The sequence below is a fragment of the Anabrus simplex genome, chromosome 2 (assembly GCF_040414725.1).
Source record: "Anabrus simplex isolate iqAnaSimp1 chromosome 2, ASM4041472v1, whole genome shotgun sequence".
NCBI lineage: Eukaryota > Metazoa > Arthropoda > Insecta > Orthoptera > Tettigoniidae > Anabrus > Anabrus simplex.
In genome coordinates this window covers 852897716-853186073 of record NC_090266.1, presented here as the reverse complement: position 1 = coordinate 853186073, position 288358 = coordinate 852897716, and the positions used below count along the sequence as shown (strand labels likewise).

Sequence of the window (288358 nt, the reverse complement as noted above, 5' to 3'; positions counted from 1 at the left end):
GGCCATCCTTCGCCCATTATTTTGAAATGCTAACCTTAGGGTTCTTTGTTGCCATGAATATCGTGCTCAAGTTCCTGACGTTCTTTACCTGTTTTCCTAATGCCTTTGATGTTTTCGTGTAGTCCTTGTAACTGCTGGCATGTAGACAGACAGCAGACACTTGGAAACAAGAAGGCACACGTGCAAGCCACCTGGCCGGCTCTTCTTCACTAGCGGATTGCTATCGAGCTAAAAACATACACAGCTCGTTTCAACTGTGTTACACGCAGACAGAAATGAGAGAACCAGTGTCGCTGTGCAGTACCACCCACGTCAAGCTCCTTGCAGCCGTACAGGTTGGCAGCGGTAAGGAAACATCGATCTACCTATTATTTGCCGGCCTCATTGGGTCGGATGGTATAGAGCTGGCCTTCTCACTCCAAGTTGGCATGTTCTTTCCTGACTCGGTCCAGCGCTATTTGAAGGTGCTCAAATACGCTAGCCTCGGTGTTGGTAAATTTACCGGCACATTAAAGGACTCCTGAGGGCCAATATTCCGGCACCTCGACATTTCACAAAACCATAAAGGTAGCTAGTGGGACGTAAAAACATTACCTATATATCGGGGATCTAATATCAAAATCTACCATATCCATTTTTTTCAAATTGAGTTTATTTATATATTTTGGAGTACAGGCCGGCTTAAAAAAAATGTTGAACCACATCCCAAGTAAAATGAATTAACGTACAGTTACTTTCAAAACCTATCATTTTCAAGAGTTGCCACAGCCATTCACCAATCACTGGGAATCATTTCATCGTCCACGCTCATCATTGTTGATTACTCAACATGCTCATGAATCATTTTGTTAACATCATCACTGAGCACAATGTCGTTTGCATTAACTTCCCCACTATCGGCAGCTCTGAAGATGGTTTTCCGTGGTTTCCCATTTTCACACCAGGCACGGCCGCTTCCTTCCCATTCCTAGGTCTTTCCTATCTTATCGTCGCAATAAGACCTATCTGTGTCGGTGCGACGTAAAGCAAATAACAAAAAAAAAAAAAAAACAGCGAAAAGAGCTGTAAAGGTATGAAAATGTTTTCACTAGCATTATATGAAATCTGTGCAAGGTAAGTGTGTGTATGTATGTATGTATGTATGTAATTGAGCGAGTTGGCCGTGCTGTTAGAGTCGCGCAGCTGTGAGCTTGCATCCGGGAGATAGTGGGTTCGAACCCCACTGTCGGCAGCCCTGAAGATGGTTTTCCGTGGTTTCCCTTTTTAACACCAGGCAAATGCTGGGGCTGTACTTTAATTAAGGCCACGGCCGCTTCCTTTCCACTTCTAGGCCTTCCCTGTCCCATCGTCGCCACAAAACCTATCTGTGTCGGTGCGACGTAAAGCAAATACAAAAATATGTATGTTTGTATGTATGGGCTGCCTGGCCGAGGCGGTAAAGGCGTGCTCGGTTCGCCCGGAAGGACGTGGGTTCGAATCCCCGTCAGGATAATTTAAGAAACGAGATTTCCACTTCCGGAGGTGCACATGGCCCTGAGGTTCACTCAGCCTACACCAAAAATGAGTACCAGGTTAATTTCTGGGGGCAAAGGCGACCGGGCATAGAGCTAACCACTCTACCCCATCACGTGCCGAGGTTAACAATGGTGGAAGCCTTTACCTTCCACTCCTCCAGGGGCCTTCATGGCCTGTACGGAGGTGACTTTGCTTTGCTTTGTTTGTATATGTGTATGTTCAGTCCTCAGACCTAAGGCTGGTTGGATCCTCAGCAGCTCCGCCATCAGATGTCATAGATGGCCTAGGCAAGAAGAGGAGTACTGGGGAAGTGAGGAGTGAGGTACTTTCACGTTGCTTTCTTCACCGAGCCAGAAGTTCCTATTTCATATCAGTCTGCAACGCCCACTGAAGTACATGTACTAACGGACCCTGTAAGCAACATTTTCACACCATTCACAGCAGGGACTAGCTGCATAAGCTGCATAAGCATCACTCAGGCCTCAGTCACTTTCATATTGTCAAAGCCAAGGATAAGACAGAGACAGATCTATAAAAGTAACATCATTTTTCAGGAGGAGTCCATGTCTAGAAGTGAATGAACTGGGTCCTGTGGGGCGTCGAAAATCGGCAACGACTCGAATATGGAGATGGACATGCGTTCCACATCACAGCGTGTATTAAATTACAAACATGGGTTAAATGGTCGAATCCTACGTGATTGCAAAATCACATTTACTGTATAGTATTTGAGAATGTGTGTCAATATCTGCACAGCAGAAATAGTGCGGGACCCAATTGAGTTGCAGATGATTCTCTGCCCTGTGTATGAACGAGTGGATGATGCAATTGCCACCTGACCCATATCCCTTTCAGCCCCCAGTGATAACAGTTATTATCATCAACTTGAACAGGGAAGTTTTAACTGTTAAACACGGTTGTGGCTCTCCATTATACTGAGAGTCGTACCTTCATTATTTTATAGTGATATGAGTTTAGAAAACACTACTTCTCACTCAAACATGTGACCGTAATGAGATAATAAAAACGTTATCGTTGGGAGCAATAATGTATTGTCATGTGGTTGACTCATTTCATGTATTTAAAATGTGCGTACAGAGAAATGGATAAATTGATGTCTGAATCGCAGATTTATGACGATTTAATGTTACTGAAATGATGTGCACGAAAGATATATTATAACCATTATTGTATACTTGATATATTTCAGATGTCTGTAAAAAGAGAGAAAAGTTACCTGAAGATGATACTATTCTGTTGATGGAAGGAGATGTGTCTGATGTACTGTAGACTGCAGTGACATTTCAGGTGACGATTCTGAAGAACACGAAATCATCATCTGTTCATCATCATCTGTTTACCCTCCAGGTTCGGCTTTTCCCTCGGACTTTGCGAGGGATCCCACCTCTACCGCCTCAAGGGCAGTGTCCTGGAGCTTCAGACTCTTGGTCGGGGGATAAAACTGGGGAGAATGACCAGTACCTCGCCCAGGCGGCCTCACCTGCTATGCTGAACAGGGGCCTTGTGGAGGGATGGGAAGATTGGAAGGGATAGACAAGGAAGAGGGAAGGAAGCGGCCGTGGCCTTAAGTCAGGTACCATCCCGGCATTCGCCTGGAGGAGAAGTGGGAAACCACGGAAAACCACTTCGAGGATGGCTGAGGTGGGAATCGAACCCACCTCTACTCAGTTGACCTCCCGAGGCTGAGTGGACCCCGTTCCAGCCCTCGTACCACTTTTCAAATTTTCGTGGCAGAGCCGGGAATCGAACCCGGACCTCCGGGGGTGGCAGCTAATCACGCTAACCACTACACCACAGAGGCGGACAAGAACACGAAATAAACAGAGTATTAAACCATCTGTCGTCAGAATCAGTCACCGAAGAGAGATGCTCTTTGGAAGTGGAAGTCAACGCTCCCGACGCAAATGGAGAGGAGATTAACGAATATGAAATCACCCACGTTAGAATCCTCGTCGTAATATTCGTTGGCGTGCGCAAGACTTATTTGTTAGAAGAATTGGATATATCATTCAATGACCAATTTGCAGAACCAGGAGATGACGACTGGTCTCCATTACAGTACTTCAAAGTAATGCGTTTCGATACAGTTTGCATGAACTTTGCAAATGAAATAAATGTGTATCCCTGTCAGAGGACAGTCACATCCATCAACACAACAACTTAAGAAATGGAGCGGTTTGTTGGAATACACATGTTGTCAGGCCTCGTACGGATGCCACACACAACATGTACTGTACTGGGCAGAAGGAACTCGATATGTTCCTAGTGTCAATGTGATGCCTGTAAACCGATTTTATGTCATTGCAGGTGTTTCCGTTGCCGTTTTGCCTAGGTGGAAGCAAAACGTTTGCACTCCATTGTGCAATGACACGAGTCCTCACACTGACTCCGTGCGATGTGGTGCAACGTTAAACTCCGTTTAACTGTGTTGAGTTGACCAATAGGGGGCACTTGGTGTCATGTCTCGCAATGCGCATCGTCCAAACTAGCACGGTGTACAAACTAGGCGACCATTCACCAGACACAGGTTGGATATTGTTACGAATAAAACAGCGTCTGTTTTACGCTGTTTTGTTACTCTAATTTATTTCAGGATGACCCAATACATGCACACACGCACACAATTCTATTCAACCATGAAAGGCCACACGTACTAACTGCTGTCTATTTACAAGTCTCCGTTCTTTACACACAGCAGGGAGTCCCGGCTCTTTGAAATTACCCCACATAGCAACTGCGTGCAGACAGCTAGGTTTGAATGCAGGCTACTGGCCACACAACACATGATAACTGTTCCTTGGTTCGACTCCAGAGACAGTCCAGTAATTTACACAGTCGAACACAGTGAACAACTAGACACTGACAACTCTACAGTAACAGCTCAACAGTGCCTACTAGCAGGACAGTACTCGTCACAACAACGTCCATTAACACTGTTCCAATTACACTCACGATAGCTGCTCCAGTTGCAGACCACGGCGGTCCTCAGTCCACAGAAGTATACACACACAGTACTCCGTTCCGTACCCGATGGTACCCTGATGTCAGCCAACAGCTATCTTCAGTCCAGCTACTCACTCGACACTCCGACGTAACAACCCATCTTTCAGACCTCGGTGGGACACTGGCGATAACCAGCACCCTGTCACCCAGTCCAGCTACCGAACCCCAACACACAGAGTCCAACTCGGACTCCAAATCTGAGTCCCACACTGACTCCACCACGGAGTCTCACACTGACTCTAATACTGACCGACAGTCCGCGGTTAGATTCCTTTTTATATCTCGGTTGATGAGTACCAGAATATTCACGATGTGGCCAGAAACGGAACATTCTCGTTGCACCTATCAACAATTCACGAAGAAATCAGCCGAAGGGAACAATACACGGAAAAGACAGCCCCGCCGTCCAGGCCGGCTGGGAGAATCCCGGTCGTGTGACTCACTAGCCAATTCCAGGAAGTACCGAAAGGGTTTACCACAGGGCTGGCACGTAACAATATGCTCGTAGCCTTGTACCCATATAGGACTGACATAAAAGGTAAACGCTGTTACTTGAGATTAAATTAATTTTCCATTTTATCAATATCTGTGTGATGGAAGTATGGCATATACACCGAACAAAAGCTTTGTTTAAACAGGCCGTGCTATCCAAGTAATATCGTCGATGGCTTATCACCAAGGCGACCGCGGTTTGAATCCCGATCAATGCACATAGTATTTTCTAATTCAAGAACAACTGACTCATTATATATTTTCTTGTGAATGGTAGACTGGTACGCTTTATTACCTCAATATTTCGATAATCCTAATATCTACCAATAATACACGAAGTACCAATACTTCGTAAAATAAGTGCCCCGAACATCTGAGGGTCTCCTTGTTGACTCAATATTTTAAGAGGGTTCAACTTACTTTGGAGAAACCTATAGCAGCGGATGGAGTTGTCTGTTGTTACGTGTGAAATAATACTGTCATTGGTTTTACAACTGTTTTTTACCGTCTTCGGGGACTATGAGATGCTGGAATTTTGTCGCACAGGAATTCTTTTACACGCCGGTAAATCTGCAAACACGATGGAGGCGTATTTGAGCACCTTCAAGTAACACGGGGCTAAGCCGGGATCGAACACAGCAACCTGCTTTCAGAAGGCCAGCGCCACTAAGCTTCAGTTTTGTGAATTAAACCGTCCTTATTCGTTAAAAATGTTACTGCATTTTCCTTAAATGTTAAAAATGACTTTATTAACAATTAACTAAGCAAAAAATAATGTCGCTTTGTAACAGATGCAATATTCAATGTAATACATACTTTATTTTACAATTGGCTTTACAACGCACCGATACATAGAGGTCTTATGGCGACGATGGGGAAGGAAAGGGCTAGAAGTGGGAAGGAAAGGGCAGTGGCCTTAATTATGGTACAGCTCCAGCATTCACTTGGTGTGACAATGAGGAGACCACGGAAAACTGTCTTCAGGGCTGCCGATAGTGGGGTTTGAACCCACTATCTTTCAATTTCTAAGTCGTACAGAACAGGAATTTCGCAAATCTGCTTTAATCAGTATCAAGGAATTTTCTGATTGCAGTATTGGGTTGAGATTGCTGGCTACAATAAGAAACCCTTGGAACTACGGCGAACTTATCTGACGTTTTATGCAAATCTTCGTAATTCGTGGACGATGAATAATGTTTTCTGAAAAACGGTGTTATTTAGGTGTCTAAATTTGTAGTATGAAGAGTGTTACTGGGATTCAAGGTTTTCCTTATATTCACTGCCCACATTCTAATTGTCCGATTTTGGTCAGGTATGTTTCTTTGAAAAATTGCAGCATTGCTCTATTCATTTTCTGAGCAAAGGCTTTGTTTAAACAGGCCATGATACCCAAGTAACACCGTCGATAGCTTATCACCAAGGCGAATTCGGTTTGAATACCGATCAATGCACATAGCGTTTTCGAATTCAAGAATAATTGCCTCATACCATCTACTTTGCCAGTGTTTATTTTTATTTTCTTGCGAATGGTAGACAGGTACACTGTATTACCGGTACTTCAACATTTTTAAAAACTAATATCCACCAATAATAACACGAAGTATCAATAAAGTAAGTGCCCCGAACATCTGAGGGTCTCCTTGTTGACTCAGTATTTTAAGAGGGTTCAAATTACCTTGCAGAAATCTATAGCAGCGGATGGAGTTGTCTGTTGTTACATGTGAAATAATACTGTTATTGGATTTACAACTGTTTATATCGTCTTCGGGGACGATAAGATGCAGGAATTACGTCGCACATGAGTTCTTTTACACGTCGGTAAATCTGCAGACACGATGGACAAAGTGAAGAATGCTGTAGTTCTTTTCTTTTCTTTTCTTTTCTTTTCTTTTCTTTTCTTTTCTTTTCTTTTCTTTTCTTTTCTTTTCTTTTCTTTTCTTTTCTTTTCTGTTAGTTGTTTAACGCCGTACTAACACATCAAAGGTCACATTGGCCTTAATTAAGGTGTAAACATGAAAAACTACGGAAAACCATCTTCAGGGCTGCCGGCGTGGGGATTTGAACACATCTCCGAAATGCAAGCTCACAGCTACGTGACCCTAACCACGTGCTTGTAGTTTTACGTGACGGTTGTTATTGAGATTATAGCCATTGGACATCCAGTTTTATATGGAATCCAAACCACAGAGCTGTGATATTTCATTTCAAAATTCCCACTTGCATTGGCCAAGATTCAAACCACAGCTGCTGTGTTGAGAAATCAGTGACTATACCACTCGGCTATCACGCCCTTCTAGAAAAGAAGGCTATTTATTTTAGAGTGGGGTTGGTGACAGCTAATACTCACCCTTGCAAAATATGCTAGTAATAATGATGGATGGTAAGCTCCTATTGCCAACGTTTCCCTTGTCTGCAAAATCTACAGTCAAATTTTCTGCTAGCAAGCTGGACAATCCACCTGATATTTGAACAATGGCTAGAAAAACAGCCAATATTTGAAGGCTGATTTCAGGTATTTTCTCCAAGAAGCACTGTTATCAAATATCTCTAAAATTTGACTTCTCCTTCTTGTTAATGTTGAACTGTGATAGGCCCTATTACAACAAAGGTGATGCAATTACAGATTTTACTGTACTGATTGATGTTCAAATTCGTATGATGTTGACACCTCCAAAAGGCACTGGACTTTTTCAACATCTTAATATTAGATTTTCTTCTACATATAAGAATTTTCTGAGGTTTCTTACAGATGCAGCACTGGAAATTGAGGACTTTCTTCTTGTGTACAGTCATAATTTTAAATCCTCTGTAAGTTATGAGAGTTTTATTCTGAAACTGAAAATCTGTTTTCGGATGGTTCTCTTGTTTGTGTTTTTGACACTTCCTATCGAGTACCCTTCCATAGTTTGTGTATTATATTATATGTAGTAAGACATGAAGATGGGTGAATATATTAGACCAATAAAAGAGTTTTGTTTGAACTCTGCTGTCTGCAGCTCTAGGCTTTCTGTGATTTCCCTTTTTTGCTATTGGTTTAATGTTGCACTAACACATTGGAGGTTTTTGGCAACGCATGGATGGAAAAAGGCTAGAATTTGCCTGGTGTGAAAAAGGGAAACCATGGTAAACCATCTTCAGGGCTGCAGAATGCAAGCTCACAGCTACGCGACCCTAACTGCACGGCCAACTCACTAGGTGTGTCCTATATTCTCACCAGGCAAATGCTAGGACTGTATCTTAATTAAGGCAGGCAGGCAGGCAGACAGGCAAGCAGCCTTGTTTCCTTCCTTCCCACCAGTCGCCATAAGACTAATTTGATAGACAAATATTGACTTTTACACCACATGATAGTTGGAGTAAAATATTTAGGACTGTAGACCTGTGACCTAAAAGAAGTAGTACTTGTAATCCAGATATTTCTCCTACAACTGTGGCAGTGACATGGCCTTGGTTGGTTGAAGTTCCCTTCGTGTTGTCAGGGTGGGGACCTGTAAGAAATATTTATTAAGTATATGATGAGAGGAGTGTTTAATGTGACACTATGGCTCAGATGTGGTGCACAAAATTCAAAGGCAGGGAAATAATACATGGACTGATGTCCCATCATCAATATACTATTGAATCGCAATATGACAGAATTGTTCTTGAATTTAATTCTTCTTCCTCAAATTCTTGAGGTTGATAAAATTAACAAAGAATACCAATCATTCTCCAAGAAAGTGCTCTGAAAACAAAAAAGAAAAATAAGTACATAATTGATTTTTGTATAAGAAAACATAGCTAATGCTTAAGAATAAAAGGAATACTTTTGACATGGTGTTCACCATGGAAAAGAGGTGATGTCGTAAGATGGATACTGAATAATTCAGTATGTGGATGTACCAGTTAATGATAGTTTCATTCTGTACATTCATGCATCTCATCATTGTGACTAGATGTTTAGAAATATTTCCCCTCGCTTCCAGCATGAGCTCTTTGTTTTTGATGTCCTCTGACTTGAACTTGTTCTTATGAGATGTTGGCCAAGTATTTCCCTTTCTCTCTGCATCCACATCGTCAGGTATGTGAGTCTTGAATTTCATAGTCACATCGATAATGAAGCTCCTCTTTTCTCCAGAGTTGAGGACAATCATGTGGATTCTTTTCATTCTGCCACCAGTTGCAATACATTGGACTTATTTATGCTCCGTGTATCATTTTTCTCATAGTGTATCAGCTGTAGATGACTGGATGTTGTGGTGTCTTGAATTCCTTAGACGTTAGCTGTAATGTCATGATCCTAAGACAACGGCCAAAGTTTTGATTTCACCCCATCATCTGCAATGGTTACTGTCCTTGGATCTGCCTAGAACAGCCAGGATGGATGTGAATTTTGTTGACCTCTTTAGAGCATCTTTCCATTCTGTTTAAATAAGCCTGCACTATTTTCTTTCCTACTGTATGGATTAGCAGGAGTGAATTCTTATAAAGACCCTCTTGTGTCTGCAGGCTTCGCGTAAAGCAAAGTCATCTCCGTACAGGCCACGAAGGCCCTTGGAGAGGTGGAAGGCAAAGGCTTCCACTATCCGTAACCTCAGCACTTATAGGGGTAGAGCAGTTAGCTCTATGCTTGGCTGCCTTTGCACACAAGAATTAACCTGGTACTCATTTTTGATGTAGGCTGAGTTAACCCCAGAGCCATGTGCACCTACGGAAGTGGAAATCCTGTTTCTTAATTTTTTAACTTCCTGGTCAGGGGATCAAGTTACATCCTTGGAAAAAGTATAGAAAAGATGCTTGGGTCAGAATGCTGGATTATCACAACAAGCACCCCTTAGTCCCGTTTCCTGATACCTCATCAGAGATGAGGTGAGATAAAATTACATGGTATGTTTTTACAGCTGGATGCCCATCCTGTCACTGACCTGAGTCGCAAAGTTAATGAAAATGAAATGAACGATGGTGAATGAAATGGAGTAAGGATGTGGAAAGGAATCAACTATGATCTATGAATAAATTAATATTTGCCGCAATTTGTCCTGTTCAGTTCCATCTTTATTCTTATATTGTGATCTTTCCTACTTTTAAAAATTCATCTCAAGCCTTATTTGTCCACTAATATTATTCCACACCATCTATCTACTGACAGCTCGGAACATACCACATATTTGAGTATCTTGTCTCCTTACTCCCAAGTCTTCCCAGGCCAACGTGTGCTACACTTTCGTAGCACTACTCCTTTGTCGGAAATCACCCAGAACAAATAGTGCTGCTTTCCTTTGGATATTTTCCAGTTCTCGTATCAAGTAGTCCTGGGGTGGATTCCATACACTGGAACTTTACTTTAATCGGGTTCTTACCAGAGACTTACATGCCCTCTCCTCTACACCCTTACTACAACCCCTAAATACCCTCATAACCATGTGAAGAGAGCTGAAACCTTCCTTTACATCATCATCATCATCATCATCATCTGTTTAACCTCCAGGGTCGGCTTTTTCCTCGGACACAGCGAGGGATCCCACCTCTACCGCTTCAAGGGCAGTGTCCTGGAGCTTCAGACTCTTGGTCGGGGATACAACTGGGGAGAATGACCAGTACCTCGCCCAGGCGGCCTCACCTCCTATGCGGAACAGGGGCCTTGTGGATGGATGGGAAGATTGGAAGGGATAGGCAAGGAAGAGGGAAGGAAGCGGCCGTGGCCTTATTTTAGGTACCATCCCGGCATTCGCCTGGAGGAGAAGTGGGAAACCACGGAAAACCACTTCCAGGATGGCTGAGGTGGGCATCGAACCCACCTCTACTCAGTTGACCTCCCGAGGCTGAGTGGACCCCGTTCCAGCCCTCATTCCACTTTTCAAATTTCGTGGCCTGGGAATCGAACCCGGGCCTCCGGGGGTGGCAGCTAATCACGCTAATCACGCTAACCACTACACCACAGAGGCGGACACCTTCCTTTACAACCATTCTTTATAATAACACCTAGGTATTTACAGTAATTCCTGTGCCGTGGGAAGTCTCCCCCGGCCTTTGGTATTTTATTCAGCCTGGCCAGTCTCTAATGTTATGGGTCACTTTATATTTGTAACGGTTTTCTAGTATATGTATATATGTTTATGGTCGGCCTCCGTAGCGTAAGGTTAGTGTTATTAGCTGCCGTCCTCGGAGGCCCGGGTTCGATTCCCGGTACTGCCAGAAATTTAAGAATGGCAGGAGGGCTGGTCTGTGGTTGAAATGGTACATGCACCTCACCTCCAATGGGGGTGCGCCTGAAAAGTGCTGCACCACCTCGGGATGAGGACACGAGTTTACTTATATGTTTATGTATTCATTTCCAGCCTGCCTTTCTTCCCTTAATAAAGAGACATTCCTCGATTATTAAGTATGGCCCCAGAGGATGTGGATATTTCCCACTCTGGAAGCGTTTCCCCTCTTCTCATGCCTCCATGTCTTTGGGCTATTTCCCCTGCCCCTTTCGCGGGATCCTATCGTTGTTGACTCGCTCGACACGTCACCTCGCCCCTTGGGCAAGGTCACAGTTGACCGAACTGAGTGAGAAGATTCTGCTTCTCGTGCTTGAAGGTGACACACATACGAGCCGGTGCCATGTGGAGGTCGAACTAGGTTCCACTGACATGGAGGTAGGAGCTGAAATTTCTATAGTTCTCCGATGTCTTACCAAGTAAGAAAGGGTATGAGGTGGTTGGACCCCTTTTAATATTGTTATGAAATGAAATCAAGGTGTTAGGTTTGCGCAAAACTTATTTGTAACTTTCATTTGTAAAAGTCTTATTGGTGCGTTTACGTAGAGCTAATGCTCGTTATTTCTTGTACTATTTTTCTACTTCTGCCGTGGCAGTTTGTTTGATGAGGAAGTCCTACCCCTTGCATGGGGATCTTTAAATTGTAAAGTCTTTCATTATGAGTTGTAAAGCCACGGGTAATGTTATTTGAGGTTCCATATAATGAAGTGGCAAGGTTTTACGCACCTTCGTGTAATGCCAAGTAATGTGTAAGTCGCATCTGTTAGAAACTCGTAGTTTCTCTGCAGTTCTAAGAGCTGTTTAGATGTTATGGTAAACTCGTGCTTACCTAAAGTTTTAGATTGTTAGCCACGTTATTTTCTAGAATTACCTGTTGGTATTTGGCGATTAGCCTATATGAAGTGGGATACCCTCCTCTTAAGCTTGTATTAACTGTATTTTTAAATTACCTGGGCTGGTTCCCTAGGTGACCTTGTGTCACGGTTGTAAATTATATATTATACAAGAGTGTTCTTACTATATATATTGGATTAGGAGTCTGACAGAGTTTAAGATTAAGGTGCGTAGCAAATGTTGTTTTCAAAACAAGGCAAATTTAAATCTGTTATATAATAAAGTTTTGGCACTTTGATTCTAGTTCTTATCTGTACAGCCCCATAGGCCCACCACTTCCTTCTCATTCGCTACGCTTGGTAGCAGAGCGGTCGTGGTTGAATGGGGCTGGCCTAAGATCAACCGCTGTATAAGCTTGGGAGAGACGTGTGCCCTAAGGAATTTTCCGTCAATGGGATCCCTGAATTTCTTTATTTTTGCGTAAAATTGCTACTCGAGATATAGCCTATCCTGGGGCTCTCCGGAAGGAGGAACTTTTATACGAATTAGCTATTCGCGGCTTAGAATCTAGAGGCACTGTTAAGAGTGACGAAGTATTGTTAAGAGCTAATTTAGACAAAGTAATCTCTGTGTCCAACCTAACTGACGGCGAGGTTGGTGGAGCGGCCTGAGTGACTGAAGCAAACCTATCTGACATTTTGTCAGTAATGGAGTTTCTAGAAAGCGATGTAGCATCGAACCACCAACTTAGAAGAGTTCAAGGTCGCGTTACTCGTTACCTTCACTGTATCGAAGATCTACTCTCGTTAACCTTGAAGGAGGAAACTAGGAACCAAATTAAGGATTTAGAAGCTAAAGCCGGTAGCCTTTTAGAGAAGGTTGACTCGTAGCTTAGTAAGTTGACTGTTATGGCCAAATGTGCCCCGCTTGGTGTAGTTGTAGGTGAAGACGATTTGGGTAAACATCGAAAGAATTTAGAATCGGTAGAGAAGCAACGTTTACAGTCAACCTTATCGTCTTATGTCTCGCCGTTTTTTAATATTCCCCATCCGTTGACCTTGATGTTAAAAGAGGCTCTATATTATTGTGTAAATTCGGCTAGCGATACTGTTTCTTTCCTGCGTTTTCTCGTAGAGTTCGAAGACCATGCCTCGGTCTTTGGATTATCACACACTCATATGTTACAGATTATTTTGTCCACTTGCTCTTGGTGTTTTGTCGCAAAAGATAGTTAATGCTATTGCAGAGCATATGTCCCTTCAACAGTTTCATGCTTATTTATTAACACATTTCATTCCGGCTCGGGCACTCAATTCCTTTATTCAAAGTTACTATTTTAGAGTGCAGCACGTTGACGAGTCCTTATCGGACTTCATTTCTGACATCAAATTTTATGCGAGAGCCTTTGCGTTGAACTACTCGGAAGAGTATATTATTTCAACCATCGTAGGGGGGATTTCTCCTGTTTGTGTTTTGCGGCCCATCCTCGCAATTTTTCGGAGTTGGAGGCGATGGTAGTAACTGCCTAAGGAGTTCGTCACGCGGACTCCTGCGTACGTCGAGTAATCCCTCCGTGCCTAAGGCCTTTAGTACTCCTTCGTCACGCAAGTCAGGGAATGTAGGGAAATGCTATGACTGCGGATCGTCAGAACATCTGCGAAACCGCTGCCCAGTTAAATTTTCGGAAGCGCGGTCTTCTAGAGTTAGCACTGGCGCAAATGGAAAATCAAGGACCAGTAGGTTGGTTTGTTTTAAGTGTGGTCTAGCTGGTCATTTGGCGAGAAATTGTCCGGAAACTTCGAGTTCCAGTTGACTAGGTGAGAGGGCAGTCGTGGATATTCCCACTGATGAAACCCCGTGCGTCAGTGGTGATAAAGGTCTGCCTATTGATCATCCTGCTAGTAAGTGTCCGGTAGAGTGTTTAAGCATCTCGTCCAATCTTAAAGATCCTGTTCCCTTTATTAAGGTTAAGGTTGGTAACGAACCCGTATCTGCACTGTTAGTCTCTGGCAGTGTGATTTCCCTCATAAGTGAGAAGTGGTATGCCGCCCATAAGTCTATTTGTAAGTTTTCGGACTTGGAACCTGTTTCATTTTCGTGCGTATCGGCCAACTCTTCGAACGTAGAGATTAGGGGTTTGGTTAGGGCGAAAATTTGTATCTCTGATTTCTCTTGGAAATTTCCATTTTTCGTAGCTGTAAATTTGTCGTGCCCCATCATCTTAGGAACGATTTTTTTCTTATTCCGGATTAATTTTAGACTCCCAGAATCACACTTGTTGCTTTAAATTTTGTAATTCTGTAAAAATGCCGCTAAGTTTTTAATTCTTCTTCTATCCTTTCGGTTACGCCCCCTCAGAGCAAGATGGTGTGTGACCTTAGCCATCTGCCTGAGGATCAGGCGCAGAGTATGAAGGAGTTATGTGGCGCATTTTCCGATGTTTTTCCCGAGAAATTGGGTATGACTAATGTGTTGGACTATAAAATCGAAGTCTCGGATCCTACCCCCGTAAAAATTCTTCCTTATCGTTTATCTCCTCCTAAGGTCAAGGTCTTGAAGGAGATCATCGATAAAATCTCGACCAGGGAATCATTCGGTCTTCCACCTCGGCCTACTCGTCACCCATTTTTCTCGTCCCTAAACCGCAGGGGGCTTCAGGCCGGTTCTTGACTATAAGGTCCTAAATAAGAAAATTGTGTTACAGTCGGTTCCTGTCCCTGATTTGCACTCGTGCTTTTCATGGTTTAGGAAGGCCAGCTATTTTACGGTTTTAGATCTAAATCAAGCTTATTATCAGATTCCCCTGGCCGAAGAATCTCGCCATTTAACCGCATTCGCCACCGACTGGAATTTATACGTGTTCTGTCGGCTCCCTTTTGGCATTTCTTTAGGCACCGCGGTGCTATCGAGGCTATTGGATAAGATATTTTCAGATCTTGAGTTCAATTACCTCTACCATTATTTGGAGGATTTAGTCGTCTATTCGGAAAGTTTTGAGGAGCACCTGGTACACCACAAGGAGGTATTGACCCGTCTCCGTAAGCCTGGGCTCACGGTTAAGCTCTCGAAAGTCTCTTTTACGAAGCCCCAAATGTCATTCCTTGGACATATCGTCCCTGCTCTGGCAAACTATCGAATCTGAAAATTGTCAAAAGGTTAGGAGAGTTGAAAGAAGTTGTCATTACTCATGTCAAATCAATTTTTATATTTAATTATTGGTTTTATGTGTTAGGCATACAGAATGAGCTGCAGATGTGATACTTTATCAGAGGGTAGATAATATATTAATAACAAAATCTAGACCAGAACTTCAGAACTACAGATTCCTTAGTTTGTCAGTTTCGCTAGTTTGCCAGAGCAGGGACGATATCGTTTCTTCTGGAAGTGTTTCTGTCGCCTTGTCCCGAACTCAGGCTATTCGCAAGTTCCCCCTCCCTAAGGACGTAAAAGGGGTTGCTCGTTTTGTCGGCATGATAAACTTTTTCCGAGAGTTTATCCCGGATTTTGCTAAGCGTGCTGCCCCACTGAACGCTCTCCGTCGGAAAGGTATTAAATTTGAGTGGGGTCCCTCCCAGCAAGCAGCCTTCGAAGACCTTAAGCTAGCTATCTCTAATGCCCCCGTCTTAGCCATGCCTGACTTTTCGAAAACGTTTGTGGTTCAAACTGATGCATCTTCCTCTGCAGTCGCTGCTGTTTTAATGCAGGACTCCGAGTTAGGGAGACGTCCCATCGCGTATGCATCCAGAACCCTTTCTCCCCTTTAATCTAAGTACTCCATATGTGAGTTGTATTTGGAACACGTCAAGTTTGAACTTGAACCGGACAACCAGGCGTTGAGCTGGGTCTTGGGTAGGCCCAGAAGAACTGGTCGTTTAGCTCGTTGGGCAATTAGGATTTCAGCTTTTAGATCTAAATCAAGCTTATTATCAGATTCCCCTGGCTGAAGAATCTCGCCATTTAACCGGTAGCCGATTCTCTGAGTAGTATGTTTTAACCCAGCGTTGAACAGGAAGACGACTTAGACCAGGATCCTTTAACATCGTTGTAGATTTCTGGGGCAATTTTGTCCGATGCTCCCCTTCTATACCATGATATTGCTAAACTTCAAGCTGAAGATTCTGAGTTAGGGCCAGTTATTCAGGAGTTAAATAAAGGGAGCGCGGTTGCTCCTTATATTCTCAGAAATGGAGTTCTTTGTTGTCCTTCTCGCAACGATCAGAAGATGAAGGTGGTGGTGCCCACGGTTTTGATTCCAGTGATATTCAAATATTATCATGAAATTCCTCTTGCCGGGCATCAAGGAGTAATTAAAACTAGGGATAATATTAGGGAGTTTTTTTATTTGGAAGGGGATGGATGGAGAAATTCGAGAACTTGTCAAGGCCTGTAAGATCTGTAGGATCAGTAAGCCGGTGATTAGTACCAAGGTAGGACTAATTTCATCGACTCAGACGACGCGCCCCATGGAGCGTATCTTTATCGACTACGCCGGACCTCTCCCCAAGTCGAAAGGAGAAGTGAACCGTTTCATCCTAGTTTGTGTGGATGGTTTTTCTCGCTTTACGTGGTTGTTTCCGACTAAGTGGGCTACTGCTGATGCCACCATAAAATGTTTGAAGAGCATTTTTTCTACCTTTGGGCCCTGTTAGTTTTTAGTATCTGGCAATGCAAAAGCTTTTACGTCTAACCTCTTCCGAAAGTTTTGCTTTGCTCTGTCCATCTCGCATGTTACGACCTCCGCGTACTACCCTCAGCCGTCGTACGCAGAGTGGGCAAACCGTAATTTACGTTCCTCTCTCATTGCCTACCAGCACCTGGATGTTTCGAGGTGGGACACATCTATCTCATGGTTAGCCTTTTCTTTCAACACTGCTATCCATGAGGCGCAAAAATGTTGCCATTTTCGCTTATGTTTTCATTCGTTCCTAATTCCCCCCTATCCAACTCATGGAGCATGAGTGACTTATTACCCGAGAATATTCACCCTCCTGATATTAGTTCTACTTGGAAACGTGCTATGCAAAATTTGAAGGTTTCACATTTGAGGAAGCAACAACGCTACAATCAAGGTCTAAAGCCTACCAGCCTGGCCGTCGGCGATAAAGTTTTTGTAAAAAATTTTTCCATCCGGTAAGCTTGCCCACCGGTTCTGGGGACCCTGCTCTCTATTGGAGTTTCTTACTCCTGTTTCGCTGCTACTTAGGGACAGAGAATCTCTAGGGTCCAACTCTCCCAGGTGAAACCGGCGTAGTCGCTCGTTTGAGCTGAGGTTTATTATCCTCTATGCCTTGTATCGAAGTACTTAAGGAGGGTTTCCTAATGTTATATTGGGATTCTGTCCGCTCCATGGCTAAATGGTTAGCGTGCTGGCCTTTGGCCACAGGGGTCCCGGGTTCGATTCCCGGCAGGGTCGGGAATTTTAACCATAATTGATTAATTTCGCTGGCACGGGGGCTGGGTGTATGTGTCGTCTTCATCATCATTTCATCCTCATCACGACGCGCAGGTCGCCGACGGGCGTCAAATCAAAGACCTGCATCTGGCGAGCCGAACTTGTCCTCGGACACTCCCGGCACTAAAAGCCATACGCCATTTCATTTTCATTGGGATTCTAGTAATTAGCCTATGTTTGGGCGCATTATGTATTGTTTATTGTCTGTGTATCAGTTTTTCTCCTTCCACCTCACGCCTTCATCCTACATCTCGTTTACTTTTTTCTCTCGTTATCTCCATGTCACGTGCCTGGTCATCTCCTGTGGCCTGACCCCATGCCTTCCCGTCGTCCTTCCTTTACTCGGCAACACGTTCAAAAGATGCTTTCGGCTCTGTATTGATTGTTCCATCTTGCCTAAGTTCGCCGGGAGGGCCCCCTGATGCAGCCGGCTGGTGTGTACCAACTCTCCCCGAGCCGATGTTACCTGCTTATTATGAACTTCAATTAATTACATCGACCTGTCACCTTTCGAGTTGGCCCTGCCCTGGTGCTCAGCAACTCGTTATATGGAAGATTGCTTCGTTCTACTGTCCTATGTGGAAGGAATGTTCGGAAATTCTGTCCATATAATCTTCGACCAGTTGTGTCGAATTCGCATCTGTGGACGTTGTTGCCTACTTTTCGGCGCATTACTATTGGATCTGTACTCAGGGACGTGTTCCCTGCTGTGCCGAGCAAGTTGCTTGCTTTGAAATATGTTCCATCTATATTGCTACTGAAATATGGTGTGCTGAAGATACCTTAATGATGAATGAACTTGCCTTTTCATTCAAGAGGCTATTTCCTTCCCGATATTAGGCTTAAGGCGGGGAGGTCTGTGCCGTGGGAAGTCTCCCCCGGCCTTTGGTATTTTATTCAGCCTGGCCAGGCACTAATGTTATGTGTCACTTTATATTTGTAACGGTTTTCTAGTACAAGTATATATGTTTATGTATTCATTTCCAGCCTGCCTTCGTTCCCTTAATAAAGTGTCATTCCTCGATTATTAAGTATGGCCCCAGAGGATGTGGATATTTCCCACTCTGGAAGCGTTTCCCCTCTTCTCATGCCTCCATGTATTTGGGCTATTTCCCCTGCCCCTTTCGGGGGATCCTATCGTTGTTGACTCGCTCGACACGTCACCTCGCCCCTTGGGCAAGGTCACAGTTGACCGAACTGAGTGAGAAAATTCTGCTTCTCGTGCTTGATGGCGACACACATACGAGCCGGTGCCATGTGGAGGTCGAAATAGGTTCCACTGACATGGAAGTAAGAGCTGAAATTTCTATAGTTCTCCGATGTCTTACCAAGTAAGAAAGAGTATGAGGTGGTTGAACCCCGTTTAGTATTGTAATGAAATGAAATCAAGGTGTTAGGTTTGCGCAAAACTTATTTGTACCTTTCATTTGTAAAAGTCTTATTGGTGCGTTTACGTAGAGCTAATGCTCGTTATTTCTTGTACTATTTTTCTACTTCTGCCGTGGCAGTTTGTTTGAGGCATGTCGTACCCCCTTGCATGGGGATCTTTAAATTGTAAAGTCTTTCATTATGAGTTGTATTGTTGTTGCTAGTTGCTTTACGTCGCACCGACATAGATACGTCTTATGACGACGATGGGACTGGAAAGGGCTAGGAGTGGGAAGGAAGCGGCCGTGGCCTTAATCAAGGTACAGCCCCCAGCATTTGCCTGGTGTGAAAATGGGAAACCACGGAAAACCATTTTCAGGGCTGCCGACAGTGGTTTTCGAGCCTACTATCTCCCGAATACTGGATACTGGCCGCACTTAAGCGATTGCAGGTATCGAGCTCGGTCATTATGAGTTGTAAAGCCACGGGTAATGTTATTTGAGGTTCCTTAGAATGAAGTGGCAAGGTTTTACGCACCTTCGTGTAATGTCAAGTAATGTGTAAGTCGCATCTGTTAGAAACTCGTAGAGTTTCTCTGCAGTTCTAAGAGCTGTTTAGATGTTACGGTAAACTAGTGCTTACCTAAAGTTTTAGATTGTTAGCCACGTTATTTTCTAGAATTACCTGTTGGTATTTGGCGATTATATGAAGTGGGATACCCTCCTCTTAAGCTTGTATTAACTGTATTTTTAAATTACCTGGGCTGGTTCCCTAGGTAACCTTGTGTCACGGTTGTAAATTATATATTATAGGAGAGTGTTCTTACTGTATATTGGATAAAGAGTCTGACAGAGTTTATGATTAAGGTGCGTAGCAAAGGTTGTTATCAAAACAAGACAAATTTAAATCTATGTACTGTATATAAAGTAACTTGTCCTGACTGACTGACTGACTGACTCATCATCGCCGTGCCAAAACTACTGGACACAAAGAAACGGAATTTCGGGGATACATTCATGTTAACCCATTAGTTCCCAGAACATTTTTTCTTCAGAAACGGCTGAAATGTTTTATGGTGGTTCGTTAGCATTAGATAATAATTTCTGGGAATGTTTTACTGCGGTTCCGTGCACACGAGACTAGAATGAGTATGTTGCGAAAACGCATCACCGGTAACAAAGGGTTGCAAACCTGGTCATATCGAACGAATGCAATTAGAAAGAAAGTATTGTTATAATACCAATTTATTGTACATATATTACTACTTTTCTACTTCCGTTATCATTATCATTTGTTACAAAATAGTGTTCACAATTATTGTTGATATATCGTCCTATTGCAATACCAGGGAAAAGATAGCACTAGCCAAGGATCACCGCCAGTATTTTCCTTATTTTCGAACGTGAAATTCGGAGAAACACTTATCATGCAAGGCCACACCACATTTAGCACACATTCTGTTTGTCTGAGATCTGCAGAGAGCACATCGTGTTCGTTTGTTGTGCTTCACAACAATGTGCCCTCTTTCATAGAAGTGGATGTCTGCCGAGACTCTACTTGTAACTGCAGTTACAGTGGGGCCTGGACTAGCTATAGGCGTTCCATACTTCCCAATGAGTTTCTGCGCTAAATTACTGCGAAAACTCAGGAGGTCCATTATTTCGGCATTCACAGCTTCTGCAGATTTCTTGTGTAGCAGCCAAGCATTCCGTACAGCTACCCCCATGCAAACAGTGGCCACCACCGCTTCCTTGATCGTATATTTGTTCGATAATTGTTGACATTCTGATTTATTCTGTCCGTTCCACCCATGTGAATGTTGTAAGTTTTCAGTAGACTGGACTGGCGGATGGTGATTTTCTTCTTCAAGGATGATGAATACCTTTGAGCATTGAAACGGGGCTCTGTGCCTTCCACAATTCGAAACAGCAGTGACTATTGAATTATCGTTCCAGCGACAAACAACAAGTTTGTTTGAGTCATCACACTTTACATCAAAAGCACCCCTTTCTTCTTTCTTCAATAAACTTACATCTTTCAGAGGGCAATTTTCGCAGCGTTCCTGTCAGTCCAGTGCCAAGGTTTGTAAAAATATCGACAACACTTAGGGTTACGAAATAGTTGTCCGCAAATATGTGATGTGGGAGCACTTTTCCGTTTCCGACTTGAGGCAGATTTTCAGAAAACTTAATTAGAATTCCTCTTCCTAAACCAAAATCTTGCTTGTACTCATTTTGTTGTTCATTTGCACCTTGGTAGACATCAAAGTCGATCAGGTAACCCCGTCTTAGATTATGACACCATACTTTGTAACCGAAGTGGATTGGCTTGCCTCGGATGTACGGTTTCTGGCCGTGCCTCCCGTAGTACGGGATCATAGCTTCATCAATGCTTGACTCTATCTCAAACGTAGCAAACTCCTTGAAACTCTCTTTCAGTTTGTCTAGGTATGGTCTAACCTTCGCAATACGATCATTTTTATCCAAGCTGGTATTGTCACTCAGATAATTTCTTCATAATTTCTTCAAACCTAGTTCTTCGCATTGCGCTCGAAACTAAGTCATTTCTGGTATCACTACTTTCTTCCCAGTACATTCTATAGCGGGGCAATGGAACATAACCACTGAGTAAGAGAATGTCGATAAAAGCTTTCAGCTCGTCGGTAGAAAACTGTAACATTGGACGTCCTTTCTGAACAGAATGTATGACACTTTGTGTCACAATATCTAAAATCAACTCTTCACTGTAAAATAGTTGAAATACATCTACAGGAGATAATGGCCTACATAATGCATTAGGCTCGTAAAATACATACTTGTTTCTGATCTGTAGCGTTTTCTTCATTTCACAGTTTTCAGGCAGATCACAATTTCTCCACTTGCTAACCTGTTTCTTGTTCCCCAACAACCTAATTTTTGCCACTGTCGCATTAAAACTACTCATATCCTGTTCGCTAATCTCGCGAGAACTGTCTTGGTCTGGAAGTTCAATTTCCTCACAATATTCTTGCACAGTTTCTCCCTCAAATACCGTATCCTCATTGAAATTTTGGAAGATGGCTTCGGATTCAGATCTTAGCTGCTGTCCACTTAGATTATTTATTGTTCCTCTAGTGTCTTCATCACCACTGTCTTCATCTGAGTCGTACCTTACCTGGGGGGAGCCATGAATACATCCACGCAGTTGGCTCGTAACATATCCGGAGGCTCTTCCTCCTCCAGTAATGTCACACTCTCGTGCACGGACAGTCTCCTACATGAGATGAAAATGAGAACGAAAATTCAAAAAGTGCACAAAAGTATTAAGAAAATGGTCAAAACCGTAATAATAGGTATGTCAAAAGGAACCAGAATAATATTTAATGGTTTTGATATCATTTGTGCTCGGTGTTGCGAAAACGCAACACTCGTAATCTAACCAGTCTGGGTGACTCATTGTTGCATCCGGGATTAATTTTTTCACACAGGCATATTATATTGTCCTTGTGCTACGCTATAAACACGAGTTCGTCAATATAGCTTCAGTTTCATAACGATTTATTTACCGTTCTTGTCGGTCAGACACCGCCATTCTCGGAGTTCATTCACTGTTACAATTCACCAGCTATCCACAGGACGACACGCTGTTAGATACGGTGGGAAACGCCTGGAGCTCGTAGCTTGAGTCATGGAATAACTATACGGCTAACACCAAAGAGTTCACAATAGGTGCTGCCAACTTTATTTAACAAAATGTATATCATTGTACGCTGTTGCGAAAACGCATCACCGGGAACTAATGGACATGTAGGTGCTCGCTAAGGGAGGATTTTTCGCTATTCCGTCGCTGAGGGGGTGAAAAGGGGGGTGAATTACTAAAATGAGGACATCTATATCTCAAAAACTTAAAAGATAACAGATGTAAAAATTGGTATTTGGAATTTGCTTTAAAAATAAACACATATTTTTTGTTTTCGGAAAATCCCATTCAGGGGGGTGAAAAAGGGGTGAAAATGGGTTGAACACATTTTATTAGGAGACTTGTATCTCAAAAACTGAAGATGTTACAGACATGAAAATTCCTCCTTTGAAAATAAAGAAACACGTATTTTTGTGTTTTTGGATAATCCGAAGAATAGGGGGTGAACAGGAGTGAAAAACGGGGTGAATTTTTAAAAAGATTATGACTGCAAATTATCTCAGACACGTAACATAGTACAGATTTGAAAACTGATATTTGATATTTCCTGTAAAAATAAAGAAGCATAATTTTTTTTTTCGGAAATTCCACTCAAGGGGAAAAAGGGGATGAATTTTTAAATTTAGCGTATCTACAGTATATCTCAAATACTTAACATGTTGCTGACGTGAAAATTGGTATTTGAATCTCCTTTAAAAATAAGGAAACACGTATTCTTCGGTTTTCAGAAAAAAACCCTAAACGAGGGGGGGGGGTAAATAATTGAAAAATTAGTTGATTTATTTGTATGGTAATGTATATATATTTATATACCAAAAGAAACTCATGATGTTACAAACGTGAAAACTGGTATTTGGAATCTCCATTAAAATAAAGAAACACGCATTTTTTGGGTGGGGAAAACCAACTTTACGGGCGGGTGTGGAGTGTAAAAGGAGTTGAATTCGTATCATGAGGATACTTATATCTCAAAAACTGAAGATGTTAAATTCGTGATAATTGATATTTGGAAGCTCTTTTAAAGAAACCGGTACTGTTTGTTTATGGAAAATCCACTTGAGTGGTGAGTGTGAAAGGAAGTAAAAAATTGAATTCCTTTTCTGTAGAAACTTATATCTCAAAATTGAAGGTTACAGACGTGGAAATAGGAATTTGGAAACTCCTTTAAAAATAAAGAAACACGCATTTTTTGGGTGGGGGAAACCAACCTTACGGGCGGGTGTGGAGTGTAAAAGGAGTTGAATTCGTATCATGAGGATACTTATATCTCAAAAACTGAAGATGTTACTGACACCAAAATTTGTATTTGGAGTTTTCTTTCAAAATAAAGAAACACGTAATCTTTTGTCTTTGGTTAATCCACTTGGGAGGTGGGGTGTAAACTGATTGAAAAATTAGTCGAATACTTTGTATGAGGATACTTATATCTCAAAACCAAAGATGTTACAGACGTGAAAATTAGTATTTGGAATCTGCTTGAAAAATAAAGAAACACGCATTATTGGGGTGAAGTCAACTTGGTGGCGGGAGCGGTGAAAAAGGGGTTTTATTCCTTTTTATGAGGATACATATATAACAAAACTGAAGATGTTACAGTCGTGATAACTGGCATTTGGATGCTCCTTTATAAATAAAGAAACATGTTTTCTTTTTGGTTTTCGAAAAATTCACTTAAGGGGGAGGGTGAAAGGAAGTGAAAAAATGTAGTTCTTTGTATGGAAAAACTTATGGTAGCACGTGAAAATTTGTATTTCGAATCAACTTTATAAAGAAACTGGAATTTTTTGGAGTGGGCTGGGAGTAGTATAATAGGGGGATTCGGCCGCCTCCTCCTCCGTCCGCGGCGCGGGAAATTTGAATTCTGGCGGGAAATTTGAATTTTGGCGGGAGATTTGAATTATGCCGCGAGATTTGAATTTGTAAACAAAGCCACGTGCTTTTTGACAGCTGTCATCGACAACAACGCATCGCTAACCTCACTGCTGCCATCTTGACGGGCCTAAACCTCACTAGTGCCAACTTAACCTAACTAGCGTGAGGTAAACAAAGCCACGTGTTTTTTGACAGCCACGTGCTTTTTGACAGACAACAACGCATCGCTAACCTCAGTACTGCCATCTTGACGAGCCTAAACCTCAGTGGTACCAACTTAACCTAACTAGCGCGTGGTAAACAAAGCCACGTGCTTTTTGACAGCCACGTGCTTTTTTGACAGCTGTCATCCGCCATTTTTAAACCACAGAGCGCTGTGCTGCCCTCTTTATCGTAGTAGATGTAAAATTCGTCACCTGTCATCGGCAGTGCTGCCATCTTGGCGGGCCTAAACCTTAGTGCTACCAACTTAACCTCACTAGCTCGAGATAAACAAATCCACGTGCTTTTTTGACAGCTGTCATCCGCCATCTTTAAACCACAGTGCTGCCCTCTTTATCGCAGTAGCTGTAAATTCGTCACCTGTCATCTGCAGTGCTGCCATCTTAACGGGCCTAAACCTTAGTGCTACCAACTTAACCTTAGTAGCGCGAGATTTGAATCGGTAAACAAATCCACGTGCTTTTTTGACAGCTGTCATCCACCATCTTTAATCCATAGAGCACGGTGGTACCCTCTTTAGCTACTTACCTTTGAAATGTGGTGGCGGATAATTTGAAAAATGCTTTTTGATAGCAGCCACCTTTAATCCAGAGAGCACCGTGCTGCCCTCTTTAGCTAGATACATGTGGTGGCAACAATTCCACATGACGGCAGCCATCTTTAATCAAGAGGGCACCGTGCTGCCCTCTATGTGGTGGCGGCAATTTGAAAAATTCTACATGCCCTTCTTTGGAAACAAACTCACGTGCTTTTTTGACAGCCGTCATCCGCCATCTTTAATCAACAGAGCATAGTGCTGCCCTCTTTAGCTAGATACCTTTGAAATGTGGTGGCGGCAAATTCCACGTGCTCTTGTTTTTAAACAAAGCCATGTGCTTTTTTGACAGCTGACATCCGCCATCTTTAATCTATAGAGCACAGTGCTGCCCTCTTTAGCTACTTACCTTTGAAATGTGGTACGTCACAGCTGTCATCCGCAGTGCTGCCATATTAACGGGCCTAAACCTTAGTGCTACCAACTTAACCTTACTAGCGCGAGATTTGAATCGGTAAACAAATCCACGTGCTTTCTTGACAGCTGTCATCCACCATCTTTAATCCATAGAGCACGGTGGTGCCCTCTTTAGCTACTTACCTATGAAATGTGGTGGCGGATAATTTGAAAAATGCTTTTTGATAGCAGCCATCTTTAATCCAGAGAGCACCGTGCTGCCCTCTTTAGATAGATACCTGTGGTGGCAGGCAATTCCACGTGACAGCAGCCATCTTTAATCAAGAGGGCACCGTGCTGCCCTCTTTGTGGCGGTGGCAAATTCCACGTGCTTTACAAACTCACGTGTTTTTTTCTGACAGCTGTCATCCGCCATCTTGCATCACAAACCTCAGTGCTGCGCTCTTTAGCTAGTTACCTTTGAAATGTGGTGGCGGCAATTTGAAAAATTCTATGTGCTCTTGTTTAGTAAACAAAGGCACGTGCTTTTTTGACAGCTGTCATCCACCATCTTTAATCAATAGAGCACTGTGCTGCTATCATGCGGGCAAATTCGTCAGCTGTCATCCGCCATCTTTAATCCACAGAGCGCCGTGCTGCTCTCTGTAGTAGCGGGCAATTTGAAAAGTTCTGTTAGCTGTCATCCGCCATCTTTAATCTATAGAGCTCAGTGCTACACTCTTTAGTTGAAATATGGTGGCGGATAATTAAAAAAGAAAAATTCTACATCAGCCATCTCTCGACGCTAATTGCACAAGATGGTGGCTATACATGACTCCTTAAAGGTGCTTATGCAAGATGGCCGCTATACATAGGTTCTTATGAGATGCCCTTGGGCTGCTTGCGCAAGATGGCGGTTATACAAGGCTCCTTATGAGACGCCCTAGAGATGCTTGCGCAAGATGGCGGTTGCTCTTATGAGGCGGCTTAAGGGTCCTTGCACAAGATGGCTAGAGATGCCCTAAGGATGCTTGCGCAAGATGGCGGACGCAAGATGGCGGCTATACACGACTCCTTATGAGACGCCTTAAGGGTGCTTGCGCAAGATGGCTGCTGCTCTTAGCTTAGAGGCTAACGTGTCGTGCTAGTTCGATTCATTAAATTTGGGGCTTAAATGCATAATGTTAAATATCTCGAAAACGGTGCATCGTAGAGCAAAACGGACAAAATTTTTCTACCTCGGTTCGCAGTATAGGGAACAAGTAAAACATAGTCTAATGATGAGATCAACGGTTCGGTTCTAACTTAGGCCCTTTGGCATTGGCTCTGTTTCAGCTTGTAATGAAGCAAGTCTTCGTAACATGATCAGGTCTAGCTATGGTAGAGAGTATAACGTACCGTGCAGGTTCGATTCATTACATTTGGGGCTTAAATGCAAAATGTTAAATATCTCGAAAACGGACAAAATTTTTCCACCTGATACCTAGGTTTGCAGTATCAGGAACATGAAAAAACATAGTCTAATGATGAGATCGACGGTTCGATTCCTACTTAGGCCCTTTGGCATTGGCAGCTATCTATTTCTACAAGATGGCGGCTATACATAGCTTCTTATGAGACAGCTTAAGAGCGCTTGCACAAGATGGCTGCTGCTCTTATGAGACGCCCTAGGGGTGCTTGCGGGAGGTAGCAGCGACAATACGATAACTATACACAGCTGCTTATGATACGGCCTAGAGGTGCGTACACAAGATGGTGGCTGCTCTGATGAAGAAAGCTAGCTTTGCATCGTGCAGGTATTTTTTACAGCACTAAACCTCATACCTTTGAAATGTGGTGGCGGGTAATTTGAAAAATTCGACGTGCTTTTTCATAAGCTGTTAAGGCCTCCTCTTATGTCAAGGCATAGCTCTATCGAACAAGTTTAAAGCTGCATCGGAATAGCTAGAGTAAGCGCGTGCTGCAGTGATGACGTCATTAAGCATGTTTAGACTTGCAAATCACAGAAGAAACGTAACAAGGCTGGAATCGAAAACTGCACTCTATGCCGTTAACTTTATCATGTGATCGGAACATTGATTGAAGTGTTTAGAACACTAAATAAGTAGAACCGAACACTGTACTCGATACAACATGTGTTTAGAACATGTCAGGGGGTATCTTTGTTCTAAGAAGATTAGTTTACCGCACATTCCTTGTAGGGCTAAGGGGCTAATGGGCTAAAGGGCTAATGGGCTAAAGGGCTAAAGGGCTAAAGGAGCAACAACCTCATCGATCGCTATCAGCAAGAACGCGTGTACTTTGTTAAGTGTAGAAAATTAATGTTTATTTGTAAATGGTTTCATGTTCAGAACAAGGAATGGAACCTAGGGGTTACGTCTTACCTAATAAAATCCCCGAGGTGCGATGAGTTACGTTTTTCGAACTAGTGTTTGGAACACTGAACTTTTCAAGATGATAGCAGAGAGTTTAGCAATGTTCTGTTGTTGGATTATAAATTCCACGCTACAACATGCATAAGGTGGCAGCCCTTGAGGTTTACTGCCGTAAAGATGACAAGAGTGAGGTTAATAATGTTCCGTTGTTGGATTTTAAATTCCGCGCTATAACATGCATAAGGTGGCAGCCTTGAGGTTTACCGCCGTAAAGATGGCAGCAGTGAGGTTAGGGTTCGTCAAGAAGACAGCTGTCAAAAAAGCACGTGGCTATGTTTACCAAACAAGAGCACGTGGTCGTGACGTCACGGTCACGTAATCAATCCTTAGCTCGACGTCGTTAAGAGCAGCATTAGGATTAGCTATGCTCAAAAGTCTTGGGGACAGAGCAGCAGTATGAATTGCCATGTTTCAAAGTGTGTACACATCACCTATCGATTTTACATGCATCGACCATCGAACTAAACTTCATCCGCTAGATCGTGCTGCTATCTTAGCATAAATTATACGCGTGACCTTAAAGTACAATGAATAGCCATGTTTCAAAGCGTGTACACATTACCTATCGACTTTGCATGCAACAAATATCGTACTAAACTTCTTCCGCTGGGTTGTGCTGCTATCTTAGCATAACTTATACACATGAACTTAAAGTACAAAGAATAGCCATGTTTCAAAGCGTGTACACATTACTTATTGATTTTGCATGCATCGAATCTCGCACTGAACTTCTTCCGCTAGATTGTGCTGCTATCTTAGCATTACCTATACCCATGAACTTAAAGTACAATGAATAGTCATGTTTCAAAGCGTGTACACATCAACTATCGAATTTGCATGTATCGAATCTCGTACTAAACTTCTTCAGGTAGATTGTGCTGGTATCTTAGCATAACTTATACACATGAACTTAAAGTACAAAGAATAGCCATGTTTCAAAGCGTGTACACATCACCGTGACGTCACGACCACGTGCTCTTGTTTGGTAAACATAGCCACGTGCTTTTTTGACAGCTGTCTTCTTGACGAACCCTAACCTCACTTTGAAGGACAATAGAGCGTCGCTAACCTCACTGCTGCCATCTTTACGGCGGTAAACCTCAAGGCTGCCACCTTATGCATGTTATAGCGCGGAATTTAAAATCCAACAACGGAACATTGTTAACCTCACTCTTGTCATCTTTACGGCAGTAAACCTCAAGGGCTGCCACCTTATGCATGTTGTAGCGCGGAATTTATAATCCAACAACAGAACATTGCTAAACTCTCTGCTATCATCTTGAAAAGTTCAGTGTTCCAAACACTAGTTCGAAAAACGTAACTCATCGCACCTCGGGGATTTTATTAGGTAAGACGTAACCCCTAGGTTCCATTCCTTGTTCTGAACATGAAACCATTTACAAATAAAGATTAATTTTCTACACTTAACAAAGTACAAGCGTTCTTGCTGATAGCGATCGATGAGGTTGTTGCTCCTTTAGCCCTTTAGCCCATTAGCCCTTTAGCCCTTTTGCCCATTAGCCCTTTAGCCCATTAGCCCCTTAGCCCTACAAGGAATGTGCGGTAAACTAATCTTCTTAGAACAAAGATACCCCCTGACATGTTCTAAACACATGTTGTATCGAGTACAGTGTTCGGTTCTACTTATTTAGTGTTCTAAACACTTCAATCAATGTTCCGATCACATGATAAAGTTAACGGCATAGAGTGCAGTTTTCGATTCCAGCCTTGTTACGTTTCTTCTGTGATTTGCAAGTCTAAACATGCTTAATGACGTCATCACTGCAGCACGCGCTTACTCTAGCTATTACGATGCAGGTTTAAACTTGTTCGATAGAGCTATGCCTTGACATAAGAGGAGGCCTTAACAGCTTATGAAAAAGCACGTCGAATTTTTCAAATTACCCGCCACCACATTTCAAAGGTATGAGGTTTAGTGCTGTAAAAAATACCTGCACGATGCAAAGCTAGCTTTCTTCATCAGAGCAGCCACCATCTTGTGTAAGCACCTCTAGGCCGTATCATAAGCAGCTGTGTATAGTCATCGTATTGTCGCTGCTACCTCCCGCAAGCACCCCTAGGGCGTCTCATAAGAGCAGCAGCCATCTTGTGCAAGCGCTCTTAAGCTGTCTCATAAGAAGCTATGTATAGCCGCCATCTTGTAGAAATAGATAGCTGCCAATGCCAAAGGGCCTAAGTAGGAATCGAACCGTCGATCTCATCATTAGACTATGTTTTTTTCATGTTCCTGATACTGCAAACCTAGGTATCAGGTGGAAAAATTTTGTCCGTTTTCGAGATATTTAACATTTTGCATTTAAGCCCCAAATGTAATGAATCGAACCTGCACGGTACGTTATACTCTCTACCATAGCTAGACCTGATCATGTTACGAAGACTTGCTTCATTACAAGCTGAAACAGAGCCAATGCCAAAGGGCCTAAGTTAGAACCGAACCGTTGATCTCATCATTAGACTATGTTTTACTTGTTCCCTATACTGCGAACCGAGGTAGAAAAATTTTGTCCGTTTTGCTCTACGATGCACCGTTTTCGAGATATTTAACATTATGCATTTAAGCCCCAAATTTAATGAATCGAACTAGCACGACACGTTAGCCTCTAAGCTAAGAGCAGCAGCCATCTTGCGCAAGCACCCTTAAGGCGTCTCATAAGGAGTCGTGTATAGCCGCCATCTTGCGTCCGCCATCTTGCGCAAGCATCCTTAGGGCATCTCTAGCCATCTTGTGCAAGGACCCTTAAGCCGCCTCATAAGAGCAACCGCCATCTTGCGCAAGCATCTCTAGGGCGTCTCATAAGGAGCCTTGTATAACCGCCATCTTGCGCAAGCAGCCCAAGGGCATCTCATAAGAACCTATGTATAGCGGCCATCTTGCATAAGCACCTTTAAGGAGTCATGTATAGCCACCATCTTGTGCAATTAGCGTCGAGAGATGGCTGATGTAGAATTTTTCTTTTTTAATTATCCGCCACCATATTTCAACTAAAGAGTGTAGCACTGAGCTCTATAGATTAAAGATGGCGGATGAGAGCTGACAAAAAGCGCGTGAGTTTGTTTACTAAACATGAGCACGTGGAATTTGCCGCCACCACATTTCAGCTAAAGATGGCAGCACGGTGCTCTCTTGATTAAAGATGGCAGATGACAGCTAACAGAACTTTTCAAATTGCCCGCTACTACAGAGAGCAGCACGGCGCTCTGTGGATTAAAGATGGCGGATGACAGCTGACGAAATTGCCCGCATGATAGCAGCACAGTGCTCTATTGATTAAAGATGGTGGATGACAGCTGTCAAAAAAGCACGTGCCTTTGTTTACTAAACAAGAGCACATAGAATTTTTCAAATTGCCGCCACCACATTTCAAAGGTAACTAGCTAAAGAGCGCAGCACTGAGGTTTGTGATGCAAGATGGCGGATGACAGCTGTCAGAAAAAAACACGTGAGTTTGTAAAGCACGTGGAATTTGCCACCGCCACAAAGAGGGCAGCACGGTGCCCTCTTGATTAAAGATGGCTGCTGTCACGTGGAATTGCCTGCCACCACAGGTATCTAGCTAAAGAGGGCAGCACGGTGCTCTCTGGATTAAAGATGGCTGCTATCAAAAAGCATTTTTCAAATTATCCGCCACCACATTTCAAAGGTAAGTAGCTAAAGAGGGCACCACCGTGCTCTATGGATTAAAGATGGTGGATGACAGCTGTCAAAAAAGCACGTGGATTTGTTTACCGATTCAAATCTCGCGCTAGTAAGGTTAAGTTGGTAGCACTAAGGTTTAGGCCCGTTAATATGGCAGCACTGCGGATGACAGCTGTGACGTACCACATTTCAAAGGTAAGTAGCTAAAGAGGGCAGCACTGTGCTCTATAGATTAAAGATGGCGGATGTCAGCTGTCAAAAAAGCACATGGCTTTGTTTCCAAACAAGAGCACGTGGAATTTGCCGCCACCACATTTCAAAGGTATCTAGCTAAAGAGGGCAGCACTATGCTCTGTTGATTAAAGATGGCGGATGACGGCTGTCAAAAAAGCACGTGAGTTTGTTTCCAAACAAGAGCATGTAGAATTTTTCAAATTGCCGCCACCACATAGAGGGCAGCACGGTGCCCTCTTGATTAAAGATGGCTGCCGTCATGTGGAATTGCCTGCCACCACAGGTATCTAGCTAAAGAGGGCAGCACGGTGCTCTCTGGATTAAAGGTGGCTGCTATCAAAAAGCATTTTTCAAATTATCCGCCACCACATTTCAAAGGTAAGTAGCTAAAGAAGGTACCACCGTGCTCTATGGATTAAAGATGGTGGATGACAGCTGTCAAAAAAGCACGTGGATTTGTTTACCGATTCAAATCTCGCGCTAGTAAGGTTAAGTTGGTAGCACTAAGGTTTAGGCCCGTTAAGATGGCAGCACTGCAGATGACAGGTGACGAATTTACAGCTACTGCGATAAAGAGGGCAGCACTGTGGTTTAAATATCGCGGATGACAGCTGTCAAAAAGCACGTGGATTTGTTTATCTCGAGCTAGTGAGGTTAAGTTGGTAGCACTAAGGTTTAGGCCCGCCAAGATGGCAGCACTGCCGATGACAGGTGACGAATTTTACATCTAAGGAGGGCAGCACAGCGCTCTGTGGTTTAAAGATGGCGGATGACAGCTGTCAAAAAAGCACGTGGCTGTCAAAAAGCACGTGGCTTTGTTTACCTCGCACTAGTTAGGTTAAGTTGGCACTACTGAGGTTTAGGCCCGTCAAGATGGCAGTACTGAGGTTAGCGATGCGTTGTTGTCTGTCAAAAAGCACGTGGCTGTCAAAAAACACGTGGCTTTGTTTACCTCACGCTAGTTAGGTTAAGTTGGCACTAGTGAGGTTTAGGCCCGTCAAGATGGCAGCAGTGAGGTTAGCGATGCGTTGTTGTCGATGACAGCTGTCAAAAAGCACGTGGCTTTGTTTACAAATTCAAATCTCGCGCCAAAATTCAAATCTCCCGCCAAAATTCAAATTTCCCGCGCTGCGGGAGGAGGAGGAGGCCGCCGAACTGTCCTATTATACTACTGCTGGGGAATCAACTTAACGGGCTGGGGTGAAAAACGGGTTGAATTCTTTTCATCAGGGTACTTATATCTCACAAACTGAAGATGTTAGAGGCATGAGCATATGTATTTGGAATCTTCTTTCAAAGTAAAGAAAGACGTGTTCTTCTGTCTTCGGAAATCCACTTAAGGGGGGTGAATGAATTGAAAAATTAGTTGAATTATTTGCGTGAGGATACTTATATCACAAAAACTAAAGATGTTAAAGACGTGAAAATTGGTGTTTGGAATCTCCTTTAAAAATAAAGAACACGCACTTTTGGGGAAGGGGGATTCAACTTAACGGGTAGAAAAGGGGTGAAAAAGAAGTTGAATTACTTTTATGAGGATACTTATATCTCAAAAACTGAAGACGTTACAGACATGGAAATTTGTATTTGGAATTTTCCTTCAAAGTAAAGAAACACACAATCTTTTGTCTTTGGAAAATCCACTTAAGGGGGTAATTGAAAGATTGTTTGAATTAAAGGAACCTATATCTCAAAAACTAAAGATGTTTAAGACGTGAAAATTGGTATTTGGAATCTCCTTTAAAAGTAAGGGGAAACGCATTTTCTGGGGGAAATCAACTTGGGGGCGAGGCGGTGAAAAGGGATTTTAATACCTTTTAATGAGGATACATATACCGGTATCTCAAAACTGAAGATTTTACAGTCGTGATAATTGGCATTTTGAAGCTCCTTTATAAATGAAAAACAAGTATTTTGGGTTTTCGGAAAATTCACTTAAGGGGGAGGCTGAAAGAAAGTGAAAATTTTAAATTCTGTTTATGGAGAAACTTAGATCTCAAAAACTTAAGGTGAAACACATGAAATTTTTTTGGCGACCGTGGGGGGGGTGGTAATCAACTTAACGGGCTGGGGTGAAAAAGAGGTTGAATTATTTTTATGAGGATACTTATATCTCAAAAACTGAAGACGTTAGAGGCATGAACATTTGTATTTGGAATCTCTTTTAAAAATAAAGAAACACGCACTTTTGGGGAGGGGGAATCAATTTAACGGGTAGGCAAGGGGAGTGTGAAATAGGAGTTGAATTACTTTTATGAGGATACTTATATCTCAAAAACTGAAGATGTTACAGACATAAAAATTAGTATTTCAAATCTCCTTTAAAAATAAAGGAACAGTCATTTGTTTTTTCAGAAAATCGACGTAAGGGGTGTGGGGTTGAAAATAAGTAAATAAGGATTTGAAATATGTTTATGAGGATACTTTATCTTATAAACTGAAGCTGTTACATACGCGACAGTAAGTATTTTGAATTTCCTTTCAAAATAAAGAAACAGCTATTTTTTGTTTTCGGAAAGTCCACTTAAGGTGGGAGAGGGGTGGAAAGAAGTCAAGAAGAAGAAGAAGAAGTTGAATTATTCTTATAAGTATACATTTATCTCAAAAACTGAAGGTGTTACAGACGTACAGACATGAAAATTGGTACGGTATTTGTAATCTCCTTTAAAAATAAAGGAACACGTATTTTTGTTTTCGGAAAAATACATTTAGATGGGGGTGGGGGTGAGTGTGGGGGAAGCACTGGTCAAGGGGTTGAATTCTTTTTATGGGGATACTTACGTACCGTATGTCTCAAAAACTGAAGATGTAACAGATGTGGGAATAGGCATTTGGAATCTCCTTTAAAGATTAAAAACATGTATTTATTTTTTTGACTTGATAGAAGATTGTTTCTCACATGTCCAGTTCTATGTCGCATGGTCGTCTTAGCCCCAAAAGGTAATACCACAAACATGGTTTAAAAAGATTTCTGGGGTAAATGAAACTAAATTTTTTGGCGAGTTTTTATACTTGAGAATTTTCCGATTATGTTTTAGTACAATGCTGAGGAACGATTACTTTGGTCAAATTACGAAATCCACGCGAGCAAAGCCGCGGGTAATTGCTAGTCTGTTATATAATAAAGATTTGGCACTATGATCCGAGTCCTTATCTGTGCAGCCCCATAGGCACACCACTTCCTTCTCATTCACTACGATTGCCATATGTTGGCACAATCCCCATGAGCTACTATCACCCCATCAACACAGTAATTAAAATCGAGAGGACTTTTTTCTTGGTGAAACTTACAACCTGACTTTTCATCCCATTTACCATTATCTGCCGTCCAACTCGGAACATTTTCTAGGTCTTTTTGTAGTTTTTCACAATCCCTACAATCCCTACTCTATGCACTACAACGTCATCTGCAAATAGCCTTAACTGTAATTCCAGTTCTTTACACAAAAGAAAACATAAAGGTCTAATAATACTACTCCTTTCAGAGTAAAGCAGAATAGCATCATTGTTAGAAGGTGAACTGTTGTGGCTGTACATCAAAAGTTAAAGTCTTGCTGTGTGTAAAGTGAAATGTCTGATTATATTTCTCCTGTCCAAGATGTTAGAAGAGGGTGTAAGAGATGTAAGAAAACATCTGCTGCAAGGAAACGGTGAAGTACAATGATCCAGGTACAGAAATTAATATAGCTTGTTCTCATGGTTTAAATGTACTTGCTCAAGGTGAAAAGAAGCATATTAAATTCTCTGCAGCTGGTTTGTCCCTCAATTATTTACTTAATTTCAAAGAGAAATTTTATCAAAATTATACTAAAACAGGACACATTTTTGCTTAAATACACTGCCTGACAAAAAAATTGAAGCACCCAGAATAAATGTCAATATAACTACATGTACACACCACCGGCAGGTATGTAAATGATTAGGGTTGCAATTCTCTGTGACATTTATAACAACCACCAGAGTGTGTTAGTGTAGTTTATGTCTTCTGTTGTTACCATGCCTGGTAAGGTATAGAAGGGGTGTGAACAGCGTCAGATGTTGAGTGATCACTGTGAAGGACACGGACATCCTGCATACTCTTGTGAGACAGTGTTATCAGCACCCGAAAGAGTTTCAAATGGGCCTCATTGTGGGTCTCCATTTGGCCGGCTGGTTGATTTATGCAATATCCAGATTTGTGAAGCATTTGGATGTGTCTGTGGTCCGATGTTGGACTGCATGGGAATATGAGGGCAGGCATATTCGTCGTCAAGGTTCTGGTCAACCACATCTGACCATCACAAGGGATGATGACAGTTTCATGCACCAAGTACATCATAATCCCTTCACATCTGCTCCTGCCATCTGAGAACAAGTAATCTACTCCCTGCAACATTCCATACTTTAGGCAGTATTTAAATATTTGTGGATTAATATGCTGGTTTTTTATACTGCGTGTGTCATTTGTTACACTCAACGGTCTCCATGTTACATGTTTGGGTAAAAGAATAATATTCGATATTCAACAATCACCACTGTCGCGAGTCAAACAATATTGTACCAGTGAACATTTATGTCTTCCATGCTACGCCTGAATTATCAGCTTGATGAGGTCAGCCAAAACACTACTGTATGACTGTGTCCCATCCCGCTCAACCTTACCTCAGACACAAACTACTGCAGGGTGCGTCTCTATGAGTATTTTTGCAACTTTTAGTGATAAACGAGTAGCATTCAATATGAAGTATTAATCTATGCACATATGGTTTTCACTTTTGCAATATACTGTATATATGCTCTGCTACCTGTATGGAAAATTTGAACATACAGGGACTTCCTTTGTCTATCACTCACTCTGTTGACTACTTAGGGACATGTCGTCTGTGCCAATCTCATAACCTACCTCCACCTTATCATGGTCTTGAGTATGCTTTTCCCAGCAACTGACATGGAGATTCCTGCAGAGTCTGATGATCTCCATTTTACAGGTGTTTTGTGAAGACAACATCCAGTGTAAACTGTTTTCCAAATCCCAAACTGCAGAAAAACTCTGTAAACAGGGCAAGAATAGAGCATTTTGCATCAATTACCAGTGCAATAATATTCACGTCTATAAGTCTGTATTGATTTTTATAATAAGGCATGGTTGGAACTTGTTTTGATAGAAACGTTATTAGGCTGGACACTGGAAGATCAGTTACAAATCACTGGGTCAATAACAGTCCAATTAGAAGTGCTCATATCAATGACAATCATGTTAATGCATCATTGAGTTACATTTTGAGATTACTTGCAAAATATCAGGCCAATAACAGTCTCAGGAAAGGTGTTCAGATCGATAGAGATCGTATCAACATTTCTGATATCTTCGGCTGTACCATGTACATCTTCATGTACCCTGAAGTCTTTGCTTCTCAGAACCTCAGCAACAGTTGCTCTCAGTTTATGGTGTTTTGAGTTCTGAATCTATTCTGCACAGGTAGAAGATTCCAAAATCTGTCCAATATCTTTGGACTCTGAAGGCTTGGCAAAGTTCTCCCAGCCACTCTCAATCACTACGGCGATACCCAAGTTTGAAATGGATGCAGAAAATAATGAAAGAACGACAGACAACTCCACATAATTTTCAATTTACATTGTAAGACATAAGTTAATTCTGTTCATTTCTGTTTATGTATTTTAGCTGGATACAATAAAGAGTGAAAGAACAACCTCAAATATTTTTGTATTGTACTTAATGAATTACAGTTTTCACTATTATATTTTAAGAGGAACCTTAGAAGCATTTCTAATATAATACAGAGTTAAGGTGGATAAGGTGTGACTTGTGGTTGCTTGGGTTTAAATTATCTGATAAACTCACCTACAATCCAATCATGCTTACTGGGAATAATATCAGTTAGGTTATTTATTTGAAGACATATTGTATATCTATTTGTTAAATGCATTTACATTGTTGTATAGTAAATATCTATGTCCTCTCTTGTGATGAAACTCCCTTGCAATTCAGGGCTAGCTATTATCATTGGACACCTGATTAGTTTTAAATACTATTTTCAGAAATTCAGTGAATGGGTCACGTACCACTACAACACTGTGCAAAATCAAGCATTAAAATTGTTGGATTTTGTAAGCATATTATGTTTTGCTGAATGAATAACAGGAATTTTACTTTTCTTAATGGAAATATTGTTACTCCCATCCAAGGAACTGTAAATCATAGCTTATACGCTTAAACCCCTTATCCTTGTAAATTGTAACGCGTCAATATTCTTCGAATGTATAAATATATGAAAATAAAATTGACTCTGTTTATATCGAGTGCAGTATAAATCAAACCAAAATATCTTGAAAAGGTTTGTTTTCTTGCAATTAGAGCACCTTTAAAAAAAAATACTGTTCACAACATTTGACTGAGTAGTGGAGGAAAGATTCGTAGTCACAATCGAATGTCACCACTCCACTTCTCTGCAAAGTGTGTTCACTGTCTCGCTTATCTGTGATGTATGCTTGGTACATAGCTGGCTGCACTGGGCTGACCTCAGCGTGTGCCCAGCTTAGCACCTCTGGCCTAATCATCTTGGGGTTTTCCATGAACAGTTCTAAGTTCTGACATATCGGTAGTTATCTTAAGGGCTTTCTTCCACTTAGTCTCATTAGAAAATGAGGCAGTGTCTATTCCTCTAGTGCAATTTTGATTTACTGTAAATTAATAGGTAGTTTACAAAACAGCACACCTGCTTTCTTGAGTCTGTAGAAAACAATAACAATAATTATTTTTTCAAAGACATTTTATTTTATTTTAAAATGTTCCAGTTTATTACATATTTTCATGTGTATGTTTCATGACTGTCAAAATGCAATAGAAGAGGGATAATATCATTAGCAAGAAATTTACAGTATGTATCTTTGTGGCCTTTGTAAAATTTTTGTAATGAAAAATAGAGATTTGTTTCATTTAAATTCAGTGCAAAACTGTATGGATTGTAAGTTTAAACCTCATATATTTCATGTATCTATGATAAGCAAACTGCAGGTAAAAAAGCAGAAAACATAGTACCATACATCATAACATTTTGCTCTATTTGAATGTACAAAAGAGTAGAAACCATGGGAAAACATGTATCACATCATAGTCTTAGAAGTCAAGATGGACTAAAGTTATGACCTCTGAACTAATTTGGGACTCCCAAGTCAGAATCATGGACTATGTGACAAGCTTTTGTCCCAAAATAAAGCAATAATTCCTTGATCCATTATTGTAATCTTCTAGCTCCTCTTAATTTATATTTCCCTAGCAAGAACAGGAAGAAGGGGAAGAGAAAACAAGTACTGTAGAAGCACATTTCTCAGAAATTGTGGTAAAGTATTTATTAACAAGGTTGCATCAAATGGAAGGAGAACGTTTTCTTCATTTTCAATGCTGTGACACTGAACTCACAAATATAAAATCAAACCTTAACAAATTCAATCCAAAATTTGTTCTGTTGCAGGTCACTTGAATACAATTAATTTCTAAATGAACTTTCAGAAGAAAGTTACTTGGAAGTACCAGTAATAGGAAATGGTCCCATGGTCTCAGTCCACTTAAAGCAAGACATGTACATCTTTCTTTAATATATAGCTTTCAATATTTCTCTTCTTACAGCAATCAGTCCCATCATGCAAGGATGTAGACATAGACTTCTGGCATGTTGGCTTATAGGTAGAATTCCACCACAGGCTTAGGAATTACATTTAAAGGACACCTTATTTAACTGTTCAGTCTCATAAATAAAATACAGTACACTATACCCACCAACACCCATAGTTAACACAGAAGTTAATATGAAGGAAAGATCAGTAGAGTGTCTTTTACAGTCATAAATTTCATCCATTACACACAATTACTTTGTTACATTACAAAACACTTCATTAAATGTATTTGTTTTATCACAATACTTAAAAACTATGTATTTCTTAACATTCTGTAACAGTCAACAAGAAAGGTGCATAAAAATGCCAAAATTTGCAAAAAATTATAAATCTACTTCATTTTTCTAGAAATATCATCACTATTTAATATTAAAAATGCATTCTTCATTTCCAATTATTAAGTCTTACACTGAATAAAAGAAAACTTCTGTATTTACTGAAAAGACACTTTGTTACCATTCTCATACACAATTAAGCTACCAGTATATAATAACAATATAAAAACATACATGTTTTGGTAACTTTTTAGTCATAATATACAAAGTAAGACACAGATATTTGTGCCAAATTGCGTGAGGTTGGCGTATTTTTCTCAACTCTACATGGAAAAGGAAATAGCTTAATAAATTCAATAATATTTAACATCAGACAATTTCTTCCTGTTTTCTTTATCCTTACGAACATACAATTCTGAGCAGATTAGTTTTGTGGTATAAGAAGTATCTATAAAAGCAGGATATATGGGAGTTCAGTTTAATATTGGCTGTGTCTGTCACAGCATCATGGGAAAATGGATGGGTGGATTTTAATGAAACTTGGTATTTCAGTTTAGAATAAGGTCGAGTCTGATCTTAACTAAAAGTTGTTCAAAAAATTTCAGTAGGCGGCCTAGAGAATAAAAATCGATTTAACACTCTTATGGTTGGTTACACAAGGAAATGGTTCATGGGAATTTTTTATTCTATTCCGGTACTTTTTTAAGATAATAAATAATAATTTCATGTGGCTATTTCTAGCCGAGTACAGCCCTTGTTAGGCAGACCCTCCGATGAGGGTGAGCAGCATCTGCCATCTGTAGGTAACTGTGTGTTATTGTGGTGGAGGATAGTGGGATGTTGGGGACAGCACAAACACCCAACCCCCAGTCAATTGGAATTAACCAATGAAGGTTAAAATCCCCAACCCGGCCGAGAATCAAACTCAGGACCCTCTGAACCGAAGGCCAGTATGCTGACCATGGAGCCAACGAGTCGGACACCTTCTTAAGATATCAGTGGCAGTCATGTGAAAGATTAAGTCCAAGAGCCAGTAACTACTGTAACTCTACATTGTAAAGAGAGTTGCTAAGGAGATTGTTCCAACAACATTTTAAAGTCTTTGTACGGCTGTCTGTATTTTTTTGAAAATTAACCTAATACTTGGCTTTCTTTTATACTGGAGGGAAGAGATCAAATCAAGATCAGCAATAATACAAAACAATATGAAACTGCAAAGGGCCACAGAGAGCAAGGAAGCATGTTCGTTAGGGCAAGCTGCTGACAGGGACTGGGGAACAACAAGGGGTGGACAAAAATATATTCATGCACATGCTAAGTAATTGTTCCATCAACGATGAATACTGCAGGTAGTTCTAAATATAGTAAGTTTGCCTTTTCATGACTTTGTAACGTTATTTGGACAAAGAAGTAACATACTATGATTAGCATTTTCTATCAAATATGAAGCATCTTGTGGCCAATTTTGAAGAAAAATCTCAAGAGTTAATTTTCAATTAAATTATGATCAAATTCCTGGAATGAAATGAATGTAGCTTTGTGAAAATTTATAGGCTGCACCAAATAACGAGTAACAGGACAAACAAGATGCAAAGAAAAATCAGGCACTCAACGTCCCATTATTCGGTCTGGTTTAAGTAGGTGTGGCAATAAGATAATTGAGAATTGAAGACCAAGTTATTATATTCCATGCCTTATGAAGCGTCAAATAAACATCTTTGACATTCTATATTGATCTTAGCTTCTTTACTTCTTTCAGGCTGAGTTGATGCTCATTCATAGAAGAGTTTTACAGAACTAACTCCTTACATACATAGTGTTTAATTTTATAATTTTTATCAGATATGTCATGCGCTTTTAAGTAGTACTTATAAAATTAAATATATTTTATGATTATTTAGCATTTTTTGATGCAATATCAAATGTGAAGTAATTGATAATATTACAAGAAGAAAAAAATATTGTTGATCAGTGTTATACCATAGAATGGGTTAATTCTGATCAGTCATTTGTTTTGCTTGGACATTACTATTTAACTGTCATATGTGTAATACCAATCATAATTTTACTTTTTTCAAATAACATATAAACATAAAACAAATATAAATAATCATTTAAATCAATAAAAATAATAGAAATGACAGAATTACAAAGAAGACTAAAATCACTCAACACATTCTATTTTCAAGCTATTTGGTAAGATTGTTCTAACCAAGTTATGGACTATTAAGGTTGCTAATCAGTAAAGTAAAATGTAATAAAAATATATTAAATGTGTCAGACATATTAAACAGATAGAAATGTTACATTTAGTGGACACTAATCACAAACTGTCATCACTCCTTCTGTCCACATGTCATATAAGCACTTAGACATCAAATGGTGGTAACACTGTCCTGTCTGCAGCCACGGTCATCATAACACTGATACTCATTTTTCATGTGTCTAAAATTCTCTCTGGATGTTTGATCCCACATTTCACAACTGCCTTCACATGCCCTGGGTCATCACAGAAACTTGAAAATGAAAATGAAAACCTACAACCTGTTTTCCAGTTATTGATTTAATGAATGAATCGATCATATATAGGCTATTAGTACGATGGGGTCGCCACTCTCAAAGTGATTTATTAATGACTGATAGATGCTATGAAATGAGAATGGAGAGTGTTGCTGGAATGAATGAGGGAGAACCAGAGTAAAAGGAGAAAAACCTGTCCCACCTCGGCTTTGTCCAGCACAAATCTCACATGGAATGACTGGCATTTGAACCATGGTATCCAGCAGTGAGAGGCCGATGAGCTGCCGACTGAGCCACGGAGGCTTCACAGAAACTTTTATCTTAATTTACAATATTTGAGACTGGAACTCCTTCCAGTGTGTTTTGTAGGTTATGGAAGTAATCTATGGTAATATCTCACATAACAGCTGCCTTGGCTCTTTTGGTGTTCTCCCCAATTCTCACCATGAGTTTGTGATTCCTCCTCAGAAAACCACAAATCCATTCGAAGCCGTTAACCTTTTCTCAATCAATCAATCAATCAATCAATCAATCAATCAATCAATCAATCAATCAATCAATCAATCAATCAATCAATCAATCAATCAATCAATCAATCAATCAATCAATCAATCAATCAATCAATCAATCAATCAATCTCTGCATTTAGGGCAGTTACCCAGGTGGCAGATTCCCTATCTGTTGCTTTCCTAGCCCTTTCCTAAATGATCTCAGAGAAATTGGAAATTTATTGAATGTCTCCCTTGGTAAGTTATTCCAATCCCTAACTCCCCTTCCTATAAATGAATATTTGCCCCAGTTTTTCCCAGCATTGTTCAGATAACCCTGGACGATATTAAGCATATCGTTATTTCTGAGCTGTAAACCCCATCTGGCATATACAGCAGCTCTTTGACAAGAGTGTTTTCCTCCTCCCTGGTTAATGCTGTCAGTGCACGCACCTTGTGTGAATTTCATTTCTTTAATTTATCATTAATTGTTGTGTATGGTATAGCAGATTGTTCGGATGCTTTCTGCATACCCATTTTACCCTGACAGACATCTTTTACTGCACTCTCTGAGTGGATAGGGTTATATCTACACCTTCCTTCAGGTGCCAGTCTCTTCACATAAGTATGCCCTCACCATGATTGGTACTATCCTATAACAAGGCAACTTCATATATAAAACACCATAACTTCAAATCAGCACAATCTAGAAACTTGTGCAAAAGCTTCATATGATACCAAATAGCAGCGGATAGAATTTCAATATCAACTTAACATCTGTGTTTGGTTTGTGATTTCCTAAAACTGAAGTTTTCAATGACAATTACAATTTAATAAATTTCTCACTTCCTTACAACCTCATCTAGTGAATTGTAGGCAAGAACTACATATATGCTCAGCGCTCATTCAGCTAGCCTACAATGATCCCTTTGTTTATATGTCACATAGTAGATTAATAATTGTTGCATTTTCAGAGAAAGGCTGAGATTTCAGAAGAAAGACGGCATGATCAACAATGTCCCGTTATATCGGTATTACCCCACGTTACAGTAATCTAAAACACTTTTGTGAGCAGAATGTGTAAATATAATGTATGAGTTGGAGAGAAGGATTCATTTTCTTGCTTATTTTAAAAAGCATAGCTATACAGCGGAGCGGGTCATCTGGAAATACACTAAACCAGTAGACACAGACAGCAGCTAGCTATCGCAGTTCACATATGCACACCCGAAGAAATTTGATTTAACAGTCATATATTTTTGGCAGCAATTACTGGGGAAATGGACCTAAAAGTAATTTTTAGCATTTAAAACTGCCACTGTTTATCATAAAGCTAATTATTAGGCTTCTACCACAGAGTGTACAGCAAGGAATTAGGCTGAGAGAATTTTCAACATTTACGATGGACTGTGGTTGATGTGAGGCAAGGCACTTAGGAGGGTAAAGAAGAAATTTTTGTGTTAATGTTGTGTATGATGCCCTTGAGTTAATCAAATGCACAGTTGCTGTATTCTGTTGTTGTCTACTATCCTACCACTGTACGTACCTCACCTTGAAATACTGCAGTTCAAATCATCCAAGTTGCAGCAATGTTTAGGTAGGGTTTGGCCTAATGGATCTTGCTGCTACAAAGGGACAAGCAATAACACCAGAGTGGATAGCCAGATGAATGCCATGTGATATGGTTACTGCACACACCAGATCTGTTTTAAATTTTCTAGACATCTCATAGCCATTATACACTTCTCAACAGAAAATATCGGCAATTACAATAAGAAGTTTCCAGATATCTTGCCAAAGAAAACCTTTGAAGCTCATCCAGCTACAACCTTTTTTGAACCAGACCTACCAGGAACTATTTCAAAGCTTATAGGAGAAGTACAGTTGCTCAAAGAAAGAATGAGTACAAGGTATTGTTGAAGTTCCTTGCAGATACATTTTCTCAGAAACTATTCCACCTATAGATGTAATGTTTGTTATTGGTATCCACTAGGTTTGTATCGGCATGGGAGGTGAATTGTATTTTGATTTTTTTGTTTTGTTTTTTTTCGCTTTACGTCGCACTGACACAGGTAGGTCTTATGGCGACGATGGAATAGGAAAGGCCTAGGAATGGGAAGGAAGCGGTCATGGCCTTAATTAAGGTACAGCCCCAGCATTTACTTGGTGTGAAAATGGGAAACCACGGAAAACCATCTTCAGAGCTGCCGACAGTGGGGTTTAAACCCACTATCTCCCGGATGCAAGCTCACAGCTGCGCGCACCTAACCGCACAGCCAACTCGCCTGGTTGATAATATTTAACATCTTTTATCGCACTGACTGTCAGCTTATATATGTATATACTTTTTAATTATATTCATGTTTATATTCAATACTATTAATGTAATATTACTGTAGGAGTCACGATTAATGTAATATATCTTTGTATAGTTGTCCTGGCTGATGATGACATCAAACATTGTCGAAACCGGTACCAAATGTAAATAAACGTGATGTTTTAAATGTAAACCTTCACGTAATATATTGTATTGAAAAGGTGGATATTAACTTTCCCATTTCTCTATTGTGGTTGATAATAATTAAAATTATAGTATTTAATAAAATATTAAATGCAAGGAAGATAAAGTACTATGCGTTCATTCTCTTTCTGAGCGACTATACATTTACAGTTTGTTTTGATGGCCCAGAGGAACAACCAAGCAGGGTTCTGTAAAGTAAAACAATCAACACTACATGCACGTCATGCAGTAAACTAGTCAAATGGTTTTTACTCAGAAATACTGTAACATAAAGGTATTAATACAAAATGACAAATATAGAGTGGGATGAAACAGAAATTATCTGCAAAGGAGGAAACACTTTAGCAGACATGGTGGTATAACTACATGGCAGTAGAATATTACAAAATAGCATGTGTCTATCCTGGTATCTTGTTTATGGGAGAAGTAGTTCAAAATCATTATTCCTTCTTATTTCTGCCTTCTGTCTGCTTGATAAAATTAATTGAGCATAACAAATTTATAATGTATTATTGTACTACCGGTATTACATAATTTTGACTGTTTTATCCACACTCATCAAAGGAAATATTAATCTCTTATTAGGTATTTCTCATAGCCTTATTCAGGATTGTATGTTCTGTGTATTGTGATGCAGTTCTTACTTAGTAAAGTTTTCATTATTTACTGATTTTGCAATGAGTTATGAAACTGGCAAAGGGATGAATAAGTGACAACAAAGAGGATATTTCACTTAGATAGGGCTAACATCAGGAAGAGCATCCGGCTGTAAAACAGGGTCATGTTCACAGGTGTGATACAGCCCACACCCATGACCCCATCACGTTGTAGGAAAAGCGATGGTGGAAAAGGAGGAGGAGATTTCACTCTTTAGAGCCATATGGCATAGAAAAGGTAGGTAGATTGTCACAATAAAATATTAAATGTAAAACTGCAGCCCACTTTCACACATTTATTGAACCTTTCATTTAGATATATGGTTGAAAATTCATTGGCAACTACCACATTTAGTAACTGATTTTGAAGCACACGAAATTGGATTCAAACAGTCAACAACCTACTTAAAATATCAAAAAAGAAATTGTTAAAAAAGTGCTTTATGGATATCTGGAACAGGAGACCTTAGAAATTACCAAAACTACAAGAAAAACGCAAATAAATTATTTCCAAATTCGCTGAATCCCACAGAAATTTACCTTGTCATGAATGGACATTTTTTCAAACATGTTACATAATTATCTGAGTCATTGAAATTAAAATGATCATATAAGAATAATCAAACTCTCTATTCTTAATTATTTAATTTAATTTCCGGGTTGAACCATGTTGTACTTGTACGCACATCACGTACACGGTTCAACCCGGAAATTAAATTAAATAATTCTTCACACCGTGGAAGCTTCACTCTCTATTCATAAGTTCTGTTGAATCTGAAAAGTATTCTGTTCACTGACTAGGAATTACATTAATAACTGTACAGTTTTTATCAGGAAGGTTTTGAAAACTATACAAATATTTTGGATAGGGAGGCATTTCTACACACTTCTACTTCCTTTTATAGCAAACATACTGAAGATTCAGGGCAATAACTGCAATGTGGTTATCAGTATATATTTGCAAGTGGCTAGGTAACATAAGATTGACAAATCTCAAGTGGCATACTAAATCTAAACAATTATTACAAGGACTCGGCCCTGGCATACTGGGAGGAAAGTTAGGAGATCTAAATTTGTAATATAGTAAAATAAGAATACATTATCTGCAGTGTGATTTACAAAAATATTCAACGTAAAAATAAACAATCTCATCTGAGATCTCTTTTATTATATTTTTACATTATTAATGGTGGCTATCTTAAGAAGATTTGAGCTCAAAACTGAGTGATTCAGTTCAGAATATTTATGAGAGCAAATTATATTTCTGCGGGGAAAAAAAAATCACCTTCAGTATTTTAAGAAGACTTCTTTAACTGAAATTTCTTGAACAGTACAGTGTCACTAGTCTTGTTCAGCTATTTAAGGTAAGAATTATATAACATTATATTCCTACAAATTGATAATGAAACAAAGGAAATTTCTAAATTTAATAATAATAATAATAATAATAATAATAATAATAATAATAATAATAATAATAATAATAATAATAGTAAGAAGAAGAAGAAGAAGAAGAAGAAGAGTCTGGCTGGGTTAACTGACTACAATAATAGAGTAGTTCATACTGCCAGCATCTCCATGCTGAATGCTGAGCAGCAGTAAATAACTCTACTTCCTAAAGGGACCAATGGCTTTGGGTGGCTGAGTCCCTTTAGGTAGGGTGATGGTGGATGAAATGCCACTCAAATCCATAAAGCAGCATCTGTTCCCATTTTAGGGCCAAGTATGGGTTTAACACGGGGCTGCAGCGGTAAAGGTGAATGGGTGAGGCAGATGATCACTTAAGTGGCAATGGCAAGGACCACTGTGTAGGAGCCACAAAAAATGTGATTTACCTACTGTTCATTTTATAACATTCTACCATATCATTAACACATATACCTATATTTTTAAGGACACAGTTTTTATGAACTATTGTGCTACAATTGTAAATTGTCTTAATAATATTGCCCTACCTGGGCTCATCTGAATGTTTATCATTGCCCTACATGGGCTCATTTGAATGTTTATCATTCACCAAGACCTTGTCTGAAAGATTTATAAAAAATTAAAGATATGTGGTACACGAAAGGAGCCTCCACAAGGACTGGTATTATACAATTACAATACGATGAGTGGCAATAGGGCGTACCCTGGGCAATGTCAGACTACATTAAGAAATGTGCTGACAGCAGATCCTTTCAAATCCAGAAGCAGTTGTAGAGATTATGAATTCTAGTATAAAAGGTCGGTTTCAAGACCAACTTTGAACATTATATCAGTAAATATAGAAGGAATATCTGGACCAAAAGGTGAACTCCTCCATAATCTGTCAAGAATATCAGTGTGATACATTGTGTGTCCAGGAGACCTAAGGTACAAGGCATGAACCTTGTAATCGGAAGACACTATTGTCAATTTGGTAGTGCAGTATTTAAGTATGGCTTATCGGTGCTTTCAACAGCATATACTGAGGTGGATAATATTGAAATCCTGTGTGTTGACCTGAACAACTATATAGTCACCTCAGTATACAAACCACCTAATGCAAAATTCATCTTTAAGGAACCAACTCATAACCACAATCAGAAAACTAAGTTTAACTTAGAAGATTTAAATAGTCATAGTAATCTTTGGGGATATGACCAGGATGATGAAAGTGGTGAAGTTGTAATGCTGTATACTGAATCCAACAACTTATCCTTAATTCTTGACAGTAAATTACAACAATCTTTCAACAGTGGGTGCTGGAAACGAGGATACAATCCTGATCTGATTTTCACCAGTGAAAAAACAGCTTCACAATGCAACAAGAGTATTGGTTCCCCAATTCCAAATACTCAGTAGAGACCTATTGTATGTCAGATTACTGCAGCCATAAGACCACAAATAGTTCCATTCAGAAGATTTCAAGAAAGCAAATTGGGATATGTTTTCTGAGACACTAGACAGCCTTGTGTTGAAAATACATCCTTGTCCTGAAGCATATGATGATTTTATAGCAGCCTTTCAGGAGTCATCTCATAAATTTGTAAATCTATCCGACGTGGATGTCGTACCAACTACATTCCAGGACTTAGTAAAGAAAACATCTATTTCTTAGAAGAGTACATTAAACTCTTAGAAAAAACCCTTTCAGCGAGCAAACATCAGATGCTGCTATAGAAATTACTCAGTCTATGGCAGAAGGTAAGAAAACTCAGTGGATAGAAACGATAGAAGGACTGACTAGACATGAGCAAAAGCAGCCCTGTGGCATGGATATTACTATGTCAACTAAGTAATGATCCAACACAAAAGAAAACCCATGCAAACATTTCTCCAAATAAAATATCTCAACAGCTTTTAAAACATGGTAAAACAGACAAATGAGGTAAAATACTCAAGATTCAAAGGCAGGAACATCTGGAAACTAATAAGCTCTCAAAGCCATTATCCAAAATGAGTTGCAAAAGACCATACAACAGTGTAAGAACAACAAGGCAGCTGGATTAGATGATACAAGTATAGAGCAAATCAAAAAATTTGGACCAACAACACTGAAATGGCTTGTGGAACTCTTTAATAACTGCTTATGACAGAACAAGTTTCCAAAAATATGGAGGAAAACTAATTGCTGTCTTGAAACCTGCGAAAGAGCCTTATGACCCCCAGAGTTATCAGCCCATCTCATTATTATGCCATCTTAATAAGATATTTGAAGGCTGCTATGAACCATCTATCACCAAAGATTGACAGTTTACTTATACCTGAACAGGCAGGCTTCAGACCCCAGAGAAATTGCACAGTACAAATAACTCACTTAACACAACAAATAGAGGATGGGTTTGAAAAGGGCCAGATCACTGGAGTAGCATTTATTGATCTCTCATCATCTTATGATACAGTCCAACACCACATAATGCTTCACAAGATCTAGAGCTAGACCCAGGACTTTGGTTTCACTAGAATAATTGTCACCTTATTATATAACTGAAGATTCTATGTTGAATTCCAAGGAAGTCAGAGCTGTTGGAGGATCCAAAAGAATGGCTTTCACCAAGGGAGTGTATTGTCAACAATACTCTTCAACATTTATACAAATGATCAACCCAGACCTCATGCAACTAAAAGTTTCGTATATGCCGACGACCTTGCTTTGATGGTACAGACAAATGATTTTGAAGAAGCAGAACAGATGCTTACAAGAGCTCTAGGAACCTTTTCTGACTACTACAACAAGAACCACCTGAAGCCAAACCCACAAAAGACTCAGGTCAGTGCTTTCCACCTTCGAAACAGAGAGGCAGGAGGAAAACTGAAAGTAACTTGGGAAGGCACCAAATTGAAGCACTGTTTTACACCCAAATACCCTGGAATTACGTTAGACTGGTCACTCACCTACTGACGGCATTGCTTAAACACCAGACACAAGGTGTCAGCCTGTAACAACATCATTCAGAAACTCCTTGGTAGTAATTGGGGTGCTGAACCTCAGATGGTCCATACTTCTACCATGGCACTTTGCTTCACCGCCGGTGAATATGCCCCCCCAGTGTGGTATAAATCTGCCCATGCAAAGCAAGTAGATGGGGCTCTTAATGAAACTGCGAGACTAATTACTGGATGTTTGAAGCCAACTCCAGTTGACAAACTGTATTGTATGGTAGGAATTGCTCCTCCTGATATACGCCAGGAAGTAGCCGCAAATGCTGAAAGGAAAAAAGTTGAAGAATATGAGCTACATTCACTACACAGACACACTCCAGCAAAGCCTAGATTGAAATCTAGCAGGAGCACCGTACAGTCAACATCTCCCAAGAATGCCAGAGAAAAATTGTGGGCAGCCAGAACAAGTCATCTTCAAACATGGGCAAAACCAACAGAATGCTTACCAACCGGACACAACTAGGATTGGATCACATGGAGATCACTGAACAGGTTAAGAACAGGTGTTGGAAAGTCTAATGACAACCTAGTGAAATAGGGATACTTGGATGTATCTCCAATCTGTGAATGCAGAGAGGTGCAGACTACCATGTATCTGCGTCAGTGCTTGTGTTGCCCTGATTCTTGCAGTGAGGAGGATTTGCTCAAGGGCCAAGGAAATGCAATCGCAGTTGCTTATTTCTGGGCGAAGACTGTTTAATACCATTTTGGCATATAATGTATAAACTCCTTTGGTTTCATTGTTACTAAATTGTAATATAAAAACAAAACAAAGGTTCTATTGCATGCTTCTTCTTCTTCTTCTTCTTCTTCTTCTTCTTCTTCTTCTTCTTCTTCTTCTTCTTCTTCTTCTTGATATATTTCTGCTTATGCAGGTCATTCACAGAGCCTCTTCCAAACTTTTCTTTTTTCCCACATTCTATCATTCATCACTGTCTGCCCCTGTAGTCCTCCCCGATTTACGCCATCCTGCACTTGATCCCTCCATCATGTTCACGGGCTTGCAATTGGTCTTTTTCCAGATTTTGTCCAGTCCAGAGCTCTTCTTGGTAATCTTTCTTGTCCCATTCTTTTGATGTGGCTGAACCATTTCAGCCTATTTCTCTCCATAGTTTCTTTTAGAGGTTTTATCTCTAGTGTAGTTCATGTGGTTTCATTTCTTATCTTGTCCCTCCTTCTTTTACCTGAGATCCCTCACAGAAAGCACATCTCTGTAGCTTGTAGTCTACTCAGATCTTTTTTTGTCCAAGTCCAACATTCTGCTCCATAGGTCAAATAATATGATTTATATATCATGATTTTTGCTTTAGTAGGTAATTTCCACTTTCTAATTATGTCTGATACACAGTAATAAAATTTTGAGCAATTTCCTATCCCCTCTGAAATTTCTTCCTTGATGTTTCCTTTCCCAGTTATCTTACTTCCTAGGTATTTAAAAGCATCTACTTCTTTAAGAATTTTTTCATAACACCTAACATCCTTCATATTTGTTGTTTTCTCTACTGATTTTCATTACCTCATTTTTCGTTAAACTTATTTCCATGCCTGCTTCTTCAATTTCCCTCTGCCAGCTATTTAGTTGTTCTTCCAATATTTGTTCAATTTCTTCCCCTATCATTACATCATCTGCATATGCTATGACTTTCATATCATTTGCTGTTGACCCTTGGCGAACTTTCCTCATAATGTTGTCCATCACTATATTAAAGAGCACTGGTGAAAGTACAATTCCTTGTCGAACTCCTCTGTCTGTTCTAAACCATTCTGATTTTTTGCCATCCATTATAACAGAGTTCATACATTTGTTATACATGTTTCTAATTCTGAATTGCATTTCTCATGATAATTCCATTCTATTCTGCCTTTGCCATATCTCTTCTCTTCTAATCATGTCATAATATCTATGAATGGAACTGCAATGTCTTTCTCAAATTCTAATTTCTTTTTAACTACTTGTCTAGCAGTAAATATGACATCAATAGTTGATCTTCTAGGTCTAAATCCTTGTTGTTCTTCTTTTAATTGTGAATCTACCTTGTTCTTGATTTTTGTAAGATTATTTTTCATAAATCTTCATCCAGTGACACAGTAATGCTATTCCTGTGTAGTTCTTATAAAGTGCCTTATTACCTTTTTTAAAAATAGGTACAATAATTGCCCTTGTGCAATCATCAGGAATCTCTCTGTCAGTCCATTCTATCTTCATTTTTCTATACAGTCACAGCATTCCAATAGGTCCTGCAGCTTTAATAATTTCTACTGTAATGTCATCTATTCCAGGAGCTTTGCCATTTTTTGCCAGCTTTTTCTACATCTGACATTTGTAGATCTTCTCTTCCTATTTCATCTGATCGTTTATTTGTCCCTTCCACTGTAATGGTGATATTTATTTTATCTTCATCTATTTCCTTGGGTTCATTTGTTTCATTTTGTCCTTCATATCGATTCCATACTTTCAAAAGTTCTTTTCCTTCACACACAGTTTTTCCATCTTGACTTGAGTAAATAAATAAAATAAATGAAAGATATTCTACTATGTTTGTGATATAGTTGTAATTAGACAGAGCATCATATTGCATCATATAATTTTAACTTTTTGTATATATTTGTGTTTTTGGAATGGTGCTTATTTAATAAGTGGCTGAAGATGTCTTCGATGAAGGGATGAAACATATCCCATTATATTTTAATTGTATTTTCACAAGCAAGTACATGACTTATAGTATTGAAGAGGTGGAATTTCTCTCGAATGTTTGAAATATATACTTATCTAGAATCAGTGGAAGGGTCCCTCATCGCAAAGAATCAGGCCCAGCTTTTATACATAAACTCTCAAGATCCAGACACTTACTAGAGTTGGCAAACAGACTGAGCTCACAAAAGCTCTGGATAAATCCACTGTCAAAATTCTTTCAATTCAAAAGACATGTATCCTATTGGAAGATGTCTCAACAATTTATGGATACCACACGTTCAAGTCCAAGGCTAAGATCACACCTGCTAATTTAGTTATTCTAAGGACAGCCTTCTAAGATCATACATCCATTGTGGATTCTGTAGAGGACCACAAAGCCTATTCTTCCCATCTGTCAACTCTATCAACTGCGCTAATAAGGCTTACACCCTAATGAATGCTCATTCTCCTGTCAATCAAGACAACTGCAACATTCCTGAGAAAGTTGAGACCTTATGGACTTAACTTGATAATGTCCTGTCTGGAATTAAGACACCAATGTTATGTATAAAGGAACCAAGCACCATCATGGTGGAACTGAGATATTGAAGTTCAAAGTTAACCTTTCATATTTAATTCCTGTTACACTCTAGACCATTTAACTCTTAATTAGTCGCTCACGGAGATTTCCTCCAGGCTGATTACATTTTGCACGGTACTGAACTTCCCAGTTGAACTGTGGGTCTCCCCATCCTTATACCTTCCTCCTTGTTCATTTGGACTCGTCCTGTCAAAATTTCGGCACAATCGCGCATCCTGTGTGCGAGTGTGGGATCATTGTTTTGACGAGTGACATCGGCTGGACGTTTCCTCCGTGTGCGATTAAGTAAATTACCTTATATTTTTGTGCATAAGTTTTGATTTTGGAGGTCGATGACCTTGTTGTTTCGTTCTTCTAAACTTATTTTAGAAAAATATTATTTCATATGATGTGACCGTCGTAGGTAACGGCGAGTCTCATGAATTTAATATTATAAGATCATTCGACATCGTTAAGGTCTACAGTATTCTGCTTTTTGATCAAACTAACTGTCTAAAAATTACCTACAAGTACTTAAAAGGGATTCTTTTAATTATACCGAAGAATACTGCAAACAAACTTGCCAAAACAACATCTCAAAGGATGAAAATGACGCGCATTTTTAACCCCAGAGGTTACCTCCGTGCGCGACTAGTAACGTAATAATTTTCACGTGACTAGACAAAGGTTAATTTAACATTATCACATACAGTGGGATATATTTTACTTTATTATGTATATTCTTGAGCATGGGCTTACTAATTAGTTCTGGCCCCGCGGTGTAGGGGTAGTGTGCCTGCCTCTTACCCAGAGGCTCCGGGTTCGATTCCCGCCAGGTCAGGGATTTTTACCTGCATCTGAGGGCTCGTTCAAGGTCCACTCAGCCTACGTGATTACAATTGAGGAGCTATCTGACGGTGAGATGGCGGCCCCGGTCTAGAAAGCCAAGAATAATGGCCGAGAGGATCCGTCATGCTGACCACATGACACCTTGTCATCTGCAGGCCTTCGGGCTGAGCAGCGGTTGCTTGGTAGGCCATGGCCCTTTGGGGCTGTTGCGTCATGAGGTTTGTTTTTTGTTTTGGGCTTACTAATTACTTTAATACACTCAAAATTGGCACTTGATTCCTTTACGCATTATCGATTATTTACTGAACTGAATATGTTAAATGGAACCTGGCAATTGATTCCCCTATGCATTTTTACATGTACAGTATAGCTGATATTTAAGAGGGCTGATACCATATTAATACTGTATATATTATATGGACATTATAAATACGGAAAATTTGACAGTGGAATACAAAGTCAACTTCTACTTATAAATTAACAACGGAGGATGGGCAGTTCATTCATCTTCAGCTCCTACTTTGAAGTCAATACTAGCATTAAAGCACTCGATGCCATCAACTACATTTTTCTCGTCAAAGAAATTCCTGTAATAAGGTTTTGCATCACTTGGAATTAAATGCATGGTGGATTTTGTATCCTTCATTTTGGGCTGTGATATAGGTTTATTTTGGGGCCACACAAGAGGTGACTGTGTTGCAAAAAGTGCAGTAGGTATTCTTCCAGGAGAATTATTTCTCTAACTGTAAAAACTGGTCTTAACAAAAATACAATAACGTGCGCCTTTTTTGCGCACTTCACCTTCACGGAAGTGTAGCCAGTTGATTCTTTGATTGCTGGTAACTTTCTTTCTATTCACAATAGCCTTCTCCATCAGGCTGGAAGAAAAGAAGTCTTCAGATTGCTTTTATGAATGGATTCTTCCATCTATAAGTTCTCGTAATATTAATGTTATCTTCTTCTGTGTGGAGTCTTTAAGGCACTTCTACATCTCCAAATTCATAATCATTTAGCATGAATGAACGCTCAGGTGTCAAAAATCGAAAAGAGATTCTTTTCAAGGAGGTATGGATGTGTAAAACTGGCCCCGTGGTGTAGGGGTAGTGTGCCTGCCTCTTACTCAGAGGTGCCGGGTTTGATTCCCGGCCAGGTCAGGGATTTATACCTGGACCTAAGGGCTGGTTCAAGGTCCACTCAGCCTACGTGATTAGAATTGAGGAGCTATCTGACGGTGAGATAGCTGCCCCAGTCTAGAAAGCCAAGAATAACGGCCGAGAGGATTCGTCGTGCTGACCACACGACACCTCGCAATCTGCAGGCCTTTGGGCTGAGCAGCGGTCGCTTGGTAGACCAAGGCCCTTCAAGGGCTGTAGTGCCATGGGGTTTGGTTTTGGTTTATGGATATTAAAATGTGCTTTTTATCTGACTGACGAGCATTCTTCAGGTCCTCTTTAAGCTTCTCCCTTGCCTTTTCTGCTGTTTCCAGGTGTAAATTTTGTTGTTTCGTAATATTTTCTCTCTCATCAGCACTTGTCACATTAGGCTTCTTTTAGACTGAGTAATTCTACCATTGTTATCATAATTACTTGTATCACCAATTTGAGGCATTTTACTTGCATGTTACAGATTCAGTAAAGCTGCCAGTTCCTTGAATAGCCTAGGAAAGATAACACAGGGTAAAATTTCAATATTCATATTGGACATCCTAATAAACATCATGCTTTATACTAACCTGTTAATTTTGTGTTGTCTCCTTGCTTGTTTTGACCAGTTTCTTGCTTGATGATGATGATGCTTGTTGTTTAAATGGGCCTAACATCAAAGGTCATCGGCCCCTTGACCAGTTTCATTCTTCTTTAACTGCATTATAAGTTAAGTCCAATTTTAAAAACAATTACTCATTTCAGAATAATTGCAATTCAATTAATAATGCGTAAACAGCACAACACAACATCTCACACAAGGCACTTGGTTCCTTTGTGCAGAATACACATTCATAGATTTTACCACACCATAAAGTTTCCTTGGCACTTGGTTCCATTATTCGTTTTCCTTAATGTGCGATACAGAACTAGCTCTTTTTTTAAATCTCAGATTTTAAAATAATTATTCCATGTCCAAAGACCATATTTGCAGCACATGTAGTTCAAAGTTTTTTCTACAAGATGGTGCTAATAACTCAATTTCAGCAAAATTGGCACTTGGTTCCTTTATGCATAACATGGTCCAGTTATTCTTTTAGGTGAATTCAGTGCTCAGCTGGGTAAAGAGTGAAAGTTTAGATACACTATAGGTGAAAATCTAGTTGACGCCCGAACCAACCGCAATGGGGAATGCTTCTTTGCCACCTGCAAGCAGATGAGCCTTAAAATGATGACCACCTATTTCAAAAAAGAATCCTTGTAAGCATACGATGAAGCACCTGGCTAAGAACTGATTGGTGAACATTAGGTGGACAATTTTGCCATCAGCAACAACTATTTCTGTGAGATATGAAATGTGAAAATGCTTCTTTTGAGTCCTTACTTAACTGCCCTCCTCCAGCATCAAAGATTACAATTTCTGATCCATCCTTCATTCCAAATTTCTCTTCCTCCTGATTGAGAAGAAATCACACCCATCATTACATCTCTCCCCAATAACAATATATCAGGCAAGGATTCTATAGCTGCTGAACTGACAAAAATGGCTGATTTTGTTGCCAAAATAGATGAACTCTTTCATAATATATGGGAATCAGACACTATTCCTAAAGATCAGCAGTCAGTTCTAAAAGTCTCCATAAAAAAAGGTCATCAAGTAGATATGAATAAGTACAGAGGCATATCCCTCAAATCAGTTGCCTATAAATCCTGTCAAAATTACATCAAAGTCTCATTGAACGTATTGTTCATCCACAGATCGGTGAATATGGAGATGGCTTCTGTTAGACCCATTCAGCAAACATATCTTTTCTCCAAAGAGTACCATCAGAATCAGATCTCTTTGTGTCAAATCAGTTGTATCGACTTTTATTGATTTCAAGAAGGCCTATAACTCAACTGACTGATTCAGTTGTCTTGATATCCTCAAGGAGATTGGTGAGGACAACAAGACTCATTCCATCGTCATACTCTAACCAACACCTATACACAGGTGAAACTGAAACTGAAAACCTATAGCCTGTTTTCCAGTCAATGACTGGGTCAGGGATGGGATGAATGAAGCCCCCAACTTGCGGCAAAGATAGGAATTGTGCCGGCTGCCAAAGTCAGTCACACTCCTCTGGGCCAATGATTAATGACTGACAGATGAAAAGAAATGATAGTGAAGATTGTTGCTGGAATGAAAGATAGAGGGAAAACCAGAGTACCCGGAGAAAAATCTGTCCTGCCTCTGCTTTGTCCAGCAAAATTCTTACATGGAGTGACCGGGATTCGAACCATGGTATTCAATGGTGAGAGGCCGGTGCACTGCCGCCTGAGCCATGGAAGCACAGGTGAAATTCATGGGGCAAATTTCTAGATCTTTTGAGATTAAGAGTAGTGTTCGTCAAGGCAATGGGCTGTCACTCATTCTTTTCAACTGTATTCCTGATAAGGTCATCTGTGAGTGGACAAGCAGATGGTATTAGGCTGGGCACTGGATCCAAAGCAGTGAATATCGACTTCCTTACATTTGTAGGTGATGTATTTCTAATCACAGATGTCCTCAACATTGCCTGGCTCCAGGTTGAAACTTTACAACAAGAAGCTAAAGCTGTAGGTCTCTAGAACATTGTAAAAAAATAAAATAAAAGTGAAGTAATGATGTCTGTTTATCATAATACCATTGCATTTCTCAATGTTAAATATGGAAAAATAAACACATTCATTTTAAGTATCTTGGAGCGATCATTTCCTTCAATGCATCAGAAAAAGAAGCTCTGAAATATTGGGCTAAACACACGGAAATAGCTTTCCACCATTGCAAACCTGCCTATCAGTCCAGATTGATCTCATGGCAGGCCAAATACTGCCACTACACCACAGTAGTATGTCCTGAAACCTTATATGCTGCTGAATGCTTGGCCCTCACTCACCATCGTCAGATAGAGAGGATCCAATTGAAAGAGGAAATTCCTAAGGAAGATCACATCAAAATTTCGAGAGTGAATATTGTCCCAAGGTCAAATGCAGGGTTCTACTGTAAATTTGAAAAATGCTTCATGAGGAAGCACCGTCTGATGTTTTACGGTCATCTGTCTCAAATGCCTGACACCAGAATACCTCAAAGAATTCTTGATCTCCTCATGACCTGGAAATGTACCACTCTATAGGCAACTACAGTGAAGAAGGATCTGGCAGGTGTCTCTGAGGCACTTTTTCAAGAAAGAAGTAACTTCAGGATCTGGATACACAGGATAAAGGATTTTCCAGAAAGAGTGAGAAGATGACTGGGTCCAAAATGGTCTTAGGAGCAAAGAACTGCATTCTCCATCAACGTAACGGAGTACTGGGAATTCAGAAAGTATGACAAAAAAATAAGAAAAAATAGATGAAGAAAATGCATTATTTCCACTCTTGCAAATTAGGATTTTCAATGCAAAAGAAAACTGCTACATGACAAATTAACCAAAACTGGTGCTCATTTTGAGTTTGATTTCAATCTATTGCAGCATCTCATATTTTATATTGTAAGTGTTCTGACACTGATTTGATATTTCAATTTTGCCTTCTCTTTATCATTCCTTGGAATACAGATGCCCAGAATTGTTGTAGACATTTTACCATCTGAGTAGAAATTACAACACAAAGTCTCTAGCACAATGAATAACATCTATCATTGTTATACTAAAAATAAAGAAAACACTGAAAACCCTCAGATACAACAGCTGAAGCAGTCTGATCAGGCCTGCACCTGGTATGATAATTTCTTTTCCATACCATTGGATATATAAGAAGAAACATGAATTGTATTCATCAATATATTATTTGTAAGAGCAAAGACCCAAAGAGTATGTTTCTCTTTCTCAGTTATTTACATTTCTTAGTAAGTGTTTACAGACAGTGACAATTTAGGACCTTAAAATAAACTAGTAGGATAATAATTAACTGAGATTGGTGATATAATTTACTGTTATTTCATTCTGTTATGTATGGCTTACATATGCAAGTAGTATAGAGTACAGATTTATTATTATCATTAATACATATATTAGTTTTAGAGAGCAATACACTGTACCAGATATTCAAGACATCAATAATACTATATGGGACTTGTTTATGCCAAATGTAGATATTATAATTCAATGAAACAACATATATTATACAAGGTATAAGTTCACCAAAATATTGAGGACAATAAAGTGAACTAATGTGAGCATTGCATGTTAAGGAACCCTTTTCTGGTACTTCTAACCATTAAAATAGAGGTTACTCAATGTTCCACCTGGAAACAGGCCAGGAATCAATTCTTGTTTATAGAAACATCAACAAAAGATGGCAATTCATATCATTGGAAATATTTAACTGATGAGTCTTGAAATTACTGCCATTAATACCAAATGATTAGAGTATATCATAGTAGGATTTGGGTTCCCTAACTGAAAACACTCCTTATTAGTTACCTGTGTTGTTATTATAGTTATAATAGAGATTTTACAAATCACCCTGTATGTGTACATAGAGTTAATGTTACAACATGGAAATAACACTCATCTTCCATAGTACTAACCGTTAACTTTGAACAAAATACCAAAAATGAAAAAATAGTCAAAGAATAACATGAATTAGGTTTCCTTTAATTTAATCACACAGAATATCTGTAAGCAACTGTAAATATTCCAGTTTACATCCTGACTTCAAAATCAAACTTGAAGCTGCATTGACAGACTTTCTGCCAGGGATAAAACTACATTCCTCCCAAGTTACCACCATACTTGACCGGCTGAGATTTCCAACATTTATGACAGGTCAAACTGCACAACAGGACATTCGGATCTTCTCTGGACAGAGCATAGTCCTATGCCATGACTGGAGTTGAGTGGACATTTCTTTACTTCAGGCAGGCTATGATCGACGTGGTTCAAGTTTCTGAGACAAGCTTGTCAGTACCCTCTGGTTGTCAATTGCTCGCAAGCAACTGATAAATGAGCGCAGCTCCATCTCTGTCTTGGGTGATGGTGGCTCTAGAACTAAACCAAGAGAATATTAAGCAATTTATGGAGCTCCACCAATATTGTGATAAAGAGAAAGGAAGCATATGTACTGTAGTATATTTGTTGTAATTAATTCAAATTAGGGGCTTGCAATGTCTTTTGGTCATCAGCCCCATATACTAGAGAATGAAGAGACAGATTTTTCTGTGTTGTGGATCTACAGTAGTGTACAAAACTGTAATTATTGGGACCTAAGATGAATTTTTTTACAAGTGGCTTTATGTTGCACCGACACAGATAGGTCTTATGGTGATGATGGGATAGGAAAGGACTAAGAGTGAGAAGGAAGTTATCCTTGATATCTTTGCCTGAGAAGGAAGTGGCTGTGGTCTTAATAATTTTGAAGTGAAGGAAAAACTAGAGGAAATGTTGCAAGTCTGTTCTAAACATTTATGAGTCAGTGTGTCTTTCACTCTTTTTGAAGACATGTCTATCACGAATCCTGATTGCTTAATAATTTTGCTGGCATCTGTTTATTCAGCAGTGAGGATGTAAAGTAGTGGAACCTAGTATTCCTTAGGTACATTCTTGAAAACTGTCTAGGCTGTTTAGCTCTGTAGATGGAATCATGAATCCTCGTAAGATATTGGAAACTTCAATGAAATAACTACGGTATTCACTGTCTTCATTATACATTACTTCTATACCATTGGCATCCTTTATCTCATCTTTCCCAGCTTACCATGGATCTTACCATGGATTTTCCAATTCACACTATCACATTACATTGATATTTTATCTCTTTGCAGTAGACAAGCATGTGACAAGAAAGGACACTAAATTGAAAAACTAATAACAAAGGGGTGTATTTATACTTTTTTACAGTTTTGGTGATATTTATGTTTAAATGTGTGATAAAGTTATACTTCAGTCATATTTCAAGAATTTGTTAGTGTAGCCATTATCTTCAAGCAGAAATAATCAATATACAGGTTCACAAATAATGTTTGGTGGCTAGTTATACATTAATAATCCCTTCCATTGCCAGTTGCATGGATAGCTGTGGTATGTAGGGTTTTCCTTGTTAACATGTAGCTTTACTTTAGTGCATGGTAGGAGAAAATGCTGCTTCATAGATGTCTAAAGCAGCCAAAGGAGTTAAATTACTTTTCCCAAAATGATCCACATGCTTTATATAGAGTGGCAAAAGTACTGTAGTTTGTACCAACTAACCTGATGAATAAAGACGAACTTCAAATGGGAAGAAAATATTATTGATAGCTCCTCTACAAATACAGACATTCAAAGACACTGCTAGTACCTACTTAAGCTATTCCTTCTCAACCTGTCCTGACTCACTGGGGTCTTATTTCAATGCCACTACATACTGCTGCACTAATTATGATCCTTTAGAAAGAGTAGTTCAAGATTTTGATTCTTCTGATGCACTGTCCGTTAAGATTCTGAAAGCTGAATTTTCTTCAACAACCTCGTCTACAAATTTTGGTATGGCATGGTTGCATTTGCACAGTATAAATTTAATTCCATATCGATGGTTTTTCAATTACCAATTTATATTTAATTAGGTATCAATAACATGTCACCAGGACACCACTGCAAGATTTTAATATGCCACATGTTAAGTAGTTTATTTAGAAATAGTGTTTTATTGTAACCTATGTTTTTAAGGCTTAGTTTCCACTGAAGACGACTCTAAAATGGGCCGAAATATGTATCATCTTTGTAGATGTAATATATTTCAATGTACTGAATAGGAGGATTTTTACATATAAATTGATGTAATGGTTGCACTTATTGTATATGGATGTAATAGTCATTAAAGGTTCCTGGTATTTTTGTTAGCTAGCAACAGTAACAAAAGTTACTTTTATTTCTAATACCATAAGACAGAATTATGCAAAGAAATTCAAGTCAGTTCTCATGCTGACTTGACCTAACAATTCTTGCAAACGAATTGGCATGCTTTCTGTGACTCTTGTGAGTTGAATGAATTGCTTCATTTCAACAGCATTCCATGCCACAGCGTGCACATTGTTACAGTGGGAGACAAGTATCCACATTTCAAAACTGCATTTCAGGATAAAATTGTCTATTATATAAGCTACAAAAAAAATTAAAAAAAAAAAATGGTATTACAAGGTCAAAGTTAGGTGATCACATTAGTGGAAAACATATTAGAAAGGATGGGAAACAGCCCATATTTATCAAGGAGAAAGAAGATATCATCACTGAACATCTTATTGCAGTGTCAGAATGGGAATTTCCATTCTCAATTTTTTTTTATGCATGTTAGCAAAACACAATTTGGACAAGAGTGGAAGAATGGTGAAAGTATTCACAAAGAACTTCCTGGGCTACTGTGTCAACTAATTTTAGGCATTCTTCTACTCTATTTTTATGTGTTTCCTGACTGATGCCATAAAAACATTGGATGTCTTTGGTTTTGCAATGCCTTCGATTTGACTAGGTGGTTAATGCCCCACTCACCTTTGCATGTCAAGTCTCGCATACAGGTCTGCATACTGGTTTGCTTTTGTTATCGCATCACTGCAGGCTGCTTGGTAGGCATTCCAATGAGATGGTCTTTTATCTGAAAGAAACTCGTGGTACAGGTGTTTTTCCTTCTGTACTGCATCTTTAACATCATCATTCCAAAGCCACATGTCTTTGTCAATCCTTTGTCGATCTAGTTTAGTTGTTCCAAGAATAGAGCATGTGACTTCATGAGTGGCGTCTTTCAGTTTAGTCCAGCTCTCTTCAATTGTGGTGATTGTGACACTGTAATTTTTGCAACAACTTTGGCCTTATTCTCCTTAAGGCACCACCATTTGATCCTTTATGGTCCATTTATGGCCAAGCATTCAGTTCTTGGTGACTTAATCTGCAGCTTATAATAATACCAAGAATAATCATGAGAGGATTCATTGTGCTGACCACATGACACCTCATAATCTGCAGGCCTTCGGGCTGAGCAACGGTCGCTTGTGTTGTGCCATGGGGTTTAGATTTTTAACAAAAACAACAACAACAACAACACCAACGGATATGGCGTGGTGCCGGAATTTTGTCCCGCAGGAGTTCTTTTATGTGCCAGTAAATCTACCGACACGAGGCTGACGTATTTGAGCACCTTCAAATACCACCGGACTGAGCCAGGATCGAACCTGCCAAGTTGGGGTCAGAAGGCCAGCGCCTTAACCATCTGAGCCACTCAGCCCGGCGATATGAAATTTGTCCGAGCGATGGTTGGCAAAACAAGGCGAGATAAAATTCGTAATGAGAACATAAGGGACATGGTTCAGGTTGACAGAATGCAGGATAACATAACTCTGTGTAGATTCAAATGGTATGGTCACATGCGAAGGATGGATCCTGATCGCATACCCAGAAAAATGTATGACCTGCAGTTAAAATATTCAAGACCAAGAAGGCGGCCAAGAATGTGATATACAGGCATGGTGAAAAACAATATTCAGCAACAAGGAGGGGACTGGTACAACATTGAAGAAGGAGAAAAGTACAAAGACAGAAGTTGGTGGACGGGCTTCATTCGCCGACCCATTGCATAGATGGAAATACTTGGGATATGAATGATTTGCATTGTGTTCTGGCAATGAGACACTTATTGTACATATTAGGTTAGATTTGTATATATCTATAATTACCCAAGACATCCTCAAACTTATTCAGATTATAGATTTAATGTATATTCAGCAAAAGAAGCAAGTTAGAGAAACTTTTATTTTGTACAGTGTAAAAAAAAAAACTTAAACAATAAATATTTTATTTGTATTGTACAAATCTGCTTCTTTGTATACAGCATGATATGTCTAACATTTCTTTTAGAGATAAACACTTCCTCGGAGCCATGTTAAATCACACCTACTAATGTAAAACTAAACACATCAAAAGCCTACCAGTCAATTTAACCTGCGAGGGATCACATGCCGAGTGTAACGTCAGGAGTCGTGTATGCTCGTTTTGACCGGCAATCAATAAAACACCAAATGCTTACTAAATATGCTATTTATTGTTACAGTAATATAAGGTAATACTACTTAAACACAAACACTTTTTAACATAATAATAATTTTACCAGGCGGTACACCTCCACGCCGCTAGTTCAAATATTGCGCCAATCAAAACTCCTCTACAGGAGTAAGCCTGAACTTTAAAAAACTGTATTAACTCAACAGTTTCTCAGAAGATGGCTCTGTGTGAATTTTGAAGTGTTTTGGTTTGTCATTGATCAAGAAGTGTGGACGTTCTCTACCAGATGTCTCTACAAAAAACTATGATCATGCACTCTGGTGCAAAGGAATGTACCTTCTTGAAGAAATTTTGTATTCATAAGTTTTGTGTTTACTAAATTTTGTTTTGTGGTTTGTGGGTTGGCAACATTAATCCTTTCTTTCTGCCTGTTTTGAATTTAACCAATCACTAATTTCTGTAATTAATTTTCCTCCAATCATTGCTTTCTTCTTCGAATTTCCGTGTGTAATTATTTGTCTACCAATAAAAATGGGGGGGTGTATCTACTCATTCCTGAAAGGTCTCGAATTTTCCACGAGAGTATAAAAACTGCTGATTTTCTTGTATCGGTGCCACTTCAATAACATCTAGCTTAGTGTGTGGATATGTAGTAGGGGGCAGGAAGCACCTCTTTCTTCAAGCAGCAGTTCTTCTACAAGGTAATGGCCTTTTAACATCTTTATTTCTTGCTAGCTCAGCAGTCTAACTCTCGGGGAGGGTTCGAATCCTTTAATATGTAACCCATCTTTTTAAAATGTAAATTCCTTTTCTGTCTATGTAAAATCTACAAATCTCTTTTACTGTAAAGCGGGGATAGAGAGTGCTTTACCCTCTCGAGCTCCCCTTCATTTTGAAATTGAAGTGACTACGTTTTCATAACCGTTTCTTCTCTTTCTTAATGTATTAAAGTTTTCTCATACAAGTCACCTCCCTAGCTTGCGATTAGCCCCTGTATTATCGGCCTAGCGCCACATAGGTTTAAAAAAAAAAACTTTAGTGTAGGAGTGCAAGTAATCGCCTCCATTCAGTTTTGTATTTTGGACCATTTATTTAACTCGTTTTGTTTTCCTTCCTGAGAAGGCCCAGTAGATTGGGTACGAGGTACCCCTGTACCATTATATGTGTGCCTTGAGGGCAGTTAGTGTGAAGTCTGCTTATGGCCTCCTGATAGGCTTGAACTTTGAGAGCGGGTTTGCTCTTTCCTAAATTTGATCTCGGTGTGCCTCTAGGAGGCTTACCATTATAATTAGGAGCAAGTGCTCCTTGGCATGATGGGGTTTTCTGCCCCTTTGTTCAATTTTGTACCTTGGTAAAGTTGGGCTAATTGCTCAAGGATTGTGATTGTGGGGCTCTATGCCTAGACCTTGTAATAATCCCCTAACACTTGTCATTTCTTTGTATCTGATTTTGGCTTGTTATTGACTTGTTAAGTTTTCAAATTTATGTCACCATTGTTAAGTTTTGAAAATATAACCTTTGTTGAAATGTTAATTCATCTTTCGAACTTGTAGTTAGACCCATTCCAGCCCGCACCTTGTTTCACCTCTGCCTTCCACGGATAACTCCGTAACAAGTGGTAGCAGAGTGTGGTTGAATGGGTATCGATTTAGCCCCCTTTGTCGGCTAAATATTGCTTTTGATTCGAACTCTAACAATTTTCTCCATCGCTGGAATTTTTTCGATTTTTCTAAATTTGTAAAGTTGTGTCATCATGCCCGGCCCTCGCGATGTCCTCCATCCCAGCTATTTGCACAAGGAGGAATTGATTTATGAATTAAAAATTAGAAATGTGCAGTCTGGAGGCACGGTTGCAGTAGATACCAACAAGCTTAAAGAGTCCCTTGATTTGCCTATTTCCATCCCCATTTTGGGAGAGAAAGAGATTGACGATGCTCTCTCCACGATCACTGACAATACTACTGAGCTAGCATCTGTAGTTAGTTTTTTGAAGAAAATGATCCCTCTCCAAATCAACTTAAACGTGTGCAAGCTAGATTGTTTCATTTTTCTAATAGAGTTAACGATCTGTTGTCTCTAAAGTTGAAGGACATGCAAGGGAAGGAGGCTAGTGCTCTTCTCGAAAACCTTTCCACATTGTCCAGTAAGGTTAGTCTATTGTTAACTGGGGCAGTCCCTCCCAAAGCCGACCAACTCACTACGGTAAACGTAGTTAGCGAGGAAGACTCTTCTAAAGGAGAAGAAAATAGGAAATCTGTGGGAGCTCAACAAACCTCTGCCCCTTTAGACAACGAATCTGAGCGTCGTAACTCGTTGAATAATGCCCCTTCCGAAACAGCTTCTCCGCCACTTAGGCCTCTACCTACTATGTCACCTGGCTTCAGCAGTTTGCCCCATCCTTTAGCAATGCTGCTTAGAGGTACTTCGAAATTCTTAGTCAATTCCACCAGTGATGTTATTGCTTTTCTAAGATTTTTTGTTGAGTTTCAGGATCATGCTCTTGTTTTTTCTCTTTCTGCATGTCAAATTCTGCAGATTATTTTTCCCTATTCAATCGGTGTGCTATCTGACAAAATAGTTAAGGCAATTGCCGAACAATCATCTATCGAAGACTTCCACGCCCATCTGTTAGCTAATTTTATTCCGGCTCGAGCTAGGTCATCACTAATCCAGAAGTACTATTATAGAGTACAGCGGTTGGATGAAAACTTGGCAGACTTCATCCAAGATATTAAGTTCTATACTAGGGTGTTTGCTCTTCATTTTTCTGAAGACCAAATTGTTCAGGCTATAGTGGAAGGAATTTCACCATCTTACAGGTCATACTTGTGTTTTGCGTCGCGTCCACAAACTTTTGCCGATTGGAAGCTATGGCTGTCTCAGCGGAAGGAGTTAGGTACGCCGACACCTTACGTGTCTCGAAAGAACCCCCTCCATCCTCTAGTAATTTTCGGCCTCGACCTCGCCGACCCGTCACACCCCGTAAATGTTATGCTTGCGGGTCGCCTGACCATCTCCGGAACAAGTGTCCATTAATTAAATCTAGCGGGACAAGGAATGGAGCAGGGTCATCTCAAGGCTGTTTCAAATGCGGCGCCTTCTCTCATATTGCCAAAAATTGCCCGAATTCGAATAGCACTCCCTCCTGCTCAACTTCGGGTGCAACTTCCACCAACAATCATAAGTGACTAGTGGCTCCGGCTGAGTCGGCAGATTCATCTTTTCAAGGCTCATAACTCTGTAACAATTATAATTATGAGATTGCCTTTTGTTGATGAAATTGAAGAATTAATTCAAGTTCCGTTCATGGAAAATACTTTTAAAATGATGTTTAATTTCATTTAACACACATCTAGACAATGCTCCCCCTCTATCTACTCAACAATGAATGATAGCAGTGCACTTTTCGCATTATAAATAGTTCTATGCCATGAGTCGCGTATGGTTGAATAGACTGGAGACAGGTAACGTGAGGAGTCGCATGTGAACGAAACGACCGGATAGCCAGCTTGTCACTCACTGAAGGAGTGGAGAGGGATAACAGTGGTGTCACAAAAGTGTGGATGAGTTCATTGAAAGGTACTGAGGGGGAGGAAGTATAATAAACAGTGTTCGCGGAAGGATTGATCAAAATAAACAGAAATGGTTTAAACGACCGGACGCGACCCCTCACAGGTTAAAAGTAACTGGACAGAAAAATGACGAACTACAGCATTTTAGAGCATTTTAGATAACACATTTGCTGGAGGTTAGAGCATAACTTAGAGTTGCCTTCCAAGAATGTGTACAACCTGCATAACAAGTTACATTAACTGCAATTCTTGGAGGTACTGTCTGTGCAAAAAGTAAGTGAATACTGTACTAGTAGGCTACTGTATTATCATACCAAATCAGAGCTTACACAAATTTATTTTGAAAACATCTGTCCATTAGGAGAGGTTTTATTGGAGTTCCTAGCTGTTACGGTGTGTCTGTGTCCATAATAGAGGGTTTCCATATAACAGGGGTAAATTACTTATCATACACAACATGGGATTCTGTACTGGATGTAGAAATTTGTCTTCTAAGGAGGGGTGTCCGCTGGTGAGAGGTGTCTGTTCAGACAGATTTTACTGCATCTCCATTTTCCTTGGATGTTCATTTGTTACATTGTGATTTTATCTCAAGTTTCATCCTCTATTCAAGTGTCATTAGATTTCCTGAATATTTTAAACAATTAAGACAGGCAGCAATATCCTTTAGGAGTATTGAAGGGAGATATAATAATGACCCTCATTATTTGTACTATCTGCATTAGAGGTGTAGAGTACGGTAAGTTTATCAGGTCAACTATTCATCTGTTTATCATCTTTCTCTCCTTTCTTCAAGTATACGTTTGTTGCAGTTCACATCAGTAGAAGCAATTGGAAATTACAAGTGGCAGAGAGCACAAACATTTATAGATAACAAAAAGTACTGGAAGTCTGGGGGATATAGTGGGGGGAAAGACAACAAAATTGAAAAAATGTTTAAAAGGAAAAGCTGCAAAATGGTAAGTTTTCATGCTCTCTGGGCAAGTTTTGACAGAGTAATAAAGACTGACAGTTTACCAACTTAACTGTGGTATTTTGATTCAATACTATACAATAAAACTTTCACCAGAGGAACAATATTACACACGTATTACAATTGAACAGAAGTACAGCAGGATTATACAATTAAAAAGCTATTTTATTTTACTACAAACTAAGAAAGTAAGGCACTAGATAGAACTATATAGACACATTGACTGAGTCTGCCAGACTCATGAATGAATGCACGTGGCAAGCAGGTGAATCATACCTCATAGTCCATCCCCTTTCTCTCTTCCTTCAACGCAACTAACCGATTCGTACACCATCACAGTAAGTAGTGGAGACTCATGCAGCAGTGTATAGAAGCGTGATTACTATCTGATGGCACAAACCAGTGCGAAGCCTTGAGCTTGGAAGGGAAAGAAGGGGAAGGAAAGAAGGAAGGTAGTGGAGAGGGGTAACTCTTGCTGAGCTATTGATGCAAAATGAAGCCTTGTCACCCTAATGTAGTCATCAGGAGCCGATGTGAACACTTTGGTAACAACTAGCAAAGTGAATATTCCGTCCCCCTCAGTCATGCTGCAGCACATGGACCTTGCAAGGGACTATCCGCATTTCTTTTTTGTATTGAAAGTCTGTTAAAAGGAGAACAATAAAACATTGATTTACACCTATTCAACACATTAAAATCAATTATAAAATTAGGATCTCATCTTTATTTTATTGCTTAATTGTTAAAACATAGGATATGTTTCGTTCATATTTTGAACACCTTCAGCTATAAATATTTTTACAAGGTTAAATTGATAACATCGTTCAAGAACTTACATTTATGGTTTGCCATTAACAAACTTATCCACACTAAACTTTAAAAAAATCTCTTAATTATAAAGCGTTTATATATTATGTTGTCTTATTGAAAATAATGACTATTATTGAGTTTGAAACTTTAAAACCTTATTCTATTATTTAAAATACAATGCCTTTAGTTAGTCTCTGTATAAATACATTTACAATCTGTTAAAATGCTGAATGTCTTAAAATTATTTGTTGTATACACATTAAAACATTTTGTTACAACTGGACGTCAACTTTTTCACATGTTGTACCATATGGAATTGAAATCTTAATACACTCTCAAAACAGCTGAGTTTAGGTGTGAATGATATTTTTTTCGTCCATAAAATTGACAAAACTGATGCGCACTGTTGATTATAGGTTATGAATTTTATGTTACTTTAAATATTTAACGTCGAAATTTGTCGAATTCACAAATTGCTTGTAGTCTTAACCAGGATAAGGCAATCCTATAGACATAAGTAGGGACTCAGTCAAATGGTGACAGACAAGCTTTGGTGATATGCAAGTGGTAATTTCATCCAAGTTTATGTAAGTAAGTCTGTTGACATATCTGTAATGGAAATTTTTTTTCTTAAGAATATGCTGAATGGTTCAAAAAGTTGAAGAAACTAACGTTGAAGGATCAGCACTTACCCCTCTTACTCCCGCCTGTATTTATGTTAGTGCACCCAGCTGTTTGACGACTGCTTGTCGTTCTACTTGCGCTCCTCGTGTTGTATGTATATGTGTCTCTGTATCTGCGGGGCATTGGGAAGGGTGGTAACAGAGGGCGACGTTCTAGCGAATGGCATGATTCATGGAGGGGAACGATCAGAAGTTATGTAGGGGAGGTTTGTGTATTCGTAGATTGACTCTTATTATTATCCAGGATAAAATTGCTTGTACATTTTTTGCTATCGATTTTGAATATTTGTATTAATTTTGGTATTTGTTCTATTAATGGGTTTTTTAATTTCTATTTTTTTCATTCAGGTTTTTATCTCTATTGAAGTGTTTGTCTAGGTATATATGTATGTTCTCCAGCTCATTCATTAATTTTCCTTTATTGACCTTTCTGATTATTTTTAAATCTTTTTCTATTGTAGTAAAATGGTGTCCTTTTTCTTGCATATGATTACACATAGCAGAAAATTTGTTATGTTTAGCGGCATTTACATGTTCTAAATATCTGTTTATAAAACTTCTTACGTTCCAATAGCTATTAAAAAAGATTCCCTACACCCAAAATCACAGAAACAAGCCGCTATTTTTAGTCTGATATACAGAGCCTTCAAAATGCCACTCTCTGATAATAGTTTTTTTTTTTTTTTTTTTTTTGCTAGTTGTTTTACGTTGCACCGACACAGATAGGTCTTACGGCGACGATGGGACAGGAAAAGGCTAGGAGTGGGAAGGAAGCGACCGTGGCCTTAATTAAGGTACAGCCCCAGCATTTGCCTGGTGTGAAAATGGGAAACCACGGAAAACCATTTTCAGGGCTGCCGACAGTGGGGATCGAACCTACTATCTCCCGAATACTGGATACTGGCCACACTTAAGCTATCGAGCTTGGTCTGATAATAGTTTAAAGAAAGAAATTAAATTTATAAAATACTTAGCTTCTGTCAATGGTTATAAAATAGATGTTGTTAACAAAATTATTAATAGAGTGAAATAGAAACTGGCAACTACCGGTAACCTTATTCTAATCAAAACTGAAAAACTAAAATTCGTAACATTTACATTCACCAACCCGGCAGTATATCAAATCACGAATCTGATCAAAAAACGGCAAATGAATATTGCATTTAGAACACAAATTACAAATAGAAATAAATTTTTCAACCATAATAGTGTAAATTCACGCAACAAAAAACACCAAAGTTCAGGAATCTATAAGCTGATTTGCTCAGATTGTGGTTTTTCTTACGTTTGCCAAACTAGCAGAAGTTTTATACCCAGATATTTAGAACATGTAAATTCTGCTAAACATAACAAATTTTCTGCTATGCAAGAAAAAGGACACCATTTTACTACAATAGAAAAAGATTTAAAAATAATCAGACAGGTCGATGAAGGAACATTAATGAATGAGTTGGAGAAAATACATATCTACCTAGACAAACACTTCAATAGAGATAAAAACCTGAACAAAAGAATAGAAATCAAAAACCCATTAATAGAACAAATACCGAAATGAATGCAAATATTCAAACTTGATACCACAAAATTTACAAGCAATTTTATCCTGGATAATAATAAGAGTCAATCTACGAATGCACAAACCTCCCCTACATTACTTCTGATCTTTCCCCTGCATGAATCATGCCATTCGCTAGAACTTCACCCTCTGTTACCTCCCCTCCCAATGCTCCGCAGATACGGAGACACATATACATACAACACGAGGAGCACAAGTAGAACGACAAGCAGTCATCAAACAGCTGGGTGCACTAACGTAAATGCAGGCAGGAGTAAGAGGGGTAAGTGCTGATCCTTCAACGTTAGTTTCTTCAACTTTTTGAACCATTCAGCATATTCTTAAGAAAAAAAATTTCCGTTACAGATATGTCAACAGACTTACTTACGTAAACTTGGATGAAATTACCACTTGCATATCACCAAAGCTTGTCAGTCACCATTTGATTGAGTCCCTACTTACGTCTATAGCATTGCCCTACTCTGGTTAAGACTACAAGCAATTTGTGAATTCGACAAATTTTGACGTTAAATATGTAAAGTAGGACAAAAAATCATAACCTATAATCAACAGTGCACATCAGTTTTGTCAATTTTATGGACGAAAAAAATATCATTCACACCTAAACTCAGCTGTTTTGAGAGTGTATTAAGGTTTCAATTCCATATGGTACAACATGTGAAAAAGTTGACGTCCAGTTGTAACAAAATGTTTTAATGTGTATACAACAAATAATTTTAAGACATTCAGCATTTTAACAGATTGTAAATGTATTTATACAGAGACTAACTAAAGGCATTGTATTTTAAATAATAGAATAAGGTTTTAAAGTTTCAAACTCAATAATAGTCATATTATTTTCAATAAGGCAATGTAATATATAAACACTTTATATTTAAGAGGTTTTTTTAAAGTTTTCATTTTAATCTTGTGAAAATATTTATAGCTGAAGATGTTCAAAATATGAACGAACATGTCCTTTGTTTAACAACTAAGCAATAAAATAAGGATGAGATCCTAATTTTATAATTGCTTTTAATGTATTGAATAGGTGGAAATCAAAGTTTTATTGTTCTTCTTTTAATATGGACCTTTCTGCACATAATACTCAGTTAGTGCGCAACTAAAGTTTTGTGCCATCAGGTACTAATTGTGCTTTTACACACTGCTGCACAAGTCTTCATTACTTACAGTGGTGCTCTACGAATCAGTTAACTGCGTCAAATGATATTTTGTACCTATTTATGCAAAGTAATTTTTTTATTACTTAAAAATATTAAAAGAAAGAATTCGTGAATAAGACAAATGAGTTTGTATAAATAGCTTTTTTAAAAAAAAAAAATTCAAGTTTTAGGTGGTTAAAATGGAATAAAAATTTAATTTCTTCTCCACAAAGTGGGGGGGGGGGGGCAGGGGGCAACTGCCTCCTTCAATCCCCACTAATAGCCACCACTGGCTCACATTACCATTCATTGTTCTAACATTATCCTGTAATGTCTACACTTTTGACCATGCGAAAAACCTAAGAGACATATGGGAGTTTGAACTGAACTGATACTCACCTAAGTGGCGACTGCGACAGTATCGGATTGTACGCATGGTCTGGGCTAACATATGCATCTTCTCAAAGTTCACTAGTCCATCGAGGCATGTCTTGTTACCCTCGTGAGTGAATGTCATGTCTGAAATTTAAGAAACTACTTGAAAACAAATAAACACTCATAAGAGTAAACACTTAAGGGCAGGGCCTTCCACCTGCAAGTACTCCAACAATTAAGATATAATTAATATCTACTCTACAATTATAAGTAATGAGTATGTATACATTAAGTTGTCAACCTGAAGGCTGGTTGGATCCTCAAGGTGTACCATTCAAGGTTATGCGGTTATTGGGAGAATAGAACAACTGAAGATGGTGCCATACTGAGACGTAGTAAGCAAGATGAGGTTTGAGATAGTTCACCATTGCTTTCCTTGCTGAGCCAGGAAGTGATATTGCAGCATTACTAACCCTATGAGTCATATTTTTCATAGCATCCAGATGCACTAGTCATACTCTGAATGTCATTATTCAGCATCAACCAAACCTCAGCAGCTTCCATACTATGATGGGAAAAGAAAAGTACAAGGAAAAACTAACTGGGCTGAATTACAGTATCCTGAGAAGGATTTTACTCAATTACAAATGATTTTTTCAACAAGTAATCAGTAAAGTTACAATTAGAGTTACTTCACAGAACACCAGTCTTAAGGAAATCACAGTCTTTGTTTTTGTATGGGGCAGGAATGATACTAAAGTTTGCAAAGAAAATTACATTACTTCATTTTATGTTTTTCTTCCCATGTGGAGATGTCAAGTGGCTGTCATCACTAAATTAGACTGAACATGATACCTCAGAACTTTCAAAATAATTTTTCCTCACAATTTTTATTATAATTAGTGACTTTAAATATTTCAAGCAATTTGCCATTTACAAAATAACTGGTTTTTAAGATTCTCATCACTAAGCCTCAACCCCTTGGTGGAAAAAACATATTTGCATTTGCTAAAAAGATGTCCTAGAGAGGCACTTGGAGGAATACCTGTCTTTAGTTTTAAGAACATTCCCAACAGTGATGGATATCTTAGGATAAGTATGATGTTTTTGTGCAAGTTCTGGAGACTGGAGAGGTAAGAATGTATCTCACGCTCTACTGACTTTGCTGTAGTAGAATCACTTTTTTTTTCCACTTCTGCTTTCATGCAATATACATCAATTACTATAATGTAACAACTAGTATTTTATTTCAATAAATAAATAAAATAATTGTAAACAAAATACAAGGGGCAATCAAAAGTTTCCGTTCAAGGGCCGTACAGTCCTGAATCAGGATGCCAACCGGGCAGAATAGCCATGAGCAATGAGGCACTGAACCCACTCATGCACCAGGTTGAAGATCCCCGTGAGGCAAAATAACATGTCCTGCTACGTGAAGAAGTCCGTAACAGCCTGCTGCACATCCTCATCCAATGGGAAGTATCAAACCTTCAAGAAATTTTTGAGAGGACTGAAGGCACCATAATTAAATGAGAAGAGATTAGACTATAGGGCGAGTGTTGAGTGTCTACCACTTGTGTTGGCGTACCTTCTGCATGACAACCTTTGCGGTATGGGCATGGGTGTTATCATGAATAAGCAGGACCCCTAGGCGCAGTTTTCCTGGATGTCTCGCCTTAATTGCCCGTCATAATTTCTCCAGTGTTGCGCAGTACCATTCCCCAGTGATGGAGACACCAGGTTCCTTGAAATCAATCAGCAATGGGCCCAGGTAATCAAAGAACAGGGTGAGCATCACATTTCCTGCCGATGGTTGGTTCTTGAACTTATTGGGATGAGGGGAAGACGGATGACACCACCGCATCATCGATGCTTTTGATTCCGGTTCCCAGTGATGGCACCAGCTTTTGTCACCTGCAACAATGCGCTCCAGGAAAATGTTGCCTCCCACATTGAAACGCATCAGGTGCTGCAGGCAAACAACCATCCAGTGTGCGTTTTGTTCGGCATTCAACGCTCGGGGTATCCACTGGCTGCAGAACTTCCGGTAGCGTAATTCCTGCCGGATAATGTGTTGCATACTACTGAAGCTGATGTCGAGATCCATTGCTAGCGCACGAATGTTTAAGCGCCGGTTCAGCCTAATCGGCTCATCCACTGCCCACTTGTTGTTGTCCACTTTTTGCTGACCTCCCAGATCAATCAGCATCTTGTGTTGAAACGCGACCCGCAAAGAACTTGGTGCATCATTCAACAACAGTGGTTTCCAACAGACATCCTGCCCCATACAGTACACAGTCTTCATTCCATGATGGATGTCTACTGGTGTTTGTCCTTTGGCAGCCAAAAACAGAATAACAGCATGTTGGTCCTGTTCGGATGCATTTTGTAATAATGTCGCCATAGTTCACCTGGCTGCATTTAACGCATGCACCTGGGCACGACACGACTGCCACACTAATCTCTTTGCCTACATGGCATGCTTAAATACCCGCATCGGAGTTGCGCTACGTTACATGTCCATTGCAGCAACGCCCTCAAACGGAAACTTTTTGATCACGCCATATATACCAAAACATTATTTGTTACAAGTGGTTAGACTACTTTTACTCTAGTACTATTCTATTACATCCCAATTTGTCCTCTTGACTTTCAACTTTATCTTCATATTGTGATCTTTCCTACGCTTAAAAACTCTACTCTATCTGATTTGTCCAGTAATATCATTCCATGCCATCTCTCCATTCACAGCTTGGAACACACCACTTAATCGAGCTGTTTGTCTCCTTACTCCCAAGTTTTCCCAATCCAAAGTTTTTGCAACATTTTCGTAAAACTATTCTTTCAAAACTACTAATTATAACACATATTACACATATCTTAAGGTATGCTATAGTGTTATATTGGGTTATATGTGTTTTTGATGGACTGAACAGCTTTAAAATTGCATTAACTACGTTGACACTGGAAAGTGTGACTCCCTTCTTAATTTTTTTTTCAATTTGATTTACGTCGCACTGACACAGACAGGTCTTATGGCGAAGATGGGATAGGAAAGGGCTAGTGAAGGAAGCGGCTGTGGCCTGGTATGGAATTGGGAAACCATGGAAAACCATCTTCAGGGCAGCCGACAGTAGATTTCGAACCCACTATCTCCCAAATGCAAGCTCACTGCTGCGTGACCCTTACCCCACGGCTAACTCACTTGGTTCTTCCTTCTTAACAAGACACTATTCTTTGTTGGAAATTGCCGAGTACAATTTGTACAGCTTTTCTTTGAATTTTTTCCAGTTCTCAATAAACTAATCCTGGTGGGGGTCCCATACACTGTAACCATACTCCAATTGTGGTCTTACCAGTGATTTAATGCCCTCTGCTCTTTGTCATTGGTAAGACTAGTCAACTGATACCAACATCAACAGTTAAAAGTGTGTTCAACAAAATTTTCTTCTCTCATAACTCTTATTCTACAAGGTCAGATGATTATTCATTAACATGCAGTGGAATGAAAGTTCATAATGACCAAATACTTTTCAATCATAAATGAAAATTATTTCTAACTTCTTGCAAACTAACAAACCACAAATTAGCATGCAGTGGACAGTAAGCAACAAATTAATACTAATTAAGAAAAGGAGTAAGGTTCGTAATGACCATATACTTTGCATTCATAGATGAAACTTATTTCTAATTTCTTGCAAACTAGCAAAACACAAAGGCATCTACAGAGGTAACACCGGCAACAGGAAAATCAAGTTATATAAGTTAAAAGAGAGTATTGAGAAAGCAATTAAACCTGAATACCTTTAATAAGTAGTGGCATGAAGGGCACCATAGGAGGCTGCAACTTGCCTACACTAATACGGTAAGCACGGTGGTTGCGACTTGGATCTATTAGACTCTCAAATTCAGTGAACAGTTTACGAAATTTGGAGGGCAATTTCTCCCATGTCAGTGAAAGACGACTCACAGCTACGTTGCTCAGACCCATGACAATGGCAAAAAATGCATTCAGGTTTTGATACTCCTTGCAGCTGAAACATTAAAAAAAAAAAAGAGTTGTATGAGATTAGAATATCTTCTTAATATCCAGGTTTGTCTTAAAGCGAATGTTAATTTATTTAATTGTCTGGCTCCATGGCTAAATGGTTAGCGTGCTGGCCTTTGGTCACAGCGGTCCCGGGTTCGATTCCCGGCAGGGTCAGGAATTTTAACCATCTTTGGTTAATTCCGCTGGCAAGGGGGCTGGGTGTATATATAGTTTTCATGATCATTTCATCCTCATCATGACGTGCAAGTCGCCTATGGATGTCAAATCAAAAGACCTGCACTTGGTGATCTGAAGTCCTTGGACACATCCCGGCACGAAAAGCCATATGCCATTTCATTTCATTTACTTAATTAATATTACTGAATGCTGATGCATAATAATAATAATAATAATAATGATAATAATAATAATAATAATAATAATAATAATAATAATAATAATAATAATAATAATAATAATAATAATAATAATAATAATAATGGTCCTAGTCTTCTCCAGTGACACTGTTATCATCGCAAAGGACAAAGTATCAGCCAAAGAACTCACCAGAACAGCGATTCAAAACTTCAAAGGAATTGGCCTCACTCTTCTGCCCAAACTATGGAAATCAATTAAGAATATCAAAGGAAAACTTACCAGTTGCAACCTGGAGGTGTACCACAACTTAAATGTAAATACATTTCTGCTTGCGGAAGAGTGAAGTACCTCGTTTTAAATTTTTCTGATTCAATTATCTTTAGTCCTCAAATACCAACTAGTATCACTCGTGTCCTCTCCGCTTCTTCAGCCGGACCAGAAGTTCTTGACACATAAGGCCTCAATTTGTCCAACTCTCATACACCCCTTACAAATGGCATCAAACAGAACAATACCATGAAAATTCTTGGAGGACACAGATAAAATGACCAAATATACACTGAAAGAAATACCTTGCTTTCCATCCAACATACTTGATGCAATGCTCCACAATCATACTAAATTAAAAGTCTTGGAATTTTCAGAACTACAGTATATGGGAAGCCTTCTGAAAACAAATAAATTCATTAAATGTTTACACACAGCCAACAAACCTTACGCCAAAATCACGACTTCATGAGGAAAGTGTCCACTGCCTCCAGGAACTGAATGCAGGCTACAAGACAAAGAAAATCTTTACCACCAGAATACAAACCTTCTGAATACTGGGAAAGTATGCAGTGGTCTGAGATATGCAGAATATGACAAATGGTACCATCTCCCTCAGAAAGGTAAAGGGATTATTCTTTTTATGGAATCCACCCAAGCTAATAAGTATGCCTGAAACTACCATGGACCCACTGGCAATGAATGGTGCAATGGCCTTAAGATGCTAGGCAATATAGCAGCAGTACGAGTTATTCCAGTTAGGTCCTATAACAGTAACCATTGTCGACACAGTCACAATGAGATCGAAACCCTCCCCAGCATCCTAGGACACTGCACACACAATGAAACTTTAATTAATGCTAGTCACCACAGCCTCAGTTCCATCATCACCAAAGGCTTAAAAGATTCTGCCATGGTGGTCCATGGTCCATTGGCAGCACTTGTTGAAGACAACATTGCCTTCGATGACAAAACAAAAAGCGGTTATATAATCAACTGTTAGATTCAAGACTGATATGACACAGCCAGTAGAAGTCAACAAAGAGAAAAAAGAATAACTACAGTCCGTATTTCCCCTACTATCTTGATAAATACTACCTCAATAACCTGGAAGTTGTAGTCAGAGCCAGGGGTGTGATTATGTCTTTCTTCGTCGACTTTTACAACAGACTCAGAATCAACGGAAATGTAATCCACACCACTGCCTTCACAGCACTAAAGGGACCAGTCAGGACCTTGAGAAACCATCTACATGCATCCTCATCTTAATGCATTCTACTGCTGCAAATCATAAATCTCTTTCTTTGGTCTTTACATTTCACCGTAATTCCTAATGGTCACAGCCTATTAACATATAAAGTTGCTTTTATACTCAGGATCCTTGTGATCACCTGTAATTTCGGGTGGATTAAAAATTTCTTTATACCGGGCGAGTTGGCCGTGCGCGTAGAGGCGCATCCGGGGGATAGTAGGTTCGAATCCCACTATCGGCAGCCCTGAAAATGGTTTTCCGTGGTTTCCCATTTTCACACCAGGCAAATGCTGGGGCTGTACCTTAATTAAGGCCACGGCCGCTTCCTTCCAACTCCTAAGCCTTTCCTATCTCATCATCACCATAAGACCTATCTGTGTTGGTGCGACGTAAAGCCACTAGCAAAAAAAAAAAATTCTTTTAAAGTAAATAATAATAATAATAATAATAATAATAATAATAATAATAATAATAATAATAATAATACAAAGATTATTACTCTTCTTTTGGTAAATTTGAATGGCCATACTGATGGCAGAAATCACTCCATTGTTGTTACTTGTTTAAAGTAATTAATTCTACACAAATTTTATGCATGAATGAAATATGAAATGCTGGTATTTAATATTAACTCTGTGGGAAAATATTAATACAGATTATACAATTTGAAACATCAGTTAATATAATTATTTTTTATTGCATTTTTTGAATTAGAAGACGAAAGGTTTGTCTCATGATAAATTTTACAAATATTATTATACACACACAATCAGTTTTCATATGTTTGCCAATATTGGGTCAATCGTGAACTCTGCCACAAGAAAATATACCTATTTTCTGGAAACTTCTTTTCCCGAAGAAGAAAGAAGGAAGGAAAGAAAGAAAGAAAGAAAGAAAGAAAGAAAGAAAGAAAGAAAGAAAGAAAGAAAGAAAGAAAGAAAGAAAGAAAGAAAGAAAGTACTAAAAACTTCTCCTTAATTGAAAATTAATATAATCTGTAACTAGAGCTGCCAGAGAAATTGCCTGACATTGGAATAAGTAATCAGTCTCTTTTCCACACTTTTTCCTTTTGAGAAATGGTCTCATATGGTTTGATTTAAAAAAGAAAAGCCAAGCTTGTTGTTTTAATCGGAGTTGTATTGTGATCACAGCCATGGAAGGTCTTGTTTCTAATTTCTAGTAGTCAATTCTGGGGACCGCCCAAAATAGACAAGATGTAGGTATATAATTATTACATTCATTTGCAAAAAAAAAATAAAATAAAAAGAATAAAGGTTGCCCCACAGTAACACCATTGGTTGACACATGTCCCATTTCCATTTCATGCAGATTGCTTGAGCAGAAATGCCATTAGGCGGCATACGTTTTCCTTCCAGATTCATAGATGCAAGACACCGAGTAAGGCCTTACAGTGCAAGCCACAGAATTAAGTTAAATGAACATGAAGCTTGCTCCAAGGACACATTTAACAGTGACACATTTGACCAGCTAGATTAGTTTGAGAGAGGCTGCATTGTCAGACTAAAAGGGACAGGTTGGGCATTTCAGCATATTGAACCATTCTGACAGCATGTGTGTGTTGGTGTTGGATCCAATGGGAATGAGAACACACGCTTCGACAATGCCTAGATCGACCGCGGTGGACCACCAGTAGGGAGGATTGTTTCATTGTGTGACAGGCTGTGAGCACTCCACAGGTATTGCTGTGCAACATCCATAGGTTTGTCACAGTAGTTGGGGACACACACATATGTCCACCGCATACCCAGGGGGTTAGCAGAGCAGGATCAATCATTGTGGCATCCCTTACAACATCTTCCATTACAACCTGAGCATCGTCGAGCACCTGTGAACTTCTGCCAGGAATGGGTTTTGAGTGGTATTCAGCAAAGAATTGTGGTTCTTCCTGGATACTGATGACTGCCAAATTCGAAGTCAGAAGACATCCTGGCCAGTGCTTGATAGTAGAGCAGCACACTGCACCAACGAGAGGTACAATGGTGGGGGATGAAAATTCCTATCCACTGGTGGTGATTGAAGGAATCCTGGCAGTGTTGTAATAAATCCAGGAAATACTGTGACCATGTGTGCTTCCCTTCCTGAGGCAGTTCTACAATCTCATTTTCCATCAGGATATTGCCCAGCCTCAAACAGCATGGATATCTCTGGCCTGCCTTCATGATCAACATGCTTCCTTGGCAGGATTTGGGACGAGATTGGACGGCAACTTTGGCCAGCGGCAACTATGTCAGATTTGGAAGGTCAGTTGTGCCTGCTGTGGCTGGATCCTCCTCAGGATAACATCCAACAACTGTATGTCTTCATGCCTAATTGCATTGTTGACAGTGTCCATCGTAGGGGTAGTCCAACACCATACTAACTGCATCCTGCAATAAATACTTTGTGTGGTACATTGATAACTCACTTTCATTATCTTCCAAATACATGAAAGAACTTCTGATGGACAACATTCTGGCACTCACATCTGTCAAGACCGTTAATTGTTAAAATGGAGATTAATCAAGTAATATTATTATAACACATTCTGCAGAGGATCTCAAGAAATTCCTAAATGTTATGGACAAAGTCTTGGAGTAGGTGCACAAGAAGAAAAAAAATAATTAGAAAAATGTAATCAAATGTAACTGAATGAAGCCAAGTGAGATTAGGAATTGAAGTCTTAAAGGAAGTAGATGAATACTGTTACTTGGGTAGCAGAATAGGGAGATAAGGAAAACCTACTATGCAGACTAGCACAAGCAAAGAAAACCTTTCTTTAAGAAAAGATATTTGGTCATTTCAAACATAAACATAAACATACATATTAGAAATATGTTTTTGAAGACTTTTGTGTAGAGCATGGCACAGTATGGAAGTGAAGCATAAACAATAACTGGTGCAGAAAGAAACAGAATAGAAGATTTTAAAATGTGGGATTACAGAAGAATGATGAAGGTAAGATGGGTAGATTAAATCACAAATGAAGAGATTCTGAATTGAGTTGGTGTGAGGAGAATGATTTGGTGAAATATGACCAGAAGAAGAGAGATAGGGCTCATTTTGAGAAACCCAGGAATTGCTTGGTTTGTGTTTGAGGGAAGTGTAAGGGTAGACCAAGACATAAATACGAAAAACAGATTAGAGTAGATGCAGGATGCTGTGGTTATACAGACAAGAAGAGGCTAACACAAGATAGGGTGACATGGAGCGCTGCATCAAACCAGCCTATGGACTGATGACCCAAACAACAACATATTCAACAAAATGTAGATAGATTTATTTATCATCAACAGGTTGGATATCAAGGATCTCTGAGCAGAAGGTTTCAGTTTCAACAGCTGTGAAACCAAGAAGGAGACCGTGTAGAGTGAGCTTGCATTCAAGAGACAGTGGGTTTGAACCCCATCATCAACAGTTTTGAGATGGTTTTCCATGGTTTACCATTTTCACACCAAGCAAATGCTGGGACTGTACCTTAATTGAGTCCATGACTGATTCATTCTCATTCCTAAGCCTATCAGTTAAAACCTATCCAACTAACTAGCTTAAAAAGAAAAGAAAAAGGAGGAAGAGACTGAGATTCCCTGTTGATGGGAAAAAATTAAAAGAGACAGCTTCTTCTGCTTTGACAGTTATGAATCTCATCAATGACTTGCTTATTTTTCCATTTGAATGCTCAGAAAATTACCTTGCATAACAAATGTAGAATATATGATAAAATACAGTAATTCATAGTCTACCATATTTAAGCAAGGACATGTAATTTTATGCCAGGAGTGATGCATTTTCTGCAGAGGTAAACATGGTCCAAGTCATAGTCCTGATGAACTGTATTAGAAGTCTCCACATCTCTCTCTAATAAAGTTGATTATGTCATGTTTTAAAACTCCTTTTCAGATATATATATAAAAACCATGGGTATTGCACCCAGTCTCCTGTTGATAGGCAGACTTGCTAACCCTAGACCATGTGGCAGGCTTTTCAGACATCCAATAGCAAATAATTTCTGTTAATAGAAGTAAGCATTGGTATGTAAAGTTATCGACTGATAGTGGTTCCCGTGTGCTTTTGTCTCTGAAATGTTAATATCTGGGAAGTGGCATTCATTAAGTGGTGGCCTCTACATATTACTCTAGAAGGGCTCAATCATAGAAATGGAAACAAACAAAGAACACTGACAAGACGTTACATAAAAAATAAATTACTCACCCTATTACTCATTTGTAGTGGACATCCATCCTCCAGTGCTTGTTGCTAGTGAAATTCTCCATTGTTTTCTCTTAAAATCTGGATTTACTTTCTCCATATTCTTCTAAGTTGATAAATAATATAATGCTGTTAGCATGTCCTCTTCCACAAAATTTCATAAATATGATTTTATGAAATTTAAAGGTGAAAATCGTCTATCGGTTTTACAGAAGTCATCAGCATTGCCTTTAATATTTTCTGTGTTTTTGTTGTTTCTTTAGAAAGAGTTGTGTTGAGTCCAAATAAAAGGAAATAAATTAATTACTTTTAAGCAATCGGAGAAGTTTTCATTTTGTGAGAATTGCTATAATGAGTAGAAAATACTAAATTGGTCTTTGATGTCCATCTATCAATCACTGAAAAAAAAAAAAAATTCACAAAAAGATCTCATTTGTGCAGATGTCTTTGCTTAAAGTGTTCATTGTTTTCAGTCAAAAACAACTTTGCCCTGGAGAGAAGATTCTGAATTCAAAATGATGTTTTACTTGAGTGAGAATGCAATCACTGACCTCACTTGCAGCAACATTCACATCCTATGTGGTACTTCTATGATAAATATTCACTGCTGGTTCTCCATGTGTTTCTTCCAAAGAAGAAAATCTGTTCCTGATATTTAATAATTCAGCCTCAAAACAATGTAGTGCTTGTTGAATTTGTAACTGGGCATGTAAAGTGTCCATGTGAGACATGACATTGTTAAAGAAATTCAATCAGAATAAGAAAGTATCATCATTCAACCACTTAAAAAATCCAGCAGCGTGGTACTACATTATAGGTTTTTAGTATCCAAGACAATATTTTTCAAAACATTCCAAAATGAAATCTTTACTTTGGAAAATTATCCATTTTAATTTGGAACAAGAATTTCATCTCATCATGCACAACCTTTTGGTTTCCTTGAATATGTACAGTCAAAACTGTTTATTGCAACATCGCTTTTAAAGATGTATTGGATATAATGGCAAAATCTAATGGTCCTGTCTAAATCCTATACAAACAGTGTAGTTAAAAAAATGGCTTAGTATGACGTTGATGATTATGACATCGTATAAAATAAAGAATTTTCATCTAATTCTTGGAGAAGTATATCGGCTATAACGTCCAAAGTTGATTTTTGTTTGTTATGTATTTGGGGATTGAAATGCTTATTTTCAAACTCTTGCTTTTAGATTTCAAATAAGTTTGTTCAATAAGTGAGGCATGCACTGCTGTGAAGATGTCACAAAAGAAAAGGTGTTTAATATTGCAGAAGAGTCACACATCGTATGGCAATTAAAAAATGGGGAAACAAATGTCAGCATCATGAAGGAATTGGGTGTTTTTCACTAAATGATTTCTACTGTTTGGAAGGTTAGAGAGAAAATACAGTCTCTTTCCAAACAAAATTCTTTAAAATGAAGTGGGCCAGATCATCTAAGCACAAAGAAATTGAAGAAGCTTTACTTACATGGTTTAAGCAGAAAAGAAGAATGTGCCAATCAATGAACCGATTCTTCAAGCGAAAGCTAATGTATTTGCTAGTCGGTTGGGCAATCCAAACCTCAATTGTTCTTTCTCTTGGATTCAATATTTCTGAGTTTGTCATGATGTTGTCGCTGGGAAATTTTGTGGCAAAGTTGCCAGTGTACTTGATGGCATAACAGATGAGTGGCTATCTAAGAAATGGCCTGCTTTGTGTGAAGGTTACAAGCAAGCTGTTGTATTCAATGCAGATGAAGCTGGCTTGTTTTACAATATAACCCTACGTAATAAACTGAAATTTAAAGGTGTACAGTGTTTGGGTTGGAAAATATCTAAGAAAATAATCACAGTCATTGTTGCTGCAAATATGACAGGGTCATGTAAAGAAAAGCTTTTGGTGATTGGCAAATCGAGAAAACCAAGGTGTTTTAAAAACATTCAGTCTCTACATGTAGTTTATGAAAACAATGTAAAGTCTTGGATGATATAAGAAATTTTTGAAAAGTGTTTGCTATCCTGGAACTCTCAGCTGATATAAAAGAAATGAAAAATTATTTCCCTTTTCAATAACTGCCCTGCTCATCCAGTAGTTGACATTCTGCAGTGCATAAAGTTTGTGCTTTTACTTTCAAACCTCACTTCACTTTTACAACCTATGAACCAAGGAGTTATAAAATCTCTTAAATTGCAGTACAGGAAACTTCATGTACTGAACTTGTTACAAAGAGAAACCACTTTTCCCTTTACAAAATCAAATGATCATAAATATGCCTCTCGTTCATGGCCATCCACAAATAGCTGCTAATTTCAGATGACTACCAGCCATAGGATACTGCCTGCACAGTTGCTAGGTAACATTGTCTGGCCATCTATCCATACCTTACTTAACAGCCTGCACGGTTCCTAGGGTTACACTTCCATTACACATTTTGAGATGCTAACTTCCGTAACAAAAATTTTCAGATGATCCCCAGCTATAAGACACATTTATGTCAAAATTGAAGAAGGTGAAGAAATAGTTTTCAATGTTCTTGATGCAATTTTAATGATATCAGAAAATGGGAAAATGTCACTCAAAGAACCATTGCCAATTGTTCTAAAGATGCAGATCTTTGTTCACTATCCCACAATGGGGGTGACACATTTTCAGCAACAGCTGATGGTGCTGATGATCAGGAAGATGATATTCCTTAGGTGCGATTAATGTAGGAACTTGGATCACCTTTGTCAACTTGTGAAACAGAGGCCTTTGGCAAGGTAGACAACAATCTTGCTATGTGGGCCTCGGGGAATGAAGAAGAAACTGTAACTGACATAAAAAACCAGCACATGATTGACAGGAAGGAAAACGAACAAGAAGAACAGTTTGTTGTGCCGTCACTTAACAAAGCCCTCAGTGCAGCGACAGCTTTACAAAAATTTCTTATTTACAAAGAAGACTTAATACAAATAACAATAATGTGGCATTACAATGAATGCATTATCAAATGCAAAATGCATATGCACATTTTAAGTGCAAAAAGTAAACAAAGATACTGGTAACTAATTACCATAAGTAGTAGAGTATACTGTAATATGTGTTAATGTATTGTATTTTGAAGTTAAGGCAACTGGTAAAAAACTAAATAACACTGTCTTAGCTTATATTGTATAATGTTTTCATGAGCAAAATATTAGGAAATAGCATTTAATCAGCTTTTAGGTGTTTTATGGTTATATATGTTGGATTTTTCTAATGTGTAAGGTACAGTAGGTATATCACATTTGTACACATTCTAAAAAGAGAAACAGAAGAAAGTGAAGGTCTTCATAATTTACAGTACTGCATTTACTATAGGTGAGAACATAATTTATGCACTGAGTACTGTATTTTCATTTTTGTGCTGAAATACATTCATGAATTTTTCTAATATAATAACTGAAACGAGGATGTGTTATTCATGGATATTATACTATACAGAATATGCATTAAGTTTAAAACATGCTCAGTATTTTATCCCATTTATTAACAAAGACCATGTACGACACTACTGAACAATTTACATTGTCGCCACTTCATTTCTCACTTAAAGGTTTTTGTATTTTGCTGGTATATTATTGCTGCATGCACTCTGTAAACATTACAAGTCCCAGTCTCAGTCCCACTCAACAAATACTGTATTGTAAATATGGTACCTATTTTCTTACATATGTTGAAGTTTTCACTTTATTCTGTTAATTAATCATGTAATTATGCAGTCTAAAACTTACAAATGTGAAATGTTTAGCAAAAAAAAAAGTTTGTGCAACTATCGGCTGTAACAAGACTTAATTTGAGGACATTTTGGAGCCGTTATAACCAATTTCAACTGTATTTTTGTAGACATCTGGAACTACAACATGAAAGGAAACTTTCTTCAGTTTATCTGGATTATTTTTGTAGATATTTTAAACTACAATATTAACAACTCCTGAATGCCCTTGGAACACTGATGGCTCATTGTAGTATGTGGGATTAACTTTCCAGTGCAATCTTGTAACAATCTTGGAACACTGATGTCTCAATGTAGTATGTGGGATTAACTTTTTAGTACATTTTTGTAACTAAGATTGGAGATCCTTCAAGATGCATTCCAATAAACCTTGTGCACATTGAATTCTGATTTAAAATAATCCCTGAAGACAGTTGTACATTATTCCCTAAACTCTATCAAAATACTGTCATTGTCGGAGTATCTGTTGAAACGTCGTTATGGGCTGATGACCTTAGATGTTAGGCCCCTTTAAACAACAAGCAACAACAAGCAAGAAACGTCTGTAACATGGTCAACCATATACAGTATACTAGGAAAGTGACAGTCTGACTTCATTAGCTATAATTAGTAAAAGTTATTTTCAGTCCAAGAGTTAATTTGGTATGGTTATCGATGTAGGTAAAGCTTAGTATTTTCAAAATGACTGTATAACAAGGGTTTCTTTAGTATATTCTATTAGTTCCAGTTAGATACCTAAGTAAGTTATCTTTGTTATATGACCATGAAAGAGCAGATTACATGCATCACATAATTATAATACATCAATTACTATGGAGTCTGGCTCCATGGCTAAATGGTTAGAGTGCTGGCCTTTGGTCACAGGGGTCCCGGGTTTGATTCCTGGCTGGTTTGGGAATTTTAACCATAATTGGTTAATTTCGCTGGCACAGGGGCTGGGTGTATGTGTCGTCTTCATCATCATTTCATCCTCATCACGACGTGCAGGTTGCCTATCGGGGTCAAATCGAAAGACCTGCATCTGGTGAGCCGAACTTGTCTTCGGACACTCCTGGCACTAAAAGCCATACGCCATTTTATTTCACTTCATTTTAGTTACTATGGACAGAATATGCTGATTTTTGTTGCAAAATCTTTATAAACACGAAGAGATTCTTTGTAAACACTGTTCAAACATTAGTGATATTATAATTTCCAAGAAGTTGAAAACTGAGGACATTATGTTGATTTTGTGTTGATTTTCAAGTTTTTGTACCTTTTCCTACAAATAATTTTTGTAATGCATTCCTAGCTTCATCCGATTGACATCTCCAAACAGTAAGCATACAAAACATAGCAGAACTTCCTTTTTGTTGCAACCACACAGCGAGGAATTTTGTCACATGAGACTGTACGGGTATCGAATTTGTATGTAAAAGGAGCTAAACTCTTTTATCAGGTTGTATGTACGCAATATGTAGTTCAAGCACTAGGTGACCACTGTCTCTTGTTTTAATTCACTTACTTTAAGCAGGATAAAGAAAAGCCTATGTATGGCAGTCATACAATTAGACGCACAAAGTTTTAAACTAGAGCTTAAAAGGAACACTCCCCGGTACAAAAGGGTGGAACTGCACTGTGATTCAGTCAAGGGTCCTTTATTTGTCTCTAAATGCTATGGTGACATTCATTCTTCTGGAAAATGCTACAGTGGACCAGTATACAAGGGCCAATTTGAAGTTCAAAGAACCTACACACATGGGAGTACTGTTGATGTCTATAACTGCATTGCAAAGTCAGAGCGTGCATGTGTTCAAAGATTAATGTATGTGAGAGCATTCTATAAAATGATGAAGGCAATAACCATTACTGCAAAATGCACAGGTGATGAATGCTACATCAGTACAGTCATCAAATGCACACTCACAAAGAACGTTACTGCTGAAAGCCACCTCAATGACATTTTTCATGTCTGCACAGGGTTGTCACTATGGTATCCAGCTGATTGCCAAGTGTAACACAGTATTGGCCGATAGATCCCTGCAGACAATTGACTGTATATTATAGAATGCATTTTGAGAATGAAGAGTCCGTTATGTAATTTGGGCTGCAGCATTTTGAAACACAATTTTATGTATTCTGTGATCATCTTAGCTTAAATTTTGTATTCTCTGAAAAAATTCACATCTGGAGTTTGAATATAAATTGTCGTAGTTTTCAGTGGGATATTTTTAAAAGAACTTGTTTTTGCCCAGAGGCTTTTTAAAGTATAGTTCTGCAGGTGTTGTTTCTTCATCTTTCCGCTCCCACTGGCGTCTACAACAAATTTTGCAGGATAACTTTATTGAATTTCTCGTGCTACATGGGGTAGCCTTTCAAGTCATACTCCACTTCCGATAATTCGTTCCAGAAAATGATTGAGGAAAACTCAGAATCTGTGCTTCAGAGATTAGTAATCTAAAACTGAGTGAAACATATTAGAAGATTTCATTAATTAGGAAAAAAAAAAAAAAAAAAAAAAAATGCTGATGCCAGCAAAGTTTACATATCAAATAGACCTACCATTACAAAATAAATTCATCAATGATCTACCTTTGCACAATCACATTAATAATTCAAAGGAGGGGACAATTTGATTGAGTGTGTCCCATTTACTCTATTGTGCTGAAGTTTAGGTTGAGATTTCTTGGAGTAGTTACAAATGGCAGAGAAGTTTTGCTCCAGAAAAGTTTGCACAAAGGATATATAGACAATCTATATATATAAAATAGCTTGTCCTGACTGACTGACTGACTGACTGACTGATTCATCATCGCCGAGCCAAAACTACTGGACATAAAGAAATGAAATTTTGAGGATATATTCATATTACGATGTAGGTGCTCACTAAGAGAGGATTTTTGGATATTCCGTCGCTAAGGGGGTGAAAAGGGGGGGTGAAATTTTAAAATGAGTGTATCTATATCTGAAAACTTTAAACGTTTATAGATGTGAAAATTGGTATTTAGAATCTCCTTTAAAAATAAGGAAACACGTATTTTTTTGTTTTCAGAAAATCCCAATAGGAGGGGTGAAAAAGGGTGAAAATGGGGGGAAATGGGTTGAATGCCTTTAATCAGGATACCGGTACTTATATATCAGAAACTGAAGATATTACAGACCTCAAAATTGGTACTTTTGATCTCTTTTAAAAATAAAGAAACACGTATTTTTTTGTTTTTGGAAAATCCAATTAATGGGAGGGTGAAAAGGGGGTGAATTTTTAAAATGAGTGAATCTATATCTCGAAACTTTTAAAGTTTGCTGATGTAAAAATTGGTATTTAGAATCTTCATTAAAAATAAAGAAACACGTATTTTTTTTGTTTTCGGAAAATCGCAATAGGAGGAGTGAAAAGGGGTGAAAATGGGTTGAATGCCTTTAATGAGGCTACTTATATCTCAGAAACTGCAGATATTACAGACCTGAAAATTGGTGTTTGGGATCTCCTTTAAAAATAAAGGAGCACTTATTTTTTTGTTTCTGGAAAACCCAATTAAGGGGGGGTGAAAAGGGGGGTGAAATTCTAAAATGAGTGTAACTATATCTCAAAACTTTAAAAGTTTACAGATGTAAAAATTGGTATTTAGAATCTTCTTTCAAAATAAGGAAACACATATTTTTTTTGTTTTCAGAAAATCCCAATAGGAGGGGTGAAAAAGGGTGAAAAATTGGTTGAATGACATTAATCAGGATTTCGGTTCTTTAATCTCAGAAACTGAAGATGTTACAGACCTGAAAATTGGTACTTTTGATCTTTTTTAAAAATAAAGAAACATGTATTTTTTTGTTTTAGGAAAAACCACTTAATGGGAGTGTGAAAAGGGGGGTGAAATTTTAAAATGAGTGCATCTATATCTCAAAACTTTTAAAGTTGACAGATGTAAAAACTGGTATTTAGAATCTTCAATAAAAAGTAGGAAACACGTATTTTTTTGTTTTCGGAAAATCCCAATAGGTGGGGTGAAAAAGGGGTTGAATGACTTTAAATGAGGATACTTATATATCAGAAACTGAAGATATTACAGACCTGAAAATCGGTGTTTGGGACCTCCTTTAAGAATAAAGAAACATATTTTTTTGTTTTTGGAAAATCCAATTAATGGGGGGTTAAAAGGGGGTGAATTTTTAAAATTAGTGTATCCATATCTCAAAACTTTTAAAGTTTATAGATGTAAAAATTGGTGTTTAGAATATCCTTTAAACATAAAGAAACATGTACTTTTTTGTTTTCGGAAAATACCAGTAGGAAGGGTGGAAAAGGGTGAAAAATGGGTTGAATGCTTTTAATGAGGCTACTTATATTTCAGAACCTGAAGATATTACAGATCAGAAAATGGTATTTGGGATCTACTTTAAAAATAAAGAAACAGGTATTTTTTCGTTTTTGAAAAATCCAAATAATGGGGGATGAAAAGGCGGGTGAATTTTTAAAATGAGTTTGTCTACAGCTTAAAACTTTAAAAGTTTACAGATGTAAAAAATTGGTATTTAGAATCTCCTTTAAAAGTAAAGGAACACGCTTGTTTTTTTTTTTTTTGTTTTCCGTAAATCCCAATAGGAGGGGTGTAAAAGTGTGAATAATGGGTTGAATGCCTTTAATGAGGATACATATATCTCAGAAACTGAAGATATTACAGAACCGAAAATTTGTATGTGGGATCTCCTTTAAAAATAAAGAAACACATAATTTTTGTTTTTGGATAATCCAATTAATGGCGGTTAAACAGGAGTGACAATTGGGGTGAATTTTTTGAAAGACTACATCTACAGAATATCTGAGAAACATAAAATGTTACAGACATAAAAAGTGTGTATTTGAAATCTCCTGTAAATGTAAAGAAACATAGGTGATTTGTTTTTGGAAAAACTCCATTTAAGGGGAACTATAAAGGGGTGAAAGGGGTGAAATTTCTACAGTATCTCAAAAACCTTAACACGTTACAGAAGTAAAAAGTGGCATTTTTTAATCTCTATTAAAAATAAAGAAACGTGTATTTTTAGTTTTCGGAAATAACACTTGGGGTAGAGTGGGGGGGGGGGGGGTAAAAGTGACTGAAAATGGTGTTGAATTGTTTTAATTAGGCTATTGATATCTCAAAAATGAAGATGTTACAGACGTGAAATTTGATATTTGGAATCTGCCTTAAATGTAAAGAAACACGTATTCTCGGAAAATTCAATGGGGAGGGGGGGAGGGTGAAAGAATTGAAAAATTAATTGACTTAATTGTATGAGAATACATACATCTAATAAAAACTAAAGTTGTTACAGACGTGACCATTGGTATTTGGATCTCCTTTAAAAACAAAGAAAAACGCATTTTGGGGGAACCCATGTTGGGGGCGGGAGTGAAAAGCAGTTGAATTCCTTTCATGAGGACACATCAGTCAAAAACTGAAGATGTGAGAGTCGTGATAATTGGTACTCGTATTTAGAATATCCTTTACTGTTAAAGGAACAAGTATTTTTTGCCGGATAATTCACTTGGGGGGCGAGAGGAGTGTGAAAGGAAGTGAAAGAAAATTATTTTTATGAGGATACTTATATCACAAAACTGAAGGTAATAGATTTGAACATTGGTGTTTGGAATCTCCTTTAAACAGAAAGAAACACGCCTTCCTTTAATTTTTTTGGGGGGGGTAGTGTTAATAAACTTAACGGCGGTGGGGTGTAAAAGGAGGTGAGACCAATTGATTTTACTGTTCATAATGTACTTATAAGGAGCCTCCGTAGCTCAGGAGGCAGCACGCCGGCCTCTCACAACTGGGTTCCGTGGTTCAAATCCCGGTCACTCCATGTGACATTCGTGCTGGACCAAACGGAGGCGGGACAGGTTTTTCTCCGTTTACTCCGATTTTTCCTGTCATCATTCATTCCAGCAACACTGTCCAATATTTCATTTCATTTGTCATTCATCGATCATTGCCCCAGAGGAGTGCGTTGGCAGCCGGCACAATTCCTATTGTCGCCGCTAGATGGGCTTTATTCATTCCATTCCTGACCCTGTCGATTGAATGGAAACAGGCTGTAGATTTTCGATGTACTTATTCTGATCATAAATCGATCATTTTTAATCTTTCCTGGGTTCATTTTCAACAGCCACCTTTTCCTTCAGAGAACGTTCTTAGGTTACAGTAGATTCTCCTGGCGTATAAATAAAAATTTAAACAAATTTGAAATAAACGATAGGAATGAGATTGACCGTGCAATTGTTCACCTCTATAATAAGGTCAATAATGCGCGGAAGTCAGTCATTCGTATCGTCAGAAATCCCGCACACTTTCCTACCCACGACAATGGTGCTGGTCACATTGTCAACAATGACAATGGCAGCAGATGTACTTTACCGCCAAGTAGCGGTCTTGCATCTTGCGGTGGGGTCCAGAACATCTAATAATAATAATAATAATAATAATAATAATAATAATAATAATGTTCTGGACCGTCATCAAATGTGCGGACCGCGCTGGAAATGGGTCCTGGACGGGTAATGAGTAAGAATGCAGTCTGGCCGCGGGTTCAGTACCGCCAAGGCATCCAAGACGACACCACACCGGATCTCCTGAAGGATTTGATCCATATTAAAAATGTTTATAGGAAAAGATGGCAAAGATTTAGGGACCCAAGTGACCGGATGGAATACCTGGATCTAGCCCAGGAAGTACGAAATCGATTGCTGGAAAGAAATATTGAAAAATGGGAGGAAACTTGCCGTTATGTATTAGCAAACGAGTCAGATCGCGAATTTTGGCGGATTCTCGCAGAAAACGAGTCAGATCACGAATGCCGGCGGATTATATATCAAAAGCAATACGCATTCAATTACAAATTTCAGTGTAATACCGTAGCGAAGCACGGGTATCTTGCTAGTATTCAATAAAATTGGAAACAAGATTTCTTGTGCAACTTTTGCACCAAGACATATCACACTAAAGTTGTTTCCAGCATCACTCGTAGTCCCATTTGGTAGGCAGAATGCTTGATTTCCACTCAGAAAATGATGATGCAGCTTATTTAAGCATACCGTATTTTCTCTGTGTTAAAAATGACTGTGAAGATGAGGCCTCTCTTTTCACATAAAAAAAATTTGTACTAGTGTTGGTGAATACATTTTCATAGTTTTTCTTTTACAGGAATCAACTTAACTATATTTAGAAACAAAATTAGAGTTTCAAGATGAGAAATATTTTCATTGTTATATTATGTCAGTTTTGTTCTTAAGTTCTGTGAAAGTTAACCCTAAATTTGGATGCTGTTTTATATATTGATGAACAACCTGACACAATCCAACTTTTGGTTTGCCTTTGTGTTGTTTATTTCATATCAAAGCTGTTCTTACAGAATATTTTGACTAAGAGGTTGAATTGGTTTCTTAAGTTCCTGAATGACTGAAAAAGCATTTTTTTAAAATACATCTGATTATGCTCATACTATTCAGTTCATACTCTTCCATAATTTCTATCTGAAGTTACTGATTACTCACTAGGCAGCCAACTTGATGAATTTTCGAAGGATCTGGACCCTTTTGCTGAGACTCTGTGTCATGCACAGCTCTGTAACCACCCAAAATTGAATTTCATTGAAGCGTCGCAAGAAGACATCTAGGTTTGATGTTATCTGCCCAAAGTTATGACGTCCAAATGTGTGGTAGATGAGTTCATACTAAAACATAAATAGAATATAAAATTACAAGAATATGATCGTAGAGTATGATTTAAATATAAATAATATATGAATGTGTTTATATTTCTAGGCATATCTTATTAGTAAGTACTGATATTCATTCTTTAGTGCTGATCATAAATCACAGTAAATTAAAGGAACTTCATTACATTCATATAAGTAAAACAAGCTGCTGATAGTAGCTATGTTCATGAAGGAACCTACTCCAGCAAAGTACAGTAACATGTTCTATCTAAGTAATTATAGTGATGACTGATTTTGATTGTATATAATACAATGAAAATAAATTTAGAAACAAGATATTTTAATTTACAATTAGCAGAGTGGCTTGGTTCTAAAAGGGCAATGGGCATTAGAAGTTTTGCTTACAATTATCCAAATATACTTTTCAACAGCTAATTTTAGATAAGTTTACACTTTCTTTGGTGAAATTAACTGATTAAATAATGCATTTTTCATCACATTCTTTACAAACTTCCACGTCTGCAAGCTTTGTTCATAATCTAACATCATTGGCAAGGGCTTATTTAATTATTTGTTTAATATTTATCAGAGACATTGGCCCTTTTAGTATATTTAGGTCAGGAAAAATTTCTTTTGTGTCTGTTACTATCTCACTTTGGATAGAAATTGACATTGGATCATTCAGAACCAAGCCAAAGAATGTACTCCTTGACAAATGCTTCTGTCATTAAATGAACGTAGTTGATAGGCGTCATTACCATGAAAAGAAAGGAAGGCTGTATGAAGAAACAAAGTTACTTAATTATGCTTTAAAAAGGGCCTAAGGACTAGAGTAGTTCACTAGGCTTCCTTCTGGCTTGCCTTATATCATAAACTTCATGTATGTTTCCTTTTGAACCCAAGTGCTTGATGAGTACCCAATTTCCTGTACTCTTTGCCTGTTCTCTTTCATGGCCACAAGCTCCATAGATTGCATCTGTATAGTGGCTTGTAACCATGTCAGAGTTGGCAAGGTTTGTTTACCTGATGAATGTTTTTGGGGTACATTAGCTGGGACCATGTTTCAGTGCTTAACTTCGTGTCATTTTTAAGACCTTTTAGATAAACTATTTAGAATTAGGAGAGCAGGAAGTACAGGACCCTTAATTGTTCACCACAACTGTGAAAGAGTTTGATTGGGAGAAGATGAAGTACGTGAAGAGATACGAAAATAAAATGTGAGAAAGGAGAATGAAAGTAGAGAGAGGGAAAAAAAAAAACATGGAAATTATAAATAGGCTACATTTTGTGCTTTAAAATTTCCTGATTTCCTTAGCCCTTTGTGGTAAGATGATGATTATTATTGGTAAAGGTAGTTATGGTGCTTGTATTGTAATGAATATATTTTAAATACACTACCCAGCGTGATTTTTGCGGCAAAGCATCTGATACGTGATTTTAACTAAATAAGGCCTCCTGATTTCAGAAATGTCCTTGGTTCTGTTGTATCACATTTAGTTTTCATGTTATTTGCCATTTAATGTCTGAAAATGTGTCATTGCGCCACAGTGTTGCTCTGTGATAACAGCAAATCGGCTGTTGTTAGAGTGGCTGTGGTTTGCTTAAAGGCTGTACTACTTCATAACAGAAACATTCTAGCTTCGATTCCTGTGGCACATTCTGTTTCACTAAAAGAAAATTATATCACAATGCAAACTGTTTTAGATAAAATCAAATATCATGAGCACCGGTGGGATGTGTGTAGTGACTTTAAGGTATGTGGTGTTCTATTAGGACAACAAAGAGGCTGCACTAAATTCCCTTGTTGTTTATGTGAATGGGACGTTAGAGCTAAGAACAAACACTGGGAGGTTGCTTCCAGGAGATAGTGGGTTTGAATCTTACTGCTGGCAGCCCTGAAGATGGTTTTCTGTGGTTTCCCATTTTTGCACCAGAAGATGAGAGATTTGGAGGGAGGCATCGCATTTGACTGTAAGATTGCTGTCGGTGCACGTTGCGCATCTGTCTTTGTGATTATGCCATAAACCTTTGTCTAAGCAGATACTTTGAGTATTTTTGGAGCGTTCACGCTGATTTTATTCAAACTGCAAAAATGTGAATTTAGTTTTTCTTGGGAGATTAAATTTGATTTGTCATAGTGCAGTCATGAACACCTAATTAATCGACTATAAACTTTGCCAATGGCATAGACTTCTTTTTACAATCGTGCTACAGGTCAGTTTGTAGTATGATGTTGTTCGGCAGGAGACTGTAATCTGCGGACTGAAAGTATTTTGTATTTCAGAAGAACGCACATGTGTGGTTGAGCTAGTATAATCAGTGTAGCTCTACAAACAGGCTATGAACTCATGTATAAGTAAGCCTTGACACACCCCAGTGCGTGTTTTGTTTTTAACATGACACTAAACGATGCCTTAAATTCAGTACGCTTCAAACTTGCCTAGTATACACAGGAAACGGCGTCTGTATAACGACTGTGCTGTGTGGATAAGTAACTGTATATTTCATTCTAGTAATTTGCGAACCAAGTTTCAAGACCATGTGGACGTCAACGTTAAGCGGAGCCTCAAGCAGATGCCAGGGATGGACCAAACTGGAGACATCAGTATGAGAGGACCAACAGCTATGAACACCGTTTTCATCATGCTTGGCTAAATGGCATGGCTAAGTCCGGATGCAGAGAGGAGAAGGTCATCAGAAATGAGCTAAGTAAAACCATGTTGTAAGCATGTGGTAGGATTAGTGAGAGTTACGCAGAAATTTAGTACTTAATTATGTAATATTAGTAGTTGAGCCCTTTTTGGCAATTAGAATACAACTTGATCATAATGTAGGAGCCCATCAGGCCATTTGTTAAGAAGATTCAAAAGTCATGAATGTTTTCAATGTACATAACCTATTATTTAGGGATTCGTACTGTGCTTTGCGTTATTTTATGGGTGATAAGGGAGCTAGGAGTTACTTAAGGTTGTTTATTTCAGTGTTAGATCAGAATATTCCTTAATGTTTCTTGACTAAAATTTTGTTGTAAATAAGGATCATTTTTGGAAAGTTTATCACTCTCTCTTATCAGGAAGGATAGAAAGATTAATGTAACATAGTATCTGCTTGCTGCATGGGCATAATTTATGTGCATGTTTTCACTTTGATTAAAGTCTGTTGAGAAATTAAAACCACGTTGTAAGCAATGTCATAAAATTTTCTGACCAAGTTTCACACTGCCAAAGATATAGACTCAAACCATGGGTCTTGAGGGTGTCAGGTTATCCCATATGTGTAGAGCGCTGTGCTTTTATGAGAAATAGTATGGAATAGTACTGTGAATTAAATGAATTAGACACAGAAGTGGTTTGATAAACGAGCCTGATATTTAGAATGAGAATGGGTTCCTTACTTGTCGTAAGAAGTTGTGTAGAGGCTCATATGCTTGTCGAGATAAGATGGAAGTGAAACGCCCTTGTGTGGTTTCAAGACCAAAAATGCAGCTGAGGCAAGGTCAGTGTTAGCGTTTGTTTACGATTTTCTTTTGTGTGTCTGGGAGTCCCTCATACTCCTGTCGTCTTCAGGTCATTGGCACAATTACCGCACCCTAGGAGTGATGGCCATTTTTAAAAGGCATGCAGTAGCTCATTCCTTCTCTTTACAGATAAGATTTATTTGTTTGAAAGGGATTTATTTTTTCTTTTCTCTTGCCTGTCCACATTTGTGTGTACAGAATGTGTGATATCTTTGTGTGCTAGTTGAATTTACATCTCATCATTTTATTGTCGGGTAAAGTGAGGATAAGCCAGGGGATATGAGTTCATATTCTTCCCATTTTAAGTGGAATCATTCCACAAGTAGCTTCAGTGTTTCATTTATTTTGTTTTGGTTGGGTTTATAGCACCCATTGCTATTTTGTTTATATGTGAATATTTCCCACATGCAAGAGAAATTTAGTGGTAAATTTATTTCTGCGAAATGTCCCTAATCCTAGTACTATGCTATGTTCTAGTGTGTGGGAAGGACCCATTCACCAGTTTACTAGCTCATCCATCAGCACATCAACATAATCTTTTTAAATTATAAATATAAGCCATCTTTGGCATTTGTTTTCGCACCATGAATGCATACTATTGTAAATAATTATTGTCATTATTGAATTGACTCTGCTTCTGGGAATGAAATAGTTAAAAATTAATTCAGTTCCTCATTAATAAAACAATAATATAGTAGTATGCCTGTCCCATCACACTCTCGTCACAAGGACCTGTTAAGCTCTTTTCTCTGGCTGCTGCTAGTTAGGTGCATTCTTATATTTTATGGAGAGGTAAGCAGGTAAGTTATGTAACCCACTATATCTTTTTGTGTTTGATCCATTGATTTAATCCCTAAATGGTATAGTACTGTATTTAGAATTGGTAACTGTACAGTTCTTATTGCTAAAATCTTCTTTAGTGAAAATGAAGTCTTTGTTCTATGGGAAGCATTGAAACTGCATTTAACATATTTTCTCCCAAGGCTGTTAAATCCAGGCTAGCTGGCCATTTGGTTGGGGGCGCGCAGCTGGGAGCTTGCATCCAGGAGATGGTGGGTTTGAACCTTACTGGTGGCAGCCATGGGGATGGTTTTCTGTGGTTTCCCATTTTTGCACCAGGCAAATGCTGGGACTGTACATTAATTAAGGCCACGGCTGCTTCCTTCCCACTCCTAGGCCTTGCCTACCCCATCGTTGCTATAAGACCTATCTGTGTCTGTGTGACGTAAAGCAAGTTCTAAAAATAAAAATAAAAGAATTGTGGAGGACAAGTGGACTATTCTCCCACCACAACCAGATTTTCTTCTGTGCTAAACATATCCAGCCATAGGAAGAGATTTCTCTTGAAGTCCCCTCTTCTACTCTAGCCATGTACGGCTGCTCTGTCTTCAAGATGCACACAAATCAAGCCAAGCTACCATGACTCATAAGTTCACGATTTTAAATTGCCACAATCACGGCCTTAATCCTGGAGTGGTAGCTTGCGTTTTGTCAATATTAATGGTCGCACCGGGTCTCTCAGACCCATTTTTTGTCAGTGTTTTACTATTGGATTTTATACTTTATTTCCAATTACAGTATTATAGGACATAATTTCATTTATTTTTAATGCAGTTTACATGACTACAATATTTAACTATCCGTTTCTTAATCAAAAAGTGTATTTTTATAATTATACTGAAAAACTAACTTGTGAAAAGTAAAACATGGTAACAGTAAAATGTATTTTACATAATTTTTTCACTTTTTCCTGCATCTACATGCACAAAGCAACACTTTCACCTATTTTATACACAGTCTTAATAGAACATATTTTTGAGAATTTCACACTTGAACTATTGGTACAAATATACGGAATTTTTTTAGGTATGTATGAATTGTGTCATAATTCATAAAATCAAAATCAAATTAGTTTTAGAAACACATCCATGTGCAGGGACTTAACTTAACTTAATTCCTCTCATTCCCACTGGAACATAGGGCAACCGTGAAAGACTTGCCAATGCTTTAACTTCCTTCCAGATCTTTCCTGCTTCAAGAGCCTCCTCGTCTACAGTCCTCTTCCAGGTCTTCCTAGGATGACCTCTCCTCCGTGCCCCTTGCGGATTCCATTCCAATGCTGGGCGTTCTATAGATCCCGCTGGCTTTCTCAAAGTATAACCTATCCATTTCCATTTCCTCCTCTTGATTTCCACTGCGACTGGAACTTGGTTTGTTGTTCTCCATAGCTCGTCATTGGATATAATTTCAGGCCATCTGATGTTTATGATGCGCCATAAGCAGCGGTTTATAAATGTCTGCAAGAGATTAGTGATAGTTTGTGTAACCTTCCAAGTTTCACTAGCATATGGAAGGACTGATTTAACATTTGTATTGAAAATTTTTATTTTCGTTTTCCTTGAAATGTTGTTATTCTTCCATACTGTATACAGCTGCATGAAGGCTCCATTTGCTTTCCTTATTCTGGCTCTCACATCCTCTCACTACACTTCCCAAGTAGGTAAATGTTTTAACCTCTTCAATCTCTTCTCCAGCCACAAACAATCTTTCATCAATTTTAGCATTTACTCTCATTTCCTTGGTCTTAACGACATTTACATTGAGTCCTGCAGCCTCAGCTTCCTTCCGTAATCCTTCTAACTTGTGTTTCATACCACTAATTCTTGAAGACAAAAGACAAATATCATCTGCAAATTCTAAATCTTCCAGTCTTTCCCCATTCCCCATTGTATTCCTCTTTTCCTTCCACCCAACATATTTCTCATAACATTCTCGAGCACCACTAAAAAGATTGTTGGTGAAAAAACCGCTTCCCTGGTGAACTCCACTTGTGACATTCACATAATCTGAGAGTTTTCCCTCATGTACTACATCTACACCCTTCATACATTGCCTTCATGAGATTCAAGATCTTATCCGGTACCCAATATTTCACCAATGTCTTCCACATTACGGTCCTATTTACTGAATCAAACGCTCTCTCAAAGTCTATGAATGTCAAGTACAATGTGGCCTGCCATTCATTACTTTGCTCTAGAATTATTCTTAGTGTATTTATTAGATCAACGCAGCTGCATTGTCTACAGAAACCAGCTTGTTCTTTTCTAAGACGCTGCTCAATTGAGTCCTTTACTCTGTTTAGAATTATTCTAGAGAGAATTTTACTTGGTATGCTCAGTAGTGTTATTCCTCTCCAATTCTTACACACTGTGATGTCACCTTTTTAGGGAGTTTCACGATCAAGCCCTCTTTCCAATCAGCTGGAATTTTCTCTTCTTTCCATATTTTCTCCAGTAATGGTAGCAGCAAATTAATGGTGACCTCTTCATCCACTTTTAGTATTTCTGGATCTATATTATCTATACCTGCTGCTTTACCATTCTTTAATTGTTTCAATGCTAACCTAACTTCATGCCTTGTTGGGAGATCTAGCTTTATTCTAGAGTCTTCACTATCTAAGCCTTCATTTACTTCTTGAATTTCCTGCTCATTTCCATCATCTTTGTTTAAAATTTCTGAAAAATACTCTTGCCAACTTCTCAATTGTGCTTCTTGTGATAACAGAATATTTCCTTGCTTATCCCTCACTGGTTTACTCTTCCTACAACCTTTTCTTGACAACTTCCTTGTAATGGTATAGAGTTGTTTCATATCACCCTTCTTCTCAGCTTCCTCTGCAATTTGTGCCTGCTGGTCAATCCATCTTCTTTTGTCGTCTCTCACACTTCTTTTAACCATTTTGTCAATTTCCAACTTCTGCTGTCTTGTTATGCTTTGGTTTACTATAGCTTTTGCCTCTTTTCGTTTTTCAATTAAGTCCCATGTTTCTTCAGACATCCAGTCTTTCTGTTGATAGCTCCTATAGCAATTTACTTTTTCACACGTTTGTATATAAGTGTTCTTAACATTTTCCCAAGTTCTTTTCACACTTAACTCTTACACTTTTTCAAGACTTGAAAGGACTTCAAACCGATTTTTCAACTCCAGACTAAATTCTTTCCTCTTCTTTTTCTGTTTAACCTTTGTATATTGAACCACTTTTTTCTTGTTGCAAACTTCTTCGATGCAGCCTTTATTTTCAATTTAAACTCAGCTACTACTAGATGATGATCACTACCAACATCAGTTCCTCTTCTATTCCTCACATCTGTCAATTATCTTCCAAATTTCTTGCTAATAGCTACACGATCGATCTGATTTTCTATTTTGTGATCTGGCGATACCCATGTAACCTTATGACACCTTTTGTGAGGACAGATTGTCCCTCCAATCACCATTTACCGGCTGACACACAAATTTACAAATCTCTCTCCATTATCATTCATTTCATCTAATCCATGTTTCCCTATCACATGCTCTAGTCCTTCATTGTTTGATCCAATCTTCGCATTCATATCACCCATAATAATAGCAATATCTCTTTTATTTATATTCTTCATAGTTTCATTCAACTGATGATAAAATTGATCCTTCATGTTGACATCAGATACTTCTGTTGGTGCATAACAAACTACTATTGTTACATTTCGAATTTTACCTTGGAATCTAACTGTCATCATTTTGTCTGAGATGGGACTCCAATCAAATAAACTGTTCTTGGATGTCCTATTTAGCAACATACCCACTCCATTTCTCCATTCAGCATCCTCCCCAGACTGTCCAGAATAAATAAATGTATTCCTACTTTGCGTCATGATCTCTCCAAAATCGCATCACCTCACTTCACTTAAACCAAGAATTTCCAAGCCATAATTTTGCATCTCTTTCTCAACCTGCTTTAGTTTACCTTCTTCTGTCAAAGGTCTAACATTCCAACAACCAATTCTCATTTTCCGTTTTGGGCCAAAGTTCGTCATCGAGGTATCCATCCGGTTCAGTTGAAGGTCGGTAGCCATGAAGCTACCAGGGAGGGGGAAGCGTTCAGTGCATTCCAACATCAAGAAAACCAATAAGTAGGCCGCCCAGGTCTCGTAGACCCATCGCGACCACTCCAGGGTTAATCAGCATTAATAATTTTATCTTAGAAAGATACAAATTTTAGTAATACAAATACAAGTGTACCTGAGTGCTATCAAATATTAACTGTCATTCATGAGCAATGTTATTTTACCCACTACAATGTTTTAATGACATAACACAAATGTCAATCTCGCACAAGTGCTCATTTTTTCTATATAAGTGTGTTCTTGTAATAGTTATTTTAATGTCATAACCCACTTTATGTAACATTTTAAGTTTAGCCTTAAGTCTAGTCTACTACTTTAGTTTTAATGTTAAAGACAATATGGCGGAAGATGCCTGTTATATTGGTGAAACATGTCCCAATATTTTAACATGTACGGTAACTTCGATTTTGATTTTTAATAAGTCACAAAAGTGTATTGAAAAGATGGACTTCTACGAGACAATTCTTTCATGACTTTATTTTAAATTGTTTCAAAGTATTCAGTTAATATTTGTTTGTTTCTTAAATTGAGATTACTGACCTGTTCTAAAGAAAGACAAAACAGTTGTTGACATGTTGAAGTAAATCTGTTCTCATACTTAATACAGAGGAGAATGCTAACAGATTCGCAAAGAAAACTATATCAGTGTTATACTAAAACATATTTCCATTATGATTTACCCAGTTAAGTTGGTGTGCAAAGCAGTATAAACAGAGGGAAAAGGGGTAAACATTCTTATGAGTTTCTGAACTCTACTGGGTAATCCACTTATAATTCAGAATGTATGGTTCTAATGATTGTAGAACACAATAAAAAACCTATCATCAGACATATCAGTTAGTTCCACAAGACTATGAAAATGCTCTACTGATTTTGAATCATGCCCAAATAGACAATAATAATAATTAGCTGTGGATTGATAGCAATATGAGTGGTCTCCTCAGCCACTAGGTTAAGCGTAGCATTATTAATGACTGTTCTATACAAAGTATATATACACTGAAGTAGGCTACCAATGCATTCTGAATAGTGACTGATATATAGGTATCACTTGGCATTGTCACTAGCTTTCACCAAGGCAGCTGTGGATCCAATCCCAAGGCATATGAGACTTCTGAAATGCCATGGTCCTGTGATTTGGATATAAAAACAACAAGAAAACAAACAAATTGGAGATCTAGGGATTATAACCACAATATCAACAGCCACATTGCCCTGCAGGTACATATCTGAGTCTTTTAGATACAAGTGATTCTGCTATCTCATTTACCAAACATAAAAACACTTTCTTTCACTAGCATTCTGATTCATCGTAGCTTTGAAGAGTAATTTAGGAATGAATTCATTATGATGAGCAACTGCAGTTCTGTGTCACCATTCATCCACCTAGCATACGAATGAAATTTTTACGGATTTACAAATAGAAGAAATGTGAGTTCATGTACATTCATTCTTTCCGAAGGGTATTTCATGTTACTAGCATCATGAACAGACAGAGAAGTGCCATTTCTATACAATGAACAAATAAATCATAACAGCAATTTCTAATTCTCACAAACTGTAACCCACGGTTTTCAATTGTATAGATCTGGATTGAAATACGATCAGGACTGTAGGGTGGGTGATCTAAAACTTCCCAGCCAAAACTGTCCAATAAACCGCGGGTCTGACCTGCAGTGTGAGGTCTTGCATTGTCATGGAGAAGGACAATTCCCTCTGTCAGCATGTCGCGTCTTTTGTTTTGAATTGCTCTGTGGAGCTTTCTCAGGGTTTGGCAGTATGCTTCTGCATTGATAGTGGTTCCTCGTTGCATGAAGTCGACCAACAAAACACCATGCTTATCCCAAAACACCGATGCCATAATTTTGCACTGGGACAGAGTCTGTTTGGCCTTTACAGGCGAGTGTGTGTGTCTCCATTCCATGCTCTGTTGCTTCGATTCGGGCGTGATATGCGAAACCCATGTTTTGTCTCCAGTTGTGGTCCCACTTATGCACTTTGCTTTCACTCATAACAGTATCACCGTACACTTCGTAAATCTGTTGATGAATTTCTGCAGCAAACAGGTTCCTTACTGACAAAAACCGTATCACTGACCGAACCTCACACGCGGCGGGCGAGTTGATAGTCTTAAACATTTTGAAAGCACAGAACAGAACCGTACAGGTTAGTCACAGAGTTGAAACTGAGCACAGTTGTTCCCAAGGCATGCCGGTACATGACGCACACGCTCGTTGCGATATGCACGCGAACTACTAGTGTTTACAACAAAACGGACCTTACTTAAAAAACACGCTTCGTATTATGTTTTTATCTCTATATTATATTTGTTGTGTATTCAAACTCTGTGTAACTAATGTGATTTCACACCCAACAGTTGGCAGTATGGTGGACACAGAGAGACTTGCAACTACTAACCATGAGTTTTGTTCTTTTCCATACTTGTCTGTAGTTTTATCCTCTAAATACATGGATTCTCTAATCAGTTTGTGTTATTTATCAAACCACAAATACAAAAGTGGTGTCAGAAGTGGGATGGATAAATAAAGTCGCATGCACTCGAGAAAAAGTGAAGTGAAACTCGCACAAGAAACTTAACCTCAAAACGACCAAGTACTACCGAACAAAGTGTGACATCACGCGGGTCAATGTATTAGTGAACGAGTGAATGACCCTCCCTAAGTGAGATTTATAAATAACATCGCGTGTACCCAATAAATAGCAAAATGAAACTCGTGCGGGACAGTGAAGTGAAACTCGCAAGAAGCGGAACCTCAACGCGACCACGTGCTACCGAACGATGTTCAACATCACACGTGTTAGAGTATCAGTGAATTAGTGAACCATCATCCTTCAACATGTCAAAAGGAGTATCCGCAGAACTTCTTCAGGCTCTTTCTGGGATGATCACCAATGCTCTCAGGGAATCCACCGCGCAAAGTGCCAGCACGAACAAGTCAGCACCACCCACACAACCTTGACCGTCACAGTTCTTGATGCCAGCATATCGTGCTGACGATGGGACCACCACAGGGGACTATTTCAAGCAGTTTACATGGGCACTCGGTCTGAGTAAGGTTCCAGGAGAAGAGCACGCACAGTTCGCAGGTGTCTATATGAGCGCCGAACTCAACGATGCTTTGAAGTTTCTTGTAAGCCTCATAGACCCGGAAACTCTCTCATACAGTGAAATTCAGTCGAAGTTGATGGACCATTTTGACCCAAGTCACAATAAATACGCAAAGAGCATAAAATTCCGGAGCGTCATGCAGAGGATAGGGGAGACAATCGCCAGCTTCACTCTCAGATTACGGCATGCAGCAACACACTGTGAGTATGGAGAATTTTTAGACCACATGCTAATTGAACCACTCCTCAAAGGTTTAGAGTCAAGGGACATGTGCGATGAAATTATTGCAAAAATACAGAGAGATTTACAGCTGGGTACGAGATTGCATGCACATTTGAAGCCACCCGGAATACTGCTGTTGAGGTTAAGAACCTGAACATAACCTCAAAACCCGACTCAACTAACTGGATAGGCTATACAAAGCCACAGTCACGGAGGGGTGGCAACCAATGGCGACGTGAGAAATCTATCAATCGCCAACAGAAGTCTGACCAACCTAGGCCTCAACAAGGATCGCATCCAGCCAATCAAGGAACACCACGTGACCAATCATCATCGTGTGCTGGGTGTGGTGGGGACCATCCACGCAGTTAGTGCAGGTTCCTCAATGCTGATTGCCGGATGTGTGGCAAGAAATGTCACATTGCTAAAGTTTGTAGGTCCAAACCGAAGCAGCGCAAGACCAATCATGTAACCGAAGAAGAGCAACCAGCCAACAGCATTGATGCCATGCATCATTTCAACAAAGTTGAGGTCGTCGGAGCAATACATTCTCCGGGGAAGCAGTTGATAGATGTCAACTTAGAGGGAACCACCGTCAAGATGGAACTCGACACTGGTGCCCCCTGTTTGATGATGAGGAAATTGAGGTTGGGTATGATAAAACCAGGTTTTCCTTTGCAGAAGATTGATTGCAACTTTGCAAGCTACACTGGCCACAGTATTAACTTCATCAGCAAGATGCCAGTCACCGCCACCATTGGCACCACCTCCAGGAACCTTGCCTCTACATCGGCGACGATGAATTTGAGTCGCTCCTTGGTCAAGACTGGATCTCTGAGTTCGCACGAGAGATCAATTTCGAGCAGCTTTTTGGAAGACCAGCACACATCCATCAATTCTGCGTCAAGCAGTCTCTGTCCCTGGACCAGCAAAAGGAACTTGATGCCGTCCTCAGCCAGTACCAGGATGTCTTCAGCGATACACCCAGGAAGTTGTCAGGCCACCAGTGAACATGCACCTGAAAGATGGTGCCACCCCTATCTTCTCCCGAGCATGTGAAGTTCCTGTGGCCCTGCGAGGTGCCTACACCAGAGAAATCGATGCCAAGATCGAATCTAGTTTCTACAAGAGAGTAGAATACTCAGAGTGGGCATCAACAACTCATGTCGTTGTGAAGAAGAACGCCAAGTTGAGAATTACGGCTAACTACAAACCTACTCTCAACCTGCAGGTCATCATTGATGAACACCCAATTCCAAAAGTGGGGCATCTGTTCAACCGGATGCGCAGCGCCACCCTTTTCTGCCACCTGGATGTGACGGACACGTCCACTCATCTCGAGATTGATGATGAATTCAGCCATGCCCTCATGCTCAACACTCCAACCCATGGCCTGATTCACCCAACTTGTGCTGTCTACGGAGCAGCCAACATCCCTGCCATCTGGCAGCAGCGAATGGACACTGTTTTGCAGAACCTCCCAAATGTCATAAGTTTCTTTGATGACACCTTTGTTTTTGCTGATAGTTTTGAAAACCTGATAGCGACCCTCACCGCTACACTGGAGCGCTTTTGCCAATACGATCTGAAGCTCAACCGAGCCAAGTGCAGCTTTACTGAACGTGTTCTGGAAGCTCTTGGCCACAAGATCGATGCATCAGGCATCCATAAGTCTGACGCGCACATCCGAGCTGTATGAGATGCGCCAAAACCTACAACTCCAGAAGAACTCCAGTTGTTTCTGGGTAAAGTTACATATTACAGCGCCTTCATCTACAACCCGTCAACAAGAGATCAACCACTCAGGGACATGCTGCTGAGGGATCCTCTCGTATGGACGCCAGAGGGCGACAGGTATTACCAGGATATCAAGGATGCTCTAACTTCACCGCAGGTCCTTATGCAGTATGATCCAGCATTACCACTTTAGCTGGCAACAGACGCCAGCAAAACTGGTGTTGGCGCAGTGCTGTCACACCGGCTCAGCAACGGACACGAACGACCTATCGCATACACTAGTCGGACATACACTGTGTGGTGAGGTCTCAGAGACTGCTGTTGTTTATTTAGCCACATGTAACCAAGCAATTAACTTAAAATTACTTGCATATGTAGTGTCATTCATCTAACACACATTAAAATGCAAATATTTCATAAAAATCAAAGACTGCATCTATTAAACTCATATTCACTCCTAATAGAAAACAACAGAATCATTTCACACGTCATCAGCTTTAATTAATTTAAGGAAAGAAACATTTTATGAAATATCATTATACAACATATTTAGGAATAAATATATGTAACTGATGGAGTGAAAAGGTAAAAAAAAAAAGGTAAATTACATCATTTTAGTTAAAATCACAGCATGTAAATACAGATATATCTTTAGAAAAAATTCATATGCTTTTGGGTCCTGCTTCTTTGCATGAATGGTTGAGCACAAGTTTATATCTATTTGTTCCATAGTATGCTCTACTCACCATTCCCAGTCACATTTTCTTCTTCTTCACCTTCAGTACCCTCACTGATGCCACTTACAGAAAACTAGCTGATGTACCCGTGCTCTGCTACGGAATTCTACATTGTATACAGAATTCTAGGTTAGGTAGTGTACATCTTGTGGGCAAGATTGTATTATATTGCATAGCTCTTAACATTACCCTAGAAACGCGACGGGGCAGTCACCAAACGTCTTTTCTCATATGAAGACTGGGTTAGGGAATTTTCATTGTAATGGTAGGCCAGCTTGCCTACCATCAGTCACAATCTGGTTAGGGAGTGTTCATTATAATGGGAGACACTCACTCTCCACCTGCTTTTTTTATATCCTCAGAAAGACTGTCTTAGTGGTTTCCCCATGTGAAATGAACATAGGTCATTACAATGATGTCAGGAGGAACGGCGCGATTAAAAGCAATATGAAATACTTGATCAAATGAAAAACCACACATTTTCTCACTTTTAACAAACAGTACTACGCTGCCGATCTAACAATCCAAAGTTCCAGAGCTGGAATGACCAAGCTGCAGACAGCCGTGATCCGTGAACACTCTTTGTTTTCTTTTTGGCGGGGGCAGGGGGGTCGAATAGTGGAGAGTCCCAGGGCAAACCTATGCCCTTTTACTAATCTGTTTTCTAGGAGTACCCGATGAGTCGGAAAATCTCATTTCACTACACTGGCGGCGGAAAAATCTGACTTGGAGGCAAATTTTTCCTCCAAGCCATAGGAGAAAGCCCCTCTTCACTGCTAATTTGGAATAAAATGAATGTAGAATTTAATAAAAGTGAAGAGGAAGACGCTTTTCTTAAGAAATGGCTCTTTTGAGGTTTGACGTTTGAATTATTTAGTGAATTGTAGTGCTATAATTTGGAATACGCCTAAATTGTAATTCTAGACCAGATCATACTACTATTACTAAGTGAGCCTCTGCCAAATGTGCACACTGCTCATTCAAAACAGTGCGTCAGAGTAGGGATCGAATAGCTGGAATACTATGATGAACCAGTGTGTTACGTATCAGCAGTATCAGACAATGTATGAACCAGAGGAATGGCATGCTAAAGAAAAATTTCTTCTAACTCCCCAGCTATTTCCCACCAATATTCAGTCAGGCTGTTATACTCGGTATGTAACAGTAATCCCATCTATTGGAGCTGAGTGCACCATAAGAAGCAAAGAACATCACAACAAACAATGGTCAATGTAATGTTATTGTTGATCAATGTTATGCCCTTTTGATATTGTAGGCCTTCATATTTAGTTTTCTTCTGACTCTGAAATACTACTCTTATAGTCGGTATGGTAAAACTAAATAAAACTTAAATGATCAGAAATTGTATTCTCTATAACTTTTGTTATATAGTACTTTTCTATATGACCAATAACATAGTGTAGGTATTTAGGCACCTACCCCTAAATTACCATTCCATCCAGGGTCAGTAAGATTGTTTATAGCTTAGACTATAGCTTCTTCCCCAACTCTATGCACCTATTTTCATTAAATTCTATTCACCCATTTTCTCGTGGCTCGGCGTTGATTTGGACTTAGCAACAAAAATCGAAATTCATTAATATCTGTGTTATCATAGCCGGTACGGTGAAAATGTATAAGACATAAATGATCGGAAATTTAATTGTATGTAACTTTAGTTATGTAGTATTTATGGATAGGACCACTAATAATATAAAAATTTAAGAATTGAATTTTAGGCCTTCCCCTAAACTACCATTTCACTCAGCGTGAATAAAATGATTTATAGCCTAGATTGTAGTGGCTCACCCCTGACTTTACATACTGATTTTCATGAAATTCTCTTCAGCTGTTTTCTCGTGATGCATGAACATACAGACAGACAGAAATTACAGAAAAGTAAAAAGTGCATTTCCTTGTTACTGTGGACATGACCGATACAGAAATACCATTTATTTCAAATTCTCAGCAATGTACAGACAAAACTCTTATTTTATATATATATAGATGTACTTTATGAACTATTGTCACTGTTTGAAATAAAGAAATCTTCATCACAGTCAGTTTCAATATCACTTGCATCTTCCTCAAGCCATAATTGTACTGTGCTTTCAAATCCATGGTCTCCCACTCCAGTTAATCGAGAAGGTCTCCCACCCGCCTATGTGGTCAAGAATGTGATGGTGGTTCACATTGCCACTGAAGTCGGTATCAGCCATGAGTCAGCTCACAAAAGCATACAAGACATCCTGCAGTACTGTAAAGTGCCCTAACTGTGGGTGCCTTACCAGCTCACACCAGACCACAAGTCACAAAAGTAAGAGTAAGCCTGCATCATCTCTTTCATTATGAAATTGTGGGAAAAACATTTCTGCTCCAAATTGTGACAGAAAACGAGAGTCGGTTCCACCACTTTACCCTCAAGTCCACAACTGCCTCCATAGCATGGAAGCATATGGCATACAGCATCCCCCAACAGTACGAAGTTCAAAACCACCCCCCATAGCAATAAGGTGCTTTTTGGAGAGAAGAGATTCATAAATGCTAGAGCAATATATAATTTGAACGTGTAACAACAGGACAGTTAAATGCAATCATTTACTGTCAACTGTATGTTAAAGTGATCAAAACATGACTGCTGCAAGCATGCATAAGAAGATTATGCTAGGGTAATTGCCAAGGTAAAAAATTTTTACATGTAATCATGAAGGAAGTGTAAGTTTAAAGGCAAATAAATGGTCTTCTGGAATTCAGTATATTTTCCATTGCTTTTCTCATGCTTCATTTATTTTCATTTCATTTTTAGTCTTCTTTCACAGCTATTGCTGTGACAGGAAACTGGTAATAATTATAATGGCATATGGCCTCCAGAGGAGCCTGGAGCAAGTCTTCCTAGTGGATGCCCATTGGCAATCTGTATATCTGTGAGAATGGGGTCCTACTTAGAATTAATTATTGTGTTGAAGGGTGCAGAGGAGTCAGAGGAATTAATTATTCAGGGTTAAAATCACCAACCCAGCCAGGAATTTAACCTGAGACCCCTTCGACCAAAACCCACTATGCTGTCCAGTTAGGCATGGAGCTGAACACTGACATGACAAAAACGTGCCATTCAATGGATGCAACCTCATGGCAGGAGTCATCCTTGTGCACGACAATGTGAGACCCCATGGCAGCAGCAATGCTCAAGCATATTGCTGCCTTCAGTTACGAGTACCTAGGTCACGACCCCTACAGTCTCAACTCGGCGCCCTGCGGCTTCCTCTTCATCTCTACATTGAAGAGGACACTAGAAGGGTGGAGTTTCACCTCCAATGACAACATTGAAGCAGCCGTGCAGTACCCAGGGCATGGACTTTTAACAACAGGGGATTTTCAAGCTCGCGAAGTGGTGGGATGAATGAATCAATGATGGTGGGGACTATGTAGAAAATCAGATGACCAATGCCACCTTATGCCCAAAACTTTTTGTGTCTTGTCAATAAAGTTTCCTGCAGATAGCAGACTAAGGACATTTATTTTTCTACTATAATACACTTGCACTGATTCCTGCTAAATAAACAAAATATAAAAATATTCTAACATGCCAAAAGTCATGGGATGGGGGTCTAGTATCATGTAAGCCCTCCTCTAGCTCAGCCAAGTGCAGAAACTCATATTGGCATCAATTCCACAAGTGGAAGAAACACCTGTGGAGATATTCTGACCCATGCCATTTGAATAGCTATCTACAGATTCCTGCTATTTGTACGTGCAGGGCCTTGGATGTGGATGGACCTCTCTACCAAGTCGCATAAATGCTTGGCAGAGTTCATATCAGGCAGTCAAAGTGGCTACAACAATAATTGAAACTCTCCGGAATGCTCCTCAAATTCATTTTGGACAATTTGGAGCCAATGACACAGTGCATTATCGTGCTGGAATATCTGGTTGTTGCATTGTAGGGGTACATACAGTCCACGAAGGGCCACAAGTAGTCATCAAGCAGTTATTCGGGAGGTCAAATAGACTGTATGGCGCTTGACCTGTCTAAGGCATTTCATAGTGTGGATATTGGGAGACTACTGGCAAAAATGAATTCAATTGGACTAGACAAAAGAGTGACTGAATGGGTTGCTATATTTCTAGAAAATAGATCTCAGAGAATTAGAGTAGGTGAAGCTTTACCTTTGGAATTTTATGTTTTCTTATATATATAAATGATATGAGCGAAGGAGTGGAATCAGAGATAAGGCCTTTTGCGGATGATGTTATTCTGTATAGAGTAATAAATAAGTTGCAAGATTGTGAGCAACTCCAAAATGACCTCGATAATATTGTGAGATGAACAGCAGGCAATGGTATGGTGATAAATGGGGTTAAAAGTCTGGTTGTGAGTTTCACAAACAGGAAAAGTCCTCTCAGTTTTAATTACTGCATTGATGGGGTGAAAGCTCCTTATGGGGATCATGGTAAGTAGTTAGGTGTTAATACAATGAAAGGTCTTCATTAGGGTAATCACATAAATGGGATTGTAAATAAAGGGTACAGATCTCTGCACATGGTTATGAGGGTGTTTAGGGGTTGTAGTAAGGATGTAAAGGAGAGGGCACACAACATACAAGTCTCTGGTAATATACCAACTAGAGTATGGTTCCAGTGTATGGGACCCTCACCAGGATTACTTGATTCAAGAACTGGAATATATCCAAAGAAAAGCAGCTCAATTTGTTCTGGGTGATTTCCGACAAAAGAGTTGCGTTACAAAAATGTTGCAAAGTTTGGCTGGGAAGACTTGGGAGAAAGAAGACGAGCTGCTCGACTATGTGGTATGTTCTGAGCTGTCAGTGGAGAAATGGTGTGGAATGACATTAGTGATGATGATGGTTGTTGTTTTAAGGGGCCTAACATCGAAGGTCATCGGCCCAAATGACATTAGTAGATGAATAAGTTTAAAAGTAGGAATTGTCACAATATGAAGATAAAGTTGGAATTTAAGAGGACAAATTGGGGCAAATATTCATTTATGGGAGGGGAAGTTGGGGATTGGAATAACTTACCAAGGGAGATGTTCAATACATTTCCAATTTCTTTGAAATAATTCAAGAAAAGGCTAGGAAAACAACAGATAGGGAATCTGCCACCTGGGTGACTGCCCTAAATACAGATCAGTAGTGATTGATTGATTCAGCGTTGCTGTCACTGATCAACGACCTGTGCAAGTGGATCACCAGATCCAGCCCATGGCACGTGAAAACACTCGGCACCATTATGGGGTCATCACCGGCCTGTATGGTGCTTTACCGAGAACTGGGGTCCGTGGCTTCATGGGGCCTATGCCATATATGAAACCTACCATCTGCCAGTGGCGGCTCGAGGCTGTAAAGTATGGTGAAGAGCTATTACCCGTTCAGTTTCGAGCGACAGATTTAGGAACTCCTTTCTTTCTTTCTTTCTTTCTTTCTTTCTTTCTTTCTTAATCTGCTTACCCTCCAGGGTTGGTTTTTCCCTTGGACTCAGTGAGGGATTCCACCTCTACCGCCTCAAGGACAGTGTCCTGGAGCTTCAGACTCTGGGTCGGGGTATACAACTGGGGAGGATGACCAGTACCTCACCCAGGTGGCCTCACCTGCTATGCTGAACAGGGGCCTTGGTGGTGGATGGGAAGATTGGAAGGGATAGACAAGGAAGAGGGAAGGAAGCGGCCGTGGCCTTAAGTTAGGTACCATCCCGGCATTTGCCTGGAGGAGAAGTGGGAAACCACGGAAAACCACTTCCAGGATGGCTGAGGTGGAAATCGAGCCCACCTCTACTAAGTTGATCTTCCGAGGCCGAGTGGACCCCGTTCCAGCCCTCGTACCACTTTTCAAATTTCGTGGCAGAGCCGGAAATCGAACCCGGGCCTCCGGGGTGGCAGCTAATCACACTAACCACTACACCACAGAGGAGGACAAGATTTAGGAACTATGTGTTGTTTTTGGTTGTTTTGTACTCGTACCTCGTACCTGTGACTGGCAGCAGAGGGTCCAGCACGTGACCACGATTTATTGAATATAATGTTTCGTCATGACCACGAAAAGCTACTTGCTTACTTAAATAGAGCATTGCATCAATTACCAACTGAAGGAAAAGCCTATTTAAATGTACATTTTCACTGAACTGTACCATTACAATATACAGTCTGGCATTTTCCTTCAGGACATCAGAGATCATATTTTGTTTTTTTTCCAATGTCTTGAAATCTAGCTGCTGTATTTTATGTTCTGCAGAGTCTGAGTGCTTATGTAAAGAACGTGCTATGTTCAAAAGGGCTTAAAATCCTTCTTTATTCCAAACATTATTTTTATTGATAAAAGGCAAGCAGGCCCAACAAAACAACTTCTGTAGAGCTGGAGAGGAGCACAACCATGGAAATTCCTTAAACCACGAACGTTTGAAACTAAGATTGTAAGATTTACCGAAATGATTCACTTCTTTTGTAGCACAAATTTGCAGTGATTCAGTAGGGCGATCAAAACATAGAACTTCATTCTGATCTTTGTTTCTCCAATGTGAAAATGGTGTTTATAATAAAATGCACACTATGTCATAAATAGGATACATTTTAAAATAAAACAGCACAACACTACGAATGAACCATGATGCATAAGTACTCGTACTTTACACAGGATGACGCAGGGAAGACGAAACATTCCGCTCTTCCGACAACTTCACTAGCACATTCTGCTATGTGGAAAGTACGCGGGTGACATCACGGTTGTCATTGCAACCGCCAAGGCCAAGCGCTAGGAGGGAGCACTTGGGAGGTAGAGGCAGCTGCGGAATCTCTCGTCTTCACTCAGTCTCACGCTCCGTACTGTGGCCGACAGCCGGCGCTTTCGTGAGTTCCCCTGGTTCTCATCAGGTGATGAGGTGCTCCAAACGCCGTACAATAAAATATTTTCTCTCCATAAAACCAACAAATGTCATAAGAAAAATAAATTTAAGTAATTCATTATGGTAAAAATAAGTGGTGAAGTGGCAATTCACCTACTTCACCTGAAAAGCCTCCCCTGCCAACTGCTCAAACCAATTGGAACACTGACTCATCGGACCAAGCTGTATGTTGCTAGTCCTCCAGAGTCAAATTATCAATGTCATGCGCCAGATGAGGTGCTGTGCCTGGTGTTGGTGTTAATACGGGCACTCTGATAGGTCTTTTCCTCCCATATCCCACTGACAATTCTAGCCAGACACCGCTAATTGTGATTATTAAACGTCTGTGGTTGACCACTGCGCTGTTCAATTTGTGTAATAATGTCTTCCATGATGTATTCCCCATAGCCACGTCACAGTCAATGATCATTACTAACATCATATTTTATTTTTCTTATCAAATTCAGCCTCAATGGGCTTGTGATAACAACCAATTTCCATCCGGTATCTAGATCTTGTTCTTCTTCTGACTTTCACATCCTCCCAGTATTTCTTGAGCCTATCAGCCAGCGCCTTCTTGTGCTTTAGGTTTTGATTCCATTATAAACCACTGGACGAGTTGGCCGTGTGGTTAGGGGTGTGCAGAGGTGAGCTTGCATCTGGGAGACAGTGGGTTGGAGCCTCACTTTCGGTAGCCCTGAAGATGCTTTTCCATGGTTTCTCATTTTCACACCAGGTAAATGCAGGTGCTGTACCATAAGTAAGGCCACGGCCACTTCCTTCCCACTCCTAGTCCTTTCCTATCCCATCATTGCCATAAGACCTATCTGTGTTGGTGCGACATAAAACAAATTGTAAAAAAATAAAAAATCCCATCCTAAACCTTGACAGCTCTTTTCTAGCTGTCTAAATTTGACCTTGTCATGAAATTTATGTTCTCGGAAACATATCTATCTCAGATTCTTTTCACATTCCTGCAACCACCTTGGCCTTCATGATTTTGGTTGGATGAAATTCCATATACTTTTTGTTAGTCGGTCATGTGACATCCTGTTAATGTGTCCATTGAAGAGCAGTCTTCTTTTCTTAATCAATTCTATGATTGGTTCTATCTTGCTGTACTCCTCTTCATCAGATCTGAAATGTACCTGCCGTTCACCCCAGCTTTTTTAATATCTTACATTCCCTTTTATTCAGTTAAGTGACTTATCCCCATCTACTTATGGTCAACGTTTCTGATGCATATAATCTTTCAGTTTTAACAATTGGTTATAGTGCCTGAACTTGACTCCTTTCATTGTTCTTTGTGAGATGGTACACTTGGTTTAAGTTCTGTATCCTGATGTTAATAATCCAAATATCTGAAATATTTGATTCGTTTAATCTTCCTAGAGATCATCCAGTCTGGTCCACCATTGGTGTCCTTCATATATTTTATCTTCCCAAATGAAATCTGAAATCCTATTTTCACAGCTGTTTCTGTCAGCCTACTGAACAATTGTTGAATCAATGTCATTAGCGAAAATGACAAAGTCAACCACAAATGCCATGCAGTCAATGTACCGCTTTGAGTTTGGGACCAAGTCTGAACCGATCTTAGTTTGATTATTTTTGCCTCAGCTTTTTCCTCCACTCTCGAGTGATCTTTTCCCCAACAGAGTTGATGAGAGGTGGGGCTAGTCTGTTTTGTTTTGATCATAAACGGTACAAAGATCTCACCCATGAATTTCACTTACGATACTGTGTTGGTGAGCATCTAGTTGATCAGGTTTCTGAATGTGTCACCAAACCCAGACTCTTCCAGAACATTCATTAGTGTTTCCCAGTTGATAGAGTTGTATGTCTTCTTGAACTCATAAGAGAAGAAAGTTACATAGTTCCACCTTTTAATAGACTTTTACAAACAACGTTATGTTATTGATACATAATGGGAAGACTTTTATTTCACCAGTACATTTTTCAGTTCTCTTGAACGATCATCAGCTGGCTGGTCGTTAAATTGACGACAGATATTCTAAAAATTACTACAAAATGATACATAAATGGATGATGTGTTATGAAAAATGAAAAGTACATTAAAAATCCGCATGGTGATTAAAAAATCCACTTGTTATGTGTTTAAGTATTAAATACATACTGTATTTCATTACTATAAAATATTGTTTTTATGATGCAATGACTATAAATCCCTTTATTGTGATTCTTGTTTTTGATATAAAATATACTGTATTGTTAATTGAATAAAAGTGGAGTTATCTTATTACAGTCTTATTATGTTAAAAAGGATTGTTGTTTCTGAGTTGTTAAAGTGGACCAATATGCAATTTATTTTGTGGGAACTCCTCTTGTTGTTAACATACGATGAAGCTTATATGGAATGTCAAATACAAAACAATCATTTGTGAGCTTTAATCATTGTATTTATGTTCTGGAGGAGTTCCGATGTCTTTAGGTCCCTTTGAGCAGACTCCAACCTGTGTGTACACTCACATCGTGTTTGACACTCAAATGTCTTTTATTTGTGTTCAGTGTGTGTTGAACATACCATTCATCATCTTTAAGTTGGATGACCAGATGTTATAAACAGGAAAAAGGGCACTCAAGAAACAATGTAGGACATTATAGAATAATAGCTAAAAACAGTCATATAATGACTTAGTTTCTTACTATACATATTACACATGAGACTTTGCTAAGGGAAAGTCATCCTAAATTGGAAAAATAATACTTCACCTTAATGGGAAAGAAATCAATGGTTTGTAAGTAATTAACAAATGATCCAGCGGGCACAGCCATTATGTGCTCAACTGTATTTTTCTGATGAACTTATCTTCTTTAAAACACCTTGTAGAATTAGAATATCCTTAAAGGACTCTGAACAATATACAGTATATTCTTAAAATTGTTCTTAACTAGTAACAAACCTTTCACTGAATCTATATTTAGGTGATTCCTGTCATTTGTCAAGTGTGCTGAGAGTAAGGAAAAAAATCTCTTTCGACTTTAGCATTATGTCCTGGCAAATTTAAAAACTATTCTGCCATTTTAAGCAGTTTTCTTTCTTGCTAGTGGCTTTACGTCGCACTGACACAGACAGGTCTTATGGCGATGATGGGATAGGAAACGGCTAGTAGTGGGAAGGAAGCAGTCGTGGCCTTAATTAAGGTACAGCCCCAGCATTTGCGTAGTGTGAAAATGGGAAATCACAGAAAACCATCTTCAGAGCTGCCGACAGTGGGATTCGAACCCACTATCTCCCGGATGCAAGCTCACAGCTGCGTGCCCCTAACCGCATGGCCAACTCGTCCGGTTTTAAGCAGTTCTGAATGGCATTCAGCATATCTGCCACTTTTGAATTATTACTTGATTCACTACTAACAGATGGCTAGTTTGCCAAAAGAAAAATAGAACAATTTTGTTTACCACATCATCTTTAGGCAGAATTCCTAAACAAGAGATTGCTTCAGAGCAAATCGCTGAAATATGGAAATTGAAAATATTCTTCTCTCAAGTGGAAGATGTTTTGTAATGATTGAAAATTTCTCCCAGGTGCTGGACAGAAGGACAAGTCTGGGAAAATGGGGATGTCTGGTCACCCTGTCTCCAAAATGACTAGATAGTGTAGTGGAGGAATGATAACAAATGCATGAGCTGAGCTATTGTGCTATTGGGACTCTTAACAACATCTTCAAGAATTTAAAAGGAGTTTCTCATGAGTGTGATACTAAATAACCAGGCTATTGTATGATGAACTCAGTTCATTCGCTGTCAATATTTTATAAATATTACGTAGGTCGAGTCATAAGTCATGGCAACTATTGTTTTTCTCGCGAACAGGAGAAACGGAAAATCTAAGATATGCATTTCGAAACATATGGTATGCACTTGCGTATGAAGCCACTAGATGGTGTATTTAAACAACAGTGTGGGTCTAAGCATACCCCCAAGTTCAGTGTGTGAGTGAGAGCGTCACAAAATGGAAGTCAACAAGCAGGAGCAACGATCGTATATTAAAATAGCAGTTCTCTGCAGCAGAAATGCACGCCAATGCCATGCAGAGCTGCGGGAAGCATTAGGTGTGCATGCCATGCCCTATAGAACCCTGGTGAGGTGGTTACGCTAATCCTGGCATACGATGTTCAAGGTGTTCTTGTGTGTCATCCAGTGCATGGGGGGGCACACTGTCAATGCAGTTTATTACAATTCCTTTTTGTTGTACCAACTGCGCCGTGCAGTGCGAACCAAACGTCCAGATCTTCTGGACAACGCCATAATCCTACACGATAACGCGACAGCTCACACAGCATCCATCGCTCAGCGTCGCTTACAACGTTGGGGATGGGAGGTTCTTTCACACCCGCCTTATTCGCCTGATCTGAACTCATGTGACTATGATCTAATCCCCAAAGTCAACGTGCACAACGGTTTGCTAACAAAGAGGACTTCATAACAGCATTTCGGAAAGAGATGTCACTCGTTAGCGATACACATGCAGCGAATGGTACCCAGCACCTGCCCCACCACTGGCAACGCACAGTGGAAACCTTGGGTGTTTATATCGAAGGTCTGTAACCAGTGGAGACCTGTCCTTTGTACATAGTCATGTGTATTTGCTGTCTATACCATAATAAAACAATGTTTACCAAAGGCCTGTGTTCTGTCACTTTCCTATGAGAATCTCCTGAAATCAGAATTTGTCTTCAGGCACTATGCATAAGTATATGCCCTATATTTCCAAATGCATATCTTACATTTTCCGTGTTGTCTCCTGTTCGCGAGAAAAAAAATAGTTGCTATGACTTATGACTCGACCCTCATATTACCAAGTTACATGTTATCCTAATGGTATGTCAGTTAATTTCATCCAGTGAATCTATAGCGTATTTATGTAAATAATACTCGCACCCAAATTTTAGAAAGGATCATTTTGAAAAAAATGAAATGAACTAAAATTCCTTCCATCGAAAGTGTAATGTAGGCGTAAACAAACATTTCATATCACTCCTCAAGTTCCACGTGGTCTTCACGCAAATATGAACGTGACGGATATAGCTATTTTGCCTGAACATTAAAAAAAAAAGTTATTTGTTCGGGATATCGACCGATAGAGATGTTTTGCCCTACTTGCACTATGTGATATGAACCTGTGTGTAATTGGAATGGAGGAAGTGTAGAGTGTTGAATGTGAGGAAAGGAACATTAACGATGACACAAACACCCAGTCCCCAGGCCAGGGATATTAATCATTTACAATTAAAAACCCCTGACCCAGCCGGGAATTGAACCTGGGGCTGCCGGGTGACAGGTTGACGCGTTGCCCCCCCACACCGCTGGGCCTACTTGCCTGAACATACTTGAGATGATAAAAATGCATTTATCACTGCTATAAAATATATTTGCCATGAAAATGAGCAAGTAGGGCTTCTTACGTGACAGGTATTTCATTAATCTGAACTTGCAATAGGCTTGATTTGCATAAATAGGGTATATTTAAAACAGTAGGCTGAGTTTTCTTACATCAATTTTGAGAGAACGACTTAACTGATTGACATTGTAAAGCATTCTGATGAATGCTCTTGGCCTGCAGATTTGTAGAGTGTGCAACGTAAAAGGTGGCGTAAGGTACTTTCTGACCACTGTAACTGAATTTGCTCTAATAACAAAAGTACTCATTTTTATGCTTTATATATTGATGTGTTAGGTTTATCAACTCAATAGCATGATATTTTTCAAAAATAAATGTATATACACAATACTAATTAGCTTCACAGCATATAAAAATAGAAACTTGCCATTCAGCTGGCAGGCTTAGATTCTGCTAACTATGTAATGCTGTTCCTGCAGTATATTCCTGGGTGGTGGGGAGGGTTTTTTCCAAAATAATTACGCTGCTGGAAATAATTATCCTCTTCATGACAATCCATATGGCAAAAAATTATTCGTTTGCAAGTATAATTTCCTCTGGCTATTACAGTTTCCAGGTTCGTACAATTTACTATGATTTGCAACATATTAACATTCGTGAAAAAATATGCTCGAAGCTTTTTCAGGTGACAATGCACTTCTTACGAAGAGTCTCACTTACGATAAATGAGTGACAATATTGTGGGTTCGAGTAGGTGAGTTTTTATGAGGAGCAAATTTGTCCAGTTTGGAATACCATCCTTTCCTGTTGTGGTCCAAAACCATTGAGAAAGAGGTAAATCATCATCACTAATATTTAACACTTCTTCATTAGTGCTCTGTCGTGTTCCACGTTAGAGTCTATGACTTCTAATTCATCCGCACTCTCATTGAAATTTCTTACACTTCCACAGACTGTAGAAGACATAACACCCTCGCCTCATACTCTTCATAAATTATTTCAGCGATGAGGGATTGACTGAATGAATTCCTAACATTATTACACAAGTAAGTCACTGGGTAAGCTCAGTACTGCTGCTCTTGTATTTCCGGCGAATGGGACTGGTGATGCGGGGTCTAACGAGACACTTTCATTGCACTGCTTGACAATAATCCCTCTTTCTAGGAATGAACACCCCTCACTACAATGCCGCTGACCTCAGACAAAAGGCAAGGAGTGTAGGGAGAGGTATGTGGCAGCCGAGGTCTCTAAGTTTAAAAATAAGTGCAACCAAACAAAATAAATTTGCGCCTCGCCAATGCAGACCTCGCGCCACCACTCCCAGATTAAAATTATAAACATTTCTTGCGGTATATTTTTAAATTATCAAAGAAAACTACAGCATTCTCTTTCGTCAGTGTACTCGCCAGTACTTCCAGCCCTCCTGATCCGTGCAAGAGCAGAGCGGGTGACGTGATAGGGTAGGTGGAAATACGTAGGCACACATGCACAGTTGACGCCTTACTGGTCAGCTGTACTTCGTGGACAGGAATGGTCTCTCTTTTGCTCCCCAGCAGTTGAACAGTGCACATTGCTTTCAAAATTCCTTTAAATCTAAATGAGAGTTCAGTGCCTGGATTAAAATTAAATTCCAAAACAGCTGATGATATACAATAAGCATGGCTCAATAGGAGATAAAGCTCCAATGGTAAAGAGTAATTCATTAAGGTGTGTGAATCGTCTTCTAAAATGTATCATACGTAATGATATTCCAATTCTTGTGGTGCAAAAATTATTGATCTCGGGGGATATTTTGTAAAAGTTTTGCCTGTTTTGCCACATGCTTACCGGCAAACAATTATATAGTTATAACTGTATTAAATTGTCTCCTCTTTGACCCTTCTTCAAAACATGCTGCTTACATAAAAATATGCCCAGAAAACCACATAAAAATGGAATTTGCAGATCTTTTGCAAGAAATTGGTAACAGCGATACCCTCTGTAGGTGGTGACGGATCAAATGTTACTAAACTACAAGCCAGAATTTTAGCACATGATGATATTGTGATTGAAATTTATAGCAAAATATTCACTTCTGCGAGAGATGACAACGTTTTCTCGAAAGTTGCCATTCTTATGAAAGTTATTGGGCTTATACCCGGTAGTTCAAAAGCATACACTAACGTCAACAGATTAATACTGAAGATGATAGGTAGCTACTCCATTTTCCTGCATAATTGTTGAATTCTTTTGAATTAATGGTTTGCCTCCACATATTTTTATTCTAAAAATTGCATCCATAGTTATGCTCCTTAGAAATCGGAACGTTTCCTAACGGCTCTGAAATGGAAGCAGATTAGAACCTAATTCTAAGAAGTATATATGGAAATTGCTTAGATTTGGAAATAATAAGTGGAGATAAAGCTGGACAGAGAGCTCTAATCCCTTAAATTGATTTAACAACATCCGATAAAACACTTCCATTTTCTTTCAATAGGCATCAATTTCCAGTTAGCTTGGCAGTTTGTATCATGTTCAATAAACCTCGAGGGACGTAAAGGTCTCTATTTACCTCAGCCAGTTTTCAACCATGGCCAGTTAAATGTTGCAATGTCAAGAGGGCAATGTTTGAAAGTTGCGATTGGGCCGATGACCTTCGATGTTAGGCCCCTTAAAACAACAAGCATCATCATCATCATCATCAAAGTTGCGATAGTGCCAAAATATAATTGTACAAGGAATGCACTGAGCAAGTGGCTGCGTGGCTTAGGTCACATAGCTATCAGCTTACATTCGGGAGATAGTGGGTTTGAGGCCCACTGTCGGCAGCTCTGAAGATGGTTTTCCGTGGCTTCCTATTTTCACACCAGGCTGTATCTTTATTAAGGCCATGGTCGCTTCCTTCCCACTTCTAGCCATTTCTTATCCCATTGTCACTGTAAGATCTATTTGTGTCAGTGCAATGTAAAGAAAATTGTTACAAAAATAAAGTACAAGAAGTGTCATATACAAGGAAATCCTTCAATAAATATTTATCCCACTGACCGTCATGTCTTGATGGATTTCATCTAGTAGTCTATTATTTCTTTATAAAAATATAAACTCTTTATTAGGTACAATATTTCTGTTGTTTTTACTTGCTCAGAAACTAGTTTATCTATCCTCAAAATAACATTTTCAGGTATGAGTGAGAAGGCCTACCATTGGAATTGGATTCCCAAATCATTCGGCACAACCAGAGATATATAAACTTCAATTGTGACATGACTTAACTTATAAGTATTGGGAAGTTCATTATTTTGACACCTAATATTTATTTCCTATTTTGTACAGTCACACAACAGATGTTGTATTTTCAAGGCCTTGTATATATTCCTCTATGTTGAGAAAGGAATTCATACTCATTATCTAAATCAGATATAGCTATAACTTGTTTAAAAAAAGGTAAGGTTGGTTATAAAATATGCAGCAAATGTGATACAGCCCAGGAAACCATGCCACATGCTGCTTGGAGGAAATATTCAGTACACAGGAAAATACAAGTTGGGTCAAAAGATGACTTCTGACTTTTAGCATCATCTGTTAGTTAAATAGAACTTATTGAACACCTTACATAAGATGAAATCAATAGATATACTTGTACAGACATTTTTCTTCCCTTGAACTTTGATTGCCATTTTCCAGGAGTGAGTAGAAATGTATGTTTATGATATATTATAAAACATCTAATTTTATAGCTAATGTGAGAAAAACTTTCTTAAACAATTGTCCAAATTTTAGTTCCCTATTTAAAAAAAAGAAAAAAAAAGAAAAAAGAAAATTGATTTTGGCTACATGTGACATGGTTTCCTGGGTCATATCGCAAATGATGAAATCTGAGCTACCTGTGATTTTAATCTAAGTGCTATTCCACAGCATTTGCCAAGAACTTTTACTGTATTGAAACATTCCATAAACAAGAAACTTCATAACTGGACAATGTAGTAAATTAAATTGCTTATCAAGTAGTATGTACCTCATGCACACACCAGAAGAGATCCCAGTCAAACAACGTCATATGGTATGCTAGTTCACGTGTGCTGACCAGCTCCAAGTCGCATTCCAATCCCTCAGTTGCTGTCTCTTGCTCAGCGAGACATGTGAGTGCGTCAAGATGATCACGAGGAGACACGAATATACGTCCATTGAGGCTAAGGCCCGTTGGAATACCAAGATCAGAGTCCCGGAATATAACACGTTCTCCATTCGATTTTACTTCCACCAGAACTAAGTCATCGTGTCGGATCTTAAGTTTATCAGCAGCACACAATTTGATAGCCTCTGCTGTGGTATTCACTGGGAAGCGTAGTGTGCAGTAAGTGTGGTCAGCACAATATACACGGAAGATGACTGCAACAGAACAATAAAAAGTAAATGGCTGTAGTTAGAAATAATCTTACCAGTTACAACACATTATTTATCAAGTAAGAAAATTGGAATGATGTAAAACAAAGGGGAAAATTGTACCTTAAATCAGATGGGAAAGGACACAATTTTAACAATGACCTATAACAGGTTTTTAATGACTTCATTTACCTGATGAGAAACGAACATCTTAGCTAAATAACTCAGTGGTCATAACTCAGTTCTATGTGCAGGTTATGATAATTAACGTTTTGTAAAAATAAAGCCATTTCTTCAACTTTCCTGAACACTGAAATTAAATTTTGGTGCCTGATGTATCTTACTATATGATTCGTTCCTCTCATAAAGTATGATAATCACATGTTTGCCTCTTAAGACTTCAGCCCAGAGGCTCTTTCAATCTTCAGACAGCACCACTAAAGTTTATGCAGTTAAAAAAAAAAAAAATGCAAAAAAAGATGTTGGCACGATAATGAGGCATACTAATCAAGATGAGGAGTGAGGTAGTTTGCCATAGCTTTCCTCATTGGGCCAGAAAGTATTACTGCAGCATGCCTGACACTATGCGTAAGTACCTTTCATAACATCCAGATAACATCCGAATGTCATTACTCAGCACCAGCCATACTTCAACAGCTTCCATATTGTTACAGCTATAAATGTGAGAGACTTCAATGACTTGACTTGACTTAATTCCTGTTGTTCCTTGTGGAACATCGGGCATCAACAAAGCATCTCCATTTGATCCTGTTGCCAGCTAACCTCTTCACCTCTCTCCAGGTCTTGCCTTCTTCCATCGCCTTCATGTGTACAGATCTTGTTTGTTTGGGCCTTCCTCTCCTCCTTTTACCCTGCGGGTTCCAATCCAGTGCCTTTCTCTCTCAATGGCTTCATTCCCTTTCCTTAATGTATGCCCTATCCATTTCCATTTCCGCCGCTTTATCTGTATGGCCATCTCGATTTCACCCATTCTTCTCCATAGTTCATGATAGTTCCGGCCAGCAGATGTTTAGAATTTTCCTTAAACAGCGGTTGACAAAGGTCTGCAACTTGGAGGTAATCACTTTAGTCACTTTCCAGGTCTCGGACCCATATAGTAGAACAGCCTTGACATTACTTCGGAAAATGTGAAGTTTCGTCCTGATAGATATTTTGTTATTCTTCCATACCAGATAGAGCCGAACAAAGGCACCATTTGCTTTTTGTATACATTGAGAAACATCCTGTACTGCTCCTCCATCTTTAGTAACTACACTGCCCAAGTAGGTGAAACTATCCACATCCTCTATAGGTTCATCACTGAAGACAAATGGGTCTAGTTTGTTGGTGTTCATCCTTAGGGCCTTGGTCTTGATCGTTAGTCCCACCTATTTTCCTTCTTTTACCAAGTCTTCAATCTTTGATTGCATTTCACCATGTGCCTCAGATAGGAGACACACATCGTCAGCGAAGTCTAGGTCTTCTAACCTATTAGCCAATCCCCACTGGATACCACATTTCACATTTCACGTTACATTCCGCGTTACTGCATCAATCACCACCAGGAACATGGTTGGCGAGAGGATACAACCTTGACGTACTCCTGAACGTACAGATATAGGCTCAGATACATGGCCCTCATGAATGACTCTGTATGTATAATCACGGTATGTTTCCTGAATGAGGTTGGTAATTTGTGATGGCACTCCATACTGCTTCACTTCCTTCCACATAGCTTCTCTGTTGATCGAATCAAAAGCTTTTTCGAAGTCGATGAACACTGCATAGAGGCAAGATGACCACTCAGCACACTGCTCCAGAATTATCCTCAAGGTGTTTATTTGATCTACACACAAGTGATTCGATTGAAAGCCTGCCTGTTCCCCTAGGAGCCTCAAGTTGACATACAATACTCCTTAATTCTGTTCAATAGAACCCTGGTGAAGACTTTGCTAGGGATTGAAAGAAGCGTAATGCCCCTCTAGTTGTTACAGTTTGATGTATCGCCCTTCTTGGGCAACTTCACCAGCAACCCACATTTCCAATTTGTCGGCATTTCTCCATTAACCCATATCTTCTCAAATAGTGGCTGCAACATATTGGCAGTGGTATCCATATCAACCATCATGACTTCTGCTGGAATATTGTCAACACCTGCTGCCTTACCAATATGCAACTCTCTCCATGCCCACTTGATTTCCTCCACTGTTGGAATACAGACTTTAATCCTTGGGTCAGGCTGGGTTTTTCCTCTTCTTCTTCTTCTTCTTCTTCTTCTTCTTCTTCGCCTTCTCCTGCATCTACTTGCTCCTCCGAGGAGTGGTTTAACACTGCAGAGAAATGTTCCTGCCATCGCTTCAGTTGATCCTCAGAGTTTGTTTCTGACCGGACGGTTTTGAGAGACTTCAATGAAAGCTACATTTTTCTCTGGCCTGTGCCAAGAGACAGATGTAAAAACAATGCATCCATCATGAAATAGTTTTTAATAATGTTATTTTGTTTTATGTCCCACTAACTAATTTTTTATGGTTTTTAGAGATGCCGAGGTGCCGGAATTTAGTTCCGCAGGAGTTCTTTTACATGCCAGTAAATCTACCGACACAAGGCTGATGTATTTGGGCACATTCAAATACCACTGGACTGAGCCAGGATCGAACCTGCCAAGTTGGGGTCAGAAGGCCAACCGCCTGAGCCACTCAGCCGGGCTCAAGAAATAGTAACAAGAGGCGTAATCACATATCATCATCATCATCATCAGCAGCATCATCATCATCATCATCATCATCATCATCATCATCATCATCATCATCATCATCATCATCATAATTTCCCCTTATTCAGCTCCTGCCGGGTCGGGATATTTATGGCACTTCTCCATCTCCCTCTTTCCTTCCACCATTCCTCTTCCATGATCTTGTCCCTGTCTAAATTTTGTCTTTTTATGCTGCACTTCACTGATTCAATCCACCTTGTTTTAGGTCTTCCTCTTGCTCTCTTGCCCTTGCACTTTGTCTCAAGCATCTGTCTCGGAATTCTATTCTATTCACCTATTCACCTCTTTACATGTCCAAACCACCTTTAGTTAATTCTTTTTAACTCTCTCATTTAGCTTTCCTATCCCAACTTCCTTCCTAACATCTTCATTTCTCACTCTGCCTTTCCTTGTCTTTCCTGTCATACTTCTTAGGAATTTCATCTCACTGGCTTGAATTCTACTCTCTTGTCAAGTCTCTGCAGCATAAGTCAGTATGGGTACATAGTAAATTTTGTACATTATCTCTTTACTTTTCTTTGGTACATTTTTTTTTTTTTTTGCTAGTGGCTTTACGTCGCACCGACCCAAATAGGTCTTATGGCGATGATGGGATAGGAAAGGCCTAGGAGTTGCTTGGTGTGAAAATGGGAAAAAACATCTTCAGGGCTGCCGACAGTGGGATTCGAACCCACTATCTCCCGGATGCAAGCTCACAGCCGGGTGCCCCTAACTCACCCGGTTTGGTACTTCTTTGCTCCAAACAAGTTTTCTTACACTTTGGTAGAATGTATTACCCTGCTGTACCCTCGTGCTAATCTTCATGTCCACCCTAGTATTTTGCATTAATTCACTTCCACAGTATCCAGACTCTAACTTCCAATTTTCACAGTGCCCTTTCCTTGCGTTTCCCCTCTCGAATCACCGTACTCTTGCTTTTATCTGTACTGATTTTCAATTTTTTTTTTGTTCAGTAGATCTAGTTGTTGTTGCACTCCTTAGCTGTTCTTTCCCCAGATCACAACATCATCTGCAAATAACAGTATCTTCATCTCCTTATCTCCATAGGCTTCTTTTGTTTCCTTTACAATTTCGTCTATGACCATAATGAACAAAAGAGGTGACAGCACACTCCCCTGTCTTAGTCCAGTCTTATTCCTAAACCATTCTGTCTTTCCAGCTCGGGTCAGCGCTCTGCTAACACAGTCGTTGTACATTGCTTGCACCATTTCTAACATTTCTCTTCCAAGTCTCTTTTGAACCATGGTTTCCCAAACCTTCTCTCTGGGGACACTATCATATGCCTTTTCTGTATCTATAAAGTTATGACCAGATCCTTTCCATAATCCCAGTTCTTTTCCATCAGCTGTCTCATGCTAAAGATTGGGTCCACTGCAGATCTTCCACTCCTGAAGCCATATTGTTCCTCTTGTAACTCTCCTTCAATATTTCTTCTCATTCTTCTTTCTAATATCCTTGCCAGTATTTTACCCTTTTTTCCAGTCTTCTGGTACACATTTGTATTTTCACATACACTTTAGTAGTCTGTACAACTATTGCGTACCAACAGGTCCAGAAGCCTTTATCATTTCCACACTAATTTCATCCATCCCTGTTGCTTTTCCCATCTTCATCTTTTGTACAGCTAACTCCACCTCCAGCATTGTTATATCATCCTCTGTTGTTGAGTCCTCACACCGTATTGCTTCTGTCTCCCCTGTACAGTTGTTAACATTCAATAGCTTATCAAAATACTCCTTCCATCTTCTCTCTATCTCTTCAGGGTGTGTTAACAATTCCCCATCTTCCTTTTTCACTCGCTTTGTGATACTTACTTCTTATAAGTCCATACAGCATCCTTTTACCGCCACTTACATTTATTTCCACTTTTTGTGTAAATTCTTCCCAACTTTCTTCTCCTACCTACATCTCCATTTGCTGTTGAGATACTTTCTTTTGCTTACTTCTGTTTGATCTCGGTTCCATTCTCGCCAGGCTGCCTTCTTTCCTTTCGCCACTTTCCTCACTTCCTCATGCCACCACGGTGTCTCCTTTTCTTTCACACTCGTAGATGTCCTGCCACAAGCACTCTCTATTGCACTAACAAAGGCCTTTTTAAAATTGGCCCACTACCTGTACACTTTTGTCTTTCAATTTCCGTACTTTTATTTTGCTTTCTCTTGTCTCTTTTAGTTTTTCCATTTTCGTAACTTTTCCACCACAACTCTATGGTCCTCATCAAATGCTTCTCATGGTAAAGCTCTCACATCCATCAACTTCCTGTGATGTGTCCTTTCCACCAAAGAAGTAGTCAATTACTGATTATGTTCTTCTGTCACCCCATCCATATCTCGTAAATTTTCCTGCTGTTTTTCTTTCAAAACCATGTATTCCCCACTATAAGTCCATTCTTTTCACAGAAGTCCACTAGTTACTCTACTTCATGATTCTTTTTCCCATATCTATGTGGTCCAACGACTTCTTCCTTTCCTTGTCTCTTGTTTCCGACCTGTGCATTCAGATCTCACATAATAACCACTTCCACACCTGAAATTTCTCTTTCTACTTTCTCCAAGAATCCTTCAATATCTTCTTCCCTGTTTCCTGTCTGTGGTGTATACACTTGTATGTTGTCCACCATTTCATACTTCATCTTTAGTTTAATCTTCATTATTCTGTCACTCACACATTCTACCACTTCAACATACTCCTCCAATTGCTTCAAAATGATAAGTCCTATTCCATTTATTGCCTCTTGGCCAACACTCCAGTATAATGTGGATCCTTTCCTTAATTTCTTCCTTCCGTTAGCTTTCCATTTCACTTCACTCAGCCCCATCATTTCCACCTTCTCCTCCTCAATAAAATCTACTACTTCCTATACTTTTCCTGTCAGGGTCATAAGATTTACTATTGCTATCTTAATGTTGGTTACTGGTTGCCCATTTTTCACAAAGTTCCCCCAGTACCCTGAGAACTGCACATTGCCTTAAGCAGGGGACACCCTAACCTTTTGTGCCGTACCATATACGGGCTATTATTACGATGGGGTGGCCACTCCCAAAGGCGCATGATCACATAAACGGGAATAAAATTTGTGAATTACTCATTATGATAATAGCATGCCTGCTTTAGGCTAGATCTTTAAATATATAAATAGATAGATGACAAATGGATTGAGGTTCTGAAGTTATAAATGACTCCTCTGACAAAGTGAAATAAAAATAAAACCAAATTGTGTACCTTTTGTGAAATATAGTTCTAAAAGGAACTAGGTAGGTACAGTATACAGTTCTTTATAAAATTGAATTAGAAAACTTTATTCGTAGTTTATAAAGTCATTATCTCTTAAACGCTTCTTGTTGTTATCTTGATTCATACTTTCATGACCTGTAGTGAAGAGTTGTTAAGGGTCATTCTAGATATACGAGAGCTGATAACTCCATTACTTTGTCCCTTAAAATAATATTCACCACTATCAATCAACTTGATATTTAGAATTCCTCCTCCTAATTTCACAGTCAGTATTTCAGAAAATGAAGCTTGATACTAGACAGTAAACTGGATATCAACCCAAAGTGAATTTGGAGTTCATAAAATTAGATTAGAAGATATACCGTACAGAGATTGAAATCTGAAACTCACTGGGAATGATTTTAGTTGGCAATTCATATGAAATGAAAACATGCAACCTGTTTTCCAGTCAGTGTCCGGGTCAGGGATGGAATGAATGAAGCCCCCATCTAGCGGCGAGGATACAAATTGTGCCGGCGGCCGAGGCCTGTCGCACTTCTCTGGGGTAATGACTAATGACTGACAGATGAAATGAAATGATAGTGGAGAGTGTTGCTGGAATGAAAGATGACAGGGGAAACTGGAGTACCCGGAGAAAAACCTCAGCACAAATCTCACATGGAGTGACCGGGATTTGAACCACGGAACCCAGTGGTGAGAGGCCGATGCGCTGCCGCCTGAGCCACGGAGGCTAGTTGGCAATACATATACTGCAACATTTTATATCAAATGATTTAGAAATTATATCCAGTTCTTCCCTGAAGAAAAGGAGAATGAAATACCAGAATGAATTAAGGTTTCACACTAGTGATTTGGCTGATTGGAGGGAGTAATGAGAGAGTGTGAGATAATGGGGAGTACAAAGGATAATCACCTGATGGTCATTAAAAGAGTTTAACAGGACTTAATTTACCTGATGAGGAACAAAATTTTAACTAAGTAAGTCAGTGGTCATAACTCAATCCTACATTCATGTTCATAAAAGGCAGACATCTTGACAGGCTAGAGATAGGAAGTTCATTTCCACAGGACATGTGCATTAGTATGTTCTGAAGAAATGATTGACGGCCCCGTGGTGTAGGGGTAGCGTGCTTGCCTCTTACCTGGAGGTCCCGGGTTCGATTTCCGGCCAGGTGAGGGATTTTTACCCGGACTTGAGGGCTGGTTTGAGGTCCACTCAGCCTATGTGATTAGAATTGAGGAGGTATCTGACAGTGATATAGCGGCCCCGGTCTAGAAAGCCAAGAATAATGGCCGAGAGGATTTGTCGTGCTGACCACATGACACCTTGTAATCTGCAGGCCTTCGGGCTGGTAGGCCAAGGCCCTTCAAGGGCTGTAGTGCCATGGGGTTTGGGGGGGGGGGGGGGGGAGAGAGGAAATGATTAGCATTTGAACCATGTCGGCCCACAGGTTCAAGGTCCACATTGATATCTCGGCGCACCACCACCGACTGGTAAAATGTGCCTGCGGCTCACGTTGTCGCTATAAACCAAATGTAATGGATCAGTGTGACATGAGCAGACATGCAGGATGCCTTGCAGACACATGCAAGAACCGTACCGTCAAATGAGTGAGTTTGGCACGAGAGAACGTGATGCATCCATCCAGGAAATTGCAGCTCATGTGGGATGAAGTGTGTCGGCAGAGCGACGGGTGTGTACAGAATGGTTCACAGAAGGCCGTAGAACATGACGAGATGGGTTTGGTCGCACAACCCAGATCACCCCCACAAGAAGATCGACACCTCACCCGAATGGCATTGCAGGACAGATCAGCATCCTCCTCGGCTCTGGTACAACAGTGAAACAGTGTAACACATCGTACACTATCAGGAGTGATAGTCCATCCCCGTTTATTACGGTCTGGGTTACCAGTGTGTCGTCCACTTCTCCGCCTACCTTTGAATAATGTGCATAAACATGTTAGAGTGCAATTGTGTATGGAACGATGTCACTGGGGACAGGAATGGCAGCAGATAGTGTTTTAGGATGAATCCGTATTTTGGTTCACTGCAGACAGGGGGAGAGGCATCACAATGACAGCATTCACACAAGACATACAGCGCCAACTCAAGGCCTTATGGTATGGGGTGGTATTGGACACAACCACAAATCACAGTTGGTGCGTGTCCAGGGCACTGTGACCAGTTTGACTTACGTGAATGACATCCATCGACCCGTAGCTGTACCCTTTCTGCACGACACCCCAGACGCCAAATTTCAACAGGACAATGCATGACCAAATGTTGCAGTATGAACCTGTGCCTTCTTGTTGTCATAGGATATCAGACTGTTGCCCTGGCCTGCCCAATCACAGGACTTGTCGCCAATCAAAAATGTGTGGGATGTGGTGAAACGACGGTGCAGCGCTGTGACCCAATGCCATCCACCAAAGATGAACTGCGGAACCAGATGAAAGCAGCATAGATGACTATACCCCAGGATGCCATTCGTGCCTTATACACGTTGATGCCATCATGCACGGAACAAGTTATCAGTGCCCATGGAGGACCCAGTGCCTACTAGGCAACAGGTCACATGCTGAACCTGGGTGACTGAAATGCTAATCATTTCTGCAGAATATACTGTGCCATTTCACCGTTCTATAGTTGCCGTATTTGGAACAAAAATGGCGCTCCAGCCATTAAAGAATTAAAATAGAGCAATTAGCAGCGGTACGAGATGAAGAGATAATAAATTCAACCGGCAATCACGGAAAGAACCACTTTTAGAAGGCGGTGCGAAAGAATGACGAGAGCGGATTATTTAAATCGATTATTTGGAAAAAAAAGTCTTCCATTAGAACAAATCTCAATTGAGCACTGCATCGAAGAAAGACGGAATCACGTAAAGAAACCAACTACTTATCGGATTCTTTAATCAACTATTGGAGATAAGATCAAATCTACGATAACCCGTTAAACATCAGCTGTGATTGACATATACGTGAGATTAAAGACCAGCTGTTAAGAAACGTCAAGTTGGATCTGTACTACGTCACGGTTGGGCTCGGAACATTTTATTTGCCCGATATTGCATAACGTCAAGAGAGCTGAATTAAACGGAAAATAGAGTGCAATTCTAAAAGCACGTAAATTTCACAACGTTTCGACGAGCGAGGCAGTTGAAATAACACGATATTTAGAGTCTTATAAGCAAATTAGACGGACCAGAAAACAAATATATTTTTCGCATTAGCATTACTAAGCAGATTACAGCATGTATAAATCAACTAATGCCTTGTGTTATTCTGTCCTTGACGCAATGAAGACCACCATGATGTTCTAAGAAGCTGAGGCAAGACTACTCTGGCTATGGTGACGCTTGACGAGATGGATGATCCAGGAGGGCAGTAATCAGCTGTGATGACGAGATGGACCCGATTACTTAAGCCGAACCATGGAGCGAGGCCTACCATCCCATGACGATCAACAGCGAGATGGAAGTCAATATCCAATAAGCAAAGATAAGTCCCCATTTGAGTCGTGTCGTAAGTAGAAAACCTTATTCTTTTGGTTAATATATAATGTGCATTATGACATTGTGTGTGCGTAGTTAATATACGAGTGTGCTCACAAGGAGATAGGTATTCATCTGAAACTACCGTAAATCCCAGACATAGGTGTGAAATACCAGTGAATGCCGTTCGTAAGTTTGTCAATATAGTAGTGGAGAAGTGATTGATATTTTTCGTAATTCGTTGTAAGTGAAGTGTTAGAGTATTAAGAGGAAGTTAATATTTATATGCGTGATGGCTTTAACAAATAACAAGCGTAAAGATCGTATTTAGGGAATGTTACAATAAAATATAGTGGCACAATTTTAAGGTTACGATGTGCTGTTCTTTGATACTATGACAGTAATGATAATGATTTTTTTTATATGTGTAGATTATGGCACATATGTTGCATATTTTGATGAAACGAGTGCTTCGATTATAAATGCTACGCGATAATGGAAGTGTTAAATGGTGAATGTAATTAGCATATGAGTTGATAGTATATTTTGATGGTCATAGTTATTGATATTTAGGAAGTTGGTCATAGTATTTCTTCGAGAGATGGTAGTATGTGTAGGTTGCACATGCTAAGGCATAGGTATTGAAACGTACTGTTTCCGATTGCTATTTTATTCCCTAATATATATATAATACAGATTAGGATACGATCTCAATGCCATCATTATAGAATTAATTAAGTAAGTAGGATCATCAGAAGAGCTGAGAGGCCACTTACGTCAATATTTAGGCCTTCACTGACATATCAACGATTATTTTCATGTATTCTCACTTACGGCAATTCAACTTATGATTTTATGGGAGCAGTATAAGACATCACTGGTAACTTAGTCTTTCATATGTGGATTTTAGATGAAGATAGAGTCTTCCTATGTGTCAATTTTTCCACCCATGGTATTATTCGTTGGAATATTAATTGAATACACTTGGTAATGTTATGTTAAGTCATATACGCACTTTAACTGAATTTTAACCATGAATTAAAATAATAATTGAATGATTTAGCCATATAAGCCTTACGATGAAATTAATTTGAGAATGCTTACGACTTAAAGTGGACTTAGATTTGCTTATATGGAGGTCAGCTAGGATGAAATATGAAACAGAAATAATTTGGAACCTCAAATAGAGAAAATCCCTAATGGACAGACATTAATCTTCTCACACGATTTTTCTACTGTGCGCGGACATTGATGTGAAGTGTTCAGCCGAGAGATATGCATTTCTTTTATTGCATGTGAATTTAGGTTCAGACGATTGAATTTTGGTAATTTTGAGAAGCAATTTAGCTTAATATTGAAAGATTCCAGATCTTAATTAATTAATTAATTAATTAATTGATTGATTAATTATTGGCCACCTTCTTTGCGTTTTCTCGTTTTCAATTGAAACTCAACATTGTATATAGTAGGGAATATAGCTTATTTTACTTAAATCTTTTGGATGCATCCAACTTTTATAATTATGTTGAATGATTTTACTTGATTATATGATTTGCTTATTTTCTTTTCATTTAATTTTCTTGGATATTACTTAATTATGATACAATTCCTTGACAGGCCAGGACTATGATTCAGATGAATGAGGCCTAAGTTCATTTATTTATTTATTAGAGGTTTTCCTAAACCTATTTTCTTCAAGGCAATATAATTGCGTTATTTAGAGATGCTGATTGCATAGGGAATCAGCCACAGTGTATAAATAATTTTTCAAGATAATCTACGTTTATTTCAACCCATACTTAGACCAATTTATGAATAAAAGCTGAGTAGTAAAAACATTAAATTCTTTCAATGTCTACTTAGAATAAGTATTAGATATAAGCTTATAATGACTAATTCTGATTGCGATCATGATGATGACATGTACGGAATTCTTGACAAGCCATGATAATCTGATTTTTACGATAAAATGCGGAATCATACATATACGGTAACCGACTCATAGCGTGTTGAAGACGTTCATCTACGTAGGTTGGGATTTACCGTAAGCCATAGGTGTTCTTTCTCACGCGGAACTCACAACCCAGGAATATTTGGCAGATGAAATTATTATTAAGAGCTAGTCTGGAAACTCGTGTATCCCACCTGGACGCGGGTTAGTGCAATACTAATGAAAATATCCTGTGAATATGAACTTCCTATCTCTAGCCTTCAAAGTGTTCCGTTCTTTATGAACATGAGTGTATGTGCAGGTTATGTTAAAAAATATTTTGTAAATTGATATCCATTTTCTTCAACGTTCCTGAAAGCTGAAATTAACTATTGATTTACAACATCATCCCTATTAAAATCCTGGGAAAATCTAACAACATTTTCAAACTTTGATCAGACTTACAGTACTTCATAGTGTTGGAGAACTGCTCGGCCATTGAGTCACTATTGCTCTCAGACTGTGTTTACTTTGAGGTAAAAAATTTGTAGATGGACCAATGAGAAGTATATTATGATGAAGGGATTCATAAGTTCATGAAAGTATCCATGCACCAAATTTTCAGTTTCTAGGACAGAGTATTAATATTTTAAAGGTAAATTTTTTTGCTATTAATCTTAGGTATTTTAGCTTTGGTAATGATTGTTTTATATGACCAACCCTTAAGATTTCAGAAGAGGCTATTTATAATCTGATAAAAAGACTGTATTACAAGATATTCTTACTATCATCTGTGCCTCGGATGATCGTCCGTCCTTCTGTTGAACCACTAAATAAACTGATAGGCTGTCCACAAGGGGGTAGTTTCCACATTTGTCCTGAATGTAAAAGCCGCTCATCTTGATATCGTCGTAGCTGAGACATAACATGGTGTATTAGGCTGGCTTCTTCCTGGAGACTATTCCACTGCATGCAGTCTGTTTCAAGTTCAGTAGCTAATTCCTGGAGAACACAATGATCATAAAATGTATGCAATATCTTTGATTTCTTGCAGAACTGACAAATAGTTTAGGTTCTTACATAACGAAACATTAAAACATTTTCTTTTACTATGTTGAGTCTTCAAACATTAAAAAAAAGGAACTGATCAAATAATTTCAAGATGCAACACATCTGTAATGAAACTGTAAAAGAAAACAGATGAGTCTCCTTTATTTAAACTGTGTAGCCTGCAATCTCTTGTGTTTGAGCTATGCAAGTTATATGCTAATTGTAATAGCTTTTTTTCTGTGTGTAAGTGCACAAGAAGATATATTTCTAAGGACAAGAAGGAGAACATTTCTTTGGTGGGAGAATAAAGAGCACTTTTGCAAAATATGTAAATTTTCAGATTTAGCTAAACAAAATTGGAAAACCTTGTAGGAAATTTTATGGAGAGCACAAAGGTTAGCACAAATATTAGGTAACTGTATTATAGTGTCATAAAATAAATTATAAGTTGTCTTTGAAGGTGAATTTTTAGCATCTTTTTCATTTTGAACCTCAAAATCATACTGGAATATCGAACATTTAAAAAAATCTTAATTCTTTATTGTCACACATAATGGTGGTGTTTTGTGTTCATCAGTATAATGAACATATTTTGAACCAAGTATGAGTTTTTTGTGTGTGTATTATAGATCACTGGACAATTTTTGTTTCATGAACCAAAATAAAACTTCCAGTGACAAAGTTGTTGAGAAAACACTGAAATTATTTTTATCTTCAGATGAAGGTCCCCAGAAATATTTATTTAACAAAACTGTAGTTTCTTTTTGGAGATCCCACATTAGAATACATCTGCCTGCAGTGATCTGGCCAGCTGCAACATTCTGTGTTTTCACTGACTTCTGTCCCTCCTCTGTAAGAGTCGATCATCTTTTATTCATTCTATTCAAGAAATAAATTGAACAATGTTTATAATGTTTGTGGGGATCACTACACTTATTAAATTGCCAGCTACAGTAAACACAATATTAAATAGAACTGCATTTTTATTCTGCACAGAACTTTACATTGTTTTTCCTACAATACAGTCCATAGATAACATTATGTAGAAAACTTGACGTATTTGTTTACTATATCCTAAGTGTTAGCCATCTTGTTTTAATTATGCTGCCATGGAAATCATAAAGAAGACGGGCAGTCTACATGCTTTCACCAGTGTTGCCTAGTGTGGCGAGGTCCAGTTGCTGCCCTCTAGGTTCCTGTGGCGGAGCGATGACGTAGTTTCACCACACCAGCCCCCCATGGAGTCAAGATAGTCACGGCTGAAAGTAGTCCGGGAACCTAACTCTTCAGCCGGAGTGAGTTGTAGTTGCCAAGTCGCGGAATAGTGTAGCACTTTTAGATGCAGGTGATGCTGCGGCTGTGTCATTGTAGAAAGTGTTCTCTGGGCTGATGCGATGATCCTGAGTGGTATTTTGTCCTGCTAAGGGTGTGTTATCAGCCAGGAGGAAAGCAGGTTTTATCCGATCAATGGTAACACGGACAGGCTTGCCTCTTATCTGCACAGTCAGTGTCCTATCACTTTGATCCAACACTCGATGTGGGCCAGTGTATGGCAGATGTACGGCACCGTGGACTGTGTCATCACGTAGGTAGACATGAGTACAAGTTTTCAAGTCCCTGAAGATGAAGGTGGAATGTTGATCATGCCATGATGCTGGTAAAGGATGCAGTTGACTCATTTGTTGGCGGAGTCTGACTACGAAGTTTGAAGTGTCCTCAAGGCGGTTGTCTGTCATGGCACAAAGCATTTCTCCTGGAAGTCGAATTGGTTCTCCATAGACTAGCTCTGCCGAGGAAGCGCCAAGATCTTCTTTATGCGCACTTTGGATACTAAGTAAGACAATTGGTAAGGCTTGCAGCCAAGACATATCAGAATGGCACATGATGGCTGCCTTGAGTTGATATTGGAAACGTTCAACCATGCCATTGGAGCAAGGATGCCAGCTGGTTGTTTGGGAGCGTGAGGTTCCGGTGAGAATCGCCAGGTTTCGGAACAACTGAGATTCGAGCTGTCTGCCTTGGTTGGTCGTGATATTGTGTGGTGATCCAAAGCAAGAGATCCAGCATGCTACAAAAGCTTCAGCGACGTCCTCGGCTGTGATGCGTTCCAGTGGCCAGACTTCTGGCCAATGGATGAATCGATCCATTGCTGTCAGACAGTACATTGGGAATGAATATTTTAGATAAAGCTGTGCGCACTAATTAGCTTAGACAGTGTAGTTATGTGAGGCAAATGGTTTAGAGTAAGTTACTTGGGAGACGGTGAGAAAAACAGAAGTAGACCTAGGAGACAATGGTTTGATTATATTTAATGGGAGTTAGAATTCCCTATTTCACCATTGTTGAAATAGCCGAATTTGTCCCTATAATTTTGAAATCTCTGCAGCTAGAACTTGGAAATTTTGGCTTACAAGGGAACTATCCATACAGTCATATCGAAATTGACAATAAAATTTCACAGAGAGGATGAGGAGACCATAAATTAGCGATGTACAAAAATTTAGCTGCCACTTCACACTGGAAGATATCAAAATATTGATACAAAATCCATGTGACAATGGACCTACTGGATAACCCTTGCACCTTGCTGGCTCACTCAGCACATAGCGGAGTGGAGTTGCAGTTGTGCTGGAGAGAGAGAGAGAGAGAACAAACTGGCAGATTACCATGCACAAAGGTCACTTAATTGTTAAGAAACGAATGTGAAACATAAATGTGTTGCGTTAATCACATGAAGAAAACACAAATATTTTTGGCACTATACACAATGACTATGTACTTTAAGGCCACATTTTTCTTCACAGTTTTCCTTACTTGTTTGAAGGCAATATTTTGCAGGCATTTTGAACTCAGGTAGTCTCTCCCTTGTGTAATTGGTTGCGAACCAAAATTATTTAATCATGTCCTTGAATCGTGGCGAAGAAAATTGAAAACAAATGAAGGATTGCATTTTCAGTATGCTGTTTTCTCTGATAAACATCAAACTGAACATCTTGACAAGCAAACATAGTGTCTGTTAAACGGCAATAAAAAACCTTCTATTGCTGGAAGAAAAACTTATACAAGGGCTGTATTTTCCCTGTAGTGCCGGGAGGAATCTGGAGAATTTCAATAATGTTGCCTGGGGAATGCCTTCAAGAAAGCTTTCATCACTATAAGTAGTCCAGGAATCTAATAATAGCAAACAATTCTCTTTTGCAAATGGGAAGAAGGATTCTTTAAACCAATATTCTAATTCCTTTTTTTCTGATTTTGTGGCTGATACGATTATATTCCTGGCATGAAACACATTTTTGGAAACTTTCAGACCAAAAGTTCCAGTTGCCTCCTGTAGTACAATGAATAATTTTGGGAAAAGAGTACTGGCTATGCTAATTGTAGGCATGATTGTGCATGAAAATATGAGTTCACTAACTAACTAAGCGACTGTTTCTGTATGTTTCACACCAACAAGCAATAGAGTCCTTTTCACTTTCATTTCGTGTACAAAACCTCTCTGATTTGTATTGTATATTTAAGAAGGGGTGTAGTCTAAAAATTGCTCTGTAGCTGCTTTCACAAATTTCTTTGTGGCTTTATCTTTTTCATCTTCTTCTTGCAGATATGTACGGGATACAAACTGCATGATTTTTCTCTTTTTTATTCTGTACTTTTTCTTTGAAATGACTCAACCAAGTAGTAGATGTGCTGAAATTAGTTTATCCCATTGAAATCTCTTTTGAAATTTTCAAGACCAACAGTAGCAGGTTTTCATCGCAAACATTCCACTTCAGTCTTCTTGCTTCTGCAAAGCAAGGAAATAATTTTGTATGCATCAATTTCCTGTGTTCAATGGGTCTTACTGATGTAGATTCTAACTGGTTCTTCAACCTGTACAGTTGTCATAGTGATGTTACCTTATGACAACTTTTGTGAACAGTGGTTAATGAAAGCCTCTTCTTACCCCCCTTATTTAACCATAAATTTACAGCTTTCCTCTTCTACGAAATATCTATGGTTTGTTTCACTTTCTCTTGTGAACTGGGAGCATAGCTTAAACTAGTAGATTTGTTAGGTGACTGCAGTGTCTCTTCACTGTATTGATGGGAATCAGACTCAGGGCTCAAACTCGGATCCGTAACACCTCTCGTACCTGGCAATGGGGTGCTGCCGTCTCTTCCAGATAATGCAGATGAGGTGTCGTTGCTTCCACTATCACTTTCACTGTCACTATTTCTTTCCAGACATGACTCTGAGACAATGCTGGCACCCATGCGTTGATTTTCAATTAGTTTGATCACATGTTGTCCCATCTGCCTTCTTCTGAAGTTATTTCATGGTAAGAGGAGTAAACTTGTTCTCAGATATAACGTAAAGCATACTCCGGAACATTAGCCGGATTTATGACTGCTCTCTCAAAGGAACATATGTTAACTGACTGACACAGAAAGCTCAAGGTATAGCGCTTGCTTCAGCTGATCACCTGGGCTATCCTTGTCGAGCTATATGCTAATGCGTGCAATGCTATCAGACATTTCCGTGTCGATTTCATGACCTTACAGCTTGAAATGGCACCTAAATGTTTGTACTTTGCTTTCTTATGGACCCCTCATCACCTCTCGAAATGTCATTGTCGGTTTTGATATGGCTGTATGGATAGTTCCCTTGTTAGTGTTATTAGTTTACTGAACTAAAATTGGACAAAAGTTAGGTTTTGAGTAAACCTTTTTTTCCTGCCTTTTTTCTTCCCTCCAAGCAATTGTAACCCTTGGCAGACAATTTTTTTTCTTGTGTAGCCCTGCGCTAGTCATATTTTTACCTTCAAAAATGCTTTATATTTGCAACGAAGAATGAAGATACAAAAGTCTGATTCACAATATTATGAATTATTTTATCAATCTAGATACATACTATTAGCAATGATCATGTAGTTAAACAGACAGTTTGAATTTTGCCTACTTATATTTCTTCTTCTTTGTGGTACTTCTTGAAGCAAATTCCAGGATGAAGTCCAGGTTTCTTGGTGCAGGTGTTGCAAAAATATATTGTTTCTCTTCTTCTGCCTATTGCTGCACACTGCACAATCTTTGGAATTTCACTTGGTGTTTGAATATATGAAGTGAGGCTTCCCAATCAGCCGTTCTTCTTCATTACTGGTTGGTGGTCATCCTCTCTTGTTGAGATTTCGGTTATGAATATTACCAACCAACTCTCGTACTAGTTCTTTCCTGTATTGTCTTTGCCTTAGTGGCTTCTGCTGCTGTGATTTCCTCCGTATGTTGCAAAATAAGAAGCTGTTCATCACACAGACATCCAGCAATCAGAAGAAACGTTTACGCCATTATTTGTAAGATTTCCTCCCAAAATTATATGTTGACGTATAGTGGTCGGATATATCCACTCCTCTCACATAGTAGTGTAATCACAAATCATTACAGGCTTAAAAATAGGATCAACATCCTTCCTACTTTTAGGTGTATATTACTGCATGCCAATGTTGTGCCATGTACTCAACATTGACACAATCCTTTTGTCATTCCATGAAAGAGCAACCATTTTATCCTTCTTCCTAAATGCCACAGCATTATGCTTTTTCATCTTCTTCAAAGCAGTTGATTTCATTTCAGTTGGCAATCCTTTCCCGTTTGTATTCACTGTTCTCGTTATGTGAAACCCTAATTTCAGCAGTTCCTCTGCCAGATCACAACTGGTATAGAATCTATCGGTGTAGATGTGGAAGCCAGCAGTGTCATTGATATTCTGAAGCATTTGTTGGCATAACTGAAGAACAATTCTTGTTGTAAACGGATGATTTAGATGTGTTAGTGCATTTGTTGTTCTAGAACCATAGTATGGAATGAATGAGCATACAAATGCTGTCTTTGAATCTGCTGCTACAAATATGCACAGTCCCCACTTAGTCGGTTTCTGGGGATTGTAACACTTGAAAATGATGCTTCCTTTAAAGCCCAGTGTACTTTCATCTATAGAAATGTGCCTTGGAACATAATACTCTCTTAATTTCCCTTCCAAATAGTCCACTACATTACGTATTTTGTCGCCCCTGGTTCTAGTAGCAGCAGAACATCCAAAAAATGGTTAGAAAACGGTCTCTGGAAAACACATCTTTGAAAAATGAGCATTTGTCTACCCAGTCTTCAGAAAAATAATATTTTATATCTGGTTTAGGATTCATGCCCATACTGAGTACTACACAAAGAAAAGCCCTCATTTCTGTGATTGTCACATCAGGCCAATTAGCCCAGATACTCCTCTCCCTCAATGGTGTATTCATTTGTATTTTTTCTCTTGCATAGAGGTTAGTCTCATCAACAATTTGTTGTACCAGTTCTTCCGTAAAATATTGTTTAAAAAATTCAAAGGGAGTAGATGGTTTCTCACCTGCGGGAGGTGAGAAACATACAAATCAAAGTGTGTGGTTTCTTTACAAAGTTCGGATCAGCTGGGTGATTAACTCTCCAACCATTGTCTGGTTCACTACTATTTGTATTGCTTTCATTCTCGCTTTCAACTACTTTCATTTCACTAGAATTGTCATCATCGCTCTCAGAAACATCGAACTCACTGTCCATAACTGATAATTCGACATCACTGCTGTCAATTTCATCTAAAAATCGAGCTGTATCAGAAGAAGTAGCACTACCCTGTCTGTGCAGCTCACCATTCACACAGCTGCCAAACGCAAACAACAGCTTGTTCTTTATTTACCTGTAAAACTCGTAAAACAAAGCTTTAACACATCTAGAAGGCTGTGACATTGCTAAAAGTTCTATAGAATAACCACGGATAGCAGCAGCACACATAATTGCTTCACACATATTGTATATATTTACCGTGGAAATAGCTGGCGTGTATATCCCGACATGCAGGAAACTAGGATGTTGGGAAAGGTAAGGTAAGGGTTATTCTGCCCGAAGGTAGGTCCAAACCTCCACAGAGGTGTTCCTGAGCCGGAGTTTACGTACGGTAGGGTGGCCAGTTCCTTTCCGCTCCTCCATTGATGTTGGGAAAGGATTAAAAAAGAAAATTATACAAAGAAAGAAATACGTGGGTTTCCTCTTTGATTGTGGACTTGTGTTTACCCGAATTCTTTCATAACATCTCTGAAAATACCGAGCAAGTGGGTGCGATTTGGGTCACATGGCTATCAACTTGCATTTGGAAGGTAGTGGGTTTGAACCCCCACTATCGGCAGCCCTGAAGATGGTTTATCGTTGTTCCCCATTTTTGCATGAGGCAAATTCTGTACCTTAATTAAGGGCATGGTTGATTTATTTGAATGTTATTGGTTTTGTAGCAGGTAAAATATAGAGAAACATTGTATTGAATATTTCCTTTTTTTAATTTTATTATAGCCTCCAGAGAGGTCTGGTTTAGGTCTCTTGAGTTGACAACCTAGGGTGACCTGCACGTCTACATAGGATGAAATATAGTGTCGAAGACAGCACATACACCCTATCCCTGAGCCCAAGGAGTTAACCAATGAAGGTTTAAGTCCCTGACCTGGCCAGGTATCGAACTTGGGACCCATTGGACCAAATGCCAGCATGCTAACCAGTTAGCCACGGAGCTGGACATATTGCAGATGATAAATCTAGAATTGATTCAAAATAAAAATTTATAATTGTATGGCCTCAGCTACCATGAGCAAGCATTTTGATTTGACACCATCTTGGCTGCCTGTGCATCAATTCCTATGTTTCATTTTGCTCTCCAGTTCTCTCTTGGTGTTCTATGGTTAAGTTTCAATTAAGTTTGCCACACCAATGTGTCATTAAAGGTCTTTTACATGCCAGCATCTTATGGCATGGAGTGTTGAATGAACTTCCTTCTGCCTTTCGAAAACCCAACTACCTCAGCTGGGTTTTGACCTGCGATCTTGGGATCTGGAGGCTGACACTCTATTACTGGTCCACAGAGGAAGCTGAGATCATGGAAATTATGTATTATAATATAGGCAACTAAAGCCTGAATTACAGACCAAGTTCTGCACTCTAGGCAGCCATACTTGTTATGGGAAAGTTATCAACATAAAGAATGAAGTTTACACCGTAAATGAGTATAAACCTCAGTCTTATATGTCAGGTGGTTTTGGGAATACAAGCATGTCAGAAAAAAAGCAGTCATTTTAACTTATTAAATGAAAGAAAAAATGATTCTAGAACACGTTTCTGAACAAGTAATAGAGAGATTCAAATTGTTTTATGAAATGAAAATCTGAAAATGTCAACACTGGCAGGCCCGATTTACAAATGAGCAGACTGGGCATTTGCCCAGGGTGCCAGTTTTTGAGGGGCAGCGGCCTACGGATCGACTAATTATGGCCTGCGTGAATTACGTCCTAAATTCATTACACTCAAAACTTTTACTTTCCACAAATTATTCCAATTATTTGATTAGCCTATATAAAGTACTTTAAACTATTCTAACTTTAAAACCTGAATTTAAACTACGAATATATTTGAATTTTATGAAGAAAATTAAATAACTGCAAACAATAACAAAGATATTATTTAACTCATGCAGGTGCTGGGTGGGCAATTGTAGTTGGTGGCTTGGCAACCCTGTTAGTCTAAACAGCCACTGCCCTGTCTGTCATTGGCTCATGACGGTTTGTTTGCGTATTGTTGTTTACATCCACTCACCATCAACCTGCTAACCTCACCTGTGTGATAGTACATATATCACACCCCCGAATTATATGTATAAGGTTTGATGCTTTGGAAGGGCAGGGGAGGACTAGGCAAAGTGAAGGTAGAAATTACGGGGATAATGGGAGACAAGGTAATCAGCTAGGGGGAGATAGGAATAATCAGAATTTCAGTCATTCTAGGCAAGGGAATCAGGGTGGTAATTCCGGAAGGGGAAACAGACAGTCTAACCAAGGAGGTAATCACCAGGAATATTATGGCAGAAGACCTAATCAAGGGGAATCAGAAAGTAGGGGGCGTACGGATCAAAGACCTCCAGATCAAGTGCAGAGACATGATAATAGTGAACAGTCTACGTCAAGTAATTTAAACCGGAATCGGACTTCTTAGTTGGGTCAGATAGGCAGTCCGATACCGAAATTCCTATTCACGCGATGAAACAGGTAAGTTACGAGGTAGACGTGAAAGAGGAATTATTGTATGACCATGTGTTTTGTGTTCAGGGAGATTTTGAGAATAGGGGGTGTGATGAAAGTAAGAAAGATGTGTCGGATGTCTTACATTGTACTAGTGGTGATGGTAATAGCGGTGTTGCGATCGATAATCTTGTGGAAGTTTCTGAAATTGAAAGTGAAGTTTTTTGTGAAGTAGATGAAGGTTGTTTTATGAGTGAAGAGTGTTCACGGAGTATACATCATGAGGATGTTTTTTTTTATTTAAGTGTACGTGAGGAGAGTAAAGTTAGGTCCATTATGTGTGAAAATGGTGACTTTGAGATTAATGAAACTTCTGATAAGAGAGTCGAAAGTACCAGTGTTGTTGGAATGAAAGTGGTGCAAGTAGTAGCTGATATGGAAGGTGGCGAAGATGACTTGATTGTTGGGTCATTAAGTAGTAATGACAGCAATTTCGCTGTGTATTATGGTGAGAATTTTAGTAATAGAGTGAGCGTAAGTGAGAATGGAAGTGTGCGTGAGATGAAAGAAAGTCTATCCAAGCGTGTGTGTAAAGTTTTATTTAAGGCTGAGAGTTGTGTGAATGATTTGAATGACGTGCTGTGTGATATCGAGGTGGAATGTGTGAAAAAGTATGTGATCTGTTTGCTTGCATTAATTATGAGTTTGTGGAAGAGTAAATATTGTGAGATTCCCGCGCATTTCAGAAAGAGGGATTTCCTTTTTATAAATGTTCCGAATGAAAGTTTGTATGATTCTTGTGTGACTGGATGGTACGAATCTTTGTGTGTGAGATAGATTGTATTAGAGATGTGTTCGGATTTTATTACGGTACGCATTCCTCGCTTATCGATGCCAATGTTAAGTTTATGTATAGTTTTTCATTTACATTAGGGTCCGTATACTGTGGACAGTAGAATAGGCAAGTGTGCTTATAGGCTCCTAACCGCTGACAACAAGGTTCTTGGAACATTTAATATCTATAGCCTTCGCAGATATAAGAGATAGGATCTGCACCTTGGATGTATATATTATCAATTTTAATGTATGTGTACAGTAGCAAGAATAGATTGTGTTCAATGCTATATGAAACAATCAGAGTTGTGTTATTATTATTATTATTATTATTATTATTATTATTGTTGGGACAAATGGTATTTTGTGTGTGCGAATACAATGCAGTAGACGCAATGTATATATCATTATTACAGTAAATTATGTGTTCAGTTATGCCATTATAAGGTTATGTATGAAGTTCTGTTTTATGGTGAATCATAATATATGATATCATCGATTCACCAAGGGGGCGTTATGTGATAGTACATATATCACACCCCCGAATTATATGTATAAGTTAGAGATATTATTGTCAGTATTCGATTTATTATTATTATTATTATTATTATTATTATTATTATTATTATTATTATTATTATTATTATTATTATTATTATTATTATTATTATTATTATTATCGGTATTTCATTTGTATGTTTTGTCATTTATATTTATAAGCTGGAAGATATCCACATATGTAGGTATGAGTAATTTGTTTTGCATGAATGGGAAAACATTGCTGTAATAACTCTGGTAATTTGAATGAGTCATATGGCTACCCCAGTGTCTGTTGTGATGTACTTGTGTCAGGAAATTCCATTACTCATGTATATATCCCAGCCTGATGAGATAAGCTTGTTGTTGTACCAGGGAATTTTGGTGATTCATGTAAAACTCCCGAGTGTTTGTTATTCTCTTGGAAGCAAGGAGAAGTTCAGGGCTTGGTCTTGACTAGAGATCACTCATGATTGGTGGGCAAGCACCAATCCAGACGTATCATCTGATAGGAGGGGGATGTTGATGTCTATAAAGGTTGATCATACGGCGGCAACCAAGGGACATTGTAAAGGAACGAGAAGGAAGACAACTACAACCAGTGACACTGTATAACTGAACCACTCGGTACGGACAAGAAGGACAACTGACGCACTGTACGAGTACGAAGTAGTGCTGGATATACGGTATTCGAGTGACACGGCTGCAATGGACTGGACTTCAAACGTTCGTGGAGCGTAGTCTTGTTATGTTCGTGGAAAGTGGCTGATCAACAAATTGTGGAGGGCGTACGCATTAAGTATTGTAGCACTTGTGGCGGCCTAGCATTATATGTTGGTGAAAGCTATCTCAGACTTTCCATAATTTATGTTGAGGATCGACAGACGTGTGTATATATCTTTACAACAAGTGTTAAAATATGTGAACACAGTAGTACAAGGTACAGTATCTGTGTGATGTGACAACTGCCGATTATGAGAATCGGTAAGTCGAATTGATATAGAGACAGTGAAGGGTATTTATCTTCATACATGTACATTGTTCATCGGACTATCTACAAATGGTAGCTTAGTTCTCGCTTTCGTTTTCCCACGGTTTGCATTATTGTTGTTGTTGTAAATATGGAGTCTTCCAGCAATATTTTATGTGTGTATTATATGTATAATGTTGTATGTTGATGAGGTGCTCATGCACGGAATTTGTTAAGAATATAGTTAGCTATTTTAGAATCAGTGTTATTGATGAACCTAGGTGCAGTTCCTACCTAATTAGTCGTTTTCAGGAGGTTAGGTAAGGCCTGCAGCAGATGTACCAGTACGCAGCATTATGTACACGCCCTGGGATATAGTTTATCATGCTCTTATCTATATTCGAGGGATCCATTCTGGTGAACTCTGGCGCCCATACTACGGACATTTCGGATAATTATGCTTATTAATTTTATTAAGTTGTTGAGTAATTTTATTTATATATTTTTATTCATGATTTTATTTATATTTATCAGTAGTCATCAATTTGTTACACCTGATAACTCATTGTCTCATGTAATTCTCACATGTTTTGCAGTATTTAACCATGAGTAAGAAGTTAAGTGGTGCTGAATACAAAAAATGCGCTACTGAAAAGCAGAGTGAGGAACTTGAACTACTTAAGAAAGTGCCTAAAATGGGAAAGTTCTTTACTTTGACTCCTTCAACTCCAACCTCGTAATCGGAATGCCAAGATGACTTAACAGAACCTTCGACTTGTGTCATTGGTCCCATTTAACTTTATACGAGAAGACTTACAAGGCCTAGATACCTCTCCAAGGAGACAATGAGGATTTTGGATCAACTTCAGATGGTTTATATCTTGGATACTTCGAGTTAATCAATGAATATGACCCTTTACTTGCCCAGCACATCGGGAAATATGGTAAATGTCTTGAGAGTTTTGAAATCAACATCAAGAATTGTAGGGGCCAAAGTTATGATAATGCTTCCAATATGTCAGGAGCTTACTCAGGTCTTCAGGCCCGAATAAAGCAGTGAAGTCCCCTTGCTGAATACATATTTTTTTTGCTAGTGGCTTTACGTCGCACCGACACAGATACTGTAGGTTTTATGGCGACGATGGGATAGGAAAGGCCTAGGAGTTGGAAAGAAGCGGCCATGGCCTTAATTAAGGTACATCCCCAGCATTTGCCTGGGGTGAAAATGGGAAACCACGGAAAACCATCTTCAGGGCTGCCGACAGTGGGATTCGAACCCACTATCTTCCGGATGCAAGCTCACAGCCGCGCGCCTCTAACTGCACGGCCAACTCGCCCGGTGCAGCACATTCTTTAAATCTTGTTGGTTCAGCTGCCACAAAATGCTGCACTGCCACAGTAGTTTTCTTTGGCTTTGTCCAGGAGTTGTATAATTACTTTTTTCTGTCAACGTACAGGTGGAATATTTTGAAGCAATTCTTGGCAAAAAACAGTACGCCAGTGCTAAACTCTTTATCAGAAACCAGATGGTCTGCAAAAGCAGATGCTATCAGAGCTTTGGTAAAAGGTTGTGAAGAAATATGACAATCGTTGAGGCAGTTATCTGAAGACTGCAGTGTAAAACCTGCTTGTAGACTTGAGGCACAAAAGGGCTCTAACTACTTGAAATCGGGGCCTGAACACTGGTACTTTTGATTTGTAGTGTTCCAACTCCCCTTATTAATTTTATGGTAAGAGGCATTGAGGAATAGAAGATTATGAAGTTACCTATTTCATTCACAGAGACTTCCAAACTGAACACTGCAAGGTATAACAAGTTTTGAGGAAATTCTATGTATATACAGCCATCATCAGCGATGGTAAGTCACTAAAAACAAAGCAATGCATAAGTTCAAAGGGTATACAAGGTGCACTGACATGTTTTCTGTGAATGCTACAAGCATAGTGGCGATAGTGGCAGATAGGTTATGTAGGGGTTTAGGTTTTGAGAATACGGTAATTTATATTAAATACACAATGCTTACAGTTCATTTTAAACAATGCAGAATAAATTACATATCTCTCCTTTGATATTTCTTTGTGGGTTTAGGTGATTTTATAGTCCATAAGTTGTATGAAAGTAAAATTTTTAAGAACTTCAACTGTTCAAACAAAAATAAAGTCATGTACCATCTTCATAATGGATATAAATATGAATTTTACCTAAGAATTTTCCAATGTAAATATTTTCAAACAGAGAAAATTGTATTTTTAATACTGATTTTAGTGTGCATAAGATTTTCAAATGATATAATCAAATAATAAATACTATTATTTAAACATCAGTAAAGGAAAATAAATAATGCATTCTACCCATCTCTAGATGGTCTCTAGTTTTCATGCGTCTCCTATATACCAAACATTTGACCCCTGTCAACTCGTAAAAGCACTTGAGCTCTGCTAGTTACAGAATAACTTGTCTACCATTGTATGAGGAAAGGAATGCACTGCTTATGGTAACCCCCACTCCTTGCAGCAGGCAGACGATCCTGCATTTATTAATATTGACCCACCATCACTGACGATGCCTGTAAGTATGTAAATTTCTTAAACACATTACTTCCACTAATTAAGATAAATATAATTTACCTCGAGGAATTCTTTGGAGTGTGGATCATCGAATATTGGATACCGAACTGCTATCACCCATCGATGTACAAATTGTACCACACGACGTTTGCAGGCCAGGATGAAATCACGGTCTTGGGTTGGAGAATCCATTCGGTAGGTGCAAAGGTTGTTAAGGAATACACATATATATGACGGTGAAGCACGCAGATGTTTGTAGCAAAATACCAGTAATTAATCTTGGCTAAGGATGAGCGAACACAATGAAGGTAAAAGACAAAGAAACTACCAATACAACTTGAATATTCTAAATTTAAAAATTATCTCTGAATTAGAACTATCTATTCCAATTCCTGTATTGCTTGAGTTCTTAGTCATAACAGAGTTTTCAAATATTGAAAATACAGGGTGATCAGATATGCTTTACTCCAGCATGAAGTGCCTTTACTATGGGTGAGCGAGCACTTGTTTCCTGTAGGCGGATCACGGTAGGTAGTGATAAGGTAAACCATACAATGCTAGCACAAACAATTTTAAGTTCATTACTTACCAAATTATGAACAGAAGTGTTGAAACTGCCTGCCTTCATACTCCATACATTTTTGGTATTTCATTAGGAAATTATTCATCACTCACTGCAGTTCAAATTGAGGAATCCCAGCAATTTTCTGATGAATATTTTGTTTCAGTTTTTGCATAATATATGGGCTCATATCATACACAACATCAGATATGCTTTACTCCAGCATGAAGTGCCTTTACTATGGGTGAGCGAGCACTTGTTTCCTGTAGGCGGATCACGGTAGGTAGTGGAAAGGTAAACCATACAATGCTAGCACAAACAATTTTAAGTTCATTACTTACCAAATTATGAACAGAAGTGTTGAAACTGCCTGCCTTCATACTCCATACATTTTTGGTATTTCATTAGGAAATTATTCATCACTCACTGCAGTTCAAATTGAGGAATCCCAGCAATTTTCTGATGAATATTTTGTTTCAGTTTTTGCATAATATATGGGCTCATATCATACACAACATTTTTTAATTCATCCCCAGGATTATGATTTCAGGCAGATTAACTGGGGAACCAAGGGGACCACAAATCCCTACTAATAACTCTGTTCTGTAGAATCACTTTGTGAATTTTTCTCACAGAATTATTTGCAATGTGAACAGTCACAGACTCCTGTTGGAAAAAGAAAAGGGGGTTGATAGGGTACTCACATAAGTAACAGAATCGACCATGAAATTGGTGTTACAATTCTTTCACTGTTGGTGGCACACCATACACAGATTTTCGCATTGTGGAGAGGCACCATGTATGATGTCAGGTTTAACAGCATTGCAGTAACAATTGTTTTGTATGCACACAAAGCCATGGAGGTGCAACCAGGCCTCGTCCGAGAAGAATAGTAAACACGGGTCTGTTTCTCCATTGTATACATATTCCAGATTCCACTCATAAAATGCGGACCCATGCACAGGATCATCTGGTTGAAGAACGTGTGCTACAGTTATTCTATATGGCTTTAAGTGTAATAATTTAGTAGCATTCTGCATGGACCCATATGAATTTCCCACTAGTCGTGCAAGACGATAAAGTGATCTTTTAGGGGAATTTTCAAAACGATGACCCATGTTATCTAATTTCTTTTTTAGTGAGAACCCTATGCTGCTCTTTTTGGTTTCTTAGGCAGCAGAGTTTTAAATTCATTATAAATTCATTATAAATATCGTAAAGATTATGGACTGTTTTATGACTTGGAACATCTTCACCAAGGAATCTTTCCTAAAAATATTTGAACTTCATCAGCTGACTAACTTAACACATATACATTATAAAACACACACCTTTTAAGACTAGGGTAATTACAGAACTAAGAAAGAAAATACACGCACTTGGAAACAGCTGAAATACAACTGAGTCATCAGACATACCGACCTTTAAAGGTGGTAAGGATTGGTAAAGATAGCTTCCGTGGCTCAGGTGGCAGTGCGCCGGCCTCTCACAACTTGGTTCCGTGGTTCAAATCCCAGTCACTCCATGTGAAATTTGTGCTGGACAAAGCAGAGTCGGGACATTTTTTTTTTCTCCAGGTACTCTAGTTTTTCCTGTCATATTTCATTCCAGCAACACACTTCAATATCATTTCTTTTCATATGTCATTCATTAATCACTGCCCCAGAGGAGTGGGACAGGCTTCGGCAGCCGGCACAATTCTTGCCCTCGCCACTAGATGGGGGCTTCATTCATTCCATTCCTGACCCGGTCAAATGACTGGAAACAGGCTGTGGGTTTTCATTTCAGGGATTGGTAAAGATCCATTATACTATAACACAGAAGTAAAGAGACTAAGAGGGAGGTGAAGGTTGGAGAGAAATAGTGCTAGAAATGGCTGTGGAAGTTAGGAGAAATGGAAGGAACTTATAACACAATGGCAAGCATAATTGTAAGTCATACAAATTTTAGTGAAAAATGGTGGGTAAGTATTTTGACAGAAGCAGGTAGCAAAAAGGACATTTCAGGAATCATTTACGAACAAGGGCAGCGTATATGCAAGGATTTACAGAAGACAGAAATATTCACTCAGCAGTATGTAAAGATTGTTGGTTACAAGGATAATGTACAGGTAGAGGAAGTGACAAATAATAATAATGAAGTATTGGAATTTACTTATAACAACAAAGATATTTACAATAAGATGCAAAAGTTGAAAACTAGAAAAGCAGCTAGAATTTATAAGATTTCTAGGGATATAATAAAGGTAATGGATTGAATATAGTGCCATATCTGAAGTACTTATTTGATTACTGTTTTGCATGAAGGAGTGATACCAAATGAATGTAGAACTGCTGTTGCCCCTCTGTCAGTCAAAAGACGATGTGGAATGACATTAGTAAATGAATAAGTTTGAGTGGTGTTTTTAAATGTAGGAAAGATCACAATATGAAAAATAAAGTTGGAATTCAAAAGAACAAATTGGGGCAAATATTTCACACGCACACACACGCGCACGCACATGCGCACGCACACGCACACGCACACGCACACGCACACGCACACGCACACGCACACGCACACGCACACGCACGTGCTGGACGTTCCCATCCCGCACGCAGCGAACGAGTAGGGAGCTCGCCCATGGGAAGAAATCCATACATGCTGCAGTAAAGCAATACTGGTACTTTAAAGACTGAATGAAGATGTGCTTGCACGATACCAACTATTCAGATTTACTACTCATGATTTTTTGTCACCATCAAGGACCATGTTTTTCTTTCATTCTATGTTATAAAGTGAGTTATGAAACTCCATATCCTACAACACTCTCTACATGGCTAAGTTATGGCAGCATTTATGTTACTTTCCTCAGCTTATGCCAGTTATTTCTTGGATTGCTGGAGCCAACTTTGGCCATGTTCGGTTTTGGCCAGCGATTTAAGGCTGGATATCATTCCTAATACAATGTAATTTTTCAGTTGAAAATTCCCACCAAAATCAGAATTTGAAGCTAGGTCCTCCCTGTAGAAAGCCAGCAACTAAGTCACTGCACCAAAACTAGGATAAATTATGCTTATTTATTATTTATTGAACTCTCTTTTGTATTTAGTTCCTTTCTATTTAGGACATCCAAAATATATGGTACACTTGTAAAAATATCCTAAAAATACTTGCTTTGAACTGCCTTAAATAAAAATGTCAAATCTTTATGTAAATGCTGGACTAATTTTACTTGGTGTACTTGCAGAGGGGGAAGGCTTGTAGTTTCACATGACTGTTGGATTCATGATCCCAGGCAATGAGACTCTCTAGTTTGACATGAAATTTCAAAGAAGAAAACGTTTCACTTCAGCGATACCCCATACATTAGTTGGGATTTTAACTGTGACTTTCTTGGTGAGAAGCCAATGACCACATAATTCGGCTATCAGGCCGCCCCCTACCATATACCATACTTCGGAGTAAGAAGTCATTCATGGATAATCAGTTACTGTACAAATGAAGTAAGGAGAATATGTTAATAATTCCAGGTCCTGATTTTAGTTTCCACATGATGGATGTACATATTACCGTATCAAGGATTAATTAACAGTATTGTCAACATAAACTTTTGTCTAACATTAGCAAAAAGAACGCATATGATGCATGGAAAAGCTCTACTGTCTGAAATATTCATCTCAGCCTTTGCATTTAGGAAAAGTAAAAATAATTTTTTAAAAACCTCAAAATAAGGGAGATTTTAGATATTCTGATGTTGTAACTGATTGTGCTTCAACCAACTTATTATTACTACTATGTCAAAGTAAAACTTTTCAGTGTTGTCTTACAACTGCTCCTAAAGTAGGTAAACTCTTTAATCTACACTGGCAGAAAATGAAATCCCAACAACGAGAAGGAGTTGTAGTAGATAAACGAAACTCGGGAGGCATGTTTGCACATCTGAAAGATGATGCCTATTCAAATTTGCATGCTAGTTGGGTAGAAATTCAGTAAGATTTACATTACTTTTATAGCATGATAAGGATATAATATGTTGGAAATCTTAAGTGGAATACCTTGTGGAGGAGCGGTGTGTTCACTGCGACAGTTATGAACCCGCCCACCATCCCCCAGAAATAATTTTGCTTTTATAACCTAATAGAAGTTATCACGTGCCATAGTCCATCGCCTAACTACGTACCAGCATTTCCATTGGGTGAGACGCTATGGGATATGACGTCACTCCTAGCAATGAAGTAAGTGAATTCCGTTACCAACCCGCGCACAAGAAATACACAACTGCCCAGACCAATGGAGGTGTCACACGGAATACTAGAGGCCTAGGGCCGCTTCGCGGCTTCTAACCTGGACGCCCCCAGGCCCAATGGCTTTGTCACTGACCAATGGTCTAACCAATCCAGACCAATGGCTTTGTCACGCGGGATACTAGAGGCCTAGGGCCGCTTCGCGGCTTCTAACCTGGGGGCTTACGCCCCCAGACCCCCTTTGCTTGATCCAGACCAATGGTCTAACCAGTCCAGACCAATGGCTTTGTCACTGACCAATGGTCTAACCAATCCAGACCAATGGCTTTGTCACTGACCAATGGCCTAACCAATCCAGACCAATGGCTTCGTCACGCGGGATACTAGAGGCCTAAGGCTGCTTCGCGGCTTCTAACCTGGGGGCTTACGCCCCCAGGCCCCCTTTGCTTGATCCAGACCAATGGTCTAACCAATCCAGACCAATGGCTTTGTCACGCGGGATACTAGAGGCCTAGGGCCGCTTCGCGGCTTCTATCCTGGGGGCTTACGCCCCCAGACCCCCTTTGCTTCATCCAGACCAATGGCCTAACCAATCCAGACCAATGGCTTTGTCACGAGATTCATAAATAAAAGTAGCGCCGCTGCACTAATGAGATTCGTAAATAAAAGTAGCACCGCTGCACTAGGACTAGTTCTTTATATGAACAGTTGGCAGCTCTGTCCACCGCACGATCAAGTCCTTCGCGAGAAGCGAGCGAGAGAGAAACAAATGACAGTGCAATCGCGCCTGGATGCGTAGCGCTAGAAAATGTAAGGTGTTCTGAACTTTTGCTGCTAGTTGATGAAGAATGGTACTAGTAGCGCCACTATAACCTTGCAAAGCACGCTTGTTTTAAATATGTGCTGTACACTTTGTGAGCGTTAGTCATTGTCCGGTGTTGACGTTGTGAGATAAGTGTGAGTCAAGCATGCCTTCAAAGAAACAAAGCAGGCAGTATCAGCAGCTTACTGAGATTGAACAAGGCCCTGTAATACGGCCACAGGAAAGTGGAATTTCTTTCCTTCGATACTGCGGAAAGACTTGGCAAGAACATATCCACAGTGCATCGGTGTTAGCAACAATGTTGATGGGAAGGCACTGTCTCAAGAAGACTGGGCTCTGGCTGCAAACGGGCCACTGCATAAGAGAAAAGAGTGCTATATTGGCTGCATCTCTGTGGTGGATTGTATTGCATGTGCAGCAGTCACTAGAGCTTCAGTTGGTGCCAGAGTGACAGCGAACTGTAACAAATCGATTACTTGAGGGACAGCTCTGAGCTAGACATCCTCTAGCGTTCATACCACTAACTCCGAATCACTGTCATCTGCAACTTCAGTGGTGTCAAGCTAGAGTTCATTGGAGGGCAGAGTAGAGATCTGTTGTGTTCTCATATGAGAGCTATTTCTGGTTTGGTGCCAGTATTAGCCGTAGGTTGGTAAGAAGGAAGCCAGGTGAGTTCATGGAACCAAGCTGTCTGCGGCATCAACACACTGGACCTACACCAGGAGTCATGGTCTGGGGAGCTATTTTCTTTGACAGCAGGAGCACTCTCGTCATTATCTCAAGGACCTTGATAGGGGATTTGTACGTCAGACTACTGACTGAACTGGTTGTGCTGCCATTCATTCGCAATATTTAAGGGAGGGTTTTTCAACAGGATGATGCTCGTCCTCATACCACTGATGTCACTCAACATGCTCTACGGAGTGTTGACCAGTTGCTTTGGATAGCAAAATCACCGACCCTTTCACCCATTGAGCATTTATGGGACATTATGGGACGACAAATCTAGCGTCATCCAGTACCAGCATTATCCGTTGTTGATTTGACTGATGAAGTGCAACAGGTGTGGAACTCCATCCCACAAAATGACCTGTTGACACAATTCATTCATGTTTGCATGCTTCCATTCAAAAGCTTGGTGACGACAGCAGTTTATAATGTATCACCATGTCTCATGTCTTCTCATGCATAATAGAACCTGTGACCTGGACATTTTAACCAAATAAATATGTTACTTAGACAATTGCTTTGCCTAAATTGCATTCCTCTAAACTAGTGTCTTCTTGGTGTTTGGATTTTATTTTCCGCCAGTGTATTAAAACAGTGACCATTAAACAAGAATTTATGGTGATCTCAAGCGAGGAGCACATAGCGAGCTCATACACAACTTAAGGGATGAGAAAGAAGCTACCTGGAGGAAGTCAGAAGCTTCCTTGCCCCATCCTCTGTCCTGTAAGGCTCGGTTGTTAGTAGAGCTCTTTACCTGTATTAGTGAGACACGTGATTTACTTGCCTTACTCAGTTATTATAATTATAAATTACGTAGTAACAATTATCCATCACGGTTGAGTACACCATTGAGCAACAAGTGTTTATTGTTGAAATATACCTTTTAAATGGAAATCATATGATAGATGAGTGCAGAAGAATTGCAAACAATTTCCAGAATGTTCTACACCATCAAAAGCATATGTTTGTGCTCTGTTTGAAAAGAGTTGCACTATTGGATGTCTTGAATAGGAAAGTCATTATAAAACAAGGGGTCTTAACTAACAAAAAACTTGAAGGTATGCAAGCCAGACTGCAGATTAGCCCTCGTAAACCATCTAGCCATTTAGCACAGGAGTGTGGTAAAAATGAAATGGCGTATGGCTTTTAGTGCCGGGAGTGTCCGAAGGAGTGTGGTATCTCGCCCACTTAAGTGCTGAGAGGGGTAAGATAGCCTGCCCATCCTGTCAGCTTCCTATATGCGCTTTGCTTGAGTTTGATATAGATGTTGATTCCCATAGGGAATCTGAAATATTTGTCCTGAATGAGTAAATTTATAATACCAATATAAATGGTCCATTATTGGACATTATAAATTTTCCTAAATTTTCCAAAATTTTCCTAAATTTATAATGTCCAATAACGGACCATTTATATTGGTATTATAAATTTACTCATTCAGGACAAATATTTCAGATTCCCTATGGGAATCAACATCTATTTCATCTGATGGCCAAACAGGCATCAATTTTTGGTAATAAGACAAAGTCTCTTAGTGCATTGGCACTGCCAGTGGCTCCAGTTAGCCTACGCAGTTGCCTCCACTGTATGCACTAGTCAGCGTATTGGTAGGTGTGCTAGGTACCAGCTGATGAGCCCACCCTAGCACAGGAGGGCGAAACGCTGGCAACCAAGTATGAGTTAGCTGTAAAATTTATAATGTCCAATAACAGACCATTTATATTGTTATTGCTTGTGTTTGCCATAAACTCTTGTTTGGTGGTCACTATATGTGAAATTCAAGCACTCAGTTCCTTTGAGAATACATTATGAATTTACATGAATATAACCATAAAGGACATAAGACCATAAATTAGAATATGTACAATGAGATGTTTAATTTGATCTTAGGCCTCTGATTAGAAAGTTTTTAGCACATTGAACAAATATGAGCTACTAGCTGTTACCTGCGGTTTTGCTCCCATGGATTTTGTAGTTTGATAATTGTATTAGTTCCTCAGTATTGCACTAAGACATTATCTGAAAATACCTAAAGTATAAAAACTCACTGAAATATTGAGTTTCATTTACTCCAGTATATCTTTGTAAACCATGTTTGTGGTATTGCCTTTTGGGGCTAAGATGACTAGACTACTGTCGCAGCTAGTTCTGGAACATGCGACATTGAACTGTACATATGAGAAACAGTCCTCTCTCAAGTTAAAAAAAAAATTAAAAAAAATATGTGTTTCTTTATTTATAAAGGAGATTCCAAATACCAATTTCTATGCCTGTTACATCTCCAGTTTTTGAGATATAAGTATCCCCATAAGTGGATTTTCAGAAAACAAAAAATACACATTTCTTTACCTTTTTAGGAGATTTCAAATACCAATTTTCATGTCTGTAACATTTAATGTTTACAAGATATACTTTAGATACACTCATTTTAAAAATTCACCTGATTTTTCAATTTTTCTTGCCCCCTTCAGTGAATTTCCCTAATAAAATGTGTTTCTTTATATTTAAAGGAGATATGAAATAGCAGTTTTCGTGCCTCTAACATCTTCAGTTTTTTAGATATAGGTGTCCTCATGAAAATAATTCAACTTATTCACTTAATTCCCCCCCCCCCGTCATTCAGTGGACATTCCGAAAACAAAAATATGTGTTTATTCATTTTTAAAGGACATTCCAAATACCAATTTTCATGTTTGTAACATCGTCAGTTTTGATATACAGTATACAGTAAGTATACTCATAAAATAAATTCAACACTTCACTTCTTTTCACCTCCCTCTGCCCAGCCACCTAAGTAGATTTTCCAAAACCAAAAATATGTATTTCCTTATGTAAAGGAGATTTCAAGTACCAATGTTTATGTCTCTAACATGTCATTTGTTTTTTTTTTTTTTTTTTTTTTTTTTTTTTTTTTTTTTTTTTTTTTTTTTTGCTAGTTGCTTTACGTCGCTCTGACACAGATACCGGTAGGTCTTATGGCGACGATGGGACAAGAAAGGGCTAGGAGTGGGAAGGAAGCAGCCATGGCCTTAATTTGTCATGTTTTTGAGGTATACTCTATGTATACTCATTTTAAAAGTTTACCCGCTTTTTTCAGTTCTGTACAGATCTTCAGCATTTGAGATATAAGTACCCTCTTAAAAAGATTTCAACCCTTTTTAAACTTCTTTTTACTCCTTTAACTGGAGTTTACAAAACCAAGAAGGAAAAACATGTTTCTTTATTTTTAAAGGAGATTCCAAATACCAATTTTCATGTATTTAAACTGTTAAGTTTTAGAGATATAGATACTCATTTTAAAAATTAATCCCCATTTTTACCCCCTTAGTAACAGAATATCCCTGAATCCTACCTTAGTGAGCACTTACACTGTAAAATAAATGTATCCCAAAAATGTAATTTTTTTAAATGTCCAGTAGATTTGGCTCAGCGATGATGAGCAGTCAGTCAGTCAGTCAGTCAGTCAGTCAGTCAGTCAGTCAGTCAGTCGGTCAGTCAGTCAGTCAGTCAGTCAGTCAGTCAGTCAGTCAGTCAGTCAGTCAGTCAGTCAGTCAGTCAGTCAGGACGTGTTATTTTATTTTTAAGTAGTCCCTTGTATTCAACAAATGTACAGAAAGATGGGAACATGAAAGGAAATTCAAAATAGGATAAACACATGACAGGTCAGCTTGGAAAGAGGGAACAACTCCCAACTCTTAAGGTGGCCTCTCAATGAGTGCTGATGCTTGTCCTCCTGATGAAACTGGGAAGCGAAAACTAGTGCATTGGGGACTAAGAACTGAGACCAATGAGGAGAGAGCCTATTTATCTGAAGATGTGGATACTGTTCTGGTCTGTCTTTTGTATTTTCATGTTTATCCTTGTCTCCTATTTCTGATGCTCCATCTGAGGATCAGTCTTACAGGGGCTACTCCAGGCTATCAATAACCACACAAAATTACTGCAGGTATTATTACCATCAAAATCACTAGTGGAATCATTTTCATTTCTTGTTAATTTCTAGATAGTTTTTGTCTTTAGAGTAGTATTTAGTCGGTAACAGTACTGTATTTATTTGTGTAAAGGAAATTACCACACACTGGCCACACCTCAATTTTCCTTTTAAAATTTTGGGGAAAAATCCCTACTTACTGAACATTTTTCATTAAAAAAGTTGACTTTAATAATATTTAAAATTGGATGGATTATAGTGAACAATAAAACTAGAAGATGAAGATTAATATTCTAATGGAGTAGTTTAAAGTCACTGTGAAATCTCCTCTTGTTTCTCTCCCACATATGTCACTTAAATATCAGTTAAATTTCTTACTTTGAGAATCATAAAATTAGTTACTTGGAAATAAACCACTAATATTAGATTAACTTTCTCATAATACTATACACTGGAATATAACATAACATGATAGTTTATACACTAAAAATTAGAACATCAGTCAAACATAATCTAATTTCTACATTTTTGTTCATAGGAAAGGATATTGCCTTGCAAGTTCTGTGACTAGTTGACGGACTGGCATAAAGACAATGTGTGTTAGCAGGAAGTCTTCCAGGAAGTGGTCAGAATGTATCGGAACATCACGACCACCAACCCCTCCAGTACCACCTCGCCCATCAAGCCTTGTTTCCAGAAGGTGCTCCATCATTTTCTGTGGAGTACCACCCATTACTGTGTACCTGTTTGAACAGCGAGATCCTTCAATTCTTACACTGCTTTGCTACAATGTTAATTACATTTAGTAGTTCTTTCTATTTGAAACAACATATGTAACCTGTCCACTACATGACAGTAATTCACTAGCCATACATGACAAAAGATGTGGCAAGTTTAGGTCAGCAATGTTAGCTTTCCTGTAACTATTTATAGATGTTATATAGATAAAGGTCTATGCTTTGAGATACTTTCTATTTACAGAAGCAAAGGAACCCTAGCAAAGGTATAAAATGAAAAATAGTGATTTTCAGTCTACAATTGAAGAGTAATCAGTGAAATATTAATATTAACCTTTAAACACAGTTGGAAGAGGTAAAAGTGTTAAGGAACTGATTTCCCAAACATTTCTTCATGTATTAATGAACATATTTATGCTACAATCTGGAAAATGGTATGAAGAGATTATTATTAACAAAATTATATCAAAAGGCAACATTTGGTATTTACAGCAAAACCTAAAATAGTCTTCATCCACAATTTTTTTAAAAGCATTATTTCATGACAGACAAACTTAAAGAATGAAATGAAAATGATAATACAAAATGACTGAAATTAAGCTCACCAGACAAACAAATTAGTCATCCCTGAAGAAATAATTACAAGCATCATTTAATACTATGTAACTCTGTCTCTGGACTTGATAACCACCTGGATTCAGTTAGGAAGTGTGTCCACAAGGTTGTGCAGGTATGTTGCATTCAGGTTAAGCCATTTGCTGAGGATTTGATTGTGCAATTTCACCAAATTGGGGGGATGCTGATGTCGGCGTTTTACCCGCTGTTCCAACAAGTCCCACAGAGTTTCAATGGGGTTCATGTGAGATGTTTTTGCAGGCCAATCGAGATGTAATAGGGTGGGGGAGTGTTTGTAAAACCAGTCACATTTGCATCCAGCCCGATGAACTTTGCTGTTGACATCTTGAAAAATCGGAGTGTCAATAGCATACTCATATTGCTTTTGTTGACTGAAAGGCAACACCTGATCTTCCAGAATATTTAAATAAACATGCTGGTTCATGTTAGTGGTCATCTCAGTGAACGGACCCAATCCATGATATGAAAAACACCCCCAAAATATCACAGACCCACCTCTGACTTGAATCTGACCTTGCAAACTCCTAGGATGAAATGCTTCATTTGGCCTTCGGTGCACTTGACAATGTGCATCATTGGAATAAAGGCAAAAACATGGTTCGTCAGACCACATTACATTTCGCCGGTCAGCTACTGACCACATTCAATGATTTCTAGCCCGTTGAAAATGTGCAGCTTTATGCGCCTGTGTGAGCAATGGCTGCTAGCGAGGTGACCGACTTCAAATGTTCACTGCATGCAGTTCCCGTTGCAATGCTCTCTCACTAACCAGTTTGGATGGACCTTCATTCACTGACTGCAGCAATTCCTGTCGGGTTTGGAAGTGATTTTGATTTACAAACCTTGAAATGTGTCTCCGATCCCTCTCAGTCAGAATCTCTTTCCGACCACAATCCTAATTTCGTGTTTTGTGGCCATGTGTAATACACCACTGCTTGTAGACACATTGAATAGTCTACTGTGAAACAATGACAAATCCAGAAACTTCACACACCATATGTCCATGGGCATAGTCAAACACGATTGCCCCTTTTTGCCACTCTGTCACATCCTTATATCTACCCATGTTGACGTACACTGTCCACTTTAAACATCAATATCTGACTGATCTCTGTTGCCTTATGGTCACATAGAAGCAGTGCACATGCGGTTGAGCACCGGACTCATTCGCTGCGCCATCTGTACAGGCTTAACAATCTGTCTGTACGTGCCCAGTAGGGCGACTAATTTTTTGTCTGATGAGTTTATGTGAAGTGGCCCCCTATTACACCAGAATTATTGAAGTAAAAGAAATGGATTTACTTTAAAGTTACCAAATGAAAGATATTTTGACTATTAGTGACTGTAAAATTCAAAATATTATATCAATTATAAACAAATCACTGCATGAGTTTACAAGCAGGAACTGGACCATCGACAGAACCAAAACAATTGCAGAAGTGATGCTTGTCACAAAATCTGAAGCTGACACATTACACAGCAGTCATCTGCCTGGAAGCCCTCTATGTCATGGGGTGTCTGTCACTAAATAGAAAAGACTTGAATGATGAACTGGATGTTGGAAAGAGAAATATTTTCTGAGAGATCCTAGGCCTGGTACTTGCAGCTGCGGAATACCAGAGATATCAAAACTTCAGCGCTCTACTGCCTGATATAGAGGCTCTCTGAGTGTGACAGAAAAAGGAGGGTGGCTTTCTATAGATATGAGGCAAGATTGTCTCCCAGCAGATCGACCAACCACCTGTTCATATTCTGGAAAAACAAGAAAGTCCATATCACAGGGCTGAGAGCAACTCAGAAGTACAGACTGAGATTGATCCTGAAGAAAGTCTGGGGTTTTGGGGAGAAATCTCTGAAAAAAAAGAAAGGTATCCCATCGTCAGAGGAAAGAAAGGAATTAAATGGGAGGAGTTGCATTAATACTGGGCAAAAATCAAAGTCTAACTGTTGAACAAGCTTGATCCCAAGTAGGTCTATTTGAAAGAAGAAGAAACAAATGAATTTTTAGCTAGTGATTAAAAAAGTCACTTCTCTCTACAACAATGAGCCATTGCATTACGACCACCTTGATCCGGGAACATTTAGTTGCAGTTGTGAGCATGTATCGAAAGTGGTGCAGCTATGGGCAAACAATGACGCATCTTCCACTCATGTGTCGACAGTGGCTCATTTATGACAGAGGCCACTGGAAGATATCGTGCATTGTTCAGTGCGACTGCAGGGTCACAGTCTGGGAAATCACCAATATATGCACGGGTTTGACCAGACCAATGTTTCCCAGCACACGGTTCATTGAAAATTGGTGTGAATGGAACTATGAAGTTGTCCGACTCCATGGCTAAATGGTTAGCATGCTGGCCTTTGGTTACAGGGGACCTGGGTTCGACTCCCGGCAGGATCAGGAATTCTAACCATTGTTGGTTAATTTCACTGGTACGTGGGCTGGATGTATGTGTCGTCTTCATCATCATTTCATCCTTATCACAATGTGCAGGTCGCCTACAGGAGTCAAATCAAAATACCTGCACCTGGCAAGCTGAACTTGTCCTTGGACACTCCTGGCACTAAAAGCCATACGCCATTTCATTTCATTTCAACTACAAAGTAGATAACCCGGTCGTTCCATAGTGCTGACTGCACTCCATCGATTGCAGTGTATAAGGTTGGAACAAAGTCAGTGCCACTGGACTGTGGATGATTAGAAAAAGCTCGCCTGGTTAGATGAATCCAAATTCATGGTTGATCACATCAGTGGTCTAGTGTGTGTACGCCTATTTCCCGTGTAGCCTATGGCGCGTGGTTTTATGGTCAGACAGAGACAGGCTAGTGGAGGTGGTGTGATAATCTGGGCAATGTTTTCAAGGGATACACTGGGGCTCATCCAGCTATCCAGTGTATGGAAATTATTGGGAATCAAGTCCATCCGTTCATTGGAAAATAGCCATGCCATACTGCCAGGATTGTGAAGGACTAGTTCAAGGTCCATGAGAATGAATTTTCTTTAATGCAGTGGCCCTCATATAGCCCCAATATGAACCTCATTCAACATTTGTGGTTCGACTGGGAGAAGTGGGTTCATGCTACATCCCCAGTGCCCAGCAGTGTACGCCAAGTGGAGGACCTGCTACTGTGCTTGTGGTACCAAACAACCCAGTATACCTTCTGCCATCTTGATGAATCGATGCCTTGTCGAGTGGCTGTGGTTTTGCAGGCAAAATATGGTCCTACATCATTTTAGGTAGGTGGTCATGTAATGGTTCATGGGTGAAAATGTGTTTCATATTAATGCAATTCACACAAAATATATATGAAGGGGTTAAAGTCAAAGTGGTGTAAGTCAATTTTCGGTAGAAGTTGACTTAGGCACAGAAAGGCGATGTAGAAATAAAAAACTGTTCATAGAAAAAGTGGAGTAAGTCAGAGCTTCACTCATTTCGTCGTTAGATGGCAGCACAAGTTAGACTGGTAATGGATCATCTGTTTTGCTGATAACTGAAGTGGTGTGAGTCAGACTTACACCAGTGTGGTTGTAATTGTTCCGCGATTTTCATCGAGTGTTGAATGCATGCGTGAATACTCAAAGAAACGATGGATTCTGAAATAAGTTTAAGTGATCCGTTGGATGAGCTGGAGTCCAGTGATGAATGGGAGCGTGAACAAGGAGAAAACACATCAGAAACAGATGATGGTAAGTACTATTCACCTTCTAACCTCTCAGTTACTCACCTACTAACCTATTTTGTTGCAACGTTTTTAGCAAGTACTTACATTAGATTATGCCTTAGGTCCTTTTGGTCTACTATTCCCTGAATAATACACCTTTGTAATCGGTTCGGAAAAAAAGAAAGGAAAAATGGAGAAAAATGCATGAAGAGTGATGTTTTTAGTGAATTTTCTGTGATTATTGAAAATGGTCGTGTTGAGTATCGTTTTTCACGTAATTTTGAATGCTGAATCGAAGCTTCCCCTGCAGTTTTTTATTTCGGTAGTAAGTGTAACAAGATGTTTGTTGTTTCAGAATCAGAAGGAGATGAAGAGGTAGACGGCGGACGCCAGCGCAACCATTCCAGCGAATTTCCTACTGCTGGAACTTCTGAGAATCGAGAAAACGCTCACCCGAGAACGAGGAAAAGACAAAAACACGAAAGTAAAGCTCAAAAGCGAAAGCGAGCACGAAATTCAGGGCTCCCGTACGTGTCCTCTAGAGGAAAAGAAGTGGCCGGTAAGCTGTATCAGAACTTTGATTGTAAATGTAAAAAAAAGTGTGTGGAGAACGTACCTGAAGTGGCGAGGCGAGAAATTTTCGACACCTTTTGGAAGCTAAGCAGTTTTTCTGAACAAAACGTATTTTTATGTGGTTTGATTGTGCAACAGAAACCTAATGTAAGACGCCCACGAAATTCAACGAGAAATGCAAAGTCTGTTTCAAACAGCTTCAGATTCCAAGTCAGAGGCAATAGCGTTACTGTGTGCAAGCGTTTTTTCTTACAAACACTCCAAGTTTCGGATGGGCGAATGACAAGGGCAATACAAAAAGTACGAGAGGGTCAACAACCAGGAAGTGATGGCCGAGGACGCCATCCCCCCAAAAATAAAACACCGGAGGCTGCCATGAATGGTGTGCGTGACCACATAGCATCTTTCCCATCGTATCAATCGCACTACAGTAGATCAGAGAACCCTAACAGGAAATACCTTCCTCCTGACATGAATGTACGTACAATGTATGAACTGTACAAAGAAAAGTGCACGGAAAAAGGTGATATTCCTGTTTCTGAAGCCATCTACCGTCGAACCTTTAGCAATGAGTTCAACTTGCATTTCCACCGGCCTCTTAAAGATACGTGCACCAGATGCGATGTGCTTGACAAGAAGATTGAAGTGTGTGAAGATGAAGACGAATCTACAAAGCTGAAGGCTGAAAAAGAATTACACCTCAGAAATGCCGAAAAGGTGAGAGAGGCTAGAGATCGGGACAAAGTGAAAGCACGGGAAGACGAATCTTTCTATGGTCTGACATTCGACCTCGAAAAGGCTTTGCCATTTCCTGTTTTGACGACGTCCGTGGCTTACTATAAGCGGAATATGTATTGTTATAACCTTGGCTGCCATGAACTTGGAACAGGTTTAGGCTTCATGTTCTGCTGGGATGAAACGATCGCTTCTCGTGGGTCTCAAGAGATTGGTTCCTGTATCGTCAAACATCTTGCAGCAAGAGCGTCATCTGCTAGGCACATAGTGTTGTACAGTGACGCATGCACGGGCCAAAACCGTAATATTAAGTTTTCCTTGTACCTCATGAAGTACATACAGGGCCCTCAAAGCAATGCAGAAATTATCGATCACAAATTTATGGTAAGTGGCCACTCTTTTCTACCCAACGACGCTGAATTTGGATCAATTGAATCGTACGCAAAGAACAAGTCCATTTATACTGCAGACGACTGGTACAGTATCATAATGAAGTGCCGAAGGAACAATCCATTCATGGTGACGAAAATGAGCCGAGAGGATTTCAAATCTGTTGCAAAGTTGGAAAGTTGTATCACGCGACGAAAGAAAAATGAGAACAACATTGCTGTTAATTGGTTGAAAATTCAATGGATACGAATTTTGAAAGATCAACCTTACACTCTCTTCTACAAAGAAACTGTGAATGAGGATATCCCATTTTCTAAACTAAATCTAAAGGCAGCAAAGCCCGGTAGGCGACATTCTCTGGCCAACGTTTCTCAAGATGTTTTGTACCCAAGGGGAAGGCCTGTTACCGAGGCTAAAAAGAAAGATATGCTTGATCTTCTGCCATACATTCCACCAGTGAAACATGAATTCTTCGTTTCCCTGCGAACCACTATTGAAGAAGGTGAGGAGCTTGTAGATGTTGGACCTCTGGAAATTGTGGAAACCACATATCCTGATGAAATAGACTGAATCCGTATTGCCATGTTAAAAACATTAAGACTCCATTCGTGATAAAAAATTAAATTGTTTGTATTATTCTTATACTTTGTGTAATGTTCAATAAAAATGTGTTTGAGAAGTGCAAGTCAACTTTACATCATTTTGTTGATGTCCATAGTGGTGTAAGTCTTTGGTTTTAGGTCATACAGTGGTGTATGTCACAGGCTTTGGTAAGGCACAGTGGTGCAAGTGACTTTGGTTAGTGCGTGAGGTACAACTTTTGAGCAAAAAAAATTTCAAATCAAGCCTAATCCCTAAGTTTGGACCTACGTAGTACCTCTAAAACAATACCATCACAAAAACTTGTCTACTGAATTAACTACAATACCTTTCGCATTATGCTCATTTCCTAAAAACGATGATAAAGTGACTTACACCACTATACCTTTAACCCCTTCATATAAACAAGAGCACAGTATTAAGTATGGCAATCAGCTGGCATATTCTTTAAAATTTTAATAATGAATTTGATTAAACTGCTAGATGGATCAATTGGAAGGAAGCCAGGACCCAAGCAAGTGGCAAACTGTCTGTCAAGTTTCAACACCAACAAAGAAGAAGAAGAAGAAGAAGAAGAAGAAGAAGAAGAAGAAGAAGAAGAATTTTATTAAATATCTAGAAATAATTTCATATTATGAGCTACTAGAAGAATTTTTCAAAAATGTATCAAACCTGTAATGATGTTTAATAATTTTGTTGAAAAAATTGTTATGTCCAGTTTTGTATAAGTGACGGAAATCTTTATCTCATGCGACCCACTAGGTTGCACCAAATTTACCTTTCCACTCAACCTGTTGAGTTGTAAAAGGTCTGTCCGTTAGGTCATCAGGCCAGAAGCTGGTTTGATCCCCAAATAGGGAAACTGTGAAAACCAATGCTTGAGGCAGAATGAGGAGTGAGGCAGGATGCCATTGTTTTCCTTTGTTTTATAAATGATACTGCTCTAAAAATGTTTCAGCCTTCCTTCATTCTCGTAAGTATGTTTGAAAGTAAAATTATAGTAATTTTATTTGTTCCTACAATTTATGTGTTTGAAAATCCCCCAACTCACTGAGTCGTAACCCCTCAAAAAAAAATAATCCTGGGTACGGCCTTGGATTTATCTCACAAGGATATTTTTGTTAATGCAGTAATTATGATTTGGCTTAGTTGTCCTGGTAGAACTGGCTGTATGATGTAAGCTGTTCAGGTGCATGAGTCAAGTATCCACAACTCTAAAGTTGAATCATGATTCAGCTGGATGGCATTTACGAAAATATAAATGCAAGAGAGTTTCGTCAGTAGATCTGCTGTTGAATATACTTTGAAGTGGTGTCATTGCTGATTATGCATTTAATTATTTAAAAAAAAGTAATTTAATGTTATTTGCTTTATAATTTTTATGGCTTTTGGAGGTGTCAAGGTGTAAGAATTTCATCCTGAAGGAGTTCTTTTACATGCCAGTAAATTTAAAGACATGAGGCTGATGTACTTGAACACCTTCTAACATCACCAGACCGAACCTGGATTGAATCTGCCAAGCTGGGCTCAGACAACCAGCGCTCTACTGCCTGAACTACTCAGCCCAGCACAAAAACTTACTATTTCAAGAAGTTACCTTCATTGAAACAAAAATGGGATCTCAGATATTCCTGCATGAAGAAATTAACAGATGAGGAAATACTTACTTAAAATGGGAATGGGAATGACTATGAGCTGGGGATATCTTCTCAAGGATAAGAACATCTTGACCATGTTCTTTGAGGCGTACTGTATTTGCCTCCACATCACGTAAAATGCGATTGAAGTCATCTTTGTCAACACGCAGGAAGTGGCAGTTGTCCTCACGGAGCACTATCGTTGCAGCCCTGTAAAATAAAGGAAAAACAAACCTGTGAAGTACAAATTGTTCATCTCACATATTTATCAGCATCAAACAATATAAGACCTAAATAAGATACTTTAAGATAGTAGTTGCTGGATACTATGAAAACAAACCAAGACTGCAATAAGTACTCCAGTGAACTAGCATACCTAACTCTTATTGTGTTTGTTAGTCATTTATCACCTGCATTTAGCTTTATCTTATGTTTCTTCCCTTTTCTAGTATTTATTCAATTTTCTTTTTATCTTACACTTCCTGCATTAAGACTGAACATCTGACAAAAGGGTCCCTTCTGATGAAGCTGGGAAGCAGAAACAAGCTCCTCAGTGGCTGGGATGGATGAGGATAAAGCCTATATATTTGAAGATGGCAGTGTATGTAAATGTGGAGATTGTCGCTGTCCTTTTGTGTTTTCATTTCTGTCCTTGTCTCCTATTTCTGTTCCTCCCCCTTCACACACCAACCTGCCATTTTGTTCATTGTATTATGTGTTCCTTTGTACCTGTCTCAGTATATACAGGGTGGTTGGAAACAACGTGATCCGGGTATATGAGCGTTAGAGTGTTGGTCACACTGATAAATAATTTGAAAGAAATCATTCGGTATCTCGCTCCGTTGTCATTTTATCAGCTGCTGGAGTTAGCAAATTGGATCACATTGCAGGCAAATTCAAATGGGCTTTGCGAGGCCATGTTGCTAATACTGTACGTGGCTTAAGACCAGCTTGAGACCACCAGTCGAAGAAAAAAACTTCGCCAGGAGAGGGATATGAATTCAAAACTCCGAGCTGACAGAATAGCGCAAAAGCAAGTATGCTACGGTGATACTGGCTGAAACCAACGGTGCATTTCCCAGCATGGCTCTCAAGCGCAGTAGGAGGCCCGGTGTGAGTCAGCTGTGAGGAGTGTCAGGTGATTTGGACGCAACCAAACCACAAGAGTCGCTTTCCATATCAAACACAATTAGGCCTAGTACATTTCATCTGGCAAAAAACTTTCCTTTTCCATCACATCAAGGCTGAATGTTACAAGCACTTGCATAGCTACACACTACTGTTTTAATTATTTATCAAGAATTATTTTTAAAGATCCCTTTATTTTAGAATAATTTATAAGTGGCTTTTCATGAGCACATCCTTTGTATCAAGAGGTGCCAAACAGTGACAATGAAGGGAAAATCATTGACTCTTTAGACATTTAAACCTTTTAAAAGCCAAGGACATGTTGTTTTTAATATTGTGTTTTACCTATGTCGCTTGTGTTTTGTGTATATTTTAGCTATCATTCAGGATCATGGCTGAAGATGTTTTCTATGAAAGATGAAACATGTACCAATAAAAAATACTTTAAAAATAAATTGATGTTACTGTAATCTAAGAAAATCGTAAGATTTAAAGTGGTGGAAAGGTGGAAGTTCCCAGACACACAAGTTGAAATTTGTTATATACAATAACTACTCCACTACGGATCAAGATGAAATTCATTGCTTGTAATGATGATATATTCCAGGTATTAGCAGAACAGACTAACTTGTGTATGCTAGCCAAGTTTTAGCTGCTAACCCCAACCTCAAACCACAATCCTGAACAAGAAGCTGGTCAGACACAAATGCGGCTGAAATGAAAACTCTCCTTGGGCTTCTCCTTCTAGAGGGTGTTGTTCAAAAACCGAAAAATGGTCTCTATTTCATAAAACGTGAAAGTATTTCACCAAAATTATATCTGAAAGAAGATTCCCCCTGCTTTTGAAATTCCTTCGCATTGCAGATGATCAATTACTAGTACAATATTTTTACTTATCCTATTATTAGGATTATATCATGAATGAAACCAAGTTTAACCCTGAGATCCACAATAGCAAACTGTACAAAATACAGCCAATCCTCAACCATCTCCTAAGCAAATTTTCCTCCATCTATACTCTTAAACAAAATGTTCATGTTGTGAATCCCCTTCTCCTCTGGAATGGACGAGTAAGCCAGATACAGTTCATTCCCTACAAACACAGCAGATTTGCCATGAAATTCTACAAATTATGTGAGTGTAGTTCCGGATATATTTGGAAATTTATTGTGTACACCGGTAAGGATACTGTATATGGTCAAAACCATCCAGGAGGGAGTACAACTGCAAGAATAATTTTTGAACTCAGACATAAGTTACTAGACAAGGGATTTTATTTGTACCTTGATAACTGGTATACTAGCCCAACATGGGTAGATAGCTTTGTGAAAGGAGTACAGATGATATAACACCATTGCCATGATTTATGAAAAGATCCAACATATTTCAGCCTGAATTCCTTGTTCTAATGATTTCCTTCCTTTATCCTCTTTAGGCAGACCTCATTTTCAGCACTTAGGACAAACAATATTTCATTTGATGTTCATTAGATGGTGTTGCCTGAATACCCACACAGTCTTTACAGATTCCTGATATCAAAATCAGTACTGATATATTCAGTTAGTGGTTTAGTACTAATACCCTCCCAAATGTTGTGATGGAAACCAGTCAGTGACAAGACAGACAGTTATTGATTTGATAATTGACACTCTTGCAATGTTGAGGTGTATGTATGATGGCTAATTCTACTTTATCACAGAAATCCAAAAGGTTTCTAGTTCTATTAACTAGGGGCTATGCCGATCTGAGATTTATCCATTATTTTCGAATGCACTCTTGCTCTACTTCCTAGTCTGCCATTCTACTCACCTATCAATCCTATGCAGTGATCAGCAATTTTACCTGCAATTTAACTAATACCAGCTAAATTTTACTTCATAAATTTACTGATGTACCATAGCGCTAACTTTTACACCTGACAGGTACATCATAATCTCTTTTCTTCTGTTCCTCTCTTACTTCATTAATTTCAAATATATCTAGTCTCATTCTACTTGCTTATTCAATCAGTTCTGAACTTTCATTAAACTATAGGTAATTTACAAACTGTCAGCTTTTTTCTGGAATGTTTCTTAGTAATGTAGTCCTCAGTCTGTTAAATGTAAGTTGTATATGAAAAGTAAAAACATGTACTTCTGTTAAAAGCTGCTAGCTTTACAATATGTATACAAAGATCTATACACTATTCCTCATACAGTTCAGGAATCAAAGCCTAAACTGGGTGGTTTCAGGCAAAGCAGATGAAAGGCCACACACAGAATTCATTTCATAGTAACCAGCAGACTAATACAACAACAGAAGGCTAGTGGCTTAGTGTTTAGAAAGCTAGTTTTTTGTGCCCAAAGATTTGCATGTTCCAAATAATTCTGAGTTTAGGATGTTCGACTTTTGTACGTTCAGTTAAAATACAATAGATCCCAGATTATCCAAGCATTAATTAACTGAGGCTTCATATTATCAGAGGCTAATCTGTAAGTGTAATCTACTACCAATTTTCTTACAAGTCATTAAAGAATTTTCCGTAAAAACTGTACTGTATTGAGCGCATAAATACAGGTCTCTGAGAAACTGTAGGATTTTTTTATGATGGTGCGCAAGACAATGGTTGTAGTACCTGTACAGTATTATGCAGGTGGTTGTGGTGAAGTTGATTCAAACAGTCTGTGCATATGTGATAACTACGAAGGGTACAATATCCTACCGCTTTTCCAAGTGGTAATAGAAGAAGAAACGCATACTTGCATGACTGTTTAATGCAATGAACAACAAACAGTGACAACACACAATGATTACCTTGAAATGTGTGAGCTTAGCCCCAACATTTGCTATTCATTCTCGCAGATTTTAACCAAGACAGCGACGGACATGACTCGCCCATCTTTATCCAACTGCATCCCTCGGCTGTTATCAGTGTGACTCCAGTGTTAACATTACAGCAGTAAAACAAAGCATATTTTCTTATCCTTAGAAGTGAAAGTGGAAGCAATCAAACGGTTGGACTGGGGAGAAAAAATTTAAAAAGTGGCTAATGACTCAGCTGTTGGTGGAGGGACCATATGTAATTTGTATCCGCGGCCATCAATATTATCAGAGTTTTCAGTTATTCGAGATGCCATCGGTCCACATTATCTTGGATAATCAGGGTTTTACTTTATGTAACGAAAATGCAACCTTTGCCATAAATGTTCTAGACCTGTGGTTATATTTAATAAACATTATGTCACAGTTTCTCCCATGGAATGAATTCAGTTAAATACTTTTGAGTATCTGGAAAACAGTTCTTACTGCAGGAAAGTACAAGACCACAAACTGTTTTGTCTGTTTAAAATTCATTTCATCAGATGTCACCTCATAACTTCTTCCTCTTCTTCTGACTGAAAATAATAGCTTCCTCTGTGGATCAGAGGTAGAACGTCAGCCTCTGCATCCGAAGATCGTTGATTCAAACCCGACAGCAGTAGTTGGATTTTTGAAGGGTGGACAAAAGTCCAGCTGACACTCCTCATCGTATGATGTTTGCATGTAAATGATCTCTAGTAACATTTGGTGTTTACCCAACAAAATTAATTAAAACTCGGCCATAGGTGCTCAAGGGAGATCAGTTTACTCTGCCGTATAGTAGGCCTTGAGTAATGTCGAAACTGACAAGCAGGCAGCCAGATGATGTCATAGTAGTAGTAGTAGTAGTAGTAGTAGTAGTAGTAGTAGTAGTAGTAGTAGTAGTTGTTGTTGTTGTTGTTGAAAGTAAGGCTGCATAAGGAAACTATAGCTATCCAGAAGATTACATCAGGTAAGGTGAGAAGCAGCTTTCTCGGGTTGATTCCAAAACTTTCCACTCTCTGGCATCAGTACATTGCAGAGGAGATTACTCTGAAGGGAGAAAGGTTCGTTAATTGGAAACTTGAAATAGTTTCTTACAATGTCAGTCATGGAACTATGAGGAAGGTTGCTCACCTTTCCACCAACATAGGAAAAGATAAAATAGGATGAGGGACATGGTATTTTTTCCAGTATCAAACATATTATTCTGAGGCTTCATTACATGTTCTTACTAAATGCTTGATCGCCACAAGTTAATTTCCCAAATCACAAACAGTAACAGCTTTTGAATTTACTATTGTAAAATATGAAAATCCATAGCCTGTTTCCAGTCATTCAACTGGGTTAGGAATGGAATGAATGAAGTCCCTCTCTAGCAGCAAGGATAGAAATTGTGCACGTTGCCAAAGCCTGTCACACTCCTCTGGGGCAACGATTAATGACTCACAGATGAAATGAAATTAAATGATATATTGGAGACTGTTGCTGAAATGAAAGATGACTGGGAAAACTGGAGTACCCAGAGAAAATCCTGTCCTCCCTCCATTTTGTCCAGCACAAATCTCACATGGAATGACTGGGATTTGAACCAGGGAACCCAGTGGTTAGAGGACAGCGCACTTCCACCTCAGCCACAGAGGCAACTCAGTATTGCAAAATAATATTTAAATACTGAATTACACTTCCTTAAATTAAGCATGGACAATAACATTATTTTACCTTGGAGAATCATTAATGAGTGCTAGTTTTCCGAAATCATCTCCTTCATGTAGTGATGTAACAGTTCCTTTACCATGAATCACAACCTCCACAGAACCACGCAGAATGATGTACCAGGATCGTCCTTCATCACCTTGATTAAACACTGTAAAGCATATTCATACAAGTTAAAGTAAAAATTAGTTTTGTCTAGTCCTATGACTGTTCTGTATTAAGTGAACAATATATGGGCTACTGAGTATAAAATATTCAAGGAAGGACTTCCAGCATATCAGGGATGGATGAACAGTATACACACAGAGTGGTTCAGTTTTAATTGAATGAAAGTAATTAATCCTCCACCTGAATTTCCATGTAACTAGAATGTACATAATTGTATACAATATAAATATAAAACAAGCAGACCCAACCAACAGCTGGAAACTGCAGATGATGATGATGATGATGATGATGATGATGATGATGATGATGATGATGATAAATATAAAACAAACTGCTTATTATATATCCATATACCCCTTATTTTGTATGGAAGTAATTTTACAATTTAAAGTAATAGAATTCCTTCAACAGCAAACTAGAATGGTACACAGTTAGGACAAAACAAAATATAATGGTATATTTAGTAAATGGGAAATATTTGTCATTGTTGACTTCAATTATTGTTATTACATTTATAAGAAAATTGTGAAGTTGATTTTATTCTATAAAATTGTTATATACTTGGAATGTACCGGTACTTTACTGAATGGCATAAGTATTAATTATTCATACAGCAAATTGTTAAGTGACACCTCTGTGTTTCAGGTTCCACATAAAACTGGGTGTCCTGTGACAACAATAATGATATTAAGAGTTGCATCAAATTACAAGGTTGCTTATAATTTTCAAGCAAATTCAAACAACAAGAGTCACAGTAGGATATGTATCTCAGTTAATGTAACTGAGAAAAGATGCACTTAACAAACCTGGAATGGAAATATCTAGTATGCACATATGGCTTCCATGTTATTATCAGTTCAAATTATACAAATAGAAATGTACAGAAATCAGATAGTTCTCCTGGTTCACAAATACAAATCCATTGGAGCTATCCAACTTATAACACCAAATACCGGTATTTGGTTCTGATTATCTGAGTAGCTATTAAAGTAATTTTCAAATTATTTTGTTTCTAGGATAACATCTAAATATGAGGCTGAAAAGAATCAATCATTTTGGTAGCAATTTAATGTTGCAATAACTCGGCCAGGTTTTAGTCAATGAGAGATGGGAAAGGGCTAGCACTGGCAAGGTAAAGATACAGTGCTGTCATTTGCCAGGTCCAAAAATGGCAAATTATAGAAAATCATGTTCTGGGCTGTCATCAATGGGATTCAAGACTACATTTTAACAAATGCAAACTTATATCCACATGACCCATACTTTACAGGCATCTCACTCAGTAAAAGCACTTTCAATCAGTAAATTCTTCTAATCTGGGGTTATCACGGAATATGAATGTGAAGTGGCAGCAATTTACAATACTGCAATATTATTGCACAAAATGGATTGTACAATATATTGTTAGCTGCCCACAGACATAAAATATTATTGCACAACAATCGGTTTTGCGCAATAAATAGAATCGTGTGGAGATAATATTGCTGGTTGTGCAATGTACCGTATTGTGCAAAAGCAGTCATAGACATACAATATGCGTGGCAATATATAGTGAGTCTATGCCGGTATTTTGTTTGGTGAACACTCTTTTCTGTATCACGATGCCGCTTCAGTTCCTTCCGAAAGTTTGTACACAGAGAACTGAATTTTTAAAAAAATAACTTCTTGCTTGTCGGCGTTCGAGTATTTTTCACGATATTTCTTAATAAGCACCTCATTCTGTTCACCCTTTTTAACGCGATTACTGTAATCTTTGCTCTTAACGTCCCATAGACCTGGAAGGCTTCGATAAGCTCCAAAATAAACTTTTTCATTGCCTGTTTGTCTGCCATCACGATACGTCCTCCCCCACTTGTTGATACCAACTGGCGGGAGGACGCGATATTGCACAATATTGCCAACATATGACACAGTATTTAGTGATTTGCACAATATATTTCAAACTCTTTTGATTTCGTATAATATATTGCACAACCCCTCAATATTAAATGCACACTATCAATTATATTGCACAGACCCCGATACTGCGCAATAATATTGCACGTCTATGGGCCTCTTTAACCTTCTTCTTGGCCTTTTTCTAATTTCTTATGGTCGGCATTTTGTGTTGAGTTGGCCAAGTTTTATGGCTGGGTGTCCTTGTTGACACCAACCCTGTGCGGAGGGATGTATTCACTACTGGATGTTTTTGTGGTAGTCGGTAGTGTAGTATGTTGTATATGTATGAAGAGATGTGTACTAAAACAGTCTCGGAGCCAGAGGAATGAAACATATGAAGTTAAAATTCCCAGCCTGGCCAGAAATCAAACCTGAGGCTGTCTGAACTGAAGACTACAACAATGAAAATTCAGCCAGAGAGCTGGACATTGCAATACTGTTAATGAAATTTGAATGTTTTCACTTGACAGAAGCAAACACACACTTTTCTTTACAATGCTGTTGACTGCAGCAGAGGAATGAGAGGAAATTCAGAAATTCTCAGTGAAGAGGAGAATTTACATTACAGTATTTAATAACTTATCCATAGGCTGTAAAAGAATATCCTTGAAATATTGAATGTGCATAACTAAATAGAACGTAACTAGAAGGAGGCTCCTTCTATGGAGCATTTGGATCCTAGGAACTTGGGTTAAAACCCAGCAGAGTTTGTTGGATTTTTGAAGGATAAGGGAAAGTCCAATGGGCACTCCATGGCATAAAATATCAGCATGTAACGGAGAGATCTGGTGAAACATTTCATGCTTACTGGGAAAATAAAAATATTCAGCCATGGATTGCCCAACCAACCGACCGACCGACCGACCAATGATTTGCATTTAGGGCAGTCGTGCAGGGGGCAGATTCCCTATTTATTTTCCTAGCCTTTTCTTAAATGATTGCAAAGAATTTGGAAATTTACTGAACACCTCCCTTGGTAAATTATTTCAGTCTTTAACTCCTCTACCTATAAACAAATATTTGTCCTAATTTGTTCTCTTGAATTCAAACTTTATCTTCATATTGTGATCTTTCCTACTGTTATAAACACCACTCAAACTTATTTGTTTATGTTATTCCATGCCTTCTGTCCACTGACATCGACGGCTCGGAACATACCACTTATGATATTCCCTATGGGAATTCTCTATGGATTCCGTATGGGAAGCAACATCTATATCATCTGACGGCCAGGCAGGCATCATCTTGAGGCATACTAAAAATAACTTTGCTGCATCCATTCTTTTTTTTCTTTCTGATGTCACTGGCACTAGGCAGAGTATCTGAGGCTGTAGAGAGCTGGCCTTCAGAGCTCAAGTTGATGGGTTTGATCTCGGCTCAGTCTGGTGGTATTTTAAGGTGCTCAAATACACCAGTCTCATGTCAGTAGATTTACTGCACAACCAACCCACTCAGTCCTTAATTTTACTCCCTTTGCTCTACAAATCCACTTCTCTTCTGTTACATCTGAATCATTTCTGGAAAATTTGTGACTTGATATTACACCAGTCACTGATATCTGTCACAGTTAACTGTGTCTTTGATGCCATGCAGTCTGAATTTCCAATGATCTTCATAATCCTGCCATCCTTGCTTCTTACTCTGCTATGAAACAAAAGGTAAAGCATTGATCGTAGACATTTGCAGCAGTCTACAGAAATTTACTTAAAAGGGTGGTCCTGTACAAGATGTTTATGAAACTGAAATATGAATTTCATGAAATTTTAAAACGTGACAGTGCTATTACAATCCCATGATGATACGCTTAATGTTCTGGCAAGAATATTTTTGTGGTGGAGTGAATTTGACATATAAAGTAACCAAAACTTGTATGATTGGCTATGATCACAACATCAACAGTCACGTAACGTGACGTGATACAAAAAACATGGGTTATCTTCTTCTTCTTCTTCTTCTTCTTCTTCTTCTTCTTCTTTATCTCTTTACCCTCCAGGGTCGGTTTTTCCCTCAGACTCAGCAAGGGATCCCACCTCAAGGGCAGTGTGCTGGAGCTTCACACTCTGGGTCGGGGGATACAACTGGGGAGGATGACCAGTACCTCACCCAGGTGGCCTCCCCTGCTATGCTGAACAGGGGCCTTGAGGGGGAATGGGAAGATTGGAAGGGATAGACAAGGAAGAGGGAAGGAAGCAGCCGTGGCCTTAAGTTAGTTACCATCCTAGCATTTGCCTGGAGTAGAAGTGGGAAACCACGGATAACCCCTTCCAGGATGGCTGAAGTGGGAATCGAACCCACCTCTACTCAGTTGACCTCCCGAGGCTGAGTGGATCCTGTTCCAACCCTCGTACCACTTTTCAAATTTTGTGGCAGAGCCGGGAATCAAACCCAGGCCTCCGGGGGTGGCAGCTAATCACACTAACCACTACACCACAGAGGCGGACAAAAAACATGGTTTATCACGTTGTCAAAAGACGAACCTTCAGAACTCTCCATCCACCTGGGTATTGAGGGAGAGGCGGGGGAAGATTGTTTTTAGCTGTGACAGGGATTATGGCCAAGAAGAATCAGCAAAGAAGAAATTTATATACTTGTCAGACTTTACCAGACAGCATGATGTGGCAACTCTGCAGTGTATATGATGCATAAACATAAACGCTGTCTGGGGAAAAGGCTGCTGAGCTTTAAAATACTTGATTGAGGGGGTTAAGTGGGAATACAAATGCGAATAATTAGAAAGTATTTAATTAACAACAAATAACCAAAACTCTTCTCATTAGTTAGTACTATCAAACATCCAGGTAGGCATATTTTAAACTGAATAATATTACTGATAGGAGAGTATAGTCCCCTCATGACATACGAAGGAAAAATATGAGTGGTAACAAGATTTAAAGTGATAAGGCAGTAAGGTACACAAGCAGGATTTATATAGTCAAACAGCTTTGTGAACTGATAAGTGGCACCAAAAGTACTGTAGTTGAAATGTAATAAACATGAATGAAAATGGTGACCGGTGCTGTCCAAGAAAATGGTGTTCCCAATTAAAACAGCAGGATGCCCACACAAAGAGAGGGAACAATTCAGTATCTCCAAGTATCACTATTTTGAATGTAATTCTGAAAGACAAGGTGCCATCTTGACATCACAATAGGGCCTACATTCATACATTTGTGCTCTGGAGATAATCAGGGTAATTACTAGAACACATTCCTACTGTTGAAGTATTCCTGAATACCCAGTTGGTCATTTACCCATCAAGAAGGCCAAGATGGAGGATGTAAAGAAGGCAATGAAATATGTCCCATATGAATTTAGAAACATTTATGATTACATAATGCTCCTGCCTACAGATTGAGATTAATTCAACATAAAACAAGTATTGGCATTTGAAGTTACTTTTACACATGTAAGATTTTGCTGATTTTTGTACCAGTAATGACAAATGTTTATGTATCACAGTTGAAAATTGTGTGTTGAAAGAGATTTTCAAAGGTAATATCTGCATACCTTTCTGTTTTGAGTATAAAGATTTAAATTATAAAACAAAATGTACATTTTCAGATCTTGATTTTATTGCAGAAAGGGACCCCTGTTGCCAATTTTCAAAACATTCTTCCTGGAAGAAAACTAACTTATTTCCCATTCAGAAAAGTGTAAATTATGCGTGAAATAAAAGTTAAAAGAATTATAGAAGGATAACATGTATAAATCAAAATGAATGATATTATCATGTTTTTGTGTTTACCTCAAAACTATAGAAGAGTGACTCAGGTCCCTTTCTGAAATAAACTGTTCATATGCAGAATTGTTTCAAAAGAAAGGATGGCATAGTCCGGTATAAAAAAAGTCTCCTGGAACAAGCAAAGTTTACACTTAAGACAAGTGGATGAGACTAACAGGGATGTCCTCTCTCTGATTTGGAGGTATCTACTGAAATTAGGCTTATTTAACATGTGTCTTATGTAAAATAAAAATCAGTTCCGTGGAGAAATGTCCATATAGGGAGGTGTCCACTGAATAATGTGTCTGTCTGGGCAGGTTTGACTGTATAATCAATAAAATTCAACTAAGGGAAAGTTTTTTGAAGCAATACAATACAATAAACATTAGCAATTTTGCTATGACACAGTAATAAAGTCTGTATAGGTCATTGTAATTGTTCTTACTACTGTACTATTCTACTTAATGGATATCAAGTTTTAAGAATTTAAAATACTGCTCTTCTAGGATGGATTTCTAATAAAATAAGTCAAAATCACAATTTGATATTATAAGATCCTAGTCTCCATTATGTTCAATGTTGATTTAGTAAAGGCAGAGCTACTTACATACTGTACCCGCCCTAGGGTGCGCTTCGAACACAATGACAGATGCTAGTTCTCGTTTCACGGAGTTCGATAAGTGAGTTAAAGCTTTGATATGCAGCAACTCTTCATAAATTATTTCCAGATCTTCAAAGGAGCGATCTTGAGTCCTGAAAGTATTGAGCATAGAACACAACATTAAAGTATCTCTGGTTTCATTTATTCAACTTCTGGTCTAATAGAATCAGTGCTGTCAGTTTCAAAGTTCATTTCATTCCTTACATAGGCCTATGCCTTAAAACTTGTTACAGGGGTGTAGCCCCGGGAGGGGGGGAGGAGAGGAGGTAGAACCCTCTCTCCCCAGGGAACTTTTACGAAAATAAAATAAACAGAAACTGAAAATAAACAAGCAACTAAATAAACAGACCGCCTCTGTGGTGTAGTGGTTAGTGTGATTAGCTGCCACCCCCGGAGGCCCGGGTTCGATTCTCGACTCTGCCACGACATTTGAAAAGTGGTACGAGGGCTGGAACAGGGTCCACTCAGCCTCGGGAGGTCAAATGAGTAGATGTGAGTTCGATTCCCACCTCAGCCATCCTAGAAGTGGTTTTCCGTAGTTTCCCACTTCTCCTCCAGGCAAATGCCGGGATGGTACCTAATTTAAGGCCACGACCGCTTCCTTCCCTCTGCCTTGTCTATCCCTCCCAATCTTCCCATTCCCCAACAAGGCCTCTGTTCAGCATAGCAGATAATGCCGCCTGGGCGAGGTGCTGGTCATTCTCCCCAGTTGTATCCCCAGACCCAATGTCTCACGCTCCAGGACACTGCATTTCAGGCGGTAGAAGTGGTATACCTCGCTGAGTCCGAGGGGAAAACCAACCCAGGAGGGTAACCAGATTAAGAAGAAGAAGTATTAAATAAACATTCACAGATACATAATTGTAAAATCAACAGATCTGTTGAATCTATTTTCTAAGATGCCTCAAAAGTTGAATTTTAGATTGTAGTGTGAACATACCATTCACTGTAAAACTGTTGACCTTGATTGTATTGTCCTTGTTATGTATTTTAATGTAAGATGTTGTCCCGCACTGCAATCTGAATATCAAAATAATTCATTTGTATCAGTGTCCTTATAATGGCAGTTGAGCATGCGCGCACCACACACGCATAAGCACCTTCTTTTCTATCATAATTTTATAACTATAACCACCCACACCACCCATTGGTCAAGCCTGACTACACTACTGCTTATTGATGATAATTAATGATCAAAGAACTTCCAATAGAGTTATGTAATTTATACAAAATCACTTGAATCACAATATCTTATAAAGGACCTGTAAAGGTCATATTGATGTATTTTTTTTATATTTGTATTTCAAGTAAGAATAAACAACACACAGAAATTTAGCCAATGAAACTGTGGAAATCAAGTGAGGGAATGAAACATAAAATAGTCATATATAGGAAAATGTGATCATGGAAATGAACACATAACTGTATAATCACAATAACACAATGAAACATACATTGCTGATAAATGAAACACTAACTGAAAGACACTAAATGGCATAATTTTTTTCAGATTAGAGGCTTGTGATATCCTTCTTCGTATGTGGAGAATTCAGTCTTTTCATTGATTATACACAACATATGAATAAACAATTGATTCTGTCAGTCCTTGGGTTATTTCAATAACCAAGAACTGCTTATGTAATATGCTTTATAATTAGAAGAACATTGAAGTTTCCGTCATTGTGAAAAAGTGTTTTTGAAGATGGTTCTGAAGTCTTTGTTACAATGTGGAAAGCTATGCCCTATCTTAACAAAACAATGTTGCAGTTGTTTGGAAATGGCTAGAATCGAATTAAAATTCTTACTATTTCATTACGTCCGCCTCTGTGGTGTAGTGGTTAGCGTGATTAGCTGGCACCCCCGGAGGCCCGGGTTCGATTCCCGGCTCTGCCACGAAATTTGAAAAAGTGGTACGAGGGCTGGAACGAGGTCCACTCAGCCTCGGGAGGTCAACTGAGTAGAGGTGGGTTCGATTCCCACCTCAGCCATCCTGGAAGTGGTTTTCCGTGGCGAATGCCGGGATGGTACCTAACTTAAGGCCACGGCCGCTTCCTTCCCTCTTCCTTGCCTATCCCTTCCAATCTTCTCATCCCTCCACAAGGCCCCTGTTCAGCATAGCAGGTGAGGCCGCCTGGGCGAGGTACTGGTCATTCTCCCCAGTTGTATCCCCCGACCAATAGTCTGAAGCTCCAGGACACTGCCCTTGAGGCGTTAGAGGTGGGATCCCTCGCTGAGTCCGAGGGAAAAACCGAACCTGGAGGGTAAACAGATGATGATGATGACTATTTCATTACAATGAACTACAGTGTATCAACTTGAGCAATTGCAGGCTGGGGTTAAACCGTATTCATTATTTTATACCTCAATGGCTTCTGTAACATCTACAATTCCTTGTGTCATTTGTTTCATTTGAGTTATTTACTATTATTTGATCTATGCAATTGTAAAGTTAAACAGTGTGATTCAGCAGCCACTTCCAACATCGTTTGCTGCAACCTAACTAACGTGTACATGGTTATAGGGGTGCTATTCCCCTGCAGGCGTACTGTATGGTACTAATGTTCAGTAAGCACATTTTGCACACGATTCTGAACCATAGCGAAATGTTATATCATCCGTTCGCAAAACATGACGTCTTGAAATCATGTAGCAACGTCCTTTTACCATGTAACTATGTTAATGTATCGTGCCTCGTGACCGGCTGTACGAAGAGGGGATCAATGCATAAAACTAAGTAACAGTGCAGTAACTAAGGTCTTAAACACCGAACCGGGTGGCGTATGTACTCTGCTCTCGTTTTACTACCAGCGGGGTTCCATCCGTCAAGCGTAGCGGATGTGGTTCGGCGTTCGTCTAGCAATCGACGGAGTGTGCCAACGGTGATTGGAATCCTGTATTGTTCATATATTTTTTACATCGGTAGGATGTTTGAATAGCCGGGCTGAGTGGCTCAGACGGTTAAGGCGCTGGCCTTCTGACCCCAACATGGCATGTTCGATCCTGGTTCAGTCCGGTGGTATTTGAAGGTGCTCAAATAGGTCAGCCTCGTGTCGGAAGATTTACTGGCACGTAAAAGAACTCCTACGGGACTAAATTCCGGCACCTCGGCGTCTCCGAAAACCGTAAAAGAGTAGTTAGTGGTACGCAAAACAATTAACATTATTATTATGTTTGAATATGTAAACACAGGCCCACGTTTGCCACATTCAAACAGTAGAATGACGCTCATATTCATCTTGTGTCCTGTGCATACTCCGCTGATTAGGACCCGAAGGTACTGTAATCTCTGATGTCATTCTGCATGTTTTCCACAGAGGAATACGTTGACATGCTCCTCATTTACGGGGAAGCAAGACAAAACGCGTGCGAGGCACTACGTCTGCACCAGGAATGGTAACCCGACACGCGACACTCGGCTGCTACGACAATCCGCCGTGTTGAAAGACGCCAAGGACCACAGGCGTGATTTCCAACCAGCCACCAGTCCGCGATAGGCCCGTTACATCGGGTGAAACAAAAGAGGCCATTCTGGAGGCAGCTGGTATTAATCTACGCATCAATCAGTACAAGGGCGATTGCACGACAGGTGAACACCAGCCAGCCGTCCGCTCGACAAATACTGCATGAACACAAATTTCACCCATACCACCTTGAGCTACACCAAGAGCTCCACGGGCCGGATTTCGAAGCTCGAATGGAGTTCTGTCAGTGGCTATTACGCAGGATGGACAATGATGCAGCATTCGTATCGCATATCTTGCTCTCGGACGAATCGCGGTTCCACAATAATGGGAACGTTAATCGCCACAATCCTCACTGGGTGCGACAGGCGGCTCATCAAGTAGGCTACGATGGGGAGTGAATGTTTGGTGTGGAATCTTGGGGGATCGCCTTATTGGAACTTATTTCTTTGAGGGCCATTGGACTGGCTCAAGCTACCTGCACTTTCTGCGTCAGGAACTCCCACTGCTGCTGGAGGATGTGCCGTTGCACGATCGTTTGACGATGTGGTTGCAACAGGACGGAGCTCAACCACATTCGACTTTGCCCATTCTTAACCATCTGAACGAGGAACTGCCAGGGAAATGGATAGGACGAGGAGGCCGTGTTTCTTGGCCCACCAGATCACTGGATTTAACGCCATTAGACTTCTTCTTGTGGGGACATTTGAAGAACGTCGTTTACACTCAAGCACCGGAAAACCCCGACCAGCTCTGGCAACTCATCACGGACGCCTGCCGAGCAATTACACCTGGAATGCTTCAGCGCGCAAGACGATCTATTGGACACCAGGCCCGAATGTGCGTAAATCAAAACGGTCATCACATCGAGCATTTGCTGCGATAAAACATTGTCAAGGCAGTTGTGTTCCTATTATTTTCGCTATGTGTCCGGCCTGCTAACTAATCGGCCATTTTTAGGGCCACAAACACATTCATTTACACACAATTTGCATGAAAGCGGGTATTGTACTTACATTGCGTACGGTACGTATTAGAACGTATTTCAAACATTTGTAATTTTCGCCCCGGACTCGAACCTCCCACCTGACAACCCCACTCCGCCACGCCTTGACCAACTACACTACGGTTCCGTACGGCACACTGGGCAGCTTATAGCAAGTATTAGGTTTACTGCTGTCACAATATCAATTTAGTGTTTCGCCGACGTGTCAGATTCATATGATCTAGAATGCACATGCATGTCTTCCAGTGTTTAATACGAGTATAACATTACGGCGTCCTATCATGCTGAGGCGGTAAATACTAAGATATCCGGTTGTGTTGTCTGAGCATACCGGCAGGGCAGATGTTTTCAGGACGGAATGAATATTGTGGGTTGCATAAAACTGCATTGGAAGGGGCGGCTGATTCACGCTGTGTACCCATAAACTTATGACTTGTGACAAAATGGTGAAATATTAAGTATATAGTCCTATTTCAAAAATAAAGGCAAGACAATGGCCGAGTCTAAAGTAATGAAAGTGCCGACAACACATTTGTTTGTTTCTTTGTTTCTTTCATGGCCTTAATTGCATTTTCTTGAAGGTGGCACTACGTATGGACTGGATCCAATTTTATGGACGGACTAGCGCTTGTACCCGTTCTTCGCACGGGAAGTTGCAGTGGACAGCATATTTCCTTCAGGAATTTATGTGAAGTAACATGGCCCTAGTCCGCCTCTGTGGTGTAGTGGTTAGTGTGATTAGCTGCCACCCCCGGAGGCCCGGGTTCGATTCCCGGCTCTCCCACGCAATTTGAAAAGTGGTACGAGGGCTGGAACGGGGTCCACTCAGCCTCGGGAGGTCAACTGAGTAGAGGTGGATTCGATTCCCACCTCAGCCATCCTGGAAGTGGTTTTCCGTGGTTCCCCACTTATCCTCCAGGCAAAAGCTGGGATGGTACGTAACTTAAGGCCACGGCCGCTTCCTTCCCTCTTCCTGGTCTATCCCTTCCAATCTACTCATCCCCCCGCAAGGCCTCTGTTCGGCATAGCAGGTGAGGCTGCCTGGGCGAGTACTGGTCATCCTCCCCAGTTGTATCCCCTGACCCAGAGTCTGAAGTTCCAGGACACTGCCCTTGAGGCGGTAGAGGTGGGATCCCTCGCTGAGTCCGAGGGATAAACCGACCCTGGAGGGTAAACAGATAAAGAAGAAGAAGAAGACATCAAAGGGAAATGTTCTACCTCATGTTACCTCGGTGTTCAGTTAGGCCCTTCGTCCACCGGTGCATCGCAACGGCGATTCGACTCAACTCACGAACACGGCCGACTGGATCTCTCGCTGCGCTCCGAGCTAGCTAGAGTGATGCATCAAGTCGGTCGTGTCACAAAAGACTGGCTTGTCAGTTGTGTGGCCCAACTCGAGTCAGACGCTCCTGCTATTTTCCATAATAATTCACCACTCGCATAATTAAATTGTATTATGTCAGATCGTGACCGTGCATACAACTCTTAGAACAGTGGAAAAGCAACATTTTTCATTCAAATATAGTTTGCCAGAATACTGCTTTTATTTGAACGTTTGTACTGAAAAATCCTTTTGTTTTATGATTCGGAATGGGTATTTAAATAACAATTTCGGGACTGTTTCATATTTCATGGTTTCTTCTCTGTTTTTCAACAACATCAAGCATTTTTAAAGATATTTTTTCTATATATATCAAACATTTGAGTCTTTGAAACTTTGTTAAAATGATTGTACAAAAATGTAATAATTACAATTACAATTACAATCTATTAATTTACTTCAAAGAAAACAGTAGTCTATCCTCCACTGAGATGCAGCTCCTGTTTGTGTCCTTCTTACAGATTGTTGTGCCAAGTTTTCCAACCAGCTCCTTGAACAGTTACCTGGACATCCTGTAAAATCCTTTGAACTTTTCTTCGTTTTCGTCAACTTCTCGGGCTAACGCGATTGAACGTGATTGATTTTCACGCATGAAAGGATGAACCCAAAATTCCCTCCCTCTTTAAAGCCTTCTTAAGCACTAGTACGCAATGACAACATTCCGATTACGTACCGCACGGCTTGCCATTCTGGAGCAGACTGACAAACTTGATTTGATCGTCGCAGGAGAGTTGCGTCAGTGAACGAAGAACTCTCATACAACTGTCCTAAACAAGTTGGGTTTAAGTTGATTTGCGTTGCGTTGCAGCGGTGGACAGGGGGCCTTACTTTAGCTGGGGTTAATTTTCAAGCCGTGCATCCTCTGATTTTCTCCTGTTACGGATCCTTCAGATCAGACGTCATCACGTAGTTGTTCTAGGGAGCCGGTGTTACTTGCTCCGCTCGGGACGGGTGATTGTCACGTGACAAGAGAGCAGCAGTCAGGCGGGTTGCATAACGTGCCCATATTGTACTTCCGCCACTGGCCTTCAGCACATACAGTACTACGTCATGCACTTCCCCTACTTCTTCCCCTACTTGCTCGCTAAGCTGCTCTCGTTCATCGAGAGACGATGCCTGCTTCAGATAACTGTACGTCTGCGAGGGTGTCCGTCACAGGCTAAGAGCATGAAGCCCGTACAAAATAGTAATTTTTTCTGTCATTTGAAGAGTAAGTGAAATTATGTAAATAACAAAAACATTTAAAATGAAGGAGCGTTTCACATTTAATCTACAGAATTTACATATAATTCATAGTGTAAGAGAAAATTGAAAACAACTTTTCTGATCTTCCTATAAACCCCCAGTCAGTTCAGTGAATTTTAAATGATATGCATATCGAAACCTGCTCCTGGATGAGTAGACTTTAAATATGAAGTATGGTCAAGGTCTATTCAGCCGTTTACCCGTGATGGTGAAACAAACAAACAAACAAACAAACAAACAAACAAACAAACAAACAAACAAACAAACAAACAAACAAACAAACAAACAAACAAACAAACAGACACGAAAGCTAAAAACTACTGATACGATTTTGAGTTGACCTAGAATGGATAAATATATCAAAATATTGTGAAATAAATGACATTACCTCCTACAACTTTATAAGATGTCCTTTGTAACGCAAACACTATGTATTCATTATCGCATACTTCGGTGATGTTTGATTATGTGGTAGGTTGAATGTGAGTGAAACGGTGTGTATTAAGATAAAATCAAACATCTGGTTTCTGAGCCAGTGGAATTAATCGGACATGGCTAATATTGACAATCCAGCTGGGGACCGAACCTAGATCCCTCTGAACTGAAGGCAGTAATACCATTCATCTGAACAAATGCCAACTGTGAAAAAATGAGATTTTATACATAAAAGACAAAGGCTGTGTACATAATTGTTTTAAAAGATCAGTCCCTTGGCTTAACAGTTAAATATGGCAATATTCAAACTGAGTCAGAATAAATCCTCGTAATAACAGTTACCACTCACTGTTTCCTGAGTATCATTCTCATTACGGCATCGGGTCCCTGAAGAGTAAGTGCCGCCAAACTGGAAGACAGTTGGTCCTCAGCTTCAGCTACATCGTCATCAGTGGGGAGAGCTGTTGCACCTTCTCTGTCTTGCCAGAACTCGTATAAGAGGTTTTTATCCTTGAAAGGATGTTCTCCATTTACTGAAATGAAAACAATTAGAATATGTGTAGTATAAGCTTCTTAAAGCAAAGCAAAGTCATCTCTATACAGACCATAAAGGCCCTGGGAGGGGTGTAAGGTTAAGGCTTCCACTATCCTAACCTGGCACTTGGTGGGGTAGAGTGGTTAGCTCTACGCCCGGCCACCTTTGTCCCCAGGAACTAATTTGTACTCGTAATATTAAAAGAAGCCTTTTGACTGACACATTCGTACATTCATTTCTCTTTCCCCACGCTTTCGGCTCACTTGTTCGTTCGTTCAGACGGCTATGTTCCATTGTACGTAACTCATAAGCGAGAGATTTGGCAGCTCCAAGAAACACGAGCCGGCCAGCAGTGGGTCTGCCTACGTTTCCATGGCAACTATCCCCCTTACTTCCTTCTCCTAACCTAGGCAGGCAGTAAACGGACCTCCCTTTAAGAACTTTTAGAACGCATCGTTCTGTGTTACGACTATAGTAGGTAGACAAGTCAACAATTATCTGCAATTTTGCTCTAATTGTCTTTAGGTAGACTCTATGGCGTTGTGTGTACACCAGCCGCTAGATGGTACCATTGTCTGCGTCTGTGGTCAAGGTCTGTCTAGGGAGGTCTGGTCACGCTACCACAATCCTTTGCGGTGGCGGCCATATTGGGTCTCAAATATCGTTGTTACGTTGGCGCGCCCGATGTAATGATGTGAGTTATTACTTGTATTTTGAAGGAAAACGGGATACTACGCCGCACCAAATTGTCAAAATAAGATAACTGACGGAATTAGAGTGTTTCGCTTCCCGAGAGATAAGCAAAGGAGAGCTCAGTGGGTACAAAACTGTAGGCGTGACAAATGGCAACCTACAGATAATTGCTTCTTGTGCGAGGTTAGTGAAATACATTCGTATTATTCCTGAATAACAGTATGTTTATATGAAGATGTTTTATATTTATAGGTCTTATTATGTTTTTGTTTCTTTGCTAGTGGCTTTACGTCGCACCGACACAGATAGGTCTTATGGCGACGATGGGAGAGGAAAGGCCTAGGAGTTGGAAGGAAGCGGCCGTGGCCTTAATTAAAGTACACCATTTTGCCTGGTGTGAAAATGGGAAACCGCGGAAAACCATCTTCAGGGCTGCCGACAGTGGGGTTCGAACCCACTATCTCCCGGATGCAAGCTCACAGCCGCGCACCTCTAACCGCACGGCCAACTCGTCCGGTGTATTTTCTTCTAGCATCATTTTGAAGAATCGCAATTTGAATTAAAGAGGGCAGATGGACGGAAACTACTCGAGTGGAATTCCATCCCAACAATTTTCAAAGTCCCTAATCCACCTAAGTCTTTGACAAATAATAGGAAACCTCCCAAAGAAAGAGAATTGTCTTTCAAAACAAGCAAGACAAGTAACAGGAAATGTGTAATACTAGTATTGATGTTTATGAAAATTTCCTTTTCATGTGTCCGGCTTCATGGCTAAATGGTTAGTGTGCTGGCCTTTGGTCACAGGGGTCCCAGGTTCGATTCTCGGCAGGTTCAGAAATTTTAACCATAATTGGTCAATTTCGCTGGCACGGGAGCTGGGTGTATTTGTCGTCTTCATCCTCATTTCATCCTCATCACGACGCGCGGGTCGCCTACGGGAGTCAGATCAAAAGACCTGCACCTGGCGAGCCGAACTTGTCCTCAGACGCTCCTGGCACTAAAAGCCAAACGCCATTTCATTCCATTCCTTTTCATGTAAACTACAGACTATCATTCTAACCCTACATGCAACGTAGAAATGTTTCACGGATATTTGAAATGCTTGTTCCTGTTCAGTTACCAATTATAATTACAACAAACAATAGGCCTATCACTTCAAATCAACAATTTATGTCCAGCTGGCGATCATTACAACAATTGTATTGATAACAGCAGTGTTATACTGTAGTGTAGTTATTATTTACAGCTAAATTTCATTCATCTTAAATGCTCTATAGAGTACATTATATGGCTCGACAAATACTTAAAGATCACAACACTCGCTTCACTCGCACTAAGCAACTAATGTAATTTAATGTACCGTAGCCTAACATAATATCCTAATGTAATCCTTAAAATAGTCTAACCTAGGTTAACTCAACTTAATAGTGACTGAATTTCTATTTCTTATGAAATCGTGTCTACCAATGGCTTTAATTTTCTTAACCATTATTATTATTATTATTATTATTATTATTATTATTATTATTATTATATGGTCGCCAACTCACGCTCACTGGTTAGGAGAGCCTGACGCCCCTTTCAGTCGCCTCTTATGACAGGCAGGGGATACCGTGGTTGTTGTTCTATTGCCCCACCCACGGGGGAAATCTATTTTGGGTTGTGACTACGAGGCCCTTAGCTGAGTCTTGACATTGCTTTCACTATTCTAGCTCATCCGACCTCCCCTGGTCAACAGTTGTTCTTTTCCGACCTCGACGGCATTAGCGCATTCGAGGCCTAGGAAGTTTTTCATTTCCACGCACTTCGTGACCTTCATCTTTCTTTTGCCGATACCTTCATTTTTCGAAGTTGTGGTCCCCTTCCATTTGTTTCCTTCTGATTAGTGTTTATAGAGGATGGTTGTCCAGTTGTACTTCCTCTTAAAACAATAATCACCACCACCATTTTGTACTATATAGCTGCATGGGTTATCAATAAACTAGTTAAAGAGTAGCTAAGAACATCACTCTTGCTGTTTACGTGCAGAATATTTTTGCCTTAGAACCGACAGAAATACCACACGAATGGATAACAACAGTTACCATACATAATTTAATGCACTCAACTCAAGAGGCATTCATAGTTTGTCAACATACTGGGGTAACCTTTTAGAAACGCAGTATCGGAAATTACTCTCTTAATAAAGAAAACGCTGAAGGTAATTTATTACAACCGTCGTTTAGTACTTTAAATACAGTACTTCAAGTTCAGTATTTCATGTACCGGTAATCATAATATGACACAGTTGCTGCACAGATTTCTATGTTTCTGTCAATAAGATTACGTATTTGACAGATCATATTAATAAGAAACACAGTAAGACCAAGTTGTAAGGAAATAAAAGAGAAGAACATGAGTTTTTCTGTTGATTCTTGTTTCTCATAAAAGAAAAAAAATAGAATTTCAGGCTCTGTTAATCATCTTCCTATTCAAACAGCTGTGAACGTATTCGTATCATTTAAGTGTTATGCAATTATATATACATGGCCAGGAGATGCCCAATTAAATTCTTTATCAAAATGGGTTGGTATTTTGCTTTTATTTCAATGTACGGTACCGAAATCCTCTAAATTCGAATACATTGGCCTTTGGTTACGCTCGCATAAAGACCCAATATGGCGGCTCCATAAGAAGCATTCGTGACTTGACCTCCCTAGACAGACCTTCAAGGTAAGTGCATTTGAATTTAGAGGATTTCGGTGCCGTACATTGAAATAAAAACAGAACATCAACTATTTTTCTTAAATAATTTAACTGGGCATGTACTGTTCATGTATATATAACTGTATAACACTTAAATGATATTAATACATTCACAGCTATTTGAATAGGAGGATAATTAGCAGAGCCTGAAATTTTTTTTTAAGAAGCAAGAATCAACAGGAAAGCTCATGTCCTACTCGTTTACTTCCTTACAACTTGGTCTTACTGTGTTTCCTATTAATATCATTTGTCAAATACGTAATCTTATTGACAGAAACATTGAAATCTGTACAGTACCTGTGCCATTATTATTATTATTAACGGTACATGAAATACTGAACTTGAAGTACTATACTTAAAGTACTAAGAGACAGTTGTAATAAATTACCTTCAGCGTTTTCTTTATAAAGAAAGTAATTACCGATACTGCGTTTCTAAGGGGTTACCCCAGTATATTGACGAACACCGAATGCCTCTTGAGTTGAGTGCATTAAATGATGTATGGTAACTGTTGTTATCCATTCATGTGGTATTTCTTTGGGTTCTAAGGCAAAAATAATCTGCACATGTGCAACAAGAGTGACGTTCTTAGCTACTCTTAACTAGTTTATTGATAACCCATGCAGCTTATATAGTACCAAGTGGTGGTGGTGATTGTTGTTTTAAGAGGAAGTACAACTGGGCAACCATCGTCTATAAACACTAATCATAAGAAAACAAATGGAAGGGGTCCAACACTTCGAAAAATGAAGGTATCGGCAAAAGAAAGATGAAGGCCACAAAGTGCGTGGAAATGAAAAACTTCCTAGGCTTCGAATGCGCTAATGCCGTCGCGGTCGGAAAAGAACAAGTGTTGACCAGGGGAAGTCGGATGGGATAGAATAGGTGAGAGCCAAACACAAATGAAAGCAATTTCAAGACTCAGCTAAGGGCCTCGTAGTCACAACCCAGATTGATTTCCCCCTGTGGGCGGGGGCAATAGAATAACACCCACGGTATCCCCTGCCCGTCATAAGAGGTGACTGAAAGGGGCGTCAGGAGCTCCTAACGAGGGAGCGTGGGTTGGCGACCACGGGGCTCTCAACTGAGTCCTAACGTTCATGCATATAATAATAATAATAAAAAATAATAATAGTGGTTAAGAAAATGACAGCCATTGGTAGACACGATTCCTTAAGAAATAGAAATTCAGTCACTATTAAGTTGAGTTAACCTAGGTTAAGCTATTTTAGGGATTACATTAGAATATTATATTAGGCTACGGTACGTTAAATTACAGTAGTTGGTTAGTGCGAGTGTTGTGATCTTTAAGTATTTGTCCAGCCAGATAATGTACTCCATAGAGCATTTAAGGTGAATGAAATATAGCTGTAAATAATAACTACAGTACCGTAAAAGACTGCTATTAACAATTATTGTTGTAATGATGACAAGCTGGACACAAATTGCTGGTTTGAAGAGATAGGCCAGCGAAATTAACCAATTACGGTTAAAATTCCTGACCTTGTCGGGAATCGAACCCGGGACCGCTATGACCAAAAGGCAAGCACGCTAATCATTTAGCCATGGAGCCGGACGCATGAAAAGGAAATTTTCATAAACAATACTACTATTACACATTTCCTGTTACTTTCCTTGTTTGTTTTGAAAGACAGTTCCCTTTTTTGGGAGGTTTCCTATCATGGAATTCCACTTGAGTAGTTTCCGTCCATCTGCCCCCTTTAGTTCAAATAGCGATTCTTCAAAATTACGCTAGAAGAAAATGCATAATAAGACCTATAAATATAAAACATCGTTCATACAAACATATTACTGTATTATTCAGGAATAATACGAGTGTATAAGTTCACAAAACCGCGCACAAGACGGAATTATCTGTAGATTACCATTTGTCATGCCTGCAGTTTTGTATCCACTGAGCTCTCCTTTGCTTAACTTTCGGGAAGGGAAACACTCTAATTCCGTCAGTTGTCTTATTTTGACAAATTTGGAGCGGCACAGTATCCCATTTTCTTTCAAAATACAAGTAATAACTCACATCATTACATCGTGAACGCCCACATAACAACGATATTTGAGACCCAATATGGCCGCCACCGCAAAGGATTGTGGTAGCGTGACCAGACCTCCCTAGACAGACCTTCTCTGTGGTAGGTTTCAACGTTATCAGATCAGTACAGCTTGCGCTGTTGCAACATAAAGATGGCCGCGCCACTCTCTGTTTGCACCAAGGAGGAAGAGCGTTCCGTAATTCGTTTTTTTGTGGTCTGAGGGTGTACCAGGAGCGGAAATTCATAGAAGACTTTCAACATAACATGGGAACAATTTTTGAGTGAACCTCAGGGCCAAGTGCACCTCCAGAAGTGGGAATACCATTTTTTTAAAAATTTCTATTTCCTGACGGAGAATCGAACCCACGTGCTTTCGGGTGAAACGAGCACGCCTTAACCGCCTCGGTCAAGCAGTGTCATACGCTGGCATTATAGGTACATAATATAAATTAAAATAAAACTTTTCAAGCATAGTGTTAGGTGAAAGTTAATACGAACGAATACTCTATAAATAGGTGGTGTACCGGGCGGTACACCTCTAGCCGCAAATTTAAATCTTCCGCCAATAAATCCTCCTCTACCGGAGAAACTGTGAACTTTTAGAACTGTATTAATCCATGAGTTTTCTCAGAAGAGGTCTCTACTATAACTTTTGGGATTACAAAGTTGTCTATACTGTGTGGATTTCAACGTGTTTTGTTTTCTATGGATCAAGAAGTGTGGACATTCGCTAACAGATGTTTCAACCCAAAAAACTATGATCATGCACCCTGGTGCGAAGTGAAGGAACTTTTGTTGAAGAAATTTTGTATTTATAAGTTTTGGACTCTACTAAATTTTGTTCTTTCATTTGTGAGTTGGCAATATTAAGCTTTCTTTCCGCCGGTTTTGAACTTAACCAATCAGTCATTTCTGTAATTAATTTTCCACCTGTCAGAGGTTTCTTCTTCGAATTTCCATGTGTAACTCTTAGCTACCCAATAAAGTTGAGTGGATGTGTCTTTATAATTCATGAAAGGTCTAGAATCTTCCAGGAGGGTTTAAAAACTGCTGATTTTCTCGGCTCTTCGCCACTTCAACAACATCTAGCTTAGTGTATGGAAGAATAGCAGGGGGCGGGTAGCGCCTCTTTCTTCGGGCAGCAGCTCTTCAACAAGGTAATGGCCGTTTAACATATTTCTTTTTTCCTTGCTAGCTCAGCAGTTTAACCCGCGGGGCAGGTCCGAAACCTTTAATATGTAACCTTTAAACTTAAAACACGTAAATATTTTTCCATCTTTGTAAAACTTCATATATCTTTAAATGTAAATCGGGGATAGGGAGTGCTTTACCCTCTCGAGCTCCCCTTCATTTAGACTTGAGGTGACAATGTTTTCGTAACTGATTTTCTAATCTTTCCTAATGTGTTAAAATTTTCTTATACAAGTCACCTATATAGTGTGGGAATAGCCCCTGTGTATTGGCTTAGCGCCACTTAGGTTTTAACAAGCTTTCATGTAGGAGTGCAAGTACTCGCCTCCATTCAATCTTGTATTTTGGGCCATTAATTTAACCCGTTTTTGTTTTCCTTCCTAAGAAGGCCCAGTAGATTGGGTACGAGATACCCCTGTTTAATTCTTGTAAGTTGTGGCAAGCGATCGCAATGTATGGTATGGCCTTGAATAGGCTTGAGAGATTGAGAGCGGATCAGCTCTTTCTGGTATTTTGAAAGGTGCCTCGGGGAGGCGTGACATTTTGATTACTGGGAGCAAGTGCTCCATTGTATTGAGGGAATTTCTGCCCTTTTATAAAATATGTGGTTGTGAGCTGAGAGCTCAGATTGTTAAACTTTGGGGCTCGTAGCCCAGGATTTGTAAAGACCCCTTAACTTGTACTTTCGTTTGTAAACTTACATTGTACCTGATATTTTTGTTATTTCACCTAGTGAAAATTGTTAAACCCTGTTGTCTATTGAAAATATAACCTTTACTTAAATTTTAAATTCATCTTTCGGACTTTTAGTTAGACCCATTCCAGCCCGCACCTTCTTTCACCTCTGCTGGTCCACGGGATCCCACCTCTACCGCCTCAAGGGCAGTGTTCGAGCTGAGATCGCGGTGGAAGATGACCCCATGAACCAGATTAATGGATTTGTGCTCTTTCACTTTGACGGGGATGTCGCCAAAGTGGTCGCACTTGAGCAACTGATCATCCTGAACTGCAGCGCGCGTCTTCAGTAGATTAGGTGGTAATCTAAATGTCTATATGGTAGTGCAGACCTATGATTTCAATTTTAGACACGTTAAAACAACTATCATCATTTTCATCATCTAATAATAATAATAATAATAATAATGCTATTTGCTTTACATCCCACTAACTACTCTTTTACGGTTTTCGGAGACGCCGAGGTGCCGGAATTTAGTCCCTCAGGAGTTCTTTTACGTGCCAGTAAATCTGCTGACGTATTTGAGCACCTTAAAATACCACCGTACTGAGCCAGGATCGAACCTGCCAAGCTGGGGTTAGAAGGCCAGCGCCTCAACCGTCTGAGCCACTCAGCCCGGTCATTTTCATCATCTATAGTGTACAAAAATTAATTCACATTTCTGATGCACACTGTAAAACAAAAGTGATAACGATAAGCAGAGATGAGAAATAATTGAGTAATCCAATTACTGGTAATGAATACTTATTTAGTCATTTTGCTTTTAGTTGTTACTTGTTATTTATTTAATCTGTTTACCCTCCAGGGTTGGTATTTCCCGCGGACTCAGCGAGGGATCCCACCTCTACCGCCTCAAGGGCAGTGTTCGAGCTGAGATCGCGGTGGAAGATGACCCCATGAACCAGATTAATGGATTTGTGCTCTTTCACTTTGACGGGGATGTCGCCAAAGTGGTCGCACTTGAGCAACTGATCATCCTGAACTGCAGCGCGCGTCTTCAGTAACAAGCTACTAAACAAACCCCATGGCGCAACAGGCCCGAAGGGCCATGGCCTACCAAGCAACCGCTGCTCAGCCCGAAGGCCTGCAGATTACGAGGTGTCATGTGGTCAGCACGACGAGTCCTCTGGGCCGTTATTCTTGGCTACCTAGACCTCGGTCGCCATCTAACCATCAGATAGCTCCTCAACTGTAATCCCGTAGGCTGAGTGGACCTCGAACCAGCCCTCACATCCAGGTAAAAATCCCTGACCTGGCCGAGAATCGAACCCGGGGCCTCCAGGTAAGAGGAAGGCACGCTATCCCTACATCGCGGGGCCGGCAGTAACAAGCTACCGTTGCGCATTTTCTTTATGTCTTCATGTTCTCTGACCGGGCGAGTTAGCAGTGTGATCAGGGGCGCGCATCCGTGAGCTTGCATCCGGGGGATAGTGGGTTCGAACCTCACTTCGGCAGCCCTGAAGATGGGTTTCCGTGGTTTTCCATTTACACACCATGCAAATTCTGGGGATGTACCTTAATTAAGGCCACGGCCGCTTCCTTCCCACTCCTAGCCCATCGTCGCCATAGGACCTGTCTATGTCGGTGCGACGTATAGCAAATTCTTAAAAAAACATACAAACATCAAGTTCGCTGTAGACACCTTCAAAGTGTCTACTGAATAAGATAAGACTTCACCAGCTTAAAATGTTGCCCAGCGGCTCTGGTAGCAACCAGGAACCTAGGGAAATCCCATGCTTTCAAGCTGCGCTTGTTAACAGGGGGTTGACCCTCTGAGAAAATCAAATGTTAAAATCTTGGTTGGAGGACCACCGTGCACAGGCTTGGAACGTTTATTTCCGGCCATGCCCGAAATCATCCCCTCTAATACCACCTACTCCGATCTTTTTTTTTTGCTAGATGCTTTACGTCGCACCGACACAGATAGGTCTTATGGCGACGATGGGACAGGAAAGGGCTAGGAGTGGGAAGGAAGCGGCCGTGGCCTTAATTAAGGTACAGCCCCAGCATTTCCCTGGTGTGAAAATGGGAAACCACGGGAAACCATTTTCAGGGCTGCCGATAGTGGGATTCGAACCTACTATCTCCCGGATGCAAGCTCACAGCCGCGCGCCTCTACGCGCACGGCCAACTCGCCCGGTGTACTCCGATCAGGGGCCGCTGTAGCCTAAATAAGCAGCCAAGGTAATACCCACATGGTCTTAGCAGGTATTGCCCCGATGTTGGACGATGCCTAAAAATATGGACTGACTGAGGCAATGAGCACCATGGCTCTCTTCTCCCTATTATCCATAATAGCATATACCAAAACCAAACCAAACCCCATGGCACTACAGCCCTTGAAGGGCCTTGGCCTACCAAGCGACCGCTGCTCAGCCCGAAGGCCTGCAGACTACGAGGTGTCGTGTGGTCAGCACGACGAATCCTCTCGGCCGTTATTCTTGGCGTCCTAGACCGGGGCCGCTATCTCACCGTCAGATAGCTCCTCAATTCTAATCACTTAGGCTGAGTGGACCTCGAACCAGCCCTCAGGTCCAGGTAAAAATCCCTGACCTGGCCGGGAATCGAACCCGGGGCCTCCGGGTGATAATAGCATATACAGAGTAATAAATGTAGGTGATGAAAAAAAATGATAATAATATGCTCTGGCATTCGGCTGTGCGGGTACTTGCGTTGTCAGGCGAATACTACTGCTGAGACATACATGACCCTCCCATCCGAAGGGCTGGGGATACCGTCTATGCTTTTGAGCGTAGTCCCATACGTAAAAGGCCCCTCCCCAAGCAGCACGCGCGTGAAATTTTGATTCGGTCTACAGCCAACCCTCAAGAAAATAGAAGGATCCGTTGGCCACACGACCCTTTTAGTCGCCTTATAAGAAAGGCAGGGAGTACTTGTGGATGTATTCAGCCCCTCTCATCCACAGGGGGTACAGTTCATTGTACCAAAGACGCAATTCATTTCCGCTCCTAGGTTGCCTCGTTTAGTCGCCTCATACGACAAGCAGGGAATACCGTGTGTGAATTCTATGTCTGCCTCCCCCACCCACAGGGGGTTATGACACATTACCGCCATTAGTAAGGATATCTAAGCATTTGAAACAATATATTACTTTATTCTTGATGTGTCATTTTATCACCTAAGTTATTGCTACCGTTTCTTATTTTATGCAAAAGAAGTTACTTTTATTCACTTAATTAAGTATATCTGCTTGTTGTCGTCTTGACGGTTGGGTTGGCACAGAATTATGGTCTTTTATTGACGTCGCACTCTCGTTAAAAGCTGGAAGCTGCTGAGGTGTGGTGTGTGTAATGCTGAGCAGTGATGATTTATTTCACGGGGTGGCTCGAGGAAATCCTCCCCCCCCCCCCGAAAATACCTCTCCTCCGGGGATTTCAGCCGTAGTATAATTGAAATTTATACCAATACTGGAACATGTAGCTATATTATCCGGTTATCATCTTTCGGTTAGCAAGAACTACGAACACTGAGCAAGTTGGCCGTGTGGTTCGGGTCGAGTAGTTGTGAGCTTGCATTCGGGAGATGGTGGGTTCGAATCCCATCGTCGGCAACCCTTAATATGTTTTCCATGGTTTCCCATTTTCAAACTAGGCAAATGCTGGGGCTGTATCTTAATTATGGCTACGGCCGCTACCATCCTTATCCTAGCCCTTTTCCTATCCTTGCGTGGCCGAAAGCCTTTGATATGTCAGTATGATGTTAAACGACTGGCAAAAAATTACGAACCTTTTTTGAGTCCCTGACGTCATTAGATTTAATGTAACACGAATCTCCGATGCTTTTCACAAACCGTTTCTCTACTAGGAAGAGAAGAAATGAAGTTAAAATTAAACAACAATCAAATGTGTGATTAACTGGATTATTGGGCTGTGAGATGTGAGCCTGTACGTTTTGTTTAACTGCATTTTTAATGCAATGAACTCGACAATAAAAAAATCCGCTGTGACAAAATCATCTTATGTTTAAATTCATTTCTCATAATGTGTTCTTAACGAACTCAATGTTGGTTTTAGATTCTCTGTGATCGGCACTCCTGACCGTGTTTCTCGGTACGTCACGGCGTGTAAGCCTGTTGGTCTGTGCTCGGTTCTCTGTGAAGATACTGTGTTTTCATAGTGTAGAAGTCGAAGCCTCAAATGTTATTTTCTTTCCGAAGAAAAACATTCTGCAACAAGAAATTAATACGAGAATGTGAAAGTGAAGTTCTTCGACTATTCCTCCACATTGTTCAAAGGAGGATATTCTTGCTACCGCAAATGTACGAGAACAAAGCGGTCGTTTTCCTGGTGTGAAAATGGGAAACCACGGAAAACCATCTTCAGGGCTGCCGACAGTGGGGTGCGAACCCACTATCTTCCGGATGCAAGCTCACAGTTGCGCGCCCCTAACCGCACCGCCAACTCGCCCGTTCAAAGCGGTCGAGAACGTGAATTCAAATGAAATGGAAATCCACAGCCTGTTTCCAGTCATTTGACCGGGTCAGGAATGGAATGAATGATCAGCAAAAATTGAGTGAAGTACGAATTGTTCTATTTTGATAGAAATCGGGGTGGCGCATTTTTAGAAAGAATTGGCTTTACGTCGCACCGACACAGGTAGGTCTTATGGCGACGATGTAATAGGAAAGGCCTAGGAATGAGAAGAAAGCGGTCGTGGCCTTAATTAAGGTACAGCCCCAGCATTTGCCTAGTGTGAAAATGGGAAACCACGGAAAACCATTTTCAGGGCTGTCGGCAGTGGGGCTTGAACTCACTATCTCCCGGATGCAATCTCATAGCTGTGCACCCCTAACCACACGCCCAACTCGCCCGGTGGTGCATTTTTCAAAGTCTGCGAGTCTAATTTAAAGACTGAACTCTAAACTAAAAAATAATAAAAATAAATAAATAAGTAGTGGTGTGTTCATAACGATGCATTTTATTAAGTTCAGGATAGCTATGGGAGGTAAGGGAGGCAAGAAGCATATGCATTTTGAAAAAAAAAAAAAAAAAAAAAAAAGTGAACGTTGGGGCTCTTGAAACCTGAAGGTTACGAGAATGTGAAAGTTAAGTTCTTCGACTATTCCTCCTCATTCTTCAATGCGAGGTCACAGCTGCACGTCCTTAACCGCACGGCCAACTCGCTCGGTAATATGTGTTTGTATCAGGATCTAATGCAATTCCTTGCCACCTCTGTTAAGCTTGAATCCTCCTCCCCGCACACCCCGAAGTAAAGTGGCTGGAATCAACACTGGTGCTGAGTAACGCATTCAAGGCACAGGCAGAGCCTTGACGTGAAAGGGGCTATTCAGTATTCAAAAAGTAAGAGGTGCTGCAATATGACTTTCTGGTATAGTGATGAAGTGTATGGAAAACTGTGTTATTTCTCACAGTGCCTAGTATGTCTCATGTTTCGGATTTCTTAGATTTTCTTATAGCGGTTCAATCAATCAATCAATCAATCAATCAATCAATCAATCAATCAATCAATCAATCAATCAATCAATCAATCAATCAATCAATCAATCAATCAATCAATCAATCAATCAATCAATCAATCAAACCTGTGGTACAACAGTCATTCCAGTAGGAGCTTTGGTTTGCCAAGACAACTGCTGCCCACCCAAATGGCCTCCTGATGCTGGAGTGCCACGTGGTCAGTGTGATGGCATCCTCAGCCATACTTCTTGACTTTCACGACCGGATACACTGCCTCTCGTATCAGTACGTCAGTTGGTCTTTAAGAGGCGGAGTGAGCCTCATTCCAGCATTCAGTCACGATTTTTTTCTTTTTTTCCACAATTTGCTTTACGTCGCTTCGACACAGATAGGTCTTATGGCGACGATGCTATAGGAAAGAGCTAGGAGTGGGAAGGAAGCGGCCGTGGCCTTAATTAAGGTACAGCCCCAGCTTTTGCATAGCGTGAAAATGGGGAACCACGGAAAACAATCTTCAGGGCTGCCGACAGTGGGGTTCGAACCCGCTATTTCCCGGATGCAAGCTCACAGCTGCGCGCCCCTAACCGCAAGGCCAACTCGCCCGGCCAGTCAAGAATTAAATACCAGAACTGGCCAGGAATCGAACCAAGTACTCCTGTTAAGAGGGAGGCACGCTTCCCCTATACTACGGAGCTGGTGGTTTAATAGACCCTATACAGGGTGGCAGGAATGGAAAAAGCAAAAATGGCAGGATGTGAAAACGAATGTCGTAAGAAGTAAATTGGAGATAGGTACGACCAACGCATATTCAGATATTGCAAAAAGTTGCCGGTAGTACAATGTGACACATATGAGTACCTAGAAAGAAGCTTTTTTTTTTTTACAGTTTGCTTTACGTCGCACCTACACAGATAGGTTTTATGGCGTCGATAGGATAGGAAAGGTCTAAGACTGGGAAGAAAGCGGCCGTGGCCTTAATTAAGATACAGCCCCAGCATTTGCCTGGTGTGAAAATGTGAAACCACGAAAAACCATCTTCAGGGCTGCCGACAGTGTGGTTCGAACCCACTCTCTCCCGGATGTAAGCTCATAGCTGCGCGTCCCTAACGGCACGGCCAACTCACCCGGTGAGAGTGGGGTTCGAATTCGCTATCTCCCGAGTACAGGCTCACAGCTACGCGACCCTAACCGCACGGCTACTCTCTCGGCAAAGGAGCGTTTATACAGATGCCAGGAGTTTCTATGGTGTGCAGGCGTAAATACACGCACTGTAAATACAGTACTTATGTTTCATACGACTTAAAACCTAGAATGTCCACGTGCCTAATTTAACAGACGTGACACATGTGGTGATAAAATATTGATTCCTTTCTTAATTATACTTACTTCAATGCAAGCTTTCACAACTTGTTATGTTTGCTCGGTTAGTTCCAACCACACTGCGTAGCAGTGCTTATTTTGGATCCCGTCTGCCTTTTAAAAAGCCAAGCCATCTCCATGAAGTTCCCTGGAGGAGGGAAAAGGTAGCTTATAGCCTCAGCATAATAAGTGGTGTAGAATGGTAAAGATTAAATGGCGTATGGCTTTTAGTGCCGGGAGTGTCCGACGAGAAGTTTGGCTCGCCAAATGCAGGTTTTGATTTGAATCCCGTAGGCGACCTGCACGTCGTGATGAGGATGAAATGATGACTAAGATGACACATACACCCCCCTGTCATTGAAATTAACCAATTAAGGTTAAAATTCCCTACCCTGCCGGGAATTGAACCCGGGACCCCTGTGACCAGAGGCCAGCAGGCTAACCATTCAACCATGGAGCTGTACTGGCGAACGGTCACCTCGGTACTCACTAGTTTGTTTGTTGAAGCCTGGATGAACTCCATTGCAATGGACCTGTTCTGAAGTGAAAACTTCGTTTATACTTCTTAATTAACTTTGAGAAATCGAACGTACGTCTTTTCGAGTGAACCGAGCACGCCTCTATGACCTCCACTAGTCAGTCCTGAAAAAAGCCTTTCAGCAGCTTCGTATTTAGGTATTTCGAACCATTCCGAGAAGAAAATGTGCACTTAGTTATTTGTAAGTTACATGCCGTCAAATATGTATTCAACAAACACAATATAATCGGATGAAATACAACACAATATTATAAGGGTTTTCGGAAATAAAGTAATGACAGAAATCATTAAAACTATAACATACTACAAGGATACACCACAATATAGGTACCAAGTTTCGAAGTAGAACTGATCACTGCAGAAACACAGAATTTCACTAAGTAAATACTTTCTTCTTACTTCGGTACTAGCGAACACACTAATCACATGTTCAAAATCTAGCTTCAGAGTAAGATCATTTTCTATTGAGAGTAGTATAGCTAGGAGGATTTGAGATGTACGTAAATAATTCTTGATTCCTATGGGAACAGAATGAAGATCGTTCAGCATAGCAGTTTGCTGCCGGTGAACTCAAATACATGTTGAGGTCAATGCTGATATTTGAGTAAAGATCAAAAGTTTTCTGCCTGTAAGCAAAGACGTAGGACAGCACGTAGGTCTATCATCGCTGTTTAACAGTGGTACCGACAATGTTTTGAACTGAATTCTTGTAATTTCTCTTTAGAATTACATCTCATTACGGTAGTGAGTTCTTTACTTCCCTTTTCGCACTTGAGTTTATTTCAATTTCGACATTTCAATTCAAAAATTGCCACCGTGGATATGAGCCTATGTCGTCCCTGCGTAAAAGAACACAGAAGAGAATAAAAAAGGCAAATAATTGTCCACCCTGTTTACAGAAACATTATGTTCGATAGGCTATTTAGAATACAAATGAACAACGCTATTCCCATTAGTAGTCGATTATATTGGCTTCTGATCTACAACTACATTGCATGTGTTTACTCCTCCCTTGAACCTCCATAATTTTATACTGTCACTATCTCGAACGTGGATAGGTCAGTTCTACAGTGGAGACATAGCGTAGAAAGACATTACTAGAGGAATACGCTTGAGTGGAGATTTTTTTAGGGGCCTAACATTTAAGATCATCGGCCCGAGTGGAGATTTGAAAGGTAGGAAAGATCCTAGTAAGAAGATAAAGTTGAAATTCAAGACGGGAAACTGGAGCAAATTTTCATTTATAGGAAGAGGAATTACGGATTGGAATAACTCATTAGAGAAATGCTCGATAAATTTACGCATTTTTGAAGTCAGTTAAGAAAGACTAGATAAACAATTGATAGGGAATCTGCCACCTGGAAGACAGCTCTGAATGTAGATCAATGGTGAGCGATTTAACTTACGTGATTATATCCGGTGCAAAGACTCACCATGAGATATGACTCCTTCTTCTAGCAACGCCTGCCACATTCCACATGCTTGTGCTCTGGTATGGATGCTGTTGCTGAGCGACATGAGCCAGTCAATAAGCTCAGTACCTGATGCACATCGCCTGTAAACTCTACCAGAACTCTTGTGATCACGAAGTACAGCGGGAGCTCCACGGCCCAGCAGCAGGGTACGGAGTGTCCACCCTGCGCGGGCCATCTGGGTACTTGGGGACTGGAACAGAGTAAATGGTTCATATAGCGTCTAGATAAACTAGAACATAATGAATGCAAATAGCAACAACGACAATAATAATAATACTAATAATGCATGGGATAAAGCACATTCCGAAAGTATGAAAACCTGGTGGGCCCGCAAGAAGGCAAACAGTTGAGATCTTGCGGTCTTTGTGGCTCTAACGATGAATAATAATAAATATTAAATGTTACAGTAATACGGCCTCTCCCTGGTTGTAGGCAACCCTTCTAACGCCTGAATGTAGTGCAGTCTCAAGGGACAGGCCGAAGTGAATGATGGTTATATAAATTCCATGTTCATTAAAATATGTCACTACTCTTGTTTCTGAGTGCCACCAGGTTTTGGATTGTGTGCAAATTAGTTACATCTTTGTTTAGGGGTTGGCACAAGGATGGCTTGATTCATTTATTTCCGAGTTTCTACTACTGCCTCTTCATTTCAAACTACCTAATCAGTGCTCAGATAGTCCCTATGTAAACTGTAAACTTGAGCCTTATGTATTTACCTGGATCTTGAACGGTGCGGCGATAAGGGGAGACGACGGACCGGCTGGGGCAGCAGTAAGGTAGGCAGCAATTTGACCTAATACGTGAACTTATCTGCGTGTGGCGACGAGAAGATACCAGCGTTCTTCTCTAGCATGTAAGGATTAGGGCGGTCTACGATTACCTTAGTTTTAAAGTAGGGCTTCTTAATTTTTTAAGTTAGTTTGTATCATGTAGGTTTCTAGGCTGTTTGCGGACGAAGTGTAATCCCCCTTGTGGGTAGTATGGGTACTACGTAATTTAAGGATGTATGAGTGTGTACCCGCGTTTCTCCTAATCACTTTGCTTTTTAGTGATTAAGCTTTTCTACACTCTACATTTATATTCTGCGTTTCGATCTTTAACCTTTTCTGTCCACGACTAAATGGTTAGCATGCCGGCCTTTGGTCACAGAAGTCCCGGGTTCGATTCCCGGCGGGGTCGAGAATTTTAACCATAATTGGTTAATTTGGCTGACACGGGGACTGAGTGTATGTGTCGTCTCCATCATCATTTTATCCTCATCACGATGCACAGGTCAAATCAAAAGACCTGCATCTGGCGAGCCGAACTTGTCCTCGGACACTCCCGGCACTAAAAGCCATACGCCATTTCATTTTTACCTTTCCTGTCTTAGTCACCACAAAGTATGGCTTATCCTCTGCGTTACCGGGCTTTCTAACCCATTAGGTTTCATGGCAAGTCATCTCACGGGATTGCTTGAGTGGGTTAAGCATCCCATATCCATTTTTTCTAGGCCTTTCTATTCACCTTTGGTTTTCTCTTTTCTTGGCCATTTAGTACGAGCTTCGGCTCCTGTCTTTCTGGATCATTCGATCCATATTTTGTGTGTGGATGCCACACTAAGTAAGGACAGCGAGTGTCACATGATACAAGATTTAGTGAGCTCTTAAGTGTAATTATAAGTTCATGATGTGAGTTCTTGGCCCGTTCGGCCATGGAAAATTGAAACTGGAGTTCAGAATTCGAGAACATCCCAATATGTTATTATCTGAAGCTGATGGTTTGATTCCCATCTTTTGCTAACTTTGTTTTGGAAGCTTTATCGTCTATCTTTGATCTTTAAACAAAGTTTAAGTTTCGACTATCCTTCTGAAGGGTAACTTTGTTTATAGAGGCTCAAGCCCCTTTTACCTTTCTCTCACCAAAAATGTCTGACTGTTGAAATGGGAGCTACTTCTCCCCTGTTAAAACTTACGATATTCCACTTGTTAACGATTGTTAAAATTTGTTAAACTGTTATTGTTATTTTTTAGAGTTTATCAATCAAACTATAAGAAAAGCAAAGAAAAGCAAAGAAAAGAAAGGGAACGAAAATTTGATTATGAAAATACATTCTTAAATTAAAATTTTCATGGTGTGGTTCTGTCTAGTGTCTACGCCCTGCCGTTTATTCCTTTCTAATTCATGGATATCTCCGTAACAATAATAATAATAACTGGTTTTACGTGCAACGATCTACATTTACGATTTCCAAGAACCCGATGTGCTGGAATTGTGTCCTGAAAAAGTTCATTTACATGCCGGTATAACTACCAACAAGAGGCAGTCGTATATGAGCACCTTTACATTTCATCAGTATGAGGTGGTAACAAACTTGCCAATTTGGGATCATAGGGTCAGCGCTCTACCACCTGAGCCACTCAGTCCAGCTATCTTTTCAGGTATTGAATCTTCAAGATGTAATATTTATCATAATAGACGCTGCAATAAACTATCGTACGATTTTCTACATTGTCCCCACACATAAAACAACAATAATAATCACTATTATTATAAATATTATTGTTAATGTCCGGTTTAGCCCCCCTTGTGTTAGGATGTCGGCACCCGGATATCAAGATCGTGGCCAGAGATACCAGGTAGTTGGAGTTTTGAAAGTGTATCAAAAATTGAATTCGACATTCCACATCTTACGATGTTTGTATCTTCTCGGATACGTTTGGTATTTATCTGACAAAATTAGAAATTAGCAACAAGGCATCCAGTAGAGTTCTGGTATACCTGTCATCCAGCAAAATAAAATTGAGCGTTAAACTTGACACGCAGGCAACTGCCCAGTCTTGACTGAGATGTTGGCCGATAGTTTACCGTGATATTCGGCGTATCCAGCTCAAAATGGAAGCGGGAGGTGGGAGTAGTTTTCGGAATTCAGCTTCTTTCATGGTGCCATACAATAATAAATAACAACAAAAGGAGCAGACTCATTTATATAAAAATAAACTATAGTTTGTGAGGATTAGTTACAAATTTTATAACTATATTTTTTGCTCTTTGCTCATTGATTGCGACAACCTATTGACGGTGAATGATTAGCATGACTAACCCATTTAACCTATTTTCACCAATAGAGCTACTTAGCCTAGAACACCATGCATTAAAAAAACATATTTTTTGAAGAATAGTTTGTGAAGATTGGTCTCAAATTCTCAAACTACAGCTTCCACTAACTGCTCCTTGTTTATGAAAACCCACTGACGTGAATACTTAGCATGGGTAATACACGTGACCTATTTTCGCCAATAGTGCTTGTTAGTCATAATTAGACAAAGGGAGCTGAATGAATGCTCTATAGTGCCTGTTGTGTAGGGCTGTGAGAGTAACATCAGTAGCGCCTTTCTAATGGCCGAGACAATGAACTTGCTCTTTTTAAAAACGTGAGTGATATCTGGCGCTTCCTGTACCTCATTCCACATTTTGAACTACAGTTCCCCTTCCCCGTCGATTCTTTCCAAATTGCAAAATGTTGCGCTAGAAGGAGTATTTTCTTTCCGTACCTTCAATGAAACATCTCCCATGTTGCAAAGTTACTCGGATGGAAACGCGTCAATGAAAATGTAGGCGACTTATCTGAGGAAAATCTGACTTCTAAAGATGATATGACATAGTCCAAGCAAGGAATTATTATAGACGTTATCCAAAATTCGGATGGATTTATGGATTTCTCATATGTCTTTGCCGGCCAGCAACGCGAGTTATTCAAATGCTTTACAATGCCGGACGCTTCATTCTAAACGTCTCCTGCGACGTTGTCTGCATCTTCCCGATGATCTCTTAGTATATCGAGAATAGATTGAATGTGCTGGTTGACTTTGACCATGTCAGGTGTCTTCAAGTGAAGTGAAATTAATGTTGCTGACACAACAAATGAAGCTCTACACGTTGCATGCATTTGATTGTTTTTTGATGCTACATTTCCCTCTACAGCTATTGTCTCGAACGCTCCAGCAATATCGACGAAGTTATCCTTAAAAAAAACAGGCTCTCTTTTACTTCCCTTACCATCTGGTGTCGCACAGTCCAGGAATGTTAGCAATAATTTTACGTCATAAAATCGATTCGAGAAAAAATATAATTATCACCTTCATAGTTTCAACGAAGTCTCCAATTCCTGGGATGACGTTCAAAACGTTCACGACGAGGTTTAACTTGTGCGAGGAGCAATGCGAGTACAGGGCTTTTTCGGTAATTTTGCCTCAAAATCGTCTGCACACCCCTTTCTTTGCCAGATATGGTGGAACATCCTTCGAAATATAACCCCACCCACTTATCAGGATCTAGGTTTTAGTTTGTCACAAAATTATCAATGGCTTTGACAATATTTCTGGTATCAAACCCTTCAAGCCCTTCTTCTTCTTCTTCTTCTTCTTCTTCTTCTTCTTATTCTTCTTCTTCTTCTTCTCCAGAGTCGGTTTTTCCCTCGGACTCGGTGAGGGATCCCACCTCTACTGCCTCAAGGGCAGTGTCCTGAAGCTTCAGACTCTGGGTCGGTGGATACAACTGGGGAGGATGATCAGTACCTCGCCCAGGTGGCCTCACCTGCTATGCTGAACAGGGGCCTTGTGGAGGGATGGGAAGATTGGATGGGGCAGGCAAGGAAGAGGGAAGGAAGCGGAGAAGTGGGAAACCACGAAAAACCATTTCCAGGATGGCTGAGGTGGGAATCGAACCCACCTGTACACAGTTGACCTCCCGAGGCTGAGTGGACCCCGTTCCAGCCCTCGTACCACTTTTCAAATTTCGTGGCAGAGCCGGGAATCGAACCCGGACCTCCGGGGGTGGCAGCTAATCACGCTAACCACTACACCACAGAGTGTACAGCATGTGCTACGTGAAATAAAGAAATATTATGGTAAGGAAATATTATATCAAATATAGTACTGCCAAGCTAGCCCCTGAATAATCTGCCTTCCTTTTATCTAATAATATTGACGCTATCTGAAGAAAATGTGTTTCTTTATTTTTCTGGTACCGAGCTCGATAGCTGCAGTCGCTTAAGTGCGGCCAGTATCCAGTATTCGGGAGATAGTAGGTTCGAACCCCACTGTCGGAAGCCCTGAAAATGGTTTTCCGTCGTTTCCCATTTTCACACCAGGCAAATGCTGGGGCTGTACCTTAATTAAGGCCACGGCCGCTTCCTTCCCAGTCCTAGCCCTTTCCTGTCCCAACGTCGCCGTAAGACCTATCTGTGTCGGTGCGACGTAAAAACAACTAGCAAAACAATTTTTTCCGGTGATCATTGGTCAACATCTGCACACTAATTCCATCACTTATATGTTCTTTACAGCCTATATGACATCTTTATAACACTCGTTTCATTACGTTCAAAACTGGGGACGGTTGTCTTGTTGTACTTCCCCATAAAATACAAATAACCACCACCTCCACCACCACTACATTCAAAACTGCACGTTGTTACAAACAAAAAAAATTTTAAAAAAATTAACGGTCAAATATTACTTGGCTCTGTCTGAATATGATAAGGAAATGGCAATGCAATCTGTTAGTTGGTTGAAGTGCTACATATAACTTAGGTCTATTTGAATAAAACATTGAGCGAGTTTCAAGAGTTCCCATATGAGTATACAACAGAAATGTTAAAAATGGTGTTTGGTTCCTTTTATATAAAAGCCATCCATTAATTTAAGGACTTACAAATATTTTCATCAACTCGTTTCAAACATTGTTTATTGTTGGTTCTGACAGAGATTAGATTCTCGGCTCTGGCATGAATTTAAGACTGAGAGGCAAAGGAAAAATTGTATTATTGACTCGCCACTGAGGACTGGGTGATCTATAGGTGAAATGAAAGAAGAAATATGGAAAAGAAGCAGCATAACGTTTTCTACTGTGACTATTCGTTTATAATTACTATGTATTGGGTAATCTGAAAGTAATAAATACTCTCCAGCTTTTGGATGTCCAAATTTACACCATACCAAACGAAAATTGAACTGATTATTAAATGCTATTGAAAGAACATAACCCACATTGTTGTCTGCACATGTTAGACGATCAAAATGAGTGATTTGCAGACTGAGTTTTCTTTCACCACAGGGTCCGTACAATTACTATAAAAGACGATGTGGGTACAAAAAATACTAACAACAGTGGTGGAGAAATCAGATTTCTTTAAGATGTATTAATTATTATAAATATTTGGATCTCCGACCGACTCATTGGCTGAATGGTCAGCGTTGAGGCCTTTAGTTCAGAGGATCCCGGGTTCGATTCCCGGCCGGTTCAGGGATTTTAATCGCGTCTGATTAATTCTTCTGCCTCGGGGACTGAGTGGTTTTGCTTGTCCCAACACTTTCCTAATCATATTCAGACAACATACCACACTACCAACCACCACTGAAATACGCAACAGTGATTACATCATTCCAAAAGTTTAGAGCCAGGAAGGGTATCCGGGCGTAAAACAGGGTCAAATCCACATGTGCGGCACAGTTCGTACCCGCGACCCCACAGGTGTGGGAAGAAGAGGTAGTAGAAGAAGAAGAAGAAATATTTGGATCTCCCAGATTATTACCGACTTGGTTAAACTGTAGTAAAATTACAAGGCAAAGACGAAGAAAAATATCATAGGATCCTCGGAGGAAATCATATGGAAGGGTTTTGTCTTGAAACAGATGATACATACGTTTCAAATTTGCTACAATTTATGAAATTATTTAATATTTTACGGAAAGTGAGGAAGAGGAAAGTGAGGAAGACAAAAAATGCCCTGACTAAAGGATGTGCGATTCCAGTATGAGGTGGTAGCTTAGACATAAGTCCCCATTTTTTGAAAATCGCATTTAGAATAAATCGTCGCTGCCGGGACAAAACCTCCTATGTGAAATATTTTAGCTTAGAACTTTGGCCGGTAAGGTTCTGTCATCTAAGGTGCAATATTGTGTGAATATTGTCAAGGCATTCTCGCTCTTCATAACGTATGTGTGCCGGGCTGGGTGGCTCAGACGGTTAAGGCGCTGGCCTTCTAACCCCAACTTGGCAGGTTCGATCCTGGCTCAGTCCGGTGGTATTTGAAGGTGCTAAAATACGACAGCCTCGTGTCGGTAGATTTACTGGCATGTAAAAGAACTCCTGCGGGACTAAATTCTGGCACCTCGGCGTCTCCGAAGACCGCAAAAGTAGTTAGTGGGACGTAAAGCAAATAACATTATTATTAATAATGTATGTACTGCGGGTCAGTATATCTCCAAAAATATTATCACATAGGAGGTTTTGTCCCGGCAACGACGAAATACTGTAATAACTCGGCAGGAAAACGACTTTCCAAGACACTTTTTAGAGCATATAGTATCATTCTTAAATATTATACTGATTACGTATTTGTCTTTGATTTACTAAAATATGACCATGAATAATAGAAATGAATTGTATGATGACTCCCTCTGAATCACGTGTTAACAGACACGGTGTACATGCTCTACGCCGCCTGCAGCGCTGCTGTCGATATAAAGGCCAAGCAGGCGCGCTTTTTGTCGGCTTAAAGCGGAAGTGTATAAGCAGCTTCTGGTCCTTTTCGGTAGTTTTATACGCGCAAAATATCTGGTGTTAACTTTTCGTGAACTGAAAAGTGAAAGATATTAAGTATTTGAGAAGTAGGACGTGTACTTCAGCATATGCTTCAATTTACCACCGTGTGAGAATATGGTAACATCTTACTATGTCCCGGGTTACAAATCGGGTTGCGATAAACGGTCAAATGATTCTTTTTTCACCCCAAAGTATCCCAATCTGTTCTCCAAGTGGTCGAAGGCTACTACAGGACAAGATCTGCCTTTGAGTGATAAAAGTCGTATCTGTGATCTGCAGTTTATCACCCAGTTTATTCAGAACTGTGACAGTTTCATTATTAATGGTGAAAAAGTGGGACAGAGACGCAAACTAGATCCCATAGCAGTCCCACACATTTTTTCAAATATTCCATTATCTTTATCCTGAAACATCATAGTAAAAAGATGACCATATCAACGCCAACCTACTAAAACATATGTTCCTTCCATTCATGATCATTCCATACTGAACTCCTCTTGTATTAGCTCTGTATGATCTAGTGCTGGTGATAACACAAAGTTAGTGCTGTAATAAGCGGAAATTCATCTCAAAAAGAGAATTAAGCATCTCCAGAGTAAGTTACAAGTAAGATCATCGTTAAGCTGAGTATGTCCTTCTTCATCTGTTTACCCTCCAGGGTCGGATATTCCTTCGGGCTCAGTGAGGGATCCCACCTCTACCACCTCAAGGGCAGTGTCCTGGAGCTTCAGACTATGGGTCGGGGGATACAACTGGGGAGAATGACCAGTACCTCGCCCAGGGCCTCACCTGTTATGCTCCTCCACAGGGGCCTTTTGGAGGGATGGGAAGATTGGAAGGGACAGGCAAGGAAGAGGGAAGGAAGCGGCCGTCGCCTTAAGTTAGGTAGCATCCTGGCATTTGCCTAGAGGAGAAGTGGGAAACCATGGAAAACCACTTCGAGGATGGCTGAGGTGGGAATCGAACCCACCTCTACTCAGTTGACCTCCCGAGGCTGAGTGGACCCAGTTCCAGCCCTCGTACCACTTTACAAATTTTGTGACAGAGCCGGGAAGCGAACCCGGGCCTCCAGGGGTTGCAGCTAATCACGCTAACCACTACACCACAGAAGAGGATAAGCTGAGCATGTTAATATATAAATTAAGTAGTTACGTAAGAATTCCATGTGAATGACGTATGTTTTTACAACAATAATGTGGCAAGCCTGCAGAGGTTTAATACACTGACTGACAGAGCAAATGCAACACCAAGAAGGAGTGGTCAGAACTTTATGCCAATTGCAGGGTAGACTGACGTCACTGAGGTATGCTCATGATGTGAAATGCGCCGCTGTGCTGCGCACGTAGCGAACGATAAATGGGACACGGCGTTGGTGAATGGCCCACTTCGTACCGTGATTTCTCAGCCGACAGTCATTGTAGAACGTGTTGTCGTGTGCCACAGGACACGTGTATAGCTAAGAATGCCAGGCCGCCGTCAACGGAGGCATTTCCAGCAGACAGACGACTTTACGAGGGGTATGGTGATCGGACTGAGAAGGGCAGGTTGGTCGCTTCGTCAAATCGCAGCCGATACCCATAGGGATGTGTCCACGGTGCAGCGCCTGTGGCGAAGATGGTTGGCGCAGGGACATGTGGCACGTGCGAGGGGTCCAGGCGCAGCCCGAGTGACGTCAGCACGCGAGGATCGGCGCATCCGCCGCCAAGCGGTGGCAGCCCCGCACGCCACGTCAACCGCCATTCTTCAGCATGTGCAAGACACCCTGGCTGTTCCAATATCGACCAGAACAATTTCCTTTTCCCGTCGATTGGTTGAAGGAGGCCTGCACTCCCGGCGTCCGCTCAGAAGACTACCATTGACTCCACAGCATAGACGTGCACGCCTGGCATGGTGCCGGGCTAGAGCGACTTGGATGAGGGAATGGCGGAACGTCGTGTTCTCCGATGAGTCACGCTTCTGTTCTGTCAGTGATAGTCACCGCAGACGAGTGTGGCGTCGGCGTGGAGAAAGGTCAAATCCGGCAGTAACTGTGGAGCGCCCTACCGCTAGACAACGCGGCATCATGGTTTGGGGCCTTATTGCGTATGATTCCACGTCACCTCTAGTGCGTATTCAAGGCACGTTAAATGCCCACCGCTACGTGCAGCATGTGCTGCGGCCGGTGGCACTCCCGTACGTTCAGGGGCTGCCCAATGCTCTGTTTCAGCAGGATAATGCCCGCCCACACACTGCTCGCATCTCCCAACAGGCTCTACGAGGTGTACAGATGCTTCCGTGGCCAGCGTACTCTCCGGATCTCTCACCAATCGAACACGTGTGGGATCTCATTGGACGCCGTTTGCAAACTCTGCCCCAGCCTCGTACGGACGACCAACTGTGGCAAATGGTTGACAGAGAATGAAGAACCATCCCTCAGGACACCATCCGCACTCTTATTGACTCTGTACCTCGACGTGTTTCTGCGTGCATCGCCGCTCGCGGTGGTCCTACATCCTACTGAGTCGATGCCGTGCGCATTGTGTAACCTGCATATTCGGTTTGAAATAAACATCAATTATTCGTCCGTGCCGTCTCTGTTTTTTCCCCAACTTTCATCCCTTTCGAAACACTCCTTCTTGGTGTTGCATTTGCTCTGTCAGTCAGTGTATTTTTACTGCGATAAATTTCGCAGCATGTACACTAAACAGTTAACGTCTATTTTTTTAAAGGTTATAAGGTTATGATATACAGTGATTTTCGTGGCGAATTAATGAAAGAACATTTAACGCAACTAAGCACAAACGTTTGAGACATTTATTACGTTAATGAGGAACCAATTTCTGAGGTAATATCCTTATGTCATTATTAAGTGTGCAATACTTCCTACGTATTTTTTACAGATTACCTTGAAAACACTAAACACTATATCTTAATTTGCATCACACACATATAGCACATAAACACAGTCAACAGTCAGTTAACACAATGCACAGTCCTGAAGCACCACAGTAATGAACATACGGTTTCAAATAACTTTTTTGACCGAGCTCGATAGCTGCATTCGCTTTTGTGCGGCCAGTATCCATATTCGGAAGATCGTGGGTTCGAACCCCACTGTCGGCAGCCCTAAAGATGATTTTTCGTGGTTTTCCATTTTCACATCAGGCAAATGCTGGCGCTGTACCTTAATTAAGACCGCGGCCGCTTTCTTCCCACTCCTAGCCCCTTCTTGCCCCATCATCGCCATAAGCCTATCTGTGTCGGTGCGACGTAAAGCAAATAATAAAAAGAAAATCATTTATTTATACTATACATTCAAAATTAAATCACATTAATTCCCACTTAGAAACACATCTTCAGAGACAGCTGATACCTATCTATTTACACCAGCGCCGCGTAGTGAAGGAACATATCGATCAGCACAAGTCGTCACACTATACATTTCTATTCGTCCTGATATAACTACATCCTACATCTACTCTTCTTCTTACTCTTCTTCTTCTTCTTCTTCTTCTTAGTATGTTTACCTTCCAGGGTTGGCTTTTCCCTCGGACTCAGCGAGGGATCCCACCTCTACCGCCTCAAGGGCAGTGTCCTGGAGCTTCAGGCCCTGGGTTGGGGTACAACTAGGGAGGATGACCAGTGCCTCGCCCAGGCGGCCTCACCTGCTATGCTGAACAGGGGTCTTGGTGGTGGATGCGAAGATTGGACGGGATAGACAAGGAAGAGGGAAGGAAGCGGCCGTGGCCTTAAGTTAGGTACCATCCCGGCATTTGCCGTAGAAGGAGAAGTGGAAAACCACGGAAAACCACTTCCAGGATGGCTGAAGTTGGAATCGATTCCACCTCTACTCAGTTGACCTCCCGAGGCTGAGTGGACTCCGTTCCAGCCCACGTACCACTTTTCAAATTTCCTGGCAGAGCCGGGAATCGATCCCGGGCCTCCGGGAGTGGCAGCCAATCACACAAACCACTACACCACAGAGGCGGACTACATCTACTATAACCTCAAAAATACTTTTAATTTTAAGGGAGAGAACTTTGTTTTCATAATTTTCTTGAAGAGCCATAAAGCTTTATTTACTCGTTATTCACAGATTTCCGAACTTAGTTATAGAACCTCTTTTATTTTATGGGGCGAAATGTATTCCAAAATCGTTGCATCTAATGGTGTCACGGAAGTGTTGATATTTATTACCTAAGACTACCTACAAATCTGGCACGCGAGGATTCCAGCGTGCTCTGCTTTAAGTCCTCTCGACAGAATCCGCTTAAGGAAGTCCCACTTCCTTGTTGTTGCAATCAATAGCCACATACGAATATGTTCTCTGCCTGATTAAGACTTGTAATTGCAAGTTATGAATCTCATTATAAAACCGTATTGGTTTTCAGAATAAGAAATTATATTAATAACAACCACCTTTCCAATACACAATAGTCCTTTATATTTAGGATAAGACCATTAATAGATATTATAATTAGGACATGTTTCACTCATGCTTAGTGAGCATCATCAGCTAGAAATAACTTAATCCATGGTGGGTCAAGGCCCTGATCCCGGTATATATAACGAAAAAACGTCTAATATTACGAGTACATTGATTAAATACGAACTTTAACAATTTAAAAATAATCAATAAGATTATATTATGTCTATTGAAACAAATATTGACCATTAGAATTGCTTAAAATGCAAGTGGAATGAATTGCATGAAGGTGTTACAATAATGTGTAGTGATTGATTGTTCGTATAAATCGATGACCATAATAATCTTCGCTCAATGGCATTAGACTGCTTATAATTAAAAACAGTCATTCACATAAGGGTGAGCTCTTGTAATGAACTATGATGTTGTTTTCATAAAATAGACCTGATGAGGAATGCTAAAATCACATATATTGGTTGAAAAAGGAACTGCACAGATGGATAAAACGCCGTCTGGATCGGCGTAAATAACCTTATAAGGGGGTTCGAGCCCCACTGTCGGCAGCCCTGAAGATGGTTTTCCGCGGTTTCCCATTTTCACACTAGGCCACGGCTCTTCCTTCCCAGTCCTAGCCCTTTCCTGTCCCATCGTCGCCATAGGACCTATCTGTGTCGGGGCGACGTAAAGCCAATAGCTAGCTCTTTCAGAAATTAATTATAATGCTGTCGTCAATTTGTTGGCGAAATGTGTGTTACCACTAAATTTGGTATGCGTTAATTGGTCATCCTCTAACGTTTCATTGAAATCTGTCAGATACATCTCCAACAGTTCCCTTGTAATTGTCGAACCAATGCATTTTCACCAATTGGTATGGTTGTTATCTCTGTGTGTTAATCGTGAATTGTCCGGCTAGGTGGGTAAATGGTTAGCACGCTGGCCTTTGGTCTATGGGGTACCGGCTTAGATTTCCGGCCAGGTTCGGGATTTTAACCTTCACCGATTAATTCTTCTACTGTCTTCAGCAATATAATTCGCACGTCGCCCATGGATGTCATCTCGAATTATCTACCCCAGGTCTCCCGAGAGGCAATACGCCATTATTATACAGAACAGTATCAATGCCGAATTGCAAGCAGAGTTTGATGACGGAGTGACAATGAATTAAGAACCAGATTATCTTTCGGTGCAATATTGGGAGGAAGACAAATTATTCCATCATTTTTGAAAACGATCCTCTTTGCCAGAATATGTAATGGACATCTACAGATTTAAAAAGATTGTGCACAGTGTAAAACAAAAATTAATAAGTAATAACTAAAGTAGACCGACTTATTGGCTGAATGGTCAGCGTTGAGGACTTCGATTTAGAGGGACGCGGGTTCAATTCCCGGCCGTTTCGGGGATTTTAATCACGTCTCACTCATCCTTCTGGCTCGGGGACTTGGTATTCGTGTTTGTCCCAACACTATCCTCTTCATATCCAGACAATGCACTGCACTACCACCCACCACAGGAACACGCAATAGTGATTACAGCCCTCCACATAGGGTTGGCGTCAGGAGGGGCATCCGGCTGTAAAACAGGGGGAAATCCCCATGTGCGCCACAGTTCGCACCCGCGACCCCACAGATGTGGGGAAAAGAGATAAATGAAGGGGGAGAATAAGTAATTATTAAAATAATTAAGTAAGCAATAACTAAAAGAGCCTCCGTGGCTCAGACGGCAGCGCGTCGGCCTCTCACTGCTGGATACCGTGGTTCAAATCCCGGTCCCTCCATGTGAGATTTGTGCTCGACAAAGCGGGGGCGGGACAGGTTTTTCTCTGGGTACTCCGGTTTTCCCTGTCATATTTCATTCCAGCAACACTCTCCATTATCATTTCATAGCATTTATCAGTCATTAATATCACCTTGGGAGTGGCGACCCCATTGTAATAATAGCCTATATCTGGTTCATTCATTCCATCCCTGACCCGGTCAATGACTGGAAAACAGGTTGTAGGTTTTCATTTTTCAAGCAATAACTAAATTATTTATAACTAAACTAAAAGTACCTATAACAAAAACGAAAAAATACATATCTGATTCAAGATAAAATACGAATTTAAAAGTTATAAAAATGTAAAAAAGATACTGGACAGCGTGTATATACTGTACAGACCCTACTTGAAAAACCTATTAACAAGCCCATTCAGAATAGCTTTGCAGATTAAAATATACAATAAAATTGAAGAGTTCACGCAATTCTTAAATAAGATCAGAGTGAATTACAGGCAGCGATCCAATAAGATCCGGGCAATAATAATAATGTTATTTGCTTTACATCCCACTAACTACTTTAACGGTTTTCGGAGACGCCGAGGTGCCAGAATTTTGTCCCGCAGGAGTTCTTTTACGTGCCAGTAAATCTACCGACACGAGGCTGTCGTATTTGAGCACCTTCAAATATCATCGGACTGAGCCAGGATCGAACCTGCCAAGTTGGGGTCAGAAGGCCAGCGCCTCAACTGTCTGAGCCACTCAGCCCGGCAAATTATAATGAAATGATGATTTAAAGAGATTTCATAACGACTGATAAAGGATAAAGAGTGTTATTGACGATGAATTCTAATGTAGTTCTATTTGTGAGGAAAGTGACAAGCAACGTTTAGCGCAATCTGTAGCTAATGTTATCAGAACTTATATTATATAAAGCAGAAGAAAAAACATATTAATGCAATTCGTAAATAAATCCCTGTGTGTTAACCAGCCAGGAAATCTCTATGACAATATGCTCCTCTATGATAAGGTGCTCCTTGCTTCCAGACGTGCTTGTTTCCGGAGACTTGGAAACTTCAGCCAAGCATTTTTTTAAAAATCAGGACATACATGTACAGCTTTGTCATTTCTCAAGTGTGAAAATAACGAACTATAGAATGTCATCTTAGAGTTGCCGATGGTAGGATATGAATCCACTACTCCCGCAAACCAAGCTTTCAGCTACACAACACTGATCGTATAGCCATTATAACCAACTTGTCCGGTGAAAGGAAAATAATTATTCCATGATATAATGTGTTCGGGGGGTCAAAGGAGTATTATGTGGAACTGTGGGTGCGCTTCTTGCTGGTAGAAGTGTGCTATCAAAAGACAGGAAATGGCAGTCCGATGCATGCATGTCCACGCCATGGCCCCTGGGCAACGTCTACGGAGACGGCTAAGCCATACAAAGGCAGAGAAACGAGCTCCAGACGCTTAAAAATGGGGACCCACCAACTGAGGGAGACAACCCTAACAGAAAACATCGGTCCTCCAGTATTGTTGGATGTTGGCGTTGTGCTGACGACTCAACCTGGAAAAAATATCTTTTTGCGAAATCTGACAAGGAATTAGCCGGAATGACCTATTTAGGGCGACATGGCAAATATTTAAATACTTTGAAAATTGGTTCGTGAACTGTTTATTAGCTTGGAGCTTTAAGAAAGCTCTTTGATCATATCAACAATTAGAAACCAAACATCACTGCAGTCCAGAAGTTAGATGGGTAGGTAAAAGCGTTATAGAAAGAAAAACATGTACAGATTTTTAAAGCTGTCATAAGAAAGAGCCTGGAAGAATCTCAGGGATGCACTAACAAATGATGTAGATAAAGTCTTGAGGAGAGAAGACAGACTGAAGTACGATGACAAGATTGATGAGGAATGTGAGGAGGTGACAGCACTCAAGTATTGCTTATAGGTGATTGCATACTATAAACGGAAAGCTGTAGAAGAATACCGTGTAGCTCGGAGGGAAGAAAAGAAATTGCATAATAATAATAATAATAATAATAATAATAATAATAATAATAATAAGTATGGAAAAAGTGAACTGGTAGAGTTGGAGCACTTGAGAGGTATTAATGAAACTAGAGTTTTTCAGCTAAAATTAAATGAAAGCCGGAAAGACTTTCAACACAGAGCAACCTAGTGTAGAGATAAAGAAGGCACGATTGTTAGCAATAATAATAATAATAATAATAATAATAATAATAATAATAATAATAATAATGATCGTGGCCTCCAGAGAGGGGCCTGATGCAGGCCTTTCGAGTTGACGGCTGATCGGTGACCTGCGCGTCTGTGAGAATGGGGCGCTACGTGTAATGAATTCTGAAGCTGAATACGGCACAGACACCTAGCCACCGAACCATCGGAATTAACCAATACAGTTAAAATTCCCGAATCTGCCGGGAATCGAACTAGAGACCCCTTGGACAAAAGGCCAGCTCGCTAACCATTTAGCTATGGAGCTGGACATTAGCAGTAATGAAATGATACTTGAAAGATGGGCCCAACATTTTGATCAGCTGTTAAATGTACATTTATCTTACCTCAACGACTCCAAGAAACCTGGAAGTAGCAGTGCCAGTACCAACCATCGAAGAAGTAAAGCTGGCTGGCTGTTAAGAAACTTAAGGAAAATAAAGCTCCAGCAATGGCTCTTATAAAATCAGATATTGTATGCAGACCTAGGATACACTAAACATCAGTTAATGACACCGATTTGGATTGATGTAGGAGTTCCTAAAGAGTATTATATGCCCGATGCATAAGAAAGGTGATATTCTGAAATGCTCCAATAAAAGGGGAATCAAGTCTGTTTTGCATCTCTTGTAAAATCTTTTCCAACATTCTGCTTAACAGGATTGTACCGTTTGTAGAAGATGCAATAGACGACTGTCAATGTGGATTTCGTCAAGGAAGATGAACAGTGAATAAGATTTTCACCGTACGCCAGGTACTTGAACAAATAATGAATCTGAAATAGACACACACATCACTTCTTCATAGATTTTCGATCGGCCTATGACAGCAATGATAGAGGTAATCTCTATGCAGCAATGAAAGAATTCCAGATTCCAAGAAAACTGACCACGCTTGTAAGAGCTTCCATGGAAATATACTCGATGTCAAATAAGTTTCAGAATATGACGTCAAGAAACGGAGTTCGACAATGGGACTCCTTGGCTTGCCTCCTCTTCAATATTGCTCTAGACTAAGTTATGAGAGATGCTGACAATATCAAAGAATCTATAAAGTCTATTCAGGTTTTAGCAAATGCACATGATGTTGGTATAATAGGAAGACTCCGAAAATCGAAAAAGTAGTTAGTGGGACGTAAAGCCAATAAAATGGTTATTAATAGGAAGAGTTGAAAGAGCCATGAAAAACGCTTTTCTTTAGCTAGAAAAGGCAGAAAGGAAAATGCATATGCAAATTAATTAAGCGAAAACCAAGTACGCCCATGTGTACGCATCGAGAAAGGACTATATGAACGGATCTGGACATACAGAAACTGGTTCATGTAAGTTTGAAGTTGTACATTCAACTGCAGAAAAAATAGCTGTTGCAGAAGTGAACTTAATTTCAAAATCGTCTTTTTTGGAATAGAACATATTGTCCAGGTGGAAGAATCCAAGCATTATCTCTTCGGCCACCGACTGTCCACAGTTTATGAATATGGTCGCGTCTCGATAATGTATAAAATTAAATAGTCTACTTGTTTTTGCCGGCCAATTTTTCTATGGTTGAGTGTACACAATTTCATCTATCTAGGATCCAAGTAAATTACAAAAATAACGTGAGTACTGATTACTTTATGCGAATAAGTGCCTTTGTGGCCTCACGAAACATCTGAAATCCCGACTAAAACCAGGACAACCAAGATAATAATGTATAAAGTTCTAGTGAGACCAGTACTGTAATACACTTTTGAGATTTGGGTACTGCCAACATTTGATGAAATTCAGCTGAGTGTACTTGAATGAGAAATATTTAGGTGCGTTTGTAGGCCAGTTGAAGAACATAAAGCTCAGAACTTTATGATTTGTTTAATGAACCAAATATTGTTACAACAATAAAAGCCTGAAGGGTAAAATGGGTTAGGCACTTACTGCATATGGACGAAAAGAGATTGGTCAAGAAGGTCTTCAATTCCATGCCAGACGTTACAAGGAAAGCTGGATGACCTAAGCTCAGCTGGGGCGAATATATGAGGCAAGACAAACGGACCTGGGTCTTCAAAACTGGAAGAGCCTGACGCCAAATAGAGAGGAACGGCGAAAACTTTGGAAGAAGGCCAGGATCCACAAAGGGTTCTCGACTTGCTGCTGCTGCTGCTGCTGCTGCTGCTGATGATGATGATGATTAATATAGGGTGATCCGATATGCTCCACTCCGACGCGCGGTCTTTTTACTACGGCGAGCGCACACTCGTTAGCCGCGTGCGGCCCAAGGTCAGTAGCAGGAAAGTAAATCATACAACAGTAACACTAACACTTTTAAGTTCATTACTTACCAAATTATGAAATGAGGTGTTGAAACCGTCAGCCTTCATTCTCCACATATTTGTGGTACTTCCTTAGGAAATTATTCATCACTCGCAGTAGTTCACGTTGAGGAATCCCGGAAATTCCCTGACGAATATTATGGTTCAGTTCGTGTGTGGTGTGCGGGTTCATATTGTACAGGGCATTTTTTAAATTTATCCTAGACTAGCAGGATACCCGTGCTTCGCTACGGTATTATACTGAAAGTTATAATTGAATGCTTAACGTTGTATATATAATCCGGTGATATTCGCGATCTGACTCGTTTTCTGAGAGATTCCGCCAAAATTCGCGATCTGACTCGTTTTCTGAGATATTACGGCTACGTTCCTCCCATTTTTCAATCTTATTTCCAGCAATCGATTTCGTACTTCCCGGGCTAGGTCCAGGTATTCCACCCGGTCAGTTGGGTCCCTAAATCTTTGCCATCTTTTCCTATAAGCATTTTTGAGGTGGATCAAATCCTTGAGGAGATCCGGGGTGGTGTCGTCTTGGGTGCCTTGGCGGTACTGAACCCGCTGCGGCCGGACTGGTTTCGTAGTCATTACCGTCCAGGACCCGTTTCCAGCACGGTCGGCACATTTTGACGACGATCAAGAACATTATTATTATTATTATTATTACTGTTATTATTATTATTTTTATTATTATTAGGATATGGTGAAATTAGTTGAATTTAGGTTATTATTATTATTATTATTATTATTATTATTATTATTATTATTATTATTATTATTATTGATGTTCTGGACCCCACAGTAAGATGCAAGACTGCTATTTGACGGTAAATTACATCTGCTGCCATTGTCATTGATGACAGTATGACCAGCACCATTGTCGCCCGTAGGTAAGTGTGCAAGATTTCTGACGATACGAATGACATACTTCCGTGCATTATTGACCTTATTATATAGGTGAACAATTCCACGGTAAATCTCATTCTTATCACTTATTTCAAATGTGCTTACATTTTTATTTATATGCCAGTAGAATGCCTTTGCTGGTGAGCTGTAGTGTTTACAGTACACTATGTCTTTTGGTATGGGCTATATCAAATTTGTTACTTTCATTGACCTGTCTCAGTCTCATCCTTGGCTTTGACAATATGAAAGTGACTGAGGTATGAGTGATGCTAGTAATACCATTCCTTATGCAGCCAGTCCCTGTTATGAATGGTGTGAAAATATCGCTCATAGGGTCGGTTGGTGCATGCATTTCAGTGAGCTTGGCAGACTGATATGTAATAGCAACGGCTGGCTCGGCGAGGAAAGCAACGGGAAACTACCTCACTCCTCATTTCCCTAGTACGCCTCTTCAGTGACGCCTAGGCTATTTATGACAGCTGTTGGCGGAGCTGCAGAGGATCAAACCAGCCTTCGGGCTGAATACCCAACATAAAACATACACATGCCAGTAGAATCTACTGTAATCTAAGAAGGTTCTCCAAAGGAAAAGATGGCTCTCGAAAACGAGCCCTGGAAAGATTAAAAATGATCGGTTTATGATCAGAATAAGTACATTGAAAATCCACAGCCTGTTTCCAGTAATTCAACCGGGCAAGGAATGAAATGAATAAAGCCCCCAGCTAGCGGTCAAGATAGGAATTGTGCCGGCTTCCGAAGCCAGTCGCACTCCTCTGGGGCAATGATTAATGAATGACAAATGAAATGATATTGGAGAGTGTTGCTGGAATGAATGGTGACGGGGAAAACCGGAGTACCCGGAGAAAAAGCCGGTCCCGCCTCCGCTTTGTCCAGCACAAATATCACATGGAGTGACCAAGATTTGAACCACGGAACCCAGCGGTGAGAACCCGGCGCGCTGCCGCCTGAGACACGGAGGCTCCTTATAAGTACATTATGAACAGTAAAATCAATTGATCTCATCTCCTTTTTCACCCCACCGCGGTTAAATTGATTTACCTCCCCCCCCAAAAAAGAAGGCGCGTTTCCTTATGTTTAAAGGAGATTCCAAATACCAATGTTTACGTGTGTTACTTTCAGTTTTGAGATATAAGTATCCCCATAAAAATAATTAACTTTTTCACTTACTTTCACACTCCCCCCCCCTTTAAGTGAATTTTCCGGCAAAAATTATTTTTTGTTTAATAGTAAGGATCTTCTAAATACCGATTATCTTCAGTTTTTGAGATATGTGTCCTCATGAAACGAATTCAACTCCTTTTCACACCCGCCCCCAAAGTTGATTCCCCCTCCCCAAAACGCGTTGTTTTATTTTTAAAGAAGATCTAAATACCAATTTTCACGTCTGTAACAACTTTAGTTTTATTAGATGTAAGTATACTCATACAATTAATTCAATTAATTTTTCAATTTTTTCACCTCACCGCTCCCTTCATTGGATTTTCCGAAAATACCTGTTTCTTTACTTTAACAGGATATTCCAAATGCCAGTTTTTACGTCTATAACATTTTACGTTTCTGAGATAAAAGTATCCTCATTAACGACATTCAACCACTTACTCACTCATTTCACCCCTCCTATTGGAATTTACAGAAAACAAAAACATACAAAAATCCTCCCTTAGCGAGCACCTATATGTTACTATGAATGTATCCCCAAAATTTCATTTCTGTATGTCCAGTAGTTTCGGCTCGGCAATGGTCGGTCGGTTGGTCGGTCAGTCAGTCAGTCAGTCAGTCAGTCAGTCAGTCAGTCAGTCTCTATTAATCCCTCTTATTTGGAAGCAATTTGTGAATTTCTCTCATGGAATAATTCGCAATGGAAACAGTGGCAGAATAAAGCAAAAGCACCGAGCTCGATAGCTGCAGTCGCTTAAGTGCGGCTAGTATCCAGTATTCGGGAGATAGTAGGTTCGAACCCCACTGTCGGCAGCCCTGAAAATGGTTTTCCGTGGTTTCCCATTTTCACACCAGGCAAATGCTGGGGCTGTACCTTAATTAAGGCCACGGCCGCTTCCTTCCCACTCCTAGCCCTTCCCTGTCCCATCGTCGCCATAAGACCTATCTGTGTCGGTGCGACGTAAAGCAACTAGCAAAAAAAAAAAGGCAAAAGCAAAGCAAAGTCATCTCCGTACAGGCCATGAAGGCCCTTGGAGGTGTGGAAGATAAAGGCTTCCACTATCCGTAACCTCGGCACTTGATGAGGCGGAGTGGTTAGCTCTACACCCGGCCGCCTTTGTCCTCAGAAATTAACCTGGTACTCATTTTTGATGTAGGCTTAGTGAACCTCAGGGCCATGTGCACCTGCGGAAGTGGAAATATCATTTCTTAACTTTTACGACCTCTTGACGGAGATTCGAACCCACGTCCTTCCGGGCGTACCGAGCACGCCTTTACCGCCTCGGCCAGGCAACCCCTAAACAGTGGCAGAGTCCTGTTGAAAAAAAATAAATTCAAAATCACGCTCCCTGTCGGTTAATTCTCTGAAAAAGTGGGTTAGTATGGTATTCACATGAGTAAAAGAATCAACCGTATTCGAAATTAACTCGGTCCTATGATTCTTTGACCACTGATGGCACACCATACGTCAATGTCTGCCTCTCGGAGGGGCACTTCATGTACAGAGACAGGTTCAACAGCTCTCCAGTAACGATTGTTTTGTGTACACGCTGTGGAGTTGGAACCAGGGCCTCATACAAGAAGAATATTAAATGTGCGTCTATTTCTCAATTGTATACATTTTTCAGATTCCACTCACCTACGTACAGGGTCACCTGGTTGAAGGGAATGTGCCACAGTTATTTTATACGGTTTTTGTGTGTGTCATTATTTAGTAGCCTTTTGCACAGACCCATACGAAATTCCTACTTGTGCAAGATGACGAAGTGATTTTTTAGGATAATTTTCCAACCGATGACTAATGTCGTCATCTTTTTCTTCGGTGAGAACCCTATTCAGCTTTTTGTTGGTTTCTTAGACTGGATACTACCAGTTTCCTAAAATATATTATAAAGATTATGGACAGTTTTACGACATCAAATGTCTACACTCGGAAATCTTTCATGAAACCGAGTTTGAATTTCACGAGCTGACTGAGTTAACACACATGGATCGTACATAAAAACACGCTGTGCCGTTGAAAACCAACTAATTAAGCAAATGATAACTTTCTGAAGACATTTAAAATAAAGATGATTAAAGGGTCGTTGGCTGAATTGTCAGCACAGTGGCCTTCGGTTCAGAGGGCCTTGGGTTCGGTTCTTGGTCGGTTCGGGGCTTTTAACTGCGTACGGCTAATTCCTCTTGTTCGGGGACCGTGTGTTTATGTTCGTCTCTCTTCATCTACATACTCCACATAACCAACCACCACAGAAACATGTAATAGTGAACGTGGGGTTGGCGTCAGAAAGGGTATCCTATCGTAGAACTGGGCCAAATCCTCAAGAAGTGCTGACCCAAGGAATTGGGAAAAGATCAGGAAAAAGAAAAGGAAGGTACCGGTACAATAAATGTTAAGTCACCCTTCTAGTTTAATGACCAATGGGAGATGTGAAAGTCACTGTTCTACTCATTCTTTTCAACTTTTCAACATCCTCACAAACAAATTAACTGATGGCTTTTACTTCTCGCACACTTATCAGTTGAGCTGCCTGAGTCCACTTAGAGGAATATGGAAATAGAACAATGGTTTTAAATGCTCATCACTACCAGAGTCGGCTGCTCGCCCTCAGACTGGGAGGGCTGGAAGTCTGAAGAGTAACAGAGAATAGCGTTGGAGCTGAACACATCGACTAATATTTCCTCCAGGTATCTATTGTTAAGAGAACGCCAATGCACACTGAGTGGGCAAACGTCACGGGAAAGGGTGCCTCATTAGAAAATGCGCCATTTATTACACCTGAGCGTCACGGCTATCTGCGGCGTAGCAGACACCAGTGTCGTGAACATGGCAACACGTCGCGAGTTAACCGACATTGAACGTGGGATGATCATCGGCTCATAGGTAATAGCATTGCGGAGATTACACGCAAATTTGGGCTTCCAATGTCAACAATGTCGAGGGTGGATGTTCAATATCGCAGAAAGAATGTTACCACCCACGTAAACCACCGCACGGGAAGACCACATGTGTTTAACGAAAGGACACCACGACCTCTGCAGGACCATACTGGGCCCCCGCCGGGCTACTGTGAGTCAAATCACCGCCCAGTTGAATGCTGGGAGTCAGAAACCCGTTTCTACCAGGACTGTAAGCAGGCAACTGCATTGCATAGACTTCACCAGCCGACGACCAACTCGTTTCCCTTTGCTGACACCTCGACACAGAGCTCAACGACTGCATGGGCCCACGAACATCGGCAATGGACCGTAGAACAGTGATGGCGTGTGGCATGGTCCGATGAATCCTAGTTCCCGTCGTATCGTGTTGATGGGCGCGTGAGAGTGTGGTGTATGCCCCATGAAGCTATGGATCCTGCGTGACAACAAGGCTGTGTCCAGGCGAGAGGTGGCTCAATTCTTGTCTGGACGGCGTTCTCATGGTCGCAATTGGGGCCCAATGTCCGGCTGCAGGGAGAGCTGGCAGGTACACGTTATGTGTACATTCTTTCAGACCATCAACATCCCTTTCCGCCCCTAGAATCCGGCTCCATGGCTAAATGGTTAGCGTGCTGGCCTTTGGTCACAGAGGTCCCGGGTTCGATTCGCGGCAGGGTCGGGAATTTTAACCATCATTGGTTAATTTCACTGGCACTGGGGCTGGGTGTATGTGTCGTCTTCATCATCATTTCATCCTCATCACGATGCGCAGGTCACCTACGGGTATCAAATCGAAAGACCTGCATCTGGCGAGCCGAACATGTCCTCGGACACTCCCGGCACTAAAAGCCATACGCCATTTATTTATTTTTTTCCGCCCCAATAGTACCCTGATGGAGATGCCATGTTTCAACAGGACAATGCGCCATGTCACCACTCTGTGGTGGCACGCAGGTGGTTGGAGGAGCACTCCAGTGATGTTACGAAAATGGATTGGCCCTTCAGATCTCCCGATCTTAATCCAATCGAGCCTTTATGGGATGCTGTCGATGCTGGTGTACGCTCTATGAACCTCGCACCAACTACAGAAGACCAATTGTAGGTAGCAGTGCAAGATGCGTGGGATCAGATCCCTCCAGAACGATTCCAACACGTTGTAGAGTCGATGCATCGCCGTATTGCTGCCGTTTTGAGGGCTAGTGGAGGAGCAACTCGTTATTATCATCACATTCATTGTCTTCCTATGACTTTTGGCCACTCAGTGTATATCTTCTGTACTGTAGAATTGTGAACATCTGCCGTGATCCCACCCTGACCCATTTGGAGCGACCGCCACTGATCAGTACACAGCAAACTTCGGCGTTTCCAGTTGAGAAGTAAACATCTTCGACAATGAGCTGCAATTACTTATTATACAATATATAGTAAAATGCTGATATTACAGGATTTGCGGAAAGCTTGAAGGTCAAGTCTGATATTTCGAAAGCTAGGATGAAAAAGTGGTCAAGGAAAAAAAATTCAAGCGCAACGCAAGTGATGACATTAATGAAAGGACTGGACTAAAACCTAGCTTGAAACCTACACATGAACTATTAGAATAGATTTAATGTGTTAAACTCGCAATCGAGCCAATTTCAAAGACGGAATGTAAGGGAGCGACAAACTAATGCAATTCTGTGTGGTATTTTTTACCTTCACCTAAGTTTGAAGGTACAGTCGAACTTCGATATTTCGAAGTGGCTGCGGAGGCTGAAAATATTTCGATTAATCGAAAATTCGAGGTATAGAGAAACGTACATGCTACTAAAGCTCCAGAAAATATATCACCTGTATTGTTATTTACTTCCTAATTTTTGACACTACTTTTTTAACATCTAAAATGTAATATTATTCCATATCGTATTAAAAATTTTAGAATACATAAAAGTTCATATTTTTGAAGAGAAATATGTCGTATGTTGTATACAGCATTCTCTAACAGATTAACAGCACTATATGCGTTCTCGCCAACTTAGGACTGTCTTCTCGTTCTCTAAACCACTTGCTCGAGGTTGCAAAGTGGCCTAAAGGAGGGTACGCGGCTACTCAAGGTGCATACGGCTGGACAAACAATACTTTCCGACTAAAATGTAGAGAGTGTTTCATTTTGTATAAGGAGGCAATCTGACTTAGGTTTCTCCCTCAGGAACTAATTTTATCTGGATATAATCAAGTACACATAAGCGTAATATTCTGTATATACTTCGAGTTACGGAAAAAATATGTCACATCTGGCCTTGAAATATCCTTCGAGATATCGAAGAATTCGAGTAACAGAACTTCGAGTTATAGAAAATGTATAGCACATGAATTATACACGATTCCGTCGGGAAACGAAAATTCCTTCGAGATATAGAATAATCGAGTTACAGACGATCGAGTTATAGAAGTGTAATTTGAAAATGATGATAATCTTACAATAATCAAACAAGTCACTTCATTTGTTTCTTTCTTTATTCTTTCTGTTTTTCTTGTTGAATGATCAGCAAGAAGACGGAGGCCATTTCTATTATATTTCTCCAAAATTTATATATGTACAAGCACTTGACCCAGAGTAACATTAATTTCAAATGCCTTATATGTAGTCTATAACATATCGTAAACTTTCTATTAAATTTGGTAAACAGTAATATTTTCCAAATTCCAAAGAAAATGTTATCTTTTTAAGTGACTCACGTTAGCAATCAGATGAGGATTCTATTCCCTTGTTACACTGACAGTGCTTACGTGAAGTTACAGTATCCTCACCAACTTTGACTGGCTCTTTGAAATTTTCTTTTTGAGCGGCGAAGTGCAGTTAGGTTACATACTAACAACACATGTACGTAGTTAATATTTCCAATTTCATTCCGTGAGTCGTTTGTCACCTTAATTACATGAGTCAGAACATGATATTATATAGGCCTAACTTATAGTCAATGACGTATTTTAAGTATCATAATGGTACGTATACATAGAAGTAATGTAGTTTTGTTTCATTTAGAGGTTAAGAGTATTGTGGTTATAGACTCACTGTATCAGTATATATCATCATCATCATCATCATCATCATCATCATCATCTGTTTACCCTCCAGGTTCGGTTTTTCCCTCGGACTCAGCGAGGGATCCCACCTCTACCGCCTCAAGAGCAGTGTCCTGGAGCGTCATACCCTTGGTCGGGGGATACAACTGGGGAGAATGACCAGTACCTCGCCTAGGCGGCCTCACCTGCTATGCTGAACAGGGGCCTTGCGGGGGATGGGGAAGATTGGAAGGGATAGACAAGGAAGAGGGAAGGAAGCGGCCGTGGCCTTAAGTTAGGTACCATCCCGGCATTTGCCTGGAGGAGAAGTGGGAAACCACGGAAAACCACTTCCAGGATGGCTGAGGTGGGAATCGAACCCACCTCTACTCAGTTGACCTCCCGAGGCTGAGTGGACCCCGTTCCAGCCCTCGTACCACTTTTCAAATTTCGTGGCAGAGCCGGGAATCGAACCCGGACCTCAAGCTAACCACTACACCACAGAGGCGGACATCAGTATATATGCGTGTGATATCTTCTGTTGTTTCATTACTGAATGTTTTTATATTGATTAAGTCATGATTAAAAGGTGGTCGTAACTGAACGCACATCATTTTAAGAAACTATTCCAGGCATGGGCAATATATTCCTTTGCGGGGCCTGTTGACATTTTTTCTACTTTCCCATCCAAGTATTCTTTTGAGACCTGTGTAGGTGCGGCAGAGAGTTCACATGATGGCTGGTGGTTTCTGGTGAGCAGAAAGAGACGAATATGTCCGAATCGAAGATGCGATGTAATTTGCAAAGAGCTTGCGAACTGGAGTATTTTATCGTCACTGTCTCATCTGTTTAAGTGGCATTAGCTATATTAGACGCTATAACATGATGCGTGAGTTGTTATTCCTTGGTAGATGCAGTATTTTTGCATCTGTCTCTTAGCAATGATCAGAAAAATATATAGCTTCCACCGAAGTTTCAGTCTCATTTACGGCTGCTGCTGAATTATGGCCAGTGCTGAATAATGCCATATGGCATTCGGAGCATGGCTAGACAAACAATGCATTCTGACTGAATGTAGAGAATGTATCATTTTGTATAATGAGACAATTTGACTTATGTTTCTCCCACAGAAACCAATTTTATCTGGATATAATTAAGCAATGTTCTGCATATACTTCGATTTACAGAAAAAAAAAAATCTCTCGCACTTTGGATGAAATATACTTCGAGATATCGAAAATTTCGCCTGGATGTTACGAAATGTGCTACTCTTAAGGCCGGCAGTGCTGCAAGAGCCCTGTGAGAAAAGTAATGGCAAACTACTCGCTCCTCATTATGCCTTGAGCTGGGATGTGTAGCTCGGAGTGTAGAGCGCTGGCCTTCTGAGCCCAACTTGACAGGTTCGATCCTAGCTCAGTCCGGTGCTATTTGAAGGTGCTCAAATACGTCAGCCTCGTGTCGATAGATTTACTGGCACATAGAAGAACTCCTGCGGGACAAAATTCCGGCACCACGCCGTCTCCGGAAACCGTAAAAGTAGTTAGTTGTACGTCAAATAATAATTATTATTCCATCGACCTTGATAGCTGCAGTCGCTTAAATGTTGCTAGTATCCGGTATTCGGGAGATAGTAGGTTCGAACCTCACTGTCGGCAGCCCTGAAGATGGTTTTCCGTGGTTGTCCATTTTCACAACAGGCAAATGCTGGGTTGTACCTTAATTAAGGCCACGGCCAATTCCTTCCCATTTTTAGCCTTTTTCCGCCCCATCGTCGTCATAAGACCTATCTGTGTCGGTGCGACGTAAAGCAACTTGCAAAAGTATTATTATTCACTTCATGCCTTATTATGGGGCCGCTTAATCTTCAATGGTACTATTTGGGGATCTAACCAGCCTTCGGGCTGAAGACTTACAAACAAAATACATTATAAAACATAATTTGCATTTTTTACGTAAGAAAGAGTTCGAAAAAGATATACTTAGAGGTTAGTGTTTATAGCAAGTTATAATTAGTCCGGCCCCGCGGTGTAGGGGGCAACGCGTCGCATGTCACCCGGCAGCGCCAGGTTCGATTCCCGGCCAGGTCAGGGGTTTTTAATAGTAATGTTTAATATCCTTGGCCTGGAGACTGGGTGGTTGTAACGTCCTTAATCTTCCTTTCCTCACACACAATATTCCACACTACCGCCATTCCAATTACACGCAGGTTCATAATATATGGTGCCAGCAGGGGCAAAAGATCAACATGGGTCAACGCCCCGAACAAATTATATTAAAAAGTTATAATTAATAGACTATTACAACTCTGTAAATCAATATCTAATGAGCACTTTCCTACGACGTTATTAAAGCCTATATTGTAACCTTCTCCGTTGAGCAGATCAAGTCCATACCTTTATTACAGTGAAAACGACTGATTGTGGAGCAAGAATTTAAAAAACACCCCTTATTCCTTGGTCCACGCTTGTAACACAATCTAGTCAAAATCTTATATCAATAAAGGGAAGTTTTTCCTAAAAATCTATGAGGACAATAAGATAAATTAAAGAATCTCTTTACAATTGGACACATAGAATGTTCATACATTCATATATTAATTAACTGTTTTGAGGTAATAATAATAATAATAATAATAATAATAATAATAATAATAATAATAATAATAATAATAATAATAACGTTATCTATAACCTCCGGAGAGCCTGGTGCAGGTTTTTCGAATAGGACGCCTATAGGTGACCTGAGCGTCTGTGAGAATGGGACCTCTAGCTGTGACGAATTCTAATGCTGAAAACTGCACATACACCAAGCCCCCGAGACATCCGAATTAACCAATTACGGTTAAAATATCCCAACGCGGCTGGAATCTAACCCGAGGCACAAAGGCCAGCATGCTAACCATTTCGCTACGGAGCCTGACTGTGTTGAGGTATATGATGCTGTATTTAAGAAATTATACAACTGGTGTAGTTAACCAAGAAGCTTGGAATCAGTTGACGTAACGTTTCGGAAGACATGCTAAAAGACCGGATTTTTCGCCTAAAATTACGTATAAAAGAGACAATATTCGGTGGAATGAAGTCTAAATTCATATTTTACCGACGAATGATATCAAGCAACTAAGACGTAGTCATGGATAGGATAAATTTACAGGTATTATCTTTCATTGTTAATCAGGTGCCAACCAGTAGACCTACTGTAAAAGGTCCGGGTCCAAGCACTCTACCCCCTTTCGTTTTCTCTGTTTATGTTCTACTACTCCTACATATGTTACAGTTCGAAGACAATCGCGTCACCGAGGAAGGCAGAAATAATTTTTCCTACTTGGTACGCGTATGAGAAGATTTAGTGGAGGCACACGCCTGAATAAATCAGTGAAATATTATAGACGGTGTTGAATCAGTAAAGTGAACTTTCTATGCGATAAAGCTCAATTGCATGCATCATTGACCACGTCTTTCTTACAAGGCGAGTGCGCTTTGCTTTGGCAAGTGGATGTTATTTTAGAAGCAGTGTGACATTTTGTTAACATATATATTTTAGTTTTGGATACGTTGCTGTGAGACCAAAGTGACTAGTATGAAAACCGGCAAGAGGATGGTAGTTATATGTCAGTAAACGATCCCATGAGGGTGGCCGACACGACGATGTCGTAAACTTCATCCCATACCGGCCGCCCAGATGAAGCCATTCTAAGTTTAGTGATTATTTTCTTACTTTCCTTATTTGTTTGTTACTTGTGTAATTAATGCACGATCCGTCCTTTTAGATTTCCAGAGCTAACTTAGGCATTTTTATGAGTACGATAGGCCAATTTCTACGCGTTATTAACGGGCTTGAAGGAGTTTACTTAAGATTCATTCGATTTTGTTAATGGGAATATATATTTATTTGGATCATCGGAGTTTTAATTTTTCATCGTTGTATGCTATATTTTTATGTCTGTGTGAGTACATTTCAATCTTCACAAAGTTAAGAGAAGTCTAGAAATTTTTGTACCTGTATTAAATGTGTTCCGAGTACTAATACTAACGGACCGCGACCTAAATACACCAAGTAAAGGATATAAGACGCGCGGTATATTTGCACGTAGATTATTATGCTGTAAGGGATCTTGTAAGATGAAGAGCATCTAAATATATTGTGTGTAGACGTTCATCAAAATACTTCAGATTTCGCGGTGAAGCTATTTTAGGCTTGACTTTGAATTGCATGATAATGCTAGGACATAGGTTGAGAAACAATTTCTTCATGATTGTATACAGGTGTAGTTATACAATGCTCTATATGCTGCGACGAGATGTGATAATAGTCTTCAACGATATATGAGGGTGGTTCTATGAGTTACGTTTGAAGTCTTCGACGATATTCGAACATAGTATGGTATTGTACAGGTATCTTCGAATACATATATGATAAACAAGCTGCGACATTTATGATGGGGATAGGATGATATTCGAAAGTACTAGCCATAGGTAAAGTTTCACGTATGTATTCCTCGACTGATTCCGCGATGATGATGTATTTATTATTATGTTCTTGTGTTATTTATTATTTTTTATTACGTTGTGAAGGTGTATCTATTGTCATGATTATGCACCCATGTTATCACGGTCTACCCCTGATGAAGTGAGTATTAATTATATTATTGAGAGGTGACGTCTTCAGAAGCGACCTATATTTTACTTACATAAAGAATTCATGTCTTTCTTCACGAGATATCTTTACGACAAATTTTGAGTGGGAATACATACTTTGAAGTCATCTAAGTGATTTCTAATCGCACTATGTATAGGTATTAGAGTCATGTTCATGTACAGTTGTAGAGATTTCCATTATTTCGTGTATAGGATAATAATAATAATAATAATAATCCAGGAAGTAACGTAAGTGGAAGTGATATAAAGCTCTAATACATCTCATGGACCCCACTGTGTGTATATCTTATGTGTTTGATTTTTCAGGCACTGCCTTCAAATGCTTTCGTTTGTTGCATGTGCATGTTTATTTTGTATGTATGGCATTTATGTTAGTGTTTCTTCAGCATAGTGCATCAGGAGCCACCGTTGAATATTTGTTCGTATTGCCATATTATTGTTTTTTAGGATTTCTGGCTGCGTCGTTATATTATATTTGGGCAACCTTCTCTCAAGTTGAACGTTAAAAAGGTAATATTAATTAATATAAGACGACACATACTATTAAACTGAATTCCAGGAAAACATCTAGTTTCTAAATTTTTTCTGTGATTTGAACTCATTTTTAGGATTGCTCTGCCTGTTTAGATAATGTTTGTTTTAATTTTAAGAACTTTCATTGTTGTTAACGAGCTTTGAAATTCATAGATGAGCAGACGTCATTGTTATACAATTTGCGAACTCGACCATTATTGAGTGTAATTGCTATCAACTGATCTATAATAATAACAATGCCCTTTGTTCTACGATTATATTCATTCAACCCCCACCCACGTTAATATTAATCTCGTATCTCATTCCAGATTCACTTTGATTTAATACAATTTTTTGGGCACATTTCAAACCAAGCCGTTGGTCGTATTACTTTGCTATGTTGTACCGAATGCCTTACCCTAACGCTGGAGATGCATCCGGTAACACATTCGACCACCCTAGATGACCCTAGGTGAGTATAATGTCATCCACGCTAACGTGTCTTGGGTACAATACCTAATTCACCTTTGATGTTGATTCCTAAATGCACACTCATGACAAACATTTTCTATACAATGGCATGTCAGCATTAGTTTTGCATAACATTGGATGCACGAGAAGGCAATGAATGATGTTGTCCTCTTTGTGTAAAGAACAACCGCTACATCCGATAAACGGTACAGTATGGTGTATCAGAAATGTATTCGATTAGCTATAGTACATATTATATTAGGCCTACTTCGTCCAAATTAACATTAAAATATGCTAATATGTTCTGTTGTTTACAATCAGAACACTAGCGTCTTGAGGGTCTGTCGATTTTGATATCAAGCGAGTATTCATCTAGGCAACACAGTGGCATGTCTTATTCGCAACAGATCTCACGTATTTTTTCCTGTTGTGTACGACGGCAGCAGTAAGGTTGTTTCTTTCAGTAAAACATCTTGTTGCAGACGTGAACTGCAATAGGGATGAAAAAGTAAGGGGACGACTGATGCAAGAGGGAGGAGTCGGAGAGCTTGAGGGAGAAAATTAGGATTCTCTCAGAGGACAGGAAGGAAAGTAGGCCTCCCTCAAACAATGTACAGGATACAGTAGGTGCAATAGAGAGATGGGAAGGAAAGGGGGGAATTGTAGAAGACAGGTGGTCTAATGTTTTAAGGGGAAGGAAATTGCAGGCTAAGGGCTCCATTCAGGATCAGAATTCAGGACAGGTGTCGGTGAGAAATCGGTACGAGTCACTGCAGGTAGAACAACCGAGGGAAGATGAGGAACAGAGAACGGTTGTCGAGAAGTGTGGAAGTAGGAGCAAGGGAAGAAGTAGGAAAGGGAAATGTGGAGTAGTGGATAGGAAAAGACAGGTGGAACAGGGTCATGGGATGGAGAAAAGGGAGGAGGAAGTAGCTTCAGCTGCTCTCAGGAGAGATAGGACTGACCAGGTGGGGAGGGGATCAAATGAGGTGGGTGTGGTTGAGGCTCTAGTCATGGGGGAATCTATCGTAAGACATGTCGGGAAAGTGTGTGGAGGAAAAGGTACAAGGGTAGTGTTATCCACTAATTAGGTTAAGGCAGATGTTGAGGAAAGTAGAAGAGAAGGAGGAGGGAAAGGAGAAAGTGATAGTGTTTCAGGTTGGTACTAACAACGTAAGACAAGCAGGTATAAGTAGCAACATAATTAGGGATGTGTGGGACCTGGTAAATGCAGCACGGGTGAAATTTAAGGAAGCGGAGATTGTTATCAGTGGAATACTGTGTAGATGGGATACTGACTGGAAGGTGATTGGGGATTTAATGAGACTATGGAGTAGGTATGTGGGAAACTGGGAGTGAAATTTCTAGATCCTAATGGGTGGGTAGGAGATAGAGATCTGCGCTCAGATGGCCTTCACTTAAACCGCAGTGGTACATATAAGTTAGGAAATTTGTTTAGAAGGGTTGTAGGGAGGTACATTCAGGGAAACCGGGTGGCCTGGGGAGCGGTGTTAAGGGAACAGGGAACTGGAATTCAAGTAGGGATGACATAAAACTGTTAGTGCTCAACTGTAGAAGTATTGTAAAGAAAGGAATAGAATTAATTTAATAGATATGTATTTACCAGATATTGTAATAGGAGTTGAATCATGGCTGAGAAATGATATAATGGATGCAGAAGTTTTCTCACGGAACTGGAGGGTGTATCGTAGAGATAGGATAGGAATGGTAGGAGGGGAATATTCATTCTGGTGAAAGAAGAAATTGTAAGCTACGAAAAAAAGATGATAAACACGAAATTCTGGGGAAAAGGCTCATCTCTAAGGATAATAGGCAACTGGATGTCCTTGGAGTATACAGACCAGGAAAGGGTAGCGCAGATGCTGATTCAGAGTTATTTGATAAGATAATCACTTATGTGGGAAATGATAAGGAAAGGGACGTGATTGTAGCGGGTGACCTCAATTTACCAAATGTAAATTGAGAAGGTAATGCGAACGACAGGAAGCATGACCAACAAATGGCAAATAAGTTAATATGGGAAGGGCACCTGATTCAGAAATTGATGGAACCAACTAGAGGGAAGAATATTCTGGATGTAGTGCTGGTAAAACCAGATGAACTCTATAGAAAAACCGAAGTAATAGATGGTATTAATGATCTCGAAACTGTTTTTGTGGTAATCAAAAATAAATGTGAAAGAAAGGAAGATATTAAAATTAGGACTATTAGGCAGTACCATATGGCTGATAAAACAGGCATGAGGGAGGTTTTAATAAGTAACTATGATCGGTGGAACACAGTAAATAAAAATGTAAACAGACTCTGGGTTGGGTTTAAAGCAATTGTTGAGGAATGTGAAAATAGGTTTGTACCATTAAAGGTGGTAAGGAATGGTAAAGATCCACTATATTATAATAGGAAAGTAAAGAGACTAAGAAGGAGGTGCAGGTTGGAAAGTAATAGAGTTGGAAATGGCTGTGGAAGTAAGGAAAAATTGAAGGAACTTACTAGGAAATTGAATCTAGCAAAGAAGTCAGCTAAGGATAGCATAATGGCAAGCATAATTGGCAGTCATACACATTTTAGTGAAAAATGGAAGAGTATGTATAGGTATTTTAAGGCAGAAACAGGTTCCGAGAAAGATATTCCAGAAATCATTAATGAACAAGGGGAGTGTGTATGCAAGGATCTTCAAAAGGCAGAAGTATTCAGTCAGCAGTATGTAAAGATTGTTGGTCACAAGGATAATGTCCAGATAGAGGAGGTGATTAATAGTAAGGAAGTATTAAAATTTACCTATGACAGCAATGACATTTACAGTAAGATACAAAATTTGAAAACTAGAAAAGCAGCTGGAATTGATAAGATTTCGGCGGATATACTAAAGATAATGGGTTGGGATATAGTACCATATCTGAAGTACTTGTTTGGTTATTGTTTGCATGGAGGAACTTTACCAAATGAATGGAGAGTTGCTATAGTAGCCGCTGTATATAAAGGAAAGTGTGATAGACATAAAGCTGAAAATTACAGGCCAGTCAGTTTGACATGCATTGTATGTAAGCTTTGGGAAAGCATTCTTTCTGATTATATAAGACATGTTTGCAAAATTAATAACTGGTTTGATAGAAGGCAGTTTGGATTTAGGAAAGGTTATTCCACTGAAGCTCAGCTTGTAGGATTCCAACAAGATATAGCAGATATCCTGGATTCAGGAGGTCAATTGGACTGTATCGCGATTGACCTGTCTAAGGCATTTGATAGGGTAGATCATGGGAGACTGCTGGAAAAAATGAGTGCAATTGGATTTGACAAAATAGTGACTGAATGGGTGGCTCTGTTTCTAGAAAATCGAACTCAGAGAATTAGAGTAGGTGAAGCTTTATCTGTCCCTGTAATAATTAAGAGGGGAATTCCTGAAGGCAGAATTATATGACCTTTATGTTTTATTATATATATCAGTGATTTGTGTAAAGAAGTCGAATCAGAGATACGGATTTTTGCAGATGATGTTATTCTGTACAGAGTAGTAAATAAGTTACAAGATTGTGAGCAACTGCAAAATGACCTCGATAATGTTGTGAGATGCACAGTAGGCAATGGTATGATGATAAACAGGGATAAATGTCTGGTTGTGAGTTTCACAAATAGGAAGAGTCCTCTCAGATTTAATTACTGCGTTGATGGGGTGAAAGTTCCCTTTGGGGATCATTGTACATATCTAAGTATTACTATAAGGAAAGACCTTCAACGGGGTAATCACATAAATATGATTGTAAATATGGGGTACAAATCTCTGCACATGGTTATGAGGGTATTTAGGGGTTGTAGTAAGGATGTAAAGGAGAGAGCATATTTCTCTCTGGTGAGACCCCAACTAGAGTATGGTTCCAATGTATGGGACTCCTCACCAGGATTACTTGATTCAGGAACTGGATAAAATCCAAAGAAAAGCAGCTCGATTTGTTCTGGGCGATTTCCGATAAAAGAGTAGCGTTACACAATTGTTACAAAGTTTGGGCTTGGAAGACTTGGGAGAAAGGAAAAGAGCTGCTCGACTAAGTGGTATGTTCCGAGCTGTCAGTGGAGAGATGGCGTGGGAGGACATCAGTAGACGAATAAGTTTGAGTGGTGTTTTAAAAAGTAGGAAAGATCACAATATGAAGATAAAGTTGGAATTCAAGGGGACAAATCTGGGCAAATATTCGTTTATAGGAAGGAGAGTTAGGGAATGGAATAACTTACCAAGGGAGATGTTCAATAAATTTCCAATTTCTTTGCAATCATTTAAGAAAAGGCTAGGAAACAACAGATAGGGAATCTTCCACCTGGGCGACTACCCTAAATGCCAATCAGTAGTGATTGATTGAAAAGGCAAATTAAATTAAGGAGTTTCCGAAGGGGAAAATTCTTCATATATTACGTAGAATTAATAAACTGACCCCTCAGTACAGTTAAGAAGAACATATACAGATTTCATCAATCTAACACTTATCACAACCAACCAAGACGTGGTTGTCCGTCTTGAATTACGCAAAGAGAAACACGCAACTTAGTCAGAAAAGTCACGGTAGACCCAAAACTGTATGTTCTAAAGTTTAAAACTAAAATGTGGTGGGAAATAGTAAAAGATGTGACAGCTCAGACGATACGAAAAAATTCCATTAAAGTGAATATAAAGCCGAAATATCTCGAAGGAAACTCTGCATCACACAAACAGACGGAAGAGACTTTCTTATCCTAGAAAACATAAAGAGAACAGATGCGAGTACTGGAGGAAGGTCCTATTTATCGATGGAAGTACATTCAAACTTTTCAAGTCCGATGGGCAACTAATAGTGTGATGGAGAACGAACTGTGGAAATATCTCACACCTACAACTTCTCTAGACATGGTGGTGGTTCCTACTGGTTTAGGCAGGCAAGGGTGCTAATGGTGTAGACAAGTTGTATTTCGTCGACGGTGCAATGAACCACAAACATTCTGAGGCCTCACCATCCCAAGAGTGTCAATGTTATGGGTCATCGTGAGGACTACGGCTTTACGGAAGATGGCTATCCCGAACTTACAGCAGTCGACATAAAACCATAGATACTCTACAATGTGCCGCACTGGATGGCAACACTACCACAATTACCAGATATCAGTCTCAATGGGAATTTTTGGTATGTTCTAGAATAAAGAATACGAAGACACAAAATCTCGAAAAGAAAGATTTCAAGAAGGCATTACTATACGATGTAGGAAGATACCAGCAAAAACAACGGAAAACTTAGTCAAATAAGTCCTACGAAGGATTCAGCAAATCATAAATCATAAACGAAGCCCCTCAGAAAGTATTCATTTACTGCATACGAATACTTCTCTGATTAAATGATGTGCGCATTTTCCTATTTGTGTTATTGTTCTCACGAGTGAAGAGGTATTCCCGTTAAGTAGTATGATTTTTACCTACGTTAGAATACGTATTTGAGTGTTAATGTACCCATCATATTGTATCAATTTCAGCCAAGTATATACGCTTAAACACAGAGCATGTGGGAAGACGAAAACTTTTTTAAGCCATTGTAAATTGAATGAGTACATTCAGTCAACTTCTCCTACTCTAGAGTCCGCCCATATACTATACGACAATTTATGGCAGTGAAATATAAAATGCTTAGAGTTGAGCAATAATAATTTGATAAACCACGACAATTATCTCCACTTTTAATGATGGTCTCGTACTGGCCTTCAGTTCAGAGGGTCCCGGGTTCGATTCCCGGCCGGGTCGGGGATTTTAACCTTAATTGGTTAATTCCATTGGCCCGGGGGCTGGGTGTTTGTGCTGTCCCCAACATCCCTGCAACTCACACACCACACATAACACTATCCTCCACCACAATAACACGCAGTTACCTAAATATGGCAGATGCCGCCCACCCTCATCGGAGGGTCTGCCTTACAAGGGCTGCAATCGGCTAGTAATAGCCACACGAAATTATTATTATTAATGATGGTCTGCGAAAGTGCAACTTGAAAAGAAACGAATGAGAACAAAATATCAGGTCTTTGTAAGTTTGTAATTAACATGTTACAGGAGTAAATAAGAGAAAGTAATAATAATAATAATAATAATAATAATAATAATAATAATAATAATAATAATAATAATAATAATAATCTAACATGCCCTGACACAGAAATTGTCGTACAAAGTTCCCAGCTGTAGATTTTCGATCTGGTAAACTACTAGAATTCATACTAGAGTGTGTTCGGTTAAATCAATGTAGAATTCAACAAGAAATATATCCTTAAAATGGCACACATTCAGCTATGGGTAGAATAAAATGGAATGGAATGGAATACCATAGAATACTCCCATCGCCCCGTTTCGGATCACCTGAAACTGGGGGAGGGGGGTTTAATAATTTATTGTAGTCCAAAATGTCTTTTGATACTTGCATTCTTTTCCCTATTACTATTTGTCTATTACTACATTAAACATTACAATTAAATTTACTATTTCAATCCAGTTTCTAAATTACAGTTCTTTTTTATTTAAAGTTTATTTATTTAATCATTTATTTATTTACTTATTTATTTATTTATTTTATTTACTTATTTATTTACATATTTATCTATTTATTTTGTCTTAGTCGTTAACAGAGTTATTTAGTCTAGGACAAACATGTATCTTACCCTCCCTATGTTGTATTAGTGCTTATTTTTGCGTCATCAGTCTTTATAGAGTTATCCTACAATTACAACATACCTTATGAATGAATGAATGAATGAATGAATGAATGAATGAATGACTGAGTCCCTATATAAATTGATGAGTGAATGATTTCACGATTGAATTGAATGAATAAACCCTCTTCTCACCCAGTCACGCAGTCACGGATAGCCACCAACTGGGGAGAGAGCTTTCATGATTGGATGAATGAAAAAAAGGCTTTGAGTAATGACCAGCCTGTATATTCGTCCCATCTACATTTTATTTCCACTAGTATGGTCAATATTACCACATATTTGCCTTTGGAAAGTGCTGCTTTTAACTGTTGCGTGTAAAATCTCATTTCATCGTTGAGCTCATGAAGAAACGATTTCTTGAGTTGTCCGTTCCCAGCACTTCTTCTTTTTTGAGGAACCCACTTTTTACATATATTTTTCTTCTACTTTTTCAACCTTTGTTACTTTCTATTCATTCCCCAATTTATTCTAATAGTAAATAATATCACTTGTTTTAAGCCCCTTTAACTGTTTCAGTTTTTATGAGCAACTGGAGAGTGAGAATTTTATCTCGCAGGTGTTCCTTAAAGCGCCGAAAAGGCAAGGATATGGAGTTGCATTAAACACCCTGAAATGTTACCAATGTTCACAATCTCAATCAGGATCGAACCGGAATGCTGTGAATAAAATAATTTCGTGTGGCTATTTCTAACCTGGCGCAGCCCTCGTAAAGCAGACACTCCGACGAGGTTGGGTGGCGTCTCCCGTGTATAGGATACTGCGTTTTGTTGCAGTTGAGGGGAATGTTGTAGGCTATGTGATGTGTGAGTATACGGTGAATAGGAAGGCAACGGGAAACTGCGCCGATGGGTTTGGCTATGTCAAATTTATCTCATGATCTTTGTTGATAAGGCGTCTGTAGAAATATGTATTGATGAAAATGGGATTGGTGATAGATCTAATGAACTATTCTTGCTCTTTTATGAATGAATAAATTGGGAGAAAATCGAACTCAGGTTGGCCTCATTACGCACCAGGATTCATGTCCCTGATCTCCAAATTATGCCGCTTCCTAACCTGAGGCTTTTGCTGCTTGAAATACGGATCTATCTATCTATCTATCTATCTATCTGTGCATTGAGTGAGTAGGTTACGTTGTATGGGTCGTATCATGGTGAGCTTGTGTTCAGAGATGGTGGGTTTGAACCACACTGTCGGCAGCGCGAAAGATGGTATTCCGTGGTTTCCCATTTTTGCATAAGACAATGTATTAAGGCCATGCCCACTACTTTACTAGTACTAGGCCTCTCCTACATTAGCTTCGCCGAAAACCAGTGTTAGTGCGACGTTCAACAGCTAGCAGTTTAAGACTGGAGATAGCGAGTTTTCTGGTTTATTCATGGGTTAACTGGAGACTTTCGTCGTTCAAAAATCGATACGTAATAATAATACTAATAATAATAGGAGCCTCCGTGGCTCAGACGGCAGCGCATCGGCCTCTCACCGCTGGATACCGTGGTTCAAATCCCGGTCACTCCATGTGAGATTTGTGCTGGATAAAGCGGAGGCGGGACAGGTTTTCTCCGGATACTCCGGTTTTCCCTGTCATCTTTCATTCCAGCAAACCGGGCGAGTTGGCCGTGCGCGTAGAGGCGCGCGGCTGTGAGCTTGCATCCGGGAGATAGGGGGTTCGAATCCCACTGTCGGCAGCCCTGAAAATGGTTTTCCGTGGTTTCCCATTTTCACACCAGGCAAATGCTGGGGCTGTACCTTAATTAAGGCCACGGCCACTTCCTTCCAACTCCTAGGCCATTCCTATCCCATCGTCGCCATAAGACCTATCTGTGTCGGTGCGACGTAAAGCCCCTAGCAAAAAAAAAAAAAAAAAAAATCATTCCAGCAACACTCTCCATTCTCATTTCATAGCATCTATCATTAATAAATCACTTTGGGAGTGGCGACCCCAGCGTACTAATAGCCTATATCTGCTTCATTCATTCTATCCCTGGCCCGGTCAATGACTGGAAAACAGGTTGTAGGTTTTCATTTTTCAATAATAATAATAATAATAATAATAATAATAATAATAATAATAATAATAATAATAATAATAATAATAATAATAATAATAATAATTGCCAAGAAGCAAGTTGAAGAACTAGCAAATGTTACGGCCAAAACAGGATTATGCATTTCCTTTCAAGAAACAGCATTCATGGACTCAGAAAAAGCAGATGATACTGACAGAATTGTAACTCAGCTGGAGGACATCTATTGCGTTCATAAATTTAAATACGTAGGAGAAACTCTCATTCCCAATGGAAATGAAAAGGAGACATTAAAAGAGAGGGTATGGTGGATGGAGATGGCCTGCAGACTATGTGATGACACATGCAAGTCCAAATCCAAATTCATTAAAGGCAAATTGAGCCACCACTGCACAGTGGTCAGAAAGGAGTGTCTTTATGGAGCAGAAACACTGACAAGGGTGGCAGACTCAGACCTTGAAAAAAAGAGAAAGGAAGTTCCTTCGAAAAATCTTGGGTCCAAAGACGTTGTCAAGTGACCAACATGTTTTTCGGTTGAGATCAAATCAGGAACTCTATAAAACTATCGAAAAATTATGACGATGATGAAGATAATAATAAATAATAATGTTATTTGCTTTACGTCCCACTAACTACTTTTTAAGGTCTTCGGAGACGCCGAGGTGCCGGAATTTAGTCCCGCAGGAGTTCTTTAACGTGCCAGTAAATCTACCGACACGGGGCTGTCGTATTTGAGCACCTTCAAATACCACCGGACTGAGCCAGGATCGAACCTGCCAAGTTGGGGTTAGAAGGCCAGCGCCTTAACCCTTCTGAGCCACTCAGCTCGGCAATGATGATGAAGATAAGAACACCGACATTTTATGGACACATTAAAAGGACGAATCAAGAGAGTTTGGCCAACAAAATACTCCTTCTAAAAGAATAGTGGAAAACACAGCCTGGGTGGCTTACAGAAGTGCACAAAGCCCTAGTAGAAGTGTCGCATATGTGGATTTGGCCCTTTTTTATGGCCGGATGCCCTTCCTGACGCAACCCTACATTGAGGGATGTAATCACTATTGCGTGTTTCTCTGGTGGTTGGTAGTGTGGAACGTTGTCTGAATATAAAGAGGAAAGTGGTGGGACAAACACAAACACCCAGTCCCCGAGTCAGAAGAATTAATCGCACGCGATTAAAAACCCTGATCTGGCCAGGAATCGAACCTGAGACCCTCTGAACCGAAGGCCTCAACGCTGACAATTTAGCCAAGGAGTCGGATGGTCGGGAATTTTGACCATCATTGGTTAATTCCGCTGGCACTGGGGCTGGGTGTACGTGTCGTCTTCATCAACATTTCATCTTCATCGTGACGCGCAGGTCGCCTACGGGTGTCAAATCAAAAGACCTGCATCTGGCGAGCCGAAGTCCTGTGGACACTTCCCGGCTCTAAAAGCCATACGCCATTTCATATCAGAGCCCCTGCCTAGGGTTACAAGTGAAACCCGGACAGCGGTTTCAAAGGCGGAAGATTCTCAAAGGCTGAGAGAGCGGAAGAACGTAGTGGAGTAAACCACGAAAAATAAATAAATAAATAAATAAATAAATAAATAAATAAATAAATAAATAAATAAATAAATAAATAAATAAATAAATAAATGAATAAATGAATAAATAAATAAATAAATAAATAAAATAAAATAAATAAAAAAATAAAAAAAATAAAAAAAGAAATCGGAATTACAATCCGAGCTTATCTTGGAATTTATTTCCTATCCTGTTTTATATACAAATTCAATTGCAGAATGGAATGTCCCCTGAAAGAAAGCACTACCCCCAGCTGGTAGCTCGGAAGAGGAATCCACCATTGCGTTATGCAATGCATCGGGATCTAGGGTTCTGGGGAGTCCCAACATCTGCAAAAAGGAAGAGCCGGAACATCCTTGGTATCTTTTCAGACTCAACTTTAAGAAGACATTTTTTGCAGGTACTTTGAATGTAAATTCCTTATTAATAACTGGTAAACAGAAAGAACTGGAATTTCTTTGAGATAAACATGAAATACAAATTCTAGAAATACAAGAAACAAGATTCTTGAATGAAAATATAACAAAAACCAAGAACTACAAAAAAGGGTAAACCAGCAATCAAAATTAGGAAAGTAACGCCACTACTAGGTACTGCTTTTTATGCTCATAAAAATGTAATAGGTAATGTAACAGAATTCAACTATAGTTAAGAAAAAATATCTCATCTCGCAATTAAATGCAAAAATAAACAGTATACCTTTGTAAATCGCCATGCATCAATAAATGAAGATAACAAGAAAAATCCCAGTAAAGTGGAATAATTCTGGGAACTTCTGGAAGAAGAAATATCCAAAATCCCAAAATTAAATGTTATGATACTACTGGGAGATTTTAATGCACAAATAGGGAGAGAAAAATCTGTTCAGAAAACAGCCCATAAAACAACGAACAAAAATGGAATGAGAATAATGAATCTCTATAAAACCTTTCAGTTGAAATTAATGCCAACATTCTTCAGAAAACTACCAAGCAGAGGTAAAACATGGATATCTCCGAATCCAATGTTGGGGGAATTCCAGTTGGATTATGTGGCTATTTCTCAAGGAAATATTAAAGAAATTATGAATATAAAAGTAGTAAGAAATAGAGAATTTGAATCTGATCACTACCTTTCTAGAGTTAATCCCTTGACGGGCTGAGTGGCTCAGACGGTTGAGGCGCTGGCCTTCTGACCCCAACTTGGCAGGTTCGATCCTGGCTCAGTCCGGTGGTATTTGAAGGTGCTCAAATACATCAGTCCCCTGTCTGTAGATTTACTGGCACGTAAAAGAACTCTTGCGTAACTAAATTCCGGCACCTCGGCGTCTCAGAAAACCGTAAAAGTAGTAAATGGGACGTAAAGCCAACAACATTATCATTATTAATAATTTTAAACTCAAACTTGTCCCAAATAAAAATCATAATAATTTCGTGTAGCTATTTCTAGCAGACCCTCCGATGAGGGTGGGCGGCATCTGCCATGTGTAGGTAACTGCGTGTTATTGTGGTGGAGGATAGTGTTATGTGTGGTGTGTGAGTGGCAGGGATGTTGGGGACAGCACAAACACCCAGCCCTCGGGCCATTGGAATTAACCAATGAAGGTTAAAATCCCCGACCCGGCCGGGAATCGAACCCTGAACCCTCTCTACCGAAGGCCAGAACGCTGACCATTCAGCCAACGAGTCAGACTCATGAAAATCAAAGAAGACAAAAGAAAATAATGAGATATAACATAGATTCAACACTGCACAAGAAAAATAAAACATTTTCAAGAAGAAATTCAAGTAACTCAACATGGTAACTGGCAAGAATTATCCAAAAAATCAACAGTGCAGCAAAACTTAAAAAGAAAATTTAGTGGAATGAAACTTATGAAGAAGCGCTAACAGAAAGAACAATATGGACAAATGGAAGTGCTCTGGAAGGAGAGAACACCTTGAGCAATTTAAGCAGCAAAGAAAAGAAACAGCAAGAATAATAAGGAGTGATAAAATCTCTTTTGAAAAATCAAAACTTGTTAACAAACAGGATAACTTTGCATAGAGAAACTCACGGAATTTCTATGAAACGTTTAAAAACAACCTGAGGGGCTATCAAGCTCCAAGTATTTGCTTCAGAGATGAAAATGGCAGAATGGATCTAACCAACACAGAGAACTGTGAAATACTAGCAAAATACTCCGATCAACTTCTGAACTATGAAGAACCGAACCAAAAGTTAGAATTTCTAGAGATTCATGTAAACATAGAAGCAGATCCACCACCTAATGTTGAAGAACTTGAGAAAGCAATTAAAACCCTTTACTAACAAAGCTAGTGGAGAAGACTTCATTACAGCCGAACATTAAAAATGGTTTCAACCAAAAATCATAGATGATCTTCAACTCATATTTGGAAAACGGAGGAGATTCCGGAAGAACGGAAAGTTGCTCGTATACATTCCTTGCGTAAGGTAACAAGCAAGATGGCAACAACTAGAGAGGTATATCCCTTTTGCCAGTGGCTTATAAGGTATTTTCGATAATATTACAACAGGGTAACAGTAACTCTTGACGGTCATTTGGGTGAATATCAGAGTGGATTTATAGAGAGCAGATCTTGCTGAGAACACATATTCAACCTGAAGTCCATAATCCGTCACAGATTAATGAACTCCAAAGACATAGTAGTAAAATTTATAGATTTTAAAAAGGCTTTTGACTCTGTTGATAGGGAAACTCTAGATAAAATAATCCGAGAGTTCGGAGTTGAAACCAAATTGGAAAACCTAATCCGTGAAACCCTGACAGACACCATATCAAAAGTAAAATTTATGGGTGAAATATCTAAATGATTCACAATAAATACAGGTGTAAGGGAAGTTGATGGTTTATCTCCTCTCCTATTCAATTACGTCCTGGAGAAAATAGTAAGAATTCGGAAAGAAAAACTGAAGGAACGCAAGCTATCACCAACAACACTGGAAAGAAAGAACATAGGTGTTGAAATAAACTGTCAAGCATTTACAGATGATTTTGCCATACATTCAGAAAACCTGAAAAGTGCAGCAATACAAGCCAGTCTCTTGGAAGAAATAGCCAGCCGAACAGGTTTAAGAATTTCTGTGAAAAAGAAACACAAATTTATGACGAATATAACAAATGCTCCAGAATTTCTGATAACAGAAATTGGTCGTATGAAAAAGGTAAAGAAATTCAAATATTGGGGAAGAAACAATTCAAGAGAATGGTTTGGAAATTCGCTGTAAAAGAAAGGATACACAAGATGGAAAGAGCATACGGTATAACTAGGATTATCTACAGCATAAAGTGTTTATCTAGAAACCTCAAAATACAACACTACAACACAGCAGTCAGACCGGAATGCCTATACGCGAGTGAATGTCTAGTACTGAATTACAAGATGAATAAATTAGAAGTAATGGGAAGAAAAAATATATGGGAAATACTCGGTCCGCTAAGAACTACAGAACTCTGGAAATCAAGAATAAATGATGAAATATAGCGAAATATACAAAATATAACAGAAATAATGCGGAAGAGGCGATTGATATTTTTTAGACATTTATACAGAATGGATAGCAGCACGTTAACCAAACAGATCTTCAAATATCTTTGCAACAAGCAAGTCAACAACAACTTTGATTCATGAAGTCAAGAAAGATTTGGAAATAAACAGCGTAAGGGAAGAAGAAGCAGCAAGAGAGAGAGAGAGAGAAAGAGAAAGAGGGAGAGAGATTTTTAGAAAAAAAAGTGTTAAAATGGAAGGATTCCAAGGTCGAGAGGGAAAGAAAACAGGCTCTAAATGGTCCGAGGAGAGGAAAATGAGGCATAGTGAGAAGATAAAGGAGTACTGGAGGAGGAAGAAGGAACAACAAAGGATGAAACATTCAAAATCGTCGTGTGGTCCCTCGAAGACCCTGACGGAGAAATAAATAAATAAATAAATAAATAAATAAATAAATAAATAAATAAATAAATAAGGATGTGCGGTTTGGGTCACGTAGCTATCGGCTTGCATTCGGGAGACAGTGGGTTCGAACCCCACTGTCATCAGCCGTAGAGATAGTTTTTCGTGGTTTCCCAATTTCACACCATGAAAATGCTGGGATTGTACCTTAATTAAGGCCTCGGCCACTTCCTTCCCACTCCTAGCCCCTTTCCTGTCCCATCGTCGCCGTAAGAGCTATCTGTGTCGGTAAGAAGTAAAACATATTTTAATAATAATAATAATAATAATAATAATAATAATAATAATAATAATAATAATAATAATAATAATAATAATAATAATAATAATACCGTGCCCAGTCAGTTTTCGTGGGGTCTGGCACCGATTTGAGTAAGCGCTAGACATAACTCCTCTGAAGACACTAGGGCGGGGGGCCTCAACCCCTACACGGCGCGTCCCATATGGCTGATAGGGGATGCTCCTCCAGATATGCATTACAGGTATGAATAAGGCCAAGCCAAATAAGCACCTGCGGATCAACTGAGGCGAAAAGGAATGCAGTCAACGGTCTCGACGGCGGAAGATGATATTTCCCAACGGCTGAGAGAGCGGAAGAACTGGCTCTTCGGCTTACAACCGAAGTTCTAACCACGGACTCCTAATTAATCGTAAATTATAATTTAGCCGGAAGACACGAAGAGGCACCTCTCGATCTTAACCACCGAGTTGTAACCTTGTGATCATACCAGTATGATCACCCGCTGCATATATCTTCAACTTGCAACATTGGCATGATGGATAACACGTTATCACAGCAACTACCACAGGCTCTGGACACACCTAGTCCGGCTTCTCCCGATCATCGGATTCTGCGGGATCGGGAGCATCATGCAGAGAAGAGTCGGAGCTTCTCAAAATCTCTTCGTCCCAAGAAAAAGACCTTCTTAGGTACAATTAATGTCAACACCCTACTGAAAACAGGCAAGCTTAAAAAGCTAACGGACACCCTGGATAAGTTCGATATTCAAATCATAGCACTCCAGGAAACGTGCTACCAGGATGAAAACCATTTTGACAGGATATTTAAGGATAAACCTGCCATAAGAATCCATGGGAACTTAACACAACTTGGAACAGCTTTTGCGGTACGAAAAACTATCATCAGTTCTGTACTTGACTTTACATCCCCATCTGAAAGAATCTCAGAACTTACTCTGAAATCTGGAAATAAAGCTTACTCCTTGGTTAACGCCCACGCTCCCACAAACACTGACAATAAGAAAAACCCAGAGAAAGTGGAAGCCTTCTGGGAACTCTTAGAAGAAACCACTAGCAAGATTCCAAAGCATCACGTGAAAATCTTAGTAGGTAATTTTAACGCACAGCTTGGCAGAGAGAGGAAACACAAATAGATTGTTGGTCATCACTCGGCACATTGGAGAACGAATAAGAACGGAGAACGTCTTATAGACTTCTGTAAAACCTTTGTTTTAAAACTCATGTCTACGCATTTTGCGAGACCCCACATAAGAAGAAAACGTGGAAATCACCAAACCCGTTATTGGGCGAATTCCAGATCGATCACGTCGCAATCTCCAGAAAGAGTATGTTTGAGACTCGGACCACTACCTAACACAAATCAAAGTGAGATTCCAACCCAGCAGATGCAGACCTAAACACAAAAGATCTCTAAGAGTTGATCCAGAATGTCTTCGACAGAATGCCACGACCTTTCTACAAGATATACGGGAGCAGGACCCCAAGGACTGGCCAGGCCTTCGTAAAACACTTCAGACATCAGCCATGAAATTAGGACAGCCTCCAAGGAAACGCAAACATAGGTGGTGGAACACGACCTGTGATAAAGCCATTGATGAACGGACGAAATCATGGAATCAGTGGAATGGACATGAAAAAACTAAGAGATGGGAGACCTTCCTAAAGTTCAGAAAATCTCCTCAAAAACAATCCGCAGGGAGAAACGAGCCTATGACAAAAATAGACTCATAGAAATCGAACAAGTCCTTAGAAACAACTCCAGGAATTTCTACAAGACCTTCCGTGAGAATTTATCCAGTTATCAACCACCATCTTTATGTTTCCGTCGAGCAAATGGAACACTAGAAACGAACACCAAAGAGAACTGCACCATTCTAGCTGACTACTTCCGAGACCACCTCAATTGTGATCCTCCAAAGGAAAGACTGAACTTTGAAAAGCCCATGCCCAACCCCGATTCACAACCACCGACAATACAGGAAACAGCAGAAATTATACGATCGCTTAAAAATAATAAAGCTCCTGGAGAGGACGGCATCACTGCGGAGATGTGTAAACTTGGAAATGATCTTGTAAGCAAAATTCATGCAATCCTAATAGAAGTATGGGAAACGGAAATGATTCCACAGGATTGGAAGTGTGCATTAATACACCAATTGCACAAGAAAGGTGACAAGGCAGATCCAAACAACTATAGAGGCATATCTCTACTGCCAATCGCATACAAAATTCTTTCCAAAGCTCTCTTGAACCGGTTAGAAAAACAGACATATCACCTGATTGGCGAGTACCAAGCGGGTTTCAGGAAAGGTCGATCATGTGCAGAACAAATATGGAACTTGAAGACGATATTAAGGATTCGCCGAAGTGCCAGCACGATCGTCACCTTTGTGGATTTTAAGAAGGCGTATGACTCTGTGGACAGACAGACAGTATTTGATACTCTAGAAGAACTCAGAGTGGACAAGAAGACCAGATCTACTTATCCAGCAGACCCTCACAAATACGACCTCTAAAGTGAAATTCCTTGGAGAAATCTCTGAGCCTTTTGAAATATGTACGGGCGTTCGTCAAGGTGACGGCATCTCCCCTATTCTGTTTAACTTAGTTCTAGATAAAGTTATTAGAGAGTGGGAAAAGGATATCAAGGGTGTGAACGGAAATTTGGAAAGCAAGGTCAATGTGAAATGTTTAGCATTTGCTGATGATCTCACAATCATTACTTAGACCAAGGATGAAACAAGGTATGCCATACAGAGACTACACAATAAAGCATCAAAGGCAGGCCTCCAGATATCCTACGAGAAAACCGAGTACATAAAAAATCTACGTCAAAATAGCAAAAGAACTCCGCTAGAGATGGAAAACGGCACAATTTCACAGGTGCCCTCCTTCAAATACTTTGGAGAAATTATACTACCATCAAGATTAGACAGTTGTGCCAATGTAGAAAGAAACACCAAACTACATAAGGCATACAGACTGACGTGGAATTACTACAACAAAAGAGTCATATCGCGTAATGCAAAATTACGACACTACATGACAGTTGTATTGCCTGAAGCTTTATATGCCTCAGAAAGCATATGCTTAGGTGGTCACTCTAAAATTACAGAAATTGAAAAGCAGGAGCGGAAAATTCTCAGGAAAATTTATGGTCCTACGAGAGAAAATGGAATGTGGATTAAGAGGAGAACAGCGGACCTCTACTCCTTCACCGACAGATTTACTGATGCCGTACGGAAAAGACGCCTTAATTTCTATGGCCATATCTACAGAATGAACAGCAACAGACTAACTAAAAGATTACTCAAAGTAATCAACTCAAAGAAGGTAAAAATAAAATGGCTGGAAGAAACTAAGGCAGACCTCCAAGAAATAAATATCACAGACGACATCATGGAAAATCGTGGAGCTTTTAGAACAAAAGCAGCCAATCATAAATTTAGGGAGAAACCCAAAAAGACAACTGGTAGGAAGTGGTCGACAGAACGCAAGATGGAACACAGTGCATTCATGAAGAAATTTTGGGAGGATAAGAAGGCACAAACCATCAAACCAACTAACAAGTTCAAACGCGCTCTATGAATGGGCATAACGAAGAAAGAATAATAATAATAATAATAATAATAATAATAATAATAATAATAATAATAATAATAATAATAAAAATAATATTTTATGTTTTACGTCCCATTAACTATTTTCACTGTTCTAGGAGACGTTGAGGTGCCGGAATTTTGCCCAGCCGGAGTTCTTTTACGTGCCAGTAAAGTTACCGACAGGGGGCTGACGTATTTGAGCACCTTCATTATCACCAGACTGAGACGGAATCGAACCTGCCAACTTGAGTTTAGAAGGCCAGCGTACTGCCGCCTGAGCTACACAGTCTGGCAGGTAATCAGATATTCACTCACTATTAACAGGGGGAATCGCGAGATTTTAATTTTAGTTTATAGGGCAATAATTTCCATTCGTTTGCTTCCTTTGACCTGAGTCGCCAAATCATAGTGGCTTTAGAAAACCTAAAGGATAAACAGCTGAAGTTGTTAAGAACTCACCCTCCAGGTCGGTCAGACTACACCCTACAAGGAAATTGGAGTTGACTGTTAAATGTTCACACACTCAGGTCACATATCGAATGGTGACTAACAGCACGGTAGTAAGAATCCACTCTGATCGTTCCCAGGGCGTGTCCTGCGTTAGATATCTCTACCCCTCGAGCAGTGCTAACTGCGGCCAGTCACGGCATACACTGCAAGGACTACTGAATAGTGTGAACGACAGTGTATTTATGGATGGATATCTTTTAAAAACGATTTAGAATCAATCCACAAATCTGAAGAATATGCCTTTCTTCAAGGAACATACTTCGTTGAAGACTTCTCTGCTGTTCGATAACGGGGACAGATATTTTACTGGAATTCTCCTGCTTCCCGCTCCTTTTGCGAACAAATTATTATAATTTTTTTGCTAGGGGCTTTACGTCGCACCGACACAGATAGGTCCTATGGCGACGATGGGATAGGAAAGGCCTAGGAGTTGGAAGGAAGCGGCCGTGGCCTTAATTAAGGTACAGCCCCAGCATTTGCCTGGTGTGAAAATGGGAAACCACGGAAAACCATTTTCAGGGCTGCCGATAGTGGGATTCGAACCTACTATCTCCCGGATGCAAAACAAATTATTTTAGACACTTGGTCCTTTCGTACTAAAACATCCCACAGTTATATGGATAGAAAGCGACCTAGGTGCATGCACATCAATTACTTATTATTTATTTTATACTTTCTATGTACTATTAATACTAGGCCTATATAAATGTATGTATAATATATAATGTATATATAATGTTTCAATAGCATTATATAGTACTATGGAAACTGACCGAAAATTGCTACTAAACTTATTGAAGGAAATCTAATGTAATCTCATATGGCTCCCACTCAAAATGTAATTGCGCTCACCTGGGCGACCGCGGTTTGAAAACCGCTAGAGCACGTAGGGTTTTTGAAAGGAAAAGTCACGTCCGTAAGGTTCGTATTTCACGTAAAACTGGACGTCCTGTGGGTATGATCACGATATAAACAGTTAGATAGAAATGAGCAAGAGGATCAGATTCAGTTCTTTGATACCAAATAGCTGTCTGTGAAACGATCTGCTGGGCAACGACTGAATTTCTATGATCCTTCTTGACGATGGACGACCATGACATATTAGTTATGTAATTTTAAATTAAGTTCAAAAGCTCAGAATGGGATGTACAATATAGTTTCTCTTATTGCGGTCGTTCTTTAAGACGAAAGAATCGACGATAGTAACTTCCGTCGTTCTCCTAACGGCTTCGTTAACTTTTCCCAAAAGGACGGGAGAATTAAATTTGGCTTCTTTTTAAAATGTATTTCTTTGAGAGTTTATTTTCTGGTGCCTGCAGTATTCGAGGACATGTTTTCCTCGCTAGTTCTGTAGCTGCTTGTCACGGTACACCCCATAGGAGTGAGCTACATGTACCGCCGTGTGAGGGTATTGTCTGTGGGTGTAACTGTAAGGTCTAGAAATGGGAAGGAAGCAGCCCTGGCTTTGAGAAAGTAACCGTCCCGAAATTTGCTTGGATATGAATTAAAAAAACAACCAAAAATAGAAAACCGCTTCGAGGATGGCCTACGGGGGACTCGAACCCACCCGCCTCCTGAGTAGCAGCAATGCACTGAATAAGCTGTTCGGTGAGTGGTAATGGATAGCTGTTTATAGAGTGACATGACACTATCCGTAATCGTATCGTATTTATTAATGAACATAACAGGCGTTCAGCCCCGAATACATGTTCACAATTGTACCGGGCGGTACACCTCCACGCCGCTAATTCAAAAGGTGCGCCAGTTGAAACTCCTCTGCTGGAGGAAACCTGAACTTTATTGACGGTATTAATTTTCTACTTTCTCAGAAGATGTCACTACCTGTAAATTTCGGAGTTTTAGAACTGTGTCATTTTTGATGTGTTTTTGTTTTGCTTGAAGTAAGAAGTGTGAACTTTCTCTTCTAGAGGACACTACTGAAGAACTACAATAGTGCACCCTAGTGCGAAGAAAAAGAACTGTTCTTTGGAGAAATTTTTATTTCAAAAGTTTGTTTCTTGTTAAATTTCCTTCTGTTATGGTTTAAGTTGGCTGTATACCCCTCTCTTTCTCCTTGTTTTGTATTCAACCAATCCCGAATTTCTTAACTTAATTTTCCACCAATAATGTGTTTCTTCTTCATCTTGTGTAGGGGTTTCTCTTTATTCTCCAATAAAGTGATTGTGGGCGGGTGTTCTCATTCCCCTAACGCCTAAAACCTTCCGCGAGAGTATATAAACTGCTGATTTTAGGGTCTCTGCGCCACTTCTGTTCCATCTTTCAGTGTGTAAAGTACATAGCAGGGGGCGGGAAGCGCCTCTTTCTTCGGCAGCGGTCAACAACAAGGTAATGGCCAATTAATAACTTCTTTCTTTGCTAGCTCAGCAGTTTAACTCTCGGGGCGGGTCCGAAGTTTTTCCGTTATGTAACCTTCCTTAAAAATGTAAAGAAACTGGTATCTATTCTATCTTTTAAACTACGTATTGGGATAGAGAGTGCTTAACCCTCTCGAGCTCCCACTCATATTGTTTTGAGGTGAACTTTTTCTCAACCTATTCTTCCTTAACATTATGTAAATTTGTTTCTTTTCTAAAGTCACCTCCGTAGTATGGGATTAGCCCTTGCATCAGTGGCCTAAGAGCCAAATTAGGTTTTAAAAACAAAGTGTATTAGGAGTGCCGATCGCCTCCTCTCTAATTGTTATTTTGGAGGTCATGTAATCAACCTTCTTTTCATTTAATAGACCTCAGTAGGTTGGGTATTTTACCCCTGTGTCTATGTCCAGTGAGGACAACTCGAAGGTGGAGTTTGGTGTGGCCTTTGAGAGGCTTAAAGTTGAGAGCGAGTGGCTCTTTTTGAAAATTGAGTGTTGTATGCCTCGTGGAGGCTTTTCAGTGTAATTTGGAGCAAGGGCTCCTAGGCATGAATGGGGTTTTCTGCCCCTCTGTTGAAACTTGTGTTTGGGGTAAAACTGAGCTGATTGCCCAAGCATTGTGAAGTCAGGGCGCGAAGCCCAAATCCTGTAAATATTGTAACTACCCTTTTGACTTGCTACTTTGTACTTGCCATGCTTGTTATTTCCTTATTTGAAAAGAAAATATAACCTTGTTAAATTTTAAATTAATTTTACTTTCGTAGCTTGAGACCCGTTCACACCCGCACCTTCTTTCACCTCTACCTACCACGAAAAGCTCCGTAACAAGTGGTAGCAGAGCGTGGTTGAATGGGTCTCATTTTAGCGCCTTTTGACGGCTAAATATTGTTCTGTTCCGAACTCTAACCATTTTCTCAGTTGCTGGAATTTTTTGAGGTTTTCAAAATTGATCTGTCACCATGCCCGGCCCTCGCGATGTTCTCCATCTTAACTATTTGCGCAAGGAGGAGTTGATCTACGAGTTAACTATCAGAAATGTACAATCTGGAGGCACGGTTGCAGTAGACACAAATAAGCTTAGAGAGTCCCTAGATTTGCCCATTTCCATCCCCAATTTGGGAGAGAAAGAAATTGACGACTCTCTTTCCACGATCACGGAGAATATTACTTGGCTAGCTTCTGTAGTTAGTTTTTTTGATGAAAATGATCCTTCTCCTAATCAAATTAAGCGTGTGCAAGCCAGGCTGTTTCATTTTTCAAATAGAGTTAACGATCTGTTGTCCCTAAAGCTGAATGACGTTCAGAAGAAGGAAGCTAGTACGCTGCTTGAAAATATGTCTGAATTATCTAGCAAGGTCACTCAATTGTTAACTGGGGAAGTTCCTCCCAAAACTGATCAACCCGCCACGATGAATGCTGGGAGCGAGGAAGAGCCCCCTAAGGGAGAAGTCAAAAGGATAACCGTTGCTGCTCAAACTATCTCTGCCCCATTAGACAACGAGTCTGAACGTCGTAACTCATTGACTAATGTACGTTCTGAATTAACTTCTTTGCCACTTAAACCTTTACCGACTATGTCACCCGGGTTTAGCAGCTTGCCTCATCCATTGGCAATGTTGCTCAGAGGTATCTCTAAGTTTTCCGTTAATACCACCAGTGACGTAATTTCATTTTTAAGATTTCTAGTTGAATTTCAGGATCATGCCCTTGTGTTTTCTCTTTCTCCATGTCAAATTTTGCAAATTATCTATCCTTATGCAATTGGTATTCTCTCTGACAAAATAGTAAGAGCCATAGCCGAACAGTCATCTATTGAAGATTTTCATGCACACCTGCTTGCAAATTTTATTCCCGCCCGCGCGATGTCATCTCTGATTCAGAAGTACTATTATCGTGTACAGCGTTTGGATGAAAACCTGGCTGACTTCATCCAAGATATTAAATTCTATACTAGGGTGTTTGCCCTTCATTTTCCTGAAGATCAGATTGTACAGGCTATTGTAGAGGGAATTTCACCTCCCTATAGGTCATATTTGTGTTTCGCGGCGTGCCCGCAAACTTTCTCTGAACTTGAAGCATTGGCCGTCTCAGCAGAAGGAGTTAGATACGCCGATTCTTTGCGTGTAGCGAAAGAACCCCCGCCTTCCTTTAGTAATACTCGGCCTCCACCTCGCCGATCAGTCACCCCTCGTAAATGTTATGCTTGTGGGTCGCCTGACCACCTGCGCAATAAGTGTCCACTGATCAAGTCGAGTGGGACAAGGAATGGGGCTGGTTCATCACAAGGCTGTTTTAAATGTGGGGCTTTCTCACATATCGCCAAGAATTGCCCAAACTCAAATAGCACCCCCTCCTGCTCAACTTCTGGTGCAAATTCCACCTATGCCAATAATAAAAAGTGACTAGTGGCTTCGGCTGAGTCAACTAATCCATCTTCCCGAGACTCAGCCCCTGGTAAACAGGAAGTAAATTCAGGGAACGAGCAGTCTTCAAATTCATCTTTTGAATGCCCTAAAGAATGTCTTAGGATTGCGGCGGATACCCCCGCACCTATTCCTTTTCTTAAGATTGAGTTAAATAACGAGCCCATAACCGCTCTATTAGATTCAGGTAGTGTTTGTTCAATTATTTCGGACCAATGGTATTCAAAATTTAAGTCTGTTTGTAAACTACCTGACTATGTCTCCTCTCCTGTTCAATATGTTTCGGCTAATTCATCCCCATTAGAAATTCTAGGTTCCTTACTGGTCAAAATTCGTATTTTTAAATTTACATGGAAAACCAAACTGTTTGTGGCTAAGCACTTGTCTTGCCCCATCATACTGGGAGCGGACTTCATTTCTCACACTGGTCTTGTGCTCGATCTTCAGAGTAAGTCGTGCACATTCAAATTTGCGTCCAAATGTAAAATTCCCTTGTTAAAGTGTAATTCTGTGTCATATTCATCTATTTCGCCTACCCAGGATGAGATGTTGTTAGACCTTAGACATCTACCTGAGGAGCAGGCTGATAGTATTCGTAAATTATGTCAGTCATTTCCAGAGGTGTTCTCTGATACTCTTGGTGTTACTGACCTTATTGAATACAAAATTGAGGTCACGGATTCGATTCCTGTCCGTTTTCCACCATATAGGCTATCTCCACCTAAAATGAAGGCATTGAAAGAAATCATCGATCAAATGTTGAAGGATGGTATTATTAGGCCCTCTAAGTAGGCGTATTCTTCGCCTATTTTTCTAGTCCCGAAACCCCAAGGAGGCTTCAGGCCTGTCATTGATTATAGGGCTCTCAATCGGAAGGTGGTGTTACAATCTGTGCCCCTTCCCGACCTTCATTCTTGTTTTTCATGGTTCCGTAAGGCCAAGTTCTTTACTATCTTGGACCTGAATCAGGCCTATAATCAAATTCCCCTTGCCGAAGAGTCTAAACACCTCACAGCGTTTGCCACCGACTGGAACTTATACGAATACAACCGCGTGCCTTTCGGGCTCCCCACGGGAGCAGCTGTACTCACTAGGCTACTAGATAGGGTCTTCTCCGACATCAAATTTGAGTACTTATATCACTACTTGGATGATGTCGTCGTATTGTCAGAGACTTTCGAAGAACATCTAGATCATCTGCGAGAAGTTCTCAATCGCCTTCGTAAGGCTGGGTTAACTGTTAAGTTGTCCAAGGTTGCCTTTGCTAAGCCCTCTATGTCATTCCTAGGGCATATTGTATCACCTGATGGTGTAGCAGTCGATCATTCTAGAACACAGGCCATCCGTGATTTTAAACCTCCCAAGGACATTAAAGGTATCGCCAGGTTCATTGGTATGGTGAATTTCTTCAGGAAGTTTATTCCTAACTTCGCTAATAGAGCGGCGCCCTTAAACCTTCTTCGTAGGAAAGGCATCAAATTCGAGTGGGGACCTTCTCAACAAGCCGCTTTTGAAGATCTTAAATTAGCTCTCTGTAATGCCCCTGTACTTGCTATGCCTGATTTCTCGAAGAAATTCATCGTCCAAACCGACGCGTCGTCGTCAGCAGTAGCTGCAGTCCTTCTTCAAGAGACTGAACTAGGGAGGCGACCCATCGCCTATGCATCTAGGACTCTATCGGCTCAAGCCAAGTATTCCATCTATGAGCTCGAAGGTTTGGCAGTCTTATTCGCCTTAGAGAAGTTCCGTCTCTATCTGGAACACGTCAAATTTGACCTGGAGACAGATAATCAAGCCTTAAGCTGGGTCTTAGGTAGGCCGCGTCGTACTGGTCGTATAGCCCGTTGGGCCATCCGTATTTCTGCCTTCCAATTCGATGTCAGGCATATCAGAGGTACCGAAAATATTGTTGCTGATGGACTCAGCCGTATGTTTTCCAACGACGTCGAGACCCATGAACCGGTCGATAGTTCATCACCTTCCGAGTCCATACTATCTGATGTTAATGCCATCTTAACAGATGTTCCCATGCTCTTTAGGGATATCGAGAAATACCAACGTGAAGATCCGACGCTGGCTCCGATAATGGAAACCCTTTCTTCTGGGGAACATGTCGTCCCTTATGTTCTGAGGAATGGTGTTTTATGTTGCCCCTCGAGGCATGATAAGATGATGAAAGTTGTCGTTCCAGCTGTTCTTGTACCTATGATCTTCAAGTATTATCATGAGACCCCATTAGGAGGGCATCTTGGAATCTTTAAAACTCGTGAGAAGATTCGTGAAATGTTCATCTGGAAAGGTATGGACGGTGAAATCCGTGAAGTAGTAAAAGCTTGTAAATCTTGTTTGCTCAGTAAACCCACCATGTCCACCAAGGTAGGCCTTTTGTCTTCGCATCAAGCGTCGCGTCCCATGGAACGCTTGTATATTTATTATGTAGGACCCTTCCCCCAGTCTAAGGGAAATGCTAACAAGTTTATCTTTGTATGCGTAGATGGCTTTACTAGATTTTCCTGGTTATTTCCGACTAAGCTGGCTACCGCTCAGTCTACCATTACTTGCTTAAATTCTATTTTTGCCTCTTTTGGTCCGTGCCAATATATTGTGTCTGATAATGCTAAGGCGTTCACATCTAATCTTTTTCGTAAATTCTGTTTCGACTTGTCCATCTCTCATGTAACTACTTCTGCTTATTACCCTCAACCATCTCTGGCTGAACGGGTTAACCGTAATCTCAGGTCCGCGCTTATTGCCTATCATCATGAAGATCATTCCAGGTGGGATACGTCCCTGCATTGGTTAGCTTTTGCTTTGAATTCGGCGGTTCATGGATCACATAAATTTACTCCAGCCTCTTTGATGTTCAAGTTTGTTCCCAACACGCCGCTCTCTAACCACTGGTCTCTGAGTGACATTCTGCCCGAGACAATAGATCCGGACAACATTAAAGATCTTTGGAAGAAGGCTAAAGCCAATCTTAAAGTGTCTCATGATAAGGTTAGGGAAAGGTATGATCGTGGACGGAGACCCACCCCTTTGAAGGTAGGTGACCAAGTTATGGTCAAGAACTTTGTTCCCGCGGGCAAGCTTGCCCCCAGATTTCATGGGCCTTGTATCATTCTCGATTTTCTTACGCCGGTTACGTTGTTATTAAGTAATCCAGCCACCGAGAGGATATTTAGGGTTCACCTGTCACAGGTGAAACCAGTGTAAATTTTGTGTCAACTTGCTTCATATAATCGTGAAAGGAATATGAAGGTTATATTTTTTGAGTTTCACTTTTAAGGCTTTCTGCCCCTTCTATAAAATTTAGTTTCATATGTAAGTATTTTTGTAAACCCTCCCCGCACCGTTAAACTGCCATTCTGTCCTTACCACGGCCATTACCACGCTCCCGTCTCCTGCTATACACACTGTGGCTTGATTATATTAAATGCCATGGATATCTGCACGCCGCTGGCCCCTCAACCTCTCCACCAAGCCTGTGCCCTCAAAAAATGATGATGGTCCAACAATATTCTGCCGCCTAGCTTTAATGTTTCAGCGCCCCCGCAGCCGCGCGGCGCTGTGCCGCGACTGGGCTTGAGGAAGGGCCCCCTCGACCCCAGCGAGGACGACATGTGCACGGCGAGCCGGAGCTCTCCTCCCGGCCAAGGCTGATGTGCGGCGCACGACCTGCTACTTGCCCGCAGCCTGTATATGTTCACCGCGGGCGCGGCGTGTTTCAACACCACTGCTCCCCTCATAGTGCGGGCGAGCGGTATCTCAGGGTACTTGAGGGGTCCGAGCGGCCTCCTCTGGACGCAAGCTGCAACGGCCGGTCTGGCCATCCAACTTAATCAACATCAACTACATGGACAGTTACTATAAGAGATGACTACACTTGGGAATTCAACAACAAAATCTGGTGGACTTAGAAAATTTTTTCCTCGATTTTAAAACTAAAGTTTTCCTTCTCAATTCAACTTCTACAAACATAAAAACTTTACTTCTCCAGTTACAACAAAAATTTCGAAACTGAATCAAACCACATTAAGAAAATCTTATAAATTTTTCGGCAATTAATCTCCACATCTACATCAAAATTTGGACCTAGTTTTCAAACAAATTTCATGTGTCACCCCTGGAGGAACATTTGGGGGGGAGGTCTGTACCGGGCGGTACACCTCCACGCCGCTAATTCAAAAGGTGCGCCAGTTGAAACTCCTCTGCTGGAGGAAACCTGAACTTTATTGACGGTATTAATTTTCTACTTTCTCAGAAGATGTCACTACCTGTAAATTTCGGAGTTTTAGAACTGTGTCATTTTTGATGTGTTTTTGTTTTGCTTGAAGTAAGAAGTGTGAACTTTCTCTTCTAGAGGACACTACTGAAGAACTACAATAGTGCACCCTAGTGCGAAGAAAAAGAACTGTTCTTTGGAGAAATTTTTATTTCAAAAGTTTGTTTCTTGTTAAATTTCCTTCTGTTATGGTTTAAGTTGGCTGTATACCCCTCTCTTTCTCCTTGTTTTGTATTCAACCAATCCCGAATTTCTTAACTTAATTTTCCACCAATAATGTGTTTCTTCTTCATCTTGTGTAGGGGTTTCTCTTTATTCTCCAATAAAGTGATTGTGGGCGGGTGTTCTCATTCCCCTAACGCCTAAAACCTTCCGCGAGAGTATATAAACTGCTGATTTTAGGGTCTCTGCGCCACTTCTGTTCCATCTTTCAGTGTGTAAAGTACATAGCAGGGAGCGGGAAGCGCCTCTTTCTTCGGCAGCGGTCAACAACAAGGTAATGGCCAATTAATAACTTCTTTCTTTGCTAGCTCAGCAGTTTAACTCTCGGGGCGGGTCCGAAGTTTTTCCGTTATGTAACCTTCCTTAAAAATGTAAAGAAACTGGTATCTATTCTATCTTTTAAACTACGTATTGGGATAGAGAGTGCTTAACCCTCTCGAGCTCCCACTCATATTGTTTTGAGGTGAACTTTTTCTCAACCTATTCTTCCTTAACATTATGTAAATTTGTTTCTTTTCTAAAGTCACCTCCGTAGTATGGGATTAGCCCTTGCATCAGTGGCCTAAGAGCCAAATTAGGTTTTAAAAACAAAGTGTATTAGGAGTGCCGATCGCCTCCTCTCTAATTGTTATTTTGGAGGTCATGTAATCAACCTTCTTTTCATTTAATAGACCTCAGTAGGTTGGGTATTTTACCCCTGTGTCTATGTCCAGTGAGGACAACTCGAAGGTGGAGTTTGGTGTGGCCTTTGAGAGGCTTAAAGTTGAGAGCGAGTGGCTCTTTTTGAAAATTGAGTGTTGTATGCCTCGTGGAGGCTTTTCAGTGTAATTTGGAGCAAGGGCTCCTAGGCATGAATGGGGTTTTCTGCCCCTCTGTTGAAACTTGTGTTTGGGGTAAAACTGAGCTGATTGCCCAAGCATTGTGAAGTCAGGGCGCGAAGCCCAAATCCTGTAAATATTGTAACTACCCTTTTGACTTGCTACTTTGTACCTGCCATGCTTGTTATTTCCTTATTTTGAAAAGAAAATATAACCTTGTTAAATTTTAAATTAATTTTACTTTCGTAGCTTGAGACCCGTTCACACCCGCACCTTCTTTCACCTCTACCTACCACGAAAAGCTCCGTAACAACAATAATAATAAATAAATAAATAAATAAATACTAACTACTGCTACTGTACACCTTGGCCGTGCCATGAAGCCCGTCAGATACTCCGGAAACGTGACCTCAAAAGTTAGGTCACCACGGTAGTCATCCTCCGTCTCTTCATGCCACGTCCAGCTACTCCCCTGTCTAATTCTAAATTCACACTTAAGCCACCCTACTCCTCCAACAGAAATTTACAAACAAAAATAATAAAACATCAATAACTAATAAAATTAATAAACGTAGTCCAACCTAAGCCACCACTCTCCACCATATACAAAATAAAAAGAACAATAAAACAAAAAGACCTAACGCTACAGTTATAGACCAGAACCAACTCCATCAACAACAGTTTACAACAACTCACGAATAAAAATAAAAGTAAAAATAAGACTAAGAATAACAACTATCCCATTTCTTATTGCTGGTCCCAAACTATCTTACCTCCTCAGCCGGGTCTATGTTTACATTCTACTGCTGGTGTTGCAACTTTCTGCTTGTTATCACTCACACGTACCCACTCATCACGCAACCTTCTTGCTTCAGCATTTTCATCACCTTTATTGTTCCCTGACCTACTCCAAAATAATCTACAACAGCAACATTACACGATTGCATACCAAACCAGCCATAACACTAACATTGCATTCAATCTTTCAGATTCCACCTCCTATAGTAGAAGGCTAAATAATAACAACAATATTCCGTCATTGCATTCCAATCCACCATACCACAACTTTTACCAATCCGCGTTAATATTGCTTCATTTCATTTCATTCCGCCATAACACTCCATAATAAAATTACCCCTCCATCTCCAAAAATTTCGGCAATGAATAACAAATACCAATCACGCATATACCAACACCTCTCCAACATCACATTTCTTCGTCCTCTCCATACAAACAAACCAAAATTTACAAAATGATAATGAAATCACCTCTCTCCAACTCCAAAAATTCAATATTCATACCAGACACCAATACAATAATACCACCTCCCAACTGCCACGAATTCAGCCGTAAATAAACCATCTCAATACCAAACCATACATCACCTCATATCTACATTTCCAACACCTCATTTCTATATATACCACTTATACTTCTCCGACAATTGCACTCACCTTCTGTCTTCCACTATCTTATATCACCACTTCTCCCACACCACATTCCAACGATATAACACCTCCTAAATTAATCATAACACAATCATAAATACCAAGCCCTCAATATTTTCCAACACCACATTTCAGCAATACAACACCAACTCCACCTCATATACCACCTCTACTTCTTCTACCATTACACTCACCTTCTGCCATCCACCATCTTATACCACCACTTCTCCAACACCACATTTCATCATAACTTATATACCACTTCTCCATCACAACATTTCAGCCTCCACAAATAAATACCATCATAACTTTCAACTCCACTAACACCACCTCCATCTCTTACCTCTTCTACAATCATGCCCTTAATTACTTACTTACTCGCTATATTATTGTTTTTTGCTTCTTGTTACAATACCCTCATTACTTTTCGTAACTCTCCACATGTCCGTAAAGTTTCTATTTCTCCCTCCGCTCAAACTCTGATTCCGCTCGACGTCGGCTTTCAGTTTCGACATCTCCTCTTCCAATCTCCCTATCTCCTCTCTTAATGCTGAAACTTCTGCACCATTTCTTCTCACCTGTGAAGCTGTGTCTTCTACCTTTTCTTGAAACCACCCCTTCATTTTTTCAAACTCCCTCGTTTGTTCATTGATCATGTTTTTGATTTGTTCGAAGTGACATGTCTCCGCGACCACCTCTTTTACGATTTTTCTGATTGTTTCCATGTCCTCCCAGCAAATATTTCCCCTGGAAGTCGGACCTGGGTTCAGTTCTACTCCCCCGATTCAAAGCAATATCAAAATCACCGCTGCAGAAAGCATAAATTCTCCTATTTTATCCAGTTCTATTTTGCATTCTCTTGTCTTCACTTCTTCTTTCTTCTTTCTTTCCTCCCAACCACCTATGCTCGCCCTGTACTGTTCTACACCAATCATTGCCTGTAAGCACCTCGCTGACTTCCAACACTCCGCACTTACACTACCTTCTCCCACTCCAGGGACCCTCCACTCCGTACGTCTGCACTCGCCGGTGGCTCTAGGTGAACTGACACTATCCGTAAACGTCGGCGGATTCAGAATCCACTTCGGCCGTATCGGTGGCCACGACTGCACCGTGGATCTACAACTCTGCATTCCTACCGACCAGCCGAGAAGAGTGAGTTTCGGCATACCTGTGGCCACGGCTCTACAGTTCTGGATTCGGAACACGGAGAAGGGCTGGTACCCACCGCCGGCTGTGTGGTTACCATGGTTTTCCATTCTCCTTCACTACGGCGAATGCCGGGTCAGTTCGTAGCATGGGCCACGAACACCTATCCGCTTACCTTCTCCGAATATCTTCACCGCATCAAATCTCCCTGGCGAGCCGAACTTGTCCTCGGACACTCCCGGCACTAAAAGCCATACGCCACTTCATCGACCTACTAACTCAGCTTCATCCAACGTGCTCAATCGCAGCTTACAGGAAGCCATCCCACTTCGAGGTTGAGAAAACACAATGTTACTGATAGGTCTAGGAGACCCGCCGTCCCCTTCATGGATGAAATGAAAACTTGTGAAGTTGTAGTACTATTTATAATATCAGAGTAGTGGGTTCTACTCATCGTCTACTAGTTCTCCCCATGATTCTCTCATTTTCGCCGATGTCAGATTTCTCGGTAGCCCCAGCATTTGCCTGGTATGAAAATGGGAAACCACGGAAAACCATCTTCAGGGCTGCCGACAGTGGGGTTCGAACCTACTATCTCCCGAATACTGGATACTGGCCGCACTTAAGCGACTGCAGCTATCGAGCTCGGTGTACCTGAATTAAGGCCACGGCCGCTTTCTTCCACTTACTAGGTCTTTCCTATCCCATCGTCGCCATAAGACCTATCTGTGTCGGTGCGACGTAAAGCAAAAAAAAACAAAAAAAAAAACTACCGAGCAAGTGGTCCTGCGGTTAAGGGCACGCAGCTCTGAGCTTGCATTCGGGAGATAGTGGGTTCGAACTACAATGTCGGCAGCCCTGAAGATGGTTTCCAATGATTTCTCCATTTTCACACCAGGAAAATGGTGTGGCTGTACGTTAATTAAGGTCACGGTCGCTTCCTTCCCATTGTTATCACCTGCTTGTACCAATGCCATTATTTTAACTATTTTATTCTTGCTACTTATATACCGTTATCTTCAGCTTATGCATTTTCCCAGCAACACTCAGCTTTCACCTCCCTCTCAGACAAACTGACGTTTGTATTATTTTTTCCTTTTGCCATTTGCTTTACGTCACACCGAAGCAGACAGTCTTATGGCGACGATGGGAAGGGACGGGGCTAGGACAGGTACGGAAGCAACCGTGAATTTAATTAATGTACAGCCCCAGAATGTGCCTCGTGTGAAAATTGGAAACAATGGAAACCCATCTTCAGGGCTGCCGCCAGGCGGGATTCAAACACACTATCTCTTCGTTTTACTACACTTTGATAAGATATCTTTCACTATGCAACGACTGTGGGAAAACAAATAATAATAATAATAATAATAATAATAATAATAATAATGTCCGCATCTGTGGTGCAGTGGTTAGTGTGATTAGCTGCCACCCCCGGAGGTCCGGGTTCGATTCCCGGCTCTGCCACGAAATTTGAAAAGTGGTACGAGGGCTGGAACGGGGTTCACTCAGCCTCCGGAGGTCAACTGAGAATAGGGGGTTCGATTCCCACCTCAGCCATCCTCGGAGTGGTTTTTCGTTGTTTCCCCACTTCTTCAGGGAAATGCCGGGATTATACCTAACTTAAGGCCACGGCTGCTTCCTTTCTCTTCCGTGTCTATCCCTTCCAGTCTTTACATTCCACTACAAGGCCACTGTTCAGTATAGCAGGTGAGGCAGCCTTGCGAGGTACTCGTCCTCCTTCCCAATTGTGTCCTCGTCCCAAAGTCTCATGCTCATGGACACTGCCCTTGAGGCGGTAGAGGTGGGATCCCTCGCTGAGTCCGAGGGAAAAAAACAACCCTGGTGGGTAAGCAGATTTAAAAAGAAAGAAAGAAAGAAAGAAAGAAAGAAAGAAAGAAAGAAAGAAAGAAAGAAAGAAAGAATAATAATAATAATAATAATAATAATAATAATAATAATAATGGAGAAATAGAGAACGACTTGTCGGACTCTGTAAGACCTTTAATATAGTAATGAAATCAACGGCTTTCAAACGTTTAAGAAGAAAGCTGATGGCATAGATGTCACCAAACAAACTCCTTAGAGAATTTCTGACAGACCACGTGGCCATTTCAAGGATGTCTTGTAGAGGAATATAAAACGTCAAGGTACGAAGAGGGGCGAATCTGGACTCAGATCACTACCTCTCCGAAATAAAGTCTCGGTCCTTACCCAGACATACAAGAAGAGCGCGAACCCCCAAATTCACTAAGTTTGACCTGGAGAAAGTGAAATCAAGTAACATGATTACAAAGAAAATGCAAGCACTAGAATACGATAGTTACAACTGGAACCAACTACGGGACAGCTTAGTCAAAGCTGCTGCAGAAGTCGCACTGTTAATGAAACAGAAGAAACACACATGGTGGACCAGTACTGCGACCAAGCTCTCGCACAGAGACAGGTAGCTTGGCTACGATGGAACTCACAAAAGTCCCAAGCAAATAGGGATAAGTTCATAGAGCAGCGTCGACTAACTGCCAGAATCATCAGACAGGTTAAACGTGAATACACCCAGGACCAATTAACGCAATTGGATTAAGACTTTTAGAAGAACAACTCCAGAAACTTCTGCAAGACCTTCAAACGAAACCTCAGACACTTCAGGGGACCAGATGGGAACTTAGCCTATAGTGACAGAGACAACTGTCACCTATTAGTCAAATACTTTTGAGAATCTCTTCAACTGCGAGTCCAGTAAGACTTCCTTTGTCTATAATGACAGACTCAGACAACCAAACTCTTTTCCTCCAACAGAAGAAGAAGAAGTAACAAACATCATCCAATCTTTGAAAAATAATAAAACACCGGAAGAAGACGTAATAGTTGCCGAACTATGGAAGCTGGCCGGGGAAAAAGCAATCAGCAAGTTGAAAGAGATCCTACGGAACATCTGGGAAACTGAGAGGCTACCAGATGACTGGACATCTGCTCTGATCCACCCCTTACACAAGAAGGGTGACCTGACTGACACGAACAATTATAGAGGGATATCATTGATACAAGTTACGTACAAGATATTATCTAAGGCCTTATTGAACAGCGCCGAACCTCAATTGGATCCACAATTGGGGGAATACCAAGGTGGTTTCAGAAAAGGACGTTCTTGTGCTGAACAGATCCTCAACTTGAAGTAGGTACTAATGCAAGTTAAACTAGTGCGCAAGAAGTATGTAGTCACCTTTGTTGACTTTACGAAAGCATACGACTCAGTAGACAGAACTACCCTCTTGAGAATTGTGCAGGAAATGGGCCTGGACCAGAAGACTCGCAGTCTTATTCAAAAGACCCTCAGTAATACACGATCACGAGTGAAGTTCAGAGGAACACTTTCGGAAAGTTTTGAAATAAAAACAGGAGTTGGCGGGGTGACGGACTTTCCCCCTTTCTTTTCAACTGCTCATTGGACAAGGTCATCAGAGAGTGGCGGAAAGAACTGGAGGAACAAAAGATTCCAAGTGGTATTTGCCTGGGACACAAATGGAAGTGGCTACCAGTTGACTGTTTGGCGTTCCCAGATGACCTGGCACTTCTGGCGAACTCTGTAGAAGTAGCAGTGAATCAACTCAATGAACTTAAACACCAGGCTGCCAAGATGGGATTACGGGTATCTCAAGAAAAGATAAAATGCTTCACCAATATCAGTGATACTCCCAGCAAACTACAGTTGGAACAGGGCCAGTTTGAGAAAGTCAACAGATTTAAGTACCCGGGAGAATGACTGGACCGGGCGAGTTGGCCGTGCGGTTAGGGGCGCGCAGCTTTGAGCTTGCATCCGGGAGATAATGGGTTCGAGCCCCACTGTCGGCAGCCCTGAAGATGGTTTTCCGTGGTTTCCCATTTTCACACCAGCCAAATTCTGGGGCTATACCTTAACTAAGGCCACGGCCGCTTCCTTCCCACTCCTATCCCTTTCCTATCTCATCGTCGCCATAAGACCTATCTGTGTCGGTGCGACGTCAATCAAATTAAAAAAAGAATGGCTGGAACCCAATATGTCAGAAGGGATAGCACTAACAACCCGGATTAACAAACTAGAGTTAGCATATCGACTGACCAAGAACATTTATAACAAGAAATGCCTCTCTCGTAACACCAAATTGAGGTACTACCAGACAGTTATAAACCCAGAAGCCCTATATGCCACAGGATGCTTGATGCTGAACAGAAAAGGATTGTTGGACAAACTGGAGATCCAGGAGAGGAAGATCATGAGAAAGATACTAGGATTGATCAAAATAGATGGCGAGTACAGAAGGCGGCCAAAGCAGGAACTATACAGTTATACTGAAAAAAATCACAGACGTAGCCAGGAGGAGGCCTCTGATCTTCTATGGACATGGATGAACCCAACTAGCATGACCTACCGGCTTTTCAACTACTGGGCAAACAGAAAAATATGGACACGATGGCTAACAGAAGTGAAGAAAGACATGCAGGAACTGGGAGTAACTGAAAACGACATCAGAAACCGAGCACCTTATCGAAGAATAATCAAACAAAAGAGGTTTCAGGACAGACCATCATGTAAAAAAGAGGCGCCCTTTGAACTAAGGAAAGAAGGGAGAAGCATAGCTAGTGAATGCGTGAGTGCTGGGCAAATATGAAGTCCCTCTCCAAGCAGAAAAGTTGAACATCGTGGTCCTTAGATGGCGCATTCGAAGTAATAATAATAATAATAATAATAATAATAATAATAATAATAATAATAATAATAATAATAATAATAATAATAATAATAATAATAATAATGTCTACCACTTACTACTGTTACCTGATACGGGATCGGAGATAACGCGAGATGAAATTAGGCCTATATGGCATGTTTTGCAGCCGGATTCACTTACTGACGCCAACTTCATTTTGAAGAGCTGATGAAGATGAAACGAGTGATGGTGAATGAAATTGGGTAATCAGGTGGACAGAATAGGCTGTGGCTTGTCGATAGGAACTGTCCCGGTATTTGCCTAGAAATGAAAATTGGAAACCACTGTAAACCATTTTCAGGACACCCGACGGTGATGTTTGGTGTTTGAACCCGCTCGTCTGCCGAACGCAGAGCTTGTCTCCATAGACGTAGAGCGTTAACACCCGCGGCCACTGCCCTTGGTAATAATAATAATAATAATAATAATAATAATAATAATAATAATAATAATAATAATAATAATAATAATAATAATAATAATAATAATAATAATAATAATAATAATAATAATAATAACTGTGCCGGTTCATTTGAACGGCGTGCCTTCTAGAAGGCCATCTGTGCTGTGAACCCTGAACGGTGTATCTGAATATATTTGGACCTTTAATCCTTAGATGTCTCTACCATCGGCTTATGTGCCCCCTCTGGCGGGAGGACGGACAATTAGTTTTAAAGGGAATTTCCTATTGTCTAAGTTAGTAAACCTTAAGTGTTTTTAAATTGTTTTTTAATGTGCTGAGCTTGTCAGCCCTACTACGACTTCCTTCTTCCTTAAGTTATGAACCAATGAGAAAATGTTGTATATATTGTTGTACCAATTAAAATGGGGGGTGTGTACAGGCATTCTGCCTAAGTCAAGAGAGTTCGGGAACTTTTCCCCCTGAGTTGCTATAAAAGTTGGGCGCTTTAGGGCCGTATTGTTACCTTCATCGCTCCGTTCTAAGTGTGTGTACGGCAGAATAGTGGCCAGGGGCAGCCTTGCCGTCGTCGGAAGGCCCAACAAATCAAGGTAATGGTAGACATCTTTTAACATGTAAATAGCTCCAGGCAGTTAACGTGAAGGGAAGGTTTCAAACTTCCTTCTTAATGTAAAATTTTAAAGTTTAATATCACCTTTTAAATGTAAATTTTCAGGTGGGTCTGAAGACTTTGTTCAAATCCCCGATGGGAAGTATATAACTTAGGAAATTAAGAGTGTTCACCTTCAGTTAATTCCCATTCAACTTGGTATGGGGGTGACTATGATTTTCTAAAAACTATTTTGGTACTTACTATTTCGCAATCTAGTCAGCCCTCTGTAGTATAGGCTTAGCCTCTGCAACTTCGGGCCATAAGCCCATGTGGGTTTTTTGTCTTTCAAAAGGAGTGCATGTGTTTCGCCTCCTTTTGTACATTTAGGTCATTTACAAGGGGCACTCATTGCCCCTGTTTAAATTATAAATATGTATAGACCAGTATGGAACAGACTGTCGAGCATAAATGACAGTAAAAACTGTCAGTAAATTTGAAAAAAAATACCTAGTGAGAGGCTGGACTTCCGTAAAATTTTGGAGCTCAGTCTCCTAGGAAGTCAATGAGTGGAGCAAGTATGCTCTTTGAAATAGTGTACATTTAGAGCTACAATGCTCATTGCTTCGTAAACTACTGTGTTGACAATCTTCTCTATTGTGCCCGATAATTTTTGGATTTATAATCCACCCTAGTTATCCGAGCTGATGAGCCCTTTAACTGTTATTTGATGTTGTTGTTTCAGATTTTCTAACTACCAAATTTTAAACTCAGAAAAAAGAAAGGAAAGAAATAAAAGTTCAAAATTTAGTGTTTTAAATTATGCTCTCATTTTCTCTGTCCACCCATTCACACCAGCACGTACTTACACCTCTCTGGTCCACTAAAACACGGTTACAATATTAATAATAATAACAGTAATAATAATAATAATAATAATAATAATAATAATAATAATAACAACAATAATAATAGTATTAATATTAATAATCATAATAATTTATTTGTTTGTCCAACTCTTGTCCCGTTTATCTACGGGGTGGGGTATAATGTGAAATGAATTTTGTCTTAGCGGGTTTTTAATAACCGGATGCCCTTCCTGACGTTAACCTTATCAGAGGTTTTAATGATATGAAATGAATGACGTGATACATGATAGTAGGAAGGGAGGGAGTGAAACCCGGTGCTTGCAGTTATCCTACTCCTGTCGAAAAGCGCCAAGGGGCTCAAGGCTTAACGCCTCCATCCGACAGACGAATCACCATCAACAGCGTCATATGTCCTCACTCCAGCACTTCAGGGAGATTTGGAATTTGATGCATGTTTCTGACACGCAAACTAGTTATTACAAATTTTAATCCACGACCTCCCCTACCGGCCAACATTCAGATGGTGAACATTTTTACGACCAACGGCGTCAGACCTTTTAGACTTCAACACTTTAATGATCATGGACCACGACGGCAATAATAATAATAATAATAATAATAATAATAATAATAATAATAATAATAATAATAATAATAATACACAGAACGGTCTTAAGGGTCCTGGAGCTGTTCGACTTGGCTACGTGGTACGGGTAGACGCAGTGGTTCAAGAATGTTTACCTGAACAGGGATCCTTCAAAGTACCAGTAAATCTACTGACAGGGTACATCCGTTTTAGCACTCTTAAAGGGTAACCGATAGCTGAGTTATTCGATCCTACAACCTTAAGCACCGCGTGTGAGTACAAAACCAATCGATTACTTGATAAGTGCCTTGCCCACACCTGCACGTTGGTGAGCTAGTCATTGTGCTCAGTTAGGACAGAAGTCGCTGGTCAACCATCCTAAATAATAATAATAATAATAATAATAATAATAATAATAATAATAATAATAATAATAATAATAATAATAATAATGCTTTCAACACCCACTAACAACTTTAACGGTTTTCGGAGGCGCACAGATGCCGGGATTTAGTCCCGAAGGAATTCTTTTACGTGCCAGTAAATCTACCGACACGAAGCTGACGTGTTTGACCACCTTCAAATACCACCGGACTGAGCCAGGATCGAACCTGCCAAGCTGGGGTCAGAAGGCCAGTGCCTGAGCCACTCAGCTCGGCGAAGCACGACAATCAGATCGTTGACGGAAACCTGGCAAAACAGACGTAATAACATAATCTCCCTACAAAACGACTTGGTTCATGCTGCATCAAAAGTACTCACGACATCATCTAAAAGAGACAAGTTAAGAGATCATAGCTAGAAGAAAATTGTACAAACCCCTGATGAATCTCCAAGAGGTAGCCTATCCCTATCTCTATCACAGGTGCAAACGATGAATTCTTCTTGGATGACTCAGGCCAACTGCGTCCTGGTTCTCAAGATGCGCACTGTATGCTGTGTGACGGTGGGTTTCCTGATGGCTCTGGGGGAGAACTATGGATCCAGTGTCTTGTTTGTAAGATATGGACTCATAGTGATTGTGCGGGCCCATAGAATGAAAACTATGTGTGTGATTACTCTGTCCTCATCCTAACGTGGTGCAGCTCTTTTCAGGCACACCCCTAATGAAGGTGAGCTGCGTATACCATTTTATCAACATACTACCCTCCTACCATTCTTAAATTTCGGGCAATACCGGATGCTACTCTTACAAAGTATTTGAATTCTTGGCGATTGAAATGCAACGAATCTAATGAAATGATATAAGGTAAGATTATATGATTTATGCACTGCAAAGAACAAGAATTTACTTAAAATATGGTTACTATCTCAATGAAATGCCGTTGTTGGCAAGATGTAGTGTTTACAGTGCACTATGTCTTCTGGTATGGGCTAGAACAAATTTGTTACTTTCATTGACCTGTCTGTCTCAGTCTCATCCGTGGCTTTGGCAATATGAAAGCGACCGAGGTATGAGCGATGCTAGTAATACCATTCCTTATGCAGACAGTCCCTGTTATGAATGGTGTGAAAATGTCACTCATAGGGTCGGTTGGTGCATGCATTTCAGTGGGCTTGGCAGACTGATATATAATGACAACTTCTGGCTCGGTGAGGAAAGCAACGGGAAACTACCTCACTCCTCACTTCCCTAGTATGTCTCTTCAGTGACGCCTAGGCTATCTATGACAGCTGTTGGCGGAACTGTGTAGGATCAAACCAGCCTTCGGGCTGAATACCCAACATACATACATAGATACATACATACATACATACATACATACATACATACATACACATCTCAATGAATGGAATGGCGCATGGCTTTTAGTGCCGGGAGTGTCTGAGGACAAGTTCGGCTCGCCAGATGCAGGTCTTTTGATTTTATTGTCGTAGGTGACCTGCGCGTCGTGATGAAGATGAAATGATGATGGAGACGACACATACACCCAGTCCCCGTGCCAGCGAAATTAACCGATTATGGTTAAAATTCCCGACCCTGCCGGGAATCGAACTCGGGACCCCTGTGACCAAAGGCCTGCATGCTAACCATTTAGCCATGGAGCCGGACATTATCTCAATACGTTGAATACATTCAGTTATTTAAAAAAAATTCTAGCCATCAGGAACAGGTGAAAAGTTACCGTTCGTTTGGTAATTTATAAACAGTTTAATGACGCTGTTGATGGTCTGTATTTAATTTAACAATATAATTGATATGTTCCCTTTTCTTCGCAGCGACAGAAATTTAGAGGTTGATAAACGCTCACATCTGGTTAAATTCTTTTTATACCGCGTATTGCCTGGATATATTTTCGTATAATTTCAAATATTTTAAATTATCTATAATAAAAATAATGTCCACTCATTTCATGATACTGAGTCTTTGAGGTTTTTAAAATGTGGTGTTTCCGGAAAAAGTGACCTGAAGGATAACTTGCCGAAAGCTACAGCTCTACGTTGAATAAAACAAAGTATATCTCTGGTGAAGTGAACATGCAGAAAACATATTTCTTGTTGGAGTCACACTTAACGTCATTTCCAGATAATGTTAACTGTTGCTGAGGTTTATGTCGACGGGAAACGGCCTCACGGAAAATCAAGGTTGTAATTTCTCAGCTAGGGCTTACAAGACATCGGCGAAAGTACAGCTCAGTCTTTGCTCCGAATACATAAGATGATGATGATGATGATGATGATGATGATGATGATTGCTATAAGCACAACTGGATCACGGTGTAGAAGCCCAATAAATTCCTTCGACTATCACTGAAATGCCAGTTACAAAAGCCTAAGCTGTTACGCTCATAAAAATTATTGATTCTTCTACGTATATATAACTGAATCTTTATATATATAATACTTCTTCCTAATAATATTTTATTTATAGGTAGGCCTAGTACTGGCATACATTGTTTAATATTATTATACAGTTAGATTTACGAAATGTGTATTGAACGTATTTCATGACATTAATATACATTATGCAGATAAGAATGATAATGTTATTGGTTTTACGTCCCATTACCTACTGGAATTGTTTCCCGAAGGAGTTCTTTTATGTGCCAGTAAATCTACCTAAACGAGGCTGACGTGATTTTAATCGTAAACGTTTAATTCCATTGGTTCGAGGACTGGGTTTCTGTTCTGTCCCTAACATTCTTGTAACTCTCACAGCTCCACCAGAGTAACACGCGGTTACTGTGCAGGCGCTGCCATCTTCATCGGAGGGTCTGCCTTACAATGGCTGCAACGGGTTGGACAGACAGACAGACAGACAGACAGACAGGCAGACAGACAGACAGACAGACAGACAGACAGACAGACAGACAGACAGACAGACAGGACAATTTGTCGTCAGTATTGGTGTTACTACTTCAACACTCAGAAAATTACAGCAAGAGTACTACAGGGATCAGTTCTATCTCCACTTCTCTTGAATATTTTCTCCTCGGATATTCCTGAATAACCACACTTTTGTACAGCAATGTACGCCGATGACACTGTGATCTTTACTCCCCGCCGTCATCTGCTAGAGGCCACGAACACATTACAAATATCTTTAGATCATGTGACGATTTATTCTTCTAAGTGGCGCATCACCCTTAATGCCACAAAGGCAGAGGCAAAAATACACTTCAGCCGTATAACCCTATACTTCCTCTTCAATCGTATAATGAAACTGTCACCGCGTATCTTGGGGGACTCCTGTAAAATACCTCGGGGTGGTCCTAGACAAGCGTCTTACTTGGCAAGCTCATATTACAAGATTTACTATTCTTGGGCACGCTCGTCCTCGCAAACTGTACCCCTTACTGGACTGGAAAACCTCATGCGAACTCCATCCTGCGCCCCATCACCATATATGTCTGCCCTGTACGGGAAGAGGCAGTCAAGAAAACGTCTACATACCTTCCAAAATAAAGCATTCTGAGTAATTACCAGTGCTCCCTGGTTTGTACGTCACCAACAATTGCAAAAGAAACGAGTATTTCACCAATTCATCATTATGTTCGATTAACAGCGAAGAAATTCTTCAACCATCTAGATCAAATTCCCGGTGCTGTGTATTTTAATATCAGCGCCAAATCCCTCCAGCTCACACGTCGGAAAACATACTACTTAAGACCTGTTACTTAGCGACACAAGCGATGAAGATTCTGACTAATGACAGTGAATTTGAACACCGTGTGACAACTGTAACACCGGGCAAGTTGGCCGTGCGGTCAAGTTCACGCGGCTGTGAGCTTGCATCCCGGATGTAGTGGGTTCGAATCCCACTCTCGGCAGCCCTGAAGATGGTTTTCCGTGGTTTCCCATTCTCACACCATGCGAATGCTGGGGTTGTACCTTAATTAAGGCCACGGCCGCTTCCTTCCTACTCCTAGGCCTTTCCTATCCCATCGTCGCCATAAGACCTATCTGTGTCGGTGCGACGTAAAGCAACTAGCAAAAGAAACCAATTGTAACACTAAATAGTTTATTTCTTCAGTGTGAAGTATTAATAAATTATCTATAGTTTGAAACTCTTACTGGAAGTGGTAATGCGAAAAGCCTACTGGCCAAACTCAACGTATAACTCACGTGTACTTTACCTTTTCTTGTTGTGTTGTTGCCCATTTTGTTTAGGTTATTTGAGTGAATTTTGTTTCTATTATGTTTAAATTGAAGTCCACCCTTTTCTGATTAGCATTCTGCTGATCGATCGTAAATACATAAGAAAGTAATTAAATCGAATTACTGGGCATATTGAGTATCAAAATTATAATAAATAAATAAATAAATAAATAAATAAATAAATAAATAAATAAATAAATAAATAAATAACATTGAAAGTCTTCTAAATTCGTATAGATGTGGATTACTGTGTAATAAAACGGTAAATAAAAATGTAAACAGACTCTGGGATGGGTTTAAAGTAATTGTTGGGGAATGTAAAAACAGGTTTGTCCCTTTAAAGGTGGTAGGGAATGGTAAAGACCCATTATATTATAACAGACAAGTAAAGAGGCTAAGAAGGAGGTGCAGATTGGAATGAAATAGAGTTAGAAATGGCTGTGGAACTAAGGAGAAATTGACGGAACTGAATACGAAACTGAATCTAGCAAAGAAGTCAGCTAAGGATAACATGATGGTAAGCATAATTGGCAGTCATACAAATTTTAGTGAAAAATGGAAGGGTATGTATAGGTACTTAAAGGCCGAAACAGGTTCCAAGAAGGACATTCCAGGAATCATTAATTAACAAGGGGAGTGTGTATGCGAGGATATTCAAAAGGCAGAAGTATTCAGTCAGTAGTATGTAAAATATATTGGTTACAAGGATAATGTCCAGTTAGTATTAAAATTTATCTATGATATCGACATTTACAATGAGATACAAAATTGAAAACTAGAAAAGCGGCTGGAAGTGGTAAGATTTCGGGGGATAAACTAAAGACAATGGGTTGGGATATAGTACCATATTGATAGACATAAAGCTGAAAATTACAGGCCAGTCAGTTCGACATGTATTGCATGTAAGCTTTGGGAAACCATTCTTTCTGATTATATTAGACATGTTTGCGAAATTAATAACCGGTTCGGTAGAAGGCAGTTCGGGTTTAGGAAAGGTTATTCCATAGAAGCTCAACTTGTAGGATTTTAGCAAGGTATAGCAGATATCTTGGATTCGGCAGGTCAAATGGATTGTGTTGGGATTGAGCTGTCTAAGGCATTTGATAGGACAGATGATAGGAGATTACTGGCAAAAATGAGTGCAGTAGGACTTGATAGAGAGTGACTGAATGGGTGGCTATATTTCTAGAAAATAGATCTCAGAGAATTAGAGTAGGCGAAGCTCTATCTGATCCTGTAATAATTAAGAGGGGAATTCCTCAAGGTAGTACATTATTATTTGACCTTTATGTTTTCTTATATAATATAATATAATATAATATAATATAATATAATATAATATAATATAATATAATATAATATAATATAATATATATAAATTATATGAGTAAAGATGTGGAATCAGAGATAAGACTTTCTGCGGATGATGTTATTCTGTAGGAGTAATACATAAATTACAAGATTGTGAGCAACTGCAAAATGACCTCCATAATATTGTGAGATGGACAGTACGCAATGGCATGATGATAAACGGTGTTAAAAGTCAGGTTGTTAGTTTCACAAATAGGAAAAGTCCTCTCAGTTTTAATTACTGCGTTGATGGGGTGAAAGTTCTTTATAGGAATCATTGTGCTAGGTGTTAATATAAGAAATGATCTTCATTGGGGTAATCACATAAACAGTATTGTAAATAAAAGGTACAGATCCCTGCACATGGTTATGAAGGTGTTTAGGGGTTGTAGTAAGGAGGTAAGGGAGAGGGCATATAAGTTTCTGTTAAGACCCCAACTAGAGTATGGTTCAAGTGTATGGGACCCTCACCAGGATTACTTCATTCGAGAACTAGAAAAATCCAAAGAAAATCAACTCGATTTGTTCTGGATGATTTCCGAAAAAGGAGTAGCGATAGAAAAATGTTATAAAGTTTGGGCTGGGGAGACTTGGGAGAAAGAAGACGAGCTGCTCGACTAAGCGGTATGTTCCGAGCTGTCAGTAGAGGGATGGCGTGGAATCACATGAGTAGACGAATAAGTTTGAGTGGTGTCTTTAAAAGTAGGAAAGATCACAATATGAAGATAAAGTTGGAATTCAAGGGGACAAATTAGGGCAAATATTCGTTTATAGGAAAGTGAGTTAGGGATTGGAATAACTTACCAAGGGCGATGTTCGACAAATTTCCAATTTCTTCGCAATCAGTTAAGACAAGGCTATGAAAACAACAGATAGGGAATCCGAAACCTTGACAACTGCCCTAAATGCAGATCAGTTGTGACTGAATGATGACTGATTGATGATACTCAATTTTATTGGTGGTATTGTTCAAGTAACTGAATATCAGCCATTAAGAGACAGCTCTCGTTGATAACATTACCATGACAGTAAAATACACCAGAAATATTTTAACAGAAGAAGTAGTATTTAAAAAGCATTCTAATTTTTTATTTAAAACTAGTGAAGTGAATTTAGTAAAAACCAAGTATATTATAAATATTTCACAGAAAAACGAATTGCCATGTGCTTCCAAATTCAAAACGGCTGTACAACATATATAATCAAATTTGAAGATAAAGTACCTGAAGTGTTTTTGGCATATTTCACATTTACTGAGAATAATAATAGTAATGACTTACCTCCGTGATTGGTTCGCTGGGATTTGGGCTCTCGGGACTTACAGGACGTCGCGTAGCGACTGATGGTGGAGACTGTGGTTGTGGAGACGATGTCTTGGTTACTCCTGGTCCAAATCCTGGAAATAAATGAACACAGTGACTTCTTGCAACAAAACACAACTGTCACATCGCCTCAGTGAGGAAATCTTGCATGAAGTTCGCGCACAACACCTGGCTACACGCTTCCAGTGTGAACTGCTAATTGCTAGATAATGGAGGGTCGCTCAAGTGGGGCAAGGCTGCTTCTGCTGATAACGAAGCCCTGGTCTCCTTTCTCCCTTCCCTTCCACATTGTTCACAAAGAGCTTAATTTACAGCCTTATTCATTTCGCTTATGGAGACAAACCTTATCATCCTCTTCATAAGAGAGCGCGAGGGAGAGGGCGATCACGATGGTGTCTGTTGTCGCGAGCTGTCCACGATGCAGACAAATAATACTGACCCGCGAAACATTTTTGGAGACAGTTCTCTGCCTTACCATATTGAGCCTTAGTGAAACTGCTTCAAGAGACAGTGTTTGCTCCTGTAAGAATTTGCCGGGCCTTAGTCAGAGGCTAGGTTTTACTGTGGTCAGCAGCTACACTTAAAACTTAAACTCTATTCAGATAGGCTGTTCAGTTAGTTTATTAGGCGCTTTGCTCAAGACTACGGGATCTAATCCCGGCTCATAGAGTTTCCATTTGAGAGAAGGCGGTAATGATGGTGCAGTTAAAATATGCTGAAAGTATAATTTTTTTCCACTGTATCTTTTAAAACTTTAAAGTGGTACGAGGGCTGGAACGGGGTCTACTCAGCCTCGGGTGGTCAAGTGAGTAGAGGTGTGTTCGATTCCCACCACAGCCATCCTCGGAGTGGTTTTCCGTGGTTTCCCACTTCCCTTCCAGACAAATGCCGGGATGGTACCTAACTGAAGGCCACGACCGCTTCCTTACCATCGTCCCATCCCCCGCACATGGCCGCTGTTAAGCATAGTAGGTGTGGCAGCCTGGGCGAGGTACTGGTCCTCCTTCCCAGTTTTATCGCAAGACCCCAAAGCCCCACGATCCAGGGCATTACCCTTGAGACGGTAAAGGTGGGATCGCTCTCTCAGTCCGAGGAAAACAGCAACCCTGGAGGGTAAACAGATTAAGAAAGAAAGATAATCTTTAAAGATAGAAATGCCCAAATTTTACTACGTGAGGTTAAAACTTTACTGAATACAATGACTTACAGTTCATTGGATTTAGATTTGTCGTTTGCTCTAGGCACGCTTTTAAATAGTATTATTTTTCAAGATTATTTTGAAATGTGTCATTACATAATAAACATTCTTACTGAAGTGTTGGTACCACTGCCTCCAAAATTTTTCCACATATTAAATATATTCATAGACATATGAAACTCTAGAAATTTAATTTGATAAATATTTACTACTTCACTGATTAATTACGGCATATTCATAATATTTTATAAATTGCACAATTTATAAGCTACATGAAAATTATATTTTAAGTATCAAAGTATAGTCATAAATGAGTGTGTAAACTTTCATATCTATAGATATTAAGGTTCAGTCTGCCTCCTTGGCTGAATGGTCAGCGTCGAGGCCATCGGTTCAGAGGGTCCCGGGATCGATTCCCGGCCATGCCGGGAATATTTACTACTTGTGGTTAATTCATCTGTCTCGGGCACTGGGCGTTTGTTTTTGTCACAATATTCTCTTTTTCATATGCATACAACTCACTACACTACAAAGTCACCACAAAAACACGCAATAGTTAATGCATCCTTCCACAAAGGATTGGTGTCAGAAAGGGCATCCGCCCGTAAAACATGGTTAAAACCACGACTGCGACGCAGTTCGCACCCACAACCACCAGGATGTGGGAAAATCGCAAGAAGAGGAAGAAGAAGAAGAAGAAGAAGAAGAAGAAGAAGAAGAAGAAGAAGAAGAAGAAGAAGAAGAAGGGACGTTTACATACTGTGTTCCTAAAAAGCGAGCAGAAAATGTTGCGAGACTCTGCAGTTAAAATTTGCGTTACACTCAAACCTGTTACAGAACGAGGGTCGGAT

General features: G+C 39.9%; 1 protein-coding gene across 1 annotated transcript; it reads right to left on the bottom strand.

Annotated features, from left to right (window-relative positions):
- Positions 1–59693: 59693 nt before the first annotated feature.
- On the bottom strand, positions 59694–286429 carry Epac (Exchange protein directly activated by cAMP; the record flags this gene model as incomplete). The annotated part of the gene is made up of 14 exons (XM_067140072.2): positions 59694–60755; positions 73886–74005; positions 77666–77895; positions 95254–95432; positions 125960–126333; positions 138549–138765; positions 152850–152988; positions 163609–163803; positions 172062–172241; positions 177699–177843; positions 184127–184272; positions 192058–192241; positions 208428–208659; positions 286268–286429. Coding segments are annotated over 14 exons (2628 nt in total), but the record flags the coding sequence as incomplete, so codon positions are not given.
- Between the last annotated feature and the right edge of the window lie 1929 nt (positions 286430–288358).